This window comes from Lepidochelys kempii, chromosome 2 (genome assembly GCF_965140265.1).
Source record: "Lepidochelys kempii isolate rLepKem1 chromosome 2, rLepKem1.hap2, whole genome shotgun sequence".
Lineage (NCBI taxonomy): Eukaryota > Metazoa > Chordata > Testudines > Cheloniidae > Lepidochelys > Lepidochelys kempii.
Window position 1 is genome coordinate 76,550,032 of NC_133257.1, and position 213,156 is coordinate 76,763,187.

General features: G+C 42.3%; 2 protein-coding genes and 1 pseudogene across 12 annotated transcripts; all 3 read left to right on the top strand.

Moving 5' to 3' along the window:
- Positions 1–1,790: 1,790 nt before the first annotated feature.
- Positions 1,791–54,853, top strand: LOC140906745 (ras-related protein Rab-10-like). Of its 8 annotated transcripts, none has more exons than XR_012157231.1 (9): positions 1,792–2,502; positions 20,677–20,737; positions 22,233–22,371; positions 34,061–34,150; positions 41,714–41,842; positions 44,353–44,454; positions 45,600–47,979; positions 50,938–53,199; positions 54,084–54,853. XR_012157231.1 is itself a non-coding variant. In XM_073331297.1 (8 exons), the coding sequence occupies exons 1-8, from the start codon at positions 2,346–2,348 to the stop codon at positions 54,086–54,088; spliced, it is 729 nt and encodes a 242-aa protein (XP_073187398.1). In that variant the 5' UTR covers positions 1,793–2,345; the 3' UTR covers positions 54,089–54,853. The 8 variants fall into 8 exon arrangements, 4 of the variants coding, with proteins under 4 accessions (XP_073187400.1, XP_073187398.1, XP_073187397.1 ...); XR_012157232.1 differs by having other exon boundaries at positions 53,154–53,199; XR_012157230.1 differs by having other exon boundaries at positions 50,938–54,853.
- A 9,391-nt stretch (positions 54,854–64,244) lies between these two features.
- Positions 64,245–188,167, top strand: GAREM1 (GRB2 associated regulator of MAPK1 subtype 1). Of its 4 annotated transcripts, none has more exons than XM_073331292.1 (6): positions 64,245–64,777; positions 89,256–89,396; positions 156,006–156,136; positions 170,321–171,499; positions 183,072–183,238; positions 186,663–188,167. In XM_073331292.1, exons 1-6 carry the CDS (start codon positions 64,657–64,659, stop codon positions 187,573–187,575), a joined length of 2,652 nt encoding a protein of 883 aa, XP_073187393.1. In that variant the 5' UTR covers positions 64,245–64,656; the 3' UTR covers positions 187,576–188,167. The 4 variants fall into 4 exon arrangements, with proteins under 4 accessions (XP_073187393.1, XP_073187395.1, XP_073187394.1 ...); XM_073331293.1 differs by having other exon boundaries at positions 64,246–64,777; positions 186,666–188,167; XM_073331294.1 differs by lacking the exon at positions 89,256–89,396.
- Positions 188,168–195,419: 7,252 nt separating this feature from the next.
- On the top strand, positions 195,420–207,841 carry LOC140906114 (maternal DNA replication licensing factor mcm3-like; annotated as a pseudogene).
- The last annotated feature ends 5,315 nt before the right edge of the window (positions 207,842–213,156 follow it).

Sequence of the window (213,156 nt, forward strand, 5' to 3'; positions counted from 1 at the left end):
AGTTCGAACCGGTTAACCCAGTCTGTTTGAAGTTCTGGGGTAGGTAAGAGCATGGAGGCTTATCTGTATAAGGAATTCTCTCCCCAAAAGCAGGGAGTGCAGGTTACACACAGTTCGCATTCTTTCTATCCATAAACAAAGTAGAAAGGACAGATAAGCATAGAAAAAAGACAGCAGCGTAGCTTTACATGATTATAGGGTCGCTTTCTGGGTTTTTTTCCTATCAGTGGAAAGTGTAGAAGATCTTTTTATACACACAAAGCATGAAAAAATACCTCCCCCCACCCCACTCTCCTGCTGGTAATAGCTTATCTAAAGTTGATTATCATACACATTGTAAGGAGAATGATCACTTTCGATAAGCTATTACCAGCAGGAGAGTGGGGTGGGAGGAGGTATTTTTTCATGCTTTTTGTGTGTATATAATATCTTCTACACTTTCCACAGCATGCATCCGATGAAGTGAGCTGTAGCTCACGAAAGCTCATGCTCAAATAAATTGGTTAGTCTCTAAGGTGCCACAAGTACTCCTTTTCTTTTTGTGAATACAGACTAACACGGCTGTTACTCTGAAACTTATCTAAAGTGATCACTCTCCTTACAATGTGTATGATAATCAAGTTGGGCCATTTCCAGCACAAATCCAGGTTTTCTCACCCCCCCCCCCACACAAACCCACTCTCCTGCTGGTAATTGCTTATCTAAAGTGGTTTCAGAGGAACAGCCGTGTTAGTCTGTATTCGCAAAAAGAAAAGGAGTACTTGTGGCACCTTAGAGACTAACCAATTTATTTGAGCATGAGCTTTCTAAAGTGACCACTCTCCTTACAATGTGTATGATAATCAAGGTGGGCCATTTCCAGCACAAATGCAGGGTTTAACAAGATCGTTGGGGGGGGGGGGGAACAAGGTGTTTGTCTCTGTCTGAGGGATTGAAGCAAATTCGGTTGTATCTAATTAGGGCTTGGCTGTAGACAATGGATTGTGTGATGTGTCCTGGATGGAAGCTGGAGACATGCAGGTAAGTATAGCGGTCAGTAGGTTTCTGGTATAGGGTGGTGTTTATGTGACCATCACTTATTTGCCACCGGACTCCTTGTTGTTTTTGTGGATACAGACTAACACGGCTAACCCCTTATATTTGACGAGTTAAGCAGCAAAAGGGGAAGATCAGCAGATCTTCTTGCTCTGACACTGTTTATAAGGATAGCTATGTCAGAAGGGAATGGACCATGGATGAGATTTATCTAGTGTATACAATGGGTCTGCTTGTGTATACAGGATGTTCTTTTACTCCCCTTAATGTTGTTGTTTGTTTTGTTTTGCTGCTGTAGTAAGCAGTACTGGAAAAGACAGGATTTTATCTATAGCATATGAACCCTGCATTAAAGCATCTTGTGCCCTGCTGAGGAAGAACAAATGAGCTGAATGGGTGCCAAAATGGACTTTCTGAGGTAAGTTCCTGTTAGGCTTTCACCACAGAGCCTTCTTCTTTCGAAACCACCTCAGATGATCGACCCTTTACTTCCCCTCTAGCAATAAGCATTACAAATTACTCAAACGATTAACCCTTTGTGTGGAGCAACTACTTTTCCATCTGACCTTCACACAAAAGCCAGTTGGCTGTGTGTGACATTGTACACTCGGCACTGGAAGGGTGGTGCAGGCTTCCCACTGCTCATTTCTGAGCGTGAGGACACAACCACTTCCGTGCCTTTTATGTAGGAACCTCCCAGCGCAGGGACTGGGGCTCGGGCGCCAGGATTTGCCAAGGGGAAGAAAAGTCAAATAGGGGCTAATGGAGGAAGCAGGCACAGCCAGAGCCCTGACGCTGCCCTCGGAGCGCTCAGCCAGACAGAGCTGGAGCTCGCTCACAGGCGGGCAGACAGACAGACAGACAGACAGAGCCCCGCCACTCCCAGAAGCTCACGCAGACAGAGCCCCACCCCCAGGAGCAGACAGATAGACAGACACAGCCCCACTCCCAGAAGCTCACACAGGCAGACAAAGCCCCGCCCCCGAAAACTCACACAATCTTTTCACAGCCCGACCACGCCCAGGCGCTCGCACGGACAGACAGAGCCCCACCCCGAGAAGCGGGGACAGACGGACAGACACAGCCCCGCCACCCCGAGACGCGCACGCACGCAGCCGGGCGGCGGGAAGCGGCTGTTTTGCAAGGCCGGAGAGTCCCGGAGCAGCTGGGGCCGCAAGCGGCGAAGGCGGGTCCCTCCTGCCTGTCCGTGAAGCTCGGAAGGACCCGCCCGCGGTGCCCCGGGGCACCGGCCGGGTGTTGCCGCCGCTCGCCCCTTTCCGGGACCACATGACGTGCCCCCGGGACGGGACATGGCTGGGCCGGGGCACTGCTCCGCGGGGAAGCCGCTGCTGGTGAAAATAGTGATGGCCGGGGAGTCCTGCGTGGGGAAAACCTCCATCGTGAGGAGGTACACGGAGCCCAGCCCGGCCGGGCCGCCCCCCGCCGCCTCTTACATCGCCACCGTCGGTGAGTGACACGGAGCCAGCGCCCGGCTCCCGGCAGCCCACACTGATACGCCCCCTGCATTCACACCCTCACCGACTGCCCTACGCCCCCTGCATTCACACCCTCACCGACTGCCCTACGCCCCCTGCATTCACACCCCGACACACACTTCTATACACTGCCCTACGCCCCCTGCAGTCACACCCTCACCGACTGCCCTACGCCCCCTGCATTCACACCCCGACACACACTTCTATACACTGCCCTACGCCCCCTGCAGTCACACCCCGACACACACTTCTATACACTGCCCTACGCCCCCTGCAGTCACACCCTCACCGACTGCCCTACGCCCCCTGCATTCACACCCTCACCGACTGCCCTACGCCCCCTGCATTCACACCCCGACACACACTTCTATACACTGCCCTACGCCCCCTGCAGTCACACCCTCACCGACTGCCCTACGCCCCCTGCATTCACACCCCGACACACACTTCTATACACTGCCCTACGCCCCCTGCAGTCACACCCCGACACACACATCTATACACTGCCCTACGCCCCCTGCAGTCACACCCTCACCGACTGCCCTACGCCCCCTGCATTCACACCCCGACACACACTTCTATACACTGCCCTACGCCCCCTGCATTCACACCCTCACCGACTGCCCTACGCCCCCTGCATTCACACCCCGACACACACTTCTATACACTGCCCTATGCCCCCTGCAGTCACACCCCGACACACACTTCTATACACTGCCCTACGCCCCCTGCACTCACACCCCAACACACACTTCTATACACTGCCCTACGCCCCCTGCACTCACACCCTCACCGACTGCCCTACGCCCCCTGCAGTCACACCCCGACACACACTTCTATACACTGCCCTACGCCCCCTGCAGTCACACCCTCACCGACTGCCCTACGCCCCCTGCAGTCACACCCTCACCGACTGCCCTACGCCCCCTGCAGTCACACCCCGACACACACTTCTATACACTGCCCTACGCCCCCTGCAGTCACACCCTCACCGACTGCCCTACGCCCCCTGCATTCACACCCTCACCGACTGCCCTACGCCCCCTGCAGTCACACCGTCACCGACTGCCCTACGCCCCCTGCATTCACACCCCGACACACACTTCTATACACTGCCCTACGCCCCCTGCAGTCACACCCTCACCGACTGCCCTACGCCCCCTGCAGTCACACCCTCACCGACTGCCCTACGCCCCCTGCAGTCACACCCTCACCGACTGCCCTACGCCCCCTGCAGTCACACCCCGACACACACTTCTATACACTGCCCTACGTCCCCCTGCAGTCACACCCTCACCGACTGCCCTACGCCCCCTGCATTCACACCCCGACACACACTTCTATACACTGCCCTACGCCCCCTGCAGTCACACCCCGACACACACATCTATACACTGCCCTACGCCCCCTGCAGTCACACCCCGACACACACTTCTATACACTGCCCTACGTCCCCTGCAGTCACACCCTCACCGACTGCCCTACGCACCCAGCAGTCACACCCCGACACACACATCTATACACTGCCCTACGCCCCCTGCAGTCACACCCTCACCGACTGCCCTACGCCCCCTGCAGTCACACCCTCACCGACTGCCCTACGCCCCCTGCAGTCACACCCTCACCGACTGCCCTACGCCCCCTGCAGTCACACCCCGACACACACTTCTATACACTGCCCTACGCTCCCTGCAGTCACACCCTCACCGACTGCCCTACGCCCCCTGCAGTCACACCCCGACACACACTTCTATACACTGCCCTACGCCCCCTGCACTCACACCCCGACACACACTTCTGTACACTGCCCTACGCCCCCTGCATTCACACCCTCACCGACTGCCCTACGCCCCCAGCAGTCACACCCCGACACACACTTCTATACACTGCCCTACGCTCCCTGCAGTCACACCCTCACCGACTGCCCTACGCCCCCTGCAGTCACACCCCGACACACACATCTATACACTGCCCTACGCCCCCTGCAGTCACACCCTGACACACACTTCTGTACACTGTCCTACACTCCCTGCAGTCACACCCCGACACACACATCTATACACTGCCCTACGCCCCCTGCATTCACACCCTCACCGACTGCCCTACGCCCCCTGCAGTCACACCCCGACACACACATCTATACACTGCCCTACGCCCCCTGCAGTCACACCCCGACACACACATCTATACACTGCCCTACGCCCCCTGCATTCACACCCTCACCGACTGCCCTACGCCCCCTGTAGTCACACCCTCACCGACTGTCCTACGCCCCCTGCAGTCACACCCCGACACACACTTCTATACACTGCCCTACGCCCCCTGCACTCACACCCCGACACACACTTCTGTACACTGCCCTACGCCCCCTGCATTCACACCCTCACCGACTGCCCTACGCCCCCAGCAGTCACACCCCGACACACACATCTATACACTGCCCTACGCCCCCTGCAGTCACACCCTGACACACACTTCTGTACACTGTCCTACACTCCCTGCAGTCACACCCCGACACACACATCTATACACTGCCCTACGCCCCCTGCATTCACACCCTCACCGACTGCCCTACGCCCCCTGCAGTCACACCCCGACACACACATCTATACACTGCCCTACGCCCCCGCAGTCACACCCCGACACACACATCTATACACTGCCCTACGCCCCCTGCATTCACACCCTCACCGACTGCCCTACGCCCCCTGTAGTCACACCCTCACCGACTGTCCTACGCCCCCTGCAGTCACACCCCGACACACACATCTATACACTGCCCTACGCCCCCTGCATTCACACCCTCACCGACTGCCCTACGCCCCCTGCAGTCACACCCTCACCGACTGCCCTACGCCCCCTGCAGTCACACCCCGACACACACATCTATACACTGCCCTACGCCCCCTGCAGTCACACCCTCACCGACTGCCCTACGCCCCCTGCAGTCACACCCCGACACACACTTCTATACACTGCCCTACGCCCCCTGCAGTCACACCCCGACACACACATCTATACACTGCCCTACGCCCCCTGCAGTCACACCCCGACACACACTTCTGTACACTGCCCTACGCCCCCTGCAGTCACACCCCGACACACACTTCTGTACACTGCCCTACGCCCCCTGCAGTCACACCCCGACACACATCTATACACTGCCCTACGCCCCCTGCAGTCACACCCCGACACACACTTCTGTACACTGCCCTACGCCCCCAGCAATCACACCCCGACACACACATCTATACACTGCCCTACGCCCCCTGCAGTCACACCCCGACACACACATCTATACACTGCCCTACGCCCCCTTCAGTCACACCCCGACACACACATCTGTACACTGCCCTACGCCCCCGCAGTCACACCCCGACACACACATCTATACACTGCCCTACGCCCCCCGCAGTCACACCCCGACACACACATCTATACACTGCCCTACGCCCCCCGCAGTCACACCCCGACACACACATCTATACACTGCCCTACGCCCCCTGCAGTCACACCCCGACACACACATCTATACACTGCCCTACGCCCCCTGCAGTCACACCCCGACACACACATCTATACACTGCCCTACGCTCCCTGCAGTCACACCCCGACACACACATCTATACACTGCCCTACGCCCCCTGCAGTCACACCCCGACACACACATCTATACACTGCCCTACGCCCCCTGCAGTCACACCCCGACACACACTTCTGTACACTGCCCTACGCCCCCTGCAGTCACACCCTGAGTCACTTCTATACACTGCCCTACGCCCCCTGCAGTCACACCCCGACACACACTTCTGTACACTGCCCTACGCCCCCTGCAGTCACACCCCGACACACACTTCTGTACACTGCCCTACGCCCCCTGCAGTCACACCCCGACACACACATCTATACACTGCCCTACGCCCCCTGCAGTCACACCCCGAGTCACTTCTATACACTGCCCTACGCCCCCTGCAGTCACACCCCGACACACACTTCTGTACACTGCCCTACGCCCCCTGCAGTCACACCCCGACACACACATCTATACACTGCCCTACGCCCCCTGCAGTCACACCCCGACACACACATCTATACACTGCCCTACGCCCCCGCAGTCACACCCCGACACACACATCTATACACTGCCCTACGCCCCCGCAGTCACACCCCGACACACACATCTATACACTGCCCTACGCCCCCTGCAGTCACACCCCGACACACACATCTATACACTGCCCTACGCCCCCTGCAGTCACACCCCGACACACACTTCTGTACACTGCCCTACACTTCCTGCAGTCACACCCCGAGTCACTTCTATACACTGCCCTACGCCCCCTGCAGTCACACCCCAACACACACTTCTATACACTGCCCTACGCCCCCTGCAGTCACACCCCGACACACACATCTGTACACTGCCCTACGCCCCCTGCAGTCACACCCCGACACACACATCTATACACTGCCCTACGCCCCCTGCAGTCACACCCCGACACACACATCTATACACTGCCCTACGCCCCCTGCAGTCACGCCCCGACACACACTTCTATACAGTGCCCTACGCCCCCAGCAGTCACGCCCCGACACACACTTCTATACAGTGCCCTACGCCCCCAGCAGTCACGCCCCGACACACACTTCTATACACTGCCCTACGCCCCCTGCAGTCACACCCCGACACACACTTCTATACACTGCCCTACGCCCCCTGCAGTCACACCCCGACACACACATCTATACACTGCCCTACGCCCCCTGCAGTCACACCCCGACACACACTTCTGTACACTGCCCTACACTTCCTGCAGTCACACCCCGAGTCACTTCTATACACTGCCCTACGCCCCCTGCAGTCACACCCCGACACACACTTCTGTACACTGCCCTACGCCCCCTGCAGTCACACCCCGACACACACTTCTGTACACTGCCCTACGCCCCCTGCAGTCACACCCCGACACACACTTCTGTACACTGCCCTACGCCCCCTGCAGTCACACCCCGACACACACATCTATACACTGCCCTACGCCCCCTGCAGTCACACCCCGACACACACTTCTATACACTGCCCTACGCCCCCTGCAGTCACACCCCGACACACACTTCTATACACTGCCCTACGCCCCCTGCAGTCACACCCCCACAGGCTGACACCTGAATTCACACCCCGACACACTTTATTCACACCCTGACCGGCTGACACCCACACATTCACACCCTGACACACAGATAATCACACCCTGGGAGACTGTCTCTCACACTCTTTCACACTGCACAAATATTTATTTGTATCTTCAAGACCGACTTTTATTCATTTGCAGTCTTCACTAAATTAGATATTTAAACACTGATGGTGAGGACCTAAATAGGGGGAAATGCATGGTTCTGTCTTTCCACTCCAAATCTTCCTCATACCAGCTGTCATGTGTTGGCATTAATTAATATGATATCTGTGACGTCCTCCTGTTGGCCTTAAAATTATTATTTATTTATTTAAAAAATGTTATTGCATTAGTGCCTAGAGAATTTAAATAAGGACTTGTTTACACTTACCAGAGGATCCATGAATGGTGATCGATGCATCTGCGGTTGATTTAGCAGATCTAGTGAACAGCCGCTAATTCAACTGCAGATCACTCTCCCGTCAACTCATGTGCTACACCAGATCGAGAAGAGTAGGGGGAGTCAATGGGAGAGACATAAGTAGATCTAAGCTATTCACTTAACTCAAATTATGTAGCTTAGGTCTTGGCTACGCTACAGGGGAAATTCAATCTAAGTCAAGGCCCCATTGCGCTAGGTACCGTACACACACACAGAAAATGATACTCCCTGCTCCAAAGAAGTTACAATGTAAAATAAAATGCGTAGTTCCTTCACCTTTAATGATAGGTACAAAGTTAAAATCCTTTCCATTTATTTTACTGACCTTGTAGGTAATGATTTGTCAGGCATAGTGTCTCCAAGGGAATCTCTTCTTCTTCCATAGGTGTGGATGGCTGTGTTTGTAATTGCCTTATTTCATGTGCTGTTTAGTGGAAACTTATAGAAAAAGTGTGCAGAGAAACCTGCATGTTCCAGCAGCTCTGCATATGCCCTGGACCAGCAGTTCTCAAACTTTAGCGGATCCCCTTTTCATTTTAAAACTTTCAGGGACCTCCAAGCCCCCCAGCTCAGCCCTATGACCCGCCACCACTCCATCTCTTCCTCTAAGGCCCCACCCCCACCTCTTTCCGACCCTGCTCCACCTCTGCACCTCTTCTTCCTTGCCTCTCCCCCCTCCCACCCCCCGAGCATGCTCCGTCCCCGTTCCTCTCTTTCCCTCCCAGTGCCTCCTGCATGCCCCTGAACAGTTGTTCCTCAGCATGGAGGAGGGAGGGGGAGGAGTTGATCAGCAAGGCTGGAGGCCCGGGACATGATTCTGCCCCCTCCCCAAGTGTCCTGTCCCTGCTCCTCCCCATCACTCCCAGGGCCTCCTCCATGCCCCTGAACAGCTGTTCTCCAGCATGCAGGAGGCACTGGGAGGGAGAGAGAGGAGTTGATCAGTGGGACTGGCAGCCCCAAACATGATTCCTCCCCCGAGCACATCCCGTCCCCGCTCCTCACCCTACCTTCCAGCGCCTCCTGCATGCTGCTGAACAGCTGTTCCCCGGCATGCAGGAGGCACTGGGAGGGAGGGGGAGAAGTTGATCAGCAGGGCCGGCAGACCCACTGGGGTATTCTCAGTCTGTGGACCCCAGTTTGAGAAATGCTGCCCTAGACCATCCCTGACCGGTGTTCTTATTGAAAGCCTCATACAGTTATTACCCTTATTAGGAATGTTGACGAGTACCTTTCTCCTCCATTGATATTGATTTAAATATGAATATTTATTGGTTTAAATATGAATACTTAATGTAAGTGAGGATGTCAGAATCTGGCCCTATGAGAGTTGGGTGAATTTGGCCCAGTTTCTAACTCCCTTACTTAAGTTGAGTAGTATCCTACTCTGCAAGTCATTCCATTGAAACCTATACGAATAAGGATAGCAGAGCCTATCAGAAAGGGAGGTGTCGGATAGCGAAATTGACCTTTGAAACCTGTAATAATGATGGAACATACATCATTCCTGTGGGATACCTGTGAAAGTGAATGTCTGCTTTCATGATGATACCTAATATTGGAAGGTTTCAGAGGAACAGCCGTGTTAGTCTGTATTCGCAAAAAGAAAAGGAGTACTTGTGGCACCTTAGAGACTAACCAATTTATTTGAGCATGAGCTACAGCTCACGAAAGCTCATGCTCAAATAAATTGGTTAGTCTCTAAGGTGCCACAAGTACTCCTTTTCTTTTTGCTAATATTGGAAGTGCACTCATGCCCCTCAGACTTTTTTCTCAAACAGATGGAATTTCTGGTACTCTACCTCTGTTCACTCAAGAATCAAAAGCTACTGTGTATCACAAAACTGATCATATTAAGAGTGTATTTTCAAAAGTTAAGTCTTATGTGGTTTTCAAAAACTTTTAAGAAAGTTTTATGTCCCATTCATGTTTTAAGCAAATTATCCAAATCTGAATAATGATTATTTGCATCTGGTTTCAAAATCCCAGGCAGGTCAATTTTGTGGTATACATTGGCCCTAGATTTTTAAAATCAGTGGGCTGCGCTGGTGATAAGTGCCAGACTAACAGTATTGGCAGTGGAAGCCTCCTGTCCAGAAAAGTGCAATGCAGGAAGCAACAGTTTAAATTTCTGCAGCAGCTTCCCAATTTGGCCTCAACTGTATCCTGGAGGGACAGTTTCCAGGGATGATAGAGCAGTTCAGACTTTGTCCATCTAGTCTTCTGTCTCTTTACTGAGTCTACCAACAAGAGTAGTAATTTTGATGTGAACATATGTCTGGTACAGTCTTGACTGAGAGCTTTCCTTTGTTGCAGCGCATTGCACACTCATCTGAAGGCCATGAATGGCTATTAATCATTACCTATCTGTCTGGAATTTCAACTGGAAGTGAAGTAAAAGGCCCGTACCAGTACTCTCAGATATTTAGTCCCTTAGGAATTTGAGTTTTTGATGGGATTGTGTGTCATCAGCTTACCTTTATTCAGAGATAAAGATAGTAGTCACAGAAGAAAAAAGATGGGAGGGGAGCTGTTGAGGGTCGCTTTTTTTGTCACAGCAACTAGGCATTCCATGTTGCTGCAAGTAAGCCTGGTAAGACTCCAAAAAAAAGTGTCTTGTAGCTGTTGTTAATAGACTCTACTTGTTGAAACTTTCTAAAATTATATATTTTAGAAAATGAAAACATGCTTTCACGGTAAATTTTCATTGAAAGCATTTTATGCAGCACTTAAACGCTCAAGGATGGTTGCCCTTCCTTGTTAGAAAAAAAGGAGAACTTGTGGCACCTTCGAGACTAACAAATTTATTTGAGCATAACCTTTCGTGAGCTGCAGCTCACTTAGGATATAGATATTCAGGCCTGTCTGTAAAGGCCTATATGCTAAGAATTTAGGTGTATTCTTATCACTTCGCTAGTTATAGAGGAAGAAAAGAAAGAATCAAAATCACTGTCTGCTGGTGTAAGGGCCTTCTCTTACTGTCAGGTTTCAGAGTAACAGCCATGTTAGTCTGTATTCGCAAAATGAAAAGGAGTACTTGTGGCACCTTAGAGACTAACCAATTTATTTGAGCATAAGCTTTCGTGAGGCCCTGTTCTTAGGCTAAGGCCTTTGGCTAAGCGGCAGAGGCAGCCATAAGCTGGGAAGCGAACGGTCACATCCTCACATTCCAAACTCTGTCACATTGACAGAAGGCAATCTGGGGCTGTTAGAAAGGTGATCTGATCTATCACCTCCAGAGAAAGGGAAGAGCCTAGAGGGTGTAAAAGGGTTTTTGATAGTTTTCTGTTCAGTAAGGACTCCCTTATCAATAGCTGGGATGTGAAATCCTCATTTCTGTGTTGTTCTATCATTGTAGTCCCCATTTCCCTATTGTTTGTATAATCACTGTCTGGTTCTGTGATTGTTTCTGTCTGCTGTATAATTAAGTTTGCTGGGTGTAAACTAATTAAAGTGGTGGGATATAATTGGTTAAATGCATGTTACAATATGTTAGGATTGGTTAGTTAAATTTCAGTAAAATGATTGGTTAAGGTATAGCTAAGCAGAACTCAAGTTTTACTATATAGTCTGCAGTCAGTCAGGAAGTAAGCAGGGGGAATGGGAACAGGGAATGGGGGTGGGGAAATTGGAATCATGTTTTGCTAAGGGGGGGGAAACGGGAACAGGGACAGAGGCAAGGTTCTGTGGTGTCAGAACTGGGAAGGGGGACACTAAGGAAGGAAACTGGAATCATGCTTGCTGGAAGTTCACCGCAATAAACATTGAACTGTTTGCACCTTTGGACTTCGCGTATTGTTGCTCTCTGTTCATGCGAGAAGGACTAGGGAAGTAAGCGGGTGAAGGAATAAGCCCCCTAACATTCCTCCTCTTCAGTTATACAGTTTGGGTGAATTATAAGCAGTTTTATAATTAAACTTAGACGGATCATAAGGCAGATGCATCATATTGAAAATAGTACACTATAAAGAATAACTTTTTATTTAAACAATGGCACAGGATAGAAAGCCATAGGGAAAGCCTATGAACAAAAAAAAATCTTGTGTACAAGTGAACATGAAGCTTCTGCACAGTACTTATTTATTATAGGTATGAAATAAGTTGTTATCCTAGGTATTGTCTTCTTGACGGTGCCATGTGCTTCTATGTGGGAAAATATTTGTGGAGATCTTGGTTCTAAAAAGGTGAAGCTTCCACTTATTTGGGGAAGGGAAAGAACAGAAGGGAAGGAACAGACAATTGTACTTTGAATTTCTGTTCAAAGGGATGAATTCAAGTTCCACTTTTTTGGGGAAGGGAAGTAGCAGGCAGTTGAATGCGTCCCTTTGAACAGAAATTCAAAATACAAGTTCCACTTTTTGGGGGTAGGGAAGGAGCAGAAAATTGTATTTTGAATTTCTGTTCAAAGGGACACATTCAAGAGTGTGTGTATGTCTGTAACCTTTTTCGTCCTTGTTTTGTTACGCGTAAATTACAGAAATCTAAAACTGAAATCTCCTTTCAGACAGGAGTTTGTTTTTCTCTAGGTTTGCAAATTGGTTTATATCATTGTGACACAGAAACTCCCTGGGAGCTGCCACCTGATGTGCCAAGCTTTCCTGCCCAGTCAGCTTAGGACTTCAGTGCCCTGCCTGGTTTGAGCCAGACCCACTAGCCTGCTCCAAACCCAGACCCAGGCCTGAACCATGTCCCCTAACAGCTGTAGGCTTAACTGAAAGCAGCTTACAGAAGTGTTCCTGTCCTTGACAGGGGTCCAAACCCTGAATAAATCCTTTTTACCCTGTACAAAGCTGTCTTACTGAGTCCCTTGCTTGTGGAGATCATCAACACCTCTCTTAGAGAGTCTATTGCTTTGAAGGAAGCAATAATGCAACCTTTGCTCAAAAAGATGTTTCTTGATGCTGACACTCTTGCTAATTACTGATCAGTAACAAATCTGACTGACCCTAACCCTAACCCTAACCCTAAATCTTCACTTCTTGGATAAGACTGTGGAGAAGCTTGTCGTGGAACAACTCTCTCACATTATCTAGGTGCCACTAACCTCCGTGACCCATGTCAATCTGGGTATATAGACCTGACTTTGCCACAGAGTCCGTGATCTCCTCCTGGCAGGAGATGATGATGAGGTGTTCGTGCTGGTGGTATTAGATCTGTCAGCTGCCTTCGATACCACTGATCATGGTATGTTGGTGACTCATCTGCATAATCTGACAGGAGTGGATAGGGCTGCTCCTCAGTGGCTTTGCTCTTTTCTTTCAGAGAGGTCTTAGTGGATAGTTGTGGGCTATTGCTTCTCCTCTCAGCTCTCAAATGTGAGGTCTCGCAGGATGCCATTCTGTCATCCCTCCTGTTCATATATGGGTCATTTAGGAGGGTTAGTAAGGAGGGATGGGGTGCAGTGTCATCACTATGCTGTTAGATTAACTGTAGGTCTGGCTAGTCTGATCTGGACAGTGCGGTTCAATGCCTCAGCCAATGTCTAGTTGAGATGAGGGCACGGATGAGACCAGGCTAACTGAACCTCACCCAGATAAGACCGATGATGGGTTGGGAAAAGCCTCTGGAAGAGATGGAAGAGGTAACATCACCCCCTTTGACTGAAGGAATAATCTGCCTTTAGTTACTAGTGTTGCAATTTAGGGGTGACTTTAGACTCCCAGCTGCTGTTTGACAATCATATTACATCCATCCAAATGCATCCGATGAAGTGAGCTGTAGCTCACGAAAGCTTATGCTCAAATAAATTTGTTAGTCTCTAAGGTGCCACAAATCCTCCTTTTCATATTACAGCAGTGACCCAGTCAGCTTTTTGGCTAGGAAGTTACGACCTTTTCTTTCAGATGCAGAGTTGCCACTGTTTTACCCGTGCTTTTGTTACGTGCTTTTGTTACGTGAGGATTAGCATATTGTAATGTGATGCATGAGACTGCACCTTAAATTTAAAACCATTTGAAGACTAAAGATTGTGCAGAATGTATCTGATCGCTTATTGAGTGGGGCACTGGTTGCCCGTTGGTCTTTAGCTATGGCCTATGAAGCCGTTAATAGCCTTGGACCTGTCTACCTGAGGGATTGCCTCTCTCCGCATGCCATACTGCCACAGCTGTGGTCAGTAGAGGTGTTCAGGCTGGATCCCCCTCTTTATAAGAGAGCAGGATAGTTGGGGGGCATTCTCTGTGAAGATTCTCTGGAACTTGCTTCCTCTCTTGACCTGAAATAGCCTGAATTTGGTGACTTTCTGGGCATGCTGTAAAAGGCACCTGGTAGAGAGGGGTTTTGGAAAGGGCTGAGAGTATGCTTCCTAGATGCTGAAGGGTGTGTGTGTGGGTGGTTGGCTGGCTGAGTTTCTGTGGAACTGATTATTTTAAAGCTGATGAGTTTTAATTGAGTTGTATTTATTGTATACTTAATTATGTTAGTTCTCCTGGAACCTTGAATAGGCATCTTATTATTTAAATATAAAGAAAGAATGAATCATAAATACTGGGTTTTATCACATTCCAGGTTTTATATGATGAATCCAAAGAAGAAAATACAAGCTCCTGTTTTCAAATAACTTTTATCTCTGGGCTGTGATCAACGTTAGTTTTGTTATGTTGATCACATTATATAATACATTGGCCTAAAACCATCTGAAATATGTGAGCTATCTTTGGCACTATATTTTTCATTTTTCTTGTCTTTTCAATTTGCTAAGTTTGCTTGAAACTTCATATAAAGACATGAACAATTCATGCATGCAGTACATATTGACTTCTGTTGTTCGCTAACGTTCATTGACCTTTTTAGGTCAATACATTTAAGTTGACTTAAGAAGTCAATATGCCTTATTTTAATTTAGATTACATTTTGGTCTGATTCAGCAGTCTCTAGTTCCTTTTTTATATGTAAAATCTCTCGTCAATTTATTATTTAAAATATATTTCAAATAAGAACTGTTTTACTGTAGGGCTGGAATTGCCTTGCTGGGTTATAATTTTTTTAAAGTATTCCCAGCTCAGTGTTTTGAAAGTGACCTTCCAAACCTCCACCACATATCATGTCCCTGTCAAGTGCTGTAACATCTGCTGTAGAAAGCTAAACAAACAAACCAAATTCTATAAGTGGTTCTTTGAAATGCAATTTTCTTCAATTTTGTAGATTGCCTGATTGGCGCATATAAGCCTGATTGGAGCATATAAGCATGTTTGGGTAAAATTATATTTCCAGCCACCTTTACTAATTTCTTCAGGAAAGTTTCACATAAAATTTACTACAGCTACCAATTGTATTATTTCTTTTTTCCCTTCCATTAAAGTTTTAGTGAGAATTTTCATCAGCTGAAGGGCATGACCCACATGATAATTTAAACTTCTCCACCCAAATAGCCACTCCCCACACCAACTTTTAGTACTAAGTAGAATCTTGCATCTGAAGGCTTATCCTGCAGTCTGCTATAAGATGCATTTAGAAGTTAAAAGAAGGGAGATTTTCTGGTATTTTGCCATTTTATTGCACTTTTGTGAAAGTTTGCCTTTGATAGAGTTAGGCAGCAAGGTTCGAGTAGGAATCAAAATGATGATTCTAACATCAAATTGTTGATTTTTCCGAGAACTTGCATTGGAACATTTAGATTGTATGTAAAGCACAGAAGCAGAAGAATAGTGGTACTTTTATCTTTACGCTGTCAAATATTTTATCTGGTTAAAACCATAAGAAAAAAAACAAAAGCTTCCTAACATTGTTAATCTTTCTGACCTACAAAATGAAAGTTCCTTATTGATATATCATCAGCCCTTTGATAGACTGGTTATTTTTCTATCCTCTTGCAGCACAGTAAATTGATAACAGAATCATCAAACATTAATCTGAAAGGAAGGGCTTTTGAAAAAACATGTCTTTGTGTTTGTCAGGCAATAATTGAAATTCAGCAAACTTTCCATTGTTGGGGGTGTGACTAGCATTCTCTTATAAATCACCTCTGCAGGGGACCAGATTGGTGGGAAAATGTGATGGTAGTCCTCCATGCTCTGCCCATAAAATAAGCTTCACATACATGACATACTGTTCACAATAGAGTGTGCAGATGTTCAAATATAACTGTGGAGTGGAGTCTGATTACTCCCATGGGCTCTGCTGGGCTCGGCTTCCCCTCAATGAAGCTCTTGCGTCCTGCTGAGCTTCTTGATATTGGCTCCCCCTTGAGCAACGTCATGTACCACCAGGCTCTGCCGTGTTTCTTTAGCTTGGCTTCTTGATTTGGGAAGGGGGGGGAAGTAGTGGTGTCTCTGTCCCACTTGCATGTGGTGTCAAACTGAGCTGTCACTCACAGTAGCTAGTATATATCTTAACAGTAATAAGATTGGATCCGATGAAGTGAGCTGTAGCTCACGAAAGCTTATGCTCAGATAAATTGGTTAGTCTCTAAGGTGCCACAAGTACTCCTTTTCTTTTTGCGAATACAGACTAACATGGCTGTTACTGTTGCCGGCACCCAGTGCCAAGAGGCTAAACAACAGCTGAAGTTGGTTCGTTACCCGGTGTGCTACACCCAATAATCACAACGGGGTGGAGAAGCAGAAAAGTTTATTTGAAGCTTCAAATAGATACCAGGAGATTTGAATCTCAAATCCTGTACACAGAGCAGGAAGTTACACAGGCTTTTATACATCCTTTTTCCCAGCATACTTATCCAATAGCAAGCTGCCCCAAGTATCCATATAGCCAGCCAATCCAGTTCCCAGCTAGTACCCTGGTTCTCTGTATCATTTATTAAACTATACATAAAGCTGCTTTATTCAGCATTGTTCTTCCATATCTGCCCTGTGTGGCCTTGGTTAGTTTCAGGCAGTCTGACTCTGCAACATATTGTTGCAGATTCTCAGCATAACTGCTGTGTGTGCCTCCAGGCGGGGGGGCCAAGGACACTTGGGCCTAGTACGCAGAGCTGCTGCGAGTGCTTCCAGGCGGGAGGGGGGGCCAAGGACACCTGGGCCTAGTGCGAGGGGGCTTCATCGACACTCGTGGTCTTCCATCCCCTCGAGTTACCTAGTGGCCATGCCCCAGTGTCCCCAACACTAACATGGCTGTTACTCTGAAACCTATCTTAACAATGAGATCTTCTCTCTCCTTTCTTTTATGGTTTAGTGAGCAGTGAGTTAACTGCATTGACGTAAAGTATTATCATTGATATCTGTGTTAGTACCCATTGAGATGAATGGTACAGATCACATTTCTCGGAGCTATGGATTCAGGTTCTGCAAATGTAGGTAGATGTCACTGCATCATTTACACTTGGGTCATATTTTTGAAGTTACCTTAGCAACCATAACAGCTAGAGGCTTGTTTTTGTTTTTAAATGAAAGCTTAAAGCTTGTCTACGTGAACATTTAGTACACTAGCAGTCGCACACACTAAGGAACTGTTAATGCACAGCAGCAAGATCCACATGGACAGTTAGTGCATGGCAGGCTAGTCCAGGGTAGATTCACACCCAGGCTTGCCACGTACTAAATGTTCGCATAAAGAAGCTCGTGGATTATAGAGAACATAAACCAGCATGAAGGAGGTGCAGGTACGCCAGTCCACTGTTTGTGTGCTGAATCTAAGCTCTGCCCCTCTGTCTAAAACACAGATTTCACCAGCACAGAAACCACAAATGTGACTTTTTCATGTTCCTTTTCTATCAGAGGAGAGTTATTTTAGGAAAATTACAAAGGACAGTTTTGTTCTATTTTGGAATCATCAAAGTTAAGAGAGATTTCTAGAATTATGGCTGTTAGCCCACAGCTAAGGGATAAGAAGAAATTTACAAATTGAAGACTATAGAAGACAGACTATTAAGGCTATTCTTCCAAGACAGTCTAAAGATGCTGCTGATTTTACTTCTGAAAAAAAAAGGAGCTGTGGTACAACAGTTCACGAATATAGCAGGCATAGGCTATTGAGTACTGTAGATTCTGATAGCTTGAGGCTTGACTCATGAGCATTAAGTAAGATAACTTGCAGTTGAAGGTGTCCTCTAGGGCAGTGGTCTCCAAAGTGGGGTGCGCGCACGACAATCGATTGGGGGGCACAGCAGGAGGAGTGCTGCCGGAGCAAAAGGGTGGCACGGCAGGAGGAGCACCGCTGGAGGGGAAGAAAAGGGGGGGCGGCCCTGAGTCCTCCGGCCCATGGAGGAGCAGGGGCACCCGCGCAGCCAGCGGCCTGAAAGAAGCGGCACTTTCCCCTTCAAAGCCGGCTGGAGAGAAGCGGTGCTTTGAAGGGGAGAGCGCTGCTTCTCTCCGGCCGCTGGCTGCACGGCTGCCCCTGCTCCTCCTGAGTCCTCCAGCCCGTGCTCGCAGGGCCGCATTCTGAAAGGGGCTTTAGAGCTGCAGGCCAGGGCTCCGGGGCCCCCTTAGCCCAGGGCCCTGAAGCCCCTAAAGCCCCTGCGTTCCGGGTGGCCCTGCCTGCCGGGGGGAGGGGGGACAGCTCCCAGAATCATGGCCATGGGGGTGGTGCTGCGCTGCGCAGAGCCACCTGCACCCCGCGCCCCAACAGGAGCTGCCCCAGGTAAGTGCTCTGCACCTTCTGCCTGCCCCGGCCCTGAGCCTCCTCCTGCACCCCCACCCTGAGTGCCCTCCCGCACCCTAACTCCCTCCCAGACCCCGCACCCCACCCTGAGCGCCTGCTGTATCGCAAAGTGTTAAACCAAGATTTTCAAAAATCATAAAGCATATTCAATCACATTGCTCTCTCTAAAAATATTATTAATTTTTTTTAGTGAGAGCAGAAAGGTTTTTTGTACCGTTAATAAATAAAAAAATATTTTTAAAATATTGTTTATTTCATCTTTATCTCATTGTTTTTTAATTTCTATTTTTTATGTATGTTTTATAATTTACACAATATATTAGTACAGTAGTACATGTATATAATTTATACATAAATAAATATACATATATTGGGGGTGCGTGCTCAAAAAAATTTTACTGATGGGGTGCGCGATCAAAAAAGTTTGGAGACTGCTGCTCTAGGGTTTGAAATGTAGTATAATCTCTCTTCATAAGGTTATCCTTTTATGGTGTAGGTATTTATTTATCTGTATTATGGTAGCACCAAAAACAGAGTTGCACTCTGGTTCCCAACTTCACTGATGTCCATTATAACATCTCTTTATTACACTTCAACACAATGTGGACTTTTCTTGACATGCAAAAAGGGTGTACTTTTTCAGTTGTGTTAGCCCAGTCATATTAGTGTAAACACAGTTGAAAAGCCCCATTGAGGTGTAGGCTAACATATTTGAAGTCATGTTAGCTAGGTATGTTTTAACTTAGTGAGAAGCCTAGGCTACAACATGGCCACCTAACACAACTTGAGACATGTTAACCTGCATTTTAATAGGGCTTCTCAGTTTTATTAAGCTAATTCAGCTGAGCTCATGTGCCTGAAATACATACCCTTTTGCCCATTAAGGTATTCTCCTAGTTGACTTGTAATGAATGAACAGAATGAAGAGGTTTCTGAGTGGATATTACATTTTGAGACCGAACACGGCTGCTACTCTGAAACCTGTCATTTGAAATGCTTTCTTTAAAATTTCACTGCTAAAGTCATTGAAAAAGTTGTGTAACTGCAGGGAATTATACAACCTTTTTATTTTGGACCTTCCTGCTTCAGTAGATAGCAGACTCCAGTGTGATGTTTGGAGTTTCATTTTTATTGGATTGTAAACTCCTCAAGGCAAAAAATACATTCTCCCATACATCTGTCTGGCACCTATTTTGGGTGCTATTGTGATACTATAGGTAATGAAAAACTGGATAAGTTATAAACAAAAACATCCTTAAAGAAAACAGTATAATGACTGCAGAGGCATTACTATACTGCAATATGACTATGTCCAAAATATGTTTCAGTACCAAAACATTTTGGATTTTGAGGCATAGACGTTCAGATGGAAGGGTAGTATAGAGGTATGGTCTTTACTTGAACTTGAATGCATGTCACTTATCTTTGTACCTAATTAATTCATTTAATTCATTTCTAGTCCTGTTGATTTAATCCTGGACACTTCTTTTCAGTAATGTTGCAGTAAAGTCTAAAGAATGGCATAGGGCGATCAAATGCCATGTAAGCATTTGTCACTAAACCTCCATGCAGCACTGCAGCACTATTATTATGGGACTGATTCCCTTAGCAGAAATTGCCAATACTGTGACAGTTTTGTGCATGGGCCATCAAACAGCTGTCATGTCACTTGCCAGCTAATGCTGGTTTGTAGCTATACTTTCCGAGTTGACCATGCACGAGTGATTGAGTATAGAACTTTGACCAGTTTGATAGTTAGTTTCAATATAATTACTGATGTATATCAAGAAGAAATCTTATAGTTCTTTTTTCCCTACCTCTGTTTTGTGTATATACAATTAGTGGTTTGTTATGATTTTTGGTTGATTGGTGTGCTTCCATTTCTCTACATCCCTAAAATAACTCTTATTTACAAACAGTCTCCATAGGAAATAAATGTTATTTCAAGACATGTAACAGATTTTCTTGTTTCTTTTAGGCATTGATTTTAAAGTAAAAACAATAACATTTAATGATACAACAGTGAAACTTCAAATATGGTAAGTTATAATTTGTCCCACAGATGAAAGCCAACTAAATTATAGAACTGTACACTGTACAAAATCTTGTCCGGCTTTGGTGATTTGTCTTCCTACAGTGTAGTGATCATATTAAAACTTTCATTAGGGTGAGGAGGCCATGTTTAGAACTACTATAGTACATGTTTTTTAAAAAACAGTTATCTTAGAAACATTTAACATTAAGTTATTGTAGAATATGGATAAAATGTAAACCTATATTGCATATTTGGAAGCTTTCCATACTAAATATAAGCAACTTTATTAAAATGTTAAATTTAAAAGAAAAAGTCAGGAGATTTGGATTTAAATATTTCATTATCCTACAAACATGTATTCATAGGGCCAGGTTTAGAATTTTGAATAAAGACTAGCAAGGTGACTCTTTGGGCATCATAATCTTATTTTTACATTAAAGGGGGAGTTTTGGGATTGCGGCTGTGGTGGAGCCCAGTTATTTGTACTGAGTTCTGTATATATTTCCCTATTTTTGAGTTGCCAGCCACTAGATCTCCAATGGCTAAAGGGTTTGGATGCATTCTGGGGAGGTTTTTTTAGTCCTTGTCTACATTTAGGGTAAGATTCTTTACTGCTTATCTGAATTGCGAACACAGAACTCACAGCCCAATAGGAGGGGGGGCTATGGTGGCTTTTGAGCTACTTATGCATTCACTTGATCCTGGGCTGCCCTGTAATCTCTATCATAATCTAGACAGCTCTGGAGGCCTGTCTAAATTACAGCTGCCTCCCCAGGATGCTATATGGGCCATAGTGCTGCCTGGAATCTCTGCAGCACTGCATATCATGGCCCCAGCACCATCTTAAACCTCCCACCCCAGCCTACCCCCAACGTTCTCCCTTCGCCACATCTTACAAAGGGGTGCTCAGAAAACTACATTACATGTGTCTTCTAAAGTGCCTGTGCTGGGGAAATTGTCCCCTAGCCTGATCCAATCATTTTAGAGCAGCTTTACACCACTTTACCCAGCGCAAAGGGGCAAGGGCAGGAGAGAGAACCTCACCAATGGGGTTTTAGCTCTTGTTTTCGCTATCCTAATCTAACCACACTGATGCTGAAATGCTGCCCTTCTGCAGCTTACCCAAAGTACGCTTCTGTAGTTGAAGTCTTAGTTTATTTCAATGCAAACATTCTATACCAAGGGTTGTACAAATGCGGTTACATACGTTTAATTATACTGTGATTTAAAATTTTAATGTAGACAAAACCTATTTTTTGTCTTTCTTTCAATTATTTAAGTATAGGCTCTAGAATAGTCAGCAATATTAACATAAATGCTCAAAATAGTTTGCCAGCTCTTTCCCTGCAAAATGGCACGTATTCTACCACTTTTTCCCCTTCCTCTCTCAAAAAAACAGCTCAAAATTGGGGCTGTATTGTTTAAGTTGCACTGAAAAAACACATCCATACTCTTTCAATGTATGCAGTACCAAGTGATTCCTTTCTGGTGTATTTCAGGGATACTGCTGGTCAGGAACAATTCCATACAATTAGTACTAGTTATTTTCGTGGAGCACATGGCTTTGTTCTGGTTTATGACATCACAAACTCAGACAGTTTTCAAGGTATAACAAGCTGGATGAAAGATATACACGAGGTAAGAATACCTAACTACAGTTGATATTAAAGTAACTAACATCTTTATTTCCCGAGTTACTGAACTTAATATGTTTTAATAAATATACGAAAATTGTTATTACAACTCCGGTTAAATACTTCTTGCCTGAGTTTATTCCATTCTGGCCTTGCTTGCAGTATACCATTGTTGTAATAGATTCATAGTACTTAGAGATGAAAAAACCAAGTAGGACACCCAGACCATCTGTTTATCAATGCCAAATTGTTTTCTCCAATTTTCTTCCCCTTCCCCCGCAAACACTCCCTTCCCCCCCCCACGTCTTTTGTCAAGTCTGGTTTTAAATATTTCAAGTTATGGGGCTTCCATCACCAAAGGGAAGTCTCCAATATCTAATTAGCCTTGTATCAGGAAGATCACCCCATTGTTCCTAGTTACCTCATCCCAGGTATCAGACTAAACAGTTCCTCTCCATTTTTCTTGATTATGCCTTTTTTGGTGTATATTATGTTCCCTTTGGATGCTTATTCAAACTATTCATATTTATCTCGTTTAATCTTTCCTCATAAAGTTCTAGCTCCTTACATTAGATTGACAGTGAAAAACAAAAATATTCCATTTAAAATATTTTCTAGGAACGTGAACAGGGTGATTGTTGTTGCAAATCAGCCTAGAAACAGCCAATTAGTGAGTCTCATAATTGAAAAACAGGAATAATAAACACTTAATCCAACTCTAGTATGCTGTCAATTTATGGAGTGTCGGGTAAAATATATTGGGCCATTCATTGTAAAATATGTATTTTTAAGCAATGACTGTTAAAACACAGGGCATTTTTGTGAGAATTAATTACTGACTGGGAGAAGAGTTCCCTCCTGTGCCAGGGCAGCAGCCCAAACAAGTCATTAATCCCCAGTAAATGCTTAGTGCCAAGGAGGTTGTTGCTACCGTAAGTTAAAAATGTGCTGGAGTGTGCAGGCAAAACCAAAGTGCAGATTTCATTACATGTATAATGCAATTACTTTGTACTTATCAAATGAATTGTTAGAGAGCTCCTGTGTTGCATGTTAGCCAGTCAAATTGGAGTGTTGAGACAATTAAAACATCCACCTTACAATTTTATTTATTTTATTTTATTTATATTCACATAATACAGATTTTAAAAGCACCTATGTATTACTCTATGCCCTTTTTACAAATATTAAAAATCACAATCCATGTAAATTACCATATTCAGTAACTTGGCCTCAATCAAAACTAACCAATAAGTATATTAATATATCACATTATAAGTGATATTGTGTTTGTACTCCAATTATACTAACAGTGTACTAAGTATGTATCTTCTTTAGTACAGAATTTATTATTACTGTTCAAGTGAGTTCAAGACATACAAGAACTTTAATATTTAGACTATTCTAACATTCACATCTAAAGGTAACTTAATACTCTACAGTACATGCAAAGCTGTAGAGAGAGATTCTCAAGGAAGACTACCAAAAATTTAATTTAGAAAGTCACTACATGTTCAATACAGATGGGGCTACATCAGAACTGTTGAGCAGTGGTTCTCAAACTAGGGCCGCTGCTTGTTCAGGAAAAGCCCCTGGTGGGCCAGGCCGGTTTGTTTACCTGCCGCGTCCGCAGGTTCGGCCAATCACGGCTCCCACTGGCCGCGGTTCACCTCTCCAGGCCAATGGGGGCTGCAGGAAGGGCGGCTAGCATATCCCTTGGCCTGCCCCGCTTCTTGCTGAGGTGGAGTAATTATATCAACGGGAGAGTGCTCTCCCCTTGGCATAGCATGTCTTCACCAGACGCCCTATAGTGGTGCAGCTGCATCAGTGTGCTGATGTATCACTGTAGTGTTGACTTGCCCAGACTCTGTGCTGCAGGGAGGTGCCTATCTCTCTATGCAATCCACAACCAGGAACCCCCTTTTCTGGAGCCAGGTGGCTTAGGTGCTAACTCATTCTTGCAAGAATGAATTAGGCACCTGCCTAACTCCACACAAAGTGGCTGCTGAGAGGAAAAGAAGGACCCCTCTCATAGCATTTTTCCAAATGGTGAGGGTACTCACCTGGAATGTGCGAGTCCTCTGGTTTGAGTACTTCCACACTCTGGTGGGGAGGAGGGATTTGAAGAGGGATCTGCCGCCTCTCAGGTGAGTGTCCTAACCACTGGCCTATTAAGTGATTCTCGCTCTTTTTCTGGCCTGATTACTATTTAATTATTCCATTGTTTAATTTTTTGGAGGGTGAGGTGATTCTTTGGAACATCCGGGCTTAACTGACTCATTTTAGATAAGAAAAGGAGGTGTTTGTGTCACCACCAGCATCCTGCTGCAGATGAGAGGGAGCTCACGCTAGGGTCTTTGCATACCATTTTAAAAAAATGTCAAGGAACAGTTCTGGAAATAACCTGGAAGTAATGGAGCAATTCAACCCTGCTCCACTAAAAGGTTGTGTGCATTAGTTAGTTTTAGAATGCGTACAGCTCTTTTATAAACAGTAATTAAGGCTACGTCTACCCTGTGAGCGAGGGGTGTGATTCCCCTGTTCATGCTCACATACTCGGCTAGTTCTCACAGAGCTGGCCTGAGTGTAAATAGCAGCCTAGCTGTGGTCACACAGGCACCAGCAGTAGAGGCACGGCTCAGCCTAAGCCAAGCACATGCCCCTGCTTTCAGGTGAGTTTGTATTTGGCATAGCTCGGCCATGCCTCCGCTACTGATGGCATCATGGCTACTGTGCTGTTTATACCTGTGCTAGCTCAATGAGAAGTGGTGTGAGTATGCGTACACGAGCAGGGCAGTCACACCACTGGCTTCTGCTGTAAACATAGCCTAGTTGTCCCAGCACCTCTGTGATGTAATCTTTCTGTAAAATGGGAAAAATTAAAACAGATAGAATGAAGGCCTGTCTTTCAAAAGGCTAGTCACACAAAAGCATGTGCAAAATGTATGCACATTTGCATGCTTAACTTGCACGTGCGACTGCATATGAAAATCGGTATTCTCATGCAGAAATGACTAGGTGTGTGTTTAACTGGTTGTGGATGCAAATTAGGTGCCTAAAACTTTTGAAAATTGAGCAGTAGATGAATTAATTAGGTTCACAGAAGGAATATATGTCAGGGCTGGGTTTATAGAACATAGTAATCCTTTTCACGAAGTCTCATGCTTACTTTGGTGCATAGTCTTGTCTCCTAAACCACCCTGATTTGTGTTACTGAGCTGCTCTCCCTTGTGGTTATATTGTAATGACTGTGGAACTGATGAGTTGGCTCTAAGGAAATTGTGGGTAGAGTTGGTTGGGGATTTTTAAACAAACCGTTTTCTTGCCAAAAAATGACGGTTTGTTGAAACGGAAACTGTTCTCAAACCAGGGATGGTTTCAGTGAATCTCCTGATTTGAATTATGTTTGGGTAAAAAAAAGTTTTGAAATTGTTGAGACTTTTTTTTTTTTAACAGAAAGTTTCACTTCTTAGAGTCAAAACAACTTTGATTTTGAAATTTTAGTAAATTTAGATTAAAGAAAAGTTTTAAAAGGTTTTAAAAAATAAAAAAGTTCAAAATCTAAATGAAATGTTCTTCAAGTAGTGTCCCTACAGGTGCTCCACTCTAGGTGTGTGAGTGCCCCCCTGCACCTTTGATTGGAGATTTCTCATAGCATTGTCCATTCAGCCTGCACATGCATGTTAGTCAGTCTTGTGCCACAGGCTGTTGTTATATAGCATTGTGCGGGCAAACCGCCATCAGTTCCTTCTCAACTGCCTCAGCCTGAGATGGAGCTATGGCAGTTGTCCTTGAAAGAACGTGCCCGTGGCTTGCCAGATTGAGAACCTACCACTAATACATTGAGGTCACTGGTATCTCGAGCTTCACTAGCTCTTCAGTCAGGTACTTCTGAGGCTGCTGGTTTCTCAGGTGCAAGGGTACAGCTAGACCTCAAGGTGGCAAAGCCATGGGCCTGGAGAGATCATCGGTACTGTTATCAGACTGGGGTGGCAAGAAGAGCTCTACCTCTGTACCAAAAAAGCCCACTCAGGCACTGATCGTGCTTCCCTCGGACTGCACAAGACCTCTGGTACTGTCAGTGACTGTGCTCCCCTCCGAATGCCCAGAGCCTACGTATTGATAACCCTCATGGTACCACAGGAGTTCCAGTTTCCCCGGATCTGGCTGTATTTGAGACACCCGATTCTCCACTACTCAGCTCCGAGATGCTGTCAGTACCGAGAACATCCAGATCATCTGAACTTCACCCAGTACCAGGCACTCCACCATTCCTGAGTGAACTTGAGGAAGAGGATTTTGATGAAGACCTCGCCTCGGTCTCTCACGTGTCAGTTCAAGTTCTCCTCCTCACTCCTACGGAGGTCCCTTCCCAGAAGCCTCCATTGAAGCTGCAACTGTTCGCAGCCCATGATTACTACCAACGCCTCACTCGTATGATCACCCTTGGGTGCCGTGTCCTATGCCTTATTCACCTCCTCCCTGGCCATGTTGGAACCCCTGGACAACTTGTCACCAAATTTTCCAGAGTGTCAAGTACCACCCACCATAGAAAGGAGCCACCTTCATCACCTACAGGAGGCTAGAGTTGTTGAAGGGATGTCTCCTATGACTAGTATCTCCTCTTCCCCTCAGGATGAAGCAGTCATGCCTCCTCCTCTATCCCTGGGGGTTGATTTTAAACATTTCCAGGACCTGGTCTACAGAGTCACAGACTCCCTACAGATTCCCCTCAAGGAGCCTTATCTTAAGCTGTTGAGCATCCTCCACTCACTGTCATCAGCCCCCATAGTCCTGCCTGTTAATGAAGCTCTGCTGGACCCAGTGAAGGTCATCCAGCACAATGCAACATCTATTCTGTCTACATGCAAAAGAGTGCATAAGAAGCATTACACCCTCGCAAAGGACTCAGAATTTTTATTTTCCCATCCCTCACCTAACTTCTTGGTAGTTGACACAGTGAATGAACATGGTAGGCAGCACCATGCTAAAACCATGCCTCATGACAGAGACCACAAGTGTCTGGATCTACTGGGGAGGAAGTCTTATTCCTCAGCCTCCCTACAGTTTAGAATTGCCAATTATCAGGCATTGATGGCAAAGTACAACCAGATGAATTATATCAAGCTGAAGTCTTTCACAAACCTTTTGCCGACAGAACATGGAACCATTTAGGCAATTATTGTAGAGGGTCAGCTATTTGCCAGGGCAGCCCAAAAGCCACCCTTGACACTGCTGCTACTACATCCCGTTCGATCACTACATTGGTGGTAATTAGAAGAGTTTCCTGGCTCCAACTCTCTAAATTCCCAAAAGAGGTCCACAGTACAGTAGAGGACTTTTGTTTTGATGGGTCTAAGTTGTTCACAGATAGCACAGATGAATCTCTGTGAACATTGAAGGCCTCTAGAGCTACCTTGCTTTCTCTTGGTATTTATATGCCCACCTAGAAGAGAGAACTCAGCAAGTCTCAGAGAGCCCAAAGATCCCTCCCTGTCCAATTTCTTACTTCCCAGAGATCCTATGAGCCACACCAAAAGAGGCAGAGATCTCAGAGAAGAAAACAGTCCTCTTCTCAGCCTCCTGCCTCGCACCCATCCACTTCTAAGCAGCAATTTTGACAGGTTGGTTGAGGGCCTGAATTGTCATCCTTGTCCTCTTCAGCTGCACCCATTCACTAGCCTTCCTCTCTTCGGCGACCACGTTCACCACTTCAGGTGAGCCTGGGAGTCTATCACTACAGACAAATGGGTTTTGGAGATCATCTCCACAGACTACACCATCCACCTTTCTTCAATTCCACCAATGAACACCCCCTTCCCCATCCCTCTTCAGGGTCCCCTCTCACAAGAGCATGCTTTGTCAAGAAATAGACACTCTTACATTTGGAAGCTATAGAACCAGTCCCCATGCAGCACAGAGGAAAGAGATTTTATTCAAGATACTTCCTGGTACCAATAAAGAGTGGAAATTAGAGACCCACCCTAGACCTGAGACTACTCTGCACCTGTGTGAAGGCACAGAAGTTCAGATGGTGACATTTGCAGCGATTATTCCATCACTATAACAAGGGGATTGGTTCTCAGCCCTCGACCTTCAAGATGCATAATTCCACATCGCTATCCACCCATCCCACAAACAATTCCTCCGTTTTATGGTTGGCCAGGACCATTTTCAATACCAGGTGCTCCTCTTTGGCCTGTCATCTGCCCTAATGGTCTTTTTGAAGGTCACATCAGTAATAGCTGCACAGCTCTGCAGGAAAGGTATCTTAGTATTCCCCTACCTGGACGACTGGTTGCTGAAAGGCCACTCCTTGGAACTGATGTCTCGGGAAACTTCTGAGGCCATAGACCTCTTTTTCGAATTGGCCCTGCAACTGAACGTACAAAAATCCACCTTGATCCCTCTGCAAAACTTAGAATTCATAAGGACACATTTTGATTCAGTAACAGCAAGCACCTAACTTCCTCTACACAGGTTTGTGGCTCTTTCCAATATAGCAAACACAATTCAGCTCATCCCCCAAATCACAGTCAAGAACGGTGTTCAATTACTGGGACACATGACAGCCACCACCTTCATTACAGAATATGCCAGACTTCAAATGTGCTACCTTAAAGGGTGGCTCAGAATTGTCTGTTCACCAACCAGCCACAATTTAAATATGCTTCTTTCCATACCTACCTCTGTAAAACAATCCCTCAACTGGTGGAAAGACTATCACAATGTGTGCACAAGAGTCTTATTTCCCCCAACAGTCATCATAATGACGGACACCTCTCTGCTAAGCTGGGGAGCGCATCTAGACACTTACATGATCCAGGGCAAGTGAACAACAACCTCCTGGATGCTAGACATCAAGCTCTTGGAACTCAGAGTGGTCAGATACGCCTGTCTCCAATTTCTACCGCCAATCAGGGGCAAACACACAAAGCTTATGACAGACAATATGTCATTCATGTTTTACATCAATTACCAAGGAGGGACAGGATCCCCCTCCCTTTGCACCAAGGCTGTCAGGCTTTGGAATTGGTGCACATGCAACCAGATGGCCAACACAGCAGTCTATGTCCCGGGGGTTCAGAGCATCCTGCAGATGCACTCAGCCGACACTTCTCCAAAGACCACAGTTGGGAAGTAGACCTCCACATATTTAGTCAATGAGGCTCCCCCCAGGTAGACTTGTTCATCACAGAGTCAAACAAGAAATGCAACCACTCCTGCTTGAGGGGTGGATTGAATCACCAGTCCCTAGCCAAAGTTATGCTCAAAATAAAGGAAGACAGAGCCGGAGTCATCCTAATAGTTCTGGCCCTGGCCCAAACAAACATGGTTTCATTACCTGTTACGGCTGGCTGTTTGCTGTCCAATAACTCTTCATGCAGTTCTCCATCTTCTCTTCCAGGAGGGTGGGAAGATTTTTCATCCCAAACTCACAGTGCTTCATCTCAAAGTATGGTTGGTTGATGGCTCTCACGATTAGAGACAACCTGCTCAGGAGATGTAAAAGGAGAACTATTACACAACAAGAAACAGTCTATTTGGTACGTGTAGTCTCAAAAATGGACACAGTTTGCCAGCTGGCATGACTGCCGACAGATTCCACCAATGATCATATCACTTCTAGATATACTGGAATACACCCTAACTCTGAAAACCTTGGGTCTATCAGTGAGCTTCCTAAGGGTCCACCTGGCAGCTGTCATGGCTTTCCAGGTTATTCCGTCTTTGCCCACCTGACCACAACGAGATTTCTCAGAGGGCTCTATCCACCGGTCCAGCCTACTTCAGTATGCGACCTCAACCTGGTCCTTAAATGCCTCACAAGATAGCCAGAGGTTTGAAGGGCAATCTGCTTACTGCTATATTTGTTAATGAAGATGGCATTCCTGTTAGCCATCACGTCAGCACTACGGGTTGGAGAAATAGTGGCCCTGGTGGCATACTCCCCCTTCACGGGTGTACTTTAAAGACAAAGTCATACTGTGGCCCCACCCCAAATTCTTAGCTAAGGTTTTTTCTGAGTTCCATCTCAGTCAGCCCATTCACCTGCCTATCTTCCACCCCAAACCGCATCCATAGTGCCAGGAGGCACTGCTGCACACCCAGGATGTCCTGGCCTTCTATCTAGTAGACAGAACAAAGCCCTTCAGAAAGATCCACAAGTTATTTGTCTCGCTAGCAGAGGAGTCAAAAGGGTCATCAGTTTCTAGCCATAGGCTTTCTAAGTGGTTATCAGGCTGCATTAACTCTTGTCGCCAGTCTTGCAATATTCAGCCACTTTCGGATATAGGCACTGATTCTACAACATCCATTGCGTCTTTTACGACCTTCCTCAAGAACATTCTGATTATCGAAATCTATAAAGCCGCTACTTGGGCATCTGTACGTTCGTTCACCGAACACTATGTGATAATTCATGACTCTACCTCTAATACTGTCTTTGGCTCAGCTGTACTTTCCTCTGTACAGGACTCGACTCCGAAGCCCCTCTGCCTTAAAGGGTACTGCTTGGTAGTCACCTAGAGTGGGACACCCATAGGGACACTACTTGACAAAGAAACGGTTACTCACCCTGCGCAGTAACTGTGGTTCTTCAAGATGTGTGTCACTATGGATGCTTCATTATCTGAGCTCCTTCCCCTCTGCTTTGGAGTTCTTTGCCATAGAGCTTCGTGGTAGAGAAGGAACTGAGGGCGGTTCGCCCACGCTGTGCTGTATAACAATGGCATAAGGCAGGAAACTGACTAACACACATGCACGGGCCAAACAGACACTGCTGTAAGAAATCTCCATTCAAAATCACAGGAGAGCTCTAGCTCACCGAGAGTGGAGCACTTGTGGGACACACATCTTGAAGTACCACAGTTATTGCACAGGGTGATTAACCATTTCTTTCGATTGATCCAAACTGAATTTTTTGTTTGTTTGTTGGTTCATTAACATTTTCATGGTCCTGATTTGGGATGGGAAACGTTTTCAAAATTTCAAAAAAAAAAAAAATTCAGACTGCAAAAAACACTTCTTGCTCAGCCCTACTTGTGGCTGCAGTAGCTTCATCAATGGCCGCTTTGGCAGTAGCACATTCACAGCTGCTAATTAGTTAGGGGTCCATTCTCCCCCCCTCCATCTCTCAAAAGTTAGGTACTTCTGGCTATGGGTTTTTCAGTCCAAAGGGGTATTCCTGGGTAACTGTCGGAAAGGCCATGAATATCCTGAATTTTAGGAAAAATCAGAGGGCCATATTCTGTGCAGGTATAAATCAGCATAGCACCACTGATGCTGATTTTCACTAGCTAAGGATCTGGCTACAGAGTCAGATTTCAGATTTCAGCCTTAGCAATTCGTAGTAATTTTCATTTCCAAAACTATCATCTACATAACCAACTTAAAAAAAAATGAAGGTAGAAATTCAGCTTAACATTTATTATGTATTTCCCTATCAGCTTTTTCAGACTTCAAAAAAGAGCTATGATATTTGCAAAGTGCTTTGAGATCCTTGGTAGAAAGATGCTATAAAAATGTAAACTTATTATTAAATTAGCATGGAAATAATAGATTTCTGAAAGAGCCATTGTCTTAAGCCTTTTTAGGTAGAAAGAACATTTCTATGGCAAGACTAGTTATACTTTTTGTATGTACAGAAATTAATTCATTTCAATCATGAATACCATATTTTTACACAAAAAGTATTAACATCTCCTTTTGACCTTTTACTTCAAAGTAAAGTCAAATGTCATTAAAAATTTTTAGATACATAAAGTCTCTCAAATAAAATAAATTGATTATGTGATGTGTTTAAATTGTCTATTTACTATATCCTATTTTAGGGACTGATGTGTGTAATTTTATGTAGGAGAACCATTGACCTTAATGAGTAAAGCTCCAGTGCATTCTGAAACATCCAGCATTTTGGTCTATTAATCCAGATTAGCTTGATTCATTATTTTAGATCTGTACTTTGTACTCTTATGATGATCTTACTTCATTTTAATACAACATTATCTTGAACATCATCTGCAGTTATGAAATGAGATTAGCTGACTCTAAAATGAGAGTGGATTAAAAAAATGAAATGGTGTACCCTAATAATAAATAATGGTGCCTCATGCTATACTTTTCAAATGAGGCAACTTAGTTGTAAAAAGTGCAAGTAGACTAAAAATAATGATTCTATGATCTTTTAATGAATAAAGATCCTCTTTTGCATTTCTCTGAAGGTGTGTGTGTTTTGGAGGAAAGGGTTGGCTGTATATGCCTTTTAGGACTTGTACACACTAGCTCTCACTTCGATATAACTTAAGTCACACCGAGGTGTGGAAAAGCCACCCCTCTGAGCAATGTAAGTTACACCTCCCTAAGCAGCGTTGTGGACAGTGCCATGTTGGTGGGAGAGCTCAGGGAGGTGGCGTAATTATGCCGATGGGAGAGCTCTCCCCCATCAACATAGAGCTACAGCAGTGCAGCTACATTGGTACAGCTGTGCTGCTGTAGCGATTGTAGAGTAGCCCTTACAGTTTGTCGAAGATCTCAGGAGGGATGGGTCTACAATAGACTGAAGTGTTTCTGTTTATCTATATACGCTAATCGTATTGGCTGTAGCAAAGCAAACTTCCCTAACTTTGACCTACTTGGGCCTCTAGAGATGGAAGGGCAACTCATTCTCCATGTCCGTTCATTCCCTGGCCTCTTTTGATACTGACATGCATTTTACACAGTTGCAGTTGTGATGGTGGTGTTTTGTAATGTGGATGCCAGTGCACTAGGAGCTGGACTGAAGCCATCAATTCTCTTCATTCAGGTCACAAAAAGCGGTTTTAAATGTCTGGAAATATTACTTATTTCAGAACACGTGACAGTTGGCAAGTTTCAGTTCTGTTGCTGAACTTCTCGCTTCCCTTTTCACCGTTTCAGACATACACAGTTATGATGGCCTGGCCTAAAATAATGATAATATAAGGTGTCAAAGTATGTAACTTTGCTGGATTATCAGGAAAACTGATTGTAGACAAAGGATAGTAGGCTTGATCTTGCTCCTTTGAGGTTGATGAGGTTTTGCTATTTACCTCAGTAAGAGTAGGATGAGTCTATAGTTGCTTTTCTTAGAAGGTTTTGGAATAATCTAACTTTTATCATGGTGCGGTTGGACATTTTGGGTGCAGTGCTACCATCTGACATATAAGAATGAAAGGGAGAGAGGGTACCAGGTGCCTCTTGTGTCACCCCCTGTGTTCAGGCAATATGACAGCTCTTTCCATAGTGCTCATGAGTGCTAGAAGGTAGACCTAATTAATATGCCAGCCCATGCATCACATTGCTCTAGAGGGGGCTTGGTCTGGGAGTTGGGGGCATTTCCTGCCTCCCCAAATCATCAGCATCAAGCATTCATCAATAGATGGAGGCTATATACCTTGTATCTTTTCAAAGGATCAGCAAATTATACTCTACTCCATCACATGCTCACATTCTGCCACTGTGCATTACTCTTCATTATGATGTCTTGTCCTAGTCAGCGGGATCCCTTTAGCTCTCTAGGTAGTATCTCTACTTATCCTTGAAAAGGCCAGAGCAAAGATTAGTCCTTTATTTCAAAGAAATAAAATGCTGATGGTTAGAATAAAAAAAAGGGTGTGCATTTTGTTTTTTGAACTTCATGATACATGTTAATATTGTTTCTCTTCTTTTGTCATTAGAAAGCAGATGACGAGGTGGATATAGTGCTATTGGGTAACAAGTGTGATAAGGAGACAGAACGTGTAATTCCAAAGCATAGTGGGGAAAAGGTAGGCATTGATCACTGGTATTTTCTCCTAGCCCTGCAGAGTATTTTGGCATTTGAATGTGAACTCTGACCTTGAAAACTAAAATGTTCCTGAGTTCCAAATATTTTGTTATAAATTGCTACAAAAGAATACTTGTTTAATATAAGAGCAGAATATGGTAAATAATTTTACTAGTTGCTGTCTTTAGAACACTAATTATTATAAAAGTTTAACTTTAAAACATTTTTATTGCATACTTTCTAGCATAACACCTGAAAACTCTTTTATTTCAGAGTTAGACTAAAAATATTTTGGAGTCTGCATTTTCAGGTTATTGTTTTTAAATGGGATGTTAAACTACAATACTTATTTTATTTCTCAACATTTTTCTAAAACATGCTATACCCGTAATCTTCCACAACAGTATCTATGACTCTTACATTGCTGACTTCCAGGCATGATTTTCATTGCCTTGTTCGCAAGACCACCAGCAACAGAAAGTCTGGAGTTGTGTTACTCTGTTGTACCCCTTTGAGTCTATGGAATTCTTATAAAAATATCACTTCCTTAGCAATATCGCTTGGTATCAATCAGTGAGAGGAAAAACAGGCCCAGCGACTGCCAATTTGGGTAAACAGAGGTCTTCCGGGGTACATGAACTCATCCACATATGCCTAGTTTTACAACACGCTACGTAAAAAGCACTAGCAAAGTCAGTAGAAAACTAAAATTTCATACAGACAATGACTTGTTTATACTGTTCTATATACTATACACTGAAATGTAAGTACAGTATTTGTATTCCAATTGATTTACTTTATAATTGTATGGTAAAAATGAGAAAGTAAGCAAACTTTTTCAGTAACAGTGTGCTTGTGACACTTACTGTATTTTTCTGTTTGATTTTTGTAAGCAAGTAGATTTTAAGTGAGATGAAACTTAGGAGTCTGATTTATCTTGTATAGCCCCGAAAAGGGATACAATAGTCTGAACAGGCTGAGAGCCACTGCTATAGGTAGAGCCCTACCAAATTCGGAGCCATGAAAAACGTGTCACGGACCATGAAATCTGGTCTGCCACCATGAAATCTGGTCTGCCACCATGAAATCTGGTCTTTTGTGTGCTTTTACACTATACTATACAGATTTCATGGGGGAGACCAGCGTTCCTCAAATTGGGGGTCTTGACCTAAAAGGCAGTTGCAGGGGGGTTGCAAGATTATTTTAGAGGGGCCACGGCATTGCCACCCTTACTTCTGCACTGCCTTCAGAGCTGGGTGGCTGAAGAGTGGCAGTTGGTGGCTGGGCACCCAGCTCTAAAGGCGGCGCCCTGCCAGCAGCAGCGCAGAAGTAAGGATGGCAATACCTTACCATGCCACCCTTACTTCTGCGCTGCTGCCTTCAGAGCTGGGCGGCCAGAGAGTGGCGGCTGCTGACTGAGGGCTCAGCTCTGCAGGCAGCAGCGTAGAAGGAAGGGTGGCAATACTATACTATCTCATTCTTTCTTCTGCACTGCTGCTGGCAGTGGCTCTGCCTTCAGAGCTTGGCTCCCGGACAACAGACTCTGCTCTCAAGTTGCCCAGCCCTGAGGGCAGCACCACCACCAGCAGAAGTAAGGGTAGCAGTACTGCAGCCCCCCCCCCCCCCGAAACACACACAATAACCTTGCAACCCCCCCCCCCCCCCCACACACACACACACACAACTCGTTTTTGGGTCAGGACCCCTATAATTACAACACTGTGAAATTTCAGATTTAAATAGCTGAAATCATGAAATTTACAATTTTAAAAATCCTATGACCATGACATTGACCAAAATGGACCATAAATTTGGTAGGGCCCTACCTGTAGGCCAAGGAATCTCTCTGGCACCCCCTGCTGCTGTTTACATATATCACAGGCAGCCACTTAATATGCTGCTCTCTCTCATTGAGTATACAGCGCTGCCTACATAAGCAATCAAGTTTGTGGCCCACTATTTTGAGAGAGCAAGATTCAGGGTCTTTTCCATTGAGGACTCATGCTGTTGCATCTCTCTTCCTCCATCTGTTCACCATTGCTTATCTTTGGCATCCTTCACAGTGGGACTGAATTCTCTTTTTATTGTTGTGGTTTTATCTTATATTTTGGGTTCTATTGTTCTTTGCACTTTTGGAAGTTGGACTGAGGAAGGTTCTAATTTATAAATAAATAGCACTCCAGCTATAATTAGCAATATGTTTATTCTGTGGCCATGGAATTTGCTGCATTTTGAATTTTGCTTCCAAATCTAGGTTTTCTGCAGTTTTTAGAGTTATTTCTAGTCCTCATCTTGTGAAAACGTGAATGGAAATGTTGTCTTCCTGACTGTGCAGACAACCTGCAGCAATAACCCTAAGAGATGTACTAGCTGTTCCATTCATATCCATCAATTTTAACAATTAATTATAAAGAAGCTGTGCCAGATCCTCAGGTAGTGTAACATGACAAAGCTCCACTGAAGTCCATGGACCTGCGCATATTTATGTTAGCTGAGGATATGGCCAGAGAGTTTTGAATTTCAGCATTGTTAACCCTTTTGCTGCTGAACATTTTCTCAGACACATCCAAGTAAAGTACTTATCCCACATTACCAGATCACCTTCCATGCCTTCTTAGGTAGAACTGATGCAAAAAAATGTGGCCTTTTGACCAAAATGAGAATTTTCATAGAAAATTTTTGTTTTGTTGAATTTCTGAGGCTTTTTTAATGAAAAAAACCAGAACATTTTGGGTTTTCAAAAAATGAGAATGGGGGGCATTTTATTTTTCTCCTTTTTTTTTCTTCCATTTTTTACTTTCATCTTACTTTTCTAGTGGGGAGAAAAACCAACAATGTTTTCTTTCATCAAAAAACTGAACAGATTCTGAGAAAAATTTTAACCATGAACATTTTGAGGGTTTTTAAAAAAATTGTCATGAAATATAAATAGCATTTTTTTAACCGGTTTTGTTCTTAGATGCCCAAAGCCCCAGTTGCCAATACCTGCACCATCTCCCTAACCATTTCTGAAGTGTGCCAACATACAAATCTGGAAGCACATGGAAAACTGAAAATGTCAGAACTGTGTACAATGTATTTAATATCAAAATTAATAATACATGACTACTGTACTGTTTGCTTTATTTGCTTTTACATTTAGATAAACAAAACATGTATTTTTTAATTTAAATGGAGCTGCCTCAAAATTTCCATATTGATGTACTAGTGTGCCTCAGAAACCAAGATGCTTCAAAGTACACAAGTCCTTGGGTGTAGTTAAGATTGCATAATCATTTATCTTATAACCTCTGGGTGCAACTTGCTAGAAAGGGAGTGAGAATAGTGGAGCTGAGTGAGGGGTGGGGAGGTGGAGAGGGCATATAGGGAGAAGTATGCTGTACCTTTTAAAGAGCCATAGCAAATTACTCTTCTCCCATAACTGGGAGATCAGGGAGGCACATCCTGACATTGTGGCTATAACTCTCAGCATACACTGGCTTTTGCTGTTGAAAATTGTATGCATGCATAGGGTTTGTAATCAGCCTTTATCTCGTTCATAAGGTGGACACTCTATCAGGCAGGTTGGGCACCTTATATGAGACAAGGTGTTTTGTTCGCATTTAACCAATTTTTTCAGATTATGAAATTCTAAAGTAATAATAATAAATAATAATGTCACCCTGTGAACAGTATTGCAAGCTATATCTTTTAAAGTGCACAGTTCCCTCATTAATTATACACCTTGAATTTGAAGATTTTCATGGACTTTGTCTAGCCTCTACCGAGTAGTACAAGATGTTCTGTGTGTGTATTCACATATCATTTTTAAACAAAGTGATCATGTAACTGGAGTCTATTATAATGCATATGCACAAGGGGGCAGTGTTAAGGTTTCACAGACTGTTAAATATGGTATTTTCTGACTTCTGAATGCTTAACCATGCAACAATATATTTCTTTCAACAAACTTTTTTTTAAAACAAATCATTACCTCTTCACCAGCCAGTCTACTCCCTAGATTTCTCCTGTATTTTGAAGCACTCTTTGGTTATACTAAGTGTTTCTTTTTCTAATGTGATTTCAGAGCTCTAGAGAATCCTGAGTTCCATAAGCAAGGAAATAGCTAACACTGTCCACTCACTCCAATTTAAAAAAGTGAATATTAACAAAAAGAAAATCTTAGAATACCAACTCTGCCGATGAGTGATTTAGATTAATCTATTTCATACTACACTCAGAACTGCAAGCCACAAGAATTATTCCTTTGCAGAATCCCGCAGGGAGGATCTATGGATCCTGCAAGATTCTCCAGTATGTTGGCTCTTCCGGAAGGTATCTCAAAATTCTGGACACATTATCCAATTTTATAGTAGAACAACACAATTTCATTCAGATAATTTCTTATAAAACCATGTTGTTTTGTAATTCTCTCACTTCTACTGCTCCAAAGATGACATTATGTCATACAACTTAATCTTGACAGTATCATAGAATATCAGGATTGGAAGGGATCTCAGGAGGTCATCTAGTCCAACCCGCTGCTCAAAGCAGGACCAATCCCCAATTTTTGCCCCAGATCTCTAAATGGCTCCCTCAAGGACTGAACTCACAACCCTGGGTTTAGCAGACCAATGCTCAAACCACTAAGTAGTTTATATTATAAGTAAGTTTCTTTTTTTGTGGTCATTCATTTTGACAGAAATTTTACCTTTTTAAAAAGCAAAACTAGTAACATTATCTCTCTTTGTCAAGAGTAAATAAAATCTTTCCCATAAATCAGTGGTTCCCAACCAGGGGAATGTAGAGGTTCCCAGGAGGAACATCAGCTCATCTACAGATTTGCCTAGATTTACAACAGGCTCTAGAGCCCTGCAGGGGGATGGCGATCCTGCAGAGCCCACTGCCATAATAACAGGAGCAGAATAAAAATTTAACAAACCATGTGGGAGCGAATGCGAGTGGGTATTGCGGGACGGGAGCAGAATTTAAAAAATAGTCCTTCTGCTCCATAAACAATATGAACTCCCCAGCCAGCAGCCGCCACTCATCAACTGAAGACGACAGCGCCACCAGCAGCCGCAGCGCAGAATATGGGTGGAAATACTATATGATGCCACCCTCACTTCTGCACGGGTGCTGGTGGCGGCGCTGACTTCAGAACTGGGTGCCTGGCCAGCAGCCACTGAATGACAAGATTCACAAGTGAAAAACAGGCTCAAGTATCATGCTGAAATGTAAGTACAATATTTACATTCCAATTGATTTATTTTATAATTATATGGTAAAAATGAGAAAGTAAGCAATTTTTCAGAAATAGTGTGCTTTGACACGTCTGTGTTTTTATGTCTGATTTTGTAAGCAAGTAATTTTTAAGTGAGATGAAACTTGGGATACGCAAGACAGATCAGACTCTTGAAAGGTGTACAGTAGTCTGGAAAGGTTGAGAACCACTGCTCTAAATTGTTGGTTTTTTATTGTCTTCAATATCTTTATAATACATTGACCACAACTTTTTACACCAGTCCAAGCACAAAACACAGCAATTTTGCCTAATGCCAGAAAACTCTATCTTCTGGCATTTTCAAGCCTGACTTTTGAATTTTGGGGAAGGGTGAGCAGATTAGCATTTTTGCTTCCTGCACCCCAAAACATAATTTATTTTGTTTGTTTATTTTTAAAAAGAAATGGAATCTGTAACTAGAATGGGTTGAAAAGCATACATAATTGCTTTTGACAGTTGACCTTTTTTTTTCCAACGGAGATGCTTCCAAATGAGCTTGAGATCTGGGAGCCACTAAAGGTATGTCTACACTGCAATTAGACACCTGTAGCTGGCCAGTGCCAGCTGATTTGGGCTAAGGGGCTTGGGCTTAGTGGCTGGTTAATTGTGGTGTAGACGTTCGGGCTCAGGCTGCAGCCCACACTCTGGGACCCAGACCACACTCTGGGACCCTCCCACTTTGCAGGATCCTAGAGCCCAGTGTCCAGTTTGAGCCCGAACGTCTACACCACAGAAAAACAGCCCCTTAGCCTGAGCCCCGAGAGCCCAAGTCAGCTGGCACGGGTCAGCCACAGGTTTTTAATTGCAGTGTAGGTATACTCTGAGCCTCACAGGATTTTGTGTACGCTGTAAACTTCATTGTTCTCTGTGAGTGGGATCCTGTCCCTAAGTTCCATGCATAGAAGGGAAGTCTGCACATGGACCCCCCTTTACTGCCTGGAAGGGAGAGGGGATAGACTCTTCCACTGCACTGTCCTTGCAGAGATTCCACTTCAGTCCCCCATTGGCTCCCTACAGTGGAAGGAAATGATCCAGCCCTTTGTCGTCTTCTCCAAATTTCCAATTGTATAAACCAGCAAGTCTAGGTCCTCAAAATAGCTGTGAATTCTGTCTTTTCCCCACACAAACAGTGATGGAGGACATGTGTCCGGGAAACCCACTGGAACGAAGGAGCATAAATAAATTCAGTAACCTAAAAACTGCGCTACCTTTTCCTTCTTCATTTTTTTAACCCTTTTTTTTTTCTTTTCTCACATCTCCAACTCATTCCATCTATCTCCATACCCCTTTTTCCACATAAATGTTTGCTATGTAGTCTCATATTATCTGTTCCTTTTCTCTCCATGGAAAGGAGCATCTCCTTTCCTCTTACTTTGTCTTATTTCATTCCTACTTGTCCCATTCTCTATTACTCACTGCCACAAGGTAACTGGCCCCTTGAAGAGGAGTGGGGCCAGTCCCACCCGAGGCATAATTAATTAGCTACTTCCCAGCCTGAGAGGGTGGAACCTGGGGGTTAGGTAATAGTTTAACAGACACCCAGGCTTCATAAGAAGACTGAGAGAGATGTTTGGGGTGTGGAGCCATGGGGAGTGGGCAGATTCCTGTGGAAGTCCCTGAGCCAGGGTCTGCAGGAGGCTGAGTATTCCAGGGGAACAAAGTGGTCTGTACGAGAGCAAGGAAGGATGAAAGAAATAGAGTCCAGCATGGGCTAAGCATATTACTCCAGGGGAGCTAGCCTGGGGACTGTGTGCTCCATACCAGAGCCAGAAAGCCCAGGGGCTGGGAACAGGGCCGATAGGAAGGGCTGAGGAGAAGCCCCTGAAGGACAGAAGGACATTTTTGTTTGTTGGGACTTTTTAGTTTTACTTTCCTAGAAGGGTTTAAGGGTGATTGTGACTTGACTGGAGGGCTGAGCCACATCTCAGGATTGACTAGTGTGCAGACAGCTGAGGAGACTCATTTCAGGGTTCGGAAACTGAGGCTGGAAGTGCCTGTAGCACCATGCTTGGCCAGCAGGGGCTGCTACACTGTGACACTCGCCATCTTTCTCTCTCCAATGTTAAAATGTCTCTCTGTCCCTTTACTCCCCTTCTTGTATCTTTTTATATTCTGTTGTCCCACCATGGTTCTTCACATCTTTGTCTCATCCCTCTGAAACTCTTCCCCATAATGGTTCCTTTCTCCCTCTCCCCTTCATTGTTTCATCCTTTTCCTACCTCCAAGTGGGGTTTTTGCTTCTAGTTTGACGACCTAGAACCCTTTCCTCTTTATTACATTTTATTTCTTCTCTCCCTAAAGGACTTCCTGCTGTTGAGGTGGAAGGAACTTAGATTCTCTCTTTTTCTGCCCTCCATGGACCAACTGTCTGCAGCTCTTCTTCTATGCGCTACACCTCCCTTTGGGGAGAGGCTGCCCTGGCAACTTGAAGTAGGCACTGGCTTTGCTGCAGGTGATGGGAATGGATGGAAGCCTGCAGGGACCCTAGCACTTGTATCCTAAAACTTAGGAGCATGGTTATAGAAGAGGACTGTAAATAGTTGATGATTTTAAAGAAAAACTATAGTTCTGTAACTGGTTTATATGTTGAAGGGTTGCTCCCTGATGGAAAATGCTAATAACTTGTTTTTAAAAAAGAAAGCTACAGTCACTTGAAAAACTCCAGCTCCCTAAGCCAAGTGGGAGTGTTGGACTCCCAGACCCACAAAATTAATATTATATTTTTATCACATCACAGTTATCAAATTGGTTCCAGCATGCTAACACCCTTATGCCCACATGAGTGGAAATTGAATAGATATTAATGCATCTAGCTCCTCCTGCTGGTTTGCTTGGTTCCTCTTTTTTTCCAGTGGAGAAAAATAAGGTGCCTATAGCGGTGGCTGTGTGAAGGATCTGTGATATCCTAATGAAGAGGTACCAATTTCAGCCTCACCATCATGCAAAAACACCTATCTGGGGTAACAGAGACTTGCAAATTGGATAAAAAACGTGTAATTTGGAAAAACTGGCTGAGCTAGGGCATCATATAGATTTTCCCATTAGTCAAGGATGAGGACTTTGTCTCTTTTCTAACACTAAAGTAACAATATCTTAGCAGAGTGGCAGTACTTACAGGTAAAACATTGTTAACATACCAATTTGATCCAGACACCCTGTGACTGCCAGAGGCCCCAGAGCTACTGGGGAGCTTCGAAATTCTTCGTAAACTCCCCAGTCCCATGTCCATTATGTATGCTTTACTAACAAAAAGGAACTCCATTGGTCTGGAGTTCTTTGTAAAAGCATGGGTAGGGGATATATCATAGCACTTAAAAGACCACCACTGGCAGCGCATATTACGGAATCTTAAAAATGCTTCCCTGGATTTCAGGCCATGCCTGATACAGCAAAAGATTCTATTCAGAATGTTTTGGGAGTCACAGAAGTTGTGCTTTGTCCTTCGATGTTCGTTGGTGCTGTAATAAAGAAGGAGGAACCCTGATGCATATGCTATGGTACTGTCCATCAGTCAGGCAGCTATGGAAAAAGGTATGCACATGAGTGAGAATAGGGCTTGGCCTCAGCAATCAAACCTGAGCTGAAAATTATTTCCTAGGTTATGTACCTGGATTTAACTCCACCACAAAGATTTTGGTTCTTGAGGCCACAGTGATTACCAACTGCATGAATTTTAAAAAATGGAGGAGTAGGGCTATGCCCAGAATAGAGCAGTGGTATTCAGACCTGTCTGAATTAGCAGCAAAAGAAAGAATAGGTTTTCGATGTAGAGAGCAGTTATATGAATTTGAAGAAATTTGGACCCCATTTATTGATACATTTGAATAAAGAATGTTGAGATAGCTCAAATAATTCCAGACTTCCATTCCATTTGACCTCTCTACTTTTCCCCTCTCAATGCCTGCCACTTTCCCCATACCCAGCTTCCCTTTTTCCTATTTGTGTTTTTTTTTATTATTATTATTGTTCCCCCAGCCTAACATGTTATGCTTGTGTAATATTGTCTGATTGTGTATTGTTTGGTCTTGTAGCTTTGACAAGTTGCAAAGTTGAATAATTGTTAAATTGTATTGAATAGCTTGTGAAATGTGCAATATTTGTTAACATAAAAGCTGTAAGTCATTTTACCTTTTTGTATTTTTATTGGGTTTTTTTTTATGAAAATTAATTAAAAAAATTAATCTTAAGGGAGAAAACTGAGATTATGCAAGACACTAACTGGGTCCCCAAAATTAGGGATATACGAAGTTCAAGTGCTTCATATAACCCAGACCTGTGCAATTTACGCTCTGTGGGTCTGATCCGGTGGGATTTAGATGAAGCCCCATATCCCTATGCTGCAAATACAGATAAATATTTGTTTTTAAATTGCACAAGACATAAACATATTATCCATTAACCTCAATGTTACTCTTTTCGGTATTGTATTATCATTTAGACTGTAATGTCTGTGTTTATATTTGATCATTTATTTCTATAATCTAGAACTGGGTTCATTTTTACATCCTCATTTTCATATCTGTAGATTTTGCCAGATTTGAAACTATACTTTTTTCAATCCAAATCTTCCTTCTCTATATTTTAAAAAGTTTCATTTAAACACACTTGTTGTATACAGTCCATTCTCAATGAACAGTTGGAAGAGGCCCATTACTCTTTTATCTTTTAATTTGTGTATGAAGACACATGTCAGAAAAAGCATCACTGCAAGTCCAAAAAAGTATTAGAATGTTTTAAGAGTTCCTGAAATTAGTAAATTGAAGATGTATATGCAATTATCAAATCACGTTCACTAAATTCATGAATTTATCTTTATTATTTATTATTAATTCAATCTAAGTTTATTGTATTCAAAAGTTGCTTTATCAAATATTTTGTTTTTATAAATAGTATTGTACATATGAATATATGTCATTCCCTTGCCTTTATTTGTTTTTCAGCTTGCATGGGAATATGGTGTACCTTTTTTTGAAACCAGTGCTACAGATAACATAAATATTGAAGATGCCTTTTCAGTATTGGTCAAAGAAATAATGAACAAGGTAGGTTCCTTTTTTGGGGGAGGAGGCAATGCAATAAAACTTTTTTGAGACAAATCCTGTGGACAGAGGAAGTGCTGCAGAAGACCTTTAACACAGCAGAACCAGTTTGGTGAGCCTCTCTACAGGGGAATATATGCCACCTGTGTACCATGGAGCTGTGCTCTGTGGATGTGCCTTGTACTCTAGCACACGGAAGTTTTGGGCGTAGGGAAGTCATGGGTTGGGAAAGAGGTGGGGCTGGCGGATGTGCAGCTTTGCGGCTTCACCAGCCACAGGCACTTCTCCATAGGGGAAGGTACAGCAGCCATAGAGTTCCACTGCCCCTCCGTGACTTGGGCCAGGGGGTATAGAAGCTGTGGAAGGAGTTGGCCCTTTATGTTCAATTAGCAAATGTCTGATCCACAATTTATAACACATGTGCAAATGATTTACATTGGTATTGCTAAATAGAGAGGAAAATGAACTCCTTTTTTGAAATTGCTAGGACTTAAAGGATTTCTGAGTTAATTAGCAGTGGATTGCTGCTGTCAGAATCAGTCTCTCAGCCTGAAGGGTGTGGCAGTGTAAAGGTACTTACTACTGCATGATGGAGTCTCCCTAGAGCAATAATTACAATACACTGAATTATTAATTAGCTAAGACAATATTTTCCATCAAGAGATTTATTTTTAGATAGCAGAATATTGCTTTAGATATTAATGGATATTCCTCTTAAATGTATTATTATTGTCATCCATCACCAACATTAGTTATACAAAACTAGTCTTCAGTTCAGAATAGTCTTGAAGTCATAATGAAGATAAATGAACAAAATTACCGACAAAGTTGAAAGTTCCAGAGTTTTGATTAAATGGCCATACAGGGTGTGGTCTGTTAATTCAGGTGGACTATATGGGTTCAAAGATTCAAAGGTGTTAACATAACCCAGTCAGTGTCCAACATTACACAGTTTCAGAAAGGTTTGAGGATTGGTATACAGAGACCTCAGCCTGCTTAGTACTGTGGTGTAAACAGCATTAAAAATCCTTTCAACCATTTATTAAAAATACAGAAAAAAAGAGGGAAAAACTGTTAAAGTATTTGAAATGTAAAGTAGTAAATAAGACTTTCATTTTAACAACATCCCTTGTTCCCTTTCCCTTTAGCTGGAAAGAATTGTTGGACAGTCTCTTGTGTGATATTAAAGATGGTAATAATTATCCTTTGGGGAAAAGAAAAGAAGTTAGTAGAGTTGGGCTGGAACTGTTGCTGCTGATGTTAAAGTCTCATTTCTAGAAAACAAAACAAGACTCACACAAAAGGAGAGAGAAGAGAACAGCAAATATAAAAAAATGACACTTCTGCCTCTGGTATTAACTTTTACTTGCAACCTTGCTGCTGGAAACACATAGTGTGCCAGAATATGCAGTCTTGGCTGGCTAAGCCAGGCTCTTATTAAACAGAAGGCAAAAGGAGAGAACTTGGAAAGAAGAAAAATCAGGTGGGGAAGGAAAGGGACACATGTTGTGTGGGTGGGGGAAGAGAGAGAGAGAGAGAATCTCACATCCCAGGTGGTGCGTGGGATTCAGCTGCAGCTGGTAGAGATGGAAATATCATCTGGGTCCCCTTCTCTGGCCCAGGCTGGACAGAACAGTTGTTGGGATCAGGATGACGAAGGTCCGGGGTCCCAGGAGATGGTGGGGGTGGCAGCCATGATAGTGAAGTTTGCTGCAGTAGCCAGAGTTCCTCCCGAAGCGTGGTTTTTTGTTTTGTTTTTTTAAAAGGATCCTGAAAGGGAGTGATAGATGGAATAGCCCATCTTTTCATTATTTTGTCTACCAATTAGGTCTAATTTCTGAAACACCAATTTTAGTTCATTTATTTCCATTCTCTCCTTTTGTTTACCAGTCACAGTCTTAATAGAGTCCTTGAATCATCAGTAGGACTTTTTGTTTGTACTAATTCAGTCTTTCTGTCTCATTTTTGTACCTTTTTCAGTCAGCATTTGTTGTTGTAGATTATTTTGACATTCCATGAACTTTCACTCACTTTTTACAGTTGCGCTCACAAGTAGGGTAAATTCATAGACCTAATTATCACAATAGTGGTGAAAGTAATCAGCTCTGAGTCAGACTGCTTCTAAATCAAGGACCAATACTATCAAATAAAAGTACTAAGCGTGGTTATTTCTCAGAAAAAAATATTTAGGTGGATTGATTTCCATTATTATGAAAATCCAGCTCAATAACCTTATTACTGTTTAAAAAAAAAAATCACATCAGAAGCACTAACAGTAGGCCTCTTAAGATTTGGCAGTGTGTCTCAAATAGGTTTACTTTAATTTCTTTTGTAACCAAGGAATTTACTGCATGTACTTGAAACACAAAAGGATACTGTTGTTTTAATGTAATAAGCATGTTTGCTGTTGCTGAGACATCTGAAGTTCAAATTACAGGTAAGCAATAACAGTTGTGAAGATTCACTAGGAAAATTTATATATCAATACTAAACATATTGAGGATTAAGGGGAACAGTTTTTTATTTCTAGAAACCTTTATTCAAATGCATCTTTGGTTATAAGTGAAATGATTTTGATAGTCTCAGATTAATCCAGGGTTCTTGTCTGTGCTGCAAAAGAAACACATAAATTAGCTAAACTAGTCATTAGCTTTAAAAGAAGCACAAATCCAGCATGGAAAAGAGTAGGGAAACTGAGGACAATATGCGGAGTTGTTTGAAGAAGATGGCTCATCTCCTGTTCACAGTTAACCTATCATCATGCTACTTTACTTTCATTAGCACTTAAATATATTCCAGCATTATTAGTTTTGTGTGTAATTAAATCAAACTGTGATGATAATTTCAAGCCCATGAGACAAAAAGATTTAGATATTGATTCAGTGGACCAATGCCTTTTTAATTTACATTACAAAGGAATGATACTGGCTAGTCTCCTGTATGTTCTCCAGCATGAGGTGTGCAGCTTTTGTATTTTGTTTCAACTGGGCAGCATACAGAAAAAGCCTTGTATGTTTTCTTTGTTGGCAAGGGGAGAATCCTTTAGGCTTTGCTCAAGCACCCAAAGGACTTGAAGAGTGTGAAAGCATGATCATATTATGTGAAAGTGCTACAGTATCACTGACAGAAAGGGAATGAAACACAAAGATCCTGTTTGAGTAGCCAGTATCTTTTATAAATAAAGAATAATAAGGTTTGTTAGAATTACAGTGTCTCCGGAATGATCTTTAAAGTAAGCAGGAAAAACTGCAAAATAATTAATAACTATAAGTACAACTAGCTGCAAAGACAAATATGAGCTTAATATATATTTCTACGTAATGTGTATTCTGTAGGACCTGAATGTCCTTACACGTTGCAGCCAAGTCTCTCAACTATAAAGTTACGTGCATTTAATGTTGTTCTAAGTATGACTTTAATATATTCACTTATCTTAGTAGATGCTTATTTTCTATACTGTAGACATGCTGACAGAGGTCTTAGCATGTTGAGAAAGCTGTATGTCAAACAACATCCATTTGACTAGAGGTGTGTAAACTTATAAATTTCCACTTTGTGTGTGTGCTTATGCAAAATGTTTTCATGAGAATTTGCCAGTGGTAAAATTTCATCTTTTCTGGAGATGCTTGAAGTCTCTGATGGGTTAACGGGTGCTTCTGTAACATTATTTTGGTCAGTGGTTTACCGTCTTCCAGTTAAATTTGTTTTGTTGATTTCAAATAAGGTTCTTCCTCATCTGAATTTTATTTAGTTTTCCCATTGGACTGGTAAGGCAGAGTTTATCATAAAAACAAAAATCTGCCTTGTTTTTCATGTACTGCAAAATAATTTCATTTTTTCATGAAAACAAAATTTTCATGTACAGCAAAATATTTGGCTTGTTCACAAAACAGTGAAATCGGGATGTATTGCTTGAATTTTAACCTCCCTAACTCTATGATGGAGAAGTAAATGTAGTCAGCAATGTGACCAGCAACTGTGAAAAATGATGCCATGCTGTAATCCTTGCATCAGGGACAGTGGTACATCTATTTTACAATAATAAAACATTTATTTACCCATCATAAAATAAGGGAAAGCCCCACCCAATCTTCTGGTCCAAAATCGTTCCTCAAGGCACAGGTCTCTGACTTCCCTTCCCTTGGCCAGTTTGCCTCTCTGTCATTGATCTTCCTATCCCAGGATCCACACAGGAGGAGGGGATGAGGATTAGATGCACCTATGCTGGATATAGATAGGCCAGGGAAAGCATATTATCTCACACTAATCCCACAGAGGAAATCCCCTTTAAGGAGTTCCCTGTGGAAGCCATTAGGGCCAGGTTGCCAGGAAGAAGCTGAGTTCTGTTAAGAGCTGATGTAAAAAGAGAGAAATATATTTCCAGAGAGAAATATATTTGCAGGTTCACAGCAACAACTTTTATTGGTCCTACAAAACCCAGGAATTTTGCTAAATATTCTTGAGCACCATCTACTGGCACTTTATTAACTAAATATATATTCTCTTCCTGCAGCCAGAATGCTGGGGACCTATAATTTGTGCACAGACTCACCACTTCCTGGAACTTTGTAAAATTAGAGCAATTTGTGGTTTGAAGGGCTCTAAGGTTGGAGGAAACACTGAAATGTGTTAAAACACATTGTACATTTGTTTTTCAAAATTATTCTCACTACACCTGCTAGTATAAAAGAGTGGGCCTCATACTTTAAACCATGGCAGCAAGTTACCCAATGTCAGACTCAGCTACATCTTCATTTTGTGTTGTATTTTTATAGTGGGCTTGAAGCATATTTTTTGTGCTCGGTGGGATCAGATAGTTCAAACAACATTATATAGACTTTTAAGTTGTGTGCAAGTTGGGAAAATCATTTTACAGTAGGGACTCAATCTTGCAGCTCTCACATGAATTGTCTCATTAAGGTTAACTGATCACCTGAACTTATTACAACTACACATGAGTAACAGAGGCAGGCCATAATTTTGAGAATGATAATACATGTTTTTTGTTCAATCCAAACAGCTATTAAGTGACTTTATATTATTGAAAAAAATCTTTAGTGTGAATTAAGCCCAAATACAAATGTCAGAAACATTATCAGGTATTCTGAAAGTTTGCAGAGGCATGTTTACAAATAACAGTATTTAATTTATTCAGAATTCTTCAGAGTTGCCTAAACCTGCTCATTAGAAGATGACAGCTGTTTAATAACATTGCTCATGGTTACCAAATGACCCATCCTGCAATCAAGAGTCACACTTTAAACAAAAACAGAAAAAAATACAGTTAGCATTTAGATTTATGCATACTGTCATATGTTGCTCAGTTTAATGGCTGAAGATCAGTCCTCCTCCCAAATCGCTTTTGACAAGAATATTATAGTCTCTATTATTATAGAATATTAAGTCTGGTCTTTGTGAATTCTTGGTTATGACATCATATTAACTAGAGGGAGGAGGAAAGAAACTATGCTTAAACTCCCCTTTCCCCCAAATCAGCAAAATAAATACCAGGAGCAATTGCCATTCTCTGAAGAATACAACAAAACCATAGAAAACAATGTTCTTCACTCCCCCCAAAAAACTGATAGTAGACATACAGAGTGTGCTCACAGCTGCAAATGTGGTCATTGGGAGCTCTGCTATGAACATACATGAAGTGCTATTAAATGCCATGTACTCTGAAAAATCAGACCCTGGGCTTCTCAAATTATCAGACTCAGTTGATAATTTGATCATTTTTGCTTTAATCATGTACATCAGTTCCCCATGTGTAAAATGGGGATAATAATATCTCCTCAGAGGGGTATTGTGAGGGTTAATGAATTTGTTTGTAAAGATCTCAGATACTACAATGACAGCGTCTAGAAAAGCCCATGAAGAAATTAATGATTCTGCCTCCAGTACGGGATTTGGATGGTATGAAGTATCTAATTTATGGGTCCACATATTAAATGTAAAAAGAAAAGTCAACTGGCACTCTTTCAGTGAGCGCTGCCCTGTACACTGAATGTGACCGAAGGTCTTGTGGGAAAAATAGTATGTGATCCTAGAAATCTGTTGGCCGCGGAAAAATGCGGAAGTAGCAGTACAAGGCAGTTATCTTCTATGAGGACCTGCCCTAGAAAGAGATGAAGACACACGTTGCTTGTAGGTTTTACAGCTGTTAACTGTGAACAGAATGTCGAGACTCAGAAATAATGGATTCAGTTCCAGGTTCTGTAGGGGAGTGTTTTCTAGTGGTTATAAACATTTGTTCCTCCAGCCTTTCCCTGTCCACTTCTACTCCTAACCCATTCCCCTGCTGCCATATTCAGCTCTTGCTGATTCCAACTCCTGTCCCACCCTGCTGAACCATTTTAGCTGAAACTTTAAAAAACCCAAAACCATAAGGCAAATATCCAACATTTAATTTCTTATGCCCTTTGAAATCTAAGTTCATACTCCCTATAGTCCCAGTCATGCTTATAATTGTTCTGCATTGTGCAGGACATTTTTTTCAGTCGTTTTCTGGCCCAGGTCCATGCTTTGAATTCCATGACGCCTATTCCCTCAAAGAGGTAAAGAGAGATCCCTTTCAACAGCTGGCCTCTGTAGTGAGAAATATGTACGTATTGCTGCTGGCAGTGGTTCTCAACCAGGGGTATGTAGCTGTCTTCCAGGGGGGTACATCAACTCATCTAGATATTTGCCTAGTTTTACAGCAGTCTACATAAAAAGCACTAGCAAAGTCAGTACAAACTAAAATTTCATACAGACAATGACTTGTTTATACTGTTCTATATACTACACACTGAAATGTAAAAACAATATTTATATTCCAATTGATTTATTTTATAATTTTGTGGTAAAAATGAGAAAGTAAGCAATTTTTCAGTAATAGTGTGCTGTGACACTTTTTTTTTTATTTTTTATGTCTGATTTTGTAAGCAAGTAGTTTTTAAGTGAGGTGAAACTTGGGGTACATAAGACAAATCAGACTCCTGAAAGGGGTACAGTAGACTGGAAAGGTTGAGAGCTACTGGATTCAGAGAGAAAGGTGGTGACTCCTCTTGGCTGCATGCATGTCTCTGCGTATCATTGCTTTCTTGGTAAACATGCCAAGCAGAAAAGGAAAGAACAGTAAGTAGAGAAATTGGAAGCATTTTTTCTTTATCTGCAAAATGTGCCATGTTTTTATCCCCTCATTCTGGGGTTCATAGTCCCACCTCTCAGAGACTTAAGATGTTTGCTGCAAGTACGCTGCATAACTGGTTTTGATTGTTTTTCAATATATCTCATCACTTACAGGAAAGGCCTTAGGCCAAAACCTTGTGCTGGGATTACTGTCTTCTCTTAATATCAGTAAATAAATGTTTTACTATTATAGAATGCTATCTTGATGGTTTTACTTCTATTAAGACTGAGTTAATTAAATGCTGGGATGTGCTTGGATTAAAAAAAATTGGCTAGCAAAACTACTGAACTATAATGTATATGCCAAGATAAGTTAAATTCCTTCATAACAATGAAGGGTCTGATTCTTTTTTTTTCCAGATGCTGAACACCTGCAACTCCAATTGACTTCAACTGGATTTGTTGGTGCTCAGCTCATCTGCAAACCAGGCCCTAAACAAGTTCATTTCATTTACTGAAATATGAGTTTAGGGGCTTTGATATCCTGGGCTCAGGTTACCACAGTTGGAACAGAAAGGAGCAATTGTTATCCCTGGCTCCAGAAAGGCCCTTGTTTCTCCAAGAGAGTTATCATTGCGGAAGGGCGGGCATGTTTCACACTACTTGTCTCTTGTGGGGTTCTGCGAGTTTAAGTTATCATTTGGATTCCTTAGCAGCTCAGAGGATGCACTGAATTGGCACATCCCTGGCTACCCCAGACACGTCCCTGCCTGAAACTGCACAGCCCCCCTCCATCCCAACAGGAGTTGTCTGCCTTTTGCTGCTGGAACCCTTCCTTTGAGCTGACTTTCCACCAATTAGAGGGATGAGATGAAACAAATCCAATTTCTCAGAGCTGAGGGAGTTTATAATACTTCCTATCACTGTACAGTAAATTAGAAGAAATAGGCAAAATAGGTCAATTCATCAGTACCGCTGTACAGTATCTCTGAAGACTGGGGTTTTAGAGCATAAAATCCATTTCTACTTTAGATTAAACATGAAAATGAGTACAGATATTTGTGCACATCACAAAACTACCATACCATTTGTCATAGCAAAATATGATGCTTATTTAAAGCCCTAGATGACACTAGGGCTAAATTGCTCATGAGGGAAAGCCTTATGCAAGTAGTCAGTAGCACTGCCTACATGAGTATTTACCACTCCAGTGAGTAGAGATTTACAGGATCAGCTCATGACTTGTAATGTCTTCTCAGAAGACCATACACGCCCACCCCTAGGATCTTTCAGGACTCAGAAAAGAGGCTAGAGCCAAGTATAGTATGAGCGTGTCCTATCAGCCTGTCACTTCCATAGGCTCTAGATTCATCCAGTTTATTAGAAAACTTCCTAAAATGTTGAGCCTTTCATTTGACTCTTCAGAGCTAGAAATATATTCAGTGACACACTAAAATGTTTTATAAAGCTAAAATATATGATGGGCTGCCTTATGAGCCCACTCATGGAGAAGAATATTCAAGCGTCTATCTTAATATAGTCCAGCTGCGTTCGTCTTAATGCCATGTTCATTTTAATTTGTTTTGCAGAATTCCTACGTATTGTGTGACTTAGATGTGGTGGATCTAAATGAAAGTAAGAAAAAGAGAACTTGCTGCCAATTCTGAAATGTCACCTGCACTTCTGTCTGTCTTCAGGAAATGTTAACTATTTCGTAGGAATACACAAAAGTGTTAAAATGAATTTGATTACTTAGGCAATTTCTGTATGTTACAGAAATCTTGTGCTGTAAATATTGGCTTTACAATGTATACAGTACTGTATATACATGAATGTTCTATTTTCTAGTTTTTAAAGTGAAGTTAAATCAATTATTTGTATTTGGGACCTTTTATGACCAGCACAGTGGGACTATTCATATATGCCAGTGTTTGCAGGAATGGGACCTAAATGTACAATCCTTCTCTTGTTGAAGTTAATATCTGCCTTAATTTTTTTCTTTGTCAGTCTCTTTACATAGTAAACCCTACAACAAGGGCCTCTCACTCATGCAACCCTCTGATCTAAATGACCAATTTAAAATATTCCCAAGGTTTCAAATACAGTCTGAATTACGTTTAAATTAGAAGCGGCAAAAAGTCCTATGGCACCTTATAGACTAACAGATTTATTGGATCATAAGCTTTCATGGGTGAATACCCACTTCGTTGGAAGCGTGTAGTAGAAATTTCCAGAGGCAGGTATAAATATGCAAGCAAGAATCAGGCTAGGGATAACAAGGTTAGTTCAATCAGGGAGGATGAGGTCCTCTTCTAGCACTTGAGGTGTGAACACCAAGGGAGGAGAAACTGCTTTTGCAGTCGGCTAGACATTCACAGTCTTTGTTTAATCCTGAGCTGATGGTGTCAAATTTGCAAATGAACTGAAGCTCTGAGCTGTAGCTCACGAAAGCTTATGCTCTAATAAATTTGTTAGTCTCTAAGGTGCCACAAGTACTCTTTTTCTTTTTACGGATACAGATTAACACGGCTGCTACTCTGAAACCTGAAGCTCAGCAGTTTCTCTTTGAAGTCTGGTCCTGAAGTTTTTTTGCTGCAGGATGGCTACCTTTAACTCTGCTATTGTGTGTCCAGGGAGGTTGAAGTGTTCTCCTACAGGTTTTTGTATATTGCCATTCCTAAGATGTGAGACATCAATTAAATTAGAGACCATAACTGAAATTCTGCCGGTCCCTTGGGTGGTCACTTAACATACTTTTCTGGATAGTTTGTTTTTGTTCTTTGGGGGGGGTTTTTGCTGGGGGAGGGAAAGGGGTTGGTTGTTTGGGTTTTTTTTTTTTCCAATTTAAAGAGTTTGTATTGTTTTGTAATACCAGTGCAAAATGAGGTGTAACTGAGGACCAAAAGAGAAAAGAAAAACTTACCTAGTGTACATACATTACACAAACTTTAGAATGAAGAAAAAAACAGAAGTTGATAAATGCATGTCTTTACGCTAATGTAATGTTACAGACTGTGTATAGAACACCAAATAATCAATTATTATTATTTACTGGACTCCTGATGCTAAGAAAAAGACTTCATCCTGTTACACATGGATGTATGCATCCTCTTAATTTATATATCCGAACAATGGAATATTTCCAGTGGTCAATAGATAGTTAAGAAGTTTTATAGTTTTGTAAAATAGAATATTTTCAATATGTTTAAGTTTTCTAATGTTCTTATTAATTTGTTCCTTTATACTACGTGATCCGAGTATTAATAAAGGTATATTGAGTGTTAATGAAGTTTTTGTGGCCTTTTAATCTATACACTATCACTTTCTCCCAGTATAAATACATTGAGAATCTGATTCGTGCTCTCACTTGAACCCATTTTGTGCTGGTATAATAACACTGATTTCAGTGGAGTAGGTCCTGATGTATACAAGTATAATAAGTAAGAACAGAATCAGATCCTGAGTCTTTATTTTAATTAAGAACAGCCACATCACACTTCACACACACAAATCAAATAATGAATAGTAAGCTGAGGGGGTGCTGTTGATATATTCCTATTTGGTTAATTATAATGATTTTTGGCATGGGAGTTATGTATCCCCAGTTGATTATTAATTGAATTGGTTATACCATGTCTTATGGATGAATGAATATTTTACCAAATTCTGCTGTTAGTTACACCAGTAAAAATCCAGAGTAATTCAGTTGATTGTTGTTCTGGGTGATCACTGGTCTAAGTGAGAACAGAATTTGGACAAGTAACCGTAAACAAAGAAATGGGGCCAAATGCTGCTCTGGTTATACCAATGAGCAGTGAATCTGCACAGGTGTAACTGAGGGCCAAATTTGGTCCATACCAAACACAGGTATGGACCACATTATTCCAGATCATTTTATCCCCTGTTAAAAGAGGGTGACAGCCACTGTCCACATTAGGGGGAGACCATTCTTTCCTCAGTTGCCCAGTACACAGTAGGAATCTTCCCAGTGCATCATCCCTTTTAGATAGTGCAGTCTCCTCCACCTGGGATACTGGCCAGCTCAACACTATGGTATGGAAGGGGTGTGAATTCTTCCTGCTCCTTTGAGGTGATTTTTTTCACCTGCTGGTGATAGGACAGGGCAATCCCTTCTCTTAGGTAAGTACTGTTGCAGCCCTAATAAAGCTCCCCCTGCTGGATACTCATTGCTCTATTTGGGTCCCACCATGATGGACACTTGTGTTTTTATGCTTTGCTTGATCTGAGAAGGATGCAACATGTTTTCTTTGGCCTCTCTGTTACCCCTTCATAGAAAAGGGACTTTGAGGTCATACTGTCCTAGAAGCCCACGACCAGTGCTCTTCCCCCAAGACACCCCAGTAGTGTAAGCATATTTGTTCCCAGAGCTCCAACCTGTGAATACTTTGGTTTACAGTTTACCTCTCCAGGCACATGATAGTTGAAGCACACAACACACAAACTTTGAAAAGGTTTCTAACACAATAGGCCTTTACTTGAGATAGCACAAGAGAAAAGTGGCTTGTCTGGACAAAACAATAAAACAGATGTATGCAGTTTTCTACCACAGTTGAACATTCTGTGGGATTTGGAGAGAGTTCTCTGGGGTGTCCAAGATCACCCTTCCTGTACATGGCTTCTCCTTGAATCATGGAGTCAGTCTCTCTCACTTGCTATATTATCTCTTCCCACCCCCTCTAGCCAGCCGAGCTTTCTTTGAAAGGAAAAGTACCCCTCTGCTACAAAACTGGACCCCTTTGTTCCTTTCTTGTTTCAAACCTCATTAGTCTTTTTAAAGTCCTGCTCTGTCCCTTTTTTCTCCTGCTTGGGGATTTTCCATTCTCCACTCCCCTCCCAGATAAACTTGGCTGGACAGGTTTTCCAGCTCAGACACCCTCTTTAGCATATCTGGTGTTCAGCCAAAGTCCGGTTGTTAAGGTTAATGACTTCTTTTGTTCTATTGCTTTTTCTTAATAGGATGGGGGTGATATGTGTTTGTTAGGGACCCTGTCAGCCCATAGTTGCCTCGCTACAGATTGAAGCATTCAATGATACAGAAATGTCAGATTCTGGTTAATTTTATGAAAGTTGTACCTAAACTGATTCCCCTGATCATCACAGATACTGTGATTGTTTCAGGACCATGTACAAAGAAATAAGGCACCAAAGGAAGAAGGCCCCCATACCCAAGTCTTCCAACTCCTGTACACCCATCCAAAGACCAGGGACAATTCAACCCTGTTCATGGGGCACACTTTATTCTTAGCACTGTTATTAGATAGGACAAGACAAAAAGGAAGACATGGTCCTGCTGGGAGAAGTTTGTCATCTAAATAGAAATCATAGAACTGGCACAAGAAGTACTGAATTACTCAAAGGATGATATTTTGGAATATATATTTGCTTTTCAATTGTTTTCTTTCAGAGGGGTGAGTGACAGTATCATTAATGCAAATTAGCAACTGGTGGGGTTTGTGGAAGAAATTAGTTTTAAGGAGGGCTTTGAATGGAGAAAGGGGTGTCAGACACTGTCTTAGAAAGGTTGTTCAAAGCGTAAAGGACAACATGGAAGAAGGCAAGGTGTGCCCACATTATTTCCACAGATCCCTCTATGGCACTTGTTCTCAACTTTTATGGGCTCAGGACCCATTTGTAAAGTTTATTGTTGCAACCCAGTAAATAGTCTGGGGGCAGAGACCCTGGCGTGGTTTTGATTGCATCTTGCCTGGCACTCACTCCCTAGTAGTGGCTCCTACAGCTCCTGTGCTGTGGGGCTGACTGGGCTTGGCGCTCTGCTCCAGGAGTTGCAACCTCCAGGATTGCAGAGCCGCTCAGGTTTGGCCCCACCCTCCTGACTGGACCAAATTTGTGCAAGTAGAGTTGTGACCTGGCTCCTGGGATTGCAGTGCCACTCTCCCAAATTTGGCCTACCCAGACTCCCGTCATAAAGATGGCTGGACCAAACCTGAGTGGCATTGGGACCCCAGAAGTTGCAGTGCCTGGAGCAGGAAGGCGAGCCCAACCAGCCCCATGGGACAGGAGCCACAGAAGCTGCCATGCAACCCTTTGAAAGATTCTGGCAACTCGATTTTGGGTCCTGACCTATAGGTTGAGAAACCCTGCTCTATGGCACCTTATATGAGCAGAGGTTACAACGCTGAGGCAGAGCCAGGCTATTATTCAGATGAATTTTACCAAGAAGATAAGAAACGTATTCTCTTTCAAAGCACCAGAACCACCAGATATCACATAGTCCCAGAACTTTAATTCCAGGGCCATTCTAGTTTTCTTTTGTGTATGGCTCCGTGGACAAGATTTAGCCACAAAAGAATCAAGCACTTCATTAAAATCCCCAGCAATTACAATAGGGATATGGGGTTCTCCATGTAATTTAGTGAAGCCTATGTTTACTTTCAGGATTAAAAATCTGCCCTGATTATCTAAAATTGACTCAGAGACTGTTACTGCCAGTACTTTATAGAAGAGTATGGCTACCCCTCTAGATGTGAATGACAAGCAGAAAGACACTACTTCTTTTACCCAGTCATGTTCTACCATAACAGCCCTATCTGTGGTCAAGTGTGTCTCCAGCAAAAGCACTACGTCTGCCTTTGCTCTCTCTAATAATGAGTACCCTTGTTTTCTTTTAATTGGTGTGTTGAGTCTCTTTACATGCCAGGAAATAAAATTGAAATTCAGGACCAACATTTTTCTCATCTGTGACCTTACAAATGAGGATGATGGAATATTTGTGTCATTTGCTCTATTGCATCGCACCTGCTCCCCTCGCAGACTCCCGTGAGACAGATTTTGGATTACCTTGCCAGATGCTCGCCACTTGTCAGATTGCTACCAAATAGTGTAGGTGCAGGAGATTTGGGGGAAGGCATCAACATTAGATGCAGCCACCTAGCGAGGCTTGCTGTAAATCAGTCATGTAATTTTTCTGCGTATGAAGATCAGGAGAGAGGAAAGGGGAAGAAAGATGGATGGAGCAAGATAATGGGAAGGGGGACACAAGGGAACCAAACAGAATATAACAAAAAGGAAAAAAACAAAATAATTTACAGGAACGTATGAACATTTGTGTACTTGGCAATGCACGTTGAAAGAACATCTCTAACTATACATAGCTAAACCCTTTTCATACTCTGCGGGGACAGAGTAGCCTATCACTACTCTCTGGGGTCCAAAAATTGTTATAAATAACAACCCCACATGGGAAATATCCCCAACAAAGGGGGTGGGTGGGGAAGATTTGAAGTCCATAATGTAGCAAGTATCCCAAAGGTGGTTATAGCCATCTCTGAGATTGTGTAGGATGCGTAGGCTCAGCAGGGTTTTGGATCAGGGACACTGTGTCTAATTACAAGCAGCAGGTCCTTGTAAATTCAGCTTTCCCTTGTGGTGGCAATTTTCTGCTGGCATTGCCATTCCCTATATTTCAAACCATTTTCAACCACTAAACTATTACCCCAAACCAATGCCCCCAGACACATAGTTTGCCTGCTAAACACGTTTGATGGTTACATTACAGTCTTGCAGCAATACAAGGAGATAATCTAGAATGATTGTGAGTAACTTCCCTTACTATAGTCTCTAGGTCCATGCTTCAGGTATCCACCAGCAATGGCATGGCACAGTCCAAATCAGAGGAGACCACCTTCTGTTCTCAGGGTTCTCAACAATGCGCAAATACCCCTGACTCACTCCAGCCAGGCTACCTTAAGAGAGGCTGACCTTCCCTGCATAGAGCCACCTGGTGCTTGCTAAGAAAGGGTTCAGAATGAATTTGCTGTAGCTCACGAATGTGGAGTTAGGGGGACATGTTGTATGTTTCTACTCCCTCAGCATCAGACAGCTCATTAAGCAATCAGAGACACAACAATTCACAGTTAGCAGGGGTGTTACATTACATATTCATACATAGCATTACATATTCATCAGTGAGAGAGTCCATGCATGTCCATGGAAAATTGTCATAATTCAAAACACCCTACAGAAAACACAACATATATATGGGTCCCACTTCACAACATCCAGCTATGAGCAAAGTTGGAGGGCTGTCAATATAATGGGAGTTAGGCCTGCAAGAATGCCTAGGCAAACAAAATACCAGCAATTGGTGTAACCAGGAACAAAAGACACCAAAAGTCATTTATAAGTTATTTATGAAGCTCTCTGGCTCCTGAGGTTTTCAGAATGAATGGGTCACATTTCCAGCTATTACATGAAACAATGCAGGAAACCTCATTTAACCCTTTAGGCCCTTTTGTTTTGCCAGTGCCCTAGCCCTGACAAAAACTGCCCTCTGCTCCACAACTTCTCTTGCAAAATTCCAAAAAATGCTGATTTTAGATGGGGGACTGTCCCAGCGAAACTTTCTTTTTCTGTTCCCATGCCTAGGACAGATTCTTTGGTTGTGAATCTCAGAAATTTGATTATCAGGGCTCTGGGGTTAGCCTCAGGGGCAGGCCAGAGACCTGTGGGCTCTTTCAACATACAGTAGAATATCAGAGTTATGAACACCTCAGGAATGGAGGTTGTTCATAACTCTGAAATGTTCATAACTCTGAACAAAATGTTATGGTGGTTCTTTCAAAAGTTTACAACTGAACATTGACTTAATACAGCTTTGAAACTACTATGCAGAAGAAAAATGCTGTTTTCCCTTTATTTTTTTTTAGTAGTTTATATTTAACACAATACTGTATTGTATTTTTTTGCTTGTCTCTGCTGCTGCCTGATTACATACTTCCAGTATGAGGTGTGTGGTTGAATTATCTGTTTGTAACTCTGATGTTCCTAACTCTGAGGTACTATTGTGAAGTATAAAGTCTGCAGGCAGACTGAGAATTTCCGTTTAAAGTCTAGGGATAAATTCCAGAGGATTCTGTCATTCTTCTCCCTAAGGAACTCCTATGATTCTAAGATTATTTCTGTATAATCTGCCTTCCAGATCAGTCAATTTAGGTTTAATTAATTTTATATCACTGAGGTATATCTCAATTTGGGCAGCCATGTCCTGCATTTGACTGTAGCTTTAATTGCCAAAGTGTCTGCAGCCACTTTTTGAGTCAGCACATTCTCACTGTCCTCAGTGGTGGACATCTTTACTGGGATGGGGGTCTCTCTTCTTTTGGGATTTGCAGATCAAGGAGGAGCTTGCCATTGATACTTGAGTTGATCTCGTGGGTACCAGCACAGGTTAAGGTGTACAGTTTTTGGCTTCTGGAGGGGAAAAGGATGGTGTCCAGCCGTAGGTGGGGGTGGGTGTTGGTAGATAGCCCCAGCACACTCAGGAGTTCACTCTGCCATGTTCCATGACCTCCTTGAAATCCAACATAGAGACTTTTAAAACTGACTGAACTTTTTGAATCCTTATCAACTTCAAGATGTCTATTTGCCCAGAACTAGATAAACCAATTTTAGTCAGTATGTATGTGTCACCTTCTAAAAAATCAAATGTGCATCCTGTGAAAATTGAGCAATAACAATAGATCAGGATTTCAGGAGTTAGAAGATAGGCGAATGCAGCAGTGGGAGAGAAAATGGAATTTGGAAATGTCTGACATTCAAAATTAGTTTGAAGCAGACCTATGTAAATAAAGAGGACCTGAATACAGTTTTCTGCTTTGTGTTTGCTCAAATCTTCAGAGAAATTAGCAATAACTATCCACAGATGAGGCAGAAAGACACATTTCTCCCAATACAGCGACACATGACTTGCATGAGGTTTGAGGGAGGCAAGCTTTCAACCATATTCTGAGGCCATATCTACACTGGAATTCAAAGTATGTTAGTCAGCACCATGTTTAAAAACAGTTCTTGCTAGAAAGGTTCTTCAGGTCCCGGTGAACAGACTGTCTAACCATGGTCTTGTAAATTATTTTATAACATGTTATATTTTATAGACTACATTCATTGAGTTTGCTACACCCGTGCAAGTTCAAACCATTCTTTTGCTTTCCAAGTTAGAATAATGCTTTTAGCTAATATAATATCACTTTCCATTTCAACAGTTATTTTCACAAGGATTTCCAAGCACTTTTCAAACATTAATTTATTAAGGGGACACATTAAAAATCACACTTGTGTCTGAATATATTTTAATACTTACTATTGTTACAAGTTTCAGAGTAACAGCCGTGTTAGTCTGTATTCGCAAAAAGAAAAGGAGTACTTGTGGCACCTTAGAGACTAACCAATTTATTAAATTAACTTTTCTTATTGTTACAAGTAACACCTGAGAGTACCATAACTGAGATTAAAGAAAGAAGGTTTTCCACTATCAGACCTCTGAAGAAACAGGGTCAGATCAAACAATTGAGGCACAGGCCCATGCTGGGGGAGTGAGTACAGATCCACACTGTCTTATGGGAAGCAAACAATCTAACCTAGATTTGTCTGTAGCACAACAGGTCTCACAACTGCTGCCTTTAGGATTGTGCAGTTTGTACTTCTTTCTGCAGCTGACTTATCTTGCTGTTCAGAGCAAGTGGAAGGGGTAAATCCATGGATGGTCCTTCCTCCTCCCCACCCCTTTGAGGTTGCTTGCTGTTCAGGGGGCAGTAGCAGAGTTAGCAAATCTGGCCCCTTTGTGGGATGTCTGAAGGGCTACAAGGAGGGAAAAGGCTCCTTGCCATCTCAACCCTTTTGTGCACTAGCACAGGGACCAGCCACAGTCTGGGTCAATATCATAACTAGATTGTATCACTCCTGGAGTGAGATCTTATAAGTGGATTTTTATAAGCGTATTGTAAATCACTGAAGAAATACTGTTATAATGGAACTGCTGATACAGTCTTAAATATGCTAATGTTAGCAGATACTTCTGTAATGCAATTCACACAACCTAATTAATAAAATCAGAGTTCTGACAACAAAGTGAACACAGTAAACTCATCACAATAGAATATAATGGCTTAGAGTTAGTTTCCCCATTGATTTATTTGTTTTATTTATGGGTTTAAAACAGTTCTCCCTGCCTAGCAATCTGCACATCCTACATTCACTGTAAAGAATCACAATGTTACATAAAATACTGGTTCTCCAAGATAAAGACTTCATAACAAAATCCCTTCTGATAAGAAGTGTAATGGTTGGTTTAAAAACATCATTGAACAAATAAATTTCATGCCATTATAACCAAACAAATGTTTAATATTCCCATATGTAATAATCATAAGTCGAAATTCCTGGTCTAATCATTTTCATGCCCTAAATATTCAAACAATGTCACAAGTGAAAACTGAAAAACTGATCTGTTGCTTAATTGGATATCTTTCCTAATGTGATATGAATTCCACAGGCAAAATCTCCAACACTGAATTAAATGGTGGAGAGATTTAATGCAAACTCCTAGCTCAGAATTGCAGTGATAAGAGGAGTGAAACTGCCGAATATTTGTCTACCTGTGTTTGTACAGCATGTAGCACAAGGGGGTCCTGGTCTGTGACTGGGACTCTTAGTCACTACAAAAAGAAAAGGAGTACTTGTGGCACCTTAGAGACTAACAAATTTATTTGAGCATAAGTTTTCGTGAGCTACAGCTCACTTCATCGGATGCATTTAGTCACTACAGTAATACAAATAATAATAATAATAAATAATACTTAGTTTAGACCCCAAAGTGTATTCAAAGGGATCTGATCTCTTCCCTCCATGCACAGGGAAATAACACATGGAAATCTCATATGTGTGAAGAGAAGAGAGCCCAGAGAGTTGTTTTGCTTAAAATACACACAATTTATGGTAAAGGAAATTACATATTGTATATAATTTACTTTGTGTCATTCTGTGTTCTTTTTGCTGCTTAAGAAGTTTTGCTCACCAAAATTCTGGGAAACTCACTGCGGGATAGCACTCTGAACAATTTTTAAAGCACAAACACTTTGTAAAATTAGTAGCATTATCTTTCCAGATGTGGAATTTGCTTTTGAAATTATGCAAACCCATAATTTGCATAATTATGCAAACCCTTTGCACATTTTACTGTTAGCTGGTGGAAAAGACAGCAAAGTGCCCTTTAAGACTTCAGTGTTCTATAGGAGAATAATATTAAGTTTGGAGAGTCTTAGTAGCCAGTGTCTTTTTTGTAGGATATGGTTTAACATTTTATAAAATGCCATCTATAGAGATTAGATATAGACGTTTGCAGATGGGTGATGAAATACAGCTTACGCAAACAAACCTCAAAGCCTGGAGCAGACTCAGAGGCGGAGTTTAGGTGATCAAGCAGTGATCAGTAAGGCAAACCACTTTATCCCACTTTGGGAAGAAGAAATGTGTAACCCCTTGGGACAGCAACCCTTTATTTGGCCGTTTAAGACCACAACGGCTTCTGCTGCTGTGTAAACAGGAGGTATCGCTCCTGAGACAGGGCTCTCCAAGAGCATTACGGAGGTTCCCCCATTTCTCGGGCGGGGAACGGGAGATGCAGAGTGATACGTTCAGTGTCTCAAAGCAAGTCAGTGGCCAAGCTGGGCATGGACCCCTGGGCGGTACTGTCGGTCAAATGTGCGTCCTGCTCTATTTATGTCTCTCAGGAGCTGCGCTTGCTAAGCGCCCGGGGGCTGCCCGCTAGGGGCTCCGGGCAGCGGCTCCAGGCTGGCGGCTGCAGGTCGCCGGAGCGGTCAGAGGGGGGAGCGAGCGAGCGGGACAGACTGTGCACGGAGCTCCGGTGCCAGAGCCTCCCCCGTTCAGGGAGACCAGGAGGGAGCCAGCCCGGCACTTTCCTTTCGGGAGCGGGGAGGAGCAGCCGCTGCGCAGGCGTCTCTCGCACCCTGTTGATTAGTCAGTGCTGGGATGGCGTTTCCTGGGCCAGCCGCAGCTGCGAGCCGAGCGGGGAGCAGCCCCGGGGGGCCGGAGGAGCAGCCGCAGCCGCTGGGCGGGTGTCACCTTGCGCTTCGCCAAGCCTAGCATGTCCCGGGGAAGCGGAGGTGGAGGCGGAGGCGGCGGCAGCAGCAGCTGCAGCCGCCGCTGAGCAAGGCGAGCTCCGTCCTGTTGGCTGCAGCACCCCGCCGGGCAGGAGCCGCCGCCGCCGCCTGCCAGCCTGACTCCCCCTCCCCGCGCCCGGAGGCGGAAGGGAAGATGGACCCGGGCCCCTCGCTGGGCTCCAGCCTCAAGGATGTGAAGTGGAGCGCGGTGGCCGTCCCCTTGGACCAGCTGGTTAGCACCTACCGGCTGCCCCAGCTCGTGCGGCTGGACAGCGGTGAGTAAAGCGCCGGGCTGGCGGCGGGGGCAGGGCTGGGAGCAGCAGCAGCCGCCCATTAACTATTAACTTCTGCAGACTCGGCGGGCGGGAATGGCTCCTCCGAGAGACTCCCCCGAGCGCGCGGCGCGGCGCGGCGCGGCCCCCTCCACAGCCGGGGGAAGGGGGCTGCCCGACCCGGGGCGCACGCGTGCCCGGGGACCCCCGGCTTGCCACGGGCAGAGCTGCGGACAGAACCTAGTCGTAGCCCGCCGCCTTCTGGACCAGCGCTTCTCCGGCGGCTCCAGCCTCACGAGCCCAGGGGTCCTCTCAGTGACTTGGGTCCCAGAGCGATGCCTTGCGGCCTGCGCTCATCTCCGGGGCCCCACGCCTTTGCCCGCGATGGAGTTTGACAGGGGTGTGTGAAATCCCTCTCTTTCAGTTCGCCTTGGTTTACAAAAAGATCTTGAATGCTCTCTGGCAGGAACGGCGTGTCTCTTGTGGGTCTGTGTCTGCTTCATTTATTGGGCTGTAAGTAGTAATCCATCATTAACTGGAAAATGCAGAAGTGAGGGGATGTTTACAAGGTTAATGATTAGCTCCAGGAGTTTCTAGCTTGGAAAAACGTTACCCCCATAAAAATTCGGATTCTGGCCCTGAGGGTAGGGAGAACTGCAGAATGCTACAACAGACTAAAATTGCCTTTGGTTTGTACTCTGAAACCAGACATCTCTGCTTATTAGATGTTACGGTAAAGTTTTGGCTCTTCTTCTTTCACTATTTTTCTTTCAGTATTCTACTGGTTTAAACAAACTGGATCATGCTCTTTTGTGTGTGAGAGTTTGGGGAAGCTCAGTGAGTCCAATCTAATGTCAGTTGGGTGTCTTTGAGAGTCAAAAAATACATGATTAAAATGTAGGAGGACATTTGCAATACCTAGGCTCAGTCCTGTGATTATATTTTGTGGAACCTACATCAAGGCCAAAGTAAAAGGAATATTAAATACACCAAGTAGTCTCAGCCATAAATGTTCATCATGTTAATGTTGACTGAAAGGGCAACAGACCTGTAAAAAGAGAGGTAACATGAGAAATTTGTAAATCTCAAAGAAAAGGAACTTTTTATTACTATTTACTTGTATTTTAACCTACAGTCTCTAGGTCAGCGTAATATTTTCTATTAAAATCTGGAAATTAGAGGTTATGCCCCTGATAGAATGGCTATTAAAGCAAAATGCTACTACATAGGACAAGAATTTGGGAATGATATTGCTGTTCTTTGAAGGTTTGGAGTGCATTTTCAGAGACCAGTAACTGGTGGTCATAAAAGGTGTATTGTTATGCCAGTCACAGAGGGAGAGTTCAGGAGGTAGAACTTGAGTGAGAGGGATGGGTCTAGAGAAGGCGGCTCAGGAGGTACAAAAACAATAGCTTTTTCTTGGTCCAATACAAATGTAGGCGTGATTGGTTTTCCCTTGATTTATAGGAAGGCAGCTCATGTTTGGGTGTCTGCTGCAGCAGTTATGGTACTTTCAATGTGTCATCTATGAAGTGACATTGAGGGACGTATGATCTGGTAAAATAATTTGATTACAAGTTTTTCATTTGACTGAAAAGTTGTCCTTTTATGGCTTTGAGACTGGACCAACATCCTTAAGTAATATCTCATCTTACTTTATCTGCTCATCCACACTGAAATCATCCTGTTGCTTACCTGTCCTAATTAGATTCCTGAGGTGATGGGAGCCAGAGCTTTTTGTAAGTCTGCCCCTTGATTATCTAGTATCTTTCCTATATCACTTTGTAGAGCTTCTGTCCTGATGGTCAGAAGTAGGGCGAAGAAAAGATTTTCTGCCTTAACTGCTGATTAGTTTTATAGTGTTACATCACAGGGTACTGCAATATTTATGTGAAAGCCGCTATGTTAATGCGACTTGTATCGTAGTTACACCTTCTGTGGCTTGGAGCAGCTAAAATGGCCTCCGACAGTTGTGCTTAAGATTGTCAGGTTGCTGGAAGCAATTCCAGATGTAGTATGTCTCTTGATAATCTCATAATTCTCTCCCAAGCTTCTTCATCTTTGTTGACTTGCCATCATTGTTGGCTTGACCTTTTATGACTACCAAATTCACAGTCCATTTTGATCAATTTAACAGTCATAGGATTTAAAAAATCATGGATTTCAGCTATTTAAATTTGAAATTTCACAGTGTTGTAATTGTAGGGGTCCTGACTGAAAAAGGAGTTGTGGGGAAGTTGCAAGGTTTTTTATGGGGCTTGTGGTACTGCTACCCTTGCTTCTGCACTGCTGCTGGTGGCGACGCTGCCTTCAAAGTTGTGCAGCTGGAGAGTGGTGGCTGCTGGCCGGGAGCAGCAGTGCAGAAGTATGTTAGTGCCACCCTTACTTCTGTGCTGCTGCCTGCAGAGCTGGGCCCTCAGTCAGCAGCCGCCATTCTCCAGCCACCCCTCTCTGAAGGCAGCAGCGCAGAACTAAGGGTGGCATGGTATGGTATTGCCAGCCCTGTCTGTGCTACTACAGCCAGCAGCCACTGCTCTTTGGCTGCCCAACTCAGAAGTAAGCATGGCAATACTGCGAACCCCCTAAAGTAACTTTCTGACCCCCTGCAACTCCCTTTAGGGTCAGGCCCCCCAATTTGAGAAATGCTGGTCTCCCCTATAAAATCTGTACAGTATAGAGTAAAAGCACACAAAAGACCAGATTTCACTGGCGGGAGACCAGATTTCACGGTCCGTGAAGTGTTTTTCATGGCTGTGAATTTGGCAGGGCCCTGCTTATTGGAAGGGTACTAGAAGCTTATTGGGAGCAGGGAGAGCTCTTGGAAATAAAATTATTATTGGCCTCATGCCCCAGTACATCTCTCTCACCCCTTTCTTTCCCCCTGCCCCATCTCCCTTGATTTGTTGTTTGTGTCTTGTTTTTAGAAGTAATGGGAGGAGTTCCTCATAGTTAATGAGAAGGCACAGATACTGTTCAACTTTGCACTTAGATCTTTCTGCATCTCTTTAGAGGTCTCATGCTTTAGCTTGCGGTGTCACAGAGATGACAGTCACAAAAGTCAATGTCTTATAAAGAATGCAGACAAGATTGACTCCTTCACTGGTAACAGAGAGTGTTTTCTACCTCAGAGGGGATTGCCTTAGAATGGGAGGGAGGAAGTGGTGAACCAGAGACCACAGCTTTGTCCCGTGAAGTGAGAAAGTAGAGTTTGTGTGATATTTATATGAGTGGCTGAAAGACTTGTTGTTCCAGGTCCTCTGTCTACACCCTGGATAACAAAGCCACTTATGGGAATCTGACAGAGGATATCTTTGAATTAAGAATAGGAGAAACCAAAGGCAAAACCGATCGCTAACCTGTTGCATCCTCTGAAGTTTAACACACTTTGTAACTTGGACAGGTAATTCTATCAGGTTGCATTGGGTTTTTAAAGTGAGCTTCGCTGAAAATATTCACAACTTGTAAACACGTTTGCCAACATTTACAAACCTTAGTGCCTGAAGTTAGCCTAAAACTGGCCTGATCTAAAAACGGTGCTGAGTATCCACAAATCCCATGGTAGTCTATGTGGAGCTGCAGGTGCACTGCCCCCTTTGAAATTCAAGCCACTTTTAGATAGGTGCCTGTCTTCAGGTGCCCTAGGTTTAAAATGTTGGCTATTTGAATCTCCTCAAGAAAGTCTTAAACTGGCTGCTTTTCCCTTTGTAAATTTTTGTTAAAAGTAAACTCACTTGGGGGGGTGTGGGTAGGAGGTGGAGTAGGAAGAGGGATTGAGGAAGAGTTGGAGATTTTTTTCATACGTCAGTGTTTGTAAGACTTCATTTTTTCTTGTCTTTGAACAGTTGCTTTTCTGAAGCTCTCTAGCGATGGGAGATTATTGTAATGTGTCTTCACATCTCTTTTGTGATTTAGGTCTTAGAAAAATCGAATTATTCAATTGTTTGAGTGCAAGAACTTCACTGCTCTCTTGTCAGGGATTGTCTACACTGTGCCACAGTGCGGAGAACCAAGGTGGTGCGAATTGCAGAGTGCACCAGAGTGTTGCGATCTAACTGCCCCCCAGGGACACTGCTAGCATGATCTAAAAGGATCCTGTTCAGACAGGACTGTGTCAATGTGAACTAAGTACATTTTTAGTTTGCACCAGCAGCATCCATGCAGGGCATTAAAAGTACAACACTTAAGTGTGCTCTGCAGTTTATGCCACTGTAGTCTGCGCTGTGGTGCAGTATAGACCTAAGTTTAGTCTCATCATGTCTGATGACTTCAAATTCTGGATAAAGTGAAAATGAATGAATGAAGTCACATTTCTTGTGCAAGAATCTCCTATAACTTAGAATGCAGATATGAACATCCTGGAAGAATGTCCCCTCCAAATAGTTCAGCTTGCTTTGTAAGCACAGTTATACCATACACAGGAAATGATAAAAAATACAGCTGATGTGAAACAGAAAAATTTATTGTCCAGAATCAAAATCCGAAATTTTTACATAAACTAAAGCTACTTTTGGGTCAGGGAGAGTGGGTTTTCGGGGTTTCCTGGGGGAGAGGGGAGTGAGGGAAGAAGAAATTTGCCTAGTTATATATAAACTGCACATGGTAGTAATTAGGCTGTGTCATCTCACCTCAAACTGAAATTAAAAGATATATATTCATAACTTCTCATTGAAAACTGGGATAGTTCAAGCTGATAGGAATATTTAGTTGTTCAAATTTCTAAATAGCTTGCACTTCATCATAATGCTGCTAAAGTGGTGAGTCCTCTGAAATATAGAATGGTCCTTAAAGATGGTAAATACTTTATTTCAGATGCCATTGGTTTTGTGTCTTTATCAAGTGCCTATTGCCTTAGCAATTGCGGGTATAAAAAAAAAAGTTTAACAAGTTACAGCACTTAGACTGCTATTACCATGCATGTTTCCAGTATGTCTTAACAGGCTAAATATTAATTGCAAACACAGCTAACAAACACTAAACCCAATGAATAAGCATTACATCTTGTCTTGGGGCTCACTAAATTGGCTCAGTCAGACCAAGGAGAACAAAGACAGTAAGAACTGGATGAGAGAGTCCTGCCTCCACCCCCTGAATTACACTCTAGGAGATGGAATCCTGGCCTCACTGAAGTCAGTGGGAGTTTTGCCATTAACTTGCAAGGGGAAAGGATTGCACCCCAGGATCCAATAGCAAAAATACCTTTATATGACCTTTACTGGCACTGCAGGGTATTAGGCGAGAATAGGTGTCTGAGGTAACGGTGTCTCTGCCTGTTCAGGGGTTATAAATAGACAACAAAATACTTACTATTATAACTTTAGACCTTTCTGGTGAGTTATTGTCTTTAACTGCTAAATAAGTCAATACTCCATGGAGACCTTATCCTTATTTTCTCAAGGTTTTTGAAATTTCTGGTAGCACTGATGTAGTCTAAGGATAATCTTGGAAGCCGGAAGAAAAATGCTATTAAGACTAAGAAGTGGAAATTATGCTTTGGTTAAAGAGTTAAACTCCATGGCTTTTTGGCAGCAAATGGTGAACTCCATTGCTGGCATTCAAATCCAGTTTTTGTTTTTAAATAGGAAAATTCAATGTCCTACTGTTGTCTTATTTATTAGGACCCCTGTCATCCTAGCACCATTGTTAATTTTTGACAGCTAGCTATTGTTTTTATCCCCAAGGAGGGACCTGGGACCACATTCCCTCTCAATTCCAGAGACTGGTCTCTCTAGCGATGAGATCACTATCACAGCAGTCTGCTTGTACTCATCCTGTGGATAAAAATATTTCCCGGTGCTGTCAGCTATTTAACAATCATCACTCCAGAAAAAAATATTTAAAACAAATGATACTAGTGTTTTTAAAATCAAACATCCTGGCACTAGTCTGGCTGGGTAGATAGCCCAGCTTGAGGCACCAGTGTTCAGAGGTCACTTTTGGCTGTTCACTGAGCCTAACTGAGAACACCACTCTGAATTTCTCTGGTGATAGTGTTGATGGATCACTATAAGTTATTAAGACTCAGAGGGAAATAATTTCTTTTGACTCGCAGCATAAATGCAATATTTGTGGTTGCTTTAAGGCAGACTGACTGAATTATGATGTGGATTTCAAAGAGGGGAAAGCCTATGAAAAGGTCTTGTGGGGTTGGGTGAAATGTCTTATGAACCCTGATTAAACTCTCTTAAATAACTGCACTGGGAGATACTTTACTTGATGCCTGATCTGGCTAGGCTTGAGGTTGCCATATTGCTGCCTGGGAGGAACAAGCTTTATTTATTACATTGTAAATCCTGTCCTCAATGAGGTACCACACCAGAGGTAACCTATTTTAAAAAAGGTGTTTAGAACCATAATAAGTGGTTTAGAAATTAGAGATGGAAAAGACCTCTATCTACTCCATTCCCCTGTTACTGCAAGATTGTTCCCTACAACATGTGAAGTGTTTAGTCTAGTTCTGAATGATAAGATAGCGTTGTGTGGCTTTGAGACAAAGAACATCACACTAAATAGAACAGCTTGACTATGAACATAGTGAACAATTCACATTGCATCCTTTTACAAACTCAGGGATATTTTTGAAATTGAGCAATGGCTTTATACTAAGAATTTCACTCCTCTGAGGTTTGTGTGTGGTATCATTTATTGTGGATAGTCTTCTTTCAAGAAACTGTTGCAAAGTGCTTCAGTGGATTGTAGTATTTGGAGGAGGTGGTAAGAACCGCTTTGGAAAAACTAAAGGAGATCAAAAAGACGTGAGCCCCTCAGAATGTACACGATCTAAACACCCATGCTGTGTAAGGCAAGTTATTGTACAATGTGTAGGTAGGTGATGGTTCAGTGGGTAGGTAAAGCCTCCAGTTAGGAGAAGGCAAAAAGACAGGATGTACTTTGGAAGTAGTGACGGCTTACTTATGGCCTGACTTTTTTTCCATAAGCATTGAGCAGCTCTGAAAAATCAGACCATTAATGTTTGAATTGCACATACATCAATGCACACAATTAATATAATCTTCCACCTCTGCCCCACAGACATACTTTCCCTCGTGGTCTGCTGATTCCATCATGACAATTGAGTGAAAAAGCAGATGGCTGCCTGCTTGCTGTATTTTCTTTCCAACAGGCAGAAATGTGTTCCAGAAACACTTTAGTGGAAAAAGCTTTTAAATTGTTTTAAGTGCTGCTACCTTGTGACATCTATGAAAATGATAGTGCCCTTCTGGAGTTGGAGTCCAAGTAACTTGGCAACACCTATCTCAAGTGTAGAACAATCTTCCAGATGAGATGCACCTGAGTTCACTAATGTGTATCTCAATTTTAAAGCTAAAAACTGTCGTCGTTTGAGCCTATTGTTCACTAGCAACTTCAGATACAATAGTGTGTACTGTGTGTTCTTGAATCAGTATGCTACTCCTATTATTGTGGGCTCTTGATAATGCTCTGCTATGGTAGTCAAGGATTCAAAACAGTTTGTCCTAAGCTGCTATTTTCATATGCTCATAAGTGCTCAGATATCACAGGGATGGTACCGAGATAAAGGCACAAAATAGACCACCTGGGCTGAAATTTTGCACTCTTGACCGGTACACAAAGGTTCCTTAGAGATTTTCTTTTAAAAAGGTAATATCTCTCCAGCAAATTCTTTAGTTCAAGAATGGAGGAAAAAATACCCCCCCCCTTTTTTTTTTTAAATGATGGCTCTGATTTTTTATTATTATTGTTGTTTAAAATTTTTTGACAGTCTTCTGGGAGATTTAGTGCATTGGCTTGGTTTAATATTTTAAAATATCACTTAGGGCTTTGGTTCTCACCTTTTTTCATTTGCGAACCCCTTTGGAAATTTCGAATGGAGGTGTGGACCCCTTTGGAAATCTGTTGCCTGTATATATAGTTGAATTCTGTTCAGTTAGTTTTCAGTCTTTTGTGGACCCCTTAGACCTGGGGTTCTCAAACTTCATTGCACCGCGACCCCCTTCTGACAACAAAAATTAATACATGACCCAGGAGTGGTGACCAAAATCTGAGCCCGCCCAAGTCCTATTACTCGGGGGAGGAGGAGCAGAGACAAAGCCCGAGCCCCGCCACCCCAGGTGGGGGTGGGTCAAAGGCAAAGAGATTCAGCCTCAGGCAGGTGGCCTGTAACCTGAGCCCCGCTGCCCACGGCTGAAGCCCTCAAGCTTTGGCTTCTGCCCTTCATGGTGGGGCTCTAGGGTTGCTAGGTGTCTGATTTTTCGACTGGAACACCCAGTCATAAAGGAACCCTGGTGGCTCCGGTCAGGACTGCTGACCGGTCCGTTAATGGTCCAGTCATTGGCGCAGTGGGGCGAAGGCAGGCTCCCTGCCTGCCATGGCTCCACGAGGCTCCTGGAAGCAGCGGCATGTCCTCCCTCTGGCTCCTAAGCTTCGGGTGCTGCCACTGCTCCAAGCATCAGCTCCACAGCTCCCATTGGCTGAAATGTGGCCAATGGGGGCTGTACCTGTGGATGGGGCAGCGTGCAGAGCTGCCTGGCTGTGCCTCCACATAGGAGCCGGCGGGGGACGGGGGGGGACACACATTGCTGCTGCTGCTGCTTCCAGGAGCTGCCTGAGGTAATCGCTGCCCGGAGCCTGCATCTCAGACCACCACCTGTGCCCCAACCCCCTACCACAGCCATGATGCCCCTCCCATCCTCTGAACCCCTCAATCCCAGCCTTGGAGCCCTCTCCTGCACCCCAAACCCTTTATCCCCAGCTGGAGCCTGTACCCCCCTGGTACCCCAACCCCCTGCCCCAGCCCTGATGCCTCTCCCACCCTCCAAACCCCTCAGCCCCAGTTCAGTTCCCCCTCCTACAGCCCAACCCCCTCATCCCCAGCCAGCACCCTCCCCCCCCCCCCCCGCACCTCAACCCGCTGCCTCAGCCCGGAGCCCCCTCCCACATGCCGAAACCCTCAACTCATAGCCACCTCCTGCACCCCAAATCCCTCATCCCTGGGCCCACACCCCCAGCTAGAGCCCTAATCCTGCACCCCAACCACTTGCCCCAGCCTGGAGCCCCCTACCGCACCCTAAACCTCTCATTTCTGGCCCCACCTTGGAACCTGCCTCTCTCGCACCCCAGCCCCCTGCCTCAGCCCCGAGTCCCCTTCCATACTCCGAGCCCCTTGGCTCCAGCCCAGAGCCCTCTCCTACACCACAGAGCCTGCACCCCCAGCTGGAGCCCTCACTCCCTCCTCCACCCCGATTCCCTGAGCCAGCCCGGTGAAAATGAGCGAGTGAGCGAGAAAGGGGGGAGATGGAGTGAGAGGAGGTGGGGCCCCAGAGAAGGGGCAGGGCAAGGGTGTTCGGTTTTGTGCGAGTAGAAAGTTGGCAGCCCTATGGGGCTCAGGCTTCAGCTCCAATAAGTCTAAGCCAGCCCCAGTGACCCCGTTAAGACAGGGTCGCCACCCACTTTGGAGTTCTGACCCACAGTTGAGAACTACCGCTTTAGACGTAGTCCAGCGACCCCAGGGTCTGTGGACCACACGTTGAGAACCACTGACTTAAGGACACAAATTTAAGGTAAACTCAATCAGAAACTAAGACAGGATGCCCAAGTAAGTAGGATAGTTCTTAAGAAACTAAAACAAGTGTTGTGTAATGGTTCATGTATTGTTGTTTCTAATGGTTGTAATAAAGCATGACACAAGGGACTAGCATTAAAACTGACATGGGAAAGAAGTTAACGTTTTTAATACCTTTATGGGTCAAGGTGTTCCTGGCAATTTTAGTTAAATGAATTCAGCACTCTTTGTAGTGGTCCGGTGAACTTAAGGGAACATGCTGAAAAGAAATGCTACAGTATATGGGACAACATGGTATAGCAGTTAATTTCAGTCACAGGAGCTATGTTCCAGGAATTCCACCTGTAGTTTGACTGCAGCAAGAATATTGATATTTTGGTATAGTGAATAACTAGCTGTCAAGATCTGAGAATCTCTTGTAGGAAAATACTCATCATATTAACACACACAGTGCATTTGACGCAAAAAACAAGCTTCATAAAACACTGTGCCAAATTTCTTAAACCTCTTGAATTTTATATTTATGGTGCGTTCCGTTGGTTTAACTATGCTATTTAAATTTTATTCTTTCTTGTACAGCCCGCATTTTCCATACTATATATAGCTCTGTAGCTAGTCATGGTACTTGATAAGCAAATATACAATAAAGACAGTGTTCCAGCTTTGTACTGTAATTTAGACTGAAAATACAGCACAATGATGAAAGACCATGGTGTGTGAGGAGGTAGGGAAGTATGTTCATGTTGAAGGGATCAAATGTTCCCTAGACTGTTTTGGAAAACTAGCAAATCTACTGCAGGTTTTGTAGGGGAAAAAATCATCCACCCCCATTCATGGAGTGGTGTGAATAACTGGAAGTCACAGAGCTAATTACATTTAAATTGATTTACATCCTTGCGTCCTTGTTCTTGGAAGAACACTTTCAGAAGCCTTAAATTACTCTTGAGTATCTGTATAAAATTATTGAAAAATGAAAACTTCATTTGCTGAAAAGACCTAAATCTCTCTCTTCCTTCCCCGCCCTCCTCCTGAAGGTTATAGCCTCATTACACATTTTACATCTGATCATAAAACATTCACTTTTGAAATTGTGCCCATGTAATTGTGTTATGGTCACACTAGTCTGTTCTCAGTCTTCAAATTTGAAACTTGTTCATATTTGTTCTAGGAAAAAATGTTGAGCCTCTGTGGATGGTGATTAGGAAAGATGAGAAGCTTGAACATTGAAAATGTACCTCCCTCAGATCATAATATAAAATATGACTAGCTATGTATGTGTATGGTACCACGCAGTGTTCCGAGACTGGGTGTGGCTCGCAGCAAGCCACAAAACTACAGCAAGTACCATTCCAGTGTAGGTGAAAGACAGTATATAGAAAAGGGAACACTTTAATTAAAAAAACAAAAACTGTAGCGCTGAATAGTAAAAGAGCTTTGTGAATTGTGAGTATTATTCTCCCTCCAGCCTTTTAGAGATTTTGTTTCTCATTATTGTGTGCTTCTCGACAAAAGTGGAATCTTTTCTCCTTTCTAAATTGTTTAAAAAATTGTTATTGTAAAAAAGTTAAAATAACACTCTAAAGAAGATGATGATTTTTTGCCCTTAATATTATTCATTTGAAACTTGGCTTATAGGAAGGATGGTTTGGGTTTTAATAAATACTTCCAGTTTGCAGTTGGACTGGAAAAATAATTAAAAGGATATAACCAGATAAATTCTTATTCAGAATTAAAGCTATTACTCAAAGTTTTACCCTTCCTATGGGATTAATGCAGTAGTCTGAATACTTTAAAAATTTTTTGCTTATATTAAGTAGTGGTTTGAACAGAACTTATGAGTCTTTGAGACCCAGTTTGTATGGATTTACAGGCCTGAAGCTGGAGAAATTCTTCCACTGGAACAAACTGGGGTTTTCAATGGTGGTGTGACACAATGGGAAAGATCAGGCTTCGTGTTTATTCACTGGGACTGCTGTAGAACTCTGATCTTAAAGAAACAAAACTTCCCTGTTTCTGCTGGCTGTTGTGAGAGGAGTAGGGGGTAGGTAGTGCAATGGGTGCCAGCGTGAGTTATACTTGTGTTTGTCAACTGAATTGTATCCAGCTCTTGCAGGAGAGTTGAGGACTGAGGGGATGAAAGCTTGATTCCTAAAATAGTTAATACACTGTGTGACCATAAGCAAGGGGGGATCAGGCCATTACAGAGATAAGTTACTCTGAGGTCTCCTATCAGTGCTGCAAGAAGTTTTGTTAGTGATTCTGTAGATGGCATTCTTCTCATTTTGTTCAATACTGAACTGCAGGGGGTTGGGAGCATTGTCATTCTAGGTCTTGGCTCTCAGACGTGATTTAAAAATTTGTTTCAACTTGACTAGTAGTGGCTACTAAAGATGCTGTTGAGTATGCTGTCTCCCTAAAAATATAGGGTTAGCTGTGGTTTCCCAGCTAAATTTCTTGATTAGATTCTGTCTACCTATGACTCCTCTGCAGTTCTGTCTGGGTGCTGCATTTCCCACTACCAGTTGTGTAGTGCTGCTTTCTCATTTAGTCTAGCAGTGCTTGTATTTGAGGGGCTGGTAAAGTGGGGTAGTTCAGAATTTAGAGAAGGGGAGTGAAATCCCATTTGGATTCTATTCCCAGCTCTGCCATAGATTCAACTACAACATTGCATACACAGATTCATTCTGTCAGTTTGGGTAAATCACTTAGTACTTTAATTTTGACACAGCAATAATGTTGCATGCTGGGAACAACATTGTACTAGAAAGCGGGGGTGGGTAAACTACGGCCCGTGGGCCACGTCTGGCCCGTCAGGCCTTTTAATCCGGCCCTCAAGCTCCCGCTGGAGAGCGGGGTTAGGGGCTTGCCCTGCTCCGGTGCTCCTGCCTGGGAGCGGGGTCAGGGGCTTGCCGTGTGGCGCCTGGAAGCAGCTGTACGTCCCCCCTCCAGCTCCTATGCGTAGGAGTAGGCAGGGGTCTCTTCGCACACTGCCCCTGCCCCAACTGTCACCATTAGCTGGGAACCGCGGCCAATGGTAGCTGCAGGGGTGGCGCCTGCAGATAGGGAAGCGCGCAGAGCTGCCTGGCTGGCACCGTGCCTCTGCGTCGGAGCCGTATGGGGGCATGCCGCTGCTTCTGGGAGCTGCGGGGGTGGCATCTGCAGACTGGGCAGTGCGCAGCAGACCTGCCTGGCTGCGCCTCTGCCTAGAAGCTAGAGGAGGGATGTGCTGCTGCTTCTGGGAGCCGCTTGAGGTAAACACCGCCCGGAGTCTGCACCCCTGAGCGCCGCCCCAGCGCTGATTCCCCTCTCCCTCCCCCCCCCGCCCACCGAACCCCTTGATCCCAGCCCAGAGCACCCTCCTACATCCCAAACGCCTCAGCCCCAGCCGGAGCCCACACATACACACACACACACCATCCTCCAGCCTGGAGCCCTCTCCCACACCCAGAAGTCATTTCTGGCTGCACCCCAACCTCCAATTTTGTGAGCATTCATGGCCCGCCATACAGTTTTTATAACCAGATGTGGCCCACAGGCCAAAAAGTTTGCCCACCCCTGCTCTAAAGGATCCTTGCAGACTTCTTTGCAGGATATGCTTCCTTGGGTAGGCTCTGTAGCTTTCCATTCCTGCAAGTTAGTTGCTGTAATTGCAAAAAGAAAAGGAGTATTTGTGGCACCTTAGAGACTAACAAATTAATTGACAGCTCCTTCCCTTAATCAACTGAAGCTGCAGGTTGGTGCCTTTCTAATATGCAAATACAGTACTTGATCTACAATGCCTTTATTGAAACTATCTTTTGGAGTGGTACAAGAGCTTTCAAATGTTGGGGGCCCTTTTATGCTCTTTCCCTTTACTCTCCTTATTTAGCTAAGGCCAGTGTATACAACCTTCTGATGTTTTTAACCTTTCATCATTGGCTTCTGGAAGTTAGTAAAGGTTTCTCTCTACAATATTTCACAATTTTCATAGGGTGCTCTGTTAGCAAAAAAACAACTGTCAGTAATGGACCTTGACCTTGTTGCAAAACAATTGTTCTTTGTCAGTTGCATATCTCAACTTGGCTTGGTTGTTGGCTGGATGATGGCATCATGGTGTGTGTCTGTGTAACCTACTTGCAACATTAGTACTTATGATCCAACCAAATATTTGTAATGGGTTCCCAAGACACAACATTGAGTACTAACAATCTGGGTTTTCTTGTGATTAGAACACCATCCATTTAAAAACTACACTTAGCACTTGCTGTAACACTAAAGATTAGAGGGAAGCCAGAGAAGATTTGTTTTCACCCAGTTTTATTACTGTGTGTATTTGACATGACTTTCCTCATCATTTACCTTCCCTTTTTTTTTTTTTTGCCAAAAGAACAGAGAAGACACACCTTTCCTTTAAAAAACACAAAAGTGATTGTAAAACCTCAAAGTGATTGGGGAACTTGGGGATGGAGGAGCAGGTGTGGTACCTGAAACTACTCATAAGAAGTTTGTGTGTGTGTGTGTGTGTGTGTTTGACTAGATTGCAAGTTGATGGTGTTAGCTTTAAAGAAAGCACTGGGGCTGTGATCCAGCCACCACTCCTGATATTCTCCATTAATAAGAACCAAGTGTCTTTAAAGAAAATGCCTGAGTGTTAATATATTTGAAATAAACGCAGTTAGAATGATAGCTTTAAATATTTGTGGATTCTACTGAAAATCTATTGGAAAGACATTAAAGGTGTGAATAATACTGCAGAAAGCTTAGTTACAAACAAGTCTAAGATATACCCACAATTTACATCCCATACTCTCTGGATCTCTGTCTCAGAAGGTCTTGGTATCCTGAGGATGAGAAGGGGAACTATTTTAACTAATGTTACCATGAGATTCCTTCATCATCCACTTCTTTCTTCTGACACTGATGACCAAGTCGGACGATGATTCTGGCAGGCACTCCATCCTAGTTAGTTCATTTCAAATTAAAAATTAGAATAACCAATGCAGAGAGATATTTTTTCCCATGTGTTGCATAATTAGATTAAAAAAGGACTTTCTCTTATTGCTCCTGGAATTTAAAACCTTCATTCCTTTGAAACTGTTCCACGGTAGACTTAAATGTACATTTCAGTTTTTCAGCACTTAAAATCCAAGTGTGATGCCTTACAAAAAAGCTTCTGTGTACAACTAAATTTCTTTATTTGCCCTGTTTTCCATTGTCTGAAATAAGAAAATGACAGAAACAGAGAGGGAAACGAAAATCATAGCCTGTCAAATTTGTTCAATTTGTTTCTTCTATGCTGAGAGAATTGTTCCCAAAAGCTTTCCCACCTGCCCCCTTACACAACTGTCCTATTAGGTGCTCTAATGTCTCTTGGCAAAAATAAATTCTGATGTGGTCAAAGAACTGAAAACTACAGTGGTTTGAAATCGAATACATGAGTGACAAAAAAGCACTGCTGGTCTGAGCAGCCAGTAACAATTTTAAAGGCTGCTGTTTTGTGAGCTACCAGAACCAGAAATGACACACCATTGGAGAACTGTGAATCCTGGCTCTGGAGGTTCACAAGGTATTGAAACTTTAAAATAGTCTCATAAAACCTAGTAAAACTAATACCTGTACTTTCACTGCCCTCTTCCAGCAAAGTCTGAGAAGGTGCTGAGTCTCAGGCTGCTGCTGTGCATGCAGTGACTGCTTATGCACTCAAAAGGAGCTATGGCACAGAACAGCTGCTGTTGAAAGTGCACCAGGAACAACTTATTACAGCAGCAGTTTAGGACTTAAAGTAAGTGTGTGTGTGTGTGTGTGTGTGGTGTGTGAGAGAGTGAGCGAGAGAGCTATGATAGAGGCACAGATATTTAATTTTTGTGAAATTATTATAAATGTGTACATTAACAGTCAGTGACATAGCAAAAACACTGAAGGGGTGGGAAGGAATCTTAACTAATTAGGTGAACCCCCCCAGTAACATCCCATACTTATAATCACTCAGTGCTAGAAACGCTTGTTGTACCGTTACACATACTTCCAAACACTTGTTCAGTACCAGTGACCAGAAGGCAAAGTCTCCAATTCTTGTAGTCCCAAGTGTATTGGAGTTTTTTCCACATTGCTGTGGGTATTATTCTTCACAACACCAAATGTTTTAATTCCCTCCCCACATTCAAATACTTGTCAAAATGATATCATTCAATCAAATTCTTATTACAACTTACAGCTGGAATATTCATCACATTTTACTCTTAAACTCTTCCTTGTTCTCATTTTAAATCTCTGGAATATGTTTGTATGGAAGGAATATGATGTGCAGGCTGTCACTGCTGTTGAGATTAGATCCATTGGGTACTGGATTAAGCAAAAAAACAAAAACAAAACTCCTATGGTTCTATAAAATTAAATACTGAATGAAACTTTAATGCCTTATTAAAGTGCTTCATTTACATAACTGATGTAGTTTTTGGCAGTGGGTCCCAAACTTTTTCTCCCCCCCTTTTTTTTCTTCTAGGCTTTGCCTGGAGGGATTCTCTGATTTGAATCTGATTACCCTGTAAGGTATTTACTATCCTGATTTTACAGAGGTGATCTTTTACTTTTTCTTGAATTAAAATTCTTCTTTTAAGATCCTGATTGCTTTTTCATTGTTCTTAAGATCCAAGCGTTTGGGTCTGTGTTCACCTATGCAAATTGGTGAGGATTTTTATCAAGCCTTCCCCAGGAAAGGGGGTGTAGGGCTGGGGGGGAAGACGTCTCCAAGTGGGCTCTTTCCCTGTTCTTTTGTTTAACACTTGGTGGTGGCAGCATAGGGTTCCAGGACAAGGCAAAGTTTGTACCTTGAGGAAGTTTTTAACCTACGTTGGTAAGAATAAGCTTAGGGGGTCTTTCATGCAGGTCTCCACATGTGTACCCTAGAGTTCAGAGTGGGGAAGGAACCTGTCCGTGCTCCCCTCCAAGACTGCGGTCAGGAGCTAGATCTAGGGGTTCATGGCTGGGGGCTAGGCTGGGGCTGGGGGCAGAGTGGGGCTGGGTGGTGCTCCCTCCCCGCCCCCACATGGGGGCTGGCCTGGGCCCTGCTTTGCCCCTTTGAATGTTCCTCCGTGCCCCCCACAGTATGGGGAACACTGGTCTATGGTGTAAATTGGTAGCAAACTGTAGTGCTGACTTTTTTTAGTTTAAGATTTTGATCTTATCAGAATTAAGCAGGAGAACAGCTTGCATGTTCTCACTGATATTAAGAAAAATCCTATCCTCTTAATTTTAATACTCAGACTTCACAAGAAACGTGCATTTCTTTCTCCCCCAAAATCTAAGCTTAGAAATGGAATTACTCAATCTTTTTTTTCATATTAGTAAAAAAGTAATCTGAAGGAATAAAGAGGCACCTGTTCTACAAGGGAGAAGTTGCTATGGTAATTCAGTATAATTGTGCCATAGAAATAAAACATGATACATTGGTAACATTCTCCTAGCTCATGAGCTGGATGGGAAATAAACATTGATTAGCCTTTGGCTAGAAAAGACTGTCATGCTGTTCTCATTTGTGTGCTCTTTTCCAGCTGTTAAACCAAAGCTAGGAAGTTTGTGTGTTTTGAAACATTGTAACTATCATTTTAATTATAGCTGGAGTTGATATTTAAATGGCAAAGACTATTTTTTTTTCTCGATGAGACATATTGAACTGCTTCCAAATGGCTATATGCTACTGTGCATCGTAGAGATTTTGACTGTTCTACCGTACTCTGCAGTTTCATGGTAAACCTACCACCAGAATATCACACTTTCTACATTGTTTCCATCCCCCATGGTAATAAGATCAGAAAAGAGCATGTCCTTCAGTCTTACCCTTAATTTTGCATGAGAGCTCACAGTATCATGTCAATTAACATTTTAGAATTGAATATGTTGGCAAGTTGACCATCTCCTTTGGGATTCTATTCCACTGCTCAGTTGTTTTGTACTACGGATTTTTTTTAAACTTTCCCACCATCGCTTACACCAAAGCAGCTCTCATCAATGCAATGTTTTAAAAACACTGGCAAAGCTCCTCAAAAACAACAAGGAGTCTGGTGGCACCTTAAAGACTAATAGATTTATTTGGGCATAAGCTTTCATGGGTAAAAAACCACTTCTTCAGATGCAAAGCTCCGGTGGCTGTCAACGCCAGTTCACTCTTGTTTGGTGTAAGCAACAGTGAGAAATCTTTGCAAAAAAGTCTTATTTTAGACAAGGCCTGTGAAGAACTTTTTTCCTTATTTTTTTCTGTTTATAGCTATAGGCCGCTGTTTGTTGTCCTGAGACTGTAAGTTGCCTTCGCTTGAACAGGTACTGAGCATCATGTGGCCCCTCCCTCTTTTTTTAGACTCCAACTTCAGCTCCCCAGAATTCATTTTGTTGAAATAAATCATACTTATTATTTTTTGTTGCCCTTTCTATACTTTTCTCAACCCTTTTTTTAAAAACAAATTTGATTTCTTGCTGATTGGACTGGTCGGGGGATTGACAATGGGGTATAGTACCTTTCACGTTGGTCAGTTGAAGTCCTAGAACCAAGTGAGCAAAACCTGCCCATAGACATGTACATACAGCTCTTGTTGACTTCCATGGGAATTGCACCTCCATATTTAAGGGCAGAATTTAGCCCACTTGTCAAAGATGGAGGCCATCTTCCCAGCACAGGATTGCACATTAGAGCAGCTCTGTCAGTCAGTATTGGCTCAAGAGTTGTTTGAGGCATGAGAATTGACTGTTTCAAAAGAAATACCTATTTGTGGTTAAAAAATAGTAATCAGTGTTGCTGATTTGTAAAGATAGGTCTAAACCAAATCCCACATCCAGATACCCCCAAACTATTTGAACTTGGATCCAGACTTTGCAGCTTGAGTCTCTCTACTGATCATTGGTAAATTCACAGCTATGCACATTTCTTGGGTATCAAGAGATCAAAGAGGAATAACAAATTAAGTAGGCACCCTAATGCTAGAGGCTGGTCAAACACTGACTGACATGTGGACCCACCAATGAAAGGAAGTATGGATTTTGGGTTTAGCATAATCTAAGGTGGTGTCTAATTCTGTTGCTCTGGGACTGGAATATCATAGGTAATGAGTATGGTATAAATACCTAGATATGGCATGAAGTCTGTCCAGAGGAGGTTGAAGCCATCCAACAGGGCTCACAATTTATTCTTTATCAAGAAGCATATAGTCATCTTGTACAGTGCTGTCAGTTATTTGGGTTCACAATGTAGGGACGATTTTAGACCATGAGCTGATGTTTCAGCTTTCTTGTGAGAAAGTAAAAACAATTCTTCATTGTAGGAATAAAAACATTTACAAGCTTCAATGTCTTCAAAAGAAGAATAAGGGATAGTTCTAGGCTTGGTTTCATCTTGGAATGAAGACAAAGTGCTTTCTTCAGAATCTTTCTACTGGAAATATGGTATCTGGTTTATTTAAATGGTGTCCATTACCTTTCTCCTTTTCCAACACACTCTCTACCTCCATTTAAAATGTTTCCAGAATAAAAAAAATTAACGTTTTAAGGGGTATAAATTTTTAACCAAGATGACCAAATGTGGCCTTTTAAAATGTTTAGATTCTTGTAGCTCTCTATTTTATTTTCAGTGGCATATTTTGGTAAGTGAATGAGTCATGTTGATCTTCCTGTTTTGTAAGTAACTTGAATGTCCGTTTACTCGTGCTTGTTGGGATTGAAAAGTGGTCATCTACAGTGTGTGTAATGGGCAAGAATGCTGTTTTATGAAAGTTAATGGACTAAAATTTAATTGTTAAACTAGAGCAACCCCATTCACTGACTTTTAAGAGTAGGATGTGGTTTTAACTACTTCAGCAGATATATAGATTATATTTACTAAACTCACTGAGTTAAATAAAAGCATCTGCTCTTGCACAGTAAAATGATGAAAATATTTTACAGGAATGCGCTGTTTGCCTTTTTGGTAGGATCCATGAAGCCATACAACTCGACATAAACACGCATCTGCCCACTGACCCCAAATCCTTAGTATCAAAGAATGGAGTTCATACTGAGTATATTCCACCACAAAAGCTTTAGTTTACAGTTAAAATTGTTGGAGGCCATTTCCTAACGCAATCACTTAAAATCGAGGAAATTCAGTTCAGGTAATGAGCACATCCACACCAACTTCCAATGACATGACTGGCCACTGAAACATCCTAATACCCAAACTCTCACTTTCAGCTCCAGCATATGACCAACCACGGTGCTCTCATCCAATTCTGAACAATTGCACTCAAACTTAAAACCTGATCTTGATGTGAGATCCTGCTGCCAGTGGATTTGTGACTGTGATTTGTGAAAAATATCCAGGTTTATGGATCTTGGGTAGCAGATAGATTACACACTAGGGGTGTGTCTGTGTAGATTTGTTCCTGTGCTCTAACAGGGAGTCGCTTGAGCAGATGGTGTAATTTCTTTTCTGGAAAACGTTCCCTTACTGTAACAGATCTTGGGAGGCAGGCCAGTCCTCGCTTACAGACAGCCCCCCAACCTGAAGCAAATACTTACCAGCAACTACACACCACACCACAGAAACGCTAACCCAGGAACCTATCCCTGTAACAAACCCAGTTGCCGCCTCCTGTCCCCATATGCACTCTAGCGGCACCATCAGAGGATCCAACTACATCAGCCACACCATCAGGTGCTCACTCACCTGCACATCTACTAATGTGATATATGCCAGCAATGCCCCTCTGCCATGTCCATTAGCCAAACCGGACAGTCTCTAGGTAAAGGAATAAATGGACACCAATCAGACATTAGGAACGGTAACATACAAAAGCCAATAGGAGAACACTTCAATCTCCCTGGACATTCAATAACAGATTTAAAAGTAGCCATCCTTCAAAAAAAAACCTTCAAAAGCAGACTTCAGAGCGAAACTGTAGAGCTACAATACATCTGCAAACTCAACACCATTAATTTGGGCTTGAATAAGGACTGAGAGTGGCTGGGCTCACTACAAAAGCAATTTTCCCTCTCTTGGTATTGACACCTCATCATCAGTTATTGGGAGTGGACCACATCCACCCTGACTGAATTGGCCTTGTTAACACTGGTTCTCCACTTAAGGTAACTCCCTTCTCTTCATTTGCCAGTATATTTATGCCTGTATCTGTAATTTTAACTCCATGCATCTGAAGAAGTGGGGTTTTCTACCCATGATAGCTTATGCCCAAATATATCTGTTAGTCTTTAAGGTGTCACTGGACTCCTCGTTGTTTTTGTGGGTACAGACTAACATGGCTACCCCTCGAATACTCTACACTCCTAGTCCCCACCCAGTTTTAATTAATACAGTAAACATTGACAAATCGCTTCATGAGAACCATAAAGGAAACAATTCTTGTGTGTCTGTGTGTGCGCTTTGCCGAGTATATCTTTTTTTCATACTGTATAAGGATGACCTCTGCAATTCCTGATCATTACTCTCAAGCTTTTTACTTGTGTATTGTTTTGAAATAACTTTGAACTCTGTGACGGAAAAAGATGTGTTAGATATGCTTTGTACTGCCTTCAAATGTCATGCACTGTAGCCAGTGAAACTGGTAAAATACCAGTTAATTCCATATGGGCATGATCATTATATTTACTGTAGGACTAAATAATTGCTTGTTGCCAATGACTATAAAAAGCATGAATTTAACCAGCTGAACTGTAAGTTTGCCTTAACCAGAAATTTGAATCTATTATTGGATGTCTGCCTGTAAAATCTTCTTTTTCAAACACACCAATTCTAATTTGCTGTGTGTGACAGAAATGTTTAAAGAGAAGTTTTGTGTATGAGCAGTGAGCCTGTGATCAGAATAGGCAAGATATCAGAGTGGGGAGATTCTAGAAAGGCTGTGTGTGTGTGTGTGTGCATGTGCACATGAGGTTCTTCTGCCAATTACCTGACGTTACTTCAAAAACATGGTGGGACTGGAGGTCATTCCCCTGCTGTGGAGCAAGTATGCCATTTCCTCCTCAGACTCCCTCTCATCCTCCTTACTTGCTCAGGAACAAGCTGCAGGAGAGGGTGCTATAATGAAAATAGAAGAAATTATATTAACTAAAAACAGACTCCGTCTGTTCATTGGAATGTCAAGGAATGTGATAAATGTACCATTTAGAATTCAGTTCTGAATACCAATCCTTATTTTGAAGGCACCTTTTCTCTCTGGACTACAAATGGTGAGGTCATACTAGAATTTTACCTTCACATGGATAAAGTAGCAAGTACTAAAGGACTATTTAATCGAGTGGAGAAGGGCATAACAGGAACTGTAAATTGAAGCCAGACCAATTTAAATTAGAAATGAGGCACACATTTTTAACTGTAACAAATCGGAACAAACTATCACGGGAAGTAGTGGATTCTCTATGTCTTGAAATCTTAAAGACTGGATGTCTTTCTGGAAGATGTTGTTTAGTCAAATGCAAATTATTGGGCTTAATACAGGAGTAAGTGGATTAAATTCTGTGACCTGTTTTGTACAGGAGGTCAAACTAGATTACCTAACGGCCTCTTCTGGTCTTAAATCTATGAATTCACACAGAACACATCTTTTAAAAAATGTGTAGGTGGGTGGTATTTTGATGGAATGGGAGCATGAAATGCGGCAGGAATAGAGCAGATGGTGGCCATTGCAAATGGAGTATTAGAAGTTGCCTGTTACTTTACATAGTCCTGTTTTCCTGTATCTCCTTTGTGGAGGGTCTCAGCAGGGAAAATAAAAACAGTTTGAGATGGTGAAAGTATGAGAAGTTCTGCACTAATTATCTGTCTGGAAGAACTTGGAGGATCCAGTTCCAGGAGTGGAGAGGGTATATGAGCTTCTGTAGTAGTTGATGGGATTATGTATTTCCAAACTTGACAGCAAGTCCTCTTTCAACCTTGCTTTTATGAAAGATTTTTGGCCATGATTGGTGGGGAAAGGGGAAAATAAAATGTAAAATTGTTGGTGTTTTTGCCCCACAATTCCTGGCCTATGTAGGTTACACATCAGTCTCTGATTACTTTAAAGGCATTGTAATAGACAGAATGAATTTGCCTTAAGGCTCTTTCCTGTGCTTTAAGTAGAAAGACTGAATGTGATTTGAAGATAGGTAAGAGCAACATTTTCTGTAGGAGACAGAGCATGGCATATGGACTGTCAAATACACTGTAATGTAAATGCTATGGCCACAGAACCCAGTGTGTGAGGTATTGTAATGAAGATATCTTACCTATAGACTGCTTTGTGGGGGTTTTTTTGTTGTCTTTTTTTACATTATGGGGTCTATTGCTCTTTGAAAATTGTATTGCACCTGCTTGAATGGCCATGTGACATGACTCTCACAGGCGCCATGCATGCCAAACACTTCTGTCCTGACCAGCAATAGTGAGTGGCATGTGCATCTGAAATTCAGCAGGGACACCCAAAGGAGATGTAGAGGCTGGACAGTTTTATGGGGGAAATGAACTGGGAGTGTTTTGGATGGGCTTGATAGCTGCCAACGGACAAAGGAAGGGCATCTGGCAAAACCACGTAAGCAAAGGTCGGCTTTACATTTCTTGCTGACCTTGAATTTTCATTTACTTCAGCATCAGAAAATTTTGGTATAAAGACTGCAGGATTGAGCCTCAACTAACAGGAATCGCCAACTGGGCAGTGAGTGGGAAGAGAGTAGAATGACTAAACTGAAATATCTTCCCACCCCCAGGAGTATATCCAGTGACCTGTTCACCATAACTGTTATGACTGCAAATTCTTGTAGAACAGTCTAGAGCACAAAATGGAAGTCATCCTCTGAATGGACTGAACCTGTGGGAGGAGATATGCTAATTTCGGATGTTAATGTTATAAGCTCAAAATATCTTTGCATATAGGAATAACTGACTTGTTACTGTCTGTAAAGTTTTGTGAAAATTATTTGGTATCTTCTTATCTAGGACACTTAACAATGTGGTACTGTGTCTTATTTCACGTATAACTTGTTTTATCTTTGTCTGTGATGCCTGTTTAAAATGTTTTCCTAAATAGGATTAAAGCAAGCATTAGTGCTACAAAAGTGTTGATCTGAATACATTATTTAATGTAAATGACAGATGATGTTTACCAACTACATCTGTATGTATAAAAAAACTGAGATCTGAGTTTAGATTTCTATGTGACTGCACCATGTCCTGTTCGTCTATCCTCAGACGTGTGTGTTCCACTGCTATCTTTTTGATCAGAACATGGATCCACTGCAGTACTGTGCAGTACAATAGGAGATACTTGATTAGTCTTATAAGTGCTTCTGCTCTTCAGTGTGCAGAATTGTGCTTGCTTGTATTTTGTGGTTGAGCATATAATTGCGAAGGTGGATGACGAAATGAACCTTTTTGTTTAGCAACAAAATATTTTGGTTGTGTAACTCCATAATTCTCAATAGCAATTAATGTTGATTTTGTACAGACAATTCCAGTGTGTTCTTTAATAAGGCTCATCTTTGTGTATGGGGTTGGGAAGTCTTCCCTTGTTCTGTTCCCTCTCACCACTTGCTGCAAAACCCCCAATAAAAGGTATGAGTAAGCACACTGGTTATCTCTGTATTTTGAAAATTTAAAATGTCATGTGCTTCTCATTAAGGGAGCTAAATAAAAATAAATGGAGGCCAAAAAGCCTGCTCATTCTAGCTTTCTTCATAAGAGCCCTAGAGTCGCTGCTGAATTAACTGAATCACATTTTTCTAGAATTCATATACTAGTGTTTAATTTTATTTTATTTGTAAGAGTAAATTGCTAAACGAAAATGTATAAGATTGTAACCTGTCTTCAGAAACTTTGCTATTTAAGTTGGGTAAAATACTTAATTGCTGCAGTAAACAGTAATGCAGAATAAATGGCTTTAAGTTGTGTAATACAGAGTTAAGTATTTCTTTATGCAGTGAATCTGATATAAAATTACATCTGTTTTGCAGGAGACCCTGTAGAAGGCCTTCGAGAGAATGATTACCTTGTGATTCATTCATGCCGGCAGTGGACAACAATTACAGCTCATAGTCTGGAGGAGGGTCATTATGTCATAGGGCCAAAGATAGAAATCCCTGTTCATTATGCAGGTAAAGCTATCGTTGATTTTTAAAATAAACTATCAAAGAAAATGAATTGCCTGTCAATTACATTGATCACTTCTTTGCTTGGCAGAGAGAAGCTAGATATCTGATGTTAGAGTGATTGTGGCTGAACCTTGTAACAGTATCTGAGAGCATAAGAGGAACTGAAACCATGCCTAGGGCTACTGCTTTAGATTGAATGCATTTGTATTTATTTAGGTAGCACGCTGGTAAATCACATAACTATTTAGTAGAGCTGTCAAAAGATTAAAAAAATAATCACAATTAATTGTGAGATTAAAAAAAAATTCATGATTAATCAGTTTTAATTGCATTGTTAAAAAAATAACAGAATATCCATTTAAATTCAGCATGGAAGCATGTCCTCTGGAATGGTGGTCGAAGTATGAAGGGGCATACAAATGTTTTGCATATCTGGCATGCAAATACCTTGCAACATGGGCTACAACTGTACTTGTTCTCACTTTCAGGTGACCTTGTAAATAAGAAGTGGGCAGCATTGTCTCCCATAAATGTAAACAAACTTGATTGGCTGAACAAGAATTAGGATTGAGTGGATTTCTAGGCTCTAAAATTTTACATTGTTTTGGTTTTGAGTGCAGTTATTTATATTTATATATAAAATTGTACATCTGTAAGTTGCACTTTCACGATAAAGAGATTGCACGTACAATACTCGTATCAGGTGAATTGAAAAATACTATTTTTACAGTGCAAATAGTTGTAATAAAAATAATATAAAGTGAGCATTGTACACTTTGTATTCTCTATTGTCATTGAAGTTAATATATTTGAAAATGTAGAAAAACATCAAAAAATATTGAAATTGGTATTCTATTAACATCGCAATTAAAACTGTGATTAATCATGACTTTTTTTTAATCTAGTTAATTTGTTTTGTGTTAATCACTTGAGTTAACTGCGATTGACAGCCCTACTATTTAGTAAAATAGGATATAATTTTGGAGTATAATTAGTTGCCAGTAGTTATCATGTGAACATGTTAACAATATATCATAGTATTTTTGAATACTTTTTTAGTAGTAGCGCAAGTGAAATAGGACAGAGATGGAATAAATTTTACACTTAGCAGCATATTTTCGTGGTAGGGGTTTATAATAGTACCACAGTAACAGCCAGAGAGTGATAGTATAATGCTATGATTTTATAACTCAACGGCAATACCTTCCTGCTACAGATGGCACAAAGTCTGCTTCTTTTACTGTTACACATAAATGTGGTATAACTAATTAATATCACTTCCAAGTTACTTTCTTTGTGGCAAAGACTGTTTTAGTACTATTTTGTATTACCTAAGAATTTGCTGTATTTTTTCCCAAATTGGACCGGATAACATGTTTAGCATTTAAATAATATCTATCATAGAAAGATATATAAACTCCTCTCGGTGGGGGGAAAAGCTGGTGGGGGCTTGGGGGAGGATGGGAAGTGCCATGGACACCTTGAGTTATAAACACTAAAAATATGAGAAACAAAATTGGAGCCACATTTTCCTTTTCTTTCCTATATTGTGTTGACTAGATTACTGTCCTTTTGTTAACACAGTCTTTTTGGTTCACTCAAATACATAACTAACGTAATAAAAGTATACTTAGTTGTGGAAGAGCTCGCTGGCATTAAAGCAAAAAGTTTTGAATATGAAAGACTTGCAGCAGTGATATGCTATATCTCAATGATGGGACTTACTCTAGTTTTTTCCCCATTTCTATTTCTCCTTGGAGTTTGGAAGCTTAATTTAAAAAGCTACATTTATATTCTTCAGAGTGAAGGCACATAAAGTATATCATAATGTGTGGCATTAAACTTGTTTAGTATAAACAGTGTTTAGTTTATGCATACGAACAGCAATCTGATAGATCCCCTCACTGCCTGAGATGTAATGCTTTGGCCAAATAAACACTTAGCTTCTACATGCTGAATGTGTGTTCTGGAAGATGGTGAACATAAAATTAACTAATTTTTGGCACAAAGGAGTGTTGACATCTCAAGGGGTTTATTGATGCATGATTTATTACTAGTGATGTCTTTTTGCAGTAGTTAACTTATTTCCTGTTTTTTCTTGAAATATTGATTTCATTAATTCTGAATTTGAGGTTAGGGTTAGATCCTAATCTGTTACAGTGGCATGAATCCAGAGTCACTCCACCCTATGTAGTAACTCCAGATTTACATAGATGTCACTGAGATAAAAATCTGAAATAATTAGGCTATACTCCAAGATCCCACAGAAATCTAGTTTTGCATAAGGACTCTATCAGTATAGGATGTGTCTAATACCAACAAAAAAAGTGTGTTTAATATGCATAATACACTTTGCTACCAGTAAAGAAACCATCACAGGAAAAATAAAACACTTACTAGAAAAGTAAAGCCATCTTTTTCCCTCCTACTTAAGTGTAATTCATTATATTGTAAGCTAAACATAAACATTAAAATGCCTTCCATGGGTATAGAAAAGTTCTGATGAAAAACTAAATACCAACTTCTGAATTTTACCTTAACTAATGAAGAATTTCAGAGCTTACTCTATATGAGGTGAACATACACACTTGCTGGGTTCTGACACTGTCCTGAAATAGCTTTAGACATTAGTTAGAAATTATTTTGAAAATATGCAATGTTACAGGTGATGATGCACTGGGAAAGAAGAACTTGTGTAAGTGTGTGTGTAACCTTTTCTCAGAGAAGTTTTCGTAATCTACTGCTTGGATGGTGTGTTTACGTAGATTTAGTGGCAGCTTCTCCACACTAACGTACTCAACTGCCAGCCCTGATCCAAATGTTACTAAAGGGTATGGTCTTCATCTGTAGTTGATGTTGATGTGTACTGGAGGTATATTTACCTACTAGCCAATTTATATAAAAAATTCTGATTTGTATTTGTAAAAATGCCCATCACTTGGCAGGTTGTTTGCTGTGGATTTACACCATTTAGAGTTGTCTTAATGGCCACTCTAAAGCTAGCCTCTGAAGGATTAAAAATGTCTGTTGGTGCTTTTTGTTATCATGTGATCTAAATGTTGTACTTCTATAAATCTTGGCCATCTAATGCTTTGCTGACTATTGTTTTTTAAATGAATGCTGTAACTTTAAGCTCCTATGAATTGGGAACATGCAGTGTGAACACCACACTAGCATTTTGATATTGATTATTATTAAAATTTTATACAAGACCTATAGAGTTCCTTTGGTTGTTAAAATAGCAATTTTTTTTTTAAGGGTGGAGTGGCTTTTTCTGTCCAAATTATATTAAAGTAATTTGCATCATGATCTTTGAGTGCAACTACTGAATGAGAAGGGTAGGTTGAAACTAATTTTATTCTCCTGGATTATAGGTTTAATTACTATGAGACTATCATTCGTATACGTAACTGCTAGTATTAAGCAAGCATTATTTTTGCTACCCCCTCAAAATGAGGTACAAACACTGTTTTTTAGAAAGTTAAATATTAATATTTATTTAACTCAAAGCTTTTTTAGCAGGATGGAAATGAATTATCGAATGATGACTCCTGGGTTTAGCTCTACTGTCCTGCTGACCATCACTTCCAGGGCTTTTCCACTGCTTCAGTGTAAATATTCTACTGTGGATGGTTACAAGGTTAGATTTTTGTTGGAGAGGAACAGTTAAGTATGACACAGCTGTAAGTCTGTGAGTGTTCCCTTTTGAATACTGTTTCCAGTCTGCTTCCCTGTAGAGTAAAAGCTAAAGTTAATGTAGCGTCTAGTTCAATTTTCATATAATTAAAACAAAATGGCTAATGTGATCTGGCTCCTAAAACAAAAGATAAGTCTTCACATGGATGTTAAATGAAGGGTGGGTCAAAATTAACATTTTGATTGTGAGTTCTGTCTTAATGTGTATGAATAGAATCTGGCTTCATGAGAGTTTAAAGATAGTAGATTACTCGGTATTGGTGTTAATTTGCTGTCTAGTGTGTATGTCCTTTCCCAGGGTAATTGGTACCCACCATCTTATTTCATAAACGAAACCTATCAAGGAGGCACCCTGTCGTAAAATAGCTTTATAAAAGTTTAAAATACACCTAGTCCTAGATGAACACCCTGAACAAATGGACATCTGTCTCTGTAGCATCTTCAACTGATTGTGTGAATTATGCATGAGCCAGGCTGGAAAAATTAATAACATCAGCTCAGGCAATGGTCTATAGCTTTCTGGATGTTAGCAAAAAGTAGTCTGTTCGGGGGTGGGGGGGGGGAACCTGTCTTATTATCTTATTTTGGGGCATAGGACTGAGGGACTTCAGTGATTAGACTTTCATTTTGAAACAAAAGGGACTCTGGAAATGGAAAGCATGCAGAAGCAGACTGCAGTATACTGCTTCTTATCAACATTGATTGCCTTCCTCATCCCCATCTGTGGTGGTCCCCTTGGAGTCGGTCGGAAAGGTGAATTTTCTTGTTTAATGAATGATGGCTCCATAATCAAACACTTTGATCCTCAGTGTGCTACACACCGGCACTTTACATAGGCTTGAAAGGGAGTATGTAATACACTGGCTGCTGCATGTGCTCATTTGTCCCTGCACTGGCTATACAGGCTTCTACTATCTTGGAACTCCTTTAGGTGTCTTTTTGCTCAAGAAGTAGAGGCTTTTTGATGCTGAGGGTCCCAGGTTCAGTCATTGCTGATGACCATAATGTGTCTGTGTGTGGTTCATTATACCTGCATGTCTTTTCTTTGAAAGTCCCTAGAAGTGGACACGTTACTTAGACTTGTCATTCTGCAGGCATTACATGTGGAGCAAGGACTTCAATAATTCTAAAAATTGACAGAGCCATGTGTGTGGTGGTGTTGTTTTTTCTTTAAAACTAACAACAAAACTTTACAGAACAACAAAGACGTTGTGGGTAAGTATAATACAATATAATACGTGAAGGGTGTGGAGAAAGCCAATAAGGAAGTGTTATTTACCCCTTTGCATAACACAAGAACTAGGTTCACCTACCTAGTGACATTAATAGACAGCAGGTTTAGAACAAACATAAGGAAGTATTTCTTCACACAACACAAAGTCAACCTGTGGAACTTGTTGCCAGAGGATGTTGTGAAAGCCAAAAGTATAATTGGGTTTAAAAAAGAATTAGATAAATTCATGGAAGATAAGTCCATCAATGGCTATTAGTTAAGATGGGCAGGGATGCAACCCCATCCTCTGGGTGTTTCTAACTGACTGCTGGAAGCTGGGACTGGATGACAGGTATTGCATCACTCAGTAAATTGACCTGTTCATTCCCTCTGAACCATCTGGTACTGGCCACTGTCAGATGACGGGATACTGGGCTAGATAGACCATTCATCTGACCCAGTATGGCCATTCTTATAAAGGGGGGGAAAAAAGCTGGGGGGGGAAAGAGCTAGGCAGGGAAGAGAAACTTATGTTGAAGATAAACAAGATAAACTGGAGGGTCATTTAACCAATTATACCTCTGCCCCCACCCCTTTGCTGTGACTTCCCATTCAACCTAATCTTGCAGAACAGGAACTGTAGGATTTAAAAAAAAATTATATATAAAATGTAATATAGGGTCTTAAATCAGCTGTACCTAGGTGACAGCTTGCTTGCCTCATTTGTTCTTCCGACTACCATGTTTGATGAGTTTCCTCCGAGCAAGAACACTCCTCTGAAGAGAGATGTAAAGCAATACGTTTTAAAAACTAAACCTTTTTTAAATTTTCTCTCGCAGCTTGGGGGGATACCTCCTTCTGCATATGAACATACAGATGGCAGCTATGATGTAACTAGTAAAGAAGAAAACACTTTCTAATTTTTTTAAATAAAAGAACATCACATTCCAGGGTGTGTTACACTGTCATGTATTTTGGGTGTTGGAAACATTCTGCCTTTGACCTCATGCCTCACAGCATAGTGGAGGTGTGCAATTATTGCACTATAATAACACATGCCCTGTCCTGTTGCTTACCTACATGTTTTGATAGCTATCAGAGTCTCTCTCTTAAACAAAGCAATGATAGAAAAATTTTAAACTGTGTCATGTGAGCCTTTGACAGGTGAGGTGGCTGGGATGAATAAGTCAGAAACCTCTTTGCTGGTTTAGTAGGATGTTGTTGTATGGTAGGGCTAAAGCTTGTTAATACTAGTTAGACTTATTAATCATGGCCGAATACCTCATAGGCTTGTGTTGCTCATTTGTTTCCTGCTAATGAGGATGATGATACTGGCTAAGGGCCCTCTCATAAGTGAACTTGCCTCTTCAGTTGTGGAGCTGGAGAGCTCCAAGGATATGTCTATACTGTGTTTTAAAACCCATGGCTGCAAATCTCAGAGCCGGGTCTACAGCAAAGATTCCCAAACTGTGGGGCATGCCCCCTTAGAGGTGTGTCAAGGAACTCTGGGGAGAAAGGGGGCGCAGCAGGGCCGGGACCAGCCCCCATAGGGAGCAGGGAGGGAGCACCACCCAGCCTCTCTCCGTCACCAGCGGCATCCCCTTCACCTAGCCCTGCAGCTGGCCCCGTCTCAAGCCTTGGCATGGCTCGCTCCCACCCCCATCTCTACCCCTGGCCGTGGCCCCTCTCCTGCCCCCAGACCCACGCCCAGTTGCAGCACCAGCTTCTGCCCCCTAACCCCTGTCCACGTCACTCCCGCCCCTCCCCCAGCAATTGAGGCCCAGCTTCCGGCCCCAGCTGTTGGGGGGAGGGGAACAGGGATAAGGGGTATATGTGTGTGTGTGACCTTCAAAAGTTTGGGGATCATGATCTACAGACTCAGGCTTGTGGGGCTTGCCCTATGGCACTAAAAACAGCTATGTAGTTGTTTTAGGCTCGAGCTCTGCAGGTTTCAGATCCCAAGCTCCTGCCCGAGCCCAAATGTCTACACAGCTGTTTTTATCGTCCTAGCAGAAGCCTGAGTCTTGCTGTTGTGATTTTAAAATCTAGTGTAGATAGACCCTAAGACTCCTGTGATCTGTGGCTTTGGACGCTGCTCCTATTTCTAAATGACAGGTTTCAGAGTAGCAGCCGTGTTAGTCTGCATCCGCAAAAAGAAAAGGAGTACTTGTGGCACCTTAGAGACTAACAAATTTATTTCAGCATAAGCTTTCGTGAGCTACAGTGAATGCATCCGGTGAAGTGAGCTGTAGCACACGAAAGCTTTTGCTCAAATAAATTTGTTAGTGTCTAAGGTGCCACAAGTACTCCTTTCCTATTTCTAAAGGTTCTCTTGCCTCCTGGACTCAAATTTGTGATTTGGACAGCACTTCTGCCATACGCTGTATGGCAACTGGATCCTTGGGAATTATAAGGAAGGCACAGTGTCTTCATACCGTGGCACTTACATACCAGCCTAGCTACTTTCTTAAAACATTTGACAAAGAGAATTATTAAATGGTCATACTAAGGCTCTTGCTTGTCCAAAGGTCGCAAGGAGCTTGGAATAGAGCTGTGACCTTATCTTCCCCTCTGCACTATGCCAACCCTACTAGACCTCCACTACAGGCTAAGTATGCTCAGTGTCTCCCGGATGCCTTTAGAGGAAGGAGGGGACACTGGATTCTTCCTTGGCTGACAGTCTGAAGGTCTTCACTGCCAAAATTCAGCCATTAAAAAGGAGACCCTCCCCCAGGACAACTTTTCGCTTAATCTTCCCACTCTGAATCCACAATTGAGGGAAGCACCCCCTCCACCATCTCCCAAATATTCAGTAAAGGGCAGGGGCCTCTAGTGTCTAGCTATTTGGCTTTCTATGATACCAAACACTTTACTTTCTGCCCGTGGAACTGTACAGCCCTAGGTCGTAGTGACTCCTCCTTAAGAGGTTCCAAGAAAAAAGGATGAGACCTAGAACAGGGAGTAGCATTGTTGTTGTGTGGAGAGTTTATTCACATGAATTCTTCCCTATATGCAGCTGTACCACTCCCTGCCATGAAGCAAGATGTTCTGCTTCTTAATTTACTTTGTACCCTGCCTGAGATAGTGTAGCTGACACCCAAATAGCACATGGCTCTCTTGGGGCTAACGTGCCCTAAAAGGTGGCATAACTTTCAGAAAGAACAGTGCCGCAATGCAGTGTTTTTAATACATGACGTGTACCCGCGCACCGCCCCCCCCCCCAAGTAAGTAAATGTGTGCCACTTGCAAAAGACACTTGCACATCTGATGGCCCAGTAGCCAATGCTGTTCTGTGGAACGCTACCTGTGATGTTGATCCCTGTTGGTTTTAGTGCCATTTTGAAGACTTCACAGTTGCTAAGATTTTTCTTGGAATTAGTGCTGATAAAAGTACAGTCACAGACATGTAGTCATACATAACTGTTAAGAGAAACATACAATTATAATAACTCTATTTTAGTTTTTTAACTCAAATATTTGGTTAGTTGCATAAAGGTCCATGAAAATCATTTATCCATTCCTCCCCAGAAGCAAAGTAAAAGTAAAGAAGGTACAGGTTTGGGGTGGGTTTTTTAGTTGCTTCTGTAATTGAAGAATCAAAGAGCCCAGACTTTCCAATAGTGGTTGGCCCTAATTTAAGCATTTCTGTAACCTGAGACTTATCTTTTCCTGATGCTCTTTGGGGTTCTCTCTTTCCCTGTGCTTCAGCAGACAGCCTCATTCTTGTATCTTCTCTTGGGAACAAGTGTCCTGCACCCACATCTTCTTAATAGACTGTTCAGATAGGTATCCCGTATGATTGTAGCCTTAATACATCATATTAAAGTCTGAGATGAATTAATTTTTCTGTTTGAAAACTAGAATTCCCAGCTGGGTTTTAAAAATAGTTCTCTATGGAAAGCAGATTAAATGTCCCAATGAAAGCCTTCAGCTCCTCCAAAATCTAAATTTTGATTGAGGGCAGATGGAAAGAGAGACAACTAAATTTCTAGCCTTTCTAATTGGAGAAGATAACTGGCCAAACATGGAGTTTGTGGCCAATACAGCATCTTCCTCCAGATTCTTCAGGCAGCTCTGTGCCTCTGCTGTTGCTCTAGCTTTGTGAACTTGCAGCTGGATGAAAGCTTACCAGGGTCTTGTCAGTCTTCATTGGGATTTTTTTAGATTCCTTTGGGCAGCAATAAAACTGATAAAAAATTTGGTTCAGTTTCACTCTGCTGCTGCTTAGGAAGGAACAACAAGACAAATATTGAGGATGACGACTTAAAAATAACGATCGAGGAAAGGATAGAGTAGCAGCCCATCCCAGCAGCCAGGAGCCTGGGGGAAGGGTTGGAGAGGAGTGGGAAGTATTTTCCTTCCCTCACTCCGGTCCCAAAGGGAATGATTACTGGTTTTGGTGAAGCTGGCAAAAATGGTAGGTATTACTGTCTCTGCAAAACGAGAATCCACAGCCTCCTTTTATAGTAGGCAGACAACCTGTTCTTTGGTTAAAAACTCTTGCTATGTCTTCTTTCCTTACAGACAAATATTATGGATTGAAGATGCATATTGTAATGAAGGTCTAGGTGAACTATTCATAACTAACTACAGTGTGTGTGTTTATCGGGGTAGGAAAGAAAGCAAACACTACTTCAAACGAAGCTCTTACAAAGAATGATGTAGTAACTGGTAGGGTTCCTGTTTTAATTCAAATACAGGATCATGTAATCCTTATTTTGCTAGATCCATACTGTAGTATAGAACAGTGATGCAGAATTCTTGCAAGTACAAATATTTAAATGCTTGTTTTGGGGGTAAGTGCTTCATTGTGTGGATTTGCACATTCCTTCTTTCATCTTCCACCCTCCCACCTCTTTCTGTGTATTTTGCCTCCCTTTCAGGTTCCTCTTTTCACTCCCTTTCCTGGATTTTGGTCTCCTCTAGGTCCAAATCTATTTTTGAAAAAAGTGGTATAGGTTTCCTATCACAGATCTAGGAAATAGTATGTAAAATCCACGTTGTTAGTTTTACGTTGATTCACTTCCCGAAATTAGTTACAACAGCTCCTTCTCTAAACTAAATGGGGAAGGGGTGGGAAGAGGTGGGGCAGGGGCCGGACCTCAGGGGGTGGGGCCGGGCCAGGGCAGTGAGGGGGGAGGTCAGTGATTCAGCCCTCAGGCCAATGTACTAGTCCTTATGTGGCCCTCGTGGTCATTTTGAGTGTGAGACCCCGATGTAAAGCTAAGGCTTTGTCTACGCTGGAACTTTGTCAGCAAAACTTTGGTCGTTCAGGGGTGTGAAAAAAATACCCCCAAACAACAAAAGTTTTGCAATGAAAAGTGCTGGTGTGGGCAGGAGAGTGCTCCTGCCGACAAACAGTGGCTACACTGCTCACCTTTTAGCGTCATGGCTGTAGCCGCACAGCTGTCACTAAAAGGTGAGTCGTGTAGGCAGCCTAAGAGTAGAACAGGTGGCAATGGAAGGGTGGGCTAGACCATGAACTCTGAGGATTTAGCTTTATTCTGTAGGACCTATGCTCTGAAGAAACGCTATCAAAGCCTACAGCATTATTTTGGTTCAAGCAGTATATACAGATTTTTTTTTTTCTTGCACTGTTTGTTTTTTTTCCACTCAGCTTTTTTATTATGTACGGGAATACTGCTCCTGTTATCGGGTAAACTGTAAAATACTCTTTTTGATCCCAAGGGCAGAGCAGGTAGCGTGAAGGGAAAAGGCAGCATGCCTGGGTTTGTCACATGCAGGCTCCCATGTGAGCTTGGTGGGTGGGCCACCTGGCAGACAAGCTAAAACTTTAACAGAGGCTCTATTTTGGATGATTGATGGACTTCAGAGGATAAGGAAGAAATTTAAAACTAAACCATTGAGTAAGTTACATTTTGGGAAGGGGAATCATGACAGTGGTGCCCTTCAATATTCCTCGAGTCAGTGGTTCAAAGGTCACTATGCTGTGACACTCCTCTATGGTTAAAAGAGGAAAAATGTTTTGGGGTGTCCCTCCCACGTACCCTTGAAGAAAGAGATCCCCTTCCTTGGACACGCCAATAACCTTCAATTTTAGAACCCATACTGTATGGAACAGCTCATTGCATTCTGTCTTAATTGGTCACTACCGTCAGCTCTGCCAAAATTAAATCTATTAATCTCTCATGAGAAACTAGAGAATGTATTAAATTCAGAACTGGCAGTGTACTTCCTTAGAATGTACATTCATTTTTGTGAGGTAAAGAAGAACAACCTCATGAAAAGTACAAATATCTAACAGAGTGGACTTGATTGCTGGAAATCAGGGATGAAACTCTTATGTAGGAAAAATGCTGTGGCTGCTTAAACTTGTTAAGTCTGACAGGCTCAAAATACAATCTACTTTAATCAAGTTTTTTTAACTGTTTATGGAGAGCAGTGCTAAAATCCCAAACTGTATATGGTTCTAGTGCATTTAAAAGTCTTTCCTGCATTCCCGCCTCCCCCCACCCCACTCCCCGCCCCGCCCCGCAGAAGTGCTTACATGAAGAGTCTACTGTATATTCTTGAATAGCTTTTTTTCTCTCTTTTTTTCTCTCTTCCCCCCCCCCCCCCACTCCCCCTATCCTGTGTAAACCTTCTGCTAGTTTGCTGCTCATGGCTTTGGTCAAGAAGCATACTGCAGAAGGATATGCAGCACCAGATGTAGTAAGAGGAGGCCCTGAAACATAAATTCTTGTATCAGAGGCCCAGTCTGAGGCCTGAAGCCTGAACCAAAGTACTTCCAGGCAGTGTTAAGAAAAGCTGGCTGTGAGCCAGAGGCAGGTCCCACTCACAGAAGTTGGCAAGAAAAGGTTGTTAAAGCACATGTGCGCACACATGTGTGCACGCACGCATCACACATGCACACATAAGTGCTAATGAGAGGAACTTGCACCAAGATGACATCAAAACACTCCACGGACATAACAAGGAACAGGCAGGTGCATCTTAAAGACAGAGTCAAAAGGACATCATGATGGATAGATTCGTTTGAACTATGATGAGTAATCTGTCCTGCAACTGTATAAAAGTAGGTCCGGGAGCGCACATCTTTGTCCAGCCTAGGGGGCAATGGAGTGTCCCGCCACTGACTGAACTGTGTCCATTGCCAGGGAGCACAAATTCGTAGTATGCCCTGTAGAGTCTCTAGGGAACTATTACTGTGCTTTGTTTGACAATAACCTGGCTTGGGTTCCTTCATACCTTACTAGAGTCTGTGGTTTTTGGGGGTTCTCTCCGGGTCTGCTGTATCAGCTATCTGCGCAGAGTCGGGGCAGCACATTGAGGGAACACGTACGCAGCCGACTGTTACCATCGTCGAACAAGAGCAGAGCACCACACTGATAGCTACTGACAACACCAGACACACAGTGCCACTAAATGAAGCACCTTCCATATGAAGTGCATTAGAACTACATCTGGAAGCAGGGCCTGGCCAATGTTTGGATGGGAGACCTCTGAGGAAAACAATAGGCTGCAATATATATTGGTAGAGCTTTGGTGGGTAGCGCTCTTGAGTCAGAACAGAACCAATGCTCTAGCACAGTGCTAGATGGGGATCAGAGCTGAACTCAGTGCTGCTGGAGGTGTTTCATATCAACTGTAAATAAATAAATAAATCCCAACCTCTGTGGTTGTTAAAGATGTGGAGGAGAATCTCACTCTCTGAGACTGAGTGCTGCAGGGGCTTGCTGTCTCTCCCAGCACAGGAGTAGGGATGACTAGGCTGAATGGAACTCACTGAAAACTTGCGAGGAAGGAGTGAAGTTTGGTAAGATTTATGCACATCAGTCTCTTGGTTTAACCCATTTATCAGACCACTGTGTTTGGCTCACAGTTAAATGGTACTGTATTTTGAAAAGGCTGAGCTGTCACTGTGTATGAAGCTCCCAAGAGAGAGTCTCTTGCAGTGACCCAAGCCAAATGGGCCGTGCAAACGGAGCCCCAGTGAGAAGCAGATGCTGAAGCCTAGGGACCCAATCTAGGAGTGAGAGTTGTGAGACTTCCCTTAATTCCTCCGTCACTAGGAAGGGTGAACTCATAAGAGACTGCAGAGAGGGTACAGGGCACAGAATGCCCATTGATTCATGACAGGAAGCATTTAGGATGAGAAGTAGGGTTGCTGTGTGGTATTAAACAGCTCTAACTTTCTCCAGACGTGGCTGTGGTGTTTGGTGGTGTAGTGATCCCTATTACATGGTATCAGATTTCTTTTTAAAGCACTTTGGTGTCCTTCAGGAGGAAGGTTGCTATAGAAATGTGAGCTTTATATTTATAGAGAACTATGAAAATATAATGAACTAAGACAGAGTTTATCTCTCTCTTTAGTCCACCAGTTCTGAAGTCAATGTCTTGTATCAGGCTGTAAATAATAAACATACTGGCCTGATACCAATCAAATGGTGTATCTGTCGGGGTCTTCCTGAAAATACCCTTTTTTATATATATATAAAAAAGAGGGCTTAATGATACACTTCAGGTTGCAGAAGCAGGGCTTATATCTCTGAGCAGGTGCCTGTATCTATGCAACTACACTTATTTCAGTGGGACCCCATCCAGGCATAAGACTGTTCATGCTGATAGTTTCAGTATCAGGGCCATAATCTTTAACCTGTAACAGTCTCAGTTTATTTCATGACTTTAAATACTGTGATTTCATTTAAGTTTTGTGATATGGTTTTCAACACAAAGTTGTTTGTTAAGCTGTATTTATGGTTAAAACTGCAAAGACTGGAATTAGTTTCTTCTAGGAAAAAAAGAGACATATGGCAAGCAAATGGCCCTTGTAAATGAGCCTCCCACTCAGCAGTTGGCTGCTCATCCAATTTGTGTGTGGTATAGTGCTAAAAAAGCCTCTTGCTGCCAGAATATTCTTATGACCTTTCAGGGTTAGGAAAAAATAGACTAAAATGTAACCGTATAATAAAGGTACAGATCTGGTAATGTTGGAGAAGCTAAACCAAGAGAAAATGTTGTAATACATAGCTTGGGGAATGGGTAAGTGTCGAGTCCTTTCCTCTTGATGGTGGTGAGGTTCCTACAGTTGTTTTGAAGTACCTTTGCAGCCTGGCTGCTTATATTAAGGATCCTAAAAATAAGTAACATAACACCACACAAGTATTTCCAAGGTTCTGAAAGTGTCATTGGGAAGTTAAAGATGTCTTAAAATGTTTCAGAAGTTAAACAACTTTGTACAAGTATGAAATTCCTGTTGGCCAAATTCTGCTCTCGGTCACAGTTGTGCAACTCTGTTTTAGATGATGGATTTGCATTGCTGTAATCTAGGGTAGCCAACCCTCCTGGGTTGGCCAGGTGTCTCCTGGAGTGGGGCTCAATCTCCCAGAGGCTACTGTAGCCAATCCAGGAGATCTTAGGCCGCTAAAAGTCCAGCGGGGCTAAGGCAGGCTCCCTATCTGCCCTGGATCTGTACTGCCCCTAGAAGCGGCTCCTAGGAGGAGGCACAGCCAGGGGGGGTCTCTGTATGCTGCCCCCACCCCGAGTGCCAACTCCGCAGCTCCCATTGGCTGCGGTTCCCCATTGTCGGCCAATGGGAGCTGCAGAGGCAGCATGCAGAGCAGCCTAGGGGCCGCTGTCGGACATGGCGTCGCTTCTTGGAGCCATCCAAAGTAAGAGCGCATGGCTGGAGCCTTCATCCCAAACCCCCTCCCGCACCTCAAACCCCTGCCCCATCCCCCTCCTGCACCCAAACTCCCTCCTGGAGCCTGGACCCCCTCCTGCACCCCAGGCCTGAGCCCCTCCCGCACCCGAACTTCCTCCCAGAGTCTGTACCCTGAACCCTCTGCCCCAAGTCGGAACCCCCTCCTGCACCCAAACTCCCTCCCCGAGCCCGCACCCTGAACCCCCTTCCTACACCCAAACTCCCTTCCAGAGCCTGTACCCCGAAGCCTCCTGCCTCAAGTCGGAATCCCCTCCTGCACCCCAACCCCCTGCCTCAGCCCAGTGAGAGTGAGTGAGGGTGGAGGAACGGGAGCGACGGGGGTGGGGCAGGGGGCCTCAAAGAAAGGGCAGGGAGCAGTGCAAGGGTGTTTGGGTTTGTGCAATTAGACTGTTGGCAACCCTAGTGTAATCAGAAGCAAAAAAAATGGCCCTGCCTATTTTACACACACGTTTTCCCACTACAACTTTGGGAGCCCAAATAAATTTGTGGCGAAACTAGACTGTTGTCTCTGTTGAACCTGTCCTGGTGAAGGAACTCCTGTGCTACACAAATGACCAGGCCTAATATTGGGATCTGACTTGATACTTAATATTCCTCCACTGTGATAGCCTTGCTTAGACAAATGCAAAGTACCATGCTCTCTCTCCTCACTTTCCTCTGCATTTTTGCAAGTCTAGTTTTGATGGCAAGGGCTGGTGGAGCAGCTGCAGTGGTGCAGTTTGTCTTTCCAGCTGTAATCCAACAATGCTTCTCACAATCCAGTGACTGCTTTGAAAGCTCAGAGCACTTTGTCACCTACCAAGCCATTTGTAAGTTGGCATGCAGGCCTGAGAGAAGTAGAGGAAGGAAATACTCATCTTGGCATCTTGCACTGCCACCCAAAGGTGTTTGTGCTCATCTTAATAATGACAGAAGTTCTGGTCCCTGGAGTCTGTCTGGCAACTGCTGGGAAGGTTGTTGACTTTTTTTTTTCACCATGGCATCTGTAGTGAGGGTATAGCAGGTGCCTGCATGTGCCTTCATGCATCCCAGAACCAGTCAAAGAATTACTGATGCATAAAAAATAAAAATAAAAAAATCTCAGCATGTGCAAATATGTCTAAGACAATAGCTATTATGAAATTGTGCAAGACATTGAGGTATTGGTACAACAACATTCTCAAGGAATGCTATATATGGGCACATCATCCTGTGTCTCTCTGAAACAGGATGGCTAGTGTACACTGCTGCAAATAAAACCGGTTAAATTGTATCTGTGCAATTCTCTGTGTCTTTTTGTTCCTCTGTTGAAGCTCTCTTACTGGAGGAGGGTGGGTAAAAGTTAAATAGTTTTAGTAGCAAACTGTTTTAGGAGACACACAGGGATGTGTGGGGGGACTCATTGAGGACTATAACATTGGGAAATTACAAAGTAACATCAGATAACATAAGTATTTACAGAAGCTGTAGTGGAACTAGAACATCTTTCCTGCAGATGAGTTTTTCTAGCTGAGTTCTTACAGCTATCCTTCTGTAAAAATATAGTGGAGACAAAGCATCTGGAGTTTTACTGCAAGGTAAACTAGATGAGATCAACCATGGGTGGAGCATAGTCTCACTGACTTCCAGTTAACAGCTAGAAACTACAGTGGTGAGCAATACTTTCCTAGCAGGGAAATTTAAACTGGATCACTTATTAGATTATTGCCATTGCCTTAGTCCATCTTGTAAAGAGCTGTGTAAATTTACTGCACTGTAATAAATAAATGACTTTTATCAGTTTTCTATGGCTAAGTTGTTTAATGACTAACTGATAGCGTACTATAAAAGGAGATTTCTGTATGTTTATAACTATAGCTCTTCCAGTGTTTTATGTGAGCTGAGTGAAATGCTGAAATATATTAACATACCAAATGAATGCCCAAAAGGGGCAGAATAGAAGCTATGCTTCCAGGAACACTTTAAATAGTATGGGTGAGGGGAAAAGGAGGTTTCTGATACTGTGACACTTCATCGTGATAAATTTTTGCAGCTTATTACACTGGAATATTATAATTAAGGATAGACTGCATTTCCCTTAGGAAAATCTTAGCCCGGCATACACTCCAAAGTTAAGTTGATGTACGTTGCCTAGCATCAACCTAGCTGTGGAAGTGTCTTCACTTAAGTTAGGCTCCTGTCGACATAAGTGTGCCTCCGCACCAATTTAGTAACCCCACCTCCCTGAGCAGCATAGAGTAATAGTCAATGTGATTAGGTCGATGCAGTGTCAGTGTAGACGCTGTCTTGCTTGCGTTGACTGTCACTGGCTTTCACAACGCCCCACACTGACAATACATTTGATACAAGCGCTCCTGGTGAGGACACGCAGTGCTGATGCAAGGAGCAAAGTGCATGCACACACAAGCGATTTAATAACTATAGTGGCTGTATGCTGACATAGGTTAGGTTGACATAATTTTGTAGTGTGGATATAACCCATGCCTGCTTGGTGTGATGCTCTGTCCCCCTCTAGTGACACCTAGGCTGTCTAGAGATTCACGAGTCTGCTACAGCCTTGGCTAAGAGCCCATGTGGCTTTTAGCTCATGCAGTGGAGGCTCATACGCTAAACCTCAGAGGTCTCAAGTTCAATGCTGCCTGCCGAGGACCGGGGCCTGTCTTCATTATATAGACATAGCCTTACTTTGCAGGGGCTTGTAGCTGTCTTCTTGCACTTCCAAAATGTAGTAAATAAGGAGTTTTTGGTCCTAGGTTGGTATCTTTTCATCAAAGTAAAACATTTTAAAACTATTGACTCCTTCCATTCTCCTTCTGCCAGTTTCCAAAACTCTATTCATGACTCTGACTTTGCCAAAGAATTATTCAGTGATAAGCAGGAATTGCATCTGTTGATTTGGGCCACTGTGTGTACTGAGGGGTTTTCTCAGGGGGAGAGATTAGTTATTTCTATTTCTAATTCTTGCAAGGTGTACAGTCCCTGTGATGATAGGGGATGGGATACATATGTACCTGCCCTAGACAGCTGGCTTGAGGGGGTTTTTGGTTGATAAGGGAGTTATGTTGACTGAACAAGCTAGGTCCGCACTTTGTCCCATCTTGGTAACATCTGATGTTGGCTGTGGTGGTGATTGTTGTTTTTTATTCATTGTAAATGTACTTAAAGGTTGATCGATAATCACATGGTATAAATGGGAGGGGTAATTATGGAAATCAAGGTTTATTGACAAGGGCCATACCTCTAAACCCAATAAATCTTGTCCTTCAAAGTTAGATTTTACTTAAGCTATAGTAAGTTCTGAAAGAAAGCATTTTCATCGGAAATACCTGTCTATCTGCATTATGACCTATGAATTAACTAGAGCATTTTATTTTAAAACAGACTTTCTAACAGCTGATAAAACTTAGTGGCTCAAAAATCTTCCCATATGTATAGCCAATCGGGAAGCAGAAATTTGATATCTGATTGGTTATCATTGCCCCAGGGTTCAGTATTGACCACTTCTACAGAGGTCAACAATACAAATGCCTTAGGTTATTTTTGGCCTGTCAAGATTTTTTTTTTTTTTTAGAATGTAATTTTTATTCAGTGTTTTAAGTCTAGTAAGATGTAATATAGCATGATTCCATTTAAAACCAATACAAATACATGCCTTTTACATTGAGCCCTGGATTGTTTCTCTGAGCCTTTTGATTTAGAAAGTAGCCTAAGAAATTTAGATTTCTTATACTTGGACTTAATTTTTATTTAACTTATGCCACTGTAATTCTATACTAGTATATGGTGAGAGAGAGAGAGCACGTAATTGGTCCAGACACATTTATTAAATGTAAATACTTAAACGTGACTTTCGGAGTTGTCCATGTAGCTAAGCCAAAGACTCCTACTTCCAGTGCTTTTGGTCTCAGTATTTTTTTTTCTGAAGAAAGAAACATTTTTCTTTCTTTACCATAATATGAGAATGCTGGTGACATTAAAGCAGATGGTAATAGCAAGATTTTAAGTTCAGTGTTTGGTGGAGTAGAATCAGTAAACTTTTGTTGTCAGGTGACAAAGTAAAGCTGAAACATTTTTCAAATGGCTTCTGAGATGATCAAGCTCTGCATTTATTTTCATAAAGTAGTAATATGTGCATTTCTAAAGTAACTCTTACTGCTGTATCCTGCACTGGAGTCATGAGCATTCATTCATACATCTATTCTGAAAAAAATGGCAGAAATCCCTTTGACTTCAATGGAAGCTGGCTAGTGCTGAGTGTTCCAGAAAATCCCACCTTTAAAAAGCTGCTTTCTTGTTCTGAGCATTTGAAAGTACTCTTTATCCACCTTTTCAGGGTTTCTGTTGATACTGCTTTTGGATGAGACTTAGGTGAATAATTAAGGATGGGTTTAAAATGTGAATGTGAGGAAGTGGTTGATGTGTTTGTGGAAAATTTGTTGTGTGTGGACACACTGGCCAGGACTTGGGACTCATGTCTAAGGGGTATAATGGAAGTCATTTCAGAATATGACTCTCTGAAGTCCTTTTAATGTTTAGTCAAAGATAATTAAAATCAGTATGTGGTCCTACTCTGAAAATATAGGGCTTATCTACACATAAGGTATTGTACGTTTTAAATCGATCTACTTAATAAAATTGGTGCATCTCCTATCATCTTTTTCTAGTATGGACACAGTTATACTGCTAAAAAGGTGCTTAATCTGCATCGCTGATTCCATGTTGGATGTAGTGAATTTCAAAATCAAACAAACTACAAACCCTGCAAACTCAGCTAGGTTCTCTACCTAGAGGTGCCTCATCACTGGTCATAAAAGTTCTAAACTAGACCCTCACTTACAACTATCAACAACAGTGGGTTTGTAGGTGTAGCTGATTGGAACGTAGAAGTCCCTCAAACTAAGATCTTGTCTTCACTGCACTGTTAGCTCGAGATGTAATTGAATGTTGAATGTAATTTGAATGGTTTCAGAGTAACAGCCGTGTTAGTCTGTATTCGCAAAAAGAAAAGGAGTACTTGTGGCACCTTAGAGACTAACCAATTTATTTGAGCATGAGCTTTCGTGAGCTACAAGCTCATGCTCAAATAAATTGGTTAGTCTCTAAGGTGCCACAAGTACTCCTTTTCTTTTTGTAATTTGAATGTTGCCCTTACCCCAACTCTTGTCTGTGCATGCACATTTCTAGCTCAAATTAAAGTCATGCTTTAAACTGGAGCTAGTTGGCCTGTCAAGGAGAGTGGTGCTGCTGATGCAATTGTACCAGTATCGGCTTATTTCTGCATGGTAACTTCTAACTCAACAGAACTGTCCCTTTATGTATTCAGTCACATCTGCCTGTTTTAGTGACAAACAGGTTTATACAGTACCACTTTTCATCATGTATTGAGTTATATCTGTTATGGAAATCATTAAGTAAATGTGGAATCCTGTAATACCACCTTACAGATGCATATCAGGCTAAAGCCATATTTTCTGGAGTTCAGTCTTCCTTTTTATATCCTTATTTTGCAGCTGCAAAGTATTACAGTCATAAAGTTTTTTACAAAGTTTTTTACAATTACAAAGTTTTTCAGTCATAACTATTTCTTGGCCTCTTTGATGTAATTTAGATGCAAGTTTACCTGATGTGTTGGCACAGTCAAATAGAGAGAGAAGCCCCCGTTGTTGTTTGCAGTTTTGTTGTAGTTATTCCCAGGATATTGGAGAGACAAGGTGGTTGTGATATATTTTAATGGACCATTCCAGCTTTTGAGTTTACACATAGCTCTTCTTCAGGTCTGGGAAAGGTACTCGGAATGTCACAGCTAAATACAAGGTGGAACAGATTGTGTAACATCAGTAAACAACATTTTAAGAGACCAAGGTGAAGTGGCCAGTTAACACGTCTGCAGTCATAGGACAGAAAAGGGGGGTTAGTGGGTTACAGATTATTGTAATAAGCCATAGATCCAATGTCTCTATTAAATCCATGATTTTTAGTGTCTAGAAAAGTTATGAATTTAAGCTCCCAGGCTTGTCTTTTTTGAAGGTGTTTTGCAGGTTAACTGGCCATATCACCTTGAATGGTCCCTTATAATGTGTGTTAACTATCTATGCTAAACAATCTGTTCCAGCTTGTATTTAGCTGTGACACTCCAAGTATGTTTCCCAGACCTGAAGAAGAGCTCTGTGTAAGTTCAGAAGCTCGTCTTTCTCACCAACGGAAGTTGGTCCAATACAAGATATTACATCACCCACCTTGTCTCTCTAGAGAGTTAATGGCATTCGTGCCTCAAAATCATTGCCTGTGCAAAAAGGAGGCAAAGTTGAGGTCAAGACAATAATCAGGTCTGAAGTGTTGACATAGGGGTCCCTTCATAGAGCAGTTTTCTCTTTTTACGTAATTTAAAGGCGCAGACAGATTATTTTTAGCGATGATTACAAGCCCACCCAAAAATATCCCCACATTGACATAGTAATACAACACTTCCCCTCTGGCTGTAAAGTTGAAATGGGAGGTATGGCAGTTTGGCAATACGCCACGTTTTCTTACGTTGTTGCTTGTCCTCTTGACCGTGAGTGTGGCATCACCTGAATGTTTTTGATCATTGCTTAATCGAATTAGCCCAGTATCAAAGTCAGCATGTGCAAAGGAACGACTAGATTTGCTGTGTCTCATGCAAAGATTTGGTCACCTTTCAGAAAAGAAAACCGGTATTTCTTTTAGGCATGGTTGATCTTTCATAGGATTCCTCTTTCCTCCCCACCCACCCACCCCAATCAGATTGACTTCTCAACAGATATTGGTGACTGACCCAATTGATGTTCGTGGAGTTGACGTCTGTATTGTATTGATTGTGCTGTTCCTAAATATAGCAGTCACTTTTAGATATGCTCATTTGCTTCCCCTTTGTTTTAAAATTTAGTGCTGTGAACTCTTAGTCATCATACTTCTGTGACAGAGCTCAAAATGCTAAATTCTGAATGAAGGATTTTTTAAGATTTACAAGAACCATAACTTCCATTATGCTTTTTTATATACATCTTTGTACAATATCTATTTGACCAGCAGTAGTTATTGGTGCACTTCACATAGCTGCTGAATTTTAGCAAGATTACTAGGCTATTTTAACCTTAAGTTAGAGTTACCTTTCCATCGTATAACTCGTTCACAGTTGTGTAAAGAAACAAGATTAATATAAAAAGAAAAGGAGTACTTGTGGCACCTTAGAGCCTAACGAATTTATTGAATGCATCTGATGAAGTGAGCTGTAGCTCGCGAAAGCTCATGCTCAAATAAATTTGTTCATCTGTAAGGTGCAACAAGTACTCCTTTTCTTTTTGCAAATACAGACTAACACGGCTACTACTCTGAAACCTGTCAAGATTAATACAGTGCATTACTCAGATGGGAAATGGTGACCGAATCCATTTACTTAGGAGGTTGTATATTGGCTTAAAGATTGCTCTGTATTAGAGTAAAGTCAACTTCAAAACCTAATTAGGCCGATAATGTAATGAATGTAAGTTCTAGATTTTGTTCATTTTTTACAAAAAAGTTTTCTTTTAAGAGACCAACAGTCTGAGTTGCTGGTTCTCATTATTGCAAGTAGCCCCTCTCTCTGGAGGTTGCTAGACTTTTGGCACTCACAGGAGCCCCTCCTCCTAGGATCCCTCTGCTCCTTCATGGGGAGACAGGAGCTTCTGTGGCAGGCTCCTACAAGAATGGTGGAAGCAGAGTGCTTGGAGTGGTGTGCTGGGTGGTGCAGTAATTGCAAAGCGGGGGTATTCTCTTGTTTCTAGGCCAATGGGACCTAAAATTTAGGGTATGCCTACGCTGCGGCTGGGAGCTCGAATCCAGAGGGTGGCTAGTCTGTGCCTCTGCTGATGCCACAGTGTCCACACCGCTATTTCTAGCGTGCTAGTGTAACCCACACACTGACAACGGGGGGTCTATCGGCATTACACTAGTTTGAGCCAAGGACAGTACCATGAGTCTGTCGGGCGGGTGGCACGCTCCCAGCTGCAGTGTACACATACCCTTAATCTCCTCCAAGAGTGAGGAAGAGATCTCACAAGATATAGCCTCTCACCCTAAGCAGGTGGCCCATCCTGTGGGGAAACACCAAGCCTGTACCTCAGTCATGCAGGCAAAGGGGTGTGTGTGAGGGGTGGGGTGAGGGGGAAAGGGTGTCATAGCTCAGCTCTGAACCTAACTGCTGCAGGATACATGGCTGTCCTTCAAGCCATTTTGTGATTGTAACCTTCACTGTAACCTTTGCTTTGCATTGTAACCTTCCTGTTTTGATCGAGATACCCAAGTGGTGTTGAAAACTTGTCTCATCTGACACGGGCAGTCTGTTCTGGATACTGTGCTCATAGTTGGGGCTGGGACACCTCAGAGGGCTAACAAGGAGAGCCGTCCAGGGCCATCAGCTCTGTCACTCAGCTGTCAGCACATCCATGTAAACAAGGTGCTCTCTACAAGAAGGCTGGCTGAAGGAAGGGACTGCAGCTCTTCAGCCTGGACACATGGCAACAGGGATCAGAGAATAGCCTTGAAATGCTGACCAAACCCAGGACTTGCAGGAGGTAGAAGGTGAGACATGGGGGGAGGTGTGGGGGGGGGGGAGGGGGAAGGTGTGTGTACCGGGGTGGGGGAGAGTGCTTCTTTCAGGGCTGTTTGTTTTCAGATATCTTTAACTCTGTAGTTCTTGCTTTAATTCTTGAAACTATGGTTAGGAAATTTCATTGCTAAGTTTGTGTCCCTTGCTTTCCTGCCATGTTGTCCCTGAAGGATTTCACTAGAAAACCAGAGTTCCCACAACCAGATGGACTCTGGGGGAATGTGTCTAAACCACTCAGGTTGGGAGGGCCAAGGCATTGATCCCAAGATGTAGGGAGTCAGGCTGCCAGCTCCCATTCCCAAGAAGGGTGTCAGACATCGTCTGCACCCAGGATTGTGCCGTAGACCCTCCCAGACTAGGAATAGTGACCAGTAACTACCCAAACCCAGGGGGCCTTAGAACAGGGGTGGGCAAACTGTTTGGCTCGAGGGCCACATCTGGGTGGGGAAATTGCATGCAGGACCATGAATGTAGAGCTGGGGTAGGGGGTTGGGGTGCAGGAGGGGGTGGGGAGTGCAGGAGGGGGCTCAGGGCAGGGGGTTGGGGTGAAGAGTGCAGGAGGGGTGCGGCAGGGGGCTCAAGTCTAATGCCAGCCCTGGCAACGCCATTAAAATGGGGTCCCAATCAATGTTCCCTCTAATTTTTGACAGACCATGTGCGCAAAAGATTTCTTCTGTGCAAGCTATTGTGCTTCTGTGCAAATTTTTGTGCGCATGGTGTTTTGCCGTGTGCGTGGGGTTTAGGATCTATGTATGCACACACATGCACACAGCTTAGAGGGAACAGTGGTCCTGATCCACTTTGGGGTCCTAACCCGCAGTTTAAGAACCACTGCTCTAGAAATTCTTAATCCCAAATGCGTTTCCCTTCCTTTCTTCATCCCACTGAAGCTGGCAGGTACAGGTCTTTTATTAACAGGTTCTGTACAGTACTCTTCAGACTTCTTGTAAACAAATGTGGATATTTTGCATAGTGCTCAGTCATAGTTAATGTGTGTGCAATATGTGTAACTTGAATTTTAAGGTACAGTGAACTCTAGTTTATTACAATCTTATACGGAAATGGAATGGTTGAAATGTAAAAGTTCAAAATTGTCAGATGTAGTTGTCCCCAGATATTAATGATCACTTATCAATTAGTTGATTGTCTAGGCTTTATCAACGGAAATCAGGGAAAAATAAAATCTCAAAACTGATTCCAGGAGTGTGTAGAACCCACAAATAACTTTTTTTTTATTTAACTTAAACATTTTTTTCACTCTATTCTAGAACATGAGAAGAACCTACAAAAAATCTTAGTTATGCAGCTGGAAAATACATGTAGCATTAGCTTCCCCCCGACACACACCCTAAATTGACTGCAACTAATTTTAAGCTGCACTTAGGTAGTATTTTCATTTGGAAGTCAATATTGTTAGTTTAAACTAACTTGCTGAAACCTGGGATAAACTCAAGGACTTGGTGAAAAGCAATATGACAGTGGAACTATGAAGCCATTTTTATTAAAGAAATTAGACTTAAGTAAATGGCCATCATGTAGAATCAAATTCAGTCCTGGTGTAAGTGTTTGCAACACTCTTAACTTGTGTGGAATTCCACCTACTGACGACAAAGTGAATGAAACGCGCACACACAGTGAGTAATGTGACGTCTGTGACTAAAATCAGCAGATCACAGCTCATTTACTTAACGGACTAACTAAAAAACTTGCATTAACTTTGTTGAGGGGATATATCTCTGCACCACTTCTTAGCATCAGGGTATGATTAATTTTGAATCCAGTTTTTTCAGAGAATTTATTATTTGTATTTCAATAGCACCCACAATGTATTGGGCACTACTCAAATGCACAGCAAAGCACAGCCCCTACCACAAAAAGTTGTCTGTCTAATAAAGACAAGCAACATACAAAGGGAGGGAGGAGTAGGATGCATTCGAGAGACAAAGTATGTGCATGATATACTTTTTTTTTTTTTTTTTTTTTTTTTTTTGCTGTCACACTGATCTTTTATTCAAACCAGTGTTCCTTGTTTTTTCTCCTGCTGGCAGCCTCTTCCCTTGACTGAGTGATGCTTCCTGTCTTCCATTCTTGGTAGAGAATCTGTGTGTTCTGCCAGAATGCAGCTGTCATTTGAAACAATCTGTTCTGTGCTTTGGTGTAGGCTGGGTGTTCAAAGGGGAGCTCTGTTGATTCTTACACATTTAAGAGATTAGAGCGTGACTTCAACCCCCCTGGTTATAAAGGCTTAAAGACCAGCTGCAGAAGGAAGTCTGAGGAGACCATTACACTAGCCAGGGCTTCCTACAGTGAAGTGGTTTGGGGAATGGTCTCTGTGAATTAAGAGGAGGGGCATGCTATTTCTATCAAACAGAATTTAATTTATTCTATTAAAAATAAATCCACAAACAGCTGTGCTATATAAAATTCCTAAAAAGGTGTCTTTATAGTATCCACTTCTGGTATACCCCAGGCAGAAGACCTTTTCCTTAAGCTAGCATGAAACTTAGTCAAATAATTGTTTGCTGAAACACTTGATTAGATTCACTCGTTTTTCCAAAAATATCTATTAAACCCTGAATGCACAGAAATGGAGGTGGGTGGGGAGAATCTGTGGCAATATTTTTTTATTTTTTTTTAGAGCAGTTGAGAACCGGTTTGATTTTCTTTTTATGAAGAAAAGAAAAAATAAATGTAGCTGATTGTAGCTAGATGTACCTAGCTTCCTTAGCAGTAATGGCTGAAGGGGGAAAAAAACTCTTCTATTGGACAAATGAGTCTGGAAGGTAATTGCTGCCAGAATCACATGATAGAGTGCAGTAGTAAGGAGCTTGCTCACAGTTACAAAGGGTGCTTGTAGATGAGTAAATTGTCTAAAATAAGCCCCCCTTAATTGGCATGTACTCTGAATTTTGCCACCTACTAGGTGTACTGGGTATTCTGTTCAAAGTTTTTCTTAAGACTATTTTGGGAGACCAATTAATATTTAGCCTATTTATATTTTTGTGTGTGTAAGGTAGATGCTTTCTAGTTCAATGATATCAGCATACACCCTCCCTTCCATGTAGTAATACTGCTTGTTGGGGATATTAATTAAATTAAATAGAACCTAAAGACAACTTACCTTGAGTGTAAGAAAAAAAAGAGTTACTCTTTGGCTTCATCTGTATTCACAAAACTAGAAATTATTGCCTTTATCTTCCAGTAGTGTTTTATTTGAAGCTGAAGGAAGAAAAGCTTCTGTTAGTATTTATATAATCTTTAAGCACTTTGAGATTCACGCTGTTAATGCACTTGATTGTAGGGACGGAGGGAAATTTTAAGTCTCTCTGAATAAAGTTTTGTATATTATATGCAGTGGGGATGTAGTTTGAGCATGCAAGTTGAAGTAGACCAAAAGCTATAGAAGGATGTTTGGTAAACCTCATGTTAAACTTAAAAAATCATGGTCTTTTTTTACCTGATACTTATGAAAGTGTCTTTTTTTTTTTTTTTTAAATTTGACTCACACGAATGGGAAGTATAATTTCCATTAGAAAACTATTACACTGTACTGGAAGAGTAATTACTGAAGGTGGAAAACTTCCCAAAAAGATGTGTTCGACTTAACCAAAAAATGGGATCAGTTTTATTCTGTTTTATTACAGAAAACTACTTACCTTACCAAGTTCTCAGTGAACATTATATTTTTTTAAAATCACTTGATGTACTTCATCTAGGGTTGTAAAATTCAAGTTCTATCAGAAAAATTCAAAAGATCTCCACGAGCTCCGCAGACAGTCAATGAATATTTCAGCTGTTCAACTGTAGAGCTCATAAGATCACATCTTTTTCCTCCTCCTCCTCCTCCTCCTCTCTCTCCAGTCTGCAAAGACTGTTTTGTTTGTACAGTTTCTTGGAAAAAAATCCATTGACAGCAGTCTGCTCAGTAGATTTATTAAGCAAATACAGTAGCTCCTTCTGTAGCTTTCTTTCCTGAATCATGTCTGTAACCTCTGGCCCCCTTCCAAGATGTCAGGCCAAGCAGGATAGCTGGATACATAAATTGTGCTTATGTGGAGTTGAGGGACTTAGACTTATTTCGTCCACTAGTGGCTTTTTAAAAATCAAGTCTAGCTAACTAATTCCTAGAGATATTTAGTTTTAAAGCAAATGTTGGCCTGTGGACCACTTGTTAGTGGTCTGTGGAGAGCTAGCTGGCTATGTTCCTTGTTTCCAGCTGCTAAATACACTAAAAGAAGCTAAAAATGTATTTTTGTTCCATTTCAGTAATTGCTGTTGCTGCCATAAGGATATTACGTGGTTATGAATGGGAAGGTAGTCCACAAGACAGTATCTCCTTAAGATATGTTCCCCCTCTATAGAGCAGTTTGAGAACCAATGGCTTAAAGGATTACATTCTTAATACTCTGTGGCACTATCTTCTCTGTAGTTAATGTGATTGCTTTGTTTGGTGTAGACAATAGAATCCTATTAATTTGGACACCCTGCTTCCTGGTGGATGGTCTTACTTTTCCTCAGTAGGGAAGAATCTTTTATTAATCAGGTTTCAGAGTAGCAGCCGTGTTAGTCTGTATTCGCAAAAAGAACAGGAGTACTAGTCGCACCTTAGAGACTAACCAATTTATTTGAGCATAAGCTTTCGTGAGCTCACGAAAGCTTATGCTCAAATAAATTGGTTAATCAGGCAATCTCAATCCTATTGGTGCTACCAGGGAGCTGTATAGCACCTTTCAGTGCTCACCTTTCCCTTGGAATTCCTTTCGTGCATCCTCTTCAGAAAGGGAGTTTTGTGTGAAGGGTTTAGAAGAAACATGGTAGATAAATAAAAGTGTACATAGGATAAAAGCTGTGGGTTACACCTCAATAACTAAAAATGTATTTGAGACAAGTAAATGTTAATTATTTCCAGTAAAACTATTGTTGCCAACCCATTATTAAATCAAAACAAACAGAAGACCTGAGTTGCACCATCCTTGTGCTTTCCACAACAGTTGTCTGTTCATTGTGTGAACTACAAGTTTAACTGAGATTTTTTTTTTATTCTGTCCAACAAAAGCTCAGAAGTCCTAATACTGAGAGTGACTGTATGTAATTGTGAGAAAAGAAAATACTGGCATGGTGGATGTAGGACGGTATCTCAACTATTAAATGTCTTAGCTTCTCCCAGGCTCTCTGGCAACCTGATTGTTTTTAGGTCTGTGTGTGTCTGTGGGCTTTTTTGTTAAGTTAAACTAAACTTTATTTAAAATGCAAAAACTAAAAGCTCAAATGATTTAATAAATTTACCAATAAATTATAATTTTAAAATCTCTTCCTCTTCACTTACCTCCCAAGACCTGTGTTCAAGCCCTCTGGGTTCTGTATTTTTCTCATGCTGTAGTTGGTGCCTATGGGCTCTACAGTCAGAGCTGGAGATGTAATATTCAGCTTGGGGAGACATAGGCACACTAAGTTGGATTGAGCTAGCATACTAAAAATAGCAGTGTAGCTGTGGTGGAGTGAGCAGCAGTGGGGCTAGCCACCTGAGTAAGTACCCAGCACCCAGGGTCCCAGGCAGCTACCCCGTCCCACTGCGTGTGCTGCAGTGGCTAAGCTGCTGTTTTTAGTGTGCTAGCTCAGTGGAAGCTAGTGCACCTATGTCTCCTTGAGCTGGAAATTACATCTCCAGCTCTGACTGTAGAGCCTTTAGGCATCAGCTACAGCATGAGAAAAATACAAAACCCAGAGGGCCTGAACACACTCTGCAGTCATAGGTTACAAATTGTTGTAATGAGCCATAAAGCTAGTGTCTCCATGGAAACCATGATTCTTAAAGTCAAGAAGAGTTAGGAATTTAGCTTCCGAGCTCGTCTTTTGAAGGAGTTGTGCAGGTTTCTTTTGAGGATGAGGACTGATAGATCAGATATGGAATGATCACTTTGTGAAAAGTTTTCGTCCAGAGGTGGTAGGATGTTTCTTTTGTCATTTTTCTGGGTTAGTTTATTCGAGAGCATAGTGATGGTTGTTGGGGCATTAAATGCATTGAATGAGGTACATCACATGTTGGGATAAGCATATGTAGGACCCATGGATCTTGAAAGCTTTGTTGTGGGGAGTGTTGAACATCGTAGCTATGGAGATATGTCTGCATGTTTTACATCTGTTGTTTGGCAGGCTCTAGTGCTCCTTTGAGATGGTGTGTCCTGGTCTGTGGGGAACTTGCTTCTGATGATGAGCTTCCTGAGGTTGGGGGTGGGTTGTTTGAAGGCCAAAAGATGAGGTTTGGGAAAGATTTTTTTTTTTTTCATGTGTGAGAGACACACCTTAGCACACTTAAAACCATCTTCACCAAACAAGGACATTGCATCAGAGAAGTAGATCATATTGAGGAATAGGCCACACAAATACCCCAAGAGAACCTGCTTTAATACAGGGGGAAAAAAATCCACCAACTACACACCCCTAGTTTTCACCTACCAATCTCTATTGGAACCCATTGGGGTCTCAACAAACAAACCCCATAATTGAAAGAAATCTTTCCTGAACCCCCTCTTCTGGCCTTCAAACAACCCCATAACTTCTCCAGTGCTCTTCAGTCTGAATTAAAATTGAAAGCTTGTGGTGCACACAGGTGTATCAGCTCTTGTTCTGAGGCTAGTGCTCCATGCAGGTGAACTAAACCTGAGGAGAATGCCCCATGGTATACATCATCAGGAAATTACTTTTAGGAGACATGATGTATACCTTTTGAGGAGGAGGTGGATATTGCAGAAACTCCAAACTCTCTCCTCCCCTAATTTTAATTTACATGTGTATCTGAGACTTTGAAGTGATGATGACTGACCTCCATTTCCTGGCTTGTTCACACCTGATGAGTGGAGTTAATGTAAAACTGCTGTTAATAATGGAGTATTGCCTAACATCATTATTGTTAAGATCCACCTTAGGCTTTCCGGAAAGCTGATCTAGGGTATGTTTTGACATACCCTAATTTGTGTTCTGCACTATGCAAAGTGCATCAAGCCACACAGTGGTCCTTGAGAGAATAGGTGGCTTAGCTTTCTCGGGGATGAAGGGAGTGCTTAGGAAAAATTGGGGGAACCTGGCTAGCGTGTTTAAAAGTTTGTATTTTAAAACTGAAGCATCTTCTTTCTGGCCCTATTTGAGAGAGAGAGAGAAAACGGGAGAACACTGGGAATTCCTCAAATTATTAGCACTGATGTCTAGAGAACATCCCATACAATCCAAGAGATGGAGTCTGGTAATGCATTCATGTAAAAATATCCTTAGCTAAAGACCTGTAAACATTTTTATATAAGTTAATTTGAATTTGTCTTTTTGTTAAGTGTGAATTGTTCCTACCTTGTTGACTGACCAAGTGAGGGTTTACATTCAACTCAATGGAGTCGGTCTGTAACGTGATAAATTTTGAACATTTCATCCAATCAATTCCAAAATTTTGGGAAATGTGGTAGGCATCAGTGGGCAGAACTCTGTTGATTTGGTGATATTTGGCAGCTGGGACAAGGGAAATGGTGGACAGATGGAGCTCCTTGCATGTGGGTAGCGGACCCAGCAGCTTCACCTCATCTAATTGTTTATAGATCAAAGAACCAGTAGATGCGAGCCATAGAATCATGGGACTGGAAGGGACCTCAGTAGGCCATCTAATCCAGTCGCCTGCAGTCAAGGCAGGACTAAGTAATAACTAGACCATTCCTGACAAGCGTTTGTTTAACGTGTTCTTTAAGACTTCCAATGATGGAGATTCCTCGACTTCCCTAGGCAGTTTGTTCCAGTGCTTAACCGCCTTGACAGTCAGGAAGTTTTTCCTAATGTCCAACCTAAACCTCCCTTGCTGCAGTTTTAAGCCCATTGCTTCTTGTTCTCTCCTCAGAAGTTAAGGAGAACAATTTTTCTCCCTCCTCCTAATAACATTTTAGTATTTGAAAACTGTTATGTCCTCTTCCCCCCCCCCCCCCCAGTCTTCTCTTCTCCAGACTAAACAAACCCGGCTTTTTCAATCTTTCTTCAGAGTTCATGTTTTCTAGACCTGTAATAATTTTTGTTGCTTTCATCTGGACTTTCGTCAGTGTGTCTACATCTCTCCTGAAATGTGGCACCCAGAACTGGACACAATACTCCAGTAGAGGCCTAATCAACACAGTTGAGGCTTATCAGCATAGAGTAGAGTGGAAGAATTACTTCTCGTGTTTTGCTTAAACGCTCCTGCTCGTATATCCCAGAATGATATTCTCCTCCCCCCCCCCCCTTTTTTTTTTTTTTTTGGCAAAAGTGTTACACTGTTGACTCATATTTAGTTTGTAATCCAAGGTAACCCCCCAGAACTCTTTCTGCAATACTCCTTCCTAGGCAGTCATTTCCCATTTTGTATGTGTGCAACTGACTGTTCCTTCCTAAGTGGAGTACTTTGTATTTGTCCTTATTGAATTTCATCCTATATATTTCGGACCATTTCTCTAGTTTGTCCAGATCATTTTGAATTTTAATCCTATCCTCCAAAACACTTGCAACCCCTCTCAGCTTGGTATCATCTGCAAATTTTATAAGTGTACTCTGTATGCTGATATCTAAATCACTTATGAAGACATTGAACAAAACTGGACCCAGGACCAATCCCTGTGGGGCCTTTCCAACTTGACTGTGAACTGCTGATAACTGGTTTGAAAACTGTTCCCAGAGAGTAGTTATGCACCCACTTTTATAGTAGTTCCATCTAGGTTGTATTTCCCTAGTTTGTTTATGAGAAGGTCATACGAGACAATATCAAAAGCCTTACTAAAGTCAGGATATACCACATCTACCACTTCCCCTCCATCCACAAGGCTTATTACCCTGTCAAAGAAAGCTATTAGGTTGTTTGACATGATTTGTTCTTGATAAATCCATGTTGACTGTAACTTACCCCGTTGTTATCTTCTAGGCATTTGCAAATTGATTGCTTGATTAGTTGCTCCATTACCTTTCCAGATACTGAAGTTAAGATGACTGGTCTATAATTCCCCAGGTTGTCCTTATCTCCCTTTTTCTAGATTGGCACTATATTTGCCCACTTCCAGTCCTCTAGAATCTCTCCTGTCCTCCACGAGTTTTCGAAGATAATTGCTTTTCCTTATTTTAGCCTCCAATCCTACCACAGTTTCGCTGGCATTCCCTATGTTTGGTGTCTGAGCGTCACTAACCTTTTTGGTGAAATCTGAAACAAAAAGGGCATTTAGCACTTCTGCCTTTTTGACATTTTCTGGTATTGTCTTTTGCCCACATGAACGCTTTCCACAAAACAGTACTCCCATCTCAACTCTGCCCAGCCTCCCAGCACGGTTTCTTAAAAACGTTGACACCTTGAATGTCGTCTCCCAGACAGAAAGAAAAGAAATAAGATGGTGGTGTGGGGGAGGAAGAAATGGGAGTGGACACAGAGCTCCTGGCATGAGGGGAAGTGAGGGACCTGGCATGGAAGGGCAAGAATGAGGGAAATCCAGAGCACTTGCCGTGGTGGAAAAGGGGGGAATGAAGGGGCACACAGAGCCAATGTTATGGGGGGAATGGACACACAGAGATCCTGGAATGAGGGAAGGGGAGGGAGGTGCTGCAGGAAGTCCCTTTAATAGAAAGGGCAGGGAGGGCGGTGCACAGGGAGCTGTGGGGGAAAGCTGGGAGAATGGAGGAATGCAAGGAGCCCCTGGTGCGTGCAGCGTGGTTGGCTTATGAAGCAACAGCGTGCAACCCTCTAGTTCTAGTTTTAACACTGAATAAGCTTTTACACGGTAAAACTGCAATTCAGTTTGTCTTGTAACTTCTTTACCTTGTCACTGGTTATTGAAGTTCTAGTCCTTATGAGGGGATGAGTCTCATTCGACCCCCATTCTGCACCAGTGTTACTCCTATATAGATGCAACTGGGGATACAACTCTTAGGCCAGATTACTTTTACAAAGGCATTGGGAGATAAGTAGGGGGCTGCAATCCTGTGGCTGTATAATAATATGCAGCACGATCCTTTAGTATCCACCAGTTTCCTTGTTTTGGTTGGATTCCTGCATGAGCAGGAAACAACTGTGAATGTGTTTAAAGGGATGAACCTCTGTGCAGATACTGTGTACTCAATCTGCTCATATAAAAATAAGTGCATTACAATATCACTGTACCACAGAGTCACTTAACCATCAAACTGGATATACCCTTCTGACTTCTAATATTCATCAGTCTTGCCATAAAGAGTCTTCTCTCGGTGTGGGGGTCACAGACTGAAGTTCTAGTAATTAAACTGTAGTGTAAACCAGTCACCCCAGGTAAAAGTTAATTGAAATAAGAATGCAGTAGGATAAAAAGGATTTTGGTTTGCTGTAGCCCACTCTAAGGTATCTGTTTACCAGCCACCAGCAAAAAAATAGTTCAGAGATTGATCTGGCACTTGAACGAATACTGCACACATTCACCATCTGTTGAATCTGGATTAAATGAGGCACACATGCAAGGATTTAATTTAGTCATTTATTCTAATCACGTGAAAGACCCAACAGATCCGAGCTAAAGCTTTGCATGGAAAATGGTTGATCCTCTAATAATGCTCTTGCTCACTAGTGTACATCTGTTTAAAACCAGGACCAAAAATCTAGTTCATGTAATCCTCAGTAATTTTATGCATTTCCTCCCTACTGATCTACTGGACACTTAATGAAAGATAAGTATATAAAGATATCTCACAAGACACAGTTTCTGACTATATTAATGTAAAGGCAGTCAGTGACTAACATTCACAAATGCACCTATTCCAGTAAGCGGATGTATTATCTGTTTAGTTTTTTCCATATGTTGTCCTTCTCCTTTTGTCACTTCTTAGAATATACCCAGGTTTAAAAAAACAGCTTTCCAGGATGAGCCAGAAGAAATAAGTTTTTAAAAAAATCACTTGGTTTAAAAGAATATAAACTTGTCAGTTATAAATATTTATGCAGTGTTGTAGCTGTGTCAGTCCCAGGATATTCGAGAGACAAGGTGGATGAGGTAATATCATTCTCTCACCAAGAGAAGTTGGTCCAGTGGGACAAGCTTACGCACAGCTCTTCAGAGGTATGCGTAAGCTTGGATACTTGTCTCTCTCACCAGGAGAAGTTGGTCCAATGAAAGATATTGCCTCACCCACCTTGTGTGTCAGAAATATTTATAACTTTCAAAGCATTCCTGTTTTATATGCTGTTACTAGTCAGAACTGTTAAAATACAGTAATTGTTGAATTTCAATGAAATACTGTTCTTGCAAGTCTTGACGCTTACGAATGGAAAACACTGCACTTTTCTAAAACTCTGATGTAAATTCTTTGTTAACATCAGATAACTTTCATATCGTAACTGAGAAAAGAGAGCACAAAAGAAAAGTTGGAAGGCTGTGCTATAGTTATAAAACCACATTTCCATGTGCTTCTTTGTGGGTTTTCTCCAAAACCAAATAATTAAAGAAGAACATGAATAATGCTCCTTGCGAACAAAATCCATTCCCTTCTGTTGGTCTGGTGTAAGATAAAATGTTTCATTTTGAATAAAGCTTTAATGGTATTTGCTGTATTTCAAAGGTGCAAAATTTTTTCTATAAATGGTTGTCTGCTTTGAATGTTTTCGTGAAATATTGTACATTAAGATTATAGAATTAAACTTGTCTTAAACACTCAATGGACTGACAAATGTGTTCAATAGATTTGGCCTTCAAGAAGAAGGTGGAGTAGAATTATACTTGGGAATATTTTAGGGTACACTTAAAAAATGGGAGGCTTTCTAAGCCCGGGTCTAAACTACAGACTTCTGTTGGCATAGCTGTGTCAGTAATGGGTGCAATTAGGTGTGATTTCTGACCAATGTAGATGTGCTTGCAAAAGTCCCTAGTGTGGACACCGTAAAACTGGCAAAACTCTGCTTTTACTGGCATAATTTGTTTCAGATGGCAGGGAGGGTTACTATCTATACTAGTAAAACACAGCTTTGCTGGTAGAGCTGCATACATGCTAGGAACATATTGCTGATTATAATATACTGGTAAAGTGCTCCTAGTGTAGCTGTAGCCTAAGGATGAACTCTGTTTATAAGTGTGGTGCTTTACATGGGAAACCTAGGAATTGGCCTACTGAATCAGACCTGCATGATGAAGTGTAAATGGTTTTTGAGAAATCAGTCTGTAGATTTTTTTTCTCTTCTTTTTCTTCTTTTCCTCCACAGGAAGTAAGATCTGACAAGCCATATAGCAACTGCCACAAATGTATAAGCCATAGAAGATATATGTAATAAATGGGAGACACCACTGTCGTGTCATGTTTTGTAGTTTTTAGTTTTTTTGGTTCACTTCTGTCCTTTCCAGTATAACTTAAGTTTTTATTTTTGTAAATTTCTATATATTCCTTTTACTTCTTGCAGCTCTTATCCTTGAGAAAAAGGATGTTTGTCCAACACCTTTTAAAGAGAGGGTGTTCATCAGAAATTTCCTTGTTTCTCAATTTCCTATATTAATTTACTTATTGAGAGGAATTTAAGTCATGTGGCACAGCTTTAAGCAAATCTTTGGAGGTGAAGGGTAAAGATATTAAGTCTCATACTTTAGGCAACAGATTCCTGAATTGACTATTTAACCTCCTGCCCACCAGGAATTAGAGAAGTTCATGCACTTACTTTGTGAGGTTTATTAAAAATGTGTGCCCCAGCTGTATTATTCAAAATCTGTAGGAGTGTAGAAACTTGCAAGGGGTGGAGGGGGAAAGTGCTATTAAAAATAATTATGAACTTTTCTACTTAAAACTTCATATTTTTTAAAGTTTTCTTGTACTCTTCCTACATACCAAGGTCCAAAAAGTTAATTCCTTTCCTCTACCTCAAGCAGGCAACTGTCCCATTTTGAAATATAGTTAAATCTATTGCAGCAGTATCAATTCAAAATTTTACAGTCTATTTTGTACCATATGTTTTACATTCATTGAAGTTTCTAGTGCGTCCTTCATAAACATTTCTAAATTAATGGTAATATCTCTGGGATAAAAACAATTGTCACTTTTGTATATGAGAGGGCTGGCCAAACTTACTGACCCTCTGAGGCACATACAACAATCTTCAGACATTCGAGAGATGGGATGTGCCTGCCAGTGCTCAGGGCTTCGGCCCTGCGGGAAGGGGAGTCTTGGGACTTCAGCCCCATGGGAGGTGGCTGCTCAGGCTCTGGGCTCCAGCCCCGTGGGGCATGCTTGCTGGGGCTCAAGGCTTCAGCCCAGCTCCTGCTGACGCCCTGAGCCCCAGCAGATGCGCCCAGCAGTGCTGAAGCCCCGAGCCCCCTCTCCCTGCTGGACAGAAGCCCTGAGGTTCTCCACCCCCCACGTCTAGTAGGTGTAGAAGGGGAAGGAGTGTGTGTATGTGTGTGTGGGGGGGGTGGGGGGCGGCTCATGAGCTGCATGAGCCGCACTTTAACTGTAAAAACTCACGAGCTGCAGTTTGGCCACCCTGCATATGAGAAGAGGAGAAATTTACTATTGAAAAGCTAGACTTGCAAGGAAAAGGAAGGGTGCAAGCCTTTTTAAAATTTATAGAAAGGGTGGCTGTCTGCATTCAAAAAATTAGGGAACTTTGAGACACAGAGGACAATAGTATGTTTCTGTAACTGGATTTGCACAGTCTGACTGTATACTAGCACAAAGTCAAAAATCAGACCATTACAATTCCAACCGTAGTTTATTCATTTGAATGATGGTTAGATTACTCTTAAAATCAGTGAATGTACAGTTCTCTAAGCTGCTCTGCCACACTTAAATTTAAAAGGACAGATCAAATTAAAAAGAACACTTCGACCAGAAAATGTCTTGCGTTCTGCACCATGTGACACCCAAGGTTAGTATAGCTGAAAGAGATTGGGGGGGAGAAAAGATATTTTTTCCTTTCCATTTCATTTCTTCTGTACCTGTCCCCTCTAGATTTCTATTTTCAGGGTGGGTTTTCCATATCCAGACAGACTTCCTGTCAACTAAGTTAGTTAGTGTTTTAGTGTAAGGGTGACCAAAGCACCATCCCGCTCTTTCTTTCATAGAGAACATTGAAATCAAAGTAAGCAATGTTGTGTAGTCATAGGTTCCGCTTGGATGCTGTATAATCTGCTGTAGATTAACATTGCCCAGCTAACTTCTGTCTTGTTTGAGGCTGTGACAGTCCTAGTTACTAACATTTACAGTTTGAAAACTATGTACAGCTTAAGGGAAATCCACTTCAAAATCAGAAAGTGGAATAAGGTCAAAAGACACACCTCAAACAAAATGATGGCAATAGGTATCAAAGACCAAAAGCATAAATTTAAGGAACGCTTGATGTGGACATAAACCTTGAACTAAGCTGGGGTCTTAAAGGAATAAATACACAAAAGGAGCAATTTCTAAAATGTAATAACTTATTCCTTTCTATTCTCAGCTCCCACCTCCTCTCTTGGCATAAGTTTGCTTTTCCCCTTATCTAATGGGAATGCAATGAAACTGCCTCTTCCATGGCTGACTTCAGCTGAAATTCCGTTGTCACTTAACACGTTAGGGCTGCGTAAAACTGATTTACATGGATGTAGTACTGTATTTCAGTGCAAATTTTGTGCTGGTGAAGTTTGGAGGCAAGTGGTAGTTCTAAGCTTGCTACAATGAACCTTCCTAAATGTAAGACTGAAATGGTTAAACTACTGTTTCCTTCACCGCCCCCAGGTCAGACGTGCATATGCAGGCATTGCAAATAATAAGAGACCATTCATCACTTTGGTGGGCTTGCCAATTCCATATAGCCTAAAGCAGGAAGGTTTGATTTGGAATCACCCTGAGTCCTTGAGTGGAAAATTATTTAGCAGTTTTTATTCCACATATTTAAGCTTTGAATCTGAAGCTGTTTGACTCACTGCAGCCAAAGTAAATGAGTCCCTGTGGAAATGCTGAAAGTGAAACTACTTCTTCAATGCTTAGCCAGACAGTTGGTTGTAGCGATCGTTCACCATTTGGTCCATTCCTGCGCAACTGCAAAGGCTTAACGGCCTGAGAGTCCAACACTGGAACAGACTTGATGAACCCATGTAATAGGGGCTCTTCCTCTGGGCCGCCTCCACCCCTCAGTTGGAGAACAGCATTTGTGGGAACGTCTTGTGGCATCCTTGCAACATGTCCGAAAAGAGTAAGGGGCCGCCTGTGGACAATGGCTCCAGTAGTCTGTGGGCCTGAACGACCATAAACCTCTGCATTACAGATGAAGTCATTCCACTTTATGCCCAATATACGATGTTGACCTTTTGTGTGGAAAGCCTCCAGCTTTGTCCAGTCTGCGCGGCGTAGTATCCAAGTTTCACAGACATAGAACGCTATGGGAAGGATACAGCTCAAATAAATCCTGAACTTGGTTGTCATACTAAGATATTGATTCCATATCCATTGTAAACGGCTCCTGGCAGATGCTGTGATGCCAGTCCTGTGGAGAACCTCCTTGTGAGAATTGGGGGAGCTGGTAAGTATAGAACCCAGAGAGCAAAAGCTGGAAACTGATTTGACTGTTTCGTTGCTCAGAGATTTGGAGTTGCAAGCGGACCTGGTCCTAGATTTTGCTGTTTTGTCATTTGACCATGAAACATAGAGACCAATCTTAGCTGACTCCTCCTCCATATGCTGGAGTGCCTCGCAAAACCTGTCGGGGCTCTGTACTAAAAGAACGTCATCAGCATAGTCAAGGTCTGTGAGCAAGAGATCACCGATTTCAATGCCTATGGACTTGACGGAATGCTGTGTTATGAAATCTGTTGCCTGACAAAGTGCAGGAACCAGAACATAGCCCTGCCTAGCACCAGATACTAATTTAAAAGGCACTGACATCCGGTTCCCCAGACTAACACGGGCAGTGGTTCTATTATGCAGCTCCCTAATCAAGTCCAGCAGAGCGGTAGGGACACCTACCCCCCTTTAAGGCCTTCCAGAATGCAACACGGTCTACTGAATCAAATGCAGCCTTAAGATCAACTTACGCTACATGCACGGGCTTCCTAAACTCTCAGTGTATCTGTGACAACAACCAGGGGGCCAAAATGGCGTCTAATGCGGACCTGTTCCTTGTAAAGTCTGACTGTTGGGGACGAAGCTTCTGATGTAGCAAAGGCTCCAGGTGTGCCAGCAAAACATGCGTAAACACCTTCCCTGGAATGGAGAGCCAGGTGATGGGCCTGGTGCTCTTACATTCTCACTGCACGGACTCTTGCCTTTTATAGAGTGAGATCACAATACCGTTCTTCCAGGCAGTTGGCAGGGTTCCAGTCTTCACACCAGACGAAAGATGGCCAGAAGTGATTCTGCTACAGGATCAATAGCACATTTTAGCAGCTCTGAGGGGATGCCATCAGCACTGGCTGTGTGTCTGTTTTTCAGTTTAGAGATGGCACGCTTCACTTCATCTGGTGTTGGTGCATCAGTACAAATGTCTGGATCTGGAACCGCAGTGACTGCCAGATCATCCAGCTCTGAACAAGCGGCACCTGGAGGATGGTTCAAGACACTGTGATAATGTTCCACCCAGCGTGAGAGAATGTCATCCAATTTACATGGATGGCCTTGACTGTCATTCAGGATGTCGTTTGTAGTGACTACCTCTTGACCACTGAGGTTGCGAATGGCGTGGAATGCTGGCTTCAAATCGGCCCTGGCTAAGCCAAATTTGACATCATCCACTACTTGGTTATAATATGCCTTGTGATCGCAGCGTGGCAGGGTGTTAAATTTTCGCTTCAGCTGTTTACGAGTGTGCTTATCACCACACTGGTGGGCGTGAATCAGTACAGTCAACAGTGTGGGAGATGCTATCTGTTAAAGCAGGGAATGGACATTTGGATTCTGTGCCATAGTTGCCACTGTTTCAAATTAGATGTGTAGAGTCATCCTTTGTTGACAGGAATTGTTAACCAGTGAGGATCTCCCAGTTCTACCTCCTTCTCGCAGGCCAGGTGAAAACTTGTTTTCTTCCTGCCTCGTTGAAGATGGAGCAGCAGAAGTAATCAGAGCCCCTCTTTCGCTACTTTTAGTGCATTTTTTTTTCTAGGTCTCTTCTCCTCTCCCCTCCTCCCCCTCTCAGTTTTCTAATTTTTATTTGTATAATATGAGTAGTCAACCCTATTTCTGTTTTAAATACCGGGAAAGCAAGCGGAAAAGTTTGTCTGGTTTGATGAAATGGAGACCTAGAAGGAGCATTAACTGCACTTGGTGTCACACTCTTAGAAGTAGAGATGAGATAAAATTCAAAAGGTTCTGAAATTAAGATGGGACAATTGCCCAAAAGTTCAGGTGCCAGAGACTCTCCCTTCCCATCAGGCTCTGTCTCCCTGTACTAATGATGCTATTGTCTTCACCCCCCCCCGCCCCCTTTAGTGTCCAGTTTCACCTTTGTGGGGAGGGAGGGAAATGAGCAGTCCCCTCCCCACTCTGTGACAAGATGTGTAGTCTCACTGCTCCACTACTTTAAAAGACACTCTGGAATACCGTTCTGAGCATACTACAATAGTAAAGCTTTCGATTAGTTAAGAGGGACCAGAAGAAAGCCAGTGTTGCCCTAATATAAATCAGATGACCTATGTAATTATAGGCCTATTAGCCTGACAGCGATCCTCGTCAAAATAATGGAACAGCTGATATGGGATGTGGATAATGAAGAATTAAAGGAGGGTAATTAGATGCCAATCCATATAGGTTTATGGAAAATAGTTCTTGTCAAACTAGCTTTATCTTTGTTGATGAGATTACAAGTTGGATTGATAAAGGAATAGTGTTCATGTAATATACATAAACTTCTGTAAGGCATTTTACTTGGTACCACACAACATTTTGGATTCAGAAACTAGAACTATACAAAATTTACATCGTACAAGTTAAATGGATTAAAAATGGCTGATAGGTCTCAACATGAAATTCTAAATGGGAAATCATCATGGAGTTGGGTGTGTTTTTAGTAGAATCCCACAGGATTGGTTCTTTGCCCTAGGCTTTTTATCAACAACCGGGAAGAAAACAAAATCATCATTGATAGTTTGCAGATGACACAAACACTGGGGGAGCAGTAAATAATGAAGAGGACAGGTTACAGATATGGAGCGATCTGGATGGCTTGATAAGCTGGGCAAAGGAAACAGCTTGTTTTAGTACAGCCAGATGTTTACTAAATCTTTACTTGATCTGTGAACAAGAAATGTAGGCCGTCCTTACAGAATGGGGGACTCTATCCAGGGAATCACTGAATCTGGGAAAAAAAAATGTGGTGAGGGGACCAGAGGGAGCAGAGGAGATATGAAAGGCCAGAATCTGAATCAGTCGGTAAGCTGGGTGCAAGAGAACCGTATGAGTTTTAATATGGCCAATTGTAAAACTGTCCACCTAGGAACAAAGAGTGTAGGCCATATTTACAGGATAGGGAACTTGGGAGTCCTGGCAGATAATCAGCTGAACATGAGCTCCCAGCGCAATGCTGTGGCCAAAAAGGTAAATGGGATTCTTGGACATATTAACCAGGGAATATAAAGCAGAAGTACAGAAAGGTAGTTACTTTTGTATTGACACTGGTGCAGCCTCTGCTAGAATACTGTGTTCAGTTCTGATATCAACAATTCAAGAAGGATGTTGACAAATTGGAGAGGGTTCAGAGAAGAGCCAAGAGCAATTTAAATTTAGAAAAAAGGTCTGCACCCAGAACTGTGCTTTCTCAAAAGAGCAACCAGGAGACTTTTGAAACTATCCTTTTTTAGATTGAATTGCCTTTTTCATGGAATCTGAAGCCTAGAGTTCTGCCCATAGGGGTATCAGCATATGAGATGCTGGCAGGTTGAGATGAAAGGATTGGAAAACATGCCTTTATAATAGACTAAGGAGCTCAATTTATTTAACTTAACAAGGAGAAAGTTAATGAGTGACTTATCACCGTCCCTAAGAACCTACATGGGTCACAGAAACTTGATAATAGAGGGCTCTTCAATCTAGCAGACAAACATATAACAAGATCCAATGCCAGGACATTGAAGCTAGCCAAATTCAGATTAGAAATAAGGAACAAATATTTAACAGGGCAGGTAATTAAACATTGGAACAGCAGCTGTGGTGGGTTCTCTATCACTGGAAATTTTTTAGTCAAGATTGGATATTTTTTTAAGAGTGGTTCCTTCTGGCCTTATAATTTATGACTCTGAGCAAGAAAGATCCCTCACTGCGAGTTCTTGTGGGAATAGAGGCAGAGATCTCCCAAGACTTAGAATTTCACAATACCATGGTGCCCACTGAAACAAGACTCTACAATCTGAGTGTCTTTTGCAACTTTTAAAGGGGCAGAGTGGGGAAATTTAACTTGTTTCACTGCATCAGAGTGGGGGATGGACTGCTGAGGCACCCCCAAACGCTTTGTTGACAATGCTTATGATTTCATTTAGTCCCAAGATTTGTGTTTTGTTTTTTAAATCCCCAGCTCCTGGAGTTACAAGTCTCTGTGTTTTGTTTCTAGCCCTCATGGTGGTGGATAAAGGATGGAAAATATTACTGGAGGGGACCGTAATGAGAAGGTGAAGAAACAGAACCAAACCATTTTTGTTTTTTTTTTAAATTTCATGATTTAAAGCTAATTTGGGGAGGGGCGGGGCTCAACTCACAATTTAGTATTGCCAATCCCAAGCATTCAAAATAATGAAATTAGAAACTTGTGGGGAAGGAAGAGCCAACAACCTAGCGGCAAGAGGCAGCCAGGCGCTGTCAAGGGGAAAGAGGGTCACTAGCATCTGAACTTAAATCACTCATTTATCCTCACCAAACTTCAGGATCACTTGTGTTTTGCCCATTGCTATTTTAAATAAGAACCTGTATGCATCTCTAGCCTTGTCCACACTGATGGCGGCATGTAGAATATCTGTAGCTACCACCACAGTGAAAAGTAGGCTGCATCCACGCTGCAGTGTATAGCTATACACAGCAGTGCAAATCTTGGGTGAGGGGAGACAGTGGGGAAGGCCTCTAGTAGGGGGGAGACAGCAGGATGCTACGCTGCTAAAAATAGCATGGTAGATTGGGGAGGCACTGCTTGGGCATGTCTAGCTGTGGGTGTAGGGTCCATACCCTAAGGTTCCACATGTCTTTACTGACCTAAACTGTGCCTCTCCGTCTCCACTACTATTTATAAAGGGGCATGCAGTGTACGTACTCTACACGCAGCCATACGTGTAGACGTACCTACCGTCTGTATCCGTTCTTTCCTTCTGTAAAATGTGTATAGTTCCTCTCTCTTGTTCCTGGGTAGGTGCTAAGGGTATAGCTTTGAAGTGTTAGGACTAAGAATAAAACTGTCCTTCAACTATAACAGCTAGTCACAAGATGAGGAAAATTAAACAGTAACCTGAGGAGGGAATGAGCCTAGTAATGAGCACCTTCAGGACACACCAGTGGGACTTCCCTGGTCTTTTGTTGCCGCAGTCTAAGCGTGGATTGCTCTAGAACATGAGACCATATGCTATAGTGGGGTAGCAGGTTGCCAGATTTCTCTCACCTTTCTCTCCCTTCCCTGGTTTATGATACAAGGGTTTAGGGGCGTGTTTGGATTTGCATTCTCTACTCTCCCCCACCCTTACCCACCTCCTCCTTTTACAGTAGCCAGTGCTGGCCCCAGGTGTGTTGTTGCACAGGGTGGAAAACATTTACAGAGCCCCTGAGCAGCTGAGTTTAAAAAAAGGCTGAGTGGAGCAGCTTAGCAAAATAAAAGGTCTGAGCAATGTGCCCCCTTCCCTCCCACTGGGCTGTTAATTTGGCACCCAGGTCAACTGCCATGATCACCTGCCCTGACTGTAACTGCGTCTTTTTGGAAGTTTAGAAAAATTCAATGTGAGTGCTGGGTAAAGGTTTGGCATAGTGTAATTGAACTCGCTCACTCATCCCTAATGAAGGGTACAGTTTCTTAATACAATGAATGTTCTTGTTCTGCAATGTGTTGTAACAGTTTATTTTATATATAACTTGTGATTGTCTGGGTAATTGGTATAGCCTATGGTAAAGCTGTTTCAGATTTTTAGTAATTTAATTGATTTAAGGAATGCTCCTACTTAGCTGATGTTTTAATGTTTGAACTAGTGATGAACAAATCTCGAAGGCTCATAGTGGAGCTTCACTTTGAACAAGCTTCTGAAAGTTTGAGGCCTGAATTTTTAGAAACTTACAGGCCCTAAATAAGCTTGTTCCCCCCCCCCCCTTCCTATTCGTACTCCCCACGCAAGAGGGGTCGCGCATCCACAACTGCCATTGAGGTCAACTTCTGAAAATTAAGATCATGCTTGATTTCGGTTCTTGAGTTTGAAAGTTTGGACCTGGCTGTTTATCTGAAAAGCCTTCATAATGCCCACCACCCTCTTCCCTGTTCAACAGCCCCCCTGTCCGTCCACATTCTCTCAGTAGATTCTAATTCTCTCCCTTTCCCACACGTTCTCTCTTAGGGGAGTCCAGCATCAGGCTGCCACCTTTGGGGGTGACAAAGTAACTTGGTTCCCACTCCTTATCCCCCTTTCCCCAAAATCCTGAGTTGTCAAACAACCTTCCACTTCGCTCGGTTTCTCCCTACCCCCTGAAGCCCTTTCCCTTCCCCCCCTCCCCACTCTTCCCCCCTTCCAAAAAAAAATTATCCGTTCAAGTCTCCTCTTGGGAGGGCGGATGGGCTTGCCTGCTGTGGGACCTAGCAACTCCTTTACTACTTCTGCTGAACAAGTAATTTCACATTTGAAATTACTCATAGTGGAGATCACCCTCCCAGCTGTGGAGTAGATTTTTACAATAGCATAAACACACTCCCTCCACATCTGCGTGACTGGGGTTTCATAAAGGAAAAGAAGAAGAGGGATTAGCAGTTCTTGCAGGAATGGATGCTAGCTATGGAGATGCATTTGGCTGCTTTCAGGATCATACTCCTCCCCCCTTTGTTTAAGGTGTAGTAGATAAAATTCTGTTATGCTCACTAGGTAAGATTCTCCTGCTCCTCTACCCCTACCCCCAACCTAAAGGGTACATTGTTTCTCTGCTTAACTATGCAGGTTTTTCATCTGTGTAAATGTATGGCTTTGTTAGAGCCAGCCATTTTTATTCCTGCTTGTTTTATTCCTGCTTTTCCTCTTTTCCGCTGCCTCTTTGTAGATTCCTTTTTTTACAGCACCAGTAATGACAATTACTGACTGAGCTGACAAAATGCTCTCAGTGTAAGGTTTCCCACAGTGGCTGCTGCATTGATGACCTCTATCTCGTAATTTGGCATATGCCCAGAAGAATAAGGTTAATCACACATCCTCTCCAGAGGTAATTGTTCAAAAAGCTGGCGCCATGCCCCTGGCACTTTAAGATTCCGAAACTCAAAGCTTGCAAGTGTAGCGTCTAAGATGACAAACTTCTTGGAAACAAAATCCTGGTGTTCTTGAGGAGTTCACAGCACGATTTCTAGCATGCTTGAACAACTCTTCGCTGCGTCACACCTGATTTTCACACTGTAGCCTTGCTTTATAATACATGTGGTTGTTCTGATGTCCTGAACTTTGCTTTACAGAGCAATAGTTTCCACCCTGTTTAGTGATATCTGAATTGAGATCTCATGCAGGCATCTTCATTTCTTAGAATTGTTTAAGTAATCGTCTCTTTAAATTTTATAATATTGTATAATATTTGAAAGCATTGTTCTTTATCAGTGAACCAGCAATCTAGCCCTTCCAGTCTCCTATACCAGTTAGAAGTGCTCTGGGCTGTTTAAAATTAACCCAGCCATTTCATACTAAAGGTACTAGCTCAAAACAACTTTTTCAGACATTGCTTTACGCAGCAAAGCCATGGAAACACATTTTTTCTACTCTGCTGGAGGCAAATACTTAGTTCCTCATCCCACTGAAACTGGAATGGAGTTGGGCAATGCAAATTAATTCTGTGTGGGTTCTTGACTGTTTTAACTAAAGTGACTCCTATCCCTCCCCACCCCGCCCTAACTGGAACTAGGAAAATTCCTTCTTGGTTTGTAAATTAGGTTTGTGTTTGTTGACTCTTGAGTAATAGTCTGTTTATTAAAACTTTATCTAAATGCAACACATTTAGGATAAAGAAGTACTCTTGGATACTGCAGTATAAGAATATTATAACCTTTCATTAATGTGTAACTTAGTATTTCACTAGTGTTAAAAGGATTCTGCTTTTAAATCATGAAATGTAATGGGGCTTAATTAACTGCATGTGGAAAAATTATTATTTGATACTGGACCCCAGTGGCAACAGGGATTTGAGGTCGTACAAAAGTCTAAAAATCTATTCTTTAATTTTTGTTGGAGTAAAAATATTCTCCTATACATCCTATTTACAATTTGATGTCAGTTATTACACTGATACCAATCTGAGAAGTTGTAATGCATTAAAAAAATTCTCTCCAAAAGCCATCTCTGCGCTACACAGTATCTGTCAATCCTGAACTGAACTCTAAGAGCAAAAACAGCTCAGCTGTGTAGGGACCTAAGAAATATGTTGTCCCATAGCAGAGACATAGGCCCCTTTTTAATATGAATAATTCTTTTGCTGCTTCACAACTGCCCATCTAGTATTTTGGAGATAATCACGAGATTTGCAAAATACTTTCACTGTTTTTTGCCACTTAAGGCTTCTGTTACAGGGGTTGTATATATTGAAGGGGACTAATATGATCCTAACTGGAATTCACACCTTGGATTATTAACAGGCAAGCAACCTGACTAAATAAAAATGAAAGGGATTTAGCAAATTCTGAGATTCAAGTGTTAACCAGCTATTTGCAAATAAAGATCTCAAGGCCTTTAATCTCCAGCAATCGCAGCTACGTATTTAATATTTATAATCCCTAATCTGTGTATAAGTAGGGGCATAGCGAGCAGGTCGAGGGACGTGATCGTTCCCCTCTATTCGACATTGGTGAGGCCTCATCTGGAGTACTGTGTCCAGTTTTGGGCCCCACACTACAAGAAGGATGTGGATAAATTGGAGAGAGTCCAGCGAAGGGCAACAAAAATGATTAGGGGACTGGAACACATGAGTTATGAGGAGAGGCTGAGGGAGCTGGGATTGTTTAGCCTGCAGAAGAGAAGAATGAGGGGGGATTTGATAGCTGCTTTCAACTACCTGAAAGGGGGTTCCAAAGAGGATAGCTCTAGACTGTTCTCAATGGTAGCAGATGACAGAACGAGGAGTAATGGTCTCAAGTTGCAGTGGGGGAGGTTTAGATTGGATATTAGGAAAAACTTTTTCACTAAGAGGGTGGTGAAACACTGGAATGCGTTACCTAGGGAGGTGGTAGAATCTCCTTCCTTAGAGGTTTTTAAGGTCAGGCTTGAGAAAGCCCTGGCTGGGATGATTTAACTGGGAATTGGTCCTGCTTCGAGCAGGGGGTTGGACTAGATGACCTTCTGGGGTCCCTTCCAACCCTGATATTCTATGATTCTATGATTCTAAATCCGCCCATCTGTTTCTTCAATTTTGTGGCAAGAAAGTGAGGGCTTCAGCACCACTATTTTCCCCTTCCAATTTAGAATTATAGTCCTGTAGGTTTAGAAATGTTATCAACAGCAGAAAGAACCTTGTCAGAGGCCAGTCTGCTGTTTTCATTAGACAGGTTTGCAATCTTCTCTGAAATCTCAACCTGCCAGCATCTTATATGCTGATAGCCCTATGGGTAGACCTCTAGGCTTCAGATTTCATGAAAAAGGCACTTCAAGCTAAAAAGGATAATTTCAAAAGTCTCCTGGTTGCTTTTTTGGCGTGAGAAAGATGGGTGAAGACCTCAGGCCAAGAGCAATTTTAAAAAAGACAGAGCTTTAACCAAGTCTTTGGAAGTAGAGGAGATAAGTGTTGCCAGCTGGTCAGTATCAAAATATATGAACATGTTTCTTTGATAGCTAATGTGGTATTAGTGCAGAAATAAAAAAAAAAACTCGGCACCAGAATCTGAGCTCTTGAACTAGGCTCTCAAAAGCAGTTTGACTACTTTGTATCACCCCAGTGTCATGCTGTCACCATGTAAAATGTTTATGTAAATAAGGAAAGTCTGTCCCTGTGCAAGTGAGATCCTTCAGTGGTATTGAGTCAATGTAGGAGTTTGTATGCCATACACAGTCAGTGTGGCAGGTATAGCAATGAAAAGGGGGCATGGGTGGGACGCCTTTATTCCACACAGATTCTGGGCAATATTTTCAGTTCTTTGTGTCCCCGAGGTGCCAGGGTAAGTTAGAGTAGTCCTTGGGATGCTCTGACACCCAGTACAGGGGGCCTCATATGCACAGAGCAGTGTAAAGAAAAGCTATAAAACACCTTTGCATAGCCCCTTGATTTCCTCTTGCAGCTGACAGGAAATATTCCTTGTTGGGGGCTGTTAGGGCATTGATGTTTGTAAACCCTTTATGTCAAGGATGATGACCGAGAACACTGTCCCTAGCAGATTGCTGCTAGAGGAGAGAAGAAAGTCTTAAAGGCCTGATTCTATGTCCACGCTGCAATCAAAGTTGTGATTTCAGCTCGTGTAGACAAAAGTGCTAGCTTTAATCTAGTAGTGTGACTAGAAATAGCAGTGAAGGTGCTGCGGCTTGGGCTTCAGCCCAAGCTAGTAATGTGAGTACATACCTGGGGTCCTAGGCGGGCTTTCAGGGCTCGTGTTGATGCCTGTGCCACCGCAACGTCCGTGCTGTTCTTAGCTGTGGTAGCTAAATTAAAGCTAGCATGGATAAGTTTACCTGAGCTGCAGTCACACCTGTGATTGCAAATCAACTGCCATGGAGCGTTAGGCTAAGCCCTAAAGAAGCTCTGTGGCACATTTTGATATGTAGCACGCATGCATCGTGAACAGCCTGTGGGCCTTCAGCCCCAAGTGCACAGGGGTTGCCTTTAGCAAGGTCAGCTGTGCTGACCCCTCTAAGAAGTGAACCAAGCAACAGCACCAGTTTAACATAATGTTACCAGCCCTTTCTGTCTGAAGTACAGGACAGGTCAGACTTGGGAGCAGGGATGCCTCCTGAGGGGTTCAGAAGCCCTTTTATAGAACTACTTTTTGAACTCCAGTAGCTCCCAGGGCAGTAACTCAGACTCACAAGATAAGGAGAGGTGCAGGGTAGAGAACAAACAAACAGACACTGGCTTAGCCCTCCCACTCCCTTGGACAAAGAGGTGACCCCGGCACAGGAGGCAATGAGCCCATGAAGAGCAGATGAATCCTAAGAATGACACATACATGCTCCTGGCTACTCTCAGCTTTGCTGGGTATTACAAATCAGTAGATTGTCTGAAAGTCCGGGGAGGAGTTTCTTGTATTATCTTGTAAACAGCCTGGTGATGAGAGAATCTATTCTGGTTTAAGAATGACTTTTTACTGTTGATGATGAATGAAGCTTAAATAAAGCAGTTTAATTTTTATAAAACTGTTGACCCTGCAAGGGTTAGGTTATTATTTTAATTACCGTAATGAGCAAACATTACTTGGAAATCATTAAGAGGATGTGGCTACAGGTCTTTGGTAAACTGTCTCACTTGTACTGAGGTAAATTTTCTTTAACCAAAGCGGGACTGATTTTTTTTCTCTCCTAATTTAACAGCAAGACTTGCATGAATTCATTGTTGCTTTACACTGCATTTCTATCCCTGGGGTTTCAGTACTCCCCAGCCATGTTCAGTCTATCCGTATAATATGCTGATGCACACTGCCAATGAACATCAGAATAGTTGTTCCATAGTTATTGCGTGCAGAACTATTAGCGCAGGCAAGGTTAATATGTAGTGTGTCACGGTGTAGCTGGCCAATCCCATACAGTAAATCAAGAAGCATTTTAAGTTGTTTTGGTGCTCTAGTTTTTTGGTAACACATGCAGATGTTCTGGCAACACAACATAAAATACAGAAGGGGTGTACACATATGTTCATCTAGCATGAAGACACTAATGATACTGGTTGAATATTTTTTTAATGTTAGAACAAAGTGGTATCTTGAAAATAAGATTCTTACCAATATGATTTTCCATTGGAAAAAACTTTGGTACAACTGAACTAATCTGGGTATGCCATACAAAAACTCATGATAGGTAGTTACCAAAAATGGACTTCCGTTTTTTTGAATTGATCAACTGATGGCTGGTCATGAGGCTGAAGCGTGAGTTTCTTTAACAAAGCTATTGTCACAGGTATCTTGCTCCTGATTTCCAGCCTCTCTACACTGCAGACTGTGAGCACATTTGTACTACTCTCCAAGAATTTACAGTCAAAAGCATCAAAATGATAAAGGAATTACTTAATAGGGCACAGGGGCTATAACTGAGTAATGAAATAAAATGAAGAAAAGAAGACTTAGGCTAACTATCAGGAAAAATATTCTGGACTACAACATCTATTAGATTGTGGAATGGTCTCTGGAGAGAAATGATAGAACCTCATTCATTTAAGATACTTAAAACTAGACAAGGCAAAATATTAAAATACACTGTAGGGACAGATTTCACAGTAGCAAGGAGATAAACTAGAATCAAGTCACTTGACCGTTTCCCCTTTCTGATTTGTAGAAACACTTTCAATTCCTAGATAACTAAAAAGGAATAAAACCATAGTTCAGACAAAAAATGGCACTGTTTTTCAGACCAGTCTTGTGCATCAAAAAATAAAATAGGTAATTTTACTTGATGTATACATATGGTTTGTTTACTTACGAGACACTAACTGAAAAATCTGGCCTTCCTGGGTAGAGCTCTTTGGTGCTCCATGCTGTAATCTTGCAATAAGGCATAAAGAGCACAATACGTCTGTTAATTAATATAAAACTTCTAATATCAAGGATTTATGTTCAGTTTAACATATTCCCTTATTACTCTGCTGTATTCCTCTGTCTTTAAAGGATCATATTTTAACCTGTTCATTGATATGCTCACCTCCACTGTACGGAAGAAAGGAAAACTTGTCTTAATTTTTTTCCCCTTTCAATAAAAACACCAAACCCAAATCCATTTTTGAATAATAGAGGGAGGAAGGTTAATCTCTACCTTTAATTTCTGAGTCTGTGAATTTGGGTAATCCATGGCTGTATAGCTTTGGAAGTACTGCTTCTAGAGAGGGTCACAAGAGAGATTCTTAGGCCATGTCTACACTACGCGCCGGATCGGTGGGTAGTGATACATCTGTTGGGGATCAGTTTATCATGTCTAGTGTTGACGCAATAAATCGATCCCCAATTGCTCTGCCGTTGACTCCGGAACTCCACCACGGCGAGAGGCGGAAGCAGAGTCGACGGGGGAGGAGCGGCCGTCGATCCCGTGCCACAAGGATGCGAAATAAGTGATTCTAAGTTGATCTAAGATACGTCGGCTTCGGCTATGCTATTCTCATAGCTGCAGTTGCATATCTTAGATTGATCTCTCTCTCTTCCCCCCGCACACAGTGTAGACTAGGCCTTAGTGATTCAATCAGTCCTTTGCTGGGTAGCTTTTTATATTCTCTCCTAAATTGCTTTGCAGAGAGAAACAACCCTACCATGGGGAATTGGCTCACACAAAAAATTAATAGGAAAGACAAGCTTTCATAGATAAGACCAGAAGGGATCAGTGTGATCCACTTGGACCGTCTGTTGACACAGGCTATTGAATTTCATCTAGTGAGCCCTGAAAGTCAGGGTTTTAGTTTATCCTCCTATGTAAAGTGAACAAAATGAATAACTTGCATCAAGTGGACAAGTTACGGTGATTGCCTTTCCTCTTACTATATTGCAGACTTTCCTGTCTCATTGTATTGTTCGTAGAAAACGTCAGACTTGATTTTAACACAGATCTGCTGAGATGTAAATTTAATATTTTTCTGACCCCTTTCCAAGAAAATTAGTGAGTTGAAATGTCAACTGGAAGTGAGCTCACTTATAGGGATCTAGCTGCAAAAGGTATCGTGAGATTTGGGACAAAGCAAGGTAAGAAGTTGAGAGTCAAGCAGAGAAGCTTGTAGCAGGCACCAGGATATGGTGTGGGGGACAGCCTGCAAATGGAAGAGATGAGGCAACCCTTATGGATAGATCACAGGAGGTCAATGCATAAGGGCCTCCAATGATACCACAGATAAGACTGAATTCTGGCCAGGGTAACCTACAAATCAGTACGTAACTCTGTCTTTTGGAACTTACATGGCCCCATTACTGTAGCACCTGAGCACGTCAGACTTTTAATCAATTTATCCTCATAATGCCCCTGAGAGGTACTAATCTCCCCAATTCACAGTTTGAAGACCAGAGGCACAGAGAGACAAAGTGACTTGCCCCCACGGTCAATCAGGAAATCTGTGGTGGAGCAGGGAATCAAACCTCAGTCTCCCAGGTACCAAGCTAAGTCTCTAACCATACTGGACCATACTTTCAGCTGTAATTGCCCTCCAAGAAAGGCAATTATAATTGCTCTCCAATGCTGAGCAGACTTACAGCCCAGCCGCAATGTGCAGCCGCTGTCAAAAAGGCTAATGGTATGGCAGGATAGACAATAAGACAAAATATCATAGCGCCACTATATAAATCCATGGTGCTCCCACAGCTTGCCCAGTTCTAGTCACCTCATTTAAAAAAGGTTCAGAGAAGGGCAATCGATATTAACGGCTTCCATACAAGGAGAGACTTAAATGCTGAAAGGCTGTTCAGCTTAGGAAAGAGTAGACTAAGGACGGGATATGATAGAGGTCTATAAAGTCATGAATAGTATGGAAAAGGTGAATAGAGAAGTGTTATTTCACACAATGCAAAAACCAGGGGTCACCTGATGAAATGAATAGGCAGCAGGTCTAATACAACTGAAAGGAAATACTTTTTCACACAATGCATAGCTAATTTAGAACTCATTGCCATGGGATGTTGTGATGGCCAAAATTATAACTGGGGTAAAAAACTGGATAAATTAATAGAGGATAGGCCCATCAGTGGATATAAGCCATGATGGTCTGTTATACAACCCCATGTTTGGGGCAGTCCTAAACCTCTGATTACCAGAAGCTGTGAGTAGAAGACTGGTAGATCACTCATCACTCCATAATTGCCCTGTTCTGTACACTCCCCCTGAAGCTCTGGTACAGGCCATTTTCAGAGACACGATACTGGACAACACTGACCATGGTCTGATCCAGTATGGCAGTTCTTGTTGTGTTGTCCATTGTTATGTTATCCATCTCGCATAAAGCACTACCAAGGACTATGGCTGCTGATTCAGTCATTTTCTGGTTTTTAAAGTTCCTCCCATTCGGTTAATTAAAAAACCTGTTCGTGCACATGAAACAAAAGCACTTTTTATATGAAATTGATCTATGGACATTTTCAAAATTGCTGCTGTCTGAATGCACTTTTTCTTTAGTTTTGTTTAGCCTATCAAAAGTTTCTGCCGGAAACAGCACTGTCCTTGTCAAATGGAATATTTTACTATACACACCATCCTACACTTGCACCACAGCCTGTTTAACATGGAACAGGGTCAAAACCTGAAAGGCACAAAAGAATGCTCAACAAGCAAGGTTGCAATGAATGAAGCAAAAGTTGTGCTATTGAAAAGGAGGCACTATGTGGGACCAGCAAAGCCGTCTCAGCAAAAGAATAAAAAGAAAAGGGGTATGGGGGGGGAAGGAATCTTGTGCCCAAAAGAAAAGTCGAGCTTGCTATTTCTAGCATGGTACTAATGTGCCAACCATTGGGAAGCATGAGCCTTGAAACCTCTTTTAGAGTAAAAGCTGTTATGCTCTGAAGAGAAATAAATCATTTATCTTAGCATTTGCTGGGCTCGTCTGAGTTTTGACTAAAAAGACTTATCAAGAGCTAAACAATGTGTCTAAGCCTGAATGGAAAGGCCAGTCTTGTTGCACTGAATCTGTATTTTTAAATGGTTACTACATCTGAATACGTGCTGTTTAACTGTCTCTGGTGTAAACCCACAAATCATTTTTATTTTCAGAAGCACTGAAGTCTTTAATTTGCACAAAAATCTCCTCTTTTCCATTTACTCTATATACCACCTCTCTTCCCTAGTATTGGAGCTGTTCATTGTTTTTTAGTCAACCAAACAAAGTGCTAGAAGTTAGAGCAGGCTTAACTCAACTAAATACTGTAGTTAATGAACTGCAAAGCTCCCATTGACTTCATTAGGATAATGAGTTGGCCCGTAGAGTGAATAATCTGCGTTCTAAATTCAGGTCTTCAATCTAAAAGCAACATTTTCTTTAAGTCAAGAGGAGTTTTGCCATTGACATCATCGGGACAAGAATTTGGCCTTTAATGCTGCTTAGTGTATATCAGAAGAAGCTTCCTAACTTAGCTTATTCAGTGCAACTGGTAAGTAGGTGCTAAGTCTGATTCACTTTTACAACCACTTTTACAATTTTACTTTTACAATTTGTAGAAACTTTTACAATTTGTAGAAATTTTAAATAGGGCTTCATCAGACAATCTGATAATGTCCTGTCAAAACTGTTTACCACTACAAAGCTTCCATTCCCCTTCTTCAGTGAATATAGACTCTCTGTAAATAGTAAATCTACATTTGGCACATTTTGAAATATTCTGCTCCTAGCAAAAAATAAAGTTTTGACTTTAGTGCCCAGGGAACATGCCACCTTGACAGCACTAGAACTCCACAGTTGCATTAGTGGTGGTGGTGGTACAGGGGGAGGAGAGGGGAGTGGCAGTCCAGGCTTTCCTGTGATGACCCTCTAATAATCGATTGTGGAAAGACAACTTCTAGAGGTGAGTGATAATGGAAATCTGTGCCCATTCAGTCCTTTGGCATAATTTGCAGCTTCAGTTATGAACCAGTGGTAGTATTGCCAGGTTGAAAAGGGATCCTGGCAGCTCTGGTCAGCACTGCTGACCAGGCCGATAAAAGTCCAGTCAGTTGGGCTAAGGCAGGCTCCCTGCTTTCCATGGCTCTATGTGTAGGAGCAGCCGGGGGCTCCGCACGCTGCCTCCGCCCAAAGCACCGACTTTGCAGCTCCCATTGGCCAGGAACCATGGCCAATGGGAGCTGCAGAGGTGGTGCCTGTGGATGGAGCAGCGCGCAGAGCCGCCTGGCCACTCCTCTGCATGGGAGCCGAAGAGGGGATATGCCGCTGCTTCCAAGAGCTGCTTGAGGTAAGCCCTGCCCGCAGACTGTACTCCTGACCCTCTACCCCAGTCCTGATTCCCACTCCTGCCCTCCGAACCACTCTGTCCCAGCCCCACCCCAGAGCTAGGGTGACCAGATGTCCCGATTTTATAGGGACAGTCCCGATATTTGGGGCTTTCTCTTATATAGGCACCTATTCCCTCCCCTCCCCCCCGTCCTGGTTTTTCACACTTGCTATCTGGTCACCCTATCCAGAGCCCCCTCCCGCACCCAGAAGCCCTCATTTCTGGCCCCACCCTGGAACCTGCACTGCCAGCCCAAAGCCCATACTTCCTCCCACATCTCAACCCCCTGCCCCAGCCTGGAGCCCACTCCTATACTCCCAACCCCTTGGCTCCACCCCCGAGCCTGGAGCCCCTTCCTGCACCTCAAACTCCTCATCCCTGACCCCACATCAGAGCCCGCACCTCCAGATGGAGCCTTTATCCCCTCCCATATCCCAACTCACTGCCTCAGCACAGAGCCCCCTCCTGAACCCTCAGCTCCTCATTTCTGGTCCCACCCCAGAGCCCTCACCCCGAGCCGAAGCCCTCACACACACACACCTGCACCCCAACCCCCCGAGCCAGCCCTGGGAAAATGAATGAGGGTGGGGAGAGCGAGTGACGGAAGGAGGGGGGATGGAGTGAGCAGAGGCCTGGGCTCGGAGAGGGGGCAGGGTCTTAGAGGAGTGGCTGGGGAAGGGTGTTCGGTTTTGTGTGAGTAGAAAGTTGGCAACCCTAACCAGTGGTACCATATTTGTTATGGACATCTGTCCAGAAGGAACTAGATAGATCACCATCAATTTTTTTCACATGCGTGAGTAGTCACAAATTTTGGTCGGAAATGAAATTTTATTCTAATTTAAGTAGGGAATTTAAATAAATAGGTGTACCAGGAACATCAAAATAGTGACTATTTTCTTTAGGCCAAATATATATGGAGCACATGAAGGTGAGGACATAATATACCTGATTTAAGCAAGGCGTTATGTAGGGAATTATGATAAAATTTTGAAAAAATTGCCAGTGCACCTATACCCTAACCTATAATAGGTCTGCTATTCTAATCCTGGGTGTTGGAGTCAGTCTGCCTGAAACTGTGGTGGTTTTGTGTGATTGACAAATGTCCACCAGGAATTAGGTTGAGATTATCAAAACTAATTTTTTCTTGTGACTGAATTAAATTTTCACCTGGCTTTAGACACCCCCCCCCAGCCCTTTTTGTTTTTTTGCAGATGTCCCCTGAAACTGTTGTAGACCGCTTACAGTTGGTCACAAGGTGAATAGTTAAGAATACATCTAGAGGCAGATTACAGCTGATTCAATAGCGTGTGCGCTACTTTTGTTGCTGTTGAGCTATTTTAATTTAATATCCCACACAGAAATTTGCAGCAGAAAATCAGCTATTGGAGAGCAAATGCTGAAAATAATCTCAAAACTTGGTTATGGTTTGGAAAGCACCCATGTAAAAACATCTTTTTGGTCTTTGTTCTTCATTTGATATAACTTCAATCAAATTTGCTCAGTTTTTCTAGTCTAGATTAGATTTTGTCTAAGTGCTGGCACTGCAGGCTCAACCCAGTGCCTAGAAATCAATCCTTTTTATTTTTTTTGGTCTCTATAAAACAGCACCAGCAGGAAGGGTTTTGGATTCTCAACTTGCTGTTGCTGGCAGCCTAGATGCACAAGGCATAATGTCTGTTGTTTATAAATGTTCTAGAGCTGTCAGCTCTCTGGGGCAGATAGTAGTTATAACTTGCTATTGTCCGTAAATTAAGCAGTTTATTTACACTTAGTTCCATCACTTTACCAAGTCACTTCTCTAATTGGAACTACATTTATAAGCAGCTGCATTCTTCCCACTCCAAGGACTCATATTTTGGTGGGTTTTAAGCTTTGAATCAGGGAGCTAGTATGCAAACAGAAATAGTATCTAGGTTCATTGCAGAAATACTGAAATTTTAAAAGCATTGTCGTCTTTCCCTTTGCCTCCCTGCCACTTTCATCCCAACCTTTCATGTGCTGTCCAGTATATTTTGGTAGTAGCTGGAGCCAAATGAGGAACAAATTGGCAATGCCGCCTCAAAAATCCCCCCTTCCTCCTAGTGGCAGGACACAGACTGCAGGGAGGCTCCCCAGGATCCCTGTTACCAGTGGAGTGGATCTGGTGACCACAAGCTACTGGTGATCTCTCCCCTCTTTAACACTGACAGAGACTGAGCAGGCCTCCAGCAGTCTCTCTTTCGTGCCCCTTCTCCATAGGAAAAAAGCCTGGTGCATGAGCCACCTATGTGTAGCTTCTTTATCTTTGCTGTTACCTGATTTCAAATCTTGTTTGGTGTGAGCTTCTAGAGGACTTCTCTTGCATTTTCTTTAACATGTCCCTCTCCCTATATGATACTACAGTGTGGTGGATTTTACTATCATCCTGTAGGTTCCACTATTAATGTGGGTATGTATTTGTAAGCTTGCTGCTCAACAGTTTGATACAGGCTATGGCTAATCAAGAAAGTCAGACATTACAACAGATTCACTTAATGGCTGCCCATTGTTACGACATGTGAACTGATATTTAGGAAATTGAAAGCTGCTCATGTAATGCTCTTAATACCTTTTAAGCAACACACAAGACACCTAAAATGGTGTTGTTAATTATGAATGAGGTTGATAATATCTAGGAAGATGGGTTAAACTTAGGATTGTTGTACACTCAAAAGTTGCATCAGCATAGTTGCGTGTCTCAGGGATGTGAAAAATCCACACCCTCTGAGAGACATAGTTAAGCCTACCTAACCACCAGTGTAGACAGAACTAGGTCAATGGAAGAATTCTTCCATCAGCTTAGCTTCTGCCCTTAGGGGAGGTGGATTACCTACAGTGACAGGAGACCCCCTTTTCCCCCCACACACAAACCCCATTGCTGTAGTAGGTGTCTACACTGCAGTGTGATAACCGTGCAGCAATGTTTTAAACATAGACATACTCGTAGTTAATGCCCTTGCCATATACTGCAGTTAGTCACATGATTTCTGTAAATCATATAATTTATTTATTGTGGTAACCTAGTAGTTGTGACTCTCACCTATAAAACAGAGGATGTTTTGGTTTGCCATTTTAAGTCCTCTGCATACTCATATGTCTATTTTAAGTCACCTACAAATTCAGCGTCTTGGGTTAAATCTCGGTGAAATGTGATTAAAGTGCCATTGGCACACTTGTACTGATTGGTGTTATGGTGCTGGTATCTACACCTTTAGAATCATAGAAATTGGAGATAGAAAAGATGTAGCAGACTGTATAGCCCCCTTTTCTTTGCCAGTGCATGATTATAGAGTGTAAGTAAAAATCCAGAACAATGCAGGTAGCCTTTGATTGTATTGCCTTGTGGAAGACCCTGTTTTGATTCCCTTTCCTGATCTCTTGAACAGTACAATGTAAAGGTGAAGTCCTGTGACCATCTCCAACTGAATGATGGTGTGTGGCTCAGTCTTTTTCTTGGCTGAATGGATGACAGCAAAGCAGGACTCCTATCACAGTGATATAAAGCAGAAATAAATTGTGGTGTTTGAAGCCCCCCAAAACTTCAAAAATCCTTCCAAGAAGTAAAACTATTCCTGTTCCTTTCCACAGGTCTGTTCCCTTCCACTGTGCGCAGGGTACTACACAATCAATTACTAGGTTATTGAATGTGCTATTGTGCCTTGCCCTGTTCTGTGTTTTATGGTACCGTAAATTCAGCTCAGGTGCACATCACAGATTCTAATTACAATTTTATGTTTACTTAAACATGCCTTTTTCCCAGTTAATTTTCATTTTGTTCCCAAAATTGCATGTGTGTTGAGGGGATGGGTATCCCTTTCTTTAAAAATGTGATGAATACAAATACTGTATATAACAATGCAATATTTTACTAGTTCGCAGAGCTGTTGAGGATTTAATAGTGTTTGTACAGTCCATATAAAAAATAGATGTGCCCCATAAGTGCACCTGGAATTCCTTCCTTTACTGTGTCTACCATATCTTCACTCTCTCCTTCTAAAGACAGATTCCAAGAAGTCTCTTGTTTCAAAATGACTGTAACTGTTAGTGCCCTCTAATCTTTCTGCAAAAAACTTTAAACCAATGAATAAATGACTGAAAAAAATAAACTCTAAATTTCAGCAAACTGAAAGAAGGGAAGCAAACGAGCGCAAGACATGTAGTTTCCTGTTTATTGTCACTACTGCTGCATGTCCCCCAAACCCTTCCTTTGCAGGCTGATTGTCTAGATGGTAAGTTTTTGGGGGCAGATATCATAACATTATACTTATTCTTAAAGTACCTGGCATGCTGCTGGAACTATTCAAATTATAGCTGCATCAGTATTTGATTGTTGGGGGGGGTTTCCCCTAAAAATGATGCTTTGGGTGTATGTAATTGCAAAAATTATCACCCCAATACTTCATTGAATGAAATACAATACTTGAGTGCCACATACATAATTCTACAAAAGGAAGAAAAATTACCTGCATGTTAGTATGGGTTAAGATTTATATCCAGGTTATTTTAATACCATATTTTTCTGGCTTCCAATTTCCCCCCCTCAACTCTCTGCCATTTCTGTGGTGTAAGATAACTCCACTCTATGAACTAACTGACAGAGTGAAGATTGATCAAATAAGCTGAGACTTCCCTGGTGAGACAAATCTATCTCCATGTCAAATGATGGGGTTACTCTCTTGTCCTTGTGTGCACATGCAACGCTAATGGGAGTTACGTGCACATGTCAACAGAAGCATATACGATACCCCCATCCATAAGAGAAGCAGAAGTGCTGAGGTGGCCTTTCAAACTGAAATATTGCATTCCATTGCACTGCTAATAAGCTGTCCCTCCTTCTCTACCTCCTCCTCTCTTTCCCAAGCCACCTGAATTTGAAATTCATTATTTTGGCCATTCACATCTTTCTTACTCCTTTGACTATGTCTTTTAAAATCTCTGCTCAATTCTAGCTAAAGTCATTCTGCTCAAAAAGAAAAGCAAAAGTGTTCCCAGAGTCCAAGGAAGTAGAATTCTTATGGGGAATGTTGGCAAAATCAACAGTCTTTCCCAAAATGGTGGAATTTTGTCAAATAGATAAAGATTCTGAACATTGTAGGCCATGACTGTGGTTCTGCAAAATGCTGAGTACGTTGTCAACACTCAGCATAGTGTGAAATGTAAACCTCTGCTTCTCAATCTTGCTATCCCAATGTATTGTCTATTAATTCCTGAACAGCACTGGGTCCTGCAGATGGAATAACTCACTTTGAGATTTTACTAAATAATCAAAGCTTCTGAAAGACAATACAACTTTTTCTTTAGAGAAGGATTTGACAAGTAACACATCTGAACAGATGTTTCTGCAACCTCCACCCCTGCTGTATGGTGGCACAAAACCCCTTTACACAGAATGGTCTGTTGCAGAATTTCTGTACTGATTTAACAAATTGATTTCACATCTGCTTTTGTGTTTGTATTAACTCTTACATTGTCTCTGGGAATTGGTATGTTTTTAATCAATTTTTGTATTTGAACAGGGATTTTTAAAAGTAAAGTATGGTAAAACAGTAATTATAATAAATGAAAAGAATTATTACAGTAAGAAACAAAATCAATAGTCTCATTGCACCCTTGTTCTTCTGTTCTGGGTTTTGTTTGGAACTGTTTAAGGGGGACTGGACTGGACCTTTTTTTTTTTTTTTTTACAGGAAAGTGGATCCCATAACTTTTAGAGGAAAATGCTGATCTTCTATGTCAATTATTGCTTTAACTTTGTAGCCAGAGGTCTACAGATTATCCCAATACTAGCCAATTTGACACTTTCTAAAGGAAGGACTGCTGCTCTAGGGGTTCTTTTGTTTTTGTTTTTTCCTTGTTATTTCATGTTTCTATGCTCATCTTTTTGATCTGTGTTGCATTTGCCATTTTCATTACAAGCACCTTTGCATGTAAATAATCTAATTTCTCCACCTATTTAGAGGGCATATTAAAAGTGCAATACTGCTTTAATACACTATCTTTCTTTTCCTGCATCAGAGACCATGCTCTGGGTGAAACTTGTATTGGTTTCATTCCATTGATTAACAAGAAAAACCCTTTAATAGATTTTTACCAATTGATTTGTGCTAATATTAAAACATCCCATGATATGAGAGTTGCAGGTGCACTCCTCTGAAAGCATATGTTATTTTTGATTCCTGACAATACTTCGTTATCAAATACCTAAATAGAATGAAGATAAGTCATGTTGTGATTGCGGTTCAACCTTCTGTTAATTTTGTAACGTTTTCTGGTTAAATTTACCTTCTCTCAAAAGTAGTAGTGTTTTGCTACACTCTGCATGCATTTTGTTTGTTTGTTTTTGTTTTAAAACTAAGTCTTGTCTTCACTTAAGAGATAAGTAACTTACAAATACATTTGTTCCAAAATGCCCCGAGTGTGTGTGTATATATGTTTTTTTCGTGTGTGTGTGTTAAAAGAACATCATTAAAGTTGCAAAGTCAAGTTGCCGGGACAACCTTAATTCTGCCCCCTTGTGCATATGGGTTATGATAGTCTTTTAGTTACATGAGTATACACTACTTTTTTCCCCACAGGCCACTGCCTCATTCAATGCACAGTGTACAATGCTCGCTTAATGAGCAGCTATTCCATATTTTGTTTTTTCTCCTTGTTCAGCATGTGGCCTCAGGCTTTACTGTATGCAGTTCAAACTCTGCTCCAAAGACAGAATTATTAATTTCCTCATGGGCTTTTCTATGGTTCTCATCACTATATTATCCAAGTGCTTCATAAACATTAATTTATCTTCACAACCAGCCTGTGAGATGAGGTGGGTATTATTGTTCCCATTTTACAATAGGAAGCTGAGGAACAGAGCGATTAAGATCAAAAGCAGCTATTTATTTTGGGCACCCTATTTGGGACAGGTAGGACCTGATTTTTTTTTTTTTCAGAGTATGTAGCATTATACAGCACTTGATATGTTCAAAGCACAGTTCCCACTGACTTCAGTTGCAGCCATAAGTGCTCAGCATTTCTGCAAATCAGACCCTCAGTCTCAAGTGGGGCATGCAGAAAAGGAGAAACCAAACTTTGTACAGGTTACTTGCATGTTCAAGTGACTTGTTCAGCGTCACATAAGAACTTTGTGCCAGAGGCAGGGATAGAATCCAGTTCTCTAGAGCAGCATTCAAGTGCCTTAATTCTGAAAAGTTGGTCCAATAAAAGATATTACCTCACTTACTCACTCTTTCTCTCTAACTCTGAGACCTCATTCACTACACACCTTCCAACTTCTGCAACAAATGAACCAGGGGTCCTACAGAAAAGTCTCCTTCACTATAAAACACTGATTGATTCCCAGAGCTGATTCATTCTATATACTGAAAAGGCAATGGTCCTGTGGAAAAAACAGAATCATAGAAATGTAGCACTGGAAGGGAGCTCAAGAAGTCATCTAGTCCAGTCCCCTGCATTGAGGCAGGACAAGTATGCCTAGTAGGGCTGTCGGTTAATTCATGCAATTAACTCAAAATTAATTGCAATTAAAAAATTAATTGCTGTTTTAATTGCACTGTTAAACAATAGAATACCAGTTGAAAATTTATTAAATATTTTTGGATGTTTTTCTACATTTTCAAAAATATTGATTTCAATTACAACACAGAATACAAAGGGAACAGTGCTCACTTTATATTATTTTTTATTACAAAATAGATAGTATTTTTCAGTTCACCTCATAAAAGTACCGTAGTGCAATCTCTTTATCGTGAAAGCGCAAATTACAAGTGTAAATTTTTTTTGCTACATAACTGTACTCAAAAACAAAACAATGTAAAAATTTAGAGCCTGCAAGTCCACTTAGTCCTACTTCTTGTTCAGCCAATCACTAAGAGAAACAAGTTTGTTTACATTTATGGGAGATCATGCTGCCTGCTTCTTATTTACAGTGTCACCTGAAAGTGAGGACAGGTGTTCGCGTGGCACTTCTGTAGCCGGCATTGCAAGGTATTTACATGCCAGATATGCTAAATGTTCGTATGCCCCTTCCTGCTTCAGCTACCGTTCCTAAGGACATGCTTCCATGCTGATGACACTCATTAATTAAATTAATGAACTCCTTGGGGGGAGAATTGCTCTGTTTTACCCACATTCTGCTATATATTGCATGTTATTAGCAGTCTCCGATGATGACCAAGCACATGTTGTTCATTTTAAGAACACTTTCACTGCAGATTTGACATAATGCAAAGAAGGTACCAATGTGAGATATAAAAATAGCTACAGCACTGGACCCAAGGTTTAAGAATCGGAAGTGCCTTCCAAAATCTGAGAGGGATGAGGTGTGGAACATGTTTTCAGAAGTCTTAAAAGAGAAACACTCCAATGTCAAAACTACAGAACCCGAACTACCAAAAAAGAAAATCAACCTTCTGCTGATGGCATCTGACTCAGATGATGAAAATGAACATGCGTTGGTTCGCACTGCTTTGGATCGTTATCGAGAGGAACTCATTATCAGCATGGATGCATGTCCTCTAGAATGGTGGTTTAAGCATGAAGGAACATATGACTCTTTAGCGCATCTGGCACGTAAATATCTTGCAACCAGCTACAACAGTGCCATGCAAACGCCTGTTCTCCCTTTCAGGTGACATTGTAAACAAGAAGTGGGCAGCATTATCTCCTACAAATGTAAATAAGCTTGTTTGTCTAAGCGATTGGCTGAACAAGAAGTAAGACTGAGTAGACTTGTAGGCTCTAAAGTTTTACACTGTTGGGTTTTTTAAGTTATTTTTTGTACATAATTCTACATTTGTAAGTTACACTTTTACAACAGAGATTGCACTACAGTACTTTGTATTAGGTGAATTGAAAAATACTATTTCTTTTGATTTTTTTTACAGTGCAAATATTTATAATAAATATAAAATGAGCACTGTACACTTTGTAGTGTATGTGGTAATTGAAATCACTATATTTGAAAATGTAGAAAACATCAAAACAAATTTAAATAAATTGTATTCTATTAGTAACAGCGTGATTTAATTGGGATTAATTTTTTAAATCCCTTGACAGCCCTAATACCTAGTATGCATGAAGAGTACATAATCATGTAATTAAAGACTGTATTGTAGTGGATATGTGTAAAGGGCTGAATTAAGGTTGCTCAGGTAAGGGAGGCATTGAGAGCACAGGAGTGAGAGTCTCCCAACTTTTAGTTCCAGTGCCTGGATCCAGACCTGGCCTGGCCCACAGCAGCTTAAAGCTGCAGTTGTAGGTAAAATCTAGCTCAGCCCTGGGCTGGAGCATGCTCAGTGAGGAGAGTCTCTGTTAAGCTCTAGCAAGTCTCTACTGATCATGTGCAAACTGTGACTCTTCAAAGGCTTATAACTTGGCCTTGCTTCAAAATAATAGGGCGGGGGAGGGCTAGAGTTTCTCAAATAAAAGGTTGCCAGAATTTTTTAGCACGGGCAAAATAACTTATTTGTCCCTTGACTCATTCTTGGAAACAGCTGGGTTGTTTTCGTTGAAATTTTCCAAGCAACCATCATGGAAAAGTTCAGCCCAAATAGTTAGTTTGGCAAAGCTTTATAAACAACTGAAAACAGGGTATTATTGTGGTGGGAAATGTCAGGGAACTTTAAGAGGCAATGCTACTAGTCCTGCCTATCATACCTTAAAACTACCATGAAATCTGTACAAGAAGGGCAAACTCCTACCTTATGAGTCCACTCAAAGTAGCCTTAAACACTGCTGTTCTACCCTTATTAGAAGATTAGTCCTCCATTTGTCAGCAGGGGGTTGTAGTCAGATGGGACACTTGGAGAGGATCCTCCTGGTTATAAAAGAGAGGGGGCTGCTGTCAGGGCTCTTGGACGGTGAGATTTGCTTCCCCTGCCCTGCTTGGTTCAAAGCAGTCAAAATTTGGGGACCTTCTGGCATGCCCCAAAAGACATCTGTCCAATAAGGTTTTTGGAGAGGGCAGAGGGTATTTTCCTAGATGAAGGGGCAGGAGACAGTTTTTTAGGTGGTTGGCTGGCTGAGTTCTTGTTTAATTGATAATTTTGGTGCTTCAGAGATCGAATTGTATTTGTTAATGGTGTGTTAGGTTGCCTGTAGCCTTGGACAGGCACCTTTTTAGCTATTTAAAATCTAAATAAATTAAACAACCAATTTTTCTGTCTGGAGTCATTGCTTGAGACAGGTTTCACTGTGTTTTTGATGGGGAATATCCTGTAGGATACTAATATCAATATTTTTCAAAAGTGGGGGAGAATCACTCCACTGATTAAATTAATCTCACTAATATACGGAGAATGTTTGTAGTGTCTGTCCCAGTTTTAGCTACTGCTCTTTTAGCAAAAGTTTACTTTCAAATTGTGCATTCATATCGCATAAAAAGAAATGCGGTAAATGAGGTGACTATTCAGAATTGTATAAACGTTCCTTCCAAAATCGTGAATGTGGCCACAGTATTAGGGTCTAGGCAGAGATTTGTCTTCTGTGACATTTAGAAAATAATCAAATTAAAATGTCTGTCTTGTGGTGCAAGGTAAAGTTAGTAGGGAACACTTATTTCCAACATTTCATAATTTATTTACTTTAGAAGGGGAATACTTTATCTTCCACAGAGTTTTAAATAGTCGTGTGTGTGTGTGTGTGTGTTTAAAGGTACACATTTTTAATAATGGATTAAATGGAGCTAGCTCTAACAAATTATTTGAAACATTGTTTCTGATTGTAAACTGTCATGTGGAAAGCATTCAACCAGTACACTACTGTTACCAAAATATGGTGTAAGGAGATTGGTTTTAGTTTAACTTCTTCACTGCAGTCTAATGATACTTTAAAAATTTCAGCACTATTTTTGGTTTCTTTGTGGCACAAGGGTTTTTTGTGTTTTCTATAAATCAAAGTATTCTAAGAGCTTTCTACACAGAAGCTGTAAGGTATAAGTGTACACATGTAGAAGCACTAGTAGTTACTTGCCAGTTCTAGAGAGAGCATCTGATAAGATTCCTTTTTAATTTGACTTCACTTCCCACACATTCTTGTAATTCTGGGTTAGTGAAACTTGGTAACTTTTCATTTGAAAGCTTATGAAGACACTTTTGCAATCTCTTCTGTTGTTGCTTAACTATTAATAATCGGATGAAACTGACCAAGCATCATAGTGAAGGAGTGAGCAAGCAGTTGCCACAGTGACAGCTGTCCAATGTAAATATCTTACCGCTCTTCTGTTTATCATCTGTTTTCAGGGCAGTTTAAGCTGCTGGAACAAGACCGAGATATTAAGGAGCCAGTGCAGTATTTTAACAGTGTGGAGGAGGTGGCTAAAGCATTTCCTGAACGAGTTTACGTCATGGAGGAAATAACATTCAACGTTAAGGTAGCCCCTGAATAAATATTTGTCCCCATCTAAATGATTAACTGGTACAATCTTTATATACATGGCAAATGAGCAACTGCGTTATGTGGGGAAAAGTGACTTTAAGACAGATGAGTCTTTAGTCTTCTATTCGTAGGCAGTGATTTTTAGTATAATTTTTTTGTAGTATTAAAACGGTGTGTTCTTCAAGGCGCCTTTTGATCCTACAGCCCAGCAGCGGAGCACCCCCAATAATCCATCCATCTAACTCAAGGGCTGTCGCCAGATTTTAGACAAAGTGTCTTTTGTTTCACCCCGCAAAAGTAGTCTGGATTTTACTCCCTGCTAGGCACCAGCTGCTCCACTCGGTCTCCAGAAAGCCTCATTTCCAGACAGTGTGTAGGGTACTGTGATGGAGTTACTTGTCTCTAATCAGATGGCAGACTACTGCAGTTAAATAGCATTGTATATAAAGCAAAACAACAGAAGACCCACTTGCTTTTCTTGTGTACATCTTGAGTCTGTGAGAGGATCAGTGATCCACATGGGAGTGGGAAAGGGTTTCCTGTGGCCACACACAAACACACAAACTGAAACTGTGTTAAATAGGATGATGTCTGAATCTATCCACACAAATTCTCACCTGTAGTTTCAGTAGGTTACCGTGCAAGCCTGGTCAATGCCCAACACCGGTCACAGCAGCCTCAAGGCTGATCTAATTTGCGCCACCTGGAACACCAACTAGGGTTGTTACATAACCTCTTGGAGCTGGAGCACATAGGAGCTAACTATACCTCCTACACGGATGTGGGAGCAAGCTGATTATGCTGGCTTTACGCCGCCAATGAGTCCTCTACCCCAGAGGAATCCCTAGCTGGGGCTCCTTCATCCCTCTTGCACTGCTGCAGCAGAGGACTAGGGTTTTACCCATAGTTCCTATACACGTGAAGCATGATGTTTGAAGGGGTGCTATATAAACGTGAAATATGATTTAACTCATGTAATGACAAAATGAATGCATCTTTCAAAACAGTACATTGTTTTCATATAGACTCTCTTGATTAACCTGGATGTGTATAACTGGGCACCTGATTACTTAACACCATGATGTGAGATTACAGGGCAGTATTGCATTGCAAGGGTAAAGCTAAACATACGTAAGATTGAATACATTGTTATAGTGGGACTCGTAGCTCTGTGCAGCACAGTACAAATGTATTGGCATTATTTAACTGATCAATGGAAAAATTAAAATGCAGTCAGTGAAATGCACAGCTATGATTTTATAGGGTGAGGATATACAACTACAAGCTTGTTAAATGTAAAATGTTCCCACATAAGCTGAACGGGAATTTTTAAAAAATACTTTGCCAGTTCATGATGCTGAAAATTAAGTGTAGCATGCTGTTTTGATATCAATACTGGATTCAGAAAATTGCTATCTACAGTAATAGTCTTCTGTTTAAAAAAAATTCTGTGTTTAATAGTGGGCTAAACAGGTGCCTTACCTTTTTTTTTTTCCCCTGCAACTGTTTCAAATTAGTGATATCTGTCTAGACCAAGCCTGTTTGCGTCCCAAAATAAAAACAAAAGTGAAGTAATGTAACAGGACTGAGGAACAGTTTAAGTGATAACTTTTTATAAGACTGTAACAAAATAAATATTGTACAATACAAATGCCATACATATGCCTATGAAATTGACGTAAGCACTGGAGAGGACTAAAGTTTATTATGTCTATATACAGTAAATCATTCCAGTTTTATGTGTTATAAATTAATACAGCATTATTCAGTATTCAAATACAAGAAGGAAAGAAAAAGGCTTATGTAACATAGTTGATGCCTGTGCGTGTGTGTAGCACTTAGGTAGATGCTCATGAGAAGTTCTTGGGATCTACACTAAGGGTTCTTCAACTTGGGAGTTGTGATTTCTTCTCCCTCCACCACTCTTCCCATATGCAGGGTTCTGACTAGATCCCAGCTGGATGGGAGGGAGGTACTGGCATGGGAAAAGGTTGAGAATCACTGATCTATGTAATGGAGACCTCTGCATAGGAAATCTTGTAACCAAAGGTGTGGTGTCAGTATTCTGATAACAGAGAACTCTTGCATCAAGAATTAGAAGGTCAGCCTTTTTGTTGTTGTTTCATTATTATTAAAAAGAAACCCAGATGCTGTACTGGGCTTGATAGGCAAGCCAGGAGAAAATCCTGCAACTGTCATAGGGTTTTTTAAAAATATCAGCCCAGTTAATATAGTTCCATGCTCATACATCATATTAGTATTGTTGCCTGCTCAGTAACAGCAATTTTACTCCAGTCCTATTCTATCAATTAACATCATAGTGCAATAAATTATAGGAAGTATTATAAAAATCAGTTTTATTTTACCTTGATGTCATCTTAACAATTTTTCCATTTATTCTTTTCTCCCTCTTTTTCTCTTCTTTATCTTACATCTTGTTACTTTTTTTCTTCTGAAAGAGTGAAAACTAAACTTTTTCTCTCACAGGGCAGTGCAGAGTTCGCTTCCTGTTTGAACCCTTTTCTTTCCATTCCTTTGTTGTGTTTCATACCTGTCTGCTTTTCCTACCACAGTTTGTTCTCCAAACTTCTGCTTTTCCTCACCCTTAATTATGTTTCCAGATGCAAAAAATAGTGGTCTGACTGTTAGGATTTCTCACTGACAGGTAACTTCCAAAGGAAAAGCTCCTGTCTTCCCTGATGCACCAGGGTAACAGCTATATTGCTCCCCATCCATGCACATTGAACCGGCCATAACTACGCATCTGCTGCTTCTATATGGTTGGTCCAATGTGATCCTTGCCTCTCCATCTAAATGCCTGTGGTGGAGCAGTCCGCAGTGTAAAGCGGAGAAAACCTGGCTTCTGATTAAGCTATGGATGTTGTGAATTTGAACCTTGCTGTGTGTGGGGTAAGATGTTATTTTACTTCACTTTGTGGGGAGGAAGATGACTTTTTTCCTTAATAACTAACATCTGGGCATAGAGGGCATCTCTTCATCTCGTCCCCTTTTACCTGTGGCAGGCGGACATGGCACAAAATCTGCTGGATTATCTGTGAGACAGGAGAGGCAGTGCACATGGCTGGAGTACAGGACTCTGTAACAGAAGGCAGAAATGGGAACTGAAGAATTATTATGGAATTATTAACAATTTATGAGTCCTTCTATATCAACATTAAGTTTTCCTGATGGTAAAGCGCCCATAGGTCTGCGTTGTGTGTGTGTGTGTGTGTGTGTGTGTGTGAGAGAGAGAGAGAGAGAAAATTTAGAATGATCTGGATACGGACTTTCTTGGGTTCATATTAAGTCTACACTGAAATAAGAATTGGAAAATTTTAAGAGATAATGATTTTCTAGATTAAATATGTAGTTTCTACAAGTACCTGTTCTTTGCTGAAATACTATTTGGTAACCTCTTTGATGTAATACTTGGTAAATCACCACAGAGATCTTCTTTTGTTTATATAGCACCATGACACTGGTGAAGATGGCTTTTCTTGATTCTCCACAGGTGGAGGGAAACCACTAGAGAAAAGCTGAGCTATATCAGGGAACAGCTCTTCGAATGCTAATAGCACTAAGTTGTCAAGAGGATGGATCTAGACAGTTCTCAGTGGTAGCAGATGACAGAACGAGGAGTAATGGTCTCAAGTTGCAGTGAGGGAGATTTAGTTTGGATATTAGGAACAACTTTTTCACTAGGAGGGTGGTGAAGCCCTGGAATGCATTACCTAGGGAGGTGGTGGAATCTCCTTTCTTTTGAGGTTTTTAAGGTCAGGCTTGACAAAGCCCTGGCTGGGATGATTTAGTTGGGGAATGATCCTGCTTTGAGCAGGGGGTTGGACTAGATGATCTCCTGAGGTCCCTTCCAACCCTGATATTCTATGATTCTATGATTTATCTGCCTCCAAGAAATATTCTGACAATGAATGTTTGTAGAGCAGTTGGAAAATGCACATGTGCTATAGTTCCTAAGTAATTGCCTTTAGTCTCTGAAAAGTCGTATGTTTAAGTAATCCTCTTGGCATAGTGCTTTACTATGCTAGTCCCTACAGATGCAGTGCACAAACTTTTCCAGTCGCAACCCACCCACCCACCTCCATTAACAGAATCTATTTCCTCCCCCCCACTCCGCCCCTCTTACTGCACAGACAAGGCTTCCTCAGCAGAGGAGCTTGGGCTGAAAGTGAAGCTGGGGGTGGAACTGGGGATAGGGGAGGGGCTGGGACTGGAGGCAGAACTGGTCTGGGGGTGGAGAGAGAATGAGGGCAGAGATGTGGCTGGTGATGGAAGGGAGTTAGGGTTGGGGGCAGAGTGGGACTGGTGGTGGATCTGGCCTGGAGGTGGAGCTGGGCCTGGGGGCTGAACGGGGTTGGGGGCAGAGTGGGGCTGGAAGCTTGGCACTCCCTCCCCAACCCCAAGTGGGGGCTGGCCTGGGCCCTGCCGCATGCTGCCCTGAATGTTCCTCCCTGCCCTCGTAGGGGAGCACACCTCACAGTTTGGGGACCACTGCTCTACAGAGTGCATTTTTTCCCAGAAATAAAACAAGAGCTTTTATTTGCTTGAGAACTTATCAGTTTTCTAAGCCTTAAAAATGTTATGCAACTGAATGAATAAATTGCTGATTTACTGGCATAGTTGCATTACAGCTTGTCAGTCCTAATAAGCTTGTCTTTTGTTTCCAAAAACAAAATAGCTTTAGAGGTCTGTAACCAATGTGATATTTTAAAATGCCACAGCAGTGATTGCTAAAATCAGTCCATCTTCAGTTTTAAATTTAAATTGTAGCCTAGGTCCTCATTGTTACCTGGCCTTATACAGTACTAACATCATGCTTTAGGGCTATATTGAACCTTTCCGTTTATAAGCAGTATTGAGATACCACCTTAACTCCTGGAACCAGGGAAAGCCTGCTTCAGGTGATGGAAATAAACACATGCATACTACTGACAAGAATGGCCCTACTCATCAAATTTAGGAGCCTATCAGTCTCTGATCATGCAGGCAACTGCTTACTCTTCCCATTTATCCATCCCTCTTAAAAACTGTGTGTTTTTATCATAGAATCGTAGAATATCAGGGTTGGAAGGGACCTCAGGAGGTCATCTAGTCCAAGGGACCTCAGGAGGTCATCTCGTCCAACCCCCTATTCAAAGCAGGACCAATCCCCAACTAAATCATCCCAGCCAGAGCTTTGTCAAGCCTGACCTTAAAAACCTCAAAAGGAAGGAGATTCCACCACCTCCCTAGGTAATACATTCCAGGGCTTCACCACCCTCCTAGTGAAAAAGTTGTTCCTAATATTCAAACTAAATCTCCCTCACTGCAACCTGAGACCATTGCTCCTTGTTCTGTCATCTGCTACCACTGAGAACTGTCTAGATCCATCCTCTTTGGAACCCCTCTTCAGGTAGTTGAAAGCAGCTATCAAATCCCCCCTCATTCTTCTCTTCTGCAGACTAAATAATCTCAGTTCCCTCAGCCTCTCCGCATAAATCATGTGCTCCAGCCCCCTAATAATTTTTGGTACCCTCCACTGGACTCTTTCCAATTTTTCCACATCCTTCTTCTAGTATGGGGCCCAAAACTGGACACATTTTTATGGCTTACTTAGGGGACGAGAGCTGAGGAAGCATTGTCTAATGCCCCTACTCTACTTATGCTACATTGATGACATCATCATCATCTAGACCCATGGAAAAGAAGCCCTTGATGAATTCCACCATGATTTCAACAATTTCCATCCCACCATCAACCGCAGCCTGGACCAGTCCACACAAGAGATCCACTTCCTAGATACTACAGTGCTAATAAACGATGGCCACATAAACACCACCCTATACCGGTAAACTGCTGACCGCTATACTTACCTAAATGCCTCCAGCTTTCATCCAGACCACATCACACTATCCATTGTGTACAACCGAGCTCTACGATACAACCGCATTTGCTCCAATCCCTCAGACAGAGACAAACACCTACAGGATCTCTGTCAAGCATTCTTAAAACTACAGTACCCACCTGCTGAAGTGAAGAAACAGATTGACAGAGCCAGAAGAATACCCAGAAGTCACCTATTCCAGGACAGGCCCAACAAAGGGAGTAACAGAACGCCACTAGCCATCACCTTCAGCCCCCAACTAAAACCTCTCCAGCGCATCATCAAGGACCTACAGCCTATCCTGAAGGACAACCCATCACTCTCACAAATCTTGGGAGACAGGCCAGTCCTTGCTTACAGACAGCCCCCCAACCTGAAGGAAATACTCAACCACACAACAAAAGCACTAACCCAGGAACCTATCCTTGCAACAAAGCCCATTGCCAACTGTGTCCACATATCTATACAAGGGACACCATCATAGGAGCTAATCACATGAGCCACACCATAAGAGGCTCTGTCAAAGTTCCTTCCCCACTCTGAACTCTAGGATACACATATGAGGACCCACATAAAAGACCCCCTAAGCTTATTCTTACCAGTTTAGGTTAAAAACTTCTTCAAGGTACAAACTTTGCCTTGTCCTTGAACCCTATGCTGTCACCACCACGCGTGTTAAACAAAGAACAGGGAAAGAGCCCACTTGGAGATGTCTTCCCCCAAAATATCCCCCCAAGCCCTACACCCCCTTTTCTGGAGAAGGCTTGATAAAAATCCTCACCACTTTGTACAGGTGAACACAGACCCAAACACTTGGACCTTAAGAACAATGAAAAATCGATCAGGTTCTTAAAAGAAGAATTTTAATTAAAGAAAAGGTAAAAGAATCACCTCTGTAAAATCAAGATGGTAAATACCTTACAGGGTAATCGGATTCAAAACATAGAGAATCCCTCTAGGCAAAACCTTAAGTTACAAAAAGACACAAAAACAGGAATATACATTCCACCCAGCACAGCGTATTTTACCAGCCATTACAAAAAAGGAAATCTAACTCATTTCTAGCTCGATTACTTACTAACTTTATAAAAGTTCTGAGTCTGCATTCCTGATCTGTTCCTGGCAAAAGCATCACACAGCCATACAGACCCTTTGTTTCCCGCCCCCCACCCCCAGCTTTGAAAGTATCTTGTCTCCTCATTGGTCATTTTGGTCAGGTGCCAGCAAAGTTATCTTAGCTTCTTAACCCTTTACAGATGAAAGGGTTTTGCCTCTGGCCAGGAGGGATTTTATAGCACTGTATACAGACAGGTGGTTACCCTTCCCTTTATTTTTATCGCTTGTTCACCTGCACATCTACCAATGTGATATATGCCATCATGTGCTAACAATGCCCCTCTGCCATGTACATTGGCCAAACCGGACAATCTCTACAAAAAAGAATAAATTGACACAAATCAGATGTCAAGAATTATAATATTCAAAAACCAGTCGGAGACCATCAACCTCCCTGGTCACTCAATTTCAGACCTAAAAGTCGCAATTTTCCAACAAAAAAACTTCAAAAACAGACTCAAGGAAACTGCAGAATTGGAATTAATTTGCAAACTGGACCTCATTAAATTAGGCTTGAATAAAGACTGGGTGTGGATGGGTCATTACACAAAGTAAAAACTATTTCCCCATGCTATTTTTTCCCCTACTGTTACTCACACCTTCTTGCCAACTGTTTGAAATGGGCCATCCTGATTATCACTAGAAAAGGTTTTTTCTCCCCCCCCCCCCCGATGATGATAATAGCCTACCTTAATTGATTGATTGGTCTTGTTACAGTTGGTATGGCAACACCCATTTTTTCATGTTCTCTGTGTGTGTGTATATATATCTCCCTAGTGTATTTTCCACTGCATGCATCTGATGAAATGGGTTTTAGCCCACAAAAGCTTATGCCCAAATAAATTTGTTAGTCTCTAAGGTGCCACAAGTACTCACTGTTTTTTTACTGATACAGACGAACACGGCTACCACTCTGAAACCAGTACTCCAGATGAGGCCTCACCAATGCTGAATACTCTAACAATCCTTAGAAGAATAAAAACAGAGCTGTTTATTTTTTTAACCTTTTTTGCTATCTCCGAGTAACTTAACTTGGGTTTGTAAAGCAGCTCAAATACTCAAAAGTACTGCTACAGAGGTGACTAGAATAGTTAAAGGATTTTTAGTTTGCACTGATGCTAAGTCACCTTTACTGTAGCATAACTGCTGCGCTCCCTCATAATAAGATGCAGCAGATGTAACCAGCTATAATGAAGCAACTAAATAAAATGTTTTTGATATAAACCTTTATATATCCAGATGGTTAAACACTTTTTCATCCAACGATAACAGATTAGAACAATTAGGACTTGAAAACCTATACCATCAGCTATTGGAAGAATTTATTACTTTGCACTAACTTGTGAGAGGCAATATGTTAATCTTCCCAGTACAAAACTTTTGTTAGGTAATCATTTTTTATCTACCTGATGTCTGTCTTCTGCAGCAAATGTCACTTTAGTCAATCTAAATTGCCATTGAATTTCAGGAGACAGAGTTTAAAAGATTACAGTGATGTAATTCATCACTGTTTTGTAGTGCATTTGATAAAATGTCTTGTAGGAAGCCAGTGAGTGAGGTCAAAACGCTGGCATCAGTGCTGAACTCCTGACATGGATTGATAACTGGCAGAGAGAGAACAGAAAGCAACTAATATATGGAAGAGGATCCTTCTGGTGGAATATAAATCCCAAACTTACTTGTTAGTATTGGGAGTGGTTCAGTTTAAATGTCTGTTAGTGATTTAGAAAGGGTTTTGAAATGCAATGCAGCAAATATTGCAGATACCACGAAGGAAGGAGTTGTCATGTATCACTAAGCAATAAGATTTAAGAGGGGTAGGGGGTAATGGAGATATAAAGTATGGTATTTAATGTTAGTAGCTGTAAGATAATGCATCCTGCAAGAACAAGCATGAAGGCAAAAATAACTGGGTGGGGTGGGAAGAAGAGAAGGTTACTTGAGGATTGTGCCAGGTTAACAATAAAATGTCGGGGAAGCTTCCTGTTTACGAGGTAATAACCATAAATCATAGCTGAGTCAATTCCAAGGAAGAAGATCAAGAACCTGTTGGCCCAGGTTTTGCTTATTACCAAGCTAACTGCAAGCACCTCAGGGTTTTATGGTGAAATGTCTAAATATTCTAATTTTAAGTGGAAGGGGAAAAAACTTTCAGAAAAATGTAAAATGTGCAGTGCTGTCACAGTGCTGGAAGGTGAATTGTGTCAACAAAACTCACTCACTGAACTCATCCTTCCCCATCCCATTGCCTGGTTTTACCTCCCTACAAATCAGCAGGGCTCTTGTTCCTAGATGAACGTATTTCAAAACCAGTATTGCCAACTCTCATGATTTTACCCCAGCTCTAGAGATTCTGGGTGTGGTTTTACTGGTTTCATGCAAACATGGTCAAAGGCACCAACTTGCAAATTTTCCTTTATTCAGAATAACCACCATCTCCTATTACCGTCAATGGGGCAGAAGCCCGCAAGATGGCCCCCATTTCCTTGCAGTCTTTCTGTGTGTGGAAGTGGGGCGGCCTTTAATAAAATTCACTGCCACCTCCCACTGTTCTCAGTAAGATAGAAGCCAGACCTCCCCTCCCCCCAGGCAAAATGGCTGTCATCGTCATTCAGAGGCACAAGGACTATGAAGAGCAGCAGAGACACTGGAACAGGTGGATGGGGAGAAAGGGGGCAGGGCAGTGGGGGGAACAAGAGGCAGATTTAGGGCTGCAGGTGGATATGGGAGGCTGATGTTGCACAGAGGACAGTGATAGGTGGGAGATGGAGGGCTCAGGTGGCTGCTCACCCAGCCAGTGGTAGGCAAGAAGAGTTCCCTCCAAGCATCCAGGAAGAGGCAGGGTCGCAGTGTTGCCAGCTCTTGCAAATTGATGGTGAGTTGTGGGATGTTGGTGCCTGTGGAAGGAGCTGTCACAATGATTGGCCACAGGAGCTTCTCATATGATTTTTTTCAGGGCTGGGTTTGCGGGCAGAGTTCTGTGCGAGAGCTTTGGGGTGAAGGATGCAGACATGCCCTGCCACTGAGCCATGCCTTCATGTATGGCCCTATAGCTGGGAGAGGGGCCCGTTGGCATGAGGTGGGGAGAGAGGTGTTGGGAAAGTGGCACTGCTGGGCAGAGAAATGTTGCTGCCGGGTCAAGACAGTAATAAGAAATGGATGGCAGTTACCTTCTTCTCACCCTAAGTTAGGGAAGTGTAGTTTCCATCTAGCAGGCGGGGAGAGACATGCATTTTTGGTTGCATTAAAGGATCATTGAATGTTTACTTTTCTTTCTAAAATCATCACACACAAGTTGACAGAGGAGTAGAAGAAAGTTAAAATAAAGCCAAAAGACAAACTGAAAATATCGTTTGTCCTCCTCCCCCTCCCCCCCCGAAAATCAATTTTTTTTTTAAATCATAATTTTTGATCACTTGGGGTTGGCAATACTGCAAAACTGAATTAGGACGGAGGAGCGAGGAATATCCTAATGAGAACACACGAGTCAATCTGGAGGCAATAGCCTTGCTGACCTGTGGGCATGGAAGTAAGGAGAGAGGTGAGTCACAATGGGACCCTGAGTCCAGATTGAGACCTCTGTGAGCTACCAAAACACTAATGCTATTAATAAAGGATGTTTAAGCTTTGCAGTATATAGTTGGTTATTGATTGTAGTTTGGTTATTGGTGCTCCTCCTCTCAGATTATTCCTTCTGTCATTTCTTGAGTGTTACAACCTTTAATAGAATCCTAAAGAGTTTTTTTTTAACAGTGTGTCAAATATCGGGGGACTCTTCAGTTAGTTCTGTCTTCACTGGTGCGTACTGTGGGCTATCTTAATTCTGCCTCCATGGAGATGCCAGTCTGTCTCTTCCTGTTCGCATGCAGAGGATAGAAAAAACATCTTCTGTAACTTGTTTCATACATACAGGTCTCTGAAATTAAGTCTGCTGCTTTTTTCATCATACTAGCTTTGCTCATTTTGTATTGATCTTCGTATTTATAATTTTGTATATGGAGCCAAGCTAGCTCTGTGTGTAATAACACTTAGATAACTCTCTCCACCATGGACTCCTGAGGGATTGATTCTGTAAGGTGCTGCGAGCACCTTCGCTGTGGAAATGTGTGCCCTCAGCCCTGGCGGGATTGGGTCTGTAAGTATGAGAAGTGATCACTTAAATTGTGCTATTTGTATACGACAATAAAGAGAGCCATAGAGCAGCATACACACAATAGGATTAAGGTTAAGGCATTCTAGTTGAATGGTTATTGATAATGTGAAATTGTTATGAGTGAATGAGTTAGTGAAAGTTTAATTTTCTCAGGACATTGCTACAGGGCAGAATCACAGTAGTTTAGGTGCCTTGTTTGAGAAATGTAACCTTAAGGATGCGTCATCTTAATTTTTTGGTTGTGTTTTAACACTGTTTAACGTGATTGTAAATTATACGGTAAATAGGACACACATTTGTTGCTAGTCAGACTAGCAATAAATGTTTGTGTCCTGGAACAAACGTTTACATCATCTACACTAGAATTTACAGATATATTAACTAATGTGTTAAAATAGACTAAAAAATCAAATCTAGACATAACCCAGGAAAAGGAGAATTAGGGTTTTCTTAACTCTTTCCAGAATGTTGGAATTAATATGCACTCAGCCCACTGAGATCTGTCTTCAACTTCACCTTAATAAGGATTTTTAGGTGGGAGCTAAGTCTGTTGTGCAATCTTTCAACTTCTGGTTTTCCTTTTTACAGCTAATTTTTTGTGTGTGTGTGGTTCTCTTATGATGGTTTCAGACAACAGCTGATCTGTACTGAATTTGCCATTCACAATGAAGTTTGCAGAGTTGTATTTTATTCAAGGCCAATACCAGACTAGAACCCTGGCAAGACTTTTTTATTGTTTTAACACTTATGTCATAAGTAAAATTTAGCTTTATTTCCTAAATCATCACCAGGTGAATTTATGCAGTAAAGTTATAAAACTCTCTGCTAAGAGATGGGGTTGAAAACAAAATTAAATTTGACTTGTCCAATTTATTAATCAGTTCACTATTATTGATTTTAAATGCTGCTTTTCTTTTTCTGTAAGAAAAGACTCTGATATCCCTGATAACTAACATTCACCCCAGCAGACCCAGGAACTGCACTCTTCATTGTGAAGCCATGGTGTTAATCACCTCTGAAGCTTAATATCTGGCTAAACGTTTCCTTCTGTTCTGGACTGTTGTAGATCTCTAGGGAACTACAAGTTGTCAAAGCAGCAACTCCGCAATCATAGATTATGAGACACCTCCCTTGCTCTTCCCTTTACTCCCTCTGGTGCCCTTTTTTTAATAAAAAAAAAGGGGGGGGGCAGTAAGAAAATACAGCTACTTCTCAAGTCTTAAATTTCTCATTCTGTGCCCTACCTCTTCGAAACAATACACATACACTTGCACTTCCATGGAGGTGAACATTCTTGCAGAAGATGACTCTTTAAGAAAGTCAGTGTGGTGTGCACAATGTGTGCTGAGTTTCCTCAACTCCCACCAATTCCACTGAAGTCAAAATGACATCCAGTAACCAAATCCTGAATGTAACTTCCTGTGTACTGGTCTTGAAGAGCAGATTGAAATGAGCTTGATGAAAATGTTATCAGCAGAAGACTGAATGTTTTCCTTTTATATATATATATATCAGTGTTTCTGAATGTTGCCTGACCACTAGCGTAAATTGTGAATGGGTGTCAGGTACAATAAAACCGTGGTAGTTTCCTGGATTAGACTGATTAGTGTTGTTTAGATAATGCAGAACTTGAATAACTTCCTCTCAGGAAACACTGAAACTGAAATGCTAAGCAGACATGCTGAACATACCGAAGCACTTGTATTGAATGCACTGTTCATACTTGCTGTGAAAGACTCACAGAAGTCCATCACATTTTCACAAATATGGACAAATTGCAGATCAGAACTTCCATGGGGGAGGGCAATTACTTACAGCATTTCTCATTTATTTAACAGAGTGAGACAACAAAATTGGTTAGTAAGCTGTCTTAATAATTTATGTGATGGCTATTTGCTAACAGTGTCAGATTTTGAATCACGGAATTAGGGCTTTACTCTGCACATAAACAGGATGTTCTGTGGGTGGAGAAAACAATTTTTACATAGTTTAAAAAAATCTGCAAATGAAATCCCTGCTCAACATGCCCAGCCACAAATACTCTCTACTACACTGTACAGCAGGTGCCTGTAACAGGATGGCAGGGTCTGCCTGAAACACCTTACTCTGCATACAGGTGTTGATCCTGCTGAGAAAAGGCGAGCTGAGTTCTGTTACTTAACTGGGGAAAGTGTTTTTTACGACACCCAGATATAAGGCCGATAGGAGTGGCTGTCTAGAGAGAGGATCTAGAGTTCAGCAATCTTGAGGTAATAACCGTAGAACAACCAAGCCTGGGCATCTTTTTACCTTCTAGTACAATTTCCCTACTATGAAACATGTGACCATACGTATGTTATCTAAACTCTCAAATCACAATCTAGGTAAAACCAAGGGGGAAGCCTAGGGTCTGGTAGGAAGAGATGGGCAGAGGTGACAGAACCAGTATTCTTGACCCAGAGACTGGGGGTTCACTGTCGTGAGGGCCTGGGAAGGGATTATACCAAAAAGGTATCTTTACTCCTGGATCACAAGGGAGAGGCACAATGGAAGGAAGCTGGTGGGAGAGAGAATCTTTTTTTCCCTTTTCCTCCGAGACCTCTGCAGAGAAGTGCCATAAAGCCGCAAACAGGAGAGAATGGATGCCAAATAACTAGGGATACCAATATCTCCCAAATACATTTTACTGCTTTTGGATGGCTGCTATTTAAATATGCAGAATATTTTATTTGTCCTTCCCTAAAATCTAGGCTTGTATAGTCACACTCTTTCTAGCAACCATGTTGGTTCCAGATGACTACTTTTTTCTCAAGCAAGACCATAGTAATGTGTGGTGCATATTAGAAATTTAACTTTTGCAAATTTTCATGATAAAATTCTTGTGTTTGACTCTATTAAAGTTACTAAAACAAAAATAATTTACAGTTTCTTTCAAGATGTAATTTCCTATCCTACTATCCAATCCCACCTAAATAGACTTGGTATGAATTCAGGTGCTATCTTCACTGTGCAGGGAGAAATATTTTTATTTGTTTATATTTATATTGCAGGTGGCTTCGGGTGAATGCAATGAAGACACAGAGGTTTATAATATCACCCTCAGCACTGGGGATGAGCTCACTTTAATGGGACAAGCGGAAATCCTTTATGCAAAAACGTCCAAGGAAAAGTCACGACTCAACACCATCTTCAAGAAAATTGGGAAACTTAATTCCATCAGCAAGCTAGGCAGAGGCAAAATGCCGTGTCTCATCTGCATGAACCATAGGACCAATGAAAGCATTAGCCTTCCTTTTCAGTGCAAGGGCAGATTTAGCACCCGCAGTCCACTCGAGCTACAGATGCAAGAAGGCGAGCACACAATTCGCAATATAGTAGAAAAAACAAGGTTGCCTGTTAATGTAACTGTGCCAAGCCCCACACCAAGAAACCCTTATGACTTGCATTTTATCCGTGAGGGGCATAGATACAAGTTTGTCAACATTCAAACCAAGACTGTTGTGGTTTGTTGTGTGCTGCGTGGTAACAAAGTTATTCCAATGCATTTTCCCTTGCACTTGATTCTTCCAAAGTTTAGCCTCCCAGAGAGTCTTGTGAAGGGGGAGCTGTGGCATGAAACCTTGGTCCAGCACTGGTTTAATATCTGCCAGGAACAGTTTGACATAGATGAATATTCCCGTGCAGTGCGAGATGTGAAAACTGACTGGAATGAAGATTGTAAGAGCCCTAAGAAAAGTCGATGCACTGGGCACAATCATGTGCCCAATTCTCTGAGCTATGCCCGGGATGAACTAACACAGTCCTTTCACCGTCTCTCAGTTTGTGTTTATGGAAACAACTTGCATGGAAATAGTGAAGTGAACCTTCATGGGTGCAGAGATTTATGTAGCGAGTGGGCCCTGTTTTCTCATGATGCTCTTCAATACCAGGACTCTGGTGATAGTAGCAGTGACTACCTTTTTCCTGAAGTTAGTGAAGAATCAATGTTTCTACCTGCAAAACCAGATCTCCCTTATGAAGAACTGTGGCTGGACCAAGAATCTGGGAAGCCTAACGATCAGCCTCTTACTCGCTCACTAAGTGAAAAAAACAAATGTGATAATTACAGAAGTTCTTTCCGGTCAAAGGGTGGCACTGCATCTCTTCCTATACCTGGAACTCTAGCAGCAGCAACAAAATCTTCAGATGTTCCCCTACCTCCACCTCCGGTGCCTCCCAAATCAGAAGCTGTAAGTCAGTGTTTGTTTATTTATTTTTAACTGAGCATATGCTTGGGGAATCATTAGAGCAAGACCCAGTCTTGAGATGGGGAAGGGAGAAAGGTATATTGAAATCTAATCCTTGCCATGTGAAAATTATAATATAGGATTGATTTTAAAACAAATTAACAACGAACATTTAAACCCTATACTTTTGGATGTATATTGCCGTGGTTACTGCTTTTACAAATAAGGATTCGCAGATGCTAAATGATCCCTTGACTTTTCCAATTATACCTCCACTTCAATGCCTCACATTTTGCTCAAGCTTTTTGTGGTTGAAGTATGTTGGATGTGAACACATTCAGAATCCCTTCACGTCATCCTCGATTCAGCCACAGAGATTGCTGCACAGTGATACTTCAGTATTTTCAATGTGTATCTTGAGTTAAGTTTGTCACAGTGCACAATTCACTTAAATTTGAAAATGATCATAGATTCCTTTCTCTTCCATTATAAACCTGGCTGTATTTTGGAGTATATTTAAACCATCCTCCTCAATCTCAGCCTCTACCAAACCAAAACCAATCTTAACCCTGGGTAAATTCCCCCTTTCCCCCTTACGAAAGTCTTAGGCAAACAGGACAAGTTATTTGTGAGATAGAAGAGTTCAAAAGTCAAGGACTCCTTTGCTTTTGAGACATTCTTCCTAACTTGGTTTGATCAAAAGTCACATTTCTAAAACAGCTGGCCTAGAAATTCCAAATTTTTCAGTAATAGATTGGTCTTAGTGAAAACAGGTGCCTTGAGCTAATGCTGGATTTTTTAGGGAGAAAGTGTTGACTATTAAAAGGAGCTTACATTTAAAGTTGGAACCCTGCAGAGTTCTTAGTTCATAAGCCTTTATGATTACTTTTTTACACAGCTTGGCTTTCCTCTGCCAGGGTTCATAATACAAACTCTGTAGTAGTTATTCCCCCTCCTAATACTACCCTGAAATTTGTTTAAAGATACCTCTGCCTCTGGGCCTCACATTTAGGGGCTCCCCCAATCTCCTTAAGTAGGCTTGGGTGGAGATTATAACCTTACATGGGTTGCTGTTACTGAGACTTTCTTAAACATTTTAAAAATCAAAAACTCTTAGCCAAAAGGCTCTGATTAGGAATTATGACAAAGTTTGAATGCCTTAAACCTATCCTGGGTGATTCCTGACCTTTTTTTCAAGTTTAACTAATGAAGAAAATGTTTTGGAGTCTAAACACCTTCATAAAAACAAAAAGAACCCAACCCTCTCCCTCTCAACCCCTTCCCAACTATTATTAACTCTTTGTGTATCTACACCTGCAAATATACTTATCCACTTTCACCTAGCGGTGATACATTATCAACTGTGGGAGCAATGACAGTGCTAGAGAAGTACACATACAGAACTGGAGACCCAGTATGAGGCCCTCCTGAAAATCAGTACCCATTCCACAAGCTGGAACTGCAGCATTATGTAACCCATAAACATAACTCCAAGAGCTGCGTTGACAAACAGTTGGAGATGCACAATTACAATGTTTTGACAATGCTATGCCTATTGTCAAAACAAGTGGCCATGTTAACTTCAGCTGCATTCCAAATGAAAGACAAATGAGCTTCCTGGAAAGAACAGAGGTCCATGGGAGGCAGGGTAGATTGGGACTTCACTTTCTTATTAAACAGCATACAGTTACTCTCAACTTGGTAGTTTATAGTGCTAAATAAAAGCATATGAAATTCAGAAACCTTAATTCAATATTGCTCTGGATTAGTATGACTGAGTTTGGTGAATAGATATTTCCATGAACATTGCCTTTTAAAGTCCTCTTGAAAGTCTTGGTGGTGTGTGTTACTTATCAAGGCGTGTGTAATATTTGGCTGAGCAACTTCAGCCATTTTAGTATATTTCTTGCCATGAAATGGAACCAATTTCTGCCAGAGTTATTAATATACATTTTTAGACAGGGTTGGTTGTTTCCATACATCAGATAATAAATCGGAATCAGTTTTGTGCCTTCCTGGAACAGGTCTAGAAAGAACATCAGCCACCTACTGACTTCATCAATGGGCTAGGGTTGAAAAGATGTTTGTTCGGTTTCCATGTGAAGTATTTATAGAGCAAGTAGAGCTCAATAGCTGCTAGTGAACATATGGTTTTGTCATCACTCCCTTAATATGATATTTCATAGTATGTCTCTATCAAACTTGGTTAATGCTTGTACTTCTGCATACAAAAAATTTAAAATGTACATTAAAAAGGAAAACAAATTGGTTTTTGGGACACAACTATTTTAGAAGTTTGACCTTTTTTTCTCATCTACAAGATTATCAGAAGATTTTAATCCTTTGTGAAAACAATATAATGTATTCTGTAAACACTATATTAAAAAAATTTTAATAGTGGAAAATAAATAGGAAGTCAAGTCAGTCGTAAAAGACTTAATGCTGGGTGGATTCTCTGGTGTGTTTATTTTTTTTAAGCATGTGCAGCATGGGGTATATTGGAAGAGTCAAGTTCATATAAACAAAAAACACTGAAAAAATATATTTAGGAAAAGCTGAGGTATTAAGTGGAGACCACTGTTTATTTGATTTTTAGCCATGAATTTTTTCTACTTTTAAAACTGTAGGCTAGATGTATTCTGTATCATGGTTAAATTTTTCAGAAGCTCCTGTGTCACTTAGAAAAAGAAAAGGAGTACTTGCGGCACCTGAGAGACTACCAAATTATTTGAGCATAAGCTTTCGTGAGCTACAGCTCACTTCATCGGATGCAAATAAATTTGTTAGTCTCTAAGGTGCCACAAGTATTCCTGTTCTTTTTGTGGATACAGACTAACACAGCTGCTACTCTGAAATATGTCACTTAGGTGCTTCTGAAAATTTTACCCCACATGGTTACAATGGCTGTAGTCATAGAATCATAGAATATCAGGGTTGGAAGGGACCCCAGAAGGTCATCTAGTCCAACCCCCTGCTCGAAGCAGGACCAATTCCCAGTTAAATCATCCCAGCCAGGGCTTTGTCAAGCCTGACCTTAAAAACCTCTAAGGAAGGAGATTCTACCACCTCCCTAGGTAACGCATTCCAGTGTTTCACCACCCTCTTAGTGAAAAAGTTTTTCCTAATATCCAATCTAAACCTCCCCCACTGCAACTTGAGACCATTACTCCTCGTTCTGTCATCTGCTACCATTGAGAACAGTCTAGAGCCATCCTCTTTGGAACCCCCTTTCAGGTAGTTGAAAGCAGCTATCAAATCCCCCCTCATTCTTCTCTTCTGCAGACTAAACAATCCCAGCTCCCTCAGCCTCTCCTCATAACTCATGTGTTCCAGACCCCTAATCATTTTTGTTGCCCTTCGCTGGACTCTCTCCAATTTATCCACATCCTTCTTGAAGTGTGGGGCCCAAAACTGGACACAGTACTCCAGATGAGGCCTCACCAATGTCGAATAGAGGGGAACGATCACGTCCTTCGATCTGCTCGCTATGCCCCTACTTATACATCCCAAAATGCCATTGGCCTTCTTGGCAACAAGGGCACACTGCTGACTCATATCCAGCTTCTCGTCCACTGTCACCCCTAGGTCCTTTTCCGCAGAACTGCTGCCTAGCCATTCGGTCCCTAGTCTGTAGCTGTGCATTGGGTTCTTCCGTCCTAAGTGCAGGACCCTGCACTTATCCTTATTGAACCTCATCAGATTTCTTTTGGCCCAATCCTCCAATTTGTCTAGGTCCTTCTGTATCCTATCCCTCCCCTCCAGCGTATCTACCACTCCTCCCAGTTTAGTATCATCCGCAAATTTGCTGAGAGTGCAATCCACACCATCCTCCAGATCATTTAGTCTGTGACTCTGGCAGACCAGGTGCCTTCTCATGCCAAGGCCCTAGGTCTCAACTGAACAGTGGTTTCAGCATTGGCCTGGTAAACCCAGGGTTGTGAGTTCAATCCTTGAGGGGGCCATTGAGGGATCTGGGGCAAAAATTGGGGACTGGTCCTGCTTTGAGCAGGGGGTTGGACTAGATGACCTCCAAAGGTCCCTTCCAATCCTGATATTCTATGATTAACAATGACACATACATAGCTGGAACTAGTCTTGTTCACACGTGTGTTAGTATTGTGAAAATAAGTATTAGAATTAAAGAATGTGTTTAGACTTTATGGAGTGCTTGTAAGTTGCTGCATGCATTAATCTCGCTTCTAATTTCAATGTTAAAAGGTAATATTTAAGTGTTTGCATTGTCATCCTCTGTAAATCACCAGACAGGAGAGAAGCATTAACTAGTGCAGTGATAATTAGACTTCAGTGGTTCAGGAGCCAAATTAGCAATCACCATTACCCAAAAGAGCCACAGTAGTGTGAATTCATTGTTTCATTTACTATCTATGACTATATAATATATCTCACAGAAAATGACCAAGTATTATTACTTTATCAACTACAATTGGTTAATAACATAATAAAAGCATCCTTATTCAGGAATCAACAGTGAACTCCAAAATGTCTACAGCATGGGGCCTGGAGTGTAGAGGGTGGAGGATCTGAAATAGTGAAGTATGGGGTTCCCTCTTCAAGAACTGATTTTAAACAAGCTATTTTGTCTAACCCTGGCAAAGCAAACATATGCAACGAGCTAATTTGACCAGGTCTGTTGACCAATAGCTAAAAGATCATCCATTTTTCGAAATGAAAGAATAAAAAACGGTTACCTACCTCTAACTGTTATTCTTCTAGATATGATGCAGACGTATGCCCGAGGCACCGGAGCCAGAGAACTTTGCCTAGCAATTCCCATGGGGCAACCACGCTGATGCCCTGAGGCCTTAGCCCCTTCCTTGGTCATGTAAAGGTGCTGCTGTTCTGACTTCCTCAGTTCCTTCGCATCAAATATTAGAAGCTCAGACTCTGATGCAGAGGGGATGGCGGGTGGGTCATGGAATACACGTCTGCACCATGTCTTGAAGAGCAGCAGTTACAGGTGGCTAACCGTTTTTTCTTCTTTGAGTAGATACAGCCGTGTATTTTATGTAGGGAACTTGCAAGCAGTACTTGCAGGAGGTGTCTATTTTAAGAAGGACTGCAGTGTTGCCTTCCCAAAGTTTGCATCTGATCTGGACACAGCCATAATGACACAATGGTTTGCAGAAGTATGCTCAACGGATCAACTGGCTTGCCTGCAAATGTCCAATATAGGAGTGTCATTTAGATATGCCATTGACGTCGCCTGATCTCTTTTGGAATGAGCTTGTACCGCTTGTGGACTACTTCATATGCTATCATGATACAGGAAGTTATTCCACCTGGAGATTGACTCTGCTTGACCTTTCATTTGGTCCTCATATAAAACAAACAGATGCAGTGAAGAACAGAAAGGTTTAGTTCTGTCCAGATAAAATGCTAGACATCGCCTGACTTCCAAAATGGAAGATGTGGAGATGGTGCTCCTCTGGGGTTGAATGCACCTTAAGGGAGAACACCGGTAAATATATAACGTGGTTCAAAGGAAACTGGGAAACTACCTTAGATAAAAATGTAGGGTGCAGCCGCAGGGTCACTTTATCTTTGGAAAATCATGGGTAAGGAGGCTCTGCCATCAAAGCCTGCAACTCACACACTCTCCTGGTAGGTATTAGCGCCCCAAGGAAGGCCATTTGCTGACATAGAAGGGAGAAAGAAGAAGTTGCCAAAGACTTGAACACAGGTCCCATAAGAGCTGCTAAAACAGTTTTAAGGTCCCACAAAGTAACCAGCTCTGTAACTGATGAGTGGAGATGAATGACTCCTTTCAAGAACCTCACTCCCATGGGATTTGAAAGCACTCACTTCCCATGGATAGGTAGATGAAATGCCAAAATTGCTGCCAGGTAGACTCTCAATGAACTCAGCATGAGGCCAGAAGATTGAAGGTGTATCAGATACTCCAAGATGTCCTGGATACAAGCCCGTGTTGGTTGCACTCTCCCAGCTAACGACCATACTGTGAACTGCTTCCACTTGGCCAAATAGGCTGCCCTGGTGGAGGGCCTCCTACTGTTAAGCAAGACTTGCCAGATTGCCTCTGAACATCATTCGTCGTCCTCATCTAACCATGCAGCATCCACCCTGTGAGATGCAGGGCTGTTGGGTACAAAACCTGACCATGGTGCTAGTCAGGAGGTCGGGGTAGGAATATGGGAGGCTGGATCAGTAGTGTGAGGAGGTCAGAAAACCAACATTCTCTCAGCCATGTTGGAGCAATAAGCATGACACAGTCCATGATTGGCATAGGAGAAAAGGCATACAAGAGTGCTGTTTCCCAGCTCAAGTGAAAAGCGTTGGTCAGGGAGGCTAGACTGAGACTCGCAACAGCTGGCATTTCTTGTTTTTGCTCATGGCAAACAGGTTGGTTGTCGGGATGCCCACAGGACGCTGGGCTTCAGAAAGGAGAAATTCCTGGCAAGGTGATCCAACAGGTGATTGTAGATCCCTTGCAAGTGATCAGCTGTGGGGGAAAGGTTCCCCTGATGCAAAACTGCCAGAACCTGATTGCCTCCTGACAAAGCATGATGGAGTATGCTTCCCCTGCCTGTTCACATAATACATTGTGGTGATATTGTTGGTGAGCATGAGAACTGCTAAGGCCTTGATGTGATCTTGAACAGTCTGAAAAGCATTGTAGATGGCACGAAGCTCCAGGACACTCATCGGTAGAGAAGCTTCCTGTTCTGACTATAGGCCTTCAACCTTCTGTGACTCCAGATGTACTGCCCAACCTATTAAGGAGACATCAGTGACAATAGTTCTGGTCGGTGGAGACTGAGCAGAGGGATTGCCCTGGCACACATTGTCCTGAACCATCCAGCCCTGTAAGGAATTCAGGATTGGCAGAGGAAGACCAGTCTGTCCAGGAGATGACGGTGCAGAGGATACAGGAACTTCAGCCACGTTTGAAGAGGACAAAGGTGCAGCCTAGTGTATTGGATTACCTGTGAGCATGCAGCCATATGACCTAACAACCACAGGCACACCCGGTCTGTGCTTGAGTGTGGGGACTGCCGTTCCAGAGATACACAGCAAATCTCCTGAATCGTTCAGTTGTCAGAAACGCACTTGAATTTGTAGATTCTATCAGGGCCCAGTGAACTCGGTTCTTTGATTTGGAACCAGTGTCAACTTCCTGCTGTTTAGGATGAGACCCAGACGATTGAGTAGGTGTAATGTGAACTAGACAAGACAGAGGACCTCCTCCCTGGACTTGCCCCTCAGTAACCAATCATTCAGATATGGGAAAATATTAATTCCCCTCTTCCTGAGGTACGCTGTCACTACGACCATACATTTTGGGGAGGGGCCAAAGGTGTGTTGGTAGTGCTGGTCCGCCTACAACAAATTGGAGAAACCTCCTGTGGGGTGAGAGAATTACTACATGAAAAGAAGCATCCTAAATGAAGGTCCAAGGCAGCGCCCCAGTCATTGTGGTTGAAGGTGGTAAGGATAGTTGCCAGGATGGCCATACAAAATCTCACATATTTGATGTATTTGTTGAGATTGCAGAAGTCGAGGATAGGTGTCATCCCCCCCTTGCATTCGGGAACCAGGAAATACTGGGAGTAAGAACCCCTCTCCCCAGTGCTACAGGGGATTTCCTCTACAGCCCCCAGCAACAGTAGAGACTGAACCTGCTCAAGGAGCAGTACCTTGTGAGAGGGGCCCTTGAAGAGGGACAGGGTTGATGGGTGGGGTGGGGTGGGGGTTTGGAGAGGAACTGTTTTCTACTGTAATCGAGTCCCAAACACTGCAAAAGCAGCCTGCTGGTCCCTAAACAAGGGGGATGGGGAAGGACAAGTTACCACTAGATCACTGTCCTGGATGTGAGTCAAAATGGGTGCTTGCTACACTCTTGGGGGGAGCTTGCTAAACCCAGAACCAGAGGACCTCTTCCTTTGAGATATGTGGCTCTTTCTGGAACAGACGCTCTGCCTCATCCGATGAAGTGAGCTGTAGCTCATGAAAGCTTATGCTCAAATAAATTTGTTAGTCTCTAAGGTGCCACAAGTACTCCTTTTCTTTTTGCGAATACAGACTAACACGGCTGCTACTCTGAAACCTGTCATTGGAAGGGAGGACTCCCTGAAAAAGCACTGCAAGCAGTATTGTTGTGGCTGCTGACCACTTATAGGGGCATCTTCTCACAGCTGAAATATATACTCCCAAAGCACGCAAAGTCATTCTGGAGTCTTTAAACAATTGCATGGTTTCCTCCTTCTTTTCTGAAAACAAAACCTACCCATCAAATGGTAAATCCTCAAAGGTCTGTTGCACATTGGATGCAATGCCTGAGTTCTCTAGACATAAGACCCTCTTGATGGTTGAAGCCAATGCCATAATTCTGGTCGAGGTATCCACTCTGTCTAGGATTGCCTCCCCTCCATTTAGTCCATTTTAATACTCATGACATTTAAGCCAGACCTAGTGAGAGTCAACTCCCTGCCAGTTTTCCCCCAAGCTCTGATCAGTCTAACCTGTAACTTTCAGTCCCTATAACTGTGCTGGGTTTCTTGGTAGCTGAGCCTGACAGTTTTATGGTGGTCTTGTGATGTGAACAAATTGAGACTGCAAACTACTATTGTCTATGGCCTTATTCTGAGTTAAACATAGCATGACAAAGGTGATAGGTAGTAAGTGTAATTAATTGTGCCAATATCTCTTACTCTTTTAAGTAAAAAAAATAATTTCATAATTCCTTGGCTGCTCCATGCATACAATGGGCTGCATGCACTAAATGGTGTCTCTCTGACCCGAAGGGCATGTTGCAGAGCACGCCATATTAACTTTGCTTAGTCTGACTTAGTTTTTTTAAGTCCCTAGGCATTCTTCGGGGGCACAGCACTAAAATGGTTCAAGAATTTTGTGCCTGAATTCAATAACAAACATAAGTAAAATTGATTCCAGTTTTTTAGCAAGAGAGCAAATAAGAGCCCTTAGAGCCAGATTTATTTAAGCATTTTGTGCTGTTGGGCATTTCCTGTCATTTTAACTTGCTCTGATTTGAGAAAGAAATGGACTGAAATTTCCCAGTCCCTGATTTCCTTTTTAATGTAAGTATTAAACAGGTTATTGCATTTCGGGAAGCATTGAAGTAAACTGCAAACGTTTCCACATTTATTTTTTAAAATAAATTCAATCACTTTAAACACTAATTGCATGTTGCAGTGTTGCCAAGCTGTTAGTTCTGCAGTGTTCTTAAACTTAAAAATACAATGACCACCTAAAATGACAATTTTCTTTGCTCCGTTACATATTTAACAGGCTGGACGTAGTATATGAAGGGCCTGATTTTACCTGTGGTGGGGGTCATTACAAATATGTATGAGTAACTTTTATTCTGAATAAACTTATTCAGTGTGACTGATCATGTGAGTAAAATTACTCTCCTTCAGAAGTCTTTGAGTCCTTAACCTGTTGGTCCATTCTATGAGGAAAGTTCCTCTGGGTTCTTCTAACTAGATATGGGCCCAAACCGAAACTTTGACAAAGGAAGAATAATTACAATAATGCACCAATAGTCAAGAATTATGAAAACTTCTCTGATTATGACAGTTGGGCCACTGCATTGAGCGTAGCTGTGATGTAAGTGTCAGCTGGGAACCTGGTGGGAGATGGAGATATTTCTTTTGCTCAGAATCCAACCTAACAGAATGAGTTTGTATTTTATCAGGCTCCTTTGCCCTCATACTTCAACCCATTCGTGTTGCATATGTTGCTGGTGCTCTTGCTCGCTGAATTTCTCTCTCTCTCTCTCTCCCCCTCCCTCCCCCGCCTCCTCCCCGCAAACACTGGAGTATATCTAACTCTCTTTTTGAGCTTGGAGGCTGGAGTCCATTTTTACTTTACACCACAAATAGAAGGAAAAATAATTAAGGCCATTCACTCATTTAAATGTAGTGTAATGGGTCACTTTTAGGGGTTACGCTAATTCTTTCAGTACTTGGCTTCTAAAGTACATCTGGACTTCAGTAGAGCTAAAATCAAGAACTTGCTGTCAGACCTAACCTATAATATACCTGTAAAGATGTGCATTCTTATAATAAACCTAAACCCTCTTTCAGCAGAATGAATGAAGACTGAGAGCAAGGGTGTATTAAGTTCAGTTGCCTTGTCAATTCCCCTGAGCTTCTAAGGCAGATCTGGTATTAGAAGTAGCAATAGACTTCCTAAATTGTAGGTCAGCGTATATGAAGGTGTTTGTACTTTGGGGTTAAGGATGGCAGGTAAGGCAGGACTAGTTACAATGCGCCCTCTGCTGGCTGGCACAAAAAACTTACACATATTTTCCATCAAAACCACTAGAGCAGAGGTGGGCAAATTACAATGTGGCCTGCGGGACCATCCTGCCAGGCTCCTGAGCTCCCAGCCCCTCCTCTGCTGTCCCCCCTACCCCGCAGTCACACTGCCGCTTGGGCAGCATGGCTTGCACCCGCCCATCTCCCAGGCTTTCCAATAAGCCTGTCCTGCCGCTCCAAGTGGCATGATGAGGGGGCGAAGGGTTGGATAAGGGGCAGGACGTCTCGGGGAGCAGTCAGGGGACAGAGGGCATTTGGATGGGACGGAGGTTCGGAGGGGGAGCGATCAGGAGACAGGGAGCAGGGGGATTGGGTAGGGAGTGGGGTCCTGGGGGGGGCAGTTAGGGACGGGGGTCCTGGGGGGGGGGTTGGATGAGTTAGGGATTTTAAGGGGGCAGTCGGGGCAGGAAGTAGGAGGGGGCGGATAGGAGGAGGGGGCCAGGCTGTTTGGGGAGGCACAGCCTTCCCTACCCAGCCCTCCATATCATTTTGCAACCCCAATGTGGCCCTCAGGCCAAAAAGTTTGCTCACCCCTGTAGAGCAAGAATGCAAGACAGAGCAGCAAAAAGTGAAAATGGCAACCAGAATAAAGTGTTTGATATCTCAACTTGTCTGTTTCACTTCTGCAATGCTAATGCATCTGCTCTGAAGTGTTAATCAAATGTATCCTATGGTACCTGTGGCATACAATAGCAGAATTGTATCTGAGTGATAGAAGGTGGGAACTAGCTCAGGGTGTGGTGGCTTTTTCAGTACTAATTCTAAACTATGTCATTAAGCATTAAAACCTATTTAGATATTGTCACTTCCTGTCTTAGGAGGGATCACTACAACTAACTAAACTGCATTAGATTTTTTCAAATGACTCATTCCCCTGCAGTACCTGAAATGATCAGTCTAACCTTCTACACCGCTTAAAGTTTCCTTTAAACAATTTCAGTCTTCATTCTTTTGAATGAACAGATGTAAAACTAGTGAAATAAAAGTACATAAAAACAAAAGTAACTTTACTTTGCCAGTAATAAGACCTTCTGGTTGCAAACTTCTTGTAAACTTTTGTCTCCTCTAGTGGGTACTTAAGACAGACATATATTTAGCAATAAAGTATTGTTTACCAGTAGCGTTTTCTGCTCCTTCCTTCCTTTTTACTATTTCCTTCCAAGGTAGAAACCTGAACTGACAGGTTCCATCTGGCGCAGAGTGTTGTTACTTGGGTTCTCAAGCTATTTGCTAAATGTTCTTTTCTAATATAGGTAAGAGAGGAATGCAGGCTCCTCAATGCTCCACCCGTTCCACCACGAAGTTCAAAGCCCTCGTCCACCAGTCCTTCCATTCCTCCTCGCACAATCAAACCAGCACGGCAACAGACTCGTTCTCCTAGCCCTACGCTGTCTTACTATTCTTCAGGACTGCACACCATGTATGTATTTGAGCTATGAAATCCAAATATTTCCCTCTGTAGGGAAATACTATTTGTCTATGAATTTTTACATTTTTAACTATTCTGAAACTAGTCTGATGAATGTTGTTTTAAAAGTTTTCTGTTAACGTATGATGCATGTTGGTGTCACTGCTTCCTGTTAGGAGTTAAGTTAGTGAAGTAGCTCTTTTTTAAAATACTCAAGGCAAAGAAAACTCACATAAGCAGAAACTGTTAATTTATTATAAAATACATGAAAATTATTACTTAATAGTTATGTATATTACCACAGGTGTGAAGGGTACAAGATAATCTGTCCTAAATTTCCAGGGGAATCATATACAATTCTATATAACACTTAATTTAAAACAAAATCTGGTGAAGAGAATGTTAACACCAGGGGGTAAACATGTGAACCTGAAAATAGTAAAGTTAGCTTGTATATGCAACTGTAACTCTGTGCAAAATCTTATTAAATATCATAGCAACGTTTTTGTCATCACCCACATTTTGTACATTGCTCTTAAACATTTGTATTGAAATAAATTTATTTAGGTGCAGGTCGTAAGCTATGAAGCTAATTTGTGTTGGAATTACCATGCTAACTCAGACCAGGGGATGGTCCTCTGTCCTGTTCTGTGATGTCTGGTTATCAAAAAAATTAGCAGGCATAACATGAGAGTTAGAATCATAAAATATCAGGGTTGGAAGGGACCTCAGGAGGTCATCTCGTCCAACCCCCTGCTCAAAGCAGGACCAACGTCAACTAAATCATCCCAGCCAGGGCTTTGTCAAGCCTGACCTTAAAAACCTCTAAGAAAGGAGATTCCACCACCTCCCTAGGTAACCCATTGCAGTGCTTCACCACCCTCCTAGTGAAATAGTGTTTCCTAATATCCAACCTAGACCTCCCCCACTGCAACTTGAGATCGCTGATTCTTGTTCTGTCATCTGCCACCACTGAGAACAGCCAAGCTCCATCCTCTTTGGAACCCCCCTTCAGGTAGTTGAAGGCTGCTATCAAATCCCCCTTCGCTCTTCTCTTCTGCAGACTAAATAACCCCAGTTCCCTCAGCCTCTCCTTGTAAGTCATGTGCCCCAGCCCCTTAATCATTTTCATTGCCCTCCACTGGACTCTCTCCAATTTGTCCACATTCCTTCTGTAGTGGGGGGATGAAAACTGGATGCAGTACTCCAGGTGTGGCCTCACCAGTGCCAAATAGAGAGGAATAATCACTTCCCTCGATTCACTGGCAATTCTCCTACTAATACAGCCTAATATGCTGTTGGCCTTCTTGGCAACGAGGGCACACTGCTGACTCATATCCAACTTCTCATTCACTGTAATCTGCAGGTCCTTTTCTGCAGAACTGCTGCCTAGCCGCTCAGTCCCTTGTCTGTAGCAGTGCATGGGATTCTTCCGTCCTAAGTGCAGAACTCTGCACTTGTCCTTGTTGAACCACATCAGATTTCTTTTGGCCCAATCCTCTAATTTGTCTAGGTCGCTCTGGGCCCTATCCCTACCCTCCATCATATCTACCTCTCCCCCCAGGTTAGTGTAACCTGCGAACTTGCTGAGGGTGCAATTCATCCCATCATCCAGATCATTAATAAAGATGTTGAACAAAACCAGACCCGGGACTGACCCCTGGAGCACTCTGCTTGATACTGGCTGCCAACTAGACATCAAGCCGTTGATCACTACCCGTTGAGCCCAACCATCTAGCCAGCTTTCTATCTACCTTATAGTCCATATATCCATATAGTCCATATGTTATATCGTTCCAGCAAATTTTTCTTAAATTTTCTTGGCTTTCCCAAATTACAGCTATTAATAAAGGTCTATTATCATTTTTCCACTATTTTCCATGTCTTGTCTACAACCCAGCCATGATTGAAGATCAACCCACAATTCAAGTAGGGCCTTATTTATAACCATCAAAACACAAATTGTCAACATTACATGTCAAAATATATAAAGTAAATATCCTTAAATAAACCTCTGAGTTCTCAAGTATCAAAATTGATGGATAGTTAAAGAAAAATGCTTATTATTGATGGAAATATTTTTCCATCTGTGTGTGTGTATGGTGAAATTGACATTTACTCACATTTACTAATTAAAAACCCAGTCCTTCCAAGCCTAGTTAAGTGTATGAAAAATTCAAATGACTCTTTCCACCACTGTGCTTGTTTGTCTCTGCTGTACATGTAGGTATTTTGTAAATAATTCTGTTCATTATAACTTCTCCAATTTCCCTACTACTGAAGGAAGGCTGACTGGTCTGTCATTCCTAGGATTACCCCCAAGCACTTTTTTTAAAAAAAAAAGATAGCTAAAACATTTGCTACTGTCCTGTTCTGTCATAAACCTGATTTTAATAGGAGATTATAGTTTAGTTAGCAACTTTACTCCTTAATTCTTAAATCCCTCCAGCACTCTTGGATATAAATTATCTGTTCCTGAGCTTGATTTACTAATTAGGACTATCCTTCTTAAAGTGCACTTGAAAGGAAGACGCAGTTGGCTTCATAGCTAACTGGCTTGCAAATTTAAATGGGTTACACATGGTAGCAAACTTTTATTATTGCTATTGTTTTACTTGATCTGTATTATGTTGTGTAAGTGTGGTTGGTCGTGTACTTCTCACATAAGTGACTTTCATGGATCCTGTCCAGTGCTTAATTTGTAACGAAAGAGGTGCTGGGGCTCAAGCAATTAGGTGGCAGGACTCAAGCAATTGGTTTTCTTTCATAACTGCCATGGCAAGCCCTGAGGTGCTGGGGCTATGAACTGCCAAGCCTAGAGGTGCTGGGGCTCATCCCTGGCAAGCCCTGGCATATATTAAGCACTGATCCTGTCTGACAGAGTACTGTAGCAAGTTTAGATTGTAAACCTTTCAAGGCTTGGATTATTTGCCCAGTACAGTGGGAATTCTGTTCTGATTGAGACCATTAGTAAATAGCAATATTTAGTATTAGTAATAAAATACAGTAGTAGAAGATGCTATGTATGTCTGTAAGGTTGTAGAAGTACTCCGATACCATGGTGCTTGGTATAAGAAGCTAGATTGGGGTTCAGGGAGAATGGATGATATTTGAGAAAAAGTATGTCGTTTCTTTTGAGTCTTCTGCTGTTTCCTGCTTTCACTTGAGCTGGAAGAACCAGGCCAACAGCCTTTCTAATGATATCCATGGGTACTTGGGCATCTCTCATTCAGACTAGTGCCAAGAAATGCAGATGCGCACAAAGATTAACAATGTTAATAATAAACTTAGGCAAGCTTTTTCAAATGTTAAAAGCTCTTCTGGCTTGGTTCTTACTTTCTGCTATATCCATCTCCCGATTTATATGGTTAAATATCAACATTGCTTAAACACTAACAATTCTTCATATTAACTATTCTTTGCTCGTTTTTTTAAGCAGCATCACAGAAGGTGACACAACAAATCCGCCCGAGAGTGCCCCTGTTTCTTGCTACCCTTGCAACATGATGAAAACCGAATCAAAAGAGCCTGACAGCAAAATGCCTTTTGGAAGCCCTTCAGCTGAAGCTCTGTCTTCTAGGTTGTCCTGGCCAAACCATTTTTCTGGAGCTGCCGAAGGCTTAAACAGGAACGATTTTCTGCTGGATCCAAGCAGGAGTTATAGTTATCCAAGACAGAAGACTCCAGGCACACCAAAGAGAAACTGTCCAGCCTCTTTTACTTTTGACTTCGATGGGTGTGAACTCCCTGCTGGGTACACACAGTTGGCCACAACAGAGTTCAGCAACACCATCTCCAGTTGTCCAAAGTCAGCAAGCTACTCTTTAGAATGCACTGATGAGAAAAATCTGGCAGTCAGCAGTGCAAAGCAGAGTCATTCATGCCCTGCCTTACCTCCTCGTGCACCAAAATCCAACGATGAGAAGCCAGTTCTAGACACTTGTCCTTTGCCTCTGAAAATAGACGGTGCAGAGGAAGAATCTCAGACTGGTTCGCCAGACCTCTCAGTAGATCAATATCCTGTTAAAAAGGACATGCAGAACGTTTTCTCCGTTTCTTACCCTTTTTCGTCTCCCCTTCACCTTCAGTTAGCACCAAGATCATGTGGCGATGGCTCTCCCTGGCAACCACCTACAGACCTTTCTGGGCTCTCAATAGAGGAAGTATCTAAATCTCTGAGGTTTATTGGTTTATCAGAAGATGTCATATCATTCTTTGTTACAGAGAAGATTGATGGCAATTTACTCGTTCAGCTTACAGAAGAGATCCTTTCTGAGGACTTTAAGCTAAGCAAATTGCAGGTTAAGAAAATACTGCAGTTCATTAATGGTTGGCGGCCGAAGATGTAGTCCAGTGATTCTGACTGATGTTTAATGAAACTGTGTGAGAGACGTGCTAGAAATGCTGGGGCTAGTACGTCGTTTCCTGTTTTTGCACTAAAAGCCCTTTCTGTAAATAATAGTGGAAGAAATTCTTACTATGCAGATAAAGTTTTAGAGTGGTGAACAGATTTTTATATGTCAATAAAAATGTGGAGAACCCATAGAGGTGTGCCTTGTGCATCACCGAACATTCAGCAGCTGCTAAAAACTGGACGTTAAGGGAATTAATTTTTACTCATGTAGTCTGTCAAGACATAGTATTTATTACTGAACAGTTAATATGAAAGACCACACACAACTCCAGTTTACAGTTTTGTGTTAACAGCAAGAAATGCATTTCTTTTGAGGTTATTTCTGTTCAGATTATTGGCAACATGCCATGACTTAGTTTTTCCTTTTCTACTGTTAATAAAGGATATGATCAAACCTATAAAATATCATTTTTAACATTGTATCTGAAGTTTTTAACGAGTTTTAAAACATCCTTTGAAATGCCACTAAAACAGTATATTTTGCAGGATAATTTTACCAAAGTATCTTCATGACTACCTAGATAAATTTGCCATGTTACTGCTTCTCAGTAAAACACTTATATATGAAATAAATAAATAAAGTTTAGTGTTCCTAAAAATAAAAAGCCTGCTTATCTGGTTAACCCATGGGGAAAAATGTTTGCTACTCTGAACCTTTCTGTTCTTGCCCTAAACCAATGAAGAGTTCATGATCCATAGATTTCAAAAGGTGCTTTGTTATCGAATGAGTCACTTAGTAGTATGACCACCGGGTCATGCTGATTTCTCATGGGAAAGGCAGCTTCTTCACCAAATCAGTTCACATGTTTCTTTGGCAGATCCCTACGTGGCATGTAGCAAGTTGAGCCTTTTGTTAATTCAGCCATTCCATGTCCCCATCACTAGGAGAAAGAAACCCAATTTAATTAATCTTACTGTTCTGATGAGCTCCATGAACCCACCCGGACTCTGCAATAGGATCTATGCAGGCAGATAGTTGCACTTGTACAGAGTCCCCTTGAACTAAATCATTGCTGAGGTACAAAAACACACTAATTCCCTGTAACAGTGCGGACACTGAAATGTAGAGAGAGGATTAAATACACTGGGTGAGAGTCTGTGCTGTCTCTCTAAGGACTTGTCTACACTAATGCTGTAAGTCGATGTAAGTTACGCTAGTTAAATTGTGTCAGTTACATAGCTTACATCAACTTAGTGTGGTGTATATACCACACTATGTCAATGGGAGACGCTCTCCTGTCAACATAGCCTCCACCTCCAATTGAGTTGGATTAATTAAAAAGTCAACAGGAGAGTGCTCTCCCGTTGACTTATTCTGTCTTCACCAGACCCACTAAATCAACGTACCTGCATCGATCGCAACAGCACCCATTTAGCCCATAGTAAAGACAAGCCCTAAGACCCAGCACAGAACTAGGAGAATCTGGGGAGGATAAGATGACTTACAGCCACATTTTCAGCCCTTCCAATTCTGGGCTGCTTGAGGGGCCAGAGTGAACCTGGCCAGTAACTTAGGCAGCCCTCAGCAGCCTGTCACTTTCTGCCTATGGGCAGCAGAGCTGCTTCTGCCCTGCATAGCCCACACCCGCCTGCCCTGTTATACCCTGCTTTGGCACAGTCTTATGCCAGGATTTGCAAGGAGATCCTCAAAGACAGCCTATGGCTATCCTCCTCAATTCCTGCACTAGGGGAATTCACCCCTGGCCAGACCCAGAGACATTAGCGTGCCTTAACATTGTTCTGCTACGCACATCTTATAGAAACATGCTGCCATTGCACCAAATTCCTTTTTGGCATAAATTTTGATGCCAGGACGACAAAAAAAAACAAAAAAGCGTACTCAAGCATTGTGAAATTGCATCATAACGGTAGTCATGGAGGTCTCACAGAGCTGCTGCCTGGTAACATTCATTACAAGATGTATCTGGAAAACATAATGGCCCCAAATCCAGCTCTCTAATAGCAGTGAAATACAGGAGGTGGATTTCCATGGCTTCAACTGTAAACATTTGGGATTGGCTAGAATTAGAGGGAGGCAGGTATGGCTTTCAAAAGCAAAGATCCAGGGGGAATTAAAACCCCTTTTGCTCCTCAGAAGGAGCCACGTAGGCAGGGCTTCCTGCCATGGAGGCAAAGTGTGGGGGTGCGCATACACAGATGAAACCTGGAGAGAGGGAATGTTGTGTTGGTATATAATGGTGAAATTCATACCTGTTTTTTCCAGTGAAATTGGTGGAGTTACACAAGGGATAGACCTGTCCAACAGTCAAATGTTCTCAAGCAGCATTTCTCAACCTTTTCGATACCAGTGACCAGCTTTCTGCCTTCCTACACTGTGTCAGGGAGATCTCAGGGACCAGCAAGGAGACTGCCACGGACCGGCGCCGGTCCATGGGCCAGTCGTTGAGAAACACTGTGCTAAAGAATAATTCCAACTGAAAAACACAAGATATGCCAAAAGCGGGGAAACCGTTTGATTTTTATGCACTTTAATTAGGAAGGATGTACCTGGCTGAATTCCAAGCTCTTGAAAGATCATTGGCTACATGGAGGGGAAGGGAAAGGCAGTAGCATATTGTAAAACAAAACGTAAGTTTCCTTTTCAGGGAAATATCATTCCCACTAGACACCATTAAAACATCTCAAATGTGTATGCATATTTAGATACAGTGATTGGCCTGTAACATCTGAAACAAATCCCCTGTCCATAATTTTAATAGCCCCAACTATTTTTATATAGGGATTATCAATAGCAGATGTTTCTTAAACAAAATCTAATTTTTACATGACCGTTTGCTGGGGCTGTGTGTACTGCTACCTGCTAATGGGCATAATCCATATCCAAAACTGTTTTAGACCTTTCACTGAATTCCTTGCCCTGAAGTTGAGGGGCTATAAGGTGTACAACCTAATGAAAGATCCTGGTTGCCATCTGAGACAAATCACTCCAATGCTTTGCTGCTGTTGCATGTGATATTGTTAGAGTCGCATCCATATGGAGAGGTTGGGGTGGGGGGGGTCTCAATTTTCCACAGAGTTCCCCGTATTTCATAGGAAACAGAGGACTGGATTTCCCCCCTGCAGAACTAGCATGGACCCTGAGGTATTAAATAAGCTGTTTTAGGGAGTTCTGCTGAAGCCTTCTGTTCTGCCTACTTGCTTCACTGGTGCCCCCATTTCCATGCCCCACATTTTTTGTACGAGACCTGCTCCCATGGGGTGCCTTGCTGTTCACTGTCCCCAGCCTGTTTCTGGAGGAGGTTTCTGGCATCGCATGAAGGACGGGAGCTACAAATTCTTGCCTCAAAGGGACTGTATCCTGGTTTGCAAGTTGGTTGTTTCTGCCTGGGCTTGTCAAACTGAGTCAAGCCCAGTTTATTTTTAAAATGACAGTATTTCACATTAGAAAGACGAGGTAGGTGAGGTAACATCTTTTATTTTTAGTATAGATTATCGTGGGCCAGACGCAGCTATAACTACACAGCATGCAACAATGGAAGTGTGTTACATTTCCATACTGTTGCTTCTTACCAATATTTCTACTCTCCAAGTATGAAGTAATGACAGATCAGTTTTAATCTGTTACATTCCCCTCCCACAGTGTCAGACTCGCATACAGCTAGGAAAGGAAAAATGGCTCAACTACTTCATACATTGCTCAAACGGTTGGCATCAGGAATCTCATTAGGACTGACTCACTATCCAACAGTCTTTGCCAATCTTCTTAAAAGCTCTGCTGTGGTTAAGGTCCATCTTAATCATTCTGCTGCGATTTCATGATATAAACAGTTCTTAATGAGTAAGGGTCAATGGGCCAGCTCTCCTGCACTGTGTTTTAGAGTATTAGCGCAAAGAAGAAAACTGCCTCATGGGATGATACTAGAGGACCTACAAAGATCTCATTAAATTTCAAAGGACTGTGCTGCCGAGTGATTTATCAATCCTGTTTGCTTAACTACAGTTCTGCAAGTGTGAGAAAGAGGTGTCTGCAAAGGATTTTCAAAAACAATGATAATCCCCATTGATATTGAATTGGATCATCTGGGCTTATGATTTGTGAGCTTACCATGCCCCTGTTGCTGCGAAAGTAAGTACAAACCACAACAGTAACCAGCTCCAGGACTTTCTCCTTAGCATCAATTGTAGTGCTATCCCTTAAAAAGACAGTGCTAGTCATAACAGACTATTGTTCATTCTCGATGTGATGCCGCGTCAGCCAATGTCAAGGATGAATTTGGCCCAATATGTCCTATTAGCTCTGCCTATATTTGTAGCAAGTCATGCATACTTTACTATTCTGTCTGCTTGTGATGAGCTGTAAAGGACTTTGTCTATGACTATGTCCAGAAAGCACACTGCTTTCAAATAGCCTTTCCTTTCCCTCCCCCTCTGAATTTAGTTTTACAAAATAGCTGGAGTCACATGTGTTCCTTCTGCATCAAACATCCCCCAACCTTCCAAATATGTGACTGAAAATCTAGTAAATAATTAGTCTCCAATTTAAATGGCATATGGTAGGAAACAAGTGACAGATTTGCAAGATGAAAATCAATAGTGTTTTCAGACCTTGCTTGGCAATATTTCATTTTACTCATTTCTAGAAAGTATGAAATCTGTAACTAAGCTATTTCCCCTTTGCTGACAAAACTTTATCTGTTTATATAATATACTCTCCTGGAGATTGGCTCATATCAATACCCTGGATCCAAAGAGCTCTGGAATCTGTGGAAGTGTAGATTCTACTCCAGATCTGAACTTCTTGTCTGGTTGTTCTCTCTCTCTAATGGGCCAGACTAAACCTCAACTGTTCAAATACAAGAGTGATGGGCCCAGAGTTAAAACAAAGAAACAAAACCCCCCCCACCTAGCTAGCTAAAATAAACTAAGTTTTGAAGTTATTCAAATTCAGACTTATGTGGCTTAGTAAACTATTTATCTGCTATCCTATGTAACTAATGAGAAATTGGACACATCACAATGAAACCTGTGTGCAAATCCAGTCTGGCAATCTGCATTGTGCAAGTAGGCTGCTTCTAGCCACTGTGGTTGAGTGGTAACATTGTCTTTACTTCCTAGTGCCTGTCCACGCCTGTGGTGACATCACCAGGCTGGCACACTGCTCTGAAAGCCCATGTGCTTTCCGGTGAGGAATAGTGTTTGGTGGTTAAATCGCTAACACAGCTTGTGTTGGGAGGCAGCTGTATTGCCTTGGAGAACTGAGCGTGAATAAGTTTTATATTTAATGTTACAAAATGTGTTGTTGATATTAACAAAAACCATGTAGAGAAAAACAGGCCAGGTAAGCAGGCAAAAGTTGTGGCCTCGATACTGACACTGTATCTTTAAATAACTTATAGAGCATTTATTCATAATTGGAACTAGCTAAAGTGTATCTTAAAGTCAATCGTTAGAACACTTTATGCCTAATTTGCAACTCATATAACCAATTTACCTTTTATAATATGCTGCAGATACATTGCATGCACCAAAGACTGCAACACAGAAATATATATAGTTCAGCTCAGCATTTGCATCCTTCTATGCATCTGCCAAGAAAAAATAAACACACCCTCTCTGCTTCCTACTTACATTCAGTATGCTTCTAATGCCTAATGAACAGCTTGTAGAAGGGGATGTGCAAATACAAATTGTAAATGTGATTTACTTCAGCAGTAAGCTGAATGCTGACACTAGTTTGGCCAAGAAGACAACTTGGGAAGCCCAAGTGACCCAGCAACTAGAGAGTTAGGCTGAGATTTAGGAGCCCTGGGTTTTCTTTCCCATGTCCGCCTGTGACTTCACTTCAGTTTCTTCTCCACACCTTTGTCTTGTCTATTTAGATTGCAAACTTGTCTGGAGCAAGGTCTTTCTCTCACTGTGTATTTGTAAAAACACTGAGGAATCCTTGAGGCACCTTAGAGACTAACAAATGTATTTGGGCATAGGCTTTCATGGGCTATAACCCACTTCATCAGATGCATGGATTGGAAAATACAGTGAGTATAAAAATACAGCACATGAAAAGATGGGAGTTGCCTTCCCAAGTGGGGGGTCAATGCTAACGAGGCCAATTCAATCAGGGTGGATGTGGCCCATTCCCAACAGTTGACAAGAAGGTGTGAGTATCAACAGAGGGAAAATTATTTTTTGTAGTGACCTAGCCATTCCCAGTCTTTATTCAGGCCTAATTTGATGGTGTCAAGTTTGCAAATTAATTCCAGTTCTGCAGTTTCTAGTAGAAGTCTGTTTTTGATGGTTTTTTGTTGAAGAATGGCGACTTTTAAGTCTGTTATTAAGTGTCCAGGGAGATTGAAGTGTTCTCCTACTGCAGTGGTTCTCAATTGTGGTCCACCACTTGTTCAGGGAAAGCCCCTGGCGCACTGGGCCAGTTTGTTTACCTGCCGCGTCCGCAGGTTTGGCTGATCGCAGCTCCCACTGGCCGCGGTTTGCCGCTCCAGGCCAATGGGGGCTGCAGAAAGTGGCGCAGGCCAAGGGACTTGCTGGACGCCCTTCCCGCAGCCTCCATTGGTCTGGAGCAGCGAATCGCGGCCAGTGGGAGCTGCGATCGGCCAAACTTGTGGACGCGACAGGTAAACAAACCAGCCCAACACGCTAGGGGCTTTCCCTGCACAAGCGGTGGACCACAGTTGAGAACTACTGTCCTACTGGTTTTTGAATGTTACAATTCTTGATGTCTGATTAGTGTCCATTTATTCTTTTGCGTAGATTGTCTGGTTTGGCCAATGTACATGGCAGAGGGGCATTGCTGGCACATGATGACATATATCACATTGGTAGATGTGCAGGTGAACGAGCCCCAGATGGTGTGGCTGATGTGGTTAGCTCCTATGATGATGTCCCTTGAATAGATATGCGGACAGAGTTGGCAATGGGGTTTGTTGCAGGGTTTGGTTCCTGGGTTCATGTTTCTGTTGTGTGGTGTGTAGTTGCTGGTGAGTATTTGCTTCAGGTTGGGGGACTGTCTGTAAGCGAGGATTGGCCTGTCTCCCAGGGTCTCCTCTGTTGATACTCACACTTCTTGTCAACTGTTGAGAGTGGGCCATATCCACCCTAACTGAATTGGCCTCGCTAGCACAACAAAAAGTAATTTTCCCTCTGTTGATATTCACCCCTTCTTGTCTACTGTTGGGAATGGGCCACTTCCACCCTGACTGAATTGATCTCATTAGCACTACCCCCCCCCCCACTTGGTAAGGCAACTCCCATCTTTTCATGTGCTGTATTTTTATACCTGCCTACTGTATTTTCCACTCCATGCAATGTGTTAGTCTCAAAGGTGCCACAAGGACTCCTCATTATTTTTGCTGATACAGACTAACAGGGCTACCCCTCTGAAACCTGTATATTTGTACAGGGCCTAGCACAATCTCAGAGCCAAGGGCTGCTACTATAATACAAATAAATATATAATAATTATTATTATAGGAAAGACTTTTCTTCTTCAGTCTCGTTGGCCTGCTTTACTTTGCCTGGTGGGTCAGCAAGCCCCAATTCATCATTGTGTTAAATCACTGCTCCCAAGAAAATCCTGCTGGAATAGGTATGCATCCATTAGAGGCTAAAACAAATGGTATTTTTTTTAATTACGTGGTCCCTTCAAAAGTCTAGTTTTCATATTTTATACTCTTTTGGTATAACCAATACATCTTCCAGCTCATGTGTGCCTGCATTTGTACTCTGCAAACAAACTGACCCTTTTAAACCAGGAGGACCACCAAGAGCACGCGGAGAGCTCTGTTTATAGATGGTGAGCCAGGAATGAGAGCTGTCAATTATTGCTGTGTTCCAAGGGTGGCTCATGGTGAGGATGTGAACAGCAGAGCCAGCTGTGGGCTGTCAGGGGCAGCCGTGTGGCTGGGAGCACTGGAGCAGCGCCCCGGGGAAACAGGTGTGTAAGCCTAGCTAAAAAGATATTTCTGTCTTTTCCCAGGGAGAAAGCCTGTGTGATTTGCCACCTTGTGTGCTGGGTCCCCGGGCCCCTCGCCCTGGCAGGCTCCCTAGTGGCCTGGAGGAACTTACCTCCCATGGGAACTGCTCTGGTGCTGAGCTCACAGTACAAGGGGTGGCACAGGGAGTCCAAGCCTTGGCACTTAGTAAGGACTCCACTCCCAGGTGAACTGCGTGGATTGCTGCACCTGTCCTGGAAACTCCCCTCAGTTCCTGCCACTCTCTGAGCACAGGGCTAGCGGTGCCGGGGGCGCCTTGAGAAGGGCTGTGGCACAGAGCTGGTTGCAGAGACTTGCTGGGCACCAAGACATTTGTCATGTCAGAAACCACCCTGCCCCACACCGGGCTAGAGCCTGGGTGTCTTGCATTTGGGGCCCCTCTCAATGGCCAGTGAGCACCCGGGGAGTACCTGCTCTAGGGGGATAGCTAACAGCAGGGGCCATGTACTCTCCTCCCAGAAGCCACAGCTGAGGGTCTGTCTTGCGCAGAGGGTGAGTGAGGGTGAGGGCCAGGTGCTGCTCACTAAAGGTGTAGTCCTATGGCTGGCATGGTGGCCCTTGCTGGCTGAGAGGGCTGGAGTCTCCGGCATGGCTGGAGGAGCAGGAGCTGTGAGAGGCTCAGTGCTGCTACCTGGCCTTTCTGGATGATGATGTAGCATTTCCTGGGAGTGAGTCTTTCTGGGGAAAAAGGGTGTCACCTTCGGGCGGGCTAGAATTTACTTCACTGTCCTTCTCCAGTGCCTATAAAAGCCCAACTCCCACAGAAAAGCACATGGAGACCCAGAATTCAGTCACTGAGGATTTTCAGCAAGAATTGCACAGGGTCAACCTCCCAACAACCACCTCCAAAAGCACAAGAGGAATGAACTTAATTCTTACGTACCAACTTTATAAAATCTTATCATGGTAAAGGAACATCGTCATCATTGTAAAACTAAATTTTTATAACATAACATAGCAGCTTTCTAATCTGCAGACAGTATCTTCACAGTTGTATGTGAGGATGTAAACATAAAGAAAACAAATTAAATCTCCACAGAAACACTGTGAGAAGTCACACGGAGTTCCCTGAGGCTGAGTTCATCTGAGTGTCAGCTACAGTCTTTCTATACAGTCAAAAACACTGCAACAACAGCTTCCCTCCACTTGCTTGTAGAAATCTCCAGCTGGAATCCAGGCAGACTCTTCGCCTGGCTGGAATCTCTCAGTTAGGCAAATTAACCAACCACTCAGATTAAGTAGATAAGTTAAAAAAAAAAAAATCCTGATGCAAAGTGCTGCCCTGTCAGGGGAAACCAGCCTGCTTTCTGCTCCTGTGCATCAGCTTCTCCCAGCCCACACAGGCACATAGCCTTTTGTGATACCGCTGCCCTGACTGCTTGCCCTCAACCGAGTCCAGCTCCAGGGAACCTATTGAGCATACCCAAAACTACCACACCCAATTCCAGAAACTTCTGGGTGTGGAGTGCTTATTGTGCATCTGCCTACCAACAATGGCCCAGACACAACTCGTTTCTGCCCCCTCCTACTCTATGCATCTCAAAAAGACATCTCCCTACTAGGCATCTGGGTACAAGAGCAGCAGCTGCTCGTGGACCAGCACTTGGCGTTTGCTACACAGACCCAGCCTTGTTCCTTCACTCCCACTGTCTGTGCCCCTTATGGGTTTTCTGGGGACTGGGCTTGCACAGCCATTTGTTCCCTCGCCCCAGTCCTCTGCTTGGGCAGGGTGTGGCTGTGTGGATGTGGTTACTAGTACCTGGCGTGTTTCCCAGGGTCAGTCAATCACTTACATATAACATTGCACACACAGCTATTTGCAAAGTCCTTTACTGCTGCTGAGCATTATTCTGATGGTCTGGATAGAGGTAAACTCTGAAACTATAGGGCTGAGCACTCAGTTTCCCTGTTTTTTGAGCGTACCCACATCTGAGCATGTAAAATTAACCCTCTTCACCTTCCCCTGCTCCAAGGGGAAACATTGGTTTGTGGGGGGAACAAACCTGTCTCTGCTGCATTGAAGTGTTTCTTTCCCTGGTTCAGAATAAGTCACCCTAAGCTGCTAACTAGCCGTGTGGTGTATACAACTTTGTTTAGAGTTGGTGGCCTCTTCCCTTTGCAATAGTACAAAAAAGCGTTACTGGTGTGATGGTGGCTGTCCTGTTGAAATGAAAACCGCTGAGGTCTGATTTTTTTAACTTTTATCAGATAAAATGACTTGTGTTCTAGTGGACCCTTGTTTCTTTCAATTACTTAAATGTATTAATTTTCAGGAAGACCAAGGGATCTACCATGGCAAAGTCAGAAATGGGACTGGTAAAAATCAACATCACCTAATTGTCAGGATAAATTATCTTAATTGGAAATATGAGGAACGGACAAAGTGGTAAGTAAAAGAATTATTTTATCCAAGCCAACAGTTCTTATTCTTGAAGTTGCAACCTCACTGTTGGTCATGAAACTTTCTAGAGTCCTGTTTTCCACACACAAAGATCAACTATGTAATTGTGTGAATGACTTATTCTCAATCGAATTGAGGAAGAACAGAAGTAAAGGCTAAATAAAAGAGAGCATGCAAAGACCCTCTCAGTAACACTATGCACGAAACACAAAGGACGTGCTTTTCAGATGAACAAAGCAGCTCCTATGGAGTTTAGCTGGATTTGTGGATGCTAAAAATCAAAGGCCCACAATGATAGTTGTCCCTGCATTTAAAGGTACACCACCCAAAAAGTAGAATAAGAACATATTGCATATGTGACACCATTTCTTCCTGTAGTAATATTTTGTTAATAAAGAAATTTTTCTAAGTTCTAACAGTAGGCTTGTATTTATGTCATGGCTGAAGGTGCTTGAAACTAAAGCAACATTTCTCAAACTGGGGGGTCCCAACCCAAAAGGGGGACCCTATTGTATGGGGGTCGTGGTATTGCTACCCTTACTTCTGCGCTGCCTTCAGAGCAGGGTGCCTGGCCAGCAGCCACCACTATCCAGCTGCTCAGCTCTGATGGCAGAGAGGGAAGCAGCAGCTGCTGGCCAGGCACCCAGCACTGAAGGCAATGCTGCTACTAGGAGCAGCACAGAAGTAAGGGTGGCATGGAGTTGGGGGGGGGGGGGTCATAACCAGTGATGAGCTGCCAAAATCTGAAGAACCGGTTCCTTCAGTCGCTCCGGGTCTTTGGCAGCACTTCGGAGACACGTCCTTCACTCGCTCCGGGTCTTCGGCGGCACTGGGGGACCCGCCCCCGATGTGCCGCCGAAGACCCGGGGCGCCGCCGGATGAGTAAAAAGGGATTCTCAAGGGGAGCCTCCCCAGCCAGGAGCTCAGGCGGGCCGGAGAGGATGGTCCTGCAGACCAGAGTTTGCCCAAACCTTTAACAACCGGTTCTAAACTGGCTTCTAAATTTAACAACCGGTTTGCATGAACTGGTGCGAACCGGCTCCAGCTCACCATTGGTCATAACAGCCTGAAATATTTTCAAAGAGGATCCCATCAAAAAGTTTGAGAACCCCTGTAATGCAGTAGCCTGCAGAACACCATCATACTCCTTTTATACTTGTGCATTCTGCTCTGTATAATTAGAAAGACCTACAAGGAAACAAAAAGATTCTGGTTTAAGGCCTCTGAATATGTAGTATGAAATACTCGTTGCTAACTTGTCCTCTTTCTTAATAGATCAAGGTCTCCCTGACTCTGTTTTGTGATATTTGCCTCAGTGGGCTGGATCCTACACCCATTACTCAGACAAAACTCCCACGGAAATCAAACAATCTGGAACCATACAGGAATTCTTAGTGATAAATATCATTTCAGTCAGGAAAATGAGACTCCCCATAAATTACAAAGAGCCCTTCCAATGGAGCTCTGCTCCAATGACATGCTTTATGTATGAGCCATTATTTATTGTTCTGTGTTAACCCTTGCAAGTTGAGTTCTTAAACACGTTTCTAGTTATAGTAATGGAATTATTTGACCTTTTTTTAGGGTTAGTTATAACTCAACTCATCCTCTTTTTAAATACATTGTAAATATTTGGGAGGTATTTATACATAGCTGTATTCCACAATGAGACAGCTTTACTATTTATGTAATGTTTAAAACTGATCATTACATGTTTCAAATGAATGTGAAGGAGTACTCTGTAAAATTGACACGTTATTAAAGGGGTGCTGAAAAGATGGCTAGGCCCACATATTTTGATTTTGTTAAATAAGATTTTACAAGATTGAGCACAAGTAAAAATATTGTCCTTGGCCTCTTTTTAAAAATCAACATACAGGGTTAATAGGATTTAAACATTTCTCCTGCAATAGTGAAAACATTAACATAATACTGTGCTTCTATGTGGTGATAGGAAAATGAAACTGACCTATAAACAGGAAGTGAAACTGGTTAATGTATATGCTCTGTCCAAGCAGAGTGAAGTGGAAAAGGTAAACAAATGTGAAAAGTAGCCTAGATTAAAATGGTAAGGGTTTCTTTAAAATCAAAGTCTAGTCGCACAGGTAAGGATTTCTTGAATGCATTTTTCTTTAACTGTGTCCCTTTGTGATCTTCACTTGGATTTCATTCTGTTTAGTAAGATAAATTCTGTTAATAGCTCAATTTATTTTCTATATTTTCATATATAAAAGTAGAGGGTGACTGGCTAGCCACTAGAGACCAGGGTTCCAATACAATTTTCCTAGGAGTTAAATGAATTTGGGTTTAGGCTTGTTTTCTTGTGATCTGCTACAACAACAAGTCCTCATAAAGTTAAGCTGTTGCTGTTCAGGAAATGGAAGAGGTATATTTAGTTGCGCTATGTTAAGACGACTGTGTAGTTTCTGTCCCTGTACCAACGTGTTTGGCTTTAGCCAGTGCCATCAAATCCCCAAAATGTAAAGGTTTTCAGGATTTTAAAGTAAGACTACTGTAGCAGCTTTCCCTGGTTTAATTATTTTATATTGCAGCTGGTTGATTGATGCATTGCTGATTGCTCTCTGAAAAGCATTAAAAGATTTTGTCGCTTCCATTGATGCAACCTATTCCAAAAAAGTCCAAAGAGTTCAGTGTTGGATTAGAAGGAAACTTTGGAGCAAATCATGTCTCTCCTCATATCCTGTCAGCTCATTTCCTTGGTAGCTTGGTCTGGGTGGAAGGATTTGTGATCAAATGTAATTATTTTGAACGTTTATGTACCTTTTGATTAGGCTTTATTTCCCTGCTGCTTGAAAGGGGTGTATATATAAAAATATAGCCCTCTCCTCCCACCCTTTCTGTGTCACTTGTCATCTTGGGTCCTGATTCTATAATCACACCTGCATAGGCAGGCCCCTCTACTTCTGTGAAACCCTGGCTTTGTGCTGGAAACGGCCCAACTTGATTATCATACACATTGTAAGGAGAGTGATCACTTTAGATAAGCTATTACCAGCAGGAGAGTGGGGTGGGGGGAGGTATTTTTTCATGCTTTGTGTGTATAAAAAGATCTTCTATACTTTCTACAGTATGCATCCGATGAAGTGAGCTGTATCTCACGAAAGCTTATGCTCAAATATATTGGTTCGTCTCTAAGGTGCCACAAGTACTCCTTTTCTTTTTGCGAACACAGACTAACACGGCTGTTGTTCTGGAAACTGATTTGAGTGCGGCTCTGTGCTACTGTAAGAGTTTATCAGCATGGATTCCTTGGATTAGAATCCTTGACTGTAAGCTCATGTGGAAATGGGTGTGTTTGTGGGGCACCTAGCGTTGTGGGGTGGAGATGGGAGGGAATGAATCCTGTCATGTACACATGTGGCTGGTGTAACCTTAGTTCTTATTCAAATAATTTAGCAAAGTGATTCTCGTCCTACTTGTACCATTATGTGCTGTGACTATGACAGTGATGCTCCTCCTTCCCCCTTGTTCTCCTGGGTGGAAAAGTGCAAAGATGTTGCATACCTAGGAACGGAACATTCAGTTTAAAATTTCTGCAAAGGGTGATCATATTAAGTAGCTAAATTATCTTTTTTGGGGGGCAGGGAGGGGCACAGATGAAAGAAGTCATAAAAATGCTCTCAAAACCAGATCTAAATATATTTGGTTGACCATGTCTCTCCAAATTGAAACTACAAATTGAAATGGCCCTCTTAACAATGAATGAATGAATGAGATTTTTAACTTTATGTAGGGAATGACTTAGGTGCATAACAACTTAGTGTTGGGTATATAAACCACAGAAGATCATCTTATATTAATAAAAATATTAAAATAAATGATTTCTTGTAAACATGATTTCAAGTATTGTTACTTCTGTGATTGACGTCTATAATTACTACTAAAACAAAGCCAACGTATGACTTTACTAACTAGACTTCTTGATGACACCTAAAGTTATACAAAGTGTTTGTTGGTGTCCTGCTATAAAAAAAGACACTTGAAAGAAGATATACTGATCTCACAACTCTCAAACACAGCACATGCCACAAACATAAAGTGTGTTGTAAAAATTTTAATTAAAAACTAATAGCATAGCATGCCATCGATGACGATACCTAGTACAATGTCCACCTTTCACAGATGAAGAAAATAATTCTTTAGAAACAGAGTATGGGTTATTCATCTGCAGGGATCAGCAAGTTATCAGTATGCTGGAAATAATAGAATCATAGGGCTGGCAGGGACCTCAAGAGGTCGTCTAGTCCAGGGGTTCTCAACCATTTTCTTTCTGAGCCCCCGTCTCCCATGCTATAAAACTCCACGGCCCACAACAACTGGTTTTCTGCATATACAATAGATTAAAAGCCAGGGCCAGCATTAGGGGGCAGCAAGCAGGGCAATTGCGTGGGGTCCCATGCCACAAGGGGCCCCGCAAAGTTACGTTGCTTGGGCTTTGGCTTCAGCCCCAGGAGTCAGGATCAGGCTTCGGCGTTCTGCCCTGGGCCCCAGTGAGTCTAATGCCCAGACCCGCTCTCCTGTATATTTTGGCGAACCCCCTGAAACCTGCTCGCGGCCGCCCAGGGGATCCCGGACCTTTGGTTGAGAACTGCTGATTTAGTCCAATCCCTTGCTCTTATGGAGGGACTAAGTATTATCTAGACCTTCCTTGATAGATGTTTGCGTAACCAGCTCTTAAAAATCTCCAATGACGGAGATTCCACAGCCAAGCTAGGATATTTGTTCCAGGGCTTAATCGCCTTAACAGGTAGGAAGTTTTTCCTAATGTACAACTTAAACTGCTCTTGCTGCAATTTAAGTCCATTGCATCTAGTCCTATTCTCAGAGATCATGTTTTCTAGACATTTAATCATTTTTGTTGCTTTTCTATGGACTTTCTCCAATTGTCCACATCTTTCCTGAAATGTGGTGCCCGGAACTGGACCTTTAGTTGAGGTCTAATCAGTGCAGAGTAGAGTGGAAGAATTAATTCTCTTGTCTTGCTTACAATACTCCTGCTTATACATCCCAGAGTGATGTTTGCTTTTTTTTGCAACAGTGTTACACTGACTCATATTTATCCTGTCATCCACTATGACCCCCAGATCCCTTTCTGCAGTACTCCTTCCTAGGCAGTCCTTTCCCATTTTGTATGTGTGCAACTAATTGTTCCTTCCTAAGTGGAGTACTTTGCATTTGTCCTTACTGAATTTCATCCTATTTATTTCAGACCATTTCTCTAATTTGTCCAACTCATTTGGAATTTTAATCCTATCCTCCAAATCACTTTCAACCCCTCCCAGCTTGGTATCATCTGCAAACTTTTAAAATGTACTCTCTATGTCATTATCTAAATCACTGATGAAGATATTGAACTGAACTGGACCCAGAACTGCTCCCTGCAGGACCTCACTCGTTATGCCCTTCCAGTTTGACTGTGAACCACTAATAACTACTCTCTGGGAACCGTTTTCCAGCCAGTTATGCACCCACATTAAAGTAGCTCCATCTAGGTTGTATTTCCCTAGTTTCTTTAGGAGAAGGTCATGCGAAACAGTATCAAAAGCCTCACTAAAGTCAAGATATACCATATATACCACTTCCCCCCATCCAAAAGGCCTGTTACCCTTTCAAAGAAAGCTATCAGGTTGGTTTGACGCAATTTGTTCTTGACAAATCCATGCTGACTGTCTTTAGAAGTTTGCAGATTGACTGCTTAATTATGTGCTCCATTATCTTTCCAGATACTGAAGTTAAGCTGACTGACTGTAATTCCCTGGGTTGTCCTTAGTCCGCTTTTTATAGATGGGCACTATATTTGCCCTTTTCCAGTCCTCTGGAATGACTGAAAAAGTACCAGCTGGTCAGCTTCCTCACTCTGTGGATATTATTACTTATGATGATCTGGTGAACATATGTAAACCTGGAGACAGAGTTCAGGTAGTGGGAAATATTACTGCCTCCCATCCAAGAAAGCAAACCTTACCTCTGGCACATTTAGGTAGGAGGTAATTTGTGCTCAATTTAAGTTGTTTTAACTGTGAAATAGAAAACCTTTTTTTTCCTCCATTCCAACAATTCTAAAGAAATATACCAACCCTTTGCAGTCAAGTTTAGGTGTGTGCTCTGCATGAACAACCACTTTATTTATATTTCATTTGGATAACTTGGCAGGAAGCATTTTCTCATTACACCTTTTTAAAAGTAACTTTCTTATATGTTCTTTTCTCAGAAGTAGTTTATAGAGTAAAGAGAACAAATTAAAGAGAGATAACTTTAGAGGCCACAAATCAAGGTGTGTTCCATTGCTTTTATGGTCCAGAAATGCAGCTTGTTTTCAAAATATTTCTTCTGATTTGCAGCATAGCTTAAAAGAGTTGTTTGGTCAGCTGTACATGACTAAGTGCAAGCCTCTTTGAAAACAAATAAAAAACCTGCTTGTCATTCTCTTTCATTTCCCTCAAGTAGAAATCCTCTCCCAAAACTCAAAAATCCATTCTGTAGTTGGGTACCTCTTAAAGCATGGAAAACATGGCTTAATCAGGTTATTTTTGAGGTGGGGAGAATGGGAGGATGGCAGGGAGGAAGAGGGGAGAGAAAAATCCCAAATGCTGGAAAACTATGCTATTCTGATGTTGAGACTTCATTAAATCCTCTTTTTAGGGGAGGATTTCCTTCATTAAGGCATAGTAAAAAGGATAAATCTAATAACCATTTTAAAACCAAGAATTTGATTCTTTGCCCTCTTTTTTTCCCAAGCGGCTCTTGTGTCATGAAGACAATAGTCTTCATTCCAGTATTTGTTTAATAGTTAATTTACGTAATTTTCTTTGCATCTGGGTAAAAAATATCTAGCACAATAAGGCTGGCTAATAATATCAAAACTGATGAGCAAAGAAATAGCACCACATTCTCAGCTGATGGTGTGGCAAAGATCAGGCAATTCTGCAAAGCTCAAACTAAAGTATATTACAAATTGCACTAACAGAGTCTAATGGATAATGAGATTCCATTCTAATGTTGATAATATGCAATTTAAGTGTTTCCTGTTTCTTAAACAGGATATCTTTGACCATTTAAGCAAGTCTTTAGCACCAAGCATTTGTGGCCATGAGTATATTAAAAAAGCCATTTTGTGTATGTTACTTGGAAGTAATGAGAAAGTTCTCAACAATGGGACACGCATTAGAGGAGACATCAATATCTTATTAATAGTAAGAGTATGTAGAGTTAATAGTGCATTGATGAGTTATTTTTATTGTCCCCCTCCTCCTTCTCATGCTAGTGTTGTTATATCGTATTGCATAACGTATTGCATCCATTCATATTGATAAGTGTCAAACAATTATCTTTTTGTTTTAACAAGTGCATCAAAACCTTAATATTTTCTGATATTACCCAGAACATTTCATGTTCCAAAGTAGCTAGGGCAAGTATCTGCATTTCAGTGCATCCCATAGCTATGGCCATGTAGTTTCCTATTTCTAAATTTTTCTTATGCATAAGCCATGTGGTAGCATTAACCCATTGTCAAAGATTCCATCTGGCTTTTAGGTTACCCAGACCAATTCTACATTGGCATGTATTTGTTTTTGTATCAGGCTGTCCTGCAGTCGAGCCAGGGAGCTTAATTTGTTCTTAATAGTTTCCAAATCCACTGAGTTGGCAAGTTCCGCTCCCGCTCCAAACCCATCCAGCATGGTATCCATAATATCTCTTTTAGTTCTGGGGTGAGGCGTATCTGGGAGGGATAATTTGTGCATCCTCATCCAGGCTAACAGTATAGGGAGAGGTTTCAGAGTAGCAGCCGTGTTAGTCTGTATCTGCAAAAAGAAAAGGAGGACTTGTGGCACCTTAGAGACTAACCAATTTATTTCAGCATGAGCTTTCGTGAGCTACAGCTCGCTTCACCGGATAAAAGGGCATACACTTGGGCTCTACTCTTGAGACATTTAATCGTGTCCAATCCACGTCAATTTTTACTTCTACCAGAAGGGGGCTCACCAAGACTTTCACTGGAGTAGTTTGGACCTTAAATAAGGCAGGTTTTGCCATATGTAACGGGGTGTTTCTTATAAACACATGTTCTTTCTCCCATTTCCAGTAACACCCATCAGGGAATGGTATTGCATGTGTGTGACTCGGGCAGTATACTACGATTACTGTTACAAGGGTCCCTGATTTTACGAATTCATCCCATGCATAAGGGAGTGAGGGGTAGTCAGAAAGCATGGCGGTATCTCCCACATACCCTTCTGTTCGTACCCCCACCATCCAATGTTTTTCCTTTCCTACGGGGACTGAAATATTTGCTTGTAGCCCCAGTTCCCCTTCCCCAACATATACCTGAGTTTCCCCTAAAGGTGTTAGTGTAAGATTAGTATTAAAATCAACCCATCTTAAATGTATATCTGGTTGTTGTACTGGGGTCCATGGTACGTTGTCTGTGAGTTGTTATGTATCAGTAAGGCGGTGAGAATTGTTTCACCTTGTCCCAGGTATCCTGGAGCATGGATATCATTGTTATGGATGGGCATGGATGTGCCTGGGTGTATTTTTCCTTTGGGTTTAGGTTGTGTCTTTACCACCGTGATTAGGGTGAATGCTTTGATCCAGACCAAGAACTGACATGCCTGCTGCAGTTCTGTTTTCCATTTCATTCGAAGCATTGTTCTGCCTCTCTTTTTAACTGGCGGTCTAAGCAGCAGTATTCTGTGCCCAACAGTCCTGCAGAAATAAAAACACACCACGTTCACAGCTCCTGGTTTGCAGTTGTTGTTGGGGTGTTGTGTCTGAAAATATAATTACAACGGAACAGAATTAATTGATTTGTGAAACGTGAACCCACTTTAATTTGCTATTTTTGTTTATGCGGTAAATGAGAGGGCTGAGGTGATCAACTATGGAGTAGGGACCGGCCCACTTTGACTCCAGTGTGTGATCCCTTTTGTCCAACTTTAAATACATTACCTGATCCCCTGGCTCCCATAGTAGGGAGTCCCCAGTTTTCTTTTGATCCATCTTTTTATGCATGAGCTCAATGGCTTGGCTCACCCTGTGCTCGAGGGTGGCTTTATCTTCCTGTAACTGTTTTAACCACTGGCCAATGCTCATGAGTTCCAAGCGGATTGTTTGTCTCTGTATCTGCCGCTTGCTTGGAGTTAATGACCAGCCTCACTGCCTGTCCGAAGAGGATCTGGTATGGCTGGATTTTAGTTTTTAGCCTGTTACTGCTGCGGATGGCTGCCAGTATTAGTGGCAGCTTTTCAGGCCAGTTTTTACTGGTATGATCTACAACTTTTCTGAGGGCTTCTTTAATGGTGTGGTTCATTCTTTCCACTTGTCCTGAGGACTGGGGTCTGTATGAGAAGTGGAGTTTGTGTGACACCCCCAAGGCTTTAAGCATTAGGGTAAATATGTCTCCCACAAATGACCCTCCGTTGTCTGAATCAATAATTTCAGGAGTCCCATGTCTGCAAACTACTTCAGAGAACAGCTTTTTAGCAGCAGTGCGAGCGCTATTGTTCCTGGTGGGGAAAGCTTTGACCCTTCCTTCTCTACTCCTTGACAATTTGTCAATGAAGTCAATTTGGATTCTATGCCAGGGACCCAGCCCCCTCTGATGGAGCATTTGGGGCTGGTGTGGGGGGTCGAGCTTTATTTTTGGCGCACTGTACACAATTCCTGACCCACGTTTCTACATCATCTCTCATCCCCCTCCATTCTGTCACTTGCTTTAACCTTCCCAGCGTCCCTTCCACTCCTTCATGCATGAACTGGTGAGCTATATTCACTAGTTCCTGCCTTTCAATTCTTCCTAGGATGCGGACTGATTCTAATACTTTCTGTTCCTGTCTTCAGGTTACTGCTGCTATCCCTTCATAATCTCTGGCTATAGTGTTGACACGGTTATTCCATACAGTTTCAACTGCCGAGCCTTTCACATGTGCCTTTACTTGTTTGATTTTTAACTGGTCGGGATGAGAGGTAACCCAGGCATAAATCCATTTCCATTCATCTACGTATGCTATTTCTTTACCGTCCGCAGCTTTCCAATCATTTCTTTGCCAATCAAACATCCAATATTGCACCCTGTTTACACAATAGTTGCTGTCAGCATAGATGTATACAGTCTTAGGGCAGATCTCTGTTTCATACTGTTTTAAGACTTGGTATATTGCATGGAGTTCGGCATGTTGTGTTGAGCTGTGATCCAAATACCCCTTTAGCACCTCTTCTTCTAAGTTTATGGCTGCATATCTGATTCTCTTTTTACCGTGAACCACCGTGGAACTGCCGTCGGTGAACCAAATATGTCTCTCCCAACCCATGGTATCTAATTCTTCAAGGGGGGGCGCTTGGGCTTGTGCGATTCTCTGTTCTAGTGTGACTACCGGACATTCATGCCTTGTCCCCGTTTTGATAAGAGCATGAGTCATCATGTCAGATTTGGATACTGTGTCAGCCCGGACTCCCCTGTTTACCAGGGTTAGAGTCCATTGTGCCATCCTGGTGTTGGACACCCTGCCTCTTATTAATTTCCCAGATAGGATGTATTTCAGAGGCGTGTGTGCGCTTTGTATAGTAATCGGGGCACTGGTAAGCGGCTCAAAGGACTGAACTGCCCATACAGCTGTCAGGCACTCACGTTCGCGAGCGTCAAAATTTAGTTCGGCTCCCTGCAATTTCTTAGATTCGTATACCACAGATACCAATTTCTGATTTTCATTTTGTTATAGGCGAGTGGCCGCCATGGCCACTTCATTAGCTGCTAACCGGATGACAAATGGTTTAGATTCGTCCAGGAAGCGTAAAGCAGGGGCGGTTCGGGCTTTTTGTTTCAGGGTATTTAAAGCAGTATCCTGGTCCGGACCCCATTCCCAATGTGTCTTTTCTTCAGCAGTTTCCATAAAGGAAGGGTGATCTCTGCATATTTATAGATATGGGGCTGTAAAAAGTTGAATCCTCCCAACAAAACCCTTAATGAGTGTACATCGGTAGGGGCTGGCATTTCAATTAGTGGCCTTACCTTCCTTTGATCTACCTGCCTTCCCTCCTGGCCAATGATAATACCTAGGTAAATGACCTGGGTTTGCACTAATTGTGCTTTTTCCAGGCTTACCTTGAATTCGGTGTCCTGGATTAGTGCGAGGACGTCCTCTGTAAGTTTTTGTACCTGCGTCTCGAGTTCTCCGAAAACCAAAATATCATCCACACAGGAAAAGATGAGTGGTCGATCTGACGGACTTAACCGGTCCAACATATCTAACACATGTCTGTGGGTGATAGCCGGAGAGTCTTGAAATCCTTGGGGCAAATGCTGAAAAGTGTATTGCTGATCCCTTATGGTGAAGGCAAACCGATCCTGTGAATCAGGGTGTAATGGTATTGCAAAGAAACAGTTAGCCAGATCTATAACTGAAAAGTACCTGGAGGTGGCTTGTACCTTTTGGATAACTTGTGTCATATCTGCCACGATGGGGGCCATGGTTAAGCTTCCTTTGTTGATCCTTCTGTAATCAATAGTCAGTTGCCAGGATTGCCCGTGTGCCTTCATGACTGGCCGTATGGGGGAGTTGAAGGGAGAGTTCGTTTTCCTGATAACATCCTGTTCTTCCAGGTTCTTGATGATCTGGACCAATTGTGCTTCAGCTTTCTTGGGGTAGTGGTACTGTTTCTGGGGTTGCACCAGTTCACCTATAATTTTGACACAAGCATTGATTTTACCACAATCTGTCCTCTTCTGGATCCAGACCGTGGGAAACTTTGCACGCCACTCCTCCTTCTGTTCGGTGGCAAGGGCTGCGATCAGTTGGTTTCCTCTTTTGGCAACAATGTTGTTTTGCCTTTCTGTTGGTAGAAAAGGGGAGACGGCTTCCAGACTCCATAGGGCACTCTGGGGTAAGTCAATTATGATGTTATTTTTAAACAGCCCGTCTGTTCCCAGAATTACATCATTAGTTATATATTTTGTTTGGACTAAATTCCCGGTTGTGTTAAAGCATTGTACCGAGAAGGGAAAACCTTGTACCGTGAAAGGGACTTATAATCATTCTTGTCCTATGCTGGGTTTCCCCGGAAATGATTGCAGGATCACTTCCTGCCCCTTTTTGCCAGTGCGGGGGTTGCTCTAATCAGGGAGACTGAGGCTCCGGTGTCAATCAGGGCTAGGGTAGGAGCTTGATTACCTTGCTGAACGTATATGTGGGGTCTCCCTCCTGGATCCCAGGTCAACTTTCCTATTAATCTCCACTGCTGTGCTCCTATGCCAGGTGGAGATTCTACGTTCAGCAGGCTTCCCTCCAAGTATTCTTGGTCCTCTGCCAGGGGAGGAGGCAAATCCATTAGAGGGACGCTCGGGGTGGTTATCCCCAATACATTCCTTTGATAGCTTTGCAGCCTTAGGATTTCCCTCATGATATCAGTCATGGGAGCCCTGTCCCATTTTTCCCAATCTCCCCCAAACTGCATTAACAATCTCCATGTCATACAGCGCATATCTGAACCGGGCTTATCAGAACATCCCTGAGGCTGGTTACTTCCCTCGGTTGTTTTAGTTTTGGGTAATTCTGGATACAATTTCCTTCTTGGCTGATAGTTTCCCCGACCTTGAGACCTCCCCCTTGAGTAGCCTCCACAGGGTCCTACAACTCCCTTTGTTCCGCTCTCATTTGAATAAGTAATTGTTGGCTCCATGGCTGCCACATATGCAACTCTTTCCTTTTTTATATTAGGTTTTGGCCCCGCATGCATGGTGATTTGTTGCACCATCCTCCTTAATTCTTCTAGGGTAGCGGGGTGCCCGTCCTGCCAAACAGCGAGTTTCCCTGAATAATACGGTAGTAGTGACACGACACAATCTCTCAGCGATGAGACGGGGAATGGTAATGTGTACAGATTGGTAATACCAGTCACTGTTACTAGACCGGACATTACCTGCATTAATGCCCATTGGGTGAGGTAGTTTTCCGGGTCCTCATTGGGACCCTGGGTGGAAGCTACAGCTTGGGCTATAAAATTTCTCTCCCTATTTGTTCCCTGAAGATTGCCATAAAAGATAATTCGTTGGCAGCTTCATCTACTTAAATGCGGTCCAGAGTCGCTCTTATTTCTGGTGCCGCACATATCCCCATAAGCCGGTAAATTTCTGTAGTAGTTAATTTTTCTCTCCCGGCTAGTAGGAAGGCATCGGTACACCACCGAAAGAAGGATTCTCTACTCAGAGTTCCTAGGTGGTCAGCAATTGCCTTTAGGTCAGCTGCTGACACCGGGATAGTTGTAATTTGTCCATTACCCCTGCCCTTGGCGTCTGCTCTGGGGGCAGATATGGTGCGCCGTTCTAAAGTGGCCACCAGGGCTGTAGAACTTTCCTTTAGGTCATCCCAAATGTCTCCTTCCCAAATTTCCTGGGGGTCCCAGGCTGCTTCTTCCCAATCTGATTTCAGTTTAAGGTTGGCAGGGTCCCATTCTCCTGAACTAATGGCCGCTATTTGGCGGGTAGTGAAGCCCAATTTTAGTTTTAGCTGCTTAATAATGGATTCACAGCGATTGTGGTTTACGGGAGTTCTGCCTTGTTCCAATGTTAACTTTTTAAGCATCCCTTGTAGGACCTGATTTTCTTTAATTAGGGCTTGTTTTTCGCTTTCTAATTCTTTAAGTGCAGTAACTTGTTCTGTCAGGAATCTTTCTTCACCTTTGCATTCCTGCAGTGCTTCCTTTATCATTTCCATCTGACTTTGTGAGTTTATTGCCATTACTTTCCAATTTTCTATCCCTTTTTCTAATTGATTAGCTTTTCGTGCAGAGAGATGTTATTTTCTTTGCAGGTAGCTAAGCGGAAGTAACTGTCATTACATGTCTCCCATAATAGCCAAATTGCTGCCGTGTCTCGTTTGGCAGTGCTAGAAGGTTTGTACATGAGAATGTATTGAGCCAATCTATCCTCTAGGTTTGAAATAGTACAGACATCTACAAGGGCTTGTTCACTCCACAGACTATGCCCATATTTTTGAAGGACTTGTTTGAAAGGTGTAATTTCTTTAACGAAAGGTGAGGTTGGAGCTCCTTCCAGTTCCATTCCTCCTTCTGTAACTGATTTTCCCTGTCTTTTCCTCAACATCCTAACAAATCTTTAATTTCCCCCATTACCCCTGAACTTTACTCAGTGAGTGGCTTCTTTGTCACTCCTGATCTTTACTCAGCGAGTGACACAGCCTAGATTCCCTGATCCTGCTACTCCTTGTTCCAGCAAGTAGCTTAACCTGGCTCTTGAACCTTCTTGTTGTCCCGATACTTCAGTGAACAATAGGATTGGGACCCGGTAATCGTAGCTTAATCTTATATTATACACTTTCCCCTGCTACCTTCCCAGAGGCCAGCAGGTTTGGTTAACCCGATCATATTATGCCAAATCACTTGGCAGTGTGCACACCAATGTTTACAATAACTGAGGTATTTTACCAATATTCCCCCTTTCGCAATTCTCCACCAATTATGTTATATCATAAAAATGAGACCAACAGGATCTTGTAATGGGGATAAGGCAAAATGCCACATTTTTTGTAAAAACACACAATTCTATGTCACTACTATTCCTTACTTATACCTTATTTATACACATATCCATTCATACATTCATTCACACAAGTTCTGCTTAGTTGTAATAGTTACCAGCCTAGCAGTTGCCCGTGACAGAATACTGGCCAGGTAGCCTGTATACGAGAGGGGAGCCGAGTCCATGTCAGAAGCACATCCAATGCTCCTGGAGGGTGGCAGCAGAACCAAACTCGAAGTTCTCAGTTTCTAGAGTCCATTTTTATAGGAATTTCTTCCTAGGCCAGTCTATGGGAATTGCTTCATCATGCTGTTGCTGAATCAATCAGCAGATGGCACATTTCTGACGGCTCCGTGCTGCCAGATGTTATCTTGCTCTTTGGCTCTCCCATCCTTGAGGCTGCTGGGTGGATTCCAGTCTGCCCTGCGGGGGGTCCTCTGGTTGTCTCCACTCTGCACATTCTTTGGCTGATTGATACTGAATTCCTAGGCTGGCACCTTCCCAACCATTCATTTATCATCTGAACCAATCATTCATTCACATACATTCTTTATCTTAATCACAGTTATTCTACTGTCTCTTTAACTTTCGGGG

Bases quoted from the DNA above. Each gene is read 5' to 3' on its own strand.
- LOC140906745 (XM_073331296.1), top strand. From the start codon at position 2,346: ATGGCTGGGCCGGGGCACTGCTCCGCGGGGAAGCCGCTGCTGGTGAAA. The intron at 2,503-20,676 runs GTGAGTGACACG...TGTTTCTTTTAG, and splicing joins CTCTTACATCGCCACCGTCG to GCATTGATTTTAAAGTAAAA. The intron at 41,843-44,352 runs GTAGGCACTGGC...TTTGTTTTTCAG, and splicing joins GGCTGCCCTGGCAACTTGAA to CTTGCATGGGAATATGGTGT.
- GAREM1 (XM_073331292.1), top strand. From the start codon at position 64,657: ATGGACCCGGGCCCCTCGCTGGGCTCCAGCCTCAAGGATGTGAAGTGG. The intron at 156,137-170,320 runs GTAGCCCCTGAA...TTTATATTGCAG, and splicing joins AAATAACATTCAACGTTAAG to GTGGCTTCGGGTGAATGCAA. The intron at 183,239-186,662 runs GTATGTATTTGA...CGTTTTTTTAAG, and splicing joins TCTTCAGGACTGCACACCAT to CAGCATCACAGAAGGTGACA.